Raw genomic sequence first — 261,026 nt, 5'->3', positions numbered from 1 at the left:
CCACCTGATGTGATGGCTCTTCCAGGAGCCTATTAACACCTCATAACTATAACTGACGCCCACAAAGGAAACCGTTCCACAGGGGAAACACACAACGATCCACACACCCAAAAGTGATCATGGCCTTTGGTGCAGAACAGACGTTTCTGCCCAGAAAAGCTCAGTAGTGAAGAGCCAAGAGAAAATGGGGGCATGTCTTTAAGGTTCCTCAACATTCTTGGGTTTGGGGTTGCCCTTTCAAACCCTCAGTTTTCGGAAAATGCACATGTTTATATTTGAGGGAAGGGCTCCTATTTGACATGTGAGGTAGGGGGTTTCTAGATCCCATCTCGGGGGCTAGATGAGAACTGCTGGAGCTTTGGGGTGCTGCCACCCTAGATGCTTCTAACATGGTCAAGACATCCTGAGTCAGGGTCTCTGCTGACGTCAGGCCTTTCATATTCAGGGGGTTGATTGAAGTCTCAGATCTGTGAGGTCGAGAAGGGTTTCGCTCCTACCCTGGGCTTTTTCTTTTTTATAACTGGAGCTTAAAATTTCTCATAAATCACAGGAATTGGCAAATATTCAGCATAGAAGGAGAAGGAGGGGTGGCACCGAGCATGTGTTTAATAATGGCCTTTGTGGGAGATCTTTATGATGATTTTTCCAAATAAGTTTGAAAATCACTTCTCATTTATTCTTCACAACAAAGCTCTATGGTAAGTAATATTGTCACTCCTATTTTACATGATGAAACAGAGTCTCAGAGAGAATGACTTGCCCAAAATGGTAAGCGGATAAGTGACAGGGCTGGGATTCAAACCCAGATTTTGTTACGCAGTCCTCGTGCCTACACTGGGGCAAAATACTAAGATCCTATAGCTACAAAGAAACTGCTAACAGGACCTGGAAATTGAAGCCTGGACAGTCTGACAGACTTTTCAGGACAGGGATCATGTCCTGTTTGTCTTGCGTCTGGGGCATTGGTATATGGAAGACTCTCATCACACATGGAGAGTGAAGGAGGAAGGGGATCCAGCAGCTGCAGCCCCCGATGGGACCCAGTGCCAGCTCACAGGCTGATGGCTTGGGCGAGTGGCATCATTCCCGTGATGGGCTCTGTTTAAAGTGAAGCAGTGAAACCTCCTAGAGCACCTTCAAGAGCAGGTGCAGGCCGGGCGCTGTGGCTCACGCCTGTAATCCTAGCTCTTGGGAGGCCGAGGCGGGCGGATTGCTCAAGGTCAGGAGTTCAAAACCAGCCTGAGCAAGAGCGAGACCCCGTCTCTACTATAAATAGAAAGAAATTAATTGGCCAACTGATATATATATATAAAATTAGCCGGGCATGGTGGCGCATGCCTGTAGTCCCAGCTACTCGGGAGGCTGAGGCAGAAGGATCACTGGAGCCCAGGAGTTTGAGGTTGCTGTGAGCTAGGCTGACGCCACGGCACTCACTCTAGCCTGGACAACAAAGCGAGACTCTGTCTCAAAAAAAAAAAAAAAAAAAAAAAAGAGCAGGTGCAGAAAAGTGAGTGCAGCTATGAGCGTATGGGACTCTCCATCCTCGCCCTTTGGGGACTTTTAGAAACAATCACTTCTGAGGTCAGGGCATGGGGTCCTATGTGGGCAGGTAAAGAGGCAGGAGGGAGACTATAGCCATTGAAAATTGAAGTAGATGATACTTAAATTACCTTTGTTTTAAAACATAGTATCATACCTATTTCTGCTCTTATCAATTCTAAACCAGTAACTATGTAGATCTGTATCACCATGAGTAATAATAGCCACATTGTTCTCTGCAATATACAACAATACGATAATTTAACTGATATCCTATTGAGGGGTATTTATGTTGCTTCCTATTTTTTTCTATTATAGCCATGCTGCAGTGAACTTCCTTAAAAAGATAGATTTTCAGAAGTTAATGAAGAGTGTCAGATGTTCAGAAGAGGAAAGGTGACTCCCAGTTTGGGGAGGAGGTCAAGGCAGGTTTCATGGCACATATGAAACTTGAGCTGGACTTGAAGGCTGAGTAGAATATGAGGATGGGGAGAGAGAGGCAATGAAGGTAAAGGACTGACCTCGAGCACAGGCATAGAGGTGAGAAGTGTGGGGACAGAGCACAATGTCATGAGGTCGGAGCACAGAGAAGGTGAAGCAGAGGGGCTGGAAACGAGATTCACAGGCAGGTTGCTCTCTGTCCCCATGCGTCCCACTTCTGTGCCTGTGCTTGAGATCAGTCCTTCCTCCTTCCCCGTCTCCCCCATTGCCTCATTCCCTCTTCAGTGCCTACTTCCTAATGGCATGAACTTGGCTCACAGTAACTGGTCAGTAAGAGCAAACTATTAGCATGAACAATCATAACAAAAGGGCATTTTTAAATGCTGGAGATCTGCAGTTAGAAATCTAGCATTTTTTAATGTTGACTTGGCTCTGCCTGCATTTGTGTTTTTAGTTTCCAATAAAGCTGCTCTGTGAGAAGGTAAGCTTGCTTCAAGGAGAGAGAAGGAGAAAGCCCACGTGTGCAGGTGGCTAACTGAATTAGTTTTCAGATTGCTTTATCTCCTTTGTATTCAAGCCCTCACTATCTGATCATCAAGTTCACTTTGGTCTAAACTGGTCTACGATTTTTTTTCTGTATCTACAGTTTATATTAGAAATTAAGATTTACTGAATTTGTAAACCATTTTTAGCCTTTTTGTGGAAAAAGTGGAGGCAATAGAGACCCACTTGTCCAATGTGTCATTTTAAACACGGTGGGCAAGCGGAGGGTGGCAGCTTTATTTATCACCCAGGCTCGCTGGAGCGCTGGTAAATGGAATTGCCCGCTCGGCCAAGCACTCAGGGAATAAGCATGGCGCTGAGGCTGGGTTTACAGCAGCCCTGCGATCTTGAATTATGAAAGGATTAGACAAGGTTTGGGACAAGGGAGGCTCTGTTGTTTTTCTTCCCTCTTTTGTGATGATTTGAGGTTGAGGAAAAACCTAGAATAAAGGCAATAAAAAAGTCCACCAAATGATGCTCATTGGAAAACGGGTTGGGAGATTTCTGATTTGCCCCTCTGGTTATTCGCCAAGTCAGAAATCACGATACAAATAATGACTTCTCTCTCTGGAGGGAGGAATTCATTAGTGTTAGACCCAAAGTCCTGCCGTGGCCCTGAAGCACTTGCTTTTAGTGCCACCCTGAAGAGCCACCGTATTGCGTCTCCATGCATTTGAGAGTTGAAGGCCTGCCTGCTTAATGTTATTGGTGAGTGAACTGTACTTTCCAGAGCTCCTTCTCTTTTCTCTTTGCCGCTAAGCTGTATCAAATCCAACCGATCTGCAAGCTGATCAGTCGCAAAGGCTAAGAAATAAGAGAGAGCAAGACTTATGTAAGGGGCTTGGTGGCTTCAGGTGAGGATAAAGAGGTAAACTGAGGTTGGACCTGAAGGGAGAGCCTCACATTACACTAAGGCGTTTGAAGAAGGCTGCCAGGAAGATGGCTCTGTCGTGCACAAGCCTTGCAGTGGCACCAGGGATGACGGAACGAGCCTTGGTGTGGGAGCCGCAGGCATGGTCTGAAGGTCAGGCAGGCAGAAAGAAGTAAGGGGCTGGCTTAGAAATGGTACTAGTGGGATCTGTAGCCACTTTAACAAAGAAGATATCCAAATGCTAGTAGTTTTAACAACGATGACAAAAATTAAGACACAGAAATGTATTTCTTGTGCACACAACAGTCCAGTGCAGTTGTTCAGCAGGCAGCCATCACCAGGGGTGATGGCAGCCAATCACCAGGGGTGATTCGGGACTCAGGTTCCTTCTATCCTCTGGCTCCTTCATCCCCTAGGGCCTTGCAGTCCTTCTATTCCCGTCAGCAGATTGGAAAGAAAGGACAGAAATGACACACCTACTTCCTAATGGCTTCTCCCTGGAAGTGACATGCTTCTCTTCCAATCACATCCCATTGGTAAGAACTGGCCCCAGCTAGAGGCCAGGGGTGAGAGGGAAGTGGGGGAGCAGCCTGGGAGATAGGATCCCTGATGGGCAGCTGCCTCCAAGCAACCAATCCTTGGTACATGTGAATGAATGAATGAATGAATGAATGAATGAATGAATGAATGAATGAAATCAAAGATACAGTACAGTAGAAAGAACTGAGAAATGTTGGGACCAAGAGGAAAACCATATTAAATCGCCCAATGCCCACATTTTATAGAAAAAGCAAATCCAGAGTAGATAAATAACAACATAACTATTTAGTGGAAGACCAGAGTTTGAATTCAGGTGACCTTGGTTCTTGCCCTAGTTTGTTGAATATGAAAGTCACCCCCACCTCTCTGAACTTCAATTTTGTCATCTGTAAAATGGGAGGTTTTCTAAATGCTCTCTATGATCCAGCAGAGCAGAGCTGGACTGAAGGTGCCACAATCAAGATCTTGGAGGTTTGTTCTGAAAATGGTACAGTTCAGGTCCCTGGGATCACACTCAGCATTGAGAAGTGAAATTTTGATGCCCTGATCAGTTGTTTTATCTGTACATGCTCTGTTGATCAGAAACCATCCTTCAACAAAATGAACCACATTGTGAAGGTGTTTTAAATGAGACAGTCTGAACACTGTCCACAAATCTTCATCCATCCAGAATTGGCCTGGGCTCACACCCAAGGTCACTGAGCATGGCCTGAACATCTGTATCAGTCCTCAGGCAGCATGTAGACCCACTGTTACACAGTGAGAATGAGAGTGACACTGTCTCTCAGCTATTTGAGATCTAAGGGTATTTCTGTTAATATCAACCCTGTTCTTTTAAGACAGTTCTAACCATGCATTTCATGCTATTCTGATATGCTCTGCCTCACATTTTAAAATAACTGGGTAGGAAAAATAAAAGAGGATTGAATGGCATGCTGACTTCATTAGAAGCCTATTTTAGGAAATAAATATGAATGATAGAAGTTTTCAAAAAGAACTTCAAACAGAGATAAACAAACTTAACTAATCATTTTTGAGAAGTTACTGAGAAACTTCAAATGTTTTTTCGCTTGGAGACTTTCTTGTAAACTATAATAATTTTCTAGACTCTCATACAGCTAAATTACTTATGCTTAAATTCTCAAAGTGCAAATTAGTAAGAATGTGTTCTAGAAATCTTATAATCATTTATTTTCAATTAGATTATTGCATTTTCTCAGGAGAAAATGAAGTGTTCCCCGATGTTCTGAAAGCTGCGTGTTCCACACATATGACTCAGTAAACATGATCATAATATCTCTTTTAGACCTCCCAAACCCCAAGCCCTTTCATTGTGAAATCCTGTTCTGACTCATGTGCCTTACCTCTATATCTCAGAGAAAAGCATCAAGGGACTATTTCTTTTTTCCTCCCACTATATCCATTAAAAAGAATACCTACTTCCTGAGAGTGGCAAAGGGTGGCACCGAAATGATGCTGCTTTGGAAGTCCCTGGCAGAGCACTCCCTAGGTTCAAGTTGGCAAGAGAAGCTGCCCCCACTCCACCCCCTCCCCAGCCTTGCTGCTGCCATTTCACAAAATTTACCTTCCACCCCAAATCTGGAGCACAAGTCTATAAAGAAACGAGGAAAAAGCAAGCTGTCTAAAGAGTCCTCATTCTTCTTCTTGGTATAAAGCAACACGTTACTGTGGCTTTTGACCTCCAGGGGTTGGATTAGATGATTTTCCACATGGTTTATTGTGAAAGGTTTTATTGCACAGATCCCCGAACAATTTAATTGCCATAAAAATGGCTAACACATGTGGCAGGCTTTAAAAATGTCCACTGCCAAATGGATTTGCTTCTCGTGTGGCCACTCGGAGCTGGCAGTTTTTACCTCCACACACCTTGCTAAGGCTCTAAGCAAGAGGGCTGCAGTCACCCTGACGAGCTGTAATGAATGTGGCTCCCCAGAGAGAGGAGGCAGACTGTCTCCTTCTACGACCCTCAGACACAGGTCTTGGTTGCCATTTTTCTGTCTCTCTACTTGTGATGGTTCAATTTATTTGTTTGCTTTTCTGCTCTGGGAGGTGTGGTGTTAAAGACATATCTCTGTGGGCAAAAAAAAAAAAAAAAAAAAAAAAAATTGTAGTCCTAGATTCCATGAAAGTAGTAGAATGAACTAACACAGCTCATGGTCACTGTCCCATTGGACTAGTCTAATTCTCCTACTTTCCCAAGTGTTCTCATTTGTAAGCTACCAACATTACTAACCTGTTAAAAACAGAGGGAGGGAAATCTATCACAACCTACTAGAAGCAATACAACCGATTCCTTGGCAGGAAGTCATTGTCCTTAATCCCATTAGCAAATAACAATAATACTAAAATATCATGCATTTCTCCTAACAAAACAGATGCTACTTCTTAAAGTGAGGCTGCCCACTGAGTAATCCTTCAAGGTCCAGCTAATTAACGCCTCCTCTATAGACCAAATAATCGGGTGTGATTGCTCCCTTTACCTCTCTTTTGTCACTTATCAGAGTGTCCCCTGGCTATTCCTGGGAGACCCAAAAGGCAGCCGCACAGGAGTCCACAAACCAGCCTGTGAGCAGCAGTCCCCACCCTTCTTCTGCAATGTTTCTCCTCCACTGCACACAACACATCCTGAAGAGGATGCCACTTGTAAAAGAATGCCAGTATCTGTCCCTGGGTACCAGCAAGATTTCCCCTGTTCTAGGTCCCAGAAGAAACCCAGGAAAGGTAGGGGAAAGCCTCAGAGCCTTGCCTGGTCACCTGGCACAGGCATCTCCATTCAGACCTTATACGGCTTCTCTCGAGCAGTTCCATCAGCTTCTGATCTATACCCTGTAAAGTTTTCCAGCGGTGAAAGAAACAGACAGAGAAAGAGATAGAGTAGGGCCAAACAATGTGGCTTTATTGAGAGCTCCCGGGCAAGGTTCACGGGTCCTAGGAGAATGGGGCCCGAGAAGTCATGTCTGTTTGAAGGGGGTGAGGGCTTTTATATTATTTGAAATGGGATTGGGGATTTTTGGCAGGAAGAGCTGGGGATTTTCCACTGTGATCTTTGGTGGTTATTGAGAAATAGAAGGGGCTGGCGGTATTTGTGGAATCCAGGAACCGAAACTGTCTTATCCGTGCGGACATCCAGGTGTGATTGTTTTCAGTGAGGCCTGGCAGTTGTCTTTGGTGGGTCTGGTCTCTTGAGCCTTTTCTTTTTGATCTAGGGAAGGGAGGGGGGACCGCCACTGGCCTTATACACCCTATTGCCACAGTGGCTCAAGATTAACTCAAGGGGACCACCGAGGGTCCCTCTATTCTTCATTTTCCTGGTTAAATTGGCATTTTTGGTCCCCATATCTCTCTCCCTTTTAATAATAATGGGTGGAGGGAGAGATAATGTTTTAGGAGCTGGTAGCAGAATTTACCTGGTGGAAACTTGCCTTTTATTGACCAAAACATTTTTATCAGTCACTTTGGCTACAGCAAGATGGTCCTTAGGGCATGGGCTGGAAGAGACAAGAAGGTTTTAAAGAAGAATTTTTAGAGTTTCAGGAGCAGTGCTGGAGGAAGAGGGGCCTGGGAATGGAGATAAACTAGGCAAGACAAGAAGAGGTCACCAGAAGAGATGGCCCAGCAACAGAGTGAAGAGTCAGTCTGTGACCCAAGGAGAAGAGAAAGTGAGGGAGAAAGTCCCAGTGCAGGACATGACAGATTGACTTTTTAGCCTAAAAACATTTAATCCTTCATTATAAAGTTGTTTATTCTGCTGTGAATATGCCTTACATTAAAAGGAACTGAATTAAATTCATTTAATGAAATTATCAACTTCATTTATAGAAATCCCCAAGGTATAGGTTTAAAAATAATGAAGATCATTATTAGCTAATGAATACCATTATTGATTAGCTAAGTATTTCAAAATGTGCTATGTAGGCACACAAATAAACTGGAGATCTCTGTTTACATGCAGCTACATGTTGTACCTGGGAAAATAGATATGGGGTTTTCTTTAACACGACTATTCTCACATACACTCCCCTCTTCAATGTCATTTCTCTCATTCCTACTCGTTCCTGCCTGGTGGTAATGGTATTTGGGAGAAAGTAAGAAAAAGACGTATATTCCATATTTGTATAGCTATAAGACCAAAAGAGGGGATACGCCATGAGAAGAGTGATGCGAGAGAAATCAAGAAGTCAGTGGAAGTGAGAAATCTGTGTATGAATTATTGGGGTGGAATAGAGTTGGCAGATAAGATACAGGATGCCCATATAAATCTGAACTTCAAATAAACAATGAATGACTTTTTAAGATAAGTATGTCCCAAATACACTTCTACTTATACTGGATGTCCTATAGTTTTATTTGCAAAATCTGGCAACCCTAGGGTGGAGGAATGCTGATATATGTTGGAGATAAAAACCATTTTAATTTAAATATCACAGGAGGGAATAACTTGAGTACAGTGAATATCTGGGTTAAATAAGATTAAAAATTTTAATCTTAGGTACTATATTTAGAATCAGGCTGAAAGCCCTTTACAAACTTACATTAGTGATACAGTTTTTTATACTATAAAACATATAATCGGAATATTCTCCTCCAATATCAAAACTAGCTATGAGACCTTCAGGAGGTCCTAACACCGTTGTCTTATTGGTTGTCTAAAAAATTTAAACCAACTAATCCATCTTTAAAGGGAATTGCTAGATAGACGCTTAAACTTACAGAGAAAGTAAAGACTAGAAAGGCAAATGAATAGTTCCTGTGCCCTGACTCCCCACCTGCAGTGTGACAAGCAGCCTGGGCCCCCTACCTACAAAAGACTGCAGTTTCTAACTAGGCTGGTCTTGTCATCATATAATCAAGTTGGGGCCCTTTCCCCATTTTCCTACTACCTGGCTTTATCAGGCAACCACAACCATGCTTTTAAAATGTCTGAATTTTATTTTTAAAAAGATCTAAGCTGTCCACAGAGGCAAAGGGAAATGATGATGGGAAAAAATAGTATTACAAATGTGCTTAATAAAATACAATATGTGTATTTAATAAAGTTACAGCTTAAAGTGAAATTTGGGGAACCTGTTTCATTTTTATTAAAGCTGGATTTATTGCTTTGGTTTATTGGTTTATGTTCTCAGAACTTAATTTAGTCTCTAGATTATTTGCCCAAAAGCAAGCAGGTGGGTTGGGCTGTGTGCTGGACAACACCAGTCTAAGGGGTTGTGATTACAGGTACTAACTAACTGTGGTCTGCACCAGCTCCCCACAAACAGACAAAACACATGCACATTTTCCAACTTACTCCCAACTTCGTCAAGATGAGCTTTCTATAAACAGAACTTGTGTTTTTTTAACTTTCACACTGAAATTCTCTCTCTCCCCCTCAGATCTGCCAACTTAAATTCCACCCACCCTTTAAGGCTAACTGATATGCTACCTTCTCTACAGATCTCCTCAGTTCTTTATGCAGTCAGTTCTCCATGAAGGCTTTATTACTCTTAGGGGGCATTTTAAATATCTGTGGAGATGATTTTATTGTGTTGTCAGGACCTAGCATTATATATACTAAACTACATTCTATTTTACTAGAAATCATTTTCTTTTTTTCAGTCTGTATATTATAGTAGGGGCATTATGTTGATTTTTTTTTTTTTAATTAGGTATGTAAGGAAAAACAGAGACCCAAGAATAGCCATGGCACTTTCCTGCAAAGTACAGAGGAGTTATTTGCTCTACCAGATATTAGGATTTCTGGTGGGTCTATGGAAATTAAGACAATGTAGTATTAGTCCAGAACTTGATAAAATTGAACAATAGAATAAAGAGTCCCCGAACAGGCCTATGCATATAGAGAACTTTGTTTATGGCTGAGGTGGCACATCAAATCCAGGTGGACTAAGAGACCAGCCAAAAAATGGAGCTGAGAAAAAAAATGGTTATTTGAAAAAATATTAAAATTAATCTCTACCTTAAATCACATACAAAAATCAACTCCAGATGGATTAAAAATGTAAATGCACAAAGAAAACTGGAAAAAAATATACTTTATACATGGAATAAGGAAAAGTTTTTTAAAATAAGACATCAGCACTGACTATAGCCAGGTGTGGTAGCTCACTTACTCCGGAGGCTATAGTGGGAGGATTGCTTGCGGCCAGCAGTTTGAGACGAGCCTGGGCAATATAGCAAGACCCATCTCTAAAAAAGTTTTTAAAAATTAGCCAGGCATTATTGGCACACATGTTCATAGTCCCATATACTCAGGAGGCTAAAGTGAGAGGATTGTTTGAGCCTAGGAGTTTGAGGCTACAGTGAGCTATGATCACACCACCACTGCACTTCAGGCTGGGCAACAGAGCAAGATCCTGTCTCAAAAAAAAAAAAAAAAAGTGCCATGACTATAAAATAAAAGATTAATAAGTTTGACTACATTGAAGTTAAGTACTCTACCATTAATAAAGTAAAAAGTTAAAAACTAAGAAGATGTTTTCAATTCACATACTGATAAAGGACTAGTATAATGAGCATATAAAGAACTTCTACACAACAATAAGAAAAGCACTAACAACCCAACTGAAAAGTGAGTAAAAGACAAGAACAGGCTTTTCACAAAAGAGAAAGTATATGCGGCTAATAAGCATGAATTCTGACAATAGCAGGTGTTAGAAAGGATGTGGATTTACAGAATGAATCTTTTATACATTGCTGGAGGGAAGGTAAATTTGGGCAACTATTGTGGAAAACAGTTTGGTTTTAATTTGCTATAAATATTCAAATACTCTAATGACACAATTCCATATCTAGGTATATATAAGAAAAAACTCCAGGACATGTACACCAAGAGGCATATATAAAAATGTCCATAGCAGCACTTTTTAAAACAGCAAAAAGCTAGAAACAAGCCAAATGCCCACCAACAGAAGAGTTTGTGAGTAAACAATGGTATATTCATACAATGGTACATAGATAATATAGTAGTAGATATATTAGATATATATCTATAGATAATATAGTAGTTAAAATCAGTGAACTACAATGATGCATGCAACAGTATGAATATAATGATATGAATATATTCATAATGATGGATAAGAGTGAAAAGAGGCTACATGAACCCTTTTCATAAAGCTAAAATGACTAAAAAAATATATATATATTCAAGAAATTCATGTAGACACAATGAAACTATATAAAAAGAAAAGCAAGGCAATGAAAACATGGGATTTGAGGCGAGGAGGATGGTTTGGAAGAAAACTCCAGACTCAGATGTAGGTCAGGTAAAGCTCCTAACTTTTATGTTTGGTGATGGCTTCACTGGTAATTATTACAATTAAAATTAACTAAACAAATAAATAGAAGATTAGAAAAGAACCACGCATGGACTAATAATGAAAGCGTATCAATGACTAAGGACTATAATTAATTCATTTGTGCACCTGAGATTTAAAAAAACAACTAAGAAGAGAAGACAAAAGAAATTATGTGTGTAGGATATTATATATTACATATCAATTTCATTTCAAAATAGTAAAGAGGACCTTAAAATATTTGTTATAAAATAGGGTCAAGGTATCTGATATGGTTGTAAACTGCTGCTCTAGCAAAGCAATAGTTTGTTTTTACTGTAACTCTGAACCTCTATGTCATGTTGCATCACTCATAAGGCCCTGCCCACATTGTCTGGGTTGCGATTTTTTTTTATGTACTTGTAGTATCTCCTCTGTACTGTAAATTTCTTGAAAGCTCTGGATCCTCCACAACGCACAATGTCCTGGGTGGAGTAAGCATTCACAAATTTGCTGAATGAACAAAACAAACTATTTAACTTCAAGTTTTCATTTCTTAGGGAAGCAGATTTAATAAACGCACTAATGCCAGATATTTGCCCTTCCACATTCTACAGTTTATCAGGCACTCTTAGAAATGTGACTTCTTAAGTGTCAGGAGAACTTCTGCTCATGGATAGCAGATGTTTAACTTAATAATTTTGGCTCATAGTTGTTTAAGCCTAAATAGTCAAATAAGAATCCCAAGGAGCCTTGAGAGCTCCATTTATGTAATACTAATAGTTAAAATGTATTAAGTATCTACTATGGATGAGATGCTTTGTATTATCTTGAACTATCATGATAAATTTACACCAACATTTTTTGTCCCCCGTTTTACCAATAAGAGAACTGAAATTCAGCTAAGTTAAGAATTTTTTCATGGTTACACTCTTGGTGATGGTAGAACAGGGATTTGGCTTCAGATAGTTTTCTACTGAACTAGCACCTTTCAAATATATCATGCCACCTGAGGACACTTTCATATCTTGATCAATTTTTTTTTTATTTCTGGGGTTTTTTTTTGTTTTTATAGGTTTTTTATGGATGGAAGGCAAAGTCTGTAGGGTTCCATTTGCTGAGGCCCAAGGACAAAACCATCTCTAAAGAATCCTTCCATGGTATAAAGATCCAGAGGTAAGAAAAGTACTTGATGTGTTTCTAAAATAAAATAATGTTATTAAATTCTTCACTAGAAGAAAGTCACTAAATCAATTTAAGTTCTCTACATTACTCTCAACTTCTAATACCATATATAGAAACCATTCCTTCCAAAATGGTTTCAGACCATTTGAAGCCTCAGTCCCAATACATTCCCATACACTCAGGCAGTAAGTCATTGGGTTGAGCAACACTCTACACACCCGAGATAGAAACTCTGGCAAAGGAAGATAAGCCACTGGGAGTTCTATTTTGTACAAGGATCCTGTGATTTCCTGGGAGCAATGGTAAAATGCATTTAAAAGTTTAATGAGGTCCCCAAAATAAAATCCTGAAAAAGGGAGATAAATTGCCTCATAATCTTTGGCAGAATCCCAGGAAGAGATGAGGGGGAAAAAGGAGGTTTGCTGCAGTATCCAGGAGAGAGATGGTAGTGGCAGAAACCAGAGCAGTGGTGGTAGTGACTGGAGAGAAGTATACAGAGCTGAGCTATTTCAGAGGCACAATTGTCAGAATTTGATTTATTGGATTTGGGAAATGAGAGAGCAAGTGGCTTGAAGGACGGTCTTGCTTTCTGGGTTGGTCTCTTGGTCCACCAGCACAGACCCTGGAAATGCGTTCAATAACTCTACAGAGAAGGCCTCAAAAACTAATGCAGAACTTAGGTTGCTGCTCAAACGCCATGGCAATTGTCATCCAGTTCTTAATTATTTAGAAGGCTGGTGTGGTCTGAGGAGAACTAATTGTATATATTGCATTAATCTTAGCAAGAAAATTTAAAGCATAATCCAATAGGACAGTTATGCATATTGTCACTGCTCAGGACTTAAAGAGAAATGAGACCAGGCCTGTACCATTTTAGGCAACAGCCAACTGAAAATTTGTGTCATTTCAGACAACTTGATGGCTGGTCATCAAAGGTATTAGAGATGGTCTCTGATACTATGGAAAAACAGACCGAAGGTTTTGCAAGCCAAAAATTGTGTTCAAAGGCTGATGATATTTTTCTTTTAGGAATCTCATCTTTGACCATGGACTCCAAAGACCTTTTCCCATCCAATTTATTATCTTCATGGCTGTATTGCAGAAATGAAAACAGGCATAACAGGATATGTCTATGAAAGATTCCACTCTTGTAGGACAGCAGTGATACTTCAATATTTCTTGGCTCTTAGAAATGGAAGCAGTGAGAGATACCCAAATGAAGTAAATTGGATAACAGCTCCATCAGTGTATCCCACAGCACACTCCAACTCTGGGGAATAAATTTTTCAATGGTAATACCCACAACTGTGCCTTCTCTGCTAATTCCTTTTTGTAAATTATATTAATATATTTTTCCTAATAAATTAATTTAGATGTCTTAGTCCATTTTGTGTTGCTATAACAGAATTCCTGAGACTGGACAATTTATAAAGAAAAGAAGTTTATTTAACTCATGGTTCTTCGGGCTGGTAAGTACAAGAAGCATGGTGCCAGCATCTGCTTGGCCTCTGGTAAGAGCTTTTGTGCTGCATCATAACATGATGGAAGATCAAAGGGGAAGGGGACTTGTACAGTGGTGCAAAACCTGCTTTATAAAAACCCACTCTCATGGGAACTAATCATTCCCTCAAGAACTAATCCAGTGTCATAGGAGCAAGAACTCACTCACTACCGTGAGAGTGGCACCAAGCCATTCATGAGGATCCACCCCCATGACCCAAACACCTACCACTATGCCCCACCACCCAAAACTGCCACAGTGGTGATCAAATTTCCACATGAGTTTTGGTGAGGACAAACCATATCCAAACCATAGCAATACCATAAACCCAGAAATAAAAATCCATTTGATGAAAAGCAAGACATATTACTATTTAAAATATTAACATAACTGGAATCATCGAGAAAAGAAAATTAATCTCACAATGAGGTTAAAGTTCTCCCCATCTGAGTATACATGTTCCCAAGTGCTGATCTGGCGTAAAGTCTTGTCAAAAACTCTTAAAGACTGAATAGATGTTTCTAAAGGTCAGTCAACTACATTACAAATTTGGTCCTAATTTATTTTTTTTTCTTCCCTGTTTACTGGTAGAGGATGAGTGATATGAGGGAGGTAGTGGCAGGAGAAGGTGGCATCATCATTAAGGGATGCATATAGGCCAAAAAAAAAAAAAAATCAATCTGGACTCAGAGACAGCAAGAAACTGAGCCTCCCAAACTGGACGCCCTGAAGAAAATGGCCTACAATGAATGGGAAACAGAAATAACAACTAGAAAATCATTTTACAAAAAGTCTTCCTTTATCAAGGAAGATGTTTGACCATGGCTGTGGTTAAAATACTCATAAATAAATAATGTTTGCCAATAAGAAGTGGTTATTTTCACACAAAAAAAATAAGAAACAATCACTTCCAATTAGTTTAAAAGAAACTGCCAAACAGAACATACATGGGATTTGATCATCTCACATTTTGGCAGGCAGAAACATAAACATGTTAAGAAACAAACACCATGTTTTCTACTACAATATTTTGCCTAAATGGAATTCTTATACATGGTAAACATGCCTCCCCTTATTCAGCAAAATCCACCCTGAGTCCAACATTATTTCCTGAAAGCTTAATTCCTTTAAATAAGGCACTAAATCATTTTATTACAAACATCGAGTGCTTTCTTATTGCTGGGAATGGTATTATAGACTTACTTTTTGATATATGTTCCAGCTTTTCAAGATTCTGTTGTAAACAAAATAATTCTTTATGATATTTTATAATATTCCATCTTGTTTGTTGTTTTCCAGAATTTCTATCATTAATTAAAGGGCCTCCTTTCACCTCCCCCCCACCCCCAAAATGAATCTATTCCCCAACTGCCTATAGGAGACCAAATAAAACTCAGTCTATCACAGCAACAGTGATGGACATGCCAATTTCACAGCGTGATTTGTGCACTCATTTCATTTTGAAAATGACCCTGCCTCCATCTGTCTAAACCGAATGTCCTGCTTTTTTCAAGCCAGGCCCCTGGAGCAGCACCACAGGAAATAGGAAGAAAGACACAGAACAGCCTCCCTCCTGCCGACTTGAGCTGCCATGCTCTCACGTAACCGCACAACTGATGGCCGTAGAGATCAGAGAAATTTGGAGGAGAGCAAGATAGACCTTTCATTTTTCACACATTTTCAAGAAGCCACTTGAAGGCGAATGCTTCCATGATGCAAATTCAACTCTGTAAAACAGGGAATCAGGCTAAAGATATAAAAGGCAATTTACCATTTTCATGTTCTGTCATCTTAATTTAAAAGTAACAGCTCAATATATACAAATTTTAAAATATGGGGCTCTTGGATATTGTTTCCAAGGGACAAGTGTCAATCAGGCAGACAAAAAGGAAAAGACTTCCTGTTCCCTGATGATTATCGAGCAGCATTCACTAGCATACCTCAACTCAAGTATATTCCTGGGTTGAAGACTGGATAGGGGTATAACTAGAGATAAGATTGGAAGAAGCCTTGGAGTAGGGTTATAGTGGCCTTTGTCAGCTGTTTTCTCTCATGATTCTGAGTAGTCCAGAGCTGCACACTCTATCCCTCTGAAATGGATGCAGTTTGTCCCTTTCTTGGTATTGATGCAGTAGGAGATACTTTGTTCCCATTCAGAAGAACACAGCTGTGGCAAACTTCTCAGCAAAGGAGAAGAAATGTAAGTACATGAAGTCAGTTATTTTATGGTATAGTATTCAGATGAAGTTGCTTTCTAGCTTTAACAAGTGGTCGTCTCACACTAATCACTTCCTAACACTTGCTCACAGCTGCAACTCAGGCCAGAGAGTTCAAATTTCTACTGCTCAAACCAACCTGGTTATTTGTTTTAATGGGAAAATAACAACAACAGCAAAAAGCAAGACACCAATATTCCCTCATAACTGGACCCATACATGATAGGTGGATTGAGTTAACTCATCAGTCACTATTTCTTACTGAACTTCGCTTTTGAATATAATAGTTCAACCCCTTCCTATCTAACTGTGTGATCTTGGGCAAGTTACTTAATCTTACTGAGTCACTGGTTCTCCATCTGTAATATGTAGAATGCAGAGTGGTTACTATGATTAGAAATAAGATATGTAGGTAGTCTAACAGAGTGCCATGCAACATTGTTGGTGTTAGCTCCAAAATTTATACATAGAAAAGATTTATGGGACGCAACACTAGTGAGAAGGCAGATAAGGTACCTGTACTGAAGTCTTCAATTACATACAAAAGACATGCTTTGACTTGGACTGTTTATCTTGAGCAGGGCCAATGAGGATCATGGAAGACTATGAAAGACAATGCGCTGTCCCAGGCCAGCAGCAAAGGAGCTATGTATGATAGATGCTCATAAATTATACTTATTATTTGTTATCTTGAAAACCACACAATTTACCACTACCTCACTGGGATGAACCAATTTTGTATTTTGCTATCTTGTCTACTTCCAGAATTCGTGACTGAAAAATTATATTATTCTCCCACAAATTTTATTATTTCCAGCTCTGTTTAATCTATGGGTATGTTTATTTTTATTAGTGGTCCAATATAATTTTTTTCAGCTGTCCAGCTAATTTTCTTCTATTTTTTTTTTTTTTTTTTAGTAGAGACGGGATCGTGCTCTTGCTCAGGCTGGTCTATAACTCCTGAGCTCAAGCGATCGTCCACCTCGGCCTCCCAGAGTGCTATGATTACAGGCTGAGCCACCGCGCCCGGCGGATCCAATATAATTTTATAAGATACTTAAGTCCCTAATTTTTCACAACCCCATCATAGGCACTATAAAATTCAAAAAAATTATACAAAAATAACTCAGGGACATTAACAGCATCTATTCCAAACACACGACAAAGAATGAAAGAAAACTCAGAAAGTTTTCTTGTATAGTCTAGCAAATATGCATAGAAATCATCAAACTGAGAATGCGGAGAAAAAGTTAATTTCTTTTTATTTTAACAGAAAAAAAATCCACTTTTTATCAGTTCAATAATATCCAACATATCATTACAAGCCTGAGAAGTAGAACCAGAGCCTCTCTCATATATACCCCACATAAAAGACTGTCTAATTTATTAGAGTCAGGCGAGTCAGAAAAGTAACAATGCATAGGGAAACTAGCACATTTCACTCTTGCAATTTTTCCCCTTGGAAAAGACGAGATCATGCATTTTTCCAAGGTCTCTACCTGGTAGTAAAAGTTGGAACACCAGAGCAAGTTTAACATATACTTAGTAATATTTGTTCTTATGGAAAAGAGGGGCAGGAGATACTGGGATCTAAAACTGACACTCTTCCAATACGAGTTAAGATTTACAGCAATTTTTTCCTTTATAAATCTCTGTAAATGACCAAAATAAGAACTGCTGGTCGGTGCACTATTCTGTTCTTGGAAAGTGTGTCCTCAGAACACCATAAGAACAACCTATTATAATTCAAGGGTAATTCCAAAGAGATGACATGCCTTTTCCATCGCGTTCCTTCCACTACAACAAAAAAGGACACCATTACTATCGGCCACTCGATGTACGAAGCTCAAAACGCAAGGAACATCGGGCGGTAAACCTTCCTCCTGCGCACCAGAGACCTAATGGGCACAACAGAAACAGCGACCAACCCTCACCATTAACAAGCGCGGAAGGCGGTGACCCTGCATCTCGCTGGAGAGGGTCGGTGCAGTACAAACTACGCCTCCCAGCATGCAGCGCGGCCACGTCCGACCGGCGGCGCTGCAGCAACGGTGCATGCCGGGAGGGGGAGTTCCGGGCTTTGAGCGGCCTCGGGAGCTTCCTCTCACTTCCTTAATTGCAGCCACTGCGCAGTCTGGAGTCTTCAAAGACCAAACCAGAAATTGAAAGACTCAACACTGATCCCTTTTTATTCCTAACGGGTTCCTGCCGTGGCAAAGTAACCTCGGGCAGACTTCCGTTTCCGGTTTCCTGTTGCCGTGGTAACGAGCAAGCAAAACATTTCTGGCGGTTATGGCGGGGCTGAGCGGCTCGCAGATCCCAGACGGGGAGTTCACCGCCGTCGTGTACCGGCTCATCCGAGATGCCCGCTACGCCGAGGCGGTGCAGCTGCTGGGCGGGGAGCTGCAGCGGAGCCCGAGGAGCCGCGCCGGCCTGTCGCTGCTGGGCTACTGCTACTACCGCCTGCAGGAGTTCGCGCTGGCGGCCGAGTGCTATGAGCAGCTGGGCCAGCTGCACCCCGAACTGGAGCAGTACCGCCTGTACCAGGCCCAGGCCCTGTACAAGGCCTGCCTTTATCCTGAGGCCACCCGGGTCGCCTTCCTCCTGCTGGACAACCCCGCCTACCACAGCCGAGTCCTCCGCCTGCAAGCTGCTATCAAGTACAGCGAGGGCGACCTGTCAGGGGCCAGGAGCCTGGTAGAGCAGCTGCTGGGTGGGGAAGGGGCAGAAGAGAGTGGGGGCGAGAATGAGCACGATGGCCACGTCAACCTGGGCTGTTTGCTCTACAAGGAGGGACAATATGAAGCAGCGTGTGCCAAGTTCTTTGCGGCCCTGCAGGCCTCGGGCTACCGACCTGACCTTTCCTACAACCTGGCTTTGGCCTATTACAGCAACAGGCAGTATGCCCCTGCGTTGAAGCATATCGCTGATATTATTGAGCGTGGCATCCGCCAGCACCCAGAGTTAGGTGTGGGCATGACCACTGAAGGCATTGATGTTCACAGTGTTGGCAACACTTTAGTCCTCCACCAGACTGCTCTAGTAGAAGCCTTCAACCTCAAGGCAGCCATAGAATACCAACTGAGAAACTATGAGGCAGCTCAGGAAGCCCTCACTGACATGCCACCCAGGGCAGAGGAAGAGTTGGACCCTGTGACCCTGCACAACCAGGCACTAATGAACATGGATGCCAAACCTACAGAAGGATTCGAAAAGCTACAGTTTTTGCTCCAACAGAATCCCTTCCCCCCAGAGACTTTTGGCAACCTGTTGCTGCTCTACTGTAAATATGAGTATTTTGACCTGGCAGCAGATGTCCTGGCAGAAAATGCCCATCTGACATATAAGTTCCTCACACCCTATCTCTATGACTTCTTGGATGCTATGATCACTTGCCAGACAGCTCCTGAGGAGGCTTTCATTAAGCTTGATGGGCTAGCAGGGATGCTGACTGAGCAGCTTCGGAGACTCACCAAACAAGTACAGGAAGCAAGACACAATAGAGATGAGGAAGCTGTCAAAAAGGCAGTGAATGACTATGATGAAACTCTTGAGAAGTATATTCCTGTGTTGATGGCGCAGGCCAAAATCTACTGGAACCTTGAAAATTATCCCATGGTGGAGAAGATCTTTCGCAAATCTGTGGAATTCTGTAATGACCATGATGTGTGGAAGCTGAATGTGGCTCATGTTCTGTTCATGCAGGAAAACAAGTACAAAGAAGCCATTGGTTTCTATGAACCCATAGTCAAGAAACATTATGATAACATCCTGAGTGTCAGTGCTATTGTATTAGCTAACCTCTGTGTTTCATACATTATGACAAGTCAAAATGAAGAAGCTGAGGAGTTGATGAGGAAGATTGAGAAGGAGGAAGAGCAGCTCTCTTATGATGACCCAGATAAGAAAATCTACCATCTCTGCATTGTGAATTTGGTAATAGGAACTCTTTATTGTGCCAAAGGAAATTATGACTTTGGTATTTCTCGAGTTATCAAAAGCTTAGAACCTTATAATAAAAAACTTGGAACTGATACCTGGTATTATGCCAAAAGATGTTTCCTGTCCTTGTTAGAAAACATGTCAAAACACACAATCATGCTTCGTGACAGTGTTATTCAAGAATGTGTCCAGTTTCTAGAACACTGTGAGCTTTATGGCAGAAACATACCTGCCATTATAGAACAACCCCTGGAAGAAGAAAGAATGCATATTGGAAAGAATACAGTCACATATGAGTCCAGACAGTTAAGAGCTCTGATTTATGAGATTATAGGATGGAATTCATACTAATGACTGATAATGGTTTTTACCATATGCCTTTGTTATGTAAACTTTGCACTGTTTTATCTATAGCCTTTGGCAACTTTATATTGGTCACATGTTGAACTTTGTAAACTTTAGTATTGTAACAAAAATAGATAAAAATCTTATTTTTAAATTTCTCACAAAGTGAATAATTTTAAGAATTCTGACGCTAGGAGGAGTTACAAAGAGTTCAGAACCAATGTGAGATGTTGTGTCTATTAGAACTTGTACTGCCTATGTTTCCTTTGCTTTGTTACCTTTTGTGCTTTGATGTGTCTTGAGGAGCCTTTATTTCAAGGGTTATATTGTCCAGGAACCAGGCACTATTGTGTCCAAACTCAGTAGTACTTAACAGTAAGCTTTTTTTTTTTTTTTTTTTTTTTTTTTTTGAGACAGAGTCTTACTCTGTTTCCCCAGCTAGAGTGCAGTGGCATCATCATAGCTCACAGCAACCTCCAACTCCTGGGCTCAAGCAATCCTACAGCCTCAGCCTCCCGAGTAGCTGAGACTACAGGCATGCGCCACCATGCCCAGCTAATTTTTTCTATATTTTATTTGTCCAGCTAATTTCTATTTTTAGTAGAGACAGGGTCTCACTCTTACTCAGGCTGGTCTTGAACTCCTGGGCTCAAATGATCTGTCCACCTTGGCCTCCCAGAGTGCTAGGATTATAGGTGTGAGCCAAATAGTAAGCTTTTAATAATCATTTCAGGGATTATGTGTTCTATTCTCACAACTTACCCTCATAATTATATTTGTAATGCCTATGTTTTATATGGAGTTTAGTATATTTTGGCAGTGTTTTCCAATATAGATAAAATGCTTTAACCAAAATTTTGTATTATGTTATTTTTTTTAATGTGCAAGATTCAGTGGAATATCTTGTTCCCTTAACATAATTATGGTGCTATGGTGTAGAGACAATAAACAAATATCAAAAAAACAAATTTCCCTGGCTTGCTTTTGTTCTGTTAAGAATTTGAGTATATGGACAAGATATACTGTTACTGTTTTTCACAATAAGTTTGTTTTCATTTGTCTCTGTGACTAATAGCAGAGGTACCCTGAGGACTCCGTTCTTAATTCCCACTTTTGTGATTGGAATTTAGTATATGCTGGAGTTGTTTCCTTGCTGTGGTATAGTATAACAATCTTCCACACTATTCCTATGATCCCACTAAACTCCTCTTGTACCCTTGTCACTGATAAAAGGTCAATTCTGAAACCTTATCTCATAGTTTCATAATGTAGTTTCATGTCCACAAAACCCAGTAGTTTTCCCGAGTTATCTTTGGGAACCCCACTCATTATGATCAGGCATTTGGTTTTCTGAATCCTACAGGGGCTTTACTATTTGTTTCCCCACCCCTTACTCCTTTCTCTCCACAGACTTGTCAACCCCAGCTTAATCTGGCTTAGAAAAAAATCAAAATCATTATTAGGTCGAATCATATGAAATTGCTGATTTTGAAAGTTTCCAACCTACAAAACTGGCAATTCCTTATAGCTCAACTAACAGCTTTCTACTGAAAGATAGGGAACCCCTGCCATAATGAGGTTATTCTTTTTTCCTTCAAGGACCCACTTAGTCACATAGGTACCCAGATGAAGTATGCTTAGCACAATTCCTCTGCAGCATAACCTCCTGGGTGTTCAAATTCTATTAGAATAGAAAGTTTGGCTTATTGTGAAGTCTGGTTCTTTTGAATTTACAGCATTTTAAAATTTAATTATCTGAACTGCTATAATTTACCACTGATGCTCTGATCCCACATTTGGAGGACAATCAATGTCTAATAATCTCGTCAATGCATCCTATAACACATCATATGTCTGGGAAATGTTCTTTAACAACTTCTATACTAAAAGTGTTGTTGCAGTAGCTCTGCACCCCTCTCAATCTTGGTAGCCCCTTAAGATTTAGAGCATAAATGAACTGGAGTCTTATTTTCAATAGCCACATTAAAATTCTGGGTTTTTTGTCCCATTTCCTCTAAACCAAACTATTTTCAATAATAAAAAAAAAAAAAGCATAAAGTGTAACTAATGTTAGCCACCCCAAAACAAATGTTTTCCAGATTCCCTTTTGCAAATAGCCTGGCACTTATTCGGCCACAATTTATTTACCCAGGTGCTGTATGTTTGTGGTTTTCGTGTATGTGTAATTTAGCTTTTCAGAACATAAAAAGCTTTTCAGAACAATTTTAACCCCTTGTTGCTGGGCAATTGGGATTTCTGGTTAGTAATGCATCAGGAAATCCTGACTGCTCCTACCGTTGAGTAAAAGAATAAAGGTCAATCATGACATTTGTCCCCTTTCTTCCCCTGGCTCTCCAGAGAGGCACCCACCCAGATTCAGATTGCTGCTGGCAACAGCAAAGTCTCCAGAATCAGGCTTACAGAGTTAAGGAGCCAGGTGCTCAGGCCTGCAGGAGCCTGGGGAGAGTTAGAGCATTCCTAAGTCCTCTGGCATTTATTGTCTTTATTCTTAGGATATACATCTTTTAAACTCATCTTCAAAGTGCCTTGCTTTGCTTCTTGATTCTAAAAGCAAATGACTTTACAATGACCACCCCATATTTTGCCATCTGAACGAAAGCTTCCATACCTAAAGCTCTGATGAAAAGCTTTGTTCTATGCTTTTACAGAATACAGATTAAGTGCTAAAAATTACTTTTCTTGATACAGAGGTTTCCTTATATTTCTAAAGCTTTTACTCTTAAGATTTCTTCATAATACCTGCATAGTCTATTTTAAAGGGATCAAATATTAAATCCAGTATTTTCTAATTTTAGTGAAGCCATTGATCTCCACACATGCACACACAGAATATGAGCATGTGTTCGTATACTAGTAGCTATATCTGTTTTCTCAGACAGGAACAAGTATGTGATCTTTCTGTGCAGAAACACCACAGAAAGGAGTGCTTGGTAGTTCTGTACCAAGACTCTTTTGATCAGTGACATGACACAGTCACAATGGGGGGGACAAATGGCATGATTGACTTTTATTCTTTTACTCAACGGTAGGAGCAGTCAGGATTTCCTGATGCATTACTAACCAGAAATCCCAACTGCCCAGCAACAAAAAAAAAAGTGACATGACACGTGTCACTTTTGATCAGTGGCATGACATCCTGCCGAAGCATTTTTATTCTTCATGCCAGTCCTTCTTTGAATGTGGTCTCAGCTGCAACACTGATGTTCACACTAATACCATCTGTGAAGGTCAGGTGTAGGCACTAACTCTGGCCCCTTCAACAGAAACAGACAACAGGGAACTAGTATAACTAGGGATGGACACTGAGTCATCCATGGGGCAATGAGACAGCTGTAATCATAAGAGATGACACTCCTCTAACAAGTGGTGATCTAGGTATTAATACATCCAGGTATAGCCTCTCAGGCTTAGAGAAACACCTTGAATAAAATTCATATAGAATTGTCATGATTGGTTTGGCCCAAAATGATTTGTTTGTTTATAGAGGGTTATGGGGTAGATGACCAAATAAACTTACAAAAAAGAAATGTGAGATTATAAAAGATAAATGGCTTGGAGAGGAAGAAAGCTTTAAAGAAAGGAGTAACTTTCTGACCCCTCCGCCCCATACTCCTTGTCTGGACTCATTTTTCTACTGGTGTCCTGGAGGGTTAGCAGTGCTGTAAATCTGACTATGTGAATAAGCAGAGTGCAGCTATCGAAACAACCTAACTTTAAAAGGATAGTATCACCTTTCATTTCAAGTGAACATCAGCATTTTCTTTTCTTTTCTTTTTTTTTTTATTTCAGCATATTATGGGGTTACAAATGTTAAGGTTATGTATACTGCCCATGCCCCCCCACTGGAGTCAGAGCTTCAAGCGTGACCATCCCCCAAAAGCATTTTCAAATAAGGTTTTTGTTTCAGGTTCCTTCATCTTAATGACAATGGGTGATCTGGAAACATGAGAGGTTGTGCTCCTCTGAGGGTGTTCTCTGCACTCTAAGGAGATTCCAGGCATTAAGTGACCTGCAGCTCACTATCCACCACTCACTAATTGCCTCTTATCCCTACCTCTGTGACTAAAGTGGCATTTGGATTTTCTGTAGTTTTCACTTACTGGGCTAAGCCCTTAGTTGTAAGTCAAACAGCCTATTTTGTGATGCGCTAGTAACTATTGGTTCTTGGTTGTCCAACTACATACATAATCAAAATGACTAATCATCAGATTGCAAACTTATACTTTAATTCTAACTACAAGATATATATACAACTTTTTGAGTACTCTAAATGTAGTTCAAATCCTTCAGCAGCAACCTTCATTCTTAAATTAGTAGTTTTAACGAATTATGATTTTCCAAAGAACATAGATTGTCTCTAGGTTATAATAAAATATTTCTTTCATCTTAAACAGTTCTTCCAATCTCCAGTGTCTCCATGGAAGATGTGTAACTTATAGAAACAGGTTGTCTTATATTTTTAAGTGCAGCTCAAAGAGTACCATATTAAAGTTATAAAAATACTAATTTCTAAAGTCCATCAGATACAGCACTTCCTTTTATGAGTTTCATATTAAACCAATAAACTCATCAGTTCAGGATATTGCGGATTAACATTTACAGAGCAAGACTAGCCTTTCTGGCATTTCTATGGCATATGGTCATGAAGATAGCAGTTTCCACTCTGTAGTAGTAGGAGACTCCAGTTCCTTACTTGTGCCCTTCTGTAGAGGACAGTAACAATCTGCTTTAAAAAGCAGAATTTTTTTTTTTTTTTGAGAGAGGGTCTCGCTCTGTTACCCACACTGGAGTGCAGTGATGCATTCGTAGCTCACTGCAACCTCAAACTCCTGGGCTCAAGTGATCCTCCTGCTTCAGCCTCCTGATTATCTAGGACTATAGGTGTGTGCCACCATGACCAGCTAATTTTCAAATTTTTTGTAGAGATGGTTTCTCACTATGCTGCCCAGGGTAGTCTTGAACTCCTGGCCTCAAACGATCCTCCTACCTCAGCCTCCCAAAGTGTTTACAGGTTTGGGCCACCACTCCTAGCAAAAAGCAGACACAGAAATTCTGTACACATCATGGTCAGCCAGCACAAGTAGCCCAGAGCAATGAAACAGCCAGCACGTAGTCAGACCTGGCTCCATATTCCAGCAATGCCACTACCCAGATACTAACAGTAGGTGCTTCTTAACCTAACTACACTTCAGTTTTTTCACCAGTAAAAAGGGGATAGATAACACCACTTACTTCACAGTGTTGCTGTGGTAACAATACTACTTCTTTTGTGGTGTCTGGAAAATAAAGGTGAATTAAAAATTATTAACACAACACCTAAGTGGACATATAGGAGTAACATTTATCAGGTGTCGGGAGGGTGGGGAGGAGGGGATGGGGATATACAATCACGAGTAAGATGTGCAACATTTGGGGGGTGGACATTGAAGCTCTTACTCGAGGGGGGAGGAGGGCATGGGCAATATATGTAACCTTAACACTTGTACCCCCATAATACGCTAAAAATAAATAAATAAAAGGAGGAAAAAAATTATTAACACAATAATCAATTCTAGGGTAATGTTCAGCAGAAGAACACAGACTCAATCAGAATCACTGAGACTGTGTTGAAAGGGACCTCGAGATTTTCATCTTACAAAAGAAGAAATTAAGCCCAAATAGGGAAAGTGACTTGCAGTTGGTAGAGAAAAGTAAAGTACACCTAAAATGTCCAGAATAGAACTCTATCGACTGTGTTCTTAGATTTAGAACCCCACCTCCTCCTAAGTTATTTTACAGCTTTGAAGTGGCAAAATTTTGTCATTAAAAAAAAAAAGAGTACCTTTGCAGTTCTAGTATTAGCACAATGAGGTACAAAGGATATGGCAGAACTATGCAAGGATGGATTTCAGAGCTTATCCATCCAATACTAGGCCAAATCAACACACCACGTCAGAAAATGCAGCAGAAAATGAGTTTATGAGTCTTTTGAAAAGAAAGACAGTCCCCTGAGGCCAAGCACAGGCAAAAGGAAATGTGATGGTAGTTAAGGCCACATTTCTTTTTCTGATAGGGCAGCATAGGAAATTGGGGCAGCAGCTTCAGCAGGATTTCAGTCTGGCAGCAAAGTTAAATTATGTAAACGTAACTGCTTGTTTAATGTTTATCTGGCATAAATGTTGATTCATTGAATAAAAATCCTATTTGTAGACAAAATGTAAAAATATGAGGTGGACAGCAGCATGTCAAGTGGAAGTATAGCTGCCTGAATCCTAAATGCTTTCATGGATGAAAGGTCAGAACCCTTGTTATATATATATATATGGCAGGCCCTTGTTATATATATAAAACACACACTAGTCATCCATCATTACTTGGATAAGAATCCAGACGGTATTTATGTCAATTTTACTGGTGACCTGAAGCTATATGGGACAGAAAATATTCTGGGCTAGAGTCAAGATCTTAACATTTGACAATCTGAAACTAAATCCAGTAAGATACAAATTTTAGTAAGGATAAATATAAGTAATGGTGCCTAAAAAAAAAAAAAAAATCAGCCTCCAGGGAGATGTGGTCAACATGTCACATGCAGAACAGACAAACTTTGTTAAATTCAATTTCAGTATGAGTGACAGTGTGATGCCCACCAAAAATGCATTTATTATTAACTAAAATAGGGGAAGCATCAGTACTACTCTGGAACATTTGTATTCAGGGCTAAACACCTCATTTCAAAAATATCAAACAGGCACATACGAAGAAGATTAGGACGGTGAAAGGTCTAAAAATGACAGGCACAAAGGTTGAATAGAGAAAATCTGGGGGAACATGAGATGGATCTTTATATGCCTAAAGAGTACCCCTTCAACAGAGCAATTTGACAATTCTTTGACTACAGAAGGCAGAAATTTGAATAATGGTAAGAGGGACACAGATTTCAGTCTAATAAGAAAAAAAACCTCTTAATACCTAACAATTTCAGAAGTTGGAAAGGGAAAACCTTTAAATTCCCATTTGGTCACAACAAATGTTCAGGAAGACTGGTTATCTGTGGCATGGGAGATGTGGAAGGTTAGGGAGCAATTACATATAGGGTAGAAATAAGATAGGATGTTTCTAAGGTTCATTCAACTTGAATTTATATAAGCTAGGTAAGAAATTGCTTTCTTTAACTAAATAATGGAAGAGCTAAAATCCTAGTATAGCTAGTGATTACCGAAGTGTATCATGTGGAACAGAGTTCAGCAGGTCTGATCTTCAGTCATTTCAGAGCCCGGATAGCTACAACTTTCCCTCCAGCGTAGGAGCCCTGGGCAGGGACAGAATTAGGATCTGTGCACATATCCTTCACTACTAGAGAGGCTACTCTTGTACAAAGTGTATCCTATTTGTTTTCTCTAAGTATAGCATGATGCTGTCAACAAAGGTTAAATGAAATCAACATGAAATAAACAATTTCTGTAACAATTAGTGGTTGTGGTATTGTTTTATTTTTCCCCAGCACATCATAAAAATCACACATGGGCATTTGCTTATAGAACAATACAGTCTAGGAAAACCAATAAAAGGAGAATCTGAACATACACTGAAAGCGCGGTAGATAGGCTATGTGTTGAGCCCTTGTGGGAAACAGTATGGCTCAGTCTGAATTGACAAAGCTATGCTGGAATCTCTCAGGAATTTTCCTTCTCACTACATATCCACTTTTAGACTATAAATGTAAAGAGAAGAACTGTTTGTATGCATTAGTTACAGCAGTATAATGGCTTACATACGAGTGCTTACCCACATGTAGTTCCCAAAAGATTACTACAGTACTGGCAGGAATATGTACTGCCTTGGAGGAAGACTCAGGATAAGATATTATTCAAGTCAAGTTGTATCAGAGCCAAAGTATTTCACAGGCTTAGCTAAAAAGGACAGAAATTATATAACCTACACATATTTCTCATAAGATTTATCACTGTCCAGGAACAGAAATATTCATTATTCTGAAGGCACCATCACACAAAAAAAGACTGACACACAACATTAGAAATAGAAACCTCCCTCACTGGCTCTGCTCCTCAGGGAGCAGTGTGAGCAAACATCCAAAAGCATGTAGTGAGTGTCTCAAGACTTGGTGTCACATTCACCAAGCCACATCTTAGGGCTACTAGGTTGGGGCAGCAGGAATGAAAATGTAGGAATGGAAAGCACATACAAATCCCATTGACTGATTAGATGTATATCAGAGTACAGGTCCACCATAAAATTAGTAAAATATGCTAGAATAGATAATCCAAACCAACAGTGTGGCAAGGATTATCAGTGTTTCTACATACAACTACTTAAGTCCTGACATGTTCTTGAAGAGGAATAATAATCTTGAACCACTGAATGACCTCTCTCTTTGAAGATGAATCCTCTCCCACTAATTTTAAATAATGGCTTTTTCATGGAAAAAAAAAATCCCAACAAGGCACTGTAAACTTTTGGGGATATTGTATAAGTAGCTCAAAAAAATAACTACTTATTGAAAACTGTATACCAGTACAAGCATTTCATGTCCTTTTTGGATATGTGAACAAGATACTTTAAGAGTTAAAAATGTGTTTTATAGGATGCCTGTGGTTTTCATGAAAAGCACTGCCAACTAATAAGATACCCTAAAAATATATATGTTGTTTAGAAATCCACACTAAAACATTTTTTTTCTTTTTCTCACTCTCAGATTTGGAATTCAGAGTCTCTGAAAAAATGTTCTTAATGTTTGATTTTTCTTTCTTGTGGAAAAACATACAATCTCCTTTGGGAACCAAAAAGGAATTTTTTCTCATATTCACAGAACTAAAGTTATTGAATTCTGTGATGGTTCTTCGGCTTGGGTGTTCAATACATCAGTGGTCCTTACTCTTGTTTGTTAAGGAATTAACTGTGGTTAGAAGAGCACAAGAGCGTTCCTTGAGGACCTTCCAAGGTTCAAAAGTGAATGCTTCAGGTTCACAGGAGACTACACACCTCCTAGGAATATAACATTGACTTTAAAAATAATTAGAGATTGATAAACTCTAGCTAACAATATCTTCAGCTATAAATCTAAAGATTTAGTCATAGTTTGCACTTGATTATGCTACATCAGTAAAATTATGAAAAAAATTTGTTTTCAGATCAGTGGAAATATGAAGACAAAAAACTAAAGTTGAAAGAAAAACCCATATGCAAACAGAAGAATAAATAGCTTCACACTCCCTTTAAAGAAAAAAAAATAAATCTTAGACCCAGGTCCATTTTATTAACAATATGTTTCTATAATCTCTTCACATTACAAGTAGTTTTTACAGTAAAATTTCACATTGAAGACAAATACTGTTTGGCTTAGGGAGCAGAAAGCTGAGTAACTTATATCAGACACTATATTTCAACCATTTAAGAAAACCTTTGACACTTTCTGGATTTTAGCATCAATGTATAAATTGTTTCCTTTCCAGGACATTGAAATTAGTAAGAATTGAGGGAATATACTGACATATGGCTCATTTGGGAAAGTGAAGCCTAGAGCAAGGTCAAGCTTCCATAACTCAAAGCCAAAGGTGAAACAGTCTGGATTCTTCAATCGTAAACTGGCACTTGTTACTTTCTACTTTTCTCCCACCATGACCTAAGTCCTAATTAAAAACAAAGTTGCTAAAGATTAAGTGGTAAACAAAGAGTTATTAAAGCTATCCTTAATTCCTGTCTCAGTGTTTCTTAAAATATAGATATGCTTTCTACAGCATTCCATTTTGGCTGCCTCAAGCACCAGCACATGCAGTTTGCAAATCAATCTGTAGTAAATAACTATTTTCTGACATTTATATGGAATAGAAGCTCAACCAAACCCAGCCCCATTTTGAACAGCCATGGGAACACAATTCAGCTTGGGACTACAGAGTATCTCTGATCAGCTACAGTTAAGAAGTTGTAGCTAAGAAAGAATATGACAAAGGAAGATTGCTGGGGGCCAACATGCAGAAAGGCATTTTCAAAAATGCAACTAGGACTTAGCAGTTACTAACAGAATATTCTGGGGAAAAAAGGCTTCCTTGCAACCATCTGTATGTGGTATAATATAGACACTGATGGAAGCTCATCCTTAATTGAGCTTTTGTTGTCAAAATACACAACTATGCATACTAGAAGGCTTCTAGCTTCATAAATAACTGTTAAGTAATAGTATTATAATATGTAAGCACTTTTAGGAAGAAAACTCCTAGTTCTTCAGAAGAGAAAAGAATCCAATCTTCTCTGTGTAAAACGAAGGGCACAATAAACATGTGGCTTCTACGATTCTTACGAAACTAAAAAAAGCTCAAGTCACTTATCATAAGACTAAATTCACTTATGCACTACTATAAATTGCACCAAACATTAAGGCAACAGTTTCCCTAAAGGTCAATAAAGCCTGTTCATATTGAGTCTTTAGTATTCAATGCCATTTCTCGGTAGCAGCAAGTTTCCATTCTCATTGAAACCCATTCCAAATGTGACATCATCAAACTTAAGTAAAATATTACAAATATGACCAATTTAAGAAAAAGAAGTCAGTGTTGCACATTACTGAAAACCAAATGGACTACATTTGGGCTTTTAAATTTTTAAATAAACTTATTTCAAAATGAGTTAAGAAGCCTCACATAATGATCTCCTGGCTTTAACTTTAACGAGGCCATTTTTAGATACTTCAGAAATAAGAGGCATGGTTTAAGTGCTTCTGTGCATATTCATGAACTCAGTCCTCCACAGACACTAAGTCTATACTGAGGCACCTCCAGAAGTGGGTGTGTGAAAGTGGGGGGAAAGCTTTCTGATTTACAACATCAGGGCAAAACACTACTGATGAATGTTCTTATGTTTCAAAATGATCCCTGTAGAAATGATTCCAACTACAAAATGTAGTCACCATTATAAAATCAAGGTTGGGGAGTTCTGCATACATTGAAAAAGAAAAACAAAATGACATAAATCATTAATTTCCTGAAGATTCATGTAGAATAGTGAACACAATAATATTAGGTGATACATTTATAGTTTCCTAATATCAAATACAGATTTTCCAAGGTGGCTGAAATCTGAACTCCCTGGGAGAGAATGGTATAACAATCACATGCAAAGGAATGAATCTGCTTATGAATCTGTTTTATTTAAAAAAAAAAAAAATTACTCAGAAACATGTGTATCCTTCCAGTGAGACATTAATAGCTTATTAAATTTTATATATTGATCACCAATTAGAGAAATTACCTTGATGAATAGATGCATTTTATAAAGCTAAGATTTTTATAATTCTAGAGGTAATCTTCCCAAGTGTCCAACTATTTCAAATATCGAGGGCTTTAAGCAAAGATCTGCTGAAAATTTTATAATTAAAAATAAATCACCAATGAAGAGAGGCAGCTTCTAAAAAATAAATATTTAGTTTTGTTGTTAAACTAATTAATTTTGATTTGCTTATAGATTTAAGTTTATTAGTTAGTTTGAGGCCAATTTTAATAGTTAAAAATTATTTACCATTTTGAAGTCTTAAAAATATCTTTTTGTCAATTTTAAATTTTCATTTTTCTGGTTAAGGCTACTTCAGATATAAAAGGTATCAAACTGCCCAAAAATACTTTAGAGCTGTTGCTACATAGACAGACAGTGTGTCCTTTTAAAGGATCGTCTGCATTTTGACTTACATTAGCTGATCAAATATTAATTTTAAAAAACTATCAAAAGTTAGGTATTAAGAAAAGAATCCATCTCAAAATGTGAATCATGAACCCTGACAGACAGTGATTCAAAGTAATCATTTCACTTATTTTAATATCCAGGTTTGAATGTAAAAATGCTTGCTAATGTGATTAATGTTCTCATTTAAGAAAGAGAATACTTCAAACTTTTGATTATGGTATATGCAATAATACATTAATTTTGTTTTAAATTTAGGTTAAACCAGTAATTCAAAAAAGGCATTAAATCATTATTTAAAAACTAAATTGACACTTTACTTTTATATGAAAATTTACATGCTGTTTGAGTTAATTTTTTTAAAAAAGATTTTTGTCATTGAAACTGTTTAGGCTTTCAACTTCAATAGCTAAACAATGACTGTTTTCTTAGCCAAACAATTCTTTCAACTGGAGACATTATGTGTAAGAAGTCTTTCTTCTGCTCCTGTTGTAGCTTCTTCTTCTGCATCTCAGCAACAAGAATGTGAAATCAGAAACATTAGGACTCTAAGTTGAATAAAGGCATTCATTTCATGGTAAACCTGTTCTTCACTTACAATGAGTGATAAGTCAGCTTTTCTTACAAAACATATTATAAATGAACTAGGTTATAACAATAGGTTATCTCAGTAATAAAAATACAACTCATATCTCAGAAGAAACAGACACATAGAGAAAAACATGTCCCCTAACAGAATACTTTGTATACTGCTGATTTAAGGTTTTATACCTGTATAGTAATTTCAAAGAAAAATGTAGGCCAAGCACCTTACCAAACTGAAAGCATTCTAAATAACAGGCTGCCTATATCCTTTCATGAATATATTCCCCTAATGGCCTACTCACACTAGAATATGCTCTTAATAAACATACACATGTATCATTCCTCAGGGGAATCCCCTTCCCTAGATACCTGCTTCCCAGAAATATTCTTTTAAAAAGAAGCTAGATGAGCAATAGATGACACCAAAATCTGCCTTTGTTCCCCAGGAGGAAGCATCAATACAAAACAGCTGGCAGCATCTTCCTCTGAAATAACTGGCAGCCTGGAGCTGCTTGACTAAAATTTGAAATGACAATCAGTTGGCTGTAAACTGATGCACCTACAATGAGAGAGATTTAGGAATACCATCTGTCAATCCATAGATGTAGAAACAAAACAAACTACACAATGAAAACAAACTTATTTTAAATCAATAAACAAATGTAGCCAAAATATAGTCCATGATATATTTGATTACTGGTATAACCATAGTTGAACACTTTTTTTAAAAAGTGACATTTTTTTTAAACGATACTAATGGATTTATAAAAGGTTTCTGTTTCCAAAGATGTTATTGGGGTCCACATATTCCTTGACAGACTTCAGCATCCCAAAGCCGACATCAGAGATACTTTCCTTTAGCCATTGCTTCCGTAACTTGCCCACTGGAAAAACAAAATCAAAAATGCTTCAATATACACTATGATGCTGGGAACCAATCAATCTTGTGACCATGAGTGAACAAACACTGTGTGATAAATGCTTTTATTCAAAAATGAGAAATGTTTTGCTTTATTTGATTTATTGAGCCCACCAGACTATCAAGCTCATTAAGCCCAATGTATTCCCAGGGGAAGTCTGTGCTCCGCGGTGTCTCCTTTCTCTGTAAACTATGAAATGGAGATTGAAGGAAGCTTGGAGTGAGATTACAGCCCATTTTACAAATAACAAGATGAGAAAAACATGCATTTCAAAAGAACCCACCCCTGTCTTAACCATCAAAATACACCAAAGTTTCAGAGAAAATGAAGTTTAACTAAAGAATAGCATATCAAGATGAATTTGTTGTGTATACTTAATGAAAATGATAGTATATCTTGAAAATATTTTAAGAAGCACAAAAAGCTTAAAAAAAACTGAACCTTTCATAGGCTTAAGAAAAAAATCTGCTTATAAAGTTTTCCATTTACATTCTTTTTACAGTTTTAAATAAATTTGCATGTTCTCAAATAATGGCCATTTTCCTCCGATTGCTTTTTGAGATTTGAGGGTTTTTTAAAGGCACTAAATAAATCACATACCTAATCCATCTTAAACTTAATCTTTTGCTTTCACATACTGTATAAAGTTCCCCTTCTTTATTTCTAGGTCTTGCTAATTTGTCTGAGAATAATGAAGTAACATAATGGTTAGCAGTATAAAATATGTTTTAAAAGGTACTCAATGAAAAACATAACTTTTTCTAAGTAGAACTTTTGTAAGAAAGAATATGTACTTAACCTGTAAAAGAATTGTGAAATGTCAATTTGTTTTGGCATTAAAAAGCAAAGCAATATGCTGACTTATCTGTGGCAAAATGGATAAATCTTTCAATTTATAGTTAGGGTTATTTGTGGTTAGTACTTCTCCAAAAAACACATTATTATAATAATTGAATTCAAATGGTCATTTTCCACAAATGTTCATTAATGATCCAAAGTCATCAACAGTGATTTAATTGGCCAACTGAAATGGGAAACCTTCTTTCATTAAAAGTATTCGGCCTGTCATTCTAAAATGCACTCTCATTTATCAGGCTATAGTGATACATCATAGCATCTGCCTTTTAGAAATCTTAAATACCATTTTAAGCTCAACTCAAACCATCTTTTGTGTCCAGGTCTCCAGGAAACCATCATATTGTCATCAAAATAATAAACTGCATTATACCCTCAGGAAGTAAGATATTTTTGCTTGGCTTTTTGAAATAAGAAAGCATTGCTGGTGTTAAGGTGGGAGGGGGAATGAGGTTCAGCAGGAAAAAAATCTTAAAATGAAAAATTTTGTTTAACACAGCTCTAAAACCAAAAGCTACACAGTAAAAATTCCTATTCATGCAATCTTGGCTACCTAAAAGATGTTCTACCAGGACTTTCTATTGTCTCCCTAAGGGACAACCCACAACTATGCTTCAGCCTCAGTTTTCTCAACTGCAAATATATTAGCATCTATAAGTCTCTTCACCTCTAATACTCTGTCATTTTAAGCATTTAAAAAAAGTTAAAAATCAGTTATTTCCAGATTTGCTATGTAAGACTAAAAAAAAAAAAAAAGCAACTATTCTGTGAGTGGTAAAAGTGGCGTTACTATATCACTATAAGCTACCCACACTTAGGCAGCTCAAGGGGTGAAAAGCAGCCAATGCCAGTCTCCACTGTTATCTGTAATATAGTTTCACTGAATGTGTCCTGTGGTTATGGATGTAATTGTCCTGAAAAGACTGCAAACAACTGCTCCAACAAGATGGAGCACATTAGAACCTCAGCAGGATGCCCAACAGCTAGCTTGTCTGCCTGGTTTTACACCTCTAGTATAATGCAATTCCACAAAGAACTGAACCATCCTCTGAGAAGCCACCCAAGAGCCATTGCATATTTAATGAAGTCGCTCACCAAGGCTGGAAAACAGAAGGTGCTTGGAGTGCATCATTAGTTCTGTCAGAAGGATAATTTACACATCTATCTTGTCAAATTTTCTATGGTTTATACTTTTACAATAATCAATCTAACATACATTTGATTAGTGAACTAGAAAGTAAAAAAAAAAAAAAAGGCAGTACAGCCAACAAAGCGGTGGCCCCTCATAAACATATTTGATGAAAGAATTTAACTCTTTGGTGGAAGAGGTCTGTGAGCTTCTGCCATTGATAACAGAATTTGAACTACAGTTAGAAATCTTGGCTTATGTGATTAAGTGATAGAAATGTTTGGTTTTCCTTAACAATTTAAGTCAATTACATTGCAGGATAACTGTACAAATAGAAAATGCTCTAAGTTAAAATGTTCAATGTGCCTTAACAGCAAGAAAATTATTGGAAATAGTCTTCTTGAGGTTTAGGAGAACCTTCTGTGGGCTGCCTGACGTGCATCCATAAATTAAAACGACAAAACACTACAGGCCTTAATCCTGGAGAAGGAACACATTTCAAAGTAGAAGATTTGTATTCCAGAGCTAAAAAACAACAATAATACCTTTTGTACAATCCTTATTTGTACTAGTAGGCATTCAAAAATTAGCTAACTATACTGATCTGTACACTTGTAACACACATGAGTACACAACTATATAACAGCTCTTTAAACATCTGTAGAGCTCATTTTCAAAAAGGGAAGAAATGATACACTCTGTCCTTTATGTAGAATGCCATATTAAGGAAGTAGACAATGAATAAAGATAGCAAATAAGACTATTTTTTGGCCTAAGATTATTTCAATTTACCTTGTATATGATAGTTACCCACTGAAAAGGCATATGTGCACATTCATACCACATGAAGCTTATTCTTCTTTCTGGACCTGAATAATCTGATACAGGGTATTCATAGCTACTAACCCAACTACATCCTTTTGACTTGATTCTCTAGAATTATAAACCTAGCCTGAGAGTCAACACTACAGATACAAAAAGGCAAGTTCACCATCTTTGAAAACAAGATAGGGATCCTATATTCCACAATTCACTATTATCCTAAATATATGTCTTAAGTACTTAAGCTAGGTATTTAAGAGTCTAGATGTATTTTACAAGATACAAAAAAGATGGACCAAATACTGAACATTATAAAAAAGTAATTGAGGAAGGGGGGATTCTTGTTCTGCCTAAATTAAAAATGGAGTTCACTTTTTCTACAATTTAATTTCTAATAATGCATATACAAGATTGGAAAAAAAAAGTTTTTTGTGTTCTTCCACAATGCACATTTTTAAAAATTTACTTTTGGAACAAAGAAAATGGAAACTTTCAGGGATAGTCTTTGAAATCATAGGCTCAACATTCTCCCTTTGGATGCTAACAGATCCAAGAAAGAATGCATTTTGTGGTATGATCAACAGCATGAAAGAAAGAACATACATGTATACAGGGAGTAGAGGGTGGGGTGATACTATGTATGGAAAATGTGGTGGCAGGTCTAGCCACCAAAAATTATCTGGAAGTACTCTTTGTGGTGTAAGGGACTGAAGACTTAGCAGAAACTACTAAATAGTCCCAACACCAAAGAGATAAATCTGGGGTCTGCTAGTCACAGAAGTCTCTTTGGCTAGATAAATTTTAACTTTATGAATCATGGATTATAAGGTCAAAAAGATTATAGACTTATCAAAAAGAAAAAATTATGAAATGGGTCATACATTTAGATCATTGAAGCTAAAGCTGAGAAGTAGAATTTAGCCAGAGCAAAAAGCACCTAACCATTATTATAACATCTATATTTTGTAAGTTCTAGTTTGAGCATTCTAGATACCTCTTTAGCACTGTTTTGTAGGTCAGATTTACAAAAGAAAATCTACACTTGGCTGCTTATATGAGTAACCTGAGGACTGACTGTATACTTCAATGTTTAATTAATCTAATCAAACTACAGGTAGATTATGTAAGCAACTCGGGCTGGAGGGGTACCCAACCTCTTCCCAGATGAGGTTCTGGCACCCTGGGACTTCTTAGGTACTGATGAGAACAGAGAAAAACAATGGAAAATTTCTACTCTTTGAGTTACATGGTGATCTGCCTATAAGAATGTTTTTTCAGAGGAGGGTTTCAACCTGCAAAGAGGATTTAGTTGTCTATTTGCTTGTCTACAAAGCACATTTTTGTATGTTTAGTTGGTTTTGGTGGAGGTATATGGTGAATGTTAGCCAAAAGACCTCCAACTTAGGGATGCTAACAACCAGCCTTTAACACATTAACTACCACACTAGAAAAAAATTTTTTTTCTTGGGGCCATGGTGTTTTATTAGGAAAATAGAATAAAAACTTCGAAAAGAAAATGATCCTTTCTAATTTAATGAAAACTTTGTTATTTTTTATTTTTTCTGTGTGTGAGTTATATACAAATTGAAAAATAGTACTCACAGCTCTCAAGGTGAAGAGACATGTGAGTTACATGTTTCACGATGCCCCAGGCTCAAAACTAGTGCGAGTTTATACAACTCCCATGGCAGTTAATGTGCTAAGGGAAGTATAAGATAGGACTATGACTAAACAAGATTCCATAAAGGATAAATTTAATGCTCAGTGGATACTAAAAGTCATATTTCATTTCTTTGTTAAGTCATCTGGCTTATTTTCTACTAATGAAAATTCTGATATCATGATGATAAATACATGGATACCACACACTTTAATAAAGCAATTTAAATATACTATTATCATAAGATTTTTCTTATTGTCAGTATTTAAAATATCAGTTTTCCTCACGTTAAGATTTCATCTGTACAGCTTATATAATAGCTCTAAGTGCTTATAGACCCTTGAATGGGTCTTTAGAGACCATGAAACAGAAAAAAGTTTGAATTATTAGGATAACAGATCACGAAAGCTAGATTCAACCTGTCTTCAGAACCACAATCAAGTGCTAATTCTACAGTATGTCCACAAAAAATGTCTTGACATACTTGGAATTTAAACTACAGTAGCAATCAATACTCATACAACAGTGAAGTGAACACGTCAAATAACGTGAGATAAAGGTAGAAAAGTATAGAAATCTTCATACACTTCTTGAAGACTAGGCCCATGTTTTATTCCTCTTTGAAGTCCTACTGCATAACAGTACATGCCACACAGTAAGAATTCAAAAAATGTTAATCAAAATAAAAAGTTACTATTGAACTATAATTATCCATAAGCCATTTTAGATAAGAGGCAGGGATTCAAATATCTAGGAAAAGCAATTTCAGTTTTCTTAATTTCTGTTGGTCGTATTTGCCTTGCATTCCCTATATTCTGATATTATTTCTTGGATATCAAGCTATTCTACAGTAGGTAAGACAGGAAAAGCATGACAGAAAACTCAAACGTTCATTTCCTTCAAAATCTCTAGGACTCTTTGGACTGTAACAGTGGTTCTAAACTGGGGTGATATTGCTCCCCCAACCCCAGCCAGGGGACATTTAGCAATATCTAGAGATATTTTTCGTTGTCATGATATTTTTCGTTGTCATGAACTGGGTAGAAGACAGGGATGCAGCTAAACATTCTATAACACACAGGACAGTCACCCACAACAAAGAATTACCGGGCCAAAAGAGTTAATAGTGCTAAAAATGAGAAACCCTGTTGTCTGTATGCTTCCAAGTGTCTATCTCTTAGGAGCCCAAACATTTCCATAAAGGCGACATACATTCACTGCTACAACCAACTGGATTAACAGCAAATGGCTTACTGCCATTTGCAAGGTGACCTTGCTCTAAATTTCAGGTTACCAACTAAATTGAGAGAAATTCTGGGAAAAGTAGTAGACAGAAGTTACACTGTAAGAACATCAACCATTAATGACAAATGCTATTAATACTTTATTTTAAAAGTTAATACCTAATGATTTGAATCTAAAGTCCACTGAAGAAAAGTTTTAGGTCCTATTTTGGAGGTCATTTTTCTACTCAATGGGTGAAAATACATACAGGTTGAGTATCCCTTATCTGAAATGCTTGGGACCAGAAGTGTTTCAGATATAGGATTTTTTTGGATTTTGGAATATTTGCATATACATAATAAGATATCTTGGGGATGGGACCCAAGTCTAAACATGAAGTTCATTTATGTTTCATATATACCTTATTCACATAGCTTGAAGGTAATTTTATACAATATTTTAAATAATTATATGCATGAAACAAACTTTTGGCTGTTTTTTGACTGTGACCTGTTACATGAGGTCATATGTGGAAATGTCCACTTATGGCATCACATTGGTGCTCACAAAGTTTCACATTTAGAAGAACTCTGGGTTTTGGATTAGGATGCTTAACTTGTACAAAATAATGCTTCACAGCACTGACCAATATAACATTCTGTGATGGTGGAAATATTCTATATCTGCACTGTTTAATAAAGTAGCCACTAGCCAATATGGATATAGACCACTTGAAATGTGGTTAGTGCAACTATGAAAACGAATTTTAAATTTTATTTAATTTTAATTAATTTAAATTTAAATAGTCACATGTAGACTAGTAGCTTCTGCATTAGACAGCACAGCTAAAGAAAATTGGAAATAAATTTTACCTCAAGTCACTTTTAAAAGATTTTACACTAGGAAACATCTATTGAGATTAACTGTTTGCTAAATATATGAACCTTAGCATAAAAAGTTAAGTATTTTGTAATAATATAATAATGTAGTACCAGCATTCTCAGACTAACAAACATCTTACTTGTAAGAGTCTTAGACATAAAATTACTGGGAAGAAAAAGTACTCTTTAGAGGTCCAGAGAGAAGCAGTATTATCCAAGCCACCTATACTCTCCTGGTGATAGAGCTGAGGCTAGAAGCTACTACAGGTGTAACACATGGTAAGACAGCAAACACAATGCTGTCCTTGAACCTTTTGTCTTGGACTTGGCACCTGTAGTTGCACAGGTAGGAAGGGATCAGTACATTCTTGCTACAGACTTTTTGTCAGCTCTCAAATCTGTTTAAACCTATGATATAGCTGAAATAGTTTAATGTTCACCTAAATTATAGGTTAAATTGGCTTTTATAGTCTGTTCTTAGGATCTAACTATTTGCAACATTGCTTCAGTTGAAAAATATAATAATCAACTTACAAGTTTTGTGAGAAAAGGCCAGTCACAAAAAAGAAACTAAAAGAATTAACGGGGCAAAACAAATTTTCTGCTATCTTATGGTAATCTGATAATGTTTCAATGTTGGAAAGCCTATACTCGATCTGATGGCTATCAAAAAGTACAGGAAATTGACATTGATACAATCAAGATATAGAACAGTTCCACCACCACAAGGTCCCTGTGTTGCCTGTTTATAGTCATGCCCTCTCCAACCCTAACTCTACAAAACCACTAATCTGTTATTTTTATAATTCCATCATTTCAAAATGTTACAGAAATAGAATCACACAGTATGTAACTTTTGGAGATTTGCTTTTATTCACTCAACATAATTCCCTGGAGAGTCCATAGTTTGTTCCTTTTTATTGCTGCATAGTATTCCACAGAATGTATACAGCACAGTTTGTTTAGCCATTCACCAGCTGAAGGACATCTGTGCTGTTACTAGTTTGGGGCTATTATGAAAAAAGCGGCTATGAATATTCATATACAGGTTTTTATGTGAACATAAGTTTTCATTTCTGTGGTACAAATGCTCCAGGGTGCATTTGTTAGGTTGAGTGGAAATTACATGTTTGATTTTTTTAAGAAACTGCCAAAGTATTTTCCAGAATGGCTGTACCACTTTACACTCTGGCCAGCAATATAAGAGTAATTCAGTTTCTCCACATCCTTCTCAGAATTTGATATTGTCATTATTTTTTATTTTAGCCATTCTGATAGGTGTGTAGTGATATCTCTTGTGGTTTTACTTTGCATTTCCCTAATGGCTAATTATCATATCTTTGCATGTGATTATTTGCTAGCTATATTTTCTTCTGTCAAATTTTTCTTCCTATCTTTTGCCCATTTTCTAACTAAACTGCTTCATTTTTACTATTGAGCTTTGAGTATTCTTTATATGTAACAGATATTTCTTTTATTGGATATGTGGTTTGCTCACATTTTCTCCCACTCTTTAATGTTTCTTTTCATCCTCCTAATGGAGTCCTTCACAGAGTAAAAGTTTTTAATTTTGATGAAATCCTATTAATCAGGCTGGGCACAGTGGTTCATGCCTGTAATCCTAGCACTGTGGGAGGCCGAGGCAGGTGGATTCTTTGAGCCCAGGAGTTCAAGACCAGCCTGAGCAAGAACAAGACTCCAACTCTATTAAAAAGTAGAAAAAATTAGCTGGGCATGGTGGCACATGCCTGTGGTCTCAGCTACTTGGGAGGCTGAGGCAGGAAGATCACCTGAGCCCAGGAATTTGAGGTTGCTGTGAGCTAGGTTGACTCCATAGCACTCTAACCCGGGCAACAGAGTGAGACTCTGTCTCAAAAAAAAAAAAAAAAAAAAAAAAAAGAAATCCTGTTTATCAACCTTGTCTTTTATGAATTATGCTTTTAGTACCTAGTCTAAGAACTTTTTTATCTTTACCTAACTCTAGACCCTGAAGATTTTCTCCTACGTTTTTTCCTAAAAGTTTTATTGTTTTGTGTAACTGTGAGGTTTAGGGCAAGATTTATTCATTTCTTTATTTTTTGCCTATGGACACCTAATTTCTCTAACACTATTTGTTGAAAAAGCTATGCTTCCTCAATTGGATTGCTTTTGTACTTTTTGTCAAAATCAACTGAATATATTTGTATGGGTCTATTTCTGGGTTCTGTTTTCTATTCCATTGATCTATGTGTCTTCCTGCAATACCACACAGTCTTGATTACCTTAACAATATCGTAAGTCTTGAAATCAAGTAGACTGATTGCTCTCAGTTTGTTTTTCTTTTCTTCAAAATTGTTTTAGCTATCTAGTTCCTTTGCCTTAACATATATATTTTAGAATAATATTTTCTGTATCTACAAAAAAATCTTGCTGAAATTTTGATAGGGAATGCATTAAACACATAGATAAATTTGAAAAGAACTGACACCATTACTATGCTGAGTTCTTCACCTACCATGAATACTGAATGTCTTCATTTATTTAGGTCTTCTTTGATTTCTTTCATCAGCGTTCTGTAATTTTCAGAATACAGATCCTATATATATTTTATTAGATTTATGCTTATTTCATTTTCCTTGAAGCAATTGCAAATGGTATTATATTTTTTTTTTTTTTTTTTTTTAGACAGAGTCTCACTTTGTTGCCCGGGCTAGAGTGAGTGCCGTGGCGTCAGCCTAGCTCACAGCAACCTCAAACTCCTGGGCTCCAGTGATCCTTCTGCCTCAGCCTCGCGGGTAGCTGGGACTACAGGCATGCGCCACCATGCCCGGCTAATTTTTTTTTTTATATATATATCAGTTGGCCAATTAATTTCTTTCTATTTATAGTAGAGACGGGGTCTCGCTCAGGCTGGTTTTGAACTCCTGACCTTGAGCAATCCGCCCGCCTCGGCCTCCCAAGAGCTAGGATTACAGGCGTGAGCCACAGCGCCCGGCCTGGTATTATATTTTAAATTTTCGTTTCTATATGTTGACTGTTTGGTGTCTATATGTTTACTGTTAATATACAGAAATGCAATTGTTTTGTGTGTGATTGTATCCTGGAATCTTGCTGACTGTTTTTATAGATTCTTTGGGATTTTCTACATAGTCAATCATGTCATCTATAAATAAGGACACTTTTATTTCTTCCTTTTCAATGTGTATGCCTTTTATTTCACACTACAGGTTAATAGCCCCAAACTTGATCTTTTGCTCAGATTCTTTCAAGTCATCTTTTACTTTTAATGTGTCTGATACTATTGGGTTTTGTTAAGATCACAAAAAAAGCTAAGAGCAGCTGCCCCATGATTATAATAGGAAATAATTTTGATTAGGTAAAGATACCAATATTTAAACTAAGACTGGTTATATTTAATCAAGGGTTTTTACTTCCTGACCAGGACTTAGGTATAATTTTAGTAAATGAACAACTTAAAAACTTAAGTCATAAATTGAAATTAAAACATGGCTGACATAAACTTTGCTGTTTAAACTGACCAGCTTGTCAGTTACAAAAACAAGCACCATGAAGATTAAGTTAAGTAGGCTTTGTATTTCCTATAGCCTCCAGTTCCAGACTACATCTGTTTTCTTTGATACACAAAACCGAGTTAAAATAGCTCCATTTATCACAGCATGATTGCAGGCAGACACACCAGCCTGTCTGTTTCCAGATAGTGAAAGCAACTGTTATTAATCACAATTACAGGCCAAACCCTCTAAGAGAAATGGCATCAATATTCTCCCAAGCCTCAGCCCTTCTACTCTGGAACTCAAAAATGGTATTAAGAGAGTGTCACAATACTGCCTGAAGGTCAGTAAGTAAAGATGCTACCATGAGGTCAACTTTTAAGTTCAGGTTACAAATCAAGGAAAATCTTTTCTCCATAAGTGATCTCTCAAAAGCTCTAGTTCTGAATCAGTTTAGCAGGGCAATGAAAAACATTATTTAAAATTTGTAGTGAAATGGTTTCTGCTTTATGAAACTATACTAAATAGCAGTGAACATTTGAAATTTACAAATTAGATGATTTACTTTAAACAGAGAAGGTATTATGAATATAGACACTTTTCTATAGCAAATCTCACAGCCAAGAATGTGAAATTTATTTTTCTTTCATACAAATTGTAAGAGACCTTCCTGTAGAGTGAGACCAATTGCAGGTTATAGATGAAAAAGTATTAAAACGACTGTTCAATCATATCCCTTGAATATATGGACCATTTTCAAGTATATTGTAACCCATTCTTCAATGATTAGGGCCAGAGTTTAAGAATACAAATCTGAGTTCCACTTTGTGCTATCTAATGCTATTATTAAAATTTTAAAAAAACACTGTTTTTCAAGCATCTATTATATGCAAGGCATTTAGATATTTTACACACATTATCACAGTTAAGTCTTACAACGTATCTATGAGGTAGGTGCTATTATTCCCATTTTGCAGGTGAGGACAGTGAAGGTCAGGGAAATGATTCGCCATCACACAGCTAGTTAAGTACACAGCCAGGAGTTGAATATAGATTTGATTCCAAATCCTATATTCTTTCCTCTCTTGTGTATCAGCCCCTTAAACTTATATTTAAGCAAAGTTTGAATGAAACTTTACATACTTAAGGCATCTGTGAAAGAACACAAACATGGCTGGTGACATGTAGTTGCACAGAAATGCACATTGTTTCACCTTACTTTTCCACTAAATAACTGACTCTGTTAATATACTTCCCAGAAATATTATGAAATAAACTGAGCCTTTCTATGATTAAATATGACCTTATATTCAAACAAGGCTGAGTTATTAAATATTTGAAGCTAAATTAGCAATGAGACTATTGCCATTCTAATATAAAGATTCAGAGCTGTTTCAGAATTTGTAAAATTGCCCCAATTCTGTGAGCACTTGGGCATACACTCTCCAATCACTGAACACAATTCATTGAGCATCTACTCTTAGAACTATGTAGAGCAGCCAATTCTAGGGACTTGGAAATACAGTGACAAACAAGATAAAGTCAGTAACCTCAATGAACAATGGGGAAAACAGAAACCACACAAGAGAACAGGAAAGATACCTCTAAGAAGGTAACGTCTGTATCAGAGATCTACGTGATGGAGGAAAGTGAGCCATACAAATATCTGGGGGAGAAACAAGAGGAAGAACATTAGAAAAAGAAGGAACAAATATAGCAAAGGCCTTGACTGGGAAAAGGAACTGGTATGTTTGAAGAACAGCAAAAAGGCCAATGCCACCAGAGAGAAAAGGTAATCAGAGATGAGGACATAGAGATGGATACACCATGTATATCCTTGAAGGCTCTGATAAGGAGTTTGGATTTTATTCTGAATGTAAGGAGAAACCATTGATTTTTTTAAAAGATTACTCTGGCAGCAAGAGAAATGAGAATAGGGGAGCAAAATGGAAGCAGACAGACCAGTTAGGAGGCTACTACAGGAGGAGACAGTGATTTGAACTAGGGCAGTGGTGGTAGAGGTGATGATGTCTTTTGGTATCTAGGAGTCTTTTGAATCTAGAACTGAGATAAACATCAAGGAAGTGAGTAGGTATAGAGGAATGAAGGGCTGTGGGCTGAGCCCTGGAGCACTCAAATATTACCAGTGTAGAAAAGGAAAAACTAGAAAAGGGAAAATATTGCCATTTTATCAGCACACCAGAAGTATATTTTGTATTCAGACTTTACTTGGTTTCTTTTTCTAAGCATTAGAGGAAACCAGGCAGTTTAGAGTTTGTTTCCAAGCAGTTATATTTTTGACCACATAGAAAATAAAAATATGAGAAATAGGATAGAAATAAAAGATTTCTATTTAAATGAAGAAACTGTTGGTAAGTTAATATGCACTCAAACCTGATTCAACTGTAAGCCAGTAATTTCTAAAAATAAATTATATCACCAAACTTGGGAGTCTTCAACAAATAAAAGCCTCTAAGCCTAGAACCTGAAATGCACGTAAATTATGTAAGTAGTTTCATTGTAACATAATCTGACCTGCATTTGTTTTATTACCTGATATTGCTGACACGTTAGGAACCTACAATCAGGAAGTGTAAAAACAACCAGAAAGTAAAACTGACTTATGGGCAAGAATTGAGGAAAAAAAAAAGAAAATATCCATGATGAGGAAATTAAAATTTTGACTCTTTCTGTTCATCTGTTTCATCTAAAGCAGGGCAAGTAATTAACTCAGACAATGTCAAAATTAAAACAAAAGGTTTTACATTTTAAAACAAAAACTGTAATGTGTAACATTTCTTTTCATATCCATTTTTAAAATGAATTATGTGTCTCTTTTCAAAACCTGTCAATTTCAACCTTTTTAGATTTTACTCATTTGACATATTTTAGCCTTTTAATTAAGACGACAGGGATACTGAGGCAGGAAGACATGAGTGTAAATTAAAATTCTGGCACTAACAATTATTGCTGATTTTTTTTGGGCCAGTTACTGCTTTACACTCAGAACCTGTGTCTTCATATGAAAAACAGAAATAATATCTACTCCGTTCCATTTTGAGCAAGATTATAGGAGATTAAGTTATGAGAGAACGTGGCAAACATTTATAGCTTTATACATAAATGTCAATTCTTTCCTTCTATTCTATCTCCCTTCTCTTCACTGTTTCAGCATCTATAATATTAATACATTTATTAAAGTCACCTTCTGAGTATTTTTCAAAGGGTAGACTTTTACTTTAACTGAAATGGTGATGATATCATAATCCTAGGAGTTTTTGATCAGTATCTTTTGAAATGCTATATTTTATTCTTCTGGACCATAAGGCCGTTCAGGGGAAGGACTGCCATTCTTCGAAACCCTATTGTCTAGCAGGGCAGTAATATTTGTAATATGGAAAATAGATTATACAACATTAAAAGGCACTAAGCATACTTTGTACAAAAATATCTGGAGGAGCTATTTACGTTATTTGCTTTGTGATCAAGAATTAAATAATTATGATCTTATAGATTAAGGTTTACATTTTTCTAATTTTTTAAACTTATATTTCTGTGTATTGATTAATATGACAATTACCTTAATTTTCACAAATAAAATTCAAGTTTCAAATAAATTTGTATTAGAATTGTTTAATTCTCTTATTTTAAATCTGTGCATATTTCATTTTTTCTATGACAGTTTTACAAATACATTATTTCAAGTATGTCTCTTTAGACTCTGTTAGAGCCTACAAAGGAGCTCTCAGTGTTTCGGGCATATCTGAAAAAGTAACATCAGTTCTGCCATATTACACTTTCTGCATCACACAACTGGAGGGATCTGAATATCCTCATAGATGCTAAAAAAAGTCAAGAGTCATTGACCATGGGAAAAACTGTTGATTTGGTTTTACTCTGCAGTGTTGGAGGTCATTTGGTCATTTCTAATTTCTACAGGATTTCTAACACTTTGCTTGAGTAAACTGAGAACATCATCCCCAAATTAAGGAGACAAAGCTCATCTAATAACTAATTCCCTAAATGACTTCTATTTCCTCCTTAAACACACAATCCTGCTGTTGTCACCCTCTTGCAGAATCATCTCTCTCCTATATTTACCATTATAAACACAGAACGTTTCCTGATTTTAGAGGAGAAGGTGCACTGTTAACTGCTGACATGTACCAAATGCCAAAATTGTTGGCTACAATGGAGAAATTCTAATTTTTCTTCAAATAAGTAATTATGGCTAAATTATTTTGCCTCTTCCCCTACCATGCAATCAATTGAGAATAAGGAGCATATAAATACTCCATGATATTATGTATTTTTAAAAGTTTCTTACATATTAATGTAGTGTCATTCTGAAATATAATAAAAAAGATTTAAAATAATGTATATTGGCTTTCTGAACATTTTACAGGTGCTAAAATCTAAGTATCTTTATGAAATACCTCTTGTATAAGTTTCCAAAATGAGGTTTAGTTTTTTAGAGTAATCAGAAGCTTTCAATTCTATTTAAGAGGTTTCTAAATATCCATTTTCCTCCCTTCTTCATTTCTGTCATTCCAACATTCGTTAGAATGTCCAACAAAGGACAATAAATAGAAAAGGGAGAGAAAGCATATTCACTCACTCTAATGCTTATCAACCAACTAAGTTAAAAATGTATTTGTGGGGATTATGAAAAAAGTAAGGTGATAGCAAAAGATAAAACTGATGCAATGGTGTTGGGAATTATCTTTCTATTTCATTCATCCACATTAGCAATCTTTTCTAGGTCTGGCCACAAGAAAGTTACATGGACACAGACCTTCTATAATCCATTCCTTTTTCCACCAAAATTCTTCAATTCATTCTGCACAAACGTATGGAGGGCTAATAGGGTGAAGCATTATTCTAGGTGTTAGTGGACAGCCACAAACAAAACAAAAATCCCTGTCTTCATGGATTCTCATTTTTCAGTAGGAATAAATAGATACATTTTAAAAGTACAAATATATAGTATATTAGATAAGTGCTATGAAGGAAAATAAAACAGGAAAAGAAGGATATAAAGAGTCCAGGGCAGGCATAGGAGCTGAATTTTTAAATTGGGTGATCATTTATTCTCTTGCTCCTGCTAAAAAAAAGTCTACACCATTCTATTTTCCTAAGCATCAAACTACATTGAGGCATACATTAAGAGCAAATTTCTGTTATAGAGAACAAGTAGGTAACCACGAAAATTACATTAAAAAATTTTAATGACAGAAGAGCCATTGTTTAAGTTTTTAAAAGACTGCTTTATATTATTTTCATAAGCATTGCTGGTAAAAAAGGTAGATATATCAGAATAATTGTTATTGGTGATATAAATTCTTGGATAAAACTTGATACTCACCAAAGTGACTATCAAGTAATAACAAAGCAGCACTAAAATCTGGAAAAAATATTTTTTCACATCCTGTCTTGATTAATTTGCTGAACTTTGGGTGGGCAAAACAAACAGCTCTTCAATATATGGTACAACTGATGTCCAGCTATATTCCAACAGTAGCTGAAAAACATTTAAAAACTTTTGCTGTAATGATCAAATACCTCCCAGGCAAGCTGAGCTATTCTCTGGTAACACAAGGTCCTTGAAAACCCAGAAGGCTGGCTAGGTTCTGTATCCAGGAAGGCCTGTCAAAGTAAGCTTCTGTTGGTTACTACCACAACCTACCTACCTACCTGAGTGACAGCTATTCTCAGACACATAAACTTTCAAGAAATCTCAAGTGCTCTCAAATTACTCACATCATGACTCTCCCTCAGCATTTTATTGAACCAAATACTTTTTAAAGTAAGAATATTAGAATTCTACTGACAAAAAAGAATACCTCCATGATGATGTGACAGGCTCCCTCCATTTGCGAGGATTTCTTCTCTAGCAGCTGCCTGTATTTGGAAACAACACAGCAAATCATTGCTACTTAGATTTCACTTCAGAGTAGAATAAGACCCAACTCCCAAAGGAAGCACATACTTCCTGTGGTAAATAATAAACCAGAAGCCTCATTTTCCTCTCTTAAATGTTTAAAAACCAATTAAAGTATGCAGCCTAGCTTTTGGTTTTTTTCTAGTGAATAGTCACAATGTCTACAAAGACCACTTTGAGATTCTAGAAGAAAAAAGGCAAAATGACCGATTCAGCAGCACTAAATTGTTAATAACAATAAATAAAAAGTTATAAATCCAGAGTTAGGTTCTACATTGCAGAACATCTCATTATACTAACAAGCATTAGTGACTGATACTTAACTGACTGCTTTCTGTACATCCAGAAAAGCACCAAGTAATGTGCCTGCAGTACCTCATTTATTTTCACTATAGCCTTACAGAATAATTATAATTACTCCCACTTTACAGATAAAGAAAATGAGGTTTAGATAGGATAAATTATTTGCCTAATATCACACAGTGGGCATAGAGTCAAAATTACTTACAAAGCTATCACAGACCAACCATAATTGCCCTTATGGAGAAAATTTTGAAGGTGATGTATATATTCATTATTTTGATTGGGGTGATGGTTTCACAAGTGTACATATATATCAAAACTCACCATATTATACACTTTAACTATATACAGTTTACTATATTACAATTATACCTCAAGAAAGCTTAAAAAAAAAAAAAAAAAGAGGAGGGATAGGAAGGTACCAACCAAACCCCGTCTGTGGTTTGGGTCTAAAACTGTGTCACTGCAATTATATTGTGGTACTATCTTTGGCAGGCATGCAAGGAGTTAAAATACTAGGGCACCTGAGATTTTAAGAAACCTCAGGTTCCCACAGGATCCTCCACTGTCTGTGAACTCTAGGCAGACTTGTAATCAGAAACATTGGCCATCAAAAGAAAGTTTTATAAAAATTAGCAGCTTAAGACCACTTAAAAAATATAATAAAAACTGCTAGCTGATGAACCTAAATTACCTACACACATAGCTTTGGCATACAAAAAAACAAAAAAAAGACAAACTTAGAACGATATTATAACCACATAGACCAAGAGCATTAGGACTGCTGACCTCAACAGCAGCAACTACCTGGAGGTGGGTAGGCTGCCAAAGTGACATTAAGGATTCCTATAAGTCATAGGAATCCCTATTGTTATTTAATTTAAACAGCTATAATGTACTCTAAGTAACAACCAAATCAAAAACTAGGTATATAGTATATTAATTTTAGACTCATAATTCAGTACATAAGGCAATACAACAAATATGCTTTGGGCCAGCATATCATTACTATCGGCTAGCAGCCAGGCACACCATGTGCAATTAAAGAGAATCAGACTAAAATTCATAAATAGATAGTAAAATTTACGGAAATCAATTACAAACATAAAAGCTACATACATGCATGGAAAATTACCTCAGTTTGTTCAAACACAGCCAATGGGTCACTAATTCCCCTGTAGTTAAAGGCAAAATAGAAGTAGATACATGCACCTGCATCATAAGTCTGTGTCACCCTAAAAAACAGACAAAATCCCCAAAGGGGCGTTAAGTTAAATGAAATCAGATTTAACAGCTAGAAACTTAAAGGCAAGATTACCTAAATGATTACCTTAAGCTCTGATCTCATTCTCTACCCAGCCTCCTACTCCATGGAAGAAATTTAGCTTGGCTTTCTTTGGAGTTATCACCAAAACGATGAATTGAGGATGCAGTGTGAAACAAGAGAATTTTACTTTCATTTAAGTACCAATTTAGTCAATATTATAGGTATATATTCAATCTTTCTCTTGTTTATTTGTCCCATGTTACTAAAATTTCTATTGGTAAATAAAACAAACTTTTATACATTTCATCAGCATTTTATGATGAAATGCCATTTTCACTGATCTTATTGAAGTTGTTTTGTTATGTAGAAGTAATGGGAGCTAACAGCTGCATGTGTGAACACACACTAATATATAGTCAGATAAGTATTGGTATTAGCTGTTTTAAACTGCACAATCAAATTAAAATTCAACAAAAACATAACACCTGAAGATATATATATCTTGAAAATAAAATAATACTAACTTTTTTCCTCTTTTCTCTGTTCACCAAATTTTATGTACAGTTAGTTCTTCACATGGCTGGTGTAACAGTATTTAAGGCAAATCCATGTTGCAAATAGTATGGCTCCATTGTTTTTTCAAAAACATTTTTTCCTGCCAAAGGACCATACAATGAGGTCCATACATGGAGGTGATAACTATATTTTGTACTGCCACAGTAAAGGGACATGATACAAAACATCTGCCCCTTGAGAAAGGCAAGATTAGACTAGAAACAAAAGACTTGGTTCCATTCACTGGCCACATCACAACTCAGAACAGGAACATGAAACACATGGAATACATATGAACGTTCTAACAATGACTAAAATAAATTTTCACCATTTAAAAAATCTACATTGATAATATATGGGCAAATTATAACCTTTCAGAAGTGCATTAAGTGCTCTGACGACAACACTAGGAACTTGTCATTTGTTTGTATTGTCCTGGCTCAACAGACTTAAATATTCGGGGCCTAAAAAAGTAAATGACTAAAGTTGAGGCCAAAGGCCTTGTTCAATCAAAAATAAATGACAATGAAATAAGTATCAGTAACATTTTTTTTCCTGCACAGATAATTTAAATGTACTAGAAGATGCTCTTCTAAGTTCTCTCTATAAAAAGGCTGCATGGGACAGGTGCACTAGCAGGGAGCTACAAAAGCAAAAGAGAGAAGGAGGGAGAGAGGGAGAGAGACATGATATAGCATGACAAACAGGACTGAAGAATGCTTATAATTCTCAGCTTAATAAGCTATCTGACAATGCACTAGATACCTTAAGAGAGAAAACATAAAGACAGACAACATTAATAGCTTTAATGCAGCTTAAAAAGTAGTCTAGATTCTGGATTATACAGGTGGGAAATGCTAAGGTAATTAAATCACAGTGAGTGATTATAAAAGAATAAGAAAATTTGGGTAGGTCAGATTGGGAAAGGTCCTGGATGGAAGGAATGGAATGAATGGAAAGAATGATAAAAATAGAAAATCACCATTTGCAAGTATCACAATAAAAAACTGTTATGATCAACAATAGGAGATAGACAATTAGGTGACAGTATAAGAAATAGGATATCTGCATATCTCGCAAACTTGTCTCTCAAAGTTTCGCCCCATAAGACATTTATTTAGTATAACAGGAAAAAATTATGAATGTATGCATTTATTTATTTATCTAACTATCTATTAATATTTAGAGACAGAGTCTTGTTCTGTTGCCCTGGCTAGAGTACAGTGTGTCATCATAACTGGGACTAAAGGCAAATGCCATGATGCCTGGCTAATTTTTTTCTAAAAACAGTAATTTTATAATGGAGAGATCTGGTAGGCACCACCTTAACCAACTGATCAAACTTAACATCACCAATAATGAGACATATCAATATTATGTTTCTCCTACTATGATAGACCAAGAAGAGCACATCACTTCTGTGGTATTCTTGCCAAAATATATAACTTGAATTCTATCATGAGGAAACAAACAGACAAACCCAAACTGAGAGAAATTTTAAAAAATAACTGGCCAATATTCTTCAAAGGTATGAAGGTCATGAAAGATAAAGAAAGACTGAGACTGAGGAATTGTTCCAGATTGGAGAAGATTAAAGAGACATGATAACTAAACACACTAAGTAATCCTGGATTGGATCCTAAACCAGAAAAAAAGGTATCAGTGGGACAACTAATAAAGAAAGGCTTAGGTCAGGAGCAGTGGCTTAAGTCTATCATCCTAGAACTCTGGGAAGTGGAGGCGGAAGGATGGCTTTAAGCTCAGGAGTTCGAGACCAGCCTAAGCAAAAGTGAGACACTGTCTCCATAAAAAATAGAAAAATTTAGGCAGATGTGGTGGCATCTATTGTCCCAGCTACTCTGGAGGCTGAGGCAGGAGGATCACTTGAGCCCAGGAGTTGGAGGTTGCAGGGAGGTATGATGACACCACTGCACTCTAACTGGGGAAAAAGAGTGAGACTCTGTCTCCAAAAAATAAAAATAAAATAAATAAATAAAGGTTTGTAGATCAGTTAACAGTATTGTAACAACACTAATTTTTTGGTTTTGATAATCATACTATAATTATGTAGGATTTTAACATTTGAGGAATATGACTGAAGGGTATACAGAAACTACGTGTACTATTCTTGCAACTCTTTTTGTAAGTACAGATAATTACCCCCCCAAAATTAAAAATTTGAAAACAATATAAATGCTTCCCCAGCTGTCCTGAAATAAACAAAAACCTCTCACACGAGGGCTTTTTTCTAAAACTAAGTATACTGCAATTAAAGACAGCCTCCAAACAGACTAGATGGAAGTTGGTAGTCAATTATAAGTTTTCCAAACTTTCTCAAAGCTAACAGAAATAAGTATGAGAACTTAAAACTCAGAAACAGGATAAATGTTCAATCAGACTGGGAGAAATATGTTCATTAAGTACACATTAATAATTAGTAAGAATCTGGAACACAAATTGAATGATCGTATCAAATGCAGTGACATGGCCTTAAAATATTGTCTAGACCCTGTATGTGTATATGTGTGTATACAAAAGATATCAAGAATGTTAGATTATTAAATCATATATATAATATATATATGATCTTTCACAATGAAATTAGGAAAGCATTTAAAAGGGAGCTAAGGTAATCATAGTCAAATCTCCATATGCAATTTACAGAGATTCCCACAAAGAATTTAATTTAACAGAAGGAGCAAATACAGGGGAAATACTCTTTTTACTACACAATACAAATAGAATCTAATCTAAAATTTTAATGGCCTTTTAGGCCAAATGTTAGGTGCCTCAGAACAGAAGAAATGAACTGTTTAACAATGCTACTGTCAATTTGCCAGCTGTTTTTTTCTTAGAGTGTTAATTAACCCTCATAAAAAAGGTCCCTTGAATGTTTACATTTTAAGCACCAGATTTACAAAGTTTAAGAAAAATTGGAAAACCATTTTACCTATGAGAGCAGTATCATTAGTAGAAACCAAATTCAAATAAAATTTGGAGAAATGAATGAAATTAATTTATAGCAATTAGTAAAATATACATCACTCATATGAGAATCATTAATATTAATAAACAGAAAATGTAACTAAATATTAATAGAGCACTACCATTTTCCAACAAGACCAGGATCTATATATTACACAGTTCAGTTTTCAGTAAATAAGCAGACTACTAAAGTCACAACAATAGGCCTGAGTGATCAGTATCTCAAACAAAATCCAAACAATGAAAAACACCTTTTGAAATACCTCAATTTGGGTCCATTTCAGAAAGTGACTCAGGTCTAACACTTTTTAAAATAGATCAATTCTATCATTTAAGACATTTAAATAGTAACCTCTTCCAAAATAATCTGAACAAGTAATACCGTATCAATAGCTGTTGAAAGTCACTACATTATTCTTTAATTTCTAAAAAAGATTTGTGTTCTATATTTTATGTAGTACTTTGCTTGTGTTAGATTCACTGACTAGTAATTCCTTCCCATATAACTTCTACAGAAAATTTAGAATCAGAATTTCTATTCCAATGTACAAAAGTATCTTTTAATTGACAAAAATGAACTCAATAACTACATCTGAATTATTTTTCTTAGGATCTTTAATTTTTAATTAGATCTATAATTACTTTAAAACAATTTTTTAAAATCTGGTTTAAAAAATATATCTCACATATTTAACACAGAATAATCTCCTTGGTTACTATTAAGCAACTCCAACTAAACTAAAATCAAATTCTAATTAAATGTTAGTTTAATCATGTAGAAGCCATCAAAACTATATTTGAAACTTATTTATCAAAGCCATTCAAGTAACTAGACTTTGCAAATTCTAACTGGTTTTACAAGATGATCATAGAAACTAAGCATATAGGCTTTTATAAGAAAATCATTCTTAAAAAATAGCCCACTTAATCAATATGACATATGGCAAGTTCAGTCTAAATATACTAATTCTATCTACAAGACAAAATGAACATTTTTAGGCCTCATGAATAAATACTGAATAACCTAGATTTAACTATTATTACAGAATGTGCCCTAAGGCAGAATATTTTACTTTCCAATCATTTTTAATGAGTAGTGGTTTATTATTACAATGAATATTTTCATAATAGAGGGGGTTTCTCAAGGGATGGTCAACAGAAAGTTGGACCCTCTTCCCCAGAAGTGGGGAGGGTAAAATCTGTTAAATTGCTACTTGACAAAACAAAGAAATAAACATTTCAACCACACAAGAATAGGCTTTATTATTTAAAATGTTTCAAACTATAATGGTAACAAATGGCTTTTGGATTATTAGGTCTGATTTATTTTCAGGATTATAATAAAAGAGGCCTACCTGTCCATCTAAAAGATCAGAATATCAACAGAAGAACAAGGTATCAATTATACCTTATTATAAATAAGCACAAATATTTTTCTTAGATTTTAATGATTTTAAGATTCATTAAAAGATGCATTTTTTAAAGATACACCCAAATTAAAAAAAAAAAAGTAACATGTACATGCTTATAACCCTGATTTGTAAAGGTTTTCTCTGAGGTCATTCACTAAACTACCATTAGGCTTTACCAAGTTATAAGCTTTTCATTACATAGAGCAAGGTCTCTATTTTTCCCTTCCTTTATGGTTTCTGTAATTCAATAATATCTAAAACCCACTTTATCTGCTTTTATAATCTCTGATTCTATCCCCTATGTATTTGTCCTAAAACATGTTAATGCACAGACTTGACTTTGTACTTTCTGCAGTACTCCTCAAACCCTGACAGTTTCTCCCATACAGAAGCAGAAGAGACTCTTTCAAGGAGACCCTTCTGACTGAAATGAACAGTTAAAGTGTAAGAAAGATGCTTTTCTCAGATCTCATGTTAGAATTCTACTTTCTTACCCTGCAGAAGCACAATTTAGCAAATTCTAAAAGATATCTCTCCCAATGGCAGCAGTAAGTTGAACTAAGAAACACAATATAGTAGTAGGGAAGCACAAGATGAGACCATGAGAAAGATAGAGAAAAAGAAAAACACAGCATAGCAGTTTAAAGAGTACAGCAGTATTTCTAATACTGCAAAACAAATACATGTAAATTATCATATATAAGGAAGAAGTAGGCTCAACAGCTGGATGCCTTCATGAGGACTTGTCATTGGGGAGGAAAAATATCCAAATTTTACTTACTAATATTGATATGGACTGTCTGCCTCAAGCTTCATGTAATTGTATCACAACAATACTATAATATTTATATAGCCCTTCAGAGCTTAAAAGATTTTTCATGTGCTTTCATTTCATTCTTACAACAATCCCATCAAAAAATGGTATTACCACTACTTTACCGATGATAAAATTAGAACTTAAAGAGATTAAATTACTAATAAACAGCAAAACAGTAAATTTCAATTATTTAAGAAATAAAATTTAAAATTCAGTTTCACAGTCACCCTAGCCACATTCAATTGCTTGATAGCCCCATGTGGCTACCATATTGGATAGTCCAGATATAGAATATTTCCATTATCAAAGAAAAATCTCTTGGAAAGCACTGAGTTAGACATCACTTGGATCTTTTGTTCCTCATATTCCTTTATTCTAGTCCTAATCATTTAATAAAAACTAAAATGGTTAAACAGGTTTCTTCTCTGATGAAGAAAGAGCTATGTTGACTAAGTATGTAATTTATAGTTTCTTGACCATGTAATTTATAGTTTTAGTAAATGAAGGAATCCTCCTTTTTTTCTATGAGCTCAGACACTTGCCTCTTCACTGCAATCTGTTCGGACAGGGTAGAAGGCCTATAGACAGAAGGGTGTCCCACTCCTACAGGGCTCAGGACTACTGTAATATGCTACTGTAATAGGCACAATCCTAACAAGGTGGTTAAGTGAAGTTTAAGAAAGTTTGCCAAATGGAATAGAACAAAGCTTTTCTTTAGCTGGTAAATCATATTCCCCCCATTAATTAAAAAAAAAAAGTTTTTCAGAATACAGAGTATAAGAGCAACTTAAAAAAAAAACTCACCTGCATGTAGAAAGAGGAGCAAACTGAACACCCTTTTCTTTGCATTCCCTTGTTATTCTTTCTTTTACGTTTCTACAGAGATCTACAACCCTAAAAAAAGATAAATGAATACAATATAAGTTTTCAAATGAGAACCACACAAATTCAATAAATGCTGCTTAATCTGATATCTGTCAAGTCCAAAATTCTTTTAACTAGAGCTTTCAGTTATTCCTTCAAAAACTGACAAGAGCCTGGATCATTCAAATTGAGCCCTTCATTCTTAATGTCAAAGGCAACAAAGTTCTTTTCTTTGCCATAAGGAAAACAGAAGTTAGAAGGGCATATTCAAGTCTCCTGAATGCAGTTTCCTATAACTGAGAAAACTTGATTTCAAAATAAATTTAATTACAAGATTTTAAGAGCTTTAAAAAAAAGTTATAACAAAAGTTAATGAAAATTCAACTCTAGGTTACAAGAATGCCAATCTTTATCCACATCCAAGTAGTTTTCCTTAATTTAAAAATAATTCAATTAATAATCAAGATGTTATATAAAATGTTCAACAGCCAATTCTCAAGCTGAAATCCCATTTGACAAAGACTTATTGAACAAAAACTATGTGTAAACTGTTAATGTACATGTTAGACTGTCTGACATTAAAAGTCAATGAAAACAGACAGGTGAGGGATAGTAATAATCCTTAAAAGAAAAAAGGAATTGACAATATTTAACAATATTAATCTATTTTAATTAATCTATTTTTCAAATGTTAGCTATACCATATTGCTATAACTATGTATTTTGTTTAATTGGGAAAATAAAATTCTTAAAGTATATATAAACCATTTCAGTGTCCAATAAATATCTGGGCCACATACCAACACTGATTCTGTACCTTTTTAAACCTTGGTCTGATTAGCATCATGAGAATTGAAATGATAGCAAAGAAACTTAAAAGGCCTATCTCTAGTCCCAAAATTGATTTGACTGTATGAAAACTAATTTGATAAAAACAATAACATTTGAGCAGATCATGCTTTATGCAACACATTAAAGTTACCTATATGTTAGGTAAGAATAAAAATATATGATTAAAATACAAATACAAATGGGGTTTTAGTGTTTTATTAGCATATCAAATTTTTTATTTTTATGAATATAGTATCTGAAAGTTTTATAAATTCTAATTTTACAAAACAGTGCTCTTAAGTTAAAATCTGCTTTAATTTATGAGAGCTGCAGGGAAACATGATTTATCAATGTTATCTATGCATCATTTATAGAATGGTAATGATGCATGTTTTAGAAAACATCTCAAAGCATTTATTGATATTTCATGTCTTTATTTTGAAATTCCAACCAATAAAACAAATCTTTAAACATAAATAAAAGGCCGGGCGCAGTGGCTCACGCCTGTAATCCTAGCACTCTGGGAGGCCGAGGCGGGCGGATTGCTCAAGGTCAGGAGTTCAAAACCAGCCTGAGCGAGACCCCGTCTCTACCATAAAAATAGAAAGAAATTAATTGGCCAACTAATATATATATATATATATATAAATCAGCCGGGCATGGTGGCTTGTGCCTGTAGTCCCAGCTACTCGGGAGGCTGAGGCAGGAGGATCCCTTGAGCCCAGGAGTTTGAGGTTGCTGTGAGCTAGGCTGATGCCACGGCACTCACTCTAGCCTAGGCAAGAAAGCGAGACTCTGTCTCAAAAAAAAAAAAAAAAAAAAAGTAAACATAAATAAAATCTACTAAGCTTTAATATCTATTGATATTAATACTACAAATTTATAAAAGTAACAAGTTCTTTATCTTGGCACTAGAAAATGGAATTTAAATGCTACAGATAAGTAGTCTAACAAATTAAGAATAAAATTCATCAGCTTTTATACTACTTTGCAAGTTAAACTACTCGATGGACTGTATATCTCCATTTAAATGCACTTACATGTACCTAATCATCACAAATGGAATAGAAAACAGGAACACGTTAAGAATTGCTTATATCTAAACTTTCACTGGAGTTGAATAATGAAAAGAGATGGGAAAAAGAACAGGACTGAATGGTTATAATCCCCAATGCTTATAATCCCCAATTCAACAAATGATTTTTAGGGAGGAGTTCTGAAAAGTATTTTCTCACAGAACTTGAGTAAAAGTTAATATGGCCCCCTTGGACCAATCATATTACAGGATATAAACATAACTGTGTAGATTTTTAAATTCTTTCTTGACCCATTAGCAAATTTAACACTGTTGACCATATCCTCCTCAAAACAAACTTCCATGGGCTTTTCTCATATCACTGGATTTCTTCCAAATCCTCTAGATATTATTCCTCAGTATCCTTTGCCAGCTTTTGTTTATATGACTACCCCTTATGAGGTTCTCTGGGAATTCTTGCTTAGGTCATCTTTTTTCTCCTTCACTCCATACTATCTGTAAGTGTTTGTACCCACTTTCTTGATTTTAATCACAAGAATCTCACTGGTGTCTCCAAAATCTTTAAAAATCTCTAACTTTTAAGATAGCTATAATCTCAAATTATTCCAGAGTTCATGCATAGGACTCTATGCAGAATATTCATTGTACTATGACAACTAAAGAATGTGTCACTTAATAACACACAAAGACTAGTAAGACCAATAACCCTTTAAGTGGCTTATACATGAAAAGGCCAATGACCTAATAATGTATGAAGGTTGAAGACCCTGATCCCATGGGCTACTGCTAAACATGGTCTCTATCTAGCTAAAGGATTAAAAGAAAAAGCAAGTTACTAAATGGCTAACAAGTAAATTTTATGTCAAAACTGTAGCTGCTTTCCTTTAATGTTATAGTATTTATTAAAACTTCAGCTGAAAAATTGTTTTAAATGAAAATAAAAATGTGAATGAAAATGTGAATGAAAACAGAAATGAAAACAAAAATGTGAATGAAAACAGAAACTGTCAATCAATTAAGTAAATATGTAAGTATAATATAAAAAATGGAAGAAGAAAAATAAAAAGCAGCACATGATTAGCTTCCACAGTTGGAAGAATAAAAAGACAAGATGTCAATTGATGACAAGGAAATTCATAATGCTGAAAAGGTAACACTACACTAAGCCATTTTCCCCAGTGAAATGAGCTAAATGTTTGTGCCCCTCTCAAAATTCATATACTAAAATCCTAAGCCCCAATGTGATGGTATTAGAAGGTGGGGCTTTTTAAGAGGTAATTAGGTCACGAAGGTGGAGCCTTATGAATGGGATTAGTGCCCATTCTCATAAAAAGACATGAGAGGGCTTGCTTTGCATCTCTGCTTGCCACCACGTTAGGATATAACAATAAGATGGCGAACTATACACCAGGAAGAGGGCCTTCACCAAAAACCCAATCATGATCTCAGACTTTAAGCCTCAAGAACTGAGATAGAGATGTTTCTTGTTTAAGAACATTTAAGCCACCCAGTCTATGGTCTTCTGTATAGCATGTCAAATTGACTAATATATCCAAGGAAAGGTATTAAAGACTAAAATGGTCTTTGAGACCACCATGAACAGCTGCCAAACTATTTCTGCTATTCAAAACTATCAGATGTCTATGAGTTGGTAATTCTTTTCATTTACAAGATTTTTCCCCTTGTTAAAAAATTTAGCATCCAAAAAAGAAAAAAAAAAAAAAATTTAGCATCCAAAATTATGAATAACATTTCAACCTGAGAAAGTTGATTTAAAAATGAAAAAAGAAAAAAAAATCACGAGTAACAAAGTGAAACTATAAATTAGGTTACTATCTAACACAACGCATGAGATATGAGCACCCATGTGCCAAAGTCATAACTCATAGTAGATAAAGACTTCATGTAGAAAAGCAAAAAGTTCTCTGGGGGGAAAAAGAAGTAGGAAGAAAACAAAATGTTAAGATATGCAATATCTAAAATAGGATTTGTTATATCCTATATTCTTTGTTGTACATTTCAAATATTTTATAAATTTTATAAAGAAAAGGTAAAATGTAGGCATACTAGAAGAAAATAAAAATATACAGGTTGAGTATCCCTAATGAAAAAATCTAAAATCTGAACATTTTTGAGCGCCAACACGATGCTCAATGGATATGCTCACTGGAGCACTTTTAGATTTTAGATTTTTGGATTTGGGAATCCAAAACAGTTTTGGCCCCAAGCATTTCAGATAAGGGGTACTCAACATGTACTGACAATCTCCTTGAGAATGTTTTTATTACTGAATGATTAAAAACTCACAAGTATATTTTGAACAAACCATTTAACATTTCCTAATCAGTTTTTATTATTAATTCTCTAACCAATATGTGTGTTTGTGTGCATGTGTGTGTGGTGTATATTTCAAATAAAGAAACCCTTCTAAAATTTATTTCCATTAATCTTATTTGGGCCATTCTTATAATATGTTCCAGTATTAGAATTCTGCTTAAATTTAAAAATGGAAATTGACCTTAATTTCTTAAATTGGATTTCTTTCTTAACTGCAAGTTAAGATCTTACTTAATAACACACATTTATCAAAAAATAAATGATATATTACAAATGAAGGTTACCTGGTTTTATAATTTGGGGGCACTTTTTAGAGAACCTTTAAACATATTAATCACTTAAGAATTTAAGTAAAAGCTAAGTAAAACCACATAGTAACATTTAGTGTTCAATAAGATGCTTCAAAACATAAACTTCAAAAATATCTTTGCAGTTTGGATAGCAGACAAATTTGCCTCAAACAAAAATAAGGCTTGAAAATACAGCATTCCTATGAAGATATTAGTTTAAATAAAAATAGCTATCTTGTTTCAATGTTTCTTTATAAAATTTTTGAAGTTAATATGTCCACAAACCAAGAAACATTACTTTAAGCAATTCATATAGCATATTTGAATAATATCAGGTATTTATATTTTACCTGTCCCAAGGAGCAGAAGTCTCAAAAGATTCTCCTAATACATAGTATTCCAAACCCAAGTCCTGTTAAGACACATAGAAAACTCAAGCAATTGCAACAGATGCTGAAGAACCAATAATACTGTTAGTATTTCATGTTCACTGTCAGTATTGTATGTTTCGAATTTAACTTTGACTGCTCTTTACTATTCACCTCATAAGAGTGCTGGAAAGTTGCCCTGAGAGTGAGATATAACCTCCTTGAGGACAGGAATCTTGCCTGTCTTATACTCCTCTGTATTCTTGGCACCAAGTAGAGTGCCTGACGCAGGGTAGAAATTCTATTTCTCTAGTGAACGATGTCTCTATCTAGGAACAGTCTCTATATATGAAGAGAATACTAGAAGAAAAGACTTCTTTTTTTTTTGGCCTAAATAGCAACTTAACCAATATCAAAAACTGGTCCTCAAGATTGAAGGAGCAAGAGGGTTTGGAAGGATAGGGGTATAGAAAGAAGAGAAGTTTTTTTTCTTAAAATCAACTTTTCTTTAAAAACAAATTTAGAAAATATAGTTCCTCTCTTTGAAGTGAGAGAATACATAGAAGATCTGGAGGCACCTCTGCTAGGAAAATATTTTCTATTGTACAAGATATAATACTTATATTATATGTACCTTATAATACTTAATTTCTTTACCCATATAAATTTATATAAGAATTTCTTTTAAAACAATTTCCAAGTGAAAAACTAAAAAATTTAGTATTTGCAAGTGATGGATATCCCAATTACCCTGATTTTATCTTTATACATTATATGAATGTATCCAAATATCACATATACTCTGAAAAGATGTACATCTATGTTTCAATTTAAAAAATTTTTAATGATTAAAAAAAGGAAAATTTAGTATTTGGGGAAGCCACATTCTCAGAATATCTGAACAATGACCTTTTAGAATAAGATCATTCAAATTATATAAAAGGGGAAATAAAAAAAAAGTAACCACACCAACAACAGAAAACAATTAAGAAACTTGAGTTTGTTACAACCAAAATAGAAAAACAAAACTAAATGAAAAAATAAAACTTCAAAGGAACAATTTCAGATAAGTACAGCAGACTTGAAGTTAATAAGAATAATAAAGTTTCTCATAGTAGAAAATCTAGAATTAGAAAAACTTTAGTGCTCAAGTACACATCTATTATTTCTTTAATTCTACACAGTAATCATCACCAAAGAACCAATAACTACTTGGAATCATGTTAAATATAAACTTTAAAAGACACAGTTAAAGATTTGTATATCTTTAAAACAGATTATGAATCAAGTGAGGAATGCTGCTAATAAAACAGCTTGATTCTAACCAAGTAATGTTAGGAATGGCATGCTCAATTTTTAGACAGAGAAGGGCTCCATTCTTTTAAAGAGCACAAAGACATATTAAATCTGCTGTTCCTAACCCCCAGGCCAAGGACCAGTACCAGTCCATGGCCTGTTAGGAACTAGGCCATCCAGCAGAAGGTGGGGGCAAGAAAGCGAGCAAAGCTTCATCTGTATTTACAGCTGTTCCCCATGCTCATTACAGCATAAACTCCACCACCTGTTAGATCAGCGGCAACGGCATTAGATTCTTATAGGAGCCCAAACCCTACTGTAAACTGCCTACGTGAAGGATCTAGTTTGCACGCTCCTTATGAGAATCTCATGCCTGATGATCTAAGGTGAAGCTGAGGCAGTGATGTTAGCGCTGGGGGGTGGCTGCAAATACAGATTATCATTGGTAGCAGAGAGGTTTGACTGCACAATAAATGCAATGCACCTGAATCATCCCAAAACCAGCCCCGTCAACCCAGTCCATGGGAAAATTGTCTTCCATGAAACTGGTCCCTGGTGCCAAAATGGTTGGAGACCGCTGTATTAAATCATCTTCAAGTTCCTCGGAGGCATAAACAGAATGTTTAAAGAGCTTATAAAGATTCATAGCTAATCTAGGGTTCATGTAAAATGATGTGCTAATTACAGTAGCTTAAAATTTAAGAAAATAAAAAGACAATTTTATTCAAAGTCAAGAAAAAAGTATTGTCTGTAACATAAATTAAGTGATTAGGGAAATACATGAAATAACTTACTCGAATATACGCAATGACATAGGTCAGTAAATAACCTCTCTGTCCATTATCTTCTCCAGCTGCCAACCCACTGTAATTACAGAACAAACTATTAATACGTTTCAAATGAACAATTGCAAATATATAAAATTAACCAAACTGATATGATACCTCAAGACAACTGCTTAATAGATTAACATATGTTACATCTTATTTTTTCTTAATCTCATTTATCATAAATATATCAAATGACACCATTAAGACAATAAGCTTGGATAGCAAATTAAAACTGAAAACACTTTTAGTATTTCAGATTAGTCATTCATTGCAAACTTTTATCCACTAGACTAATAAAACTGACTCTCATGAACTCAACTATTTCTACCCATATTCTCAGAAGAACAGAAACAGAATTAATCATGAGAAACAAACTTAAATACGCTGAAATAATCTTCACAAGCATAAGATACTTAAAATATTCTTTTATTCATATTATATTCTTATTCATATACTCATATATTGTTACAGTCTTATTCATATATAAAGAAATGTGATGATTGATTAGGAACTTCCAAATACCAACAAGTTTCTTGAATATTTGAGCATATAGCATTTGGACTGTTAAATGTGGTGTGTATCTTATGAAATTTATGAGTTAAATGAGAGACAAAACATACTCAGAAATATTAAAGTTTATAAAGCAATATACAGAAAGCATAAGACCAACCAACAAGTAAAGTCTTATTACTATAAACATATAAACTATCCCTTTCAATTTGAAAATAGTTTATCCATAGAAATTGTATTTGATGATCTAGTTAGAATTAATCATCTCATATAATTCAGTTCAAGGACTCTAGTTTGTAAAAGTTATTCTTATTTTAAAAAATGATGAGTAAGTATTGTTTTCCACTACTTTGAGTAAAGAGTTTTTAATCATGCTTTTCCTATTGTCAAATAGAAATTAAACTTTCACTTTAGTCAACCAAAGGAAGAATTATAACTCTTACGGCCTCAATTAACACCTCAAAATTAAATCTTGAAGTTTTGTTTGATTGGTGGTAAGTAAATAATACAATGTAGGTGTATTCTTGTTCCATACAAATGCTGTAAGATAATTTCAAGCTAGAACACATAGGCTAAATCAGAATTTCCTGACACAATATTACACGTGGATATATATAAATTAGTATCATTCAAAAGGAGTAGTAAAGACTTGATAGAAACAGCTCTAGTCTGGAACAACTTGAGGATAAGGTATAATAAAAGGAAGGAGATTGTTTGTATTAATAGAATGTTTTGTTGTTTTTTAGAGATAGGGTCTTGATCTGTCACATACTGGAGTATAGTAGCATGATCATAGCTGACTGCAACCTCAAACTCCTGGACTCAAGGGAATCTTCCCACATAGGACAACAAGTGCAAGCCACCATGCCTAGTTAATTTTTCTTATTTTTTGTAGAGAAGAGGTCTCACTATGTTTCCCAGGCTGGTCTCAAACTCCTGGGCTCAAGCAATCCTCCCACCTTGGCCTCCCAAAGTGCTGATATTACAGGCATGAGCCACCGTGCTCAGCCTGTATTAATAAAATGTTAATGAGCAATGAAGACAGAATTTATGTCAATTCAGTAGAAAGTGAAAAGTAAGAAATGACAGAATGCAAGTCTGGGTTAGAGGTGAGGCTGGAGGCAGAAAGCCAAATAAAGTTCCAAAACAAAAGGAAAACAAGTCAAAACTGCTGTAGCAAGTTCTTGGAAGAAAACAGCTGAGCCCATGGCTTAGTTAGGTAGATTAAAAAAAACAGAGTCAGATTCTGAGTCCAAGACAGAAAAAATAGTACAGGTCTAGGAAACAAAAACAGTTCCTCCTGGACCTAGTGGTAGAAGTAAAGGAAAGAAGAGTGAAGATTTAAAAAGGTGCAAGATACCTATGTTGAGAATCTTTGAGAAAGGAACATGTTAAGTATGTATCTGGTGAGAAGTTAACAGGTATGAACATTTAGTAGGCCTGTCTCCATTACATCAGGATGCAACAAAGTTCTACTTTCCAGTCCCAGTTTAAGTCATTTTACTTTAGGCCCTCTTATAATATTTGACAGCTGGGGGTGGTGGTAGGGATAGAGGGGTCATCTGTTCCACAATGGGATACAGTGGAACAAACCACATAGAAACATGCATTTTCTAATTTAAAGCAGGAAGAAATTGGATGTCCATTCTAAATTCATAAACCCCAAAAGAGAAGAAAAGTCAATCTGGGCTTGCTCTTCTGAATCATAGGTTTCCCTGCAAATTTAGCTTTTTGAAAATTCTCTTTTTTTAGCTTTCAGAACTGTCAATCTTCTAGCTAGAATTATCTTAAAATACCATATGTAAATCACAGTAGGATTAGAAATTAAATGTTTCTAAATCATCACTTTTGCAATCACCCAAAAAGCTACACATAGACTCACACTGCTTTATATTAAAATAGCAATATCCACTCCCTACTTTCTGTTCTCTCTACAAATTTCAAACAATTTTCAAGTCACAAGGTTCTTAAACAAATTTAAAGCTGTTTCATGAGGAAGGACTGAAAAGACTAATGAAAGAGGAATGAGAGGCGATCTTTTTATATAAAAGGGCCATCTGGTGAACCTAATCATTCTCATGTTAAATTATATTAAACAACTTTAAGCACACTTTAAAAATAACGATAACATATTACCTTATGGTGAATGTCAAAACACCAGTCATAAGTGCTGACAGGTAATGTTTATTCTGTTAAGCACTTAGAGAAGCTGAAGTACATTACTAGCAAACATGGTTAAACAACCAAAGAATGATTATTCAATACTTGGCCACTATGTTTTGTTGGGCCATATATGTTCTTATGAGTGTTGGGGTCAGGAAGAAAAGGCAAGGAGGAAAAATGGCTAAGACTATACATAAAAATGCTCTGAACTGTTAGGAGTACTTTATTTACAACAATCCATTTAAAGCCAATGAAGCAATGGGAATAGAGGATGAAACAAAAGAAATTTTTTTAAAGGACAGCTTAATAATGCCCTAATTAAAAATAAAATAAATGAGCTAAAAACTAACATATGGAAACTTCAGCAGGAACAAATGATGTGGTGCTTTCCTCTGTCTGGTTATGCAGAAGGGGAAATGACTAAAGATTGAGAGTTGGCAGAGTGGCATCTTAAATAAGCAAAAATATCCCTAAATCTTCACTAATTAAAACAAAAAAATTAGTGCCTACAGGAAAACTGAGGGAAAACTAAAACTTATGCTAGAAAACCAAAAGAAGATATTTCTAAGTATTAAAAAACAAAATAGCCTTAAATCATCTGCCTAATTATAATTCGAGTTGTTCAAAACAGCAGATGTCCACATCTCAATAAAAGGAGCCAGGATGAAAGCACATTAAGAAATTAATCATAACTAAGAAGGAACAAATAATAGCAAAAAACAAGACACCCTAAATTGGGCCAAAGTTTTTAACACTTTACCCCTGCTTTAAATTGGACTCTCATATATTATAACCTATACATTTGATACAAATTCAGACAATCTTAGAAATAAAGGGCTCAGGAGTGGGGAACCTGTGGCCTTGGGGCCCTATATGGCCCTCTAGATCCTTGACTGCAGCCTTTTGACTGAATTCCGATTTACAGAACAAATCCTTTTATTAAAAGAGGTAGAGCAGAGAAAGATAACGCTTTTCTTGCCTCCACTGGTGCTTAAAAAGAACAATGTTAAAATCAGAAGGCTGTAGGTTTCCCACCCCTGTGCCCTGCCTGCAGCATGTATATGATATATTTTAATCCCTGGAATAAAAAAAAAAAAAAGATTAGTATTCAGAAAATTTTTAGTTTATGCTCTTAAAAAGGAAAGGAAAGGAAAAAACATAGTCCTGATAAATGGCATTTTCACTGCAGTTCTCATTAATCAATCTTATAATCCATCAAGCAGACAGACAGAAACCACCCTACCATTATTCAGTTGGTTATAGATGTGAAATGCTTTCTGTTTCTTTATACCAGCACAAAATAATAAATGACAGGAGGTGGAGTATATAGATTATTTATCAAATATCTTTGATTAAACATAATTTCCTTTTAAAAACACACTAATAGCATTCTTTATACATACACTATTACTACTAAAGAGTAATATAACAATGAATTTCCTATTTCACTCTAACACAAAAAATAATATCACAAAATTGACATTAAAAGTCTAGTAAAAATACAAGATATAGTAATATTATATATATGATTAGACAAGGAAGAACAACATATCAACCTAACTTCCTACAAATTTTGGAAGTAAACCAAAACAACACTTTAAATTTAATATCATAAATTACCATGAATTTAATACTAAATTTAAATTAATAACTGCTTGAAGACATGCAGTCTGCTAGGAGATATTAATGCCTGGTACATTAATAACTGTTTGGAGATACCAGAATTTTAGCTTAATCTTCTCTTGGTATTACAATTGAAGCCATACCCAAATTTTGCAGCAATGTCATACACTTGTTTTTCATGTTGAAGAACCTTCTCACGGTCCCCCTCAAACAGTAACGTGGCTACACTTAGTTGATTTGGATCAAATCCTTTAAACTACAAAAAAATAAGACATTATTACAGAGAAATCTTATCCTACAAAATCATAAATTAAAATAGCTTGCTCCTTAGGATCTGGGCTCAAATACACTAACTTCTTAAAACTTGAGCTTTAGAACTTTACATGTCAATCAATAAGAACGTTTAATGAAACTACTTAGGTTACTACAATATAACAAAACTACATAGCACAGGAAAAACACTTTATTTCAAAGTTGCCACGGTGTTACTCAAAATGACATATTGGTATGTAATGTAACAAATAAGTTTTCAAAATTGTAACTAATAAAGAATCAAATAATAACTATAAAATAATAAAGTAGCTGTATAAAGGGGGAAAAAACATCATCCCTAACATAGCAACAATAACTTCTTACTAAATAGTATTTTCAAAGGATACCTTATACAGAAAATTAAAATAGTTTAAGAATAATCTTAAAAGGAAACAACTTCATTAGGAAAACATATCTTTAAAAGGCAAGAAAGATATATGTTCTTGAATGCATAAACCTACAAACCTGTCAATACTTGTCCAAATTAGTGTACTTATTTATGCCAATTCTAATAAAAACCCCAATGGACTTTCTAAAACAATCAAAAGTTTCTAAAATTTTTCTAGAATAACAGGTAGGTGACAGTGATAATAAGGAAGATCCTGAAAAACAACAGGTAAAACTAGCCCTACTACAATTAAATCCATTTACTTTTTCAAGAACAAAAAGCTCCTTAAAAAGAATTAAAAGCTCATTAAAATGATGTCTATTTCCTGAATAAGAATACAAGAAGATGTCTTAGGCATGGCAAATCAATGTAAGAGAAGCCAGAATTAGTAAACAGTGCTCCCACAACTGGTTAGCAACTGGGGGAGCAGGAAGTAAAAAGATTTAGGTCTTTATCTTATATCATAAAATTGAAATAAATTCAAACAGTAATAAAAGAAGTAAATTCAAACAGTAATAAAAGAAGAAAATGGTCCTAGTCATACTTTTGGAGGAAAGAAGGCTTCACAAAAGCTTAGAAGTTATTAAATAATGACAAGATATAAAAATTTGAAACTTTTACTCCAAAAAGAAAAACTCCTATTAAAAAGGGAAGCACCTGACTGGAAAAAAAACTATAACATTAAAGACAAAGGGCATCCAATAATTCCATTACTCAAAGGACACGCATCAAACCATAGAGAAAAAATCATGAAACCACCACCCCTAGTAAAATAATCATATCCAACTAATTCACACAAAGATTACATCTAGAAAACACAGGGAAAATGTTCAGTCTCATTGAAGTTTCAAGAAACATCAACTAAAATAAAGTACTATTTCCCTCCCTAGTAAATTTAAGACAAACAAAACAAAAAATTCCACATGCAATAACAAGGATGCAACAAAAAAGGCACACATGCATTCCTAAGTGGCAGTGTAAGCTAGCATAATACTCTAGGAAAGCAATTCTGCAATCAAAGTTAAAAAAAAAAAATCCACACTCTTAGTTTACTTCTAGATATCTATGGCAAAAGAAAAACTTCAAACTACAGAAAAATGTTATAAGCATGAAACAGCTCAGTACAGTGTTATTTTTAGAAACTTCAAAAAACTGAAAAAGAATTAAAAATGTCTAAACTTCACTGCATGATTCACATACTTAATAAAATGTTTATTCCAACATGAAAAATAATAATTACAAAATGTATGCAGCAACATGGAAAAATATCCTTAAAAAAGGTGCATGTGAGGGCAAGAAAGCAGGAAGTAGGATTAACTAATTAATATACTAAGCCTTTAAAATGGTAGCATTTTATAAAAATTCTTACCTTTGTAATATAAAACTTTTTTAATCCATCCAAAAATGATGTAAAAATAGAGGAAACCTGAGGTTTAAGAGCATGACCTAAGAAGAGAAAAAAGTTTATGTTTAAATTAATAGCAAATTCTGAAAACCCACAAGCTACTTCGACTTAGTATTCTAAAAAAAAAAGTAAAAATTTTCATGACTTTCATAATTTTTTAAATCTCTGTTATTTGTATATATAGACTTACATTAAGATCTTCATCTTTTACCATTATCTTCTTTGAAAAGTCACAAACAACTTTTTATTTAGAAAACCCATTCTCGGTTTGTTTGTTTTTTTTTAAGTCAAATTGCTATATGTAATTAATACTACACATAGTTTAGGTTATCTTTCAATGGTATGGTTTATACCTAGTAAAACTACTTCATTAATTTTTATTTCATTAAGAACACCCATGGTGGTTGGTTTTACTTTTATTTTTTTTAATTATACAGAAACCATTCAGAACTATAACCAAACATGAAGTTAATGCCAAGTTTAAGGTTGTTTCTTAATTAATTCTTAATTCATCCAGAATTCTTGGCATAAAATTAGCAATTGCTTCTTTAATCACACCCGGAGAGTTAAAATTGCCAAAATAACATAAACGGTGTCTCAGAATCTGTTAAATTAACATCTTTGCCTGCGGATTAAGCTTAATTGACTGAAAACCTTTTACTGTTTTCTCATTGTTTTCAGAGTAGCAACTTCTGAACTCCCACACTGTTACAATTTAAGAGTCATGCATCTGGCCTCAGTGCCATAACCCAATTTAGAAAAATGTGGCATGCCATTTATACATAGTTTTTATAAAGAATTTTAGTATTTAGTAAATCTAAAATTATCTCTAAATAAAAAGTTTATTTTTAAAAAAAGGCTTTAAGATTATGGGATTTTGTTTTTCAAGTGTAGTTTGTTCCTTTTCTTACTTTAAAATAGGTGCAAACAACAAACAGCTGTTTCTAAAACAACTATCACCAGTAGTGTTTTCCTATCCATCTATTTTTTTAAGTGAGAATCTGAATCTGTAATACTCCTTATTTACTACATTTTTGCTGAATATAATAGGAAACTGTATTACATAAAAGACTGGGTATTAAGGCTTTGAATTACTCCAACCCTGACAAGGAACTACTACTCTCTGGGGCCTGTTAGGGACCTGGTGCAAAGATGCCTGCACCCTCCCCCTACCCCCGACTCTGCCAGCCCCCCACTCCGCCAGCCCCCCACACTCCCTCAACCCCCCCTCCTCCCAATCAGTGGAAAAACTATCTTCCATGAAACTGGTCCCTGGTGCCAAATAGTTGGGGGCCACTGCTTTAAAAGACACAATTTCCAAAAATAAGGGGGAAAAAAAAAACAGACACCATTTCTAATTTGTATAAAGTTAGAAACAATGTATCATCAAAACGTTCACTTCTGATCTCAAATAGAACTCACCCTACATTAACAATTGGAAATAAATATATAAACATTTACGTGTTGAATGGGTATGTTGTATTCTTGGCAAGGAACTGAAATTATCTACTGTTCATATGAAAGTCTTCTGACCCACATATCTTTATATAACGCATGAGGAGTTCAAATAATGCTACTCTGATATGAAATAATCTTTAAGAGTAAATGTTAAAAAAAAAAAGAGTAAATGTTTACCACCCATTGCGATTTATATGCACAATTTCCATTTAATAGCGGAAGTTAGTCATATACATCCCTAATACTTGGTTGACATGACAGCTTTGAAGAATAAATTATCGTGAAAGTGATAGTGACTTTTAAATGGGTCAAGCATTAGTATTAACTAAAGAATATTGGCCAGGCGCTGTGGCTCACGCCTGTAATCCTAGCTCTTGGGAGGCCGAGGCGGGCGGATTGCTCAAGGTCAGGAGTTCAAAACCAGCCTGAGCAAGAGCGAGACCCCGTCTCCACTATAAACAGAAAGAAATTAATTGGCCAACTGATATATACATATATAAAAAATTAGCCGGGCATAGTGGCACATGCCTGTAGTCCCAGCTACTCGGGAGGCTGAGGCAGAAGGATCACTCGAGCCCAGGAGTTTGAGGTTGCTGTGAGCTAGGCTGACGCCACGGCACTCACTCTAGCCTGGACAACAAAGTGAGACTCTGTCTCAAAAAAAAAAGAATATTATCTTTTACTTTTTTTTAGATTAATGTTGCCTATCAAATTAATTATCTTCTAAATGTATTCTGGCTATTGTGTTTTATCTTTATAGTAAATTAGTTCCAAATTTACTGGCTAGACAATTTTGATTAGTGAATCTTGTGTTAGTTCAATATTAATTAATTAATTTAAAATTTATTAAATATTTATGTTTCAAAGAAGTGGTTTGAGATAGTGCAAAGAGTCTTGGGCTTTGCAATCAGACAAATTTGGGTTCAACCCCAGCTCTATCCCATGACTTGTAGTAGGCCCAAATATTTAGCCTTTGAGTCATTTATAAAATGGGAATACAACTTTGAAGAACTGAGTAGAATTTGATAAAGTGTGCTACTGATAATGTGTTCAGCACTGTGATCTCACCTATCCAGGATTTGTTCACCTGCTTTTGCCAGTATGATGATTAATTCAATCAACATGTGTCTATTATAAGTGCAGGAAATATAAAAATGACTAAGAAACATTCTTTAAATTTGTGAAACTTTAGTTTACAGAGGAAATCAATAGATCATTTCAATATACTCAATGATATATATCATTTCAATATTCTGAAAATAGATAATTTCAATGTTATAATGTATTAGGGTTGTACCAGAGGTGGAGGTGATATAAAAATATTTACAACCAATCATATGGCTTGTGCTTTGTTAACAACCAATATGACACAAACACTGACCAATCAGGCAGATGGGTGGGTGCAGGGTCCTGGACACCTCCTGCTGTGCTAAGCATTATTTCTTTAGTTGCTTGATCATGAGCCATGGTAGGATATATAGATGGAAAGGCTTCAATGAATACTGAGGAATCAAAAAAGGCTATAGACAGCCAACGAGCATGATCAGATCTGTATTTCAAAAGGATCACTTTGGTAGCTAAAAGGCAGAGGGAGGAGAGACAGTCAAGACTACAGAGGGCAGAATCTACCATTGAGCTAGAAGGGAGTGTATAAACATGTTTCTAGGTATAGGAATGAGAATGTGGAACAGGAATGACAGATGGTCAGGAAGATATTTTCTTTAAACTTTCATTTTAAATTGTTACAGGTCCCAATTATAAGTAAAATCTGACCAAACCACTGTTAATTTTACAAAGGTGCCAATGTCTAACATAATTTTTTATAATAACATATAAATAGATAACAAACATAGTTTTATTAATTAGATATATAGCTCTCCTTAAGACCTAGATTTCCAAATACAGGCCAAAACACACTGGTGATTGATTTTCATCTGATTTAACTATTTCATTATTTATAGGACACATTTATCTTAAACTTTTGTTCATCAGTAGTATACAGTTTTGAAAGCAGTTTACTTAAGAAAATAAATAATTGTGACTGACTTAGAGGAATCTAATTTTAAAACTAACTTTCTTGATATGTCATAAACATATCAAGTTAAGTTTCAATGTATCTATAATCACATTTCCCTATATTAAAATCTAAGCTACTTTTAGACATGACAAACAAAAGCTTGCCTGCTTACCCTTTATCACTTATTACTGAGCAATTACTCCTATGATTTCAGGAACTGTTTTGAAGATATTTATTAAATTCTATAAACTTAAATCCCAAAGTAAATTTCAGAATTTGAAAAAGATACAGAAAAAATAAAATTAATTCAAATGATGATAAATAAGTTGTGTCAAAAAGTTTAATATTTTAAACAAAATAGAGAGAAAAAGAAAAATGACTTCAGATGCTGCCTACTGAATTCTCCACCTAAATATCCCAAAGGCACCTGTATTTAACAATCTGTTGTAATATCTTTTCCCCAAAACCTCCACCTCTTCTTCTATCCTGTTATTTAATTCACCCAATCAACCAAATCAAAATCTGGGAGATGTCCTTAACTCCTCCCTTTATTTAAACTTCCATATCCAGCTGGCAAACTGATTTTTTGAAAATCTGTCCTCTACTCTTTATCTCCATTGTTGCTGACTTGCTCAAGGCCTCCAAAATTTGCCTCTTACTGTTTCACCACCTATTACCCCTCCTTAGTGGCTGTACCCTCATAATCTACCATGCACAATGCTGCCAGAATGAGCTTTCTAAGATGTGACGCTGACTGATTTTATTCCTTCTACACAGAATTCCCACTGCTAACAAGATAAAATCCAAATCTATCCTGCAAAGCCATAGTCCACCCATCCAATTTTATCTCATGTAATAACCTTCACCATACCCTCTATTTGAACCATATAGAACTATGTGAAGTCTCCTAAAACACACCACTGAGGTTTCACAACTTCGTATTTTTGCTGACAAGTGAACAAATTTGGTAGGGCAGAAGAAGAGACAATCTCAAGAAACCTTGATTCACTTTTAAAGATTTAGCTCACACATTGCTCTCCATTAAAGCCTTTCCTGACTTTTCATCCCCACCTCAAGCAAAATTAAGTGCAATCAACCACTCCTTCACCTGTAGGCCACCGTATCCAGTGTAGGAACTATGACATTCTTTCTAGCTCTCTGTTCAGTATTCTTCCCACTGACGTTTTGTAAATTTTTGTGGCTAAATAAACTGATTTTAAAATTAGCACTCCTTACTTACCAAACTGAAACTGCTTGTTGTCCATGAGGCGAATAGATGCAGGAGCACATCTCTGTTTAAAAAACAGAAAAAGATGTGACACAAATTTAATATAGTTAGAAGCTAGACAAGTAGAATACGAATATTATCTTTCTGTATGTAAGATATCAAGAGCTTAGTTCCTAAAGATATACAGAGGAGAAGAATCTTAACTTTTATATGATTTTATGAAGATAAAACATCAGTCGCTTCTATAAAAATTCAGAGAGGAGAAATCTATATGCATAATATATAAAATACATACATTACATAAGTTACCAGATCTTTAATTTATTGGCAATAAAATCTGCTTATTGCCTAGCAAAGATTTATGGGAATATCCTAAAAGAAATACCATGCCCTAAAGTGGATTATTTTAGAAGTAGAACTTTTAAAACTAAAATCAGTACCTCAAGTATTATGCCACATATGAACTATTTTGTGTCATCAGGTTCTTTGAACAGTTTTAAAATGAGGAAGATGGCGGTAGAAATTCTTATGTGACAAAGCACTTTTAAAAATTGGCTACAATGTCTTCACAGACAATTTTAGGAATTGTTTTTTTTGAATCCCTTTTCATAGTCCATTTTAAACAGAAAAACTATCCAGTGTCCAGATTTCTAAGGTCTTGGGTTACTTATGTGAAAATAGCAATAAAACTCTGAAATATGATATTATATTTCTAAAATATCTAAAACTCCACCAATATTTTATTTTTCTAGGATCACAGTAAAAGTTGCAAGGAAAAAAGACTGAAAGAAGCAGATATTCATATTAATTTTGAGATGACAAAATACTACAAACACTAACAAGGTTTGAGTTAGCTACGATTTCTCCACAGAATTAAAGTGAGTTGAGCTAAACCCCACATGGGATTTTTGTTTTCTATACAAAGTTTTAACATGGCTAAACTTCTACCAAGGAGTTGCTTTCAAATGACAAATGACAAATGCCATAAACTTTTTAAACATTTATCTTCTGAGTAATAACATTATTTATAAATAAAATTTGTATTATAACAAATTTCCGAGACTCACTCAAAAGAATAACATTTAATACACACCTTAACTATGCATTATAACATTTGGCTATTATTTGCTTTTTAAGTGAACAAATATTTAATTTTTATAAAAACACAGTATATATTTTATTTCACCCAATAAAATAACTAGACAGATTTTATTCTGAAGACAATTTATTCACCTCTGATACCAAAGATGAGACAATCTACATTTAAAAAATCACTGCCAAGTCTAAGGAAACAGTATTAGATAATTTTATATACAAGTTATAACAATAACCTATCACCTTACATTTTAAAGAATCCTGTGGTTTCCAAGTTGCTTTCATAGTTCTTTAATATAATAAACAACCCTGCCAGAGTAGCAGAACTGGTATTATCCCCATTTTACAGATGAGGACACAAGAATCAGAGAGGTTAAAAGACTTGCCCAAGGTCGGGTAACTTTAAAAGTAAAGGTAGAAGACGAACATATCCTGACTGTTAGATGAGCATTATTCCAAGTACACCACACAGGCCCCACCCCCAAATTAAAACATACACATATACAGCTTTAAAGTCATATTTGAAACACAAATTACATTAAAACAATTTTACTTGCTACTTCTGGTGTTATTAAATGTATAGTAGCTAAAAATAAAATAAATTTACAACCTGAGTAATTTCAAATCTTGGTATAAAGGTATCTTTGTAGTTAGGTTAATGCTTCTAAAAACATTACCAGTTTCCAAAATACTAAAGGAAAATCACTTTTCTTCACATTTACAAATCTGGAATGTTTTTAATAAAATGGACACATTGACTTCTAATAAAATATACAAAGTCTGATTAAACCAAACTTCCTTTCTTCATAAAATAAACAGCATATCCATATAACATACATATTTATATGTTTTAGCTTAAGCATGCCAGTAAAATATGAAAGAATTCAGAGCCATTCTATCATTAAAAAAAATTTAAGTTCCTACCAACAACTTGTAAATTTCACCTCCTACTGCCAACCAGATTCTACTTCAACTTTATCAATGGCAGGTGTTTTTAATGAAAACGATCAACATAAGTACACATTTATCGGAAAATGGAAGAAATAGTAAATGTAGAATAGTAATTACATTTCTGTTGGTGTTTAATCTCTAAAACAATTAAAATAAACTATGTGGGCACTGATTAAATCTTGGTTTGCAAACACTATCCATAAAATATATTTTGGGGACAACTGGGATAATATTAAGGAATGAATATTAGGCAGCATTAAGAAATTACTGCTGATTTTCGTAGACATGATAATGGTATCGTGGTTATAAAAAACACCATTCTCCACCTATTTTCAGGAGATGTTGTTGAAGTATTTAGAGGTCAGGTGTCATGATGTCTACAACCTAATTTCAAATGGTACAGAAAACATACACACATAAAACAAATAGAGCAAAAAGTTAAGAATTGTTGAATATACAAAGTGGATATACAGGTGACCACTGTACTGGTCTTTCAAATTCTCTGTATGCTTAAAATTTTCAAACTCAAAAACTGGGAAAATAGTTAAAATTTAAAACTTACTTACTTACATACTTACTTACTTACTTACTTACTTATTTATTTATTATTTTGGCATATTATGGGGGTACAAGTGTTAAGGTTACGTATATTGCCCATGCCCCCTCCCCCTAAAACTAATTTAGCATGTTTAAAAAAACTCAAAAGATTGTCTTTAAAAGTTAGAGGCATCACAAATTCTGAGAATTTGAGCTCTAAATTCATTCCCATATTATTCAGTTATGCTGGGCTGCGAGTATTCCATAGACTTAAACGGGGGGATGGGGGGAGAGGTCCTTGAGTTAAAGTGACCCCTGCTGGTAGGTGATCAGAATTAAGCTGAGAGGGAATATTTTTACCAGTTTTACTTTTAAGAGAATTTGAGAACACTCAAACAAAAATTGCTTATTAAAACTGGAGTTAATGAAATTGTTGATTTCTTTCCTCTTATGATAAATGTACCTTTATTAGAATCTCTCATTTCATTTGACTTGTACCTAAATATATTTTATACTTAACAGTATGAAAAGTTATGAGAAACTTATAAAGAAATATCAATACCTTTTTTTTATTTGAACAATGAAGAAATAAATAACCAAAAGAACCTCACAACATGGGTATAAGATGGACTAAGTCAAATTGCTGGCAATTTCTTCCCTTTAGGGCTGTTATAATCAGGAATTTACATAACTATATAACCTGAAAAGTAAAAACTAACCACTCTCATTAGTCTTATTTACTTAGTAGTCTCTGGACTAACTTAAAAAGAGATTTGTCCATCAAACTATTTTACACACACACACACACACACAGAAATAGCCCCAATAAGAAACACATTAAAAGATTTCTACAAAATTGGTTTTTTAGAACTAAGTCATTGTCACAGAGAAAATCAGAAATTATACTTCAGATGAGACACTATTTGAGGTATCTTTTAACTGACTAGTTACTAGCAAAAGAAATTCAAATTAACATATATTTCAAATGCTTGCAGGATTTCTACTGTCTAACTTCTTAAGGATAAACTATAAAAGTGTAAGCACTAAATAGTAGTCCTGTATATCAGGTAACATTGCTAAGGAATAAATCATCTTTGAATTGAAAAGAGTTGTTTCTTCAAGGGGTAAATCAAACTTTCTGCACAGACTCTAGAACAGCCCAAATTCCTAAGCCTTAGAAACTATACTGAAGATAGTCTACTAACCTTCTCATTGTATCAGAAGCAATACAAAAATTTAAGCACAGAGAATATATCATAATATGCAATATCCTTAGTAATTACTAGAAGTCAGAAGTTAGGAACCACATCTAACTTGCATACTATCCATTGCATCATTTTAGCTATAAAATTAAGTGTACATTTCCTCACATAAAAGGCACACAATAAAATACTGGCTTACAGCTAGGAGTTTATACGGTAAATAACAATAACTTATTTATTTTAACAAGATAAGTATTGCTTGGTTTTAAAGAATAAAATAGTACATATTACAGAGTGAATATTTCCCTCCATTTATATTAAGGGTAAGGCCAAAAGTTTATACATACAATCTCCTAATTTTACATTTTTTTCAGTTTAGTAAAGGTAAAATAACTTGGTAGGAGTAGCTTCTAGTATAAAGCACATCTTAACTGTCCTCATTTTTCTGGATCACAATTAACCAAACATTTGACTAGGGTTATTCTCTTTGCTTCAGAGAAAGGAAATTATGAGACCAAAAAAAGCGATTTAAAAAGACAATTCCATTTTCTACATGTGACAAATATTCTCAAGAATTACTCTTGAATATAAAGAAGCTTTTAAGTAAGGTAAGTGTTAAGCCTAACTCCTTTAAATTTATTTGAACCCCTCCAGAATAAATTAAGTTTAAAACAGAACAATTCCTGAACAATTCTTCCCAAATTATGATCTCACACACACACCCACACCCCTTATCAACTTAAAATTGTTTAAAATAAAAGCAAGGGAAGGTAGAAAAGGCCATTCTTTGTCAAAAGGTAGTGAGAGAAAAGGCTGCCTTTTAATCTGTAATTCTAAAAACCTAGTTTTGAGAAGCTAGGTTTTACTTACTGAGAAGACAGTTTTCAGAGAAATGAGTATAATCCATCCCAAACATAGTCAATTTTTCCTCCTATTGTAATAAATGCTCCTCTAACGATATTACAAAGGAAAACTCCTAAGTTTTTATTGAAAACAAAAAGAAGTCCAAACTTTGTAAATTGCTTTTGAGCTTGTTTCAACACTAAGTTTTCCTTTTAAACCTTGTAAAAACACACAAATTTCCAAACAAATAAAAGAGAATGTTATGTTTGACACTGATATTCTGATTTAAAAATATTATTTCTCCTCCTCTTGAGAGGCTACCAGTAGGAAATTTATTTTCTGAGAGAGTCTTAAAATCACTTACCCATCTACTGAGTAAAGTTGGAGATTACTCTGGACTGCCACTTATGAGAAAGAATCACATAAATCTTCCACTAAATCTTCCTTTCTAGCTCCTCACAGGCAATGAAGTATTGATAGGGGACAATTCCTCACATGAGCAAAGATCAGATGAAAGACCCTAGTAGAATCCTTCTACTTTCAGTATAAGTTTGCTTAATTTATTTCCTTCAGTAAGAATAGCAATGAAAGTAGACACAGAGCCCACTTTGCTATTTGTGAACAGTCAAGTATGCTCCTTTCCAAAAGATACTCATCCAAAATACTGTTTCTCATTTCAAAATCAACTTAAGTCTGAAAATATTACCAAAAAAAAAAAAAAAAAGGAAGTGCTATGAAATGACAATGAAGAATTATAAGCAGCCAACTAATTATTCAATCAAGAATTTGGCACAATCATAAACCACGTACCATCTATTTTAATGGATCTTAATTCTCTTGCTATCAGCTGAATTCCAAATCCCAAATTGAACAATGACTAGTGCCAAAACCAGATAACTTTTTCCATTTTTCTTTTTGCCTGAGCAATACTGTTACAAAGGAGGGGAGCAAATACTTTACCACTCTTGACATATGAGATTTGTACATTCTGTAAACTAATATGTAAATGATCCTAAACCATTATAAATCCTTTTATACATTTCCAGGTAGGGTAAACATTAATGTCCCTCTACATGTACATTATCATAGAAGTAAAATATGAAGGTTCCCAAAACAATGTAATATCTCTAAATCCCAGTAACTATTCTTAGCAATTGTTTCATTTATAAGAGCAATACTTGAGAATAACATATTATCTAACTGGACTTTTTAATTAGTTTTGAGTCAGGCAAGCTTTCTGGTCCACAGTATTTATGTCTCTAAAAACTGTCCCTTACTAAGTACACAGAACCAAATTGTCCTAACTATAGACTAGAAAGGAGCTTTCTTTTTGACCTCCTTTTTAACCACACAGTGGCACTTTCTATCAAACATTATCTTTATTTACTCCAAGGTATATATCCAATAGAGTTCTGTAGAGTGAATTTAGATTATGGTCATTGAGTAAACATTCTTAGAAATTTTAAAAATAACTACAAGAGCAATTTTACTGATTTACACAAGGATGAAGGTAAATTCCATTGCCTGATTTTCAATAGCACAGGTAGCTTTTCTCTGTCACTTCCCCTCAGGGGCATACCAAATTGTAACAAAAACTGTGTCAGATTATACCAACTATTTATGTTTAAATCCAACATTTACATTCTAATGAAATTATAAAATGAGGATTTTGATATAGTTGTATATTACCTCTCATTAATGAAACCTAAGATAGATTTACATGCAAGTATTTGAGATGTGGAAAAGTAAATGGAACACTCAGGAAAACATAAACTACATACACCTCTACTCCAAAGATAATAAAACAATACTTCTTAATGAGTCTACTAAATCTGTGTTCTACAGAGAAGAGATATTATGAAGAGATAGAGTTGGGCAACATAGACTGAATATGATGACCTCATTAAGATCTTTTGTTGAAAAAAATAGATCAAAATTACTTTTATAAATTCCATGATTTTTCTAAAAATCTAATTTGGTATTCACGTTTATTTTGTCATAAAATTGGAGGCAAGAAATGGTTAATTAGAAATATGTCGTTCAAAACTAACGAGAGATGATATGAACTATATATCTTTAATAAAGTTTTCTTGAGGGATAGTTAAGCTTGACAAGGACAGAGGAAAAATAAAAGTATTTAACACAAAGGATAAATTACAATTCAAGTGAAAACACTTGAATTAAAAAAACCTCAATAATTAAGAAAGATCTGAAATTAACAAGAAAAACTATTTATGAAAACATTTGTTTTCATTTTATTTTTAAATTGGTCACCTTTTGGTTATTTTCTTTAAAAAAAGCCTCACTTCCCATTCTTCTAGGTATTAACTCACATGCAAAACCATAGGCTCTGCAAATAACTCTATTACTTCTTAATGCCTGGGTTATCTTAATTTGAAGCTACTTTCTTCTGTCTTTGAGTGGTAAAAGGTTTTAGAAACAAGTATCAGAATATACTTGAACTTTACTGCTCAGTGTTCAGACATTATTTTAGTATAACAAATACTATTTACTCCAAAAACTTATCTCCAATCCTCCTGCTTTAGATATTATTGCCTCATCATTTTAGCAAACATAGCATAATACTGTATACTCTAGCTCTCTAACCATAATATAATATTCCTAGAGTTCTAGTGAATTAGGAGCTCTTATGTGAGGACTTCAACTGCTAATATTCATTTCTGCTTTAACACTACCAAAGTAACTTGTCACAAGTCCAAGAATGTTCATTCCAGGACCATATTTCTTTTTAAATTCTCTCCCTACTCAGGAGTAGACAGACAATCAAGATTGTAACTGATATTCAGTCATTACTTTTAATTTCAATAAATGCCTTAATTTAAGATAGATTATAAATCACTTTAATTAATCATAAAATATCTTACCCCAAAATAACGTAAGAAACAGAACATTCAATAAAAGGCAGAGTCATTTGAAGCCATCAACTGAAGAACGTCTCTTACCTTGGCTTAAAATCATACAGCCCTCTTTAGACCAAGAAATAGGTGTCACAGCAATATAATTAGTAAAAGAAATAGCAACTGCACTTAAAGGGATGACTTTACAATACTATTTTCTCATATAGAACTGGGTAAAAACCACAAATGTAGCACAACTAAATATGAAGATATTTGTAACATATCACAATCAATTATGCAGAATTTTAAAAATATAAAAATATATATCTTCTTTTTATCTTTATTTATTTATTTTTTACCTGTTTTGCAATTTCTCTTAAACAGGCTACTCCTTGTTCAAAATTAGGGAAAGCTACCGAGCCATACTTTTGGTATTCAGGGACTGGTCTGATTTTTATTGTAGCTTCTGTTATTACACCAAGAGTTCCTGAAAGAGAAGGGGGAATAATCCAATATATCACATGACAATTTTCTAAATCATATTTAAATCTATTTATTCTATTAATTCATTCTACTATTCATATTTAAATTTATTTAATCTATTCTATCTGAGAAATAATGGCTACTCAAGTCTTTTTAGGAAAATGATTAAGCAAATTTTATAATTGCCAAAGAAAAGTTTTTGGAATCTACTTTTCTTAGTTATGTATAAATATTTTAAAATATTTTTAAGTAACTTTTCTCCAAGAATGTTACTTTTAAATGATTTTTAAAGTATTGCAACTTATTAAAAGAAAAAGAATTTGAAAAACAACAGGTTTTTATATCTTATCTATGTTCAGACAGAAGCTTATTTTGATATTTGTGCCTACTTTTACTTTCAAAACAATTTATTGGGCAAAAAGAACCTAACCTTAATGAGAACTTAAGATGACTTAAGAAATTTGCCTTTTTCCCTAACAATTAATAAAAGAAAAGACAAAGGCATTACTGAGATGCCCTTATAAGAAATAAACAAATAGAGATAAAATGGTTATCATAAATATCTAGCACAAGATGACGAATAAAACAAACATTTTTTTTCTTTATTATAACGGGAAGTAGGAGACTAATCAAGGAGGAAAAAGATAAGTTAAGGATAACCACATGGCCTAAATATTTATGCTAAAATATCTGAAGGGACATGATTAAAAACGATTATATTCACAAAGTCAAACTTTTCAAATCAGTGGTTTCTGATGTACAAATGGTAGAAATTAATAAGGCTATTAGTAAATTTTCTGAAATCATTAAAAAATAAAGGGAGAAATCTTTGAAATTGAAGAACTTAATTACAACACAAGAAATAAAAGGTATCACAAAATGTAAAGCTTCCAATAAGTTTATAACTAACTTGGCAATATATGATATGGGATTAAAACCTTCTATGAGTCCATGAAAAGTAAGTTATATTACATTAGATCAAAACATATTCAATATATATACATATGATTTCCTACTGAGACTACAAAATATGACCCTCTTATGACCTGTACGATCACAAAAGCTCTGCAACTTTGGCCTAACAAATATTTTAATATAAAAATAGGTAGTTTTATAAAATTTAAAAATGACAAAAGTGACTAAACTTTCTCTTTTAGCATTTTACTGAGCTATATTTACACATAATAAAATTCACCCATTTAAAGTACAAAATACAATGGTTTTTAGTGTTGTTTACAGATATGTGCAACCATCATTACAATCTAAGTTTAGAACATTTTTATCACACCCAAAAAGAAACCCATAATCATAAAAGTTATTCTCCATTTCCAACCCCACATCCTAGCCTTAGAGAACCACAAACCTATATTCTGTCTATACAGATTTGCCTATGCTGGACATTTAGCATAAAATGAATCTCACAATATGTAGCCTGTGACTGGGTTCTTTCATTTACTATAATGTTTCCAAGGTTCATCCATGTTGTAGCATGTATTAATATTTCATTCTTCTTTAACTGATAAATATTCCATTGTAAAGTATAACTCATTTTGTTTATCAGTTCTTCAGCTGATGGACATCTGGCATTCTACTTTTTGGCTACTACGAATGCTGCTGCTATGAATATACACGAGCCAGTTTTTATGTGGACATGTTTTCCTTTCTTTTGGATAAATACCTAAAGACTTTATTAGTTCCAGAAAAATGTTGAATCCCATTCTATGTAACAGTCTCCAGCCACCTCTTCACAAGGTTAAATTTCTGGCAAGTGCAGCTGACAGGTAGGGCTCACTTCTTGCTCCCAGCCTCAAATGGTGGGACAAATGCATGTCATTAAATATTATCAAAAAAATAGAGAGAAATTATTAAAAAGAACCAAATGGAAATTCAGGAAAAGTATAATAACTGGAAAAGTATAATAACTGAAATGAAAAATTCACTAGAGAGGCTCAACAACAGATGTGATCTGGCAGAAGAAAAAAATAGCAAACTTGAAGCAAACTTGAAGATAGATAAAAATTATGCAATATGAAGAACAAAGAGAAAAATGAATGAAGAAAAATGAATGGTGCCTCATAGAAATGTAGGAAACCATTAAGCACACCAATTTATGTTTAACAAGAGTGCCAAAAGGAAAGGAGAGAGAGAATGAAGCAGAAAATATTTTTCAAAGAAAGACTGAAGACTTTCTAAATATATTAAAAAACACTAACCTCTACATCATGAAGCTCAACAAATTCCAAGTAGTATCAACACAAAGATATCCATAAATAGGCACATCATAGTAAAAATGCTAAAAGTCAAGCAAGAGAAAACTGACTTGTCAATTACAAGGGAAAACTATATTATAAAGTTAACAGCTGTCTTATCAGCAAAAACAATGGAAGCCAGAAAGTGGTGAAATAATATATTAATATTTAAAGTGCTCCAGAAAAAAAAAACTGTCAACCAAGAATCTTACACCCAACAAAGCTATCTTTCAAACATGAAGACAAAAATAAAGATATTCTCAGATAAACAAAAGCTAGGAGGACTTTGTGGCTGGAAGACCAGGTTTACAATGCTAAAGGAAGTTCTTCATTCCAAAAGCAGGTGACCCTAGACAGAAATTCAAATCAAGACACACAAATAAAGAGCACTTTTGCATCTTCTTTTATGTAATTACAAAAGATAGTATAAACGTTTATTTCCTCTTTTTTCTCATACCTGATTTAAAAAACAATGGCATAAAACAATAAGTATATAACGTATTTTTGGACCAATAACATATACAAATGTGATATATTCACCACTAACACAAAGGAGGTGAATAGAAGCAAAACTCTATTTGGCTAATGATATGATTCCAGATGGTAATTTGAACCCACAGGAACAAATGAAGAGAACCAGAAGGGGCCTGGTTAGTACTTGGATGAGAGAACTAGAAGGGATAAATAAGATGGTTAATATAACAAAAGCTCTAAGTCTAGATAGGTTGAGTAACCCTTATCTGAAATGCTAGGAACCAGAAGTGTTTCACATTTCAGATTTTTTCAAATTTTGGCACATTTGCATTATACTTACTGATTGAGCATCCCAAATCAAAAAATCGAAAATATGAAATGCTCCAATGAGCATTTCCTTTTAGCATCTTGTCAGTGCTCAAAAAGGTTTGAATTTTGGAGTATTCTGGATTTTCAAATTTGGGATGCCGAACCTGTACTTGCTCTCTTTTCTTCTTTTAGCTTCTTTAAAAGTCATACAATTATATAAAGTATTAATTGTAGTAATGTATTATTGTGTTTGTATTATACATAGAGGTAATATGTATAACAATGCCACATTAAAAGGGGGAAAAGGAACAGAACTATATAGGAGTAACATTTCTACATTCTAACAGGAATTAAATCAGTATAAATCTAAAGCTGATTCTACTTAGGTAAGCTGTGCATGTTAAGCCCTAGAGCAACCACTAAAAAGACCCTCAAAAACATATACTGTAAAGATCATTAAGGAAATTAAAATGCTACATTAGAAAATGTTCACGTAATACAAAAGAATGCAGTAATGGAGTACTACAGGAACAAAAAGAAGTAAGACCCATGGAGAGGGGAGAGATGGCAGATATAAATCCAACCATAGCAATAATAATTGTAAATATGAATGGATTAAACAACCAAATGTAAAAACAGAGATAGTGAGACTGGATTTTTTTTAAAAGATCCAACTATGTGCTGTCTATAGGAGACATACTTTAAATTCAGAGATACGACTAGACTGAAAGTTAGAAAAGGATACATCATACAAACAGCAACCACAATAAAGCTGGAATGACTATATACTGACATCAGACAAAACCGACTTTAAACAAAACTGTTACTAGATATAAGGAGGGACATTTTAAATTGATAAACCATTAGTAAGACATAACAACAATTATAAACAAATATGCACCTATACAGGACACAAAACTGTAAGCAGCAAACACTGACAGAAATGAAGTGAGAAATAGATAATTCAACAATAACACTTGAAGAAATCAATACCTCACTTCTAATCACAGACATAAAAACTAAGTGTGAGACAAGGAAAGAGAAGACTTGTACAAAACTATAAACCAATTAGACATAAAAGACTAGAACACTCCACTGATCAACAGAATATATATTTCTAGTGTAATCTTCAGAACAGCCTTCATGCTAACTAGGCCATAAGATGAACTTGAACAGATTATAAAAGACTGAAATAATACAAAGTATGTTATCCAATCAATGAAATAAGAAACCAGTAGGAAAGAAATTTGGAAAGCTTATAAATATGTGGAAATTAAATAACACACTCCTAAATAACCAATGGGTCAAAGAAGAAATAAATGGGGAAATTAGATAATAGTTTGAGAAGATTGAAAGGAGGACACAATATACCTATACTTGTAAGATACAGCTAAAGCAATGTCTAGTGGGAAATTTATGACAGTAAATATCTCAAATAACCTAACTTTCCACCTTAAGCTACTGGGAAAAAAATAGCAAACTAAACCTAAAGTAGGCAGAAGGAAGGAATTAATAGAGAGTAGAGGTAAAATTTATGAGCTACAGGATAGAAAAATAGAGAAAAACCAATGAAACCAAAAGGTGGTTCTCTGAAAAGATCAAGAAAATTAACAAACCTTTAGCTAAAGTGACCAAGAAAAGGAGAGAGAAGGCTCAAATTATTAGAATCAGAAATGAAATAGCAAATATTATTACTGATCTTACAAAAATAAAAGAATTATGATGGAATACTATAAATAAATGTATAGTAATGAGTTACATAACTTAGATAAAATAAAGACAAATCCCTAGAAAGACACAAACTACTGAAACTGACTAAAAAGACAATCTGAATTACTAATTCAAATTAGTAACTAGTAATCTAAAAATTACTCACAAAGAAAAGCCCAGGCCCAAATGATTTCACAGCTGAATCCTACCAAGCACTTAAAGAATTAGTATCAATTCTTCAAAAAGTAGAAGAGGAGGAAACTCTATTCAACATTACACTGAAAGTATAGAGAAGTAAAACTATAGATGATGTGATTTTGCATATAGAAAATGCTAATAAATCTACTAACAAACTAGTAAAATCTAAACAGTAGTAAGGTTGCAGAATACAGGATTCATGTACAAAAATCAATTGTATTTGTATATACTTTCAATGAACAATCAAAAAGAAAATTAAGAAAACAATTCCATTTACAATAGTATCAAAAAGAATGAAATAGGAATAACTCTGACCAAGAAGTACTAAACTTATACCCTAAAAACTACAAAACATTGTTGAAAAAAATTAAAGCTCTAAATAATTGGAAATACATCCCATACTCATGGATTGGAAGACCTAACACTGTTAAGATGGCAATGTTAACCAAATTGATCTAATTGACCTATAGATTCAACACAACCTCTATCAGAATCCAAGCTGGGTTCACTGTAGAAACTGATGAGCTAATTTCATAATTCATATGAAATCAAGAACTGCAAAAACATTATCAAAAAAGAACAACAGGGGCTGAGCGCAGTGGCTCACACCTGTAATCCTAGCACTCTGGGAGGCCGAGGCAGGAGGCCAAGGTCAGGAGTTTGAAACCAGCCTGAGCAAGCCCGAGACCCCGTCTCTACTAAAAATAGAAAGAAATTAATTGGCCAACTAAAAATATATAGAAAAAATTATCTGGGCATGGTGGTGCCTATAGTCCCAGCTACTCAGGAGGCTAAGACAGGAGGACTGCTTGTGACCAGAAGTTAGAGGACATAGTAAGCTATGACTGTACCACTCATTGCACTCAGGTTGGGCAACAGAGTGAGACCCAGTCTCTTAAAAGAACAACAGCAAAGAAGGACTTGCACTTTTTGATTTATTTCAAAACCTGCTAAAAAACAACAGTAATCAAGTCAATATGGTACTGGCATAAGGATAGACATATAGAACAATGGAAAAGAATTGAGAATCTGGAAATAAAACCACACTGACTTTTGACAAGGGTGCCAGGATCAGTGAATGGGGAAAAATATTTCAAAAATGGTACTGGGACAAATGAATATCTACATACAAAAGAATGAATTGGGGCCTTACCTCACACCATATACAAAAATTAACTAAAAATGGATCAAAGACCTAAATATAAGAGCTAAAACCATTATGCAAAACTCTATGAAGAAGCCAAAGGGGTAAATCTTTATGACCTTGGATCTGGCATTTGATGTGAGAACAAAAGCATGATTAATTAAAGAAAATAATTGATAAATTTGACTTCACCTAAAAACTTTTATGCTTCAAAGGACATGAGCAAGAAACCTACAGAGTGGAAGAAAATATTTGCAAATCATTTATCTCAATCTTGTATCTAGAATAAAGTACTCTTATAATTCACTCTTATAACAAACAAATAACCTAATTTTTAAAATGGGTAAAGAATCTGAGTAGGCATTCCTCCAAGGAAATATACAAATGGCCAATAAACACATGAAAAGATTAGTCATTTCTTATCACCTTGATTAGTCATTAAGAAAAAGCAAAACAAAATCACAATGAGATCCCATTTCATCCCTATTAATGATGGCTTTTTTTTTTTTTTTGAGACAGAGTCTGACTTTGTTGGCCAGGCTACAGTGAGTGCCATGGCGTCAGCCTAGCTCACAGCAACCTCAAACTCCTGGGCTCAAGCGATCCTCCTGCCTCAGCCTCCCAAGTAGCTGGGACTACAGGCATGCGCCACTATGCCCAGCTGATTTTTTCTATATATATTAGTTGGCCAATTAATTTCTTTCTATTTATAGAAGACACGGGGTCTCGCTCTTGCTCAGGTTGGTTTCGAACTCCTGAGCTCAAACGATCCGCCCGCCTCGGCCTCCCAGAGAGCTAGGATAACAGGCGTGAACCACCACGCCCGGCCTAATGATGGCTATTATTTAAAAACAAACAAATAAATAAACAAAAAACCCAAAAACCAGAAAGTAAGTATTGACAAGGATGTGGAGACACTGGACTCCTCTTACACTGCTTGTGTGAATGTAAGGTGGTACAGCCATGCTGGAAAAGTCTGGCTGTTCCTCAAACAATGAAAAATAAGGTTATTCCCTGTGCGACCAGCAATTCTACCTAAGTATAAGCCTCCCAAAAATGAGAACATATGTCCACACAAAAAGTTGTATAGGAATGTTTACTGCAGCATAATTCATAATAGCCAAAGGTGGAAACAACCCAAATGTCTATTAACTGATGAATAGAAACACAAAATGTAGTATATCTTTGCAGTAGAAGATTATTCAGTCATAAAAAGGGCTAAATGCTACAACAGTTGAATCTTCAAAACACAGTAAAGTGAAAGAAGCCAGTCACAAAAGACTACATGGTATATCATTCCATTTCTGTTAATTTCCAGAATAGGAAAATATACAGAGCCAGACAGGAGATCAGTGGTTGCTTAGGGCTTGGTGGGCTGGAAGGGTGTGGACAGGCTGGTGATAGCTAAAAGGTATAGGGTTTTCTTGAGGTGAACTTCTAAACATCTGTCAGAGAAGTGGCAAAAGCATGACGCCTGAATTATTAGGATTATGCTGTTTTCTCATCCACTATCAGAATTATCTATCACATTATTCTTTCTTAGCAAGACAAGTAATATCACTTTAGTTTTTAAAGTTGCTAATTTCCTTCCACTATACTGACATCATTACTAAGATTATTTGTAATTCTCTCTGCTCTTTTCAACATTTTTAGAAGTTCCTCACAGTCTGGAATTAACATCTCATATTCAAGGTTGGTTCTACAAACAAGTTTGAAATTTGTCAGGTATAAGCTCCTAAAGGCATGAATCACCTCTATTTACTCTGATCTGTCCACAGACTACAGAATACTTAATAAATACTTGCTCAAACTCAAAAGTCACCAGAATGAAACTCAATTAAAAAGGTCAGTAAAAACCCTGACTTCAAAGAGGAAAACTTTTCTATTTAAAACAAAACACCTTATTGTAGAACAACACATCAAAAAAACCCAAAAACTCTAAGTCCCAATCTTTTTGTGAAATACTTCCTAACTTCTAAATTGTCTGAAAATATTTGACTCACAGCATTATAATCTAAATATAATCCAAATAAAAAATTGAAAACCACTTAAATGCCAACCAATAGTGATCTTCTTAAATACATCAAGATATATTCAATGAATGGGTTATCATGTAGCTGTGAAAAAGAATAGACAAGCTCTAAATGTGGTAAGCAAAGAGTAATAAACTACCATTTGTGTTTTTAAAAATATATATAGTTATACAGAGCAAAAATGTTGACTCTGGCCAGAGAGGATGCCTGTAAGACAGGGAAGAAGGAAGATTTTTCCTATACATTGCTGAGTAACTTTTGAATTTTGTACATGTTTCTACATATCTGAATTTTATAATGCACATATTATTATTTATCCGAAAAGTTTATTTTAAAATGTATATATCCTTACATTAGCAAACTTTCTTTAAAATTCTCATTCTATACCAAAATTCAAAGGTACAGGAGTAAGAAGGGATCATGTCTTAAATTTCTATATACACATATTGCCTCATATAAATAGTGTAGTCACTCTAAAGGAACAAAACCCACCATAACACTATAAATGAGATTTTTAAAAATTAGTAGTATAAAACGAGACACTGCATTATCATAAGGTTAATGAAATGAACAAGGTGAGTCTGTGCAACTAGCCAGCTAGGGATTCTGCATGGCCCCAAGGTGAGATCAAAATCCATGGAGGTCCCCAGCGTAATATGACAGGGACAGCTTCCATTCTGACTTATGTTTAAATTAAGTCAATCACAAACATATTCCAAATTCACTTTATCAAATGGCCCATTTCTGTGGAAGTTTAATGTATTTATTGATTCTTTTGTTCTGGGAATATTATGTCAATAGAATGATATAAAACTACTTAGATTATTTATCATTTGATTTTATTTATCACTTGATTATATGTATAATGCCAATATTGTATTTCCACTTTATATAACTATTTACAAATAACTCCACGGCAATGTGATATCAGAGAGGCGTATATGTTATTTATTTTCTATTTTAAAAAAATGAGTTGTATGAACCTTAGGTGTGAAACTATTAGAATTCTAGTGGAAAATGTTGGAAATACTCTTCTAGACATTGGCCTAGGCAAAGAATTTATGAAGAAGACCCCAAAGGCAATCACAACAGCAACAAAAATAAACAAATGGGACCTGATCAAATTAAAAAGTTTCTGCACAGCCAAAGAAACTCTCAAGAGAGCAAACAGACAACCCACATAATGGGAGAAAATTTTTGCAAGCTACACATCTGATAAAGGCCTGATAACTAGAATCTATTTAGAACTCAGGAAAATCAGCAAGAAAAAATCAAACAACCCTATCAAAAAATGGGCAAAGGACATGAACAGAAACTTCTCAAAAGAAGACAGAATAATGGCCAACAAACATATGAAAAAATGCTCAACATCTCTAATCATCAGGGAAATGCAAATCAAAACCACAATGAGATATCACTTAACTCCAGTGAGAATGGCCTTTATCAAAAAGTCCCCAAACAACAAATGCTGGCGTGGATGCGCAGAGGGAGGAATACTCCTACACTGCTGGTGGGACTGCAAACTAGTTCAACCTCTGTGGAAAGCAATATGGAGATACCTCAAAGTGATACAAGTAGATCTACCATTTGATCCAACAATTCCACTACTGGGCATCTACCCAAAAGATCAAAAGTCACTTTATGAAAAAGACACCTGCACTCGAATGTCTATAGCAGCACAATTCACAATTGCAAAGCTGTGGAAACAGCCCAAGTGCCCATCAATTCATGAGTGGATTAATAAAATGTGGTATATGTATACCATGGAGTACTACTCAGCTTTAAGAAACAATGGTGATATAGCACCTCTTGTATATTTCTAGATACAGCTGGAACCCATTCTACTAAGTGAAGTATCTCAAGAAAGGAAAAACAAGCACCACATGTACTCACCAGCAAATTGGTATTAACGGATCAACACCCAAGTGGACATATAGGAGTAACATTTATCAGGTGCAGGAGGGTGGGAGGGGGGAGGAGGGGATGGGTATATACAACCAAACGAGTAAGATGCGCAACGTTTGGGGTTGGACACACTTGAAGCTCTTACTTGAGGGAAGAGAGGGACATGGGCAATATATGTAACCTTAACACTTGTACCCCCATAATATGGTAAAATAAAAATAAATAAATTTTTAAAAATGAGTTGTAATAAATCGTGCAATTTTCAAATATAATGTTTGTTCTCAAGGAAATTTGAAGGCTTCAAATGCTATTTGATATAAAATGCAAATATTTGCTTGAAGCAAATAAAATCTTTCACAATTTGAAAACTCACTCTCAGGTGACTTCAGAATTAAGAAGAATGATAGGCATTTCATTTTGAATCTTCTCTTTTTCTCTACATTCTCTACCATCCCCCCAAAATATAAAAATCAACAAGAAAAACAAAGCCACACAAAACCTACATCTTCCGTATTACTAGGAAACAAAAAATACTGCAACCTTCAAATTCTGTCTAAGTAGATATAAAAAAAAAATTCCATCAGATTTCCTACAGCATTCCAGCTGCCACAAGCTTGTAAGGGTAGAAAATGAGTAAGAGGAGGCTTAAAAGACTACACAGTAAGAGCAGAAGTAATAGAGGACTAGGAGGAAGCACAGCCATAATTACTCCCAGAAAACAAAGGTGCAACAATAATGCCAAAATACCATAAAGAACTTGGTGGTCCATAGTCCTGACTATGGGAAGGAGTTTGAAAATGGGAGGAATGAGAAATGGCAGCCTTGGGGACATACACACACACACACACACACACACACACACACACACACACATATATGTATATGTATGGTATACCTAAGAGACAAGGAAGTAAAGATAAAGAATAAAATAAGAGTTGGAAATTAAAGATCCTATAGATATGAAAGAAAAACAAGACATGCCATCCCTTCCTCCACCAAAAACACCACCATTTACAAAACAAATAGCACAGAAAGAGGGTAGAAGTGTCAGAAAAGAACACTCAAATTAGGAGTTCTTTCCAATAAATAGGACTAGAAAAAGACAGACCAAGTTCATTTAAAAAAACCTGCAAAAATGTCAAAAAATGCCAATAAAAGTATTTCTGCAAATAAAAAGTCTCCCCTTACTCCCAAACCAACCATAATCCTAAAAAACTGCAACACATTTCAATCTGAATTAGATATCATTAATCAAGCAATTGGGATATGAAAAAAATACCTTGAATCAGAAATATGAAAATCAAAAGCATAAATGAACAAAAAAAAAGAAATGAAACAAGAGATAGAAAGAAATAGAATATATATGTGTGTGTATATATATGTGTATGTATATATATATATATGTATATATGTATATATGAAGGCTAAGTTATAATCTACCCAAAGGAGAATACAAAATAGATTTAGATGAAAACTTAATAAAGGGCATTGAAAAAAAGCAGGAAAATAACCAAGACAATAAAAATGAAATAAAGAAGTCAGAGAAAAAGGGTAAGAGTAAAAGTGGCTGAAATGGAAAACAGGCAAAGAAAGTCAAATATATGTATAATCAACATTCCTGAAGAAAAAAAATCAAAACAATGGGGAAAAAACCCTAATATTTAACTCTACAGTCCAAAAACACTTTCCAGAAATAAAAGAAGACCTGAATCTACAATAGAAAGGGTCTGGTAAATACCAGAGCAAAATGACCCAGGACAATCAACTCAAAGTTGTAAAAAGTGTTATACTTTATTGATTAAAAAAATAAAAATCCTCAAGGCCTCTAGGCAAAACCAGAAAACCACCTACTAATCCAAGAGAATTAGACTGATATCATATTTCTTTAAAACAATATACAAAACCAAAGTAACAATGGAGCAGCATTTTCAAGAACTTGTGGAAACAAAATTGTGACCCAAAGCTATATCCACTCAAGCTTTCCTTCAAGTATCAAAGAGAAAACCAGTTTAGAACCTTCTAAAACTCAAGAGGATATACAAATGTGTCTTTCCTGAGGAACCTACCAAAGGATGATTTTTATTTGCCCCAAAGATGACTGGTAAAACTTTATAAAAGAATTGATACTGAACTTTTCAAGTCTTTAATTATAGAGCAAAGACTAAAACAGGGTGGTTTATGGGTTAAAAAATAAAAATGTACTTTTGTTTTTTAAATCAAAGAGCAAATCATTATAAGTTACTAGTAAATTCCAAATATAGGAAAAGAATAAAAAACATTTTAAATGCTTTGAATATTTGCTAAAATTTTCATTATATTGATGTTATAACATCTAAAATGGGAAGAAGCTTCTTGTTGAAAAAGTTTTTATGAAAAATTCATGACAACGAACAAAACACATTTAAACTTAATGTGGTTAGTGACACATGGAACTTAGCTAGATAGGGAAAGTAGGTTTTGTTTCTTTTTTTTTTGCTTTTTTTAGAGACAGAGTCTCACTCTGTTGCCCAGGCTGGGATGCAGTAGCATAATACAACTCACTACAGCCTTGAACTCTTGGGCTCAAAGGATCCTTCCATCTCAGCTTCCCAAGTGCTAGGACTACAGGTGTGTGCCACCATGCCTGCCTAATTTTTCTTATTTTTGTAGAAATGGGGTCTCATCATATTACCCAGGCTGGTCTCCAACTCCCAGGCTCAAGCAATCCTCCTGCCTTGGCCTCCCAAGGTGATACGATTATAAGTGTGAGCCACCACCACACCTGGCCCAATAGTAATAAATTGAACATTTGGTGAGTACTTACTACATGCTTATAAACTGCTTAGCATAATCTCATTTAATCCTTGCAATAAATTTATGAAGATGAATACTTTTATTATTCCCATTTTATAGCTGAGGACATTGGGCATTACTCTAACTTATACAAAGTCACAGAAATACAAGTAGTGGAATGAGGCTTGAAATACACATCTGAAAAACTTCAAACTATGCTTTTAAATCAGTATGCTATTTTGCATGCATATTTACAATAAAATCTCATTTAACTACTGTAATTTAACCATATATATTTTTAATAAACCATATTTCTTATATTTCTTTGTGTACTTTATTATAATGAGTTTGCCTTCCTTAAATTCATATAATAATTGCCTATTGAAGGAAGTAGCCCAGTCTTTTAGATAAAAGTTCAAACTATTTTAAAAGGAATGAAAAGACCAAATTATCTCTCCAGCCACCCTGTAGCCCTTATCATTCTGCCCCTAGAACTATTGCCTGTTCCACCCCATAATTAAACCATATATTCCAGATATATTGAAAAACTGGCAGCTTCATGATAAGGCAAACATGGCCCTTTCTCACTTCTAAGTGCCCTCCCACCCCAAATGCCATTCATTCTGCAGGGCAACTCCCTCCCCTCTTTCCTTCAACTTGAAGTGGAAGTATTTAATCCTTATCAACCTTCAAAGACCACTTTAAGTATGACTTTTCTTGGGAAGCCTTCTTAAGCACCCATCGACCTGACCTTGTTTATATTTCTTCTGCATTTACTTTGATCATAGAATCTACCATACTGTAATATAATGGTCTATTATTATCTGTGCCCTTAAATGTACCAGCAAAATACCTAGCAACCAGAATTTTTAAAAGGCTAATTGATGGGAGACAAAAAAGTCTGATATAATTACTTGAAAAAACAGTTTATATTTATAGAGCTGACTCCAACTATATATACATCAATAGTGTAATTAAAAATTATGAGTTTTAATACCTGTTTGTTATTCAACTTGACATCTGATGACAGTGAGTAATACTCTTTTCATTTTTAGATGACACATTAGTACAGGAAGTTCCAGAATAAGACTTACTAGATAATTACATTATTTTAAAGCAATTCACCATTTTACTTTTCTTATTAAAAAACCAGTTCTGTTTTTTCATAGACAAGTATGCTGATCAGAAGAGGAATAAAAATGAGTGAACTAGTGAGGTACCTTGAGAAAGGTCTGTAATTGATTATCATGTAAAAGATCTAAGTCACATCACTGGTCATCAGCCCAACAGTTGATCTCTATCAAATCACTAAGAAACACAGATTGTTCCTTTTTTCCCTCCTTGATGTTACTGTCAAAGATTAGAATTTATTCCCTACCATCTTAGTTTATTTATTTATTTATAACTGCTCTTTTACTCATGAATATAGCTAAATGTTATCAAAATCTATCTTTTGTAGCTTGGACCACCTTCTGAAGTGAGTAATATAAGTTCCTCTATTAACCTAGAAATATTAATACTTTCTTTTTTTTTTTTTTTTTTTTTTTTTTTTTTTTTTTTGAGACAGAGTCTCACTTTGTTGCCCAGGCTAGAGTGAGTGCCGTGGCGTCAGCCTGGCTCACAGCAACCTCAATCTCCGGGGCTCAGCGATCCTACTGCCTCAGCCTCCCAAGTAGCTGGGACTACAGGCATGCGCCACCATGCCCGGCTAATTTTTTGTATATATATTTTTAGTTGGTCAATTAATTTATTTCTATTTTTTGGTAGAGACGGGGTCTCGCTCAGGCTGGTTTCGAACTCCTGACCTTGAGCAATCCGCCCGCCTCGGCCTCCCAAAGTGCTAGGATTACAGGCGTGAGCCACCACGCCCGGCCAATACTTTCTTATTTTAACTTATCCTATTTCTCTCAATTTAAGGGATTGCCCTCTCCCATTCTAAGGACTGAAAAATAAGCCCATGATCACTTTATCCATATAATTCGCCATGCCTACATAACTGTTATTTTGTAAGGAAATAATATAAGGAAAAAAGTTAATTTTTTTTAACTTATACAGGAATTAAATATTTTAGATGAGACAAACAACTATATTCTAATCTACCCAGGATTAAGTAACCAAGCAAAAGATACTACTTGCATAGTGAAAAATTAACAAACAGAGGTTTTAAAAGATAATGTGAATCAGCAGAATTTTAAATTCCACTTCTTCTAAAAATCAAACAGTAATTAAAACTTTATAAAAGATATAATTATAGAAAGAGAAGACAATAAGATAATGCTTTATTAGTCCTTTCTCCCGATAATTCTGACAAGATTAAAGAATACTATGTTAAACCATTTTAAACCTCTTTTCCCAAAATTCCTTAAAAATTCTAACAGAAAAATAAAAACAAAAGATCAAGCTGTCTCTAGAAATATAAAAAAGCAAACTGTAACAGGAAGTATAATCAGATATTTTCATAACAAAAACTTTATAAAGTATTAAATTAAAATAATAAAACATTTTTTAAATCACTATTCCTTAAATATACAAAACATGTTTTTCAAAGATCTGATATCACAATATCACAGCTTTTCACAAAACTGAGTCACTAACCTATATCTTTTCATAATAAATTTGGAGTTATATTTACCTTCAGATCCCATGATGAAGTGATGGATATCAGGGCCTGTTGACATACGAGGTCCTTGACAGCTTTTTTCTATTATACCTCTAGGTGTTACCATTTTTATATGAACCACCTGTTTAATACAATACACGATGTAAATTCTAGACATCTGTAAATGTGTGTGTGTGTACACACATTCATATATACTTATATAAAATACGGCTTTTTAAGTATTGGATTAAGTGATAAATTGTGATGCTCTTCAGAATTCTAAATTTTTAAGTAATCTTTAGGCTAAAGATAAATTTGTATATAACCCTAAAAGAGGGAAAAAATATTCCAAGATTGTACACCTCTTGATTTAAACTGGTTTAGGCATATTCATCATCTTAAGAATGGAAAAACACATTTCTTTAAACTAAATTTAGTGGTTATCCATGTGGCAAAGAACTAAAGGACTCAAAAAATAAGCAAATGATGATACCTTAACAGGTTCATTCTTTCATTTATTTAGCAATATTTATGAAGCACTATTATTCATGTCAGGCACTGCTCTATATGCTCAGAATTCTAAGAAGAATTTTATTCTTGCCTTATCTCCACTTTTAGCCCCATTTAGTAGAAAAAAGTGAAAAGAATTAAATATTAATTACGATCAGGTCAAATTTGGGATGAAGAGGCAGAAGCAATGATGGAGTTATAAAGAGGAGAGTGATGTCTGATACATTATACAAGTGAGAAATTAAGTATATAGGGGGAGGAGGATCACTCTAAAAATACAGAACCCGGGAAACAGAATCACAAATAGTTAGGTAAAAATCCAACATGTTTTTAGAATGGATTATTGACAGATAAATAACAAGTATATTTGTTATTGAAGGAAATGAGCAAAAGACATAAACAAGCAATTCACAAAATAAGAAATAAAAATTGTCAATGATGACATTAAAAAGTTTACATTCACTACCAATTAAATACAAAATTAAAAGAAAAATACAAAGGTCCAGTAATACACAAAGATTCTCATAGTGCTAGTGAGAATGTCAATTGGTACAAAATTTTTATAGGGTAATTTGACTGTAAGAATCCAAAGACTTAAAATGCATAAATTTCTTGATCCAACCTCCAATAGCTTACCCAAAGACAATGATTAAAGATGTATGCCAAAAAAAATTACAAAAGAGGGTTTTTTTCCTTTGCTTCTTGTAATTTTGAATTCCAGAATAATTTAAATGTTCATTAAGAGGGAATCAGTTTAATAAACCATGAATTACCAGTAAAAGAATTATATAAACTCTTTGCAAACCCATATTCATTTACATTTTAATATGTTGATTATTGATTTTAAAGAGCAGATTAAACACACTTTAAAACTAGATATATTTATGGTATGCCTGGAAAAGGGTCTAGAATGATAAATATGAAGACATTAAAAGTGTTAGAAATGATTATATGTATTAATATATAGCATACTTTTTTTTTTTTTTTTTGAGACAGAGTCTCACTTTGTTGCCCAGGCTAGAGTGAGTGCTGTGGCGTCAGCCTAGCTCACAGCAACCTCAAACCCCTAGGTTCAAGCAATCCTGCTGCCTCAACCTCCCGAGTAGCTGGGACTACAGGCATGTGCCACCATACCCAGCTGATTTTTTCTATATATATTAGTTGGCCAATTAATTTCTTTCTATTTATAGTAGAGACAAAGTCTCGCTCTTGCTCAGGCTGGTTTCGAACTCCTGACCTCGAGCTATCCGCCTGCCTCCGCCTCCCAGAGTGCTACGATTACAGGCATGACACCGTGCCCGGCCTATAACATATATTTTTTATACTTCTATAATGAGTATTATTTTTAAAATAAAAATAAGTTTCTAATTATTTAAATTATCTGTATCACAGTTATAATTTTAAAAGCACCTTTTTTTCAGGAAATCTTTAAAAATTAAATGTCCATTATTAGATCATACTTTATTTCCTTTTTTGAAGATTCAGAATTTCTAGTTTGATTTTGTCACTATAGATTTCTATTTTTTTCCTTCTAAGAGTGCTTCATAACTGAAAAATATAGCAAGGTACTTTTCATAGGAGCAGTGGATTACTGCTAATAGTGATGAGCTTCAGCTCTATAATGCCAGCATAAGAAAGTGTAATCAGAAATGCTCAGGAAATCCTGCAGTGAGGAGATATTCAATAAATTAAGAAATATTTGAGTTGGACTACAGTTGGGATTCCCTTAAAATAAACTTGAAAACAAATGGGGACTAGAATTTACGATGAAAAGTTAATCTCATTGCACATAGAAAGCATTCATAATTTCTAAATCTTCAGATGTTAAAAATTTAAACTATCTTCAACATTTTTTAAACAGTGAAAACAGATGAGTATAATTACTTGGTATACTTTAAATATGTACTAATATTAAATATATTAACACATTCTTAGTTTACCTTTTTTATGAGTTCTACTGCTGTCACATAGATTAAAAGAATAACAACTTTAGTAGTTTTCATAAAAACAATGTAAATTAAGACAGTGTCAGAGGATACTATATACTGCAGAGAAATTTAAGTCAGAAATAAAATGTGCCAAGTAATTATTAATGAAAATAAGTACACTAGGACACACACTTAGAATTTGTGCCCCTTAACACATTGATTGCCACACTAGGAAAAAAATGTTTTTCCTGGGGCCATGGTGTTTTATTAAAAAACAATCCTTTCTAATTTGTTATTTTTTATTGTTTTCTGTTCATGAGTTATATGCAACACAATCCATTTTTAGAATTAAACTGTCAATATTAATTGTAATAATAAGAACATCAACAAGAAAGATTTTCACAAACCAATTGCAGTTTTACTTCACGAGGCCTGGGACTCAAAACTAACCTGAGTTAAATACAACTCACATGGTAGTCAATGTGTTAAATATCTCTAAAAATGATTAAGTCATATACTTTAGCAGGACTGAATGTAATAGTTTATAAGTTATTTGCCTAACTCTGATAAAGTTCTTAATAAGCCAATAGCAAAAGGATCAAATTTTCTCCACTAAAACAGAATTTAGGTTATTTTAAGTGCAAAAAGAAAAATGTGTTTTTCTAAATGTCCTCAATAAAAGAAAATAAACAAGATAATGTAAACATTTTAAAAATGTTCACAATATATACAAAAGTTTTAAATTATTGGGTGTTAACTATAACAAATATTTCATTAAAGATATGATATTCCTATCAACAAAGAAATTGATGAAAATGTTGAAACTTTAGATTTAAAAAGCAAAGCTAAACAAACAGCTCTAAGAATACTGTTAGGAACATCTGTTTAATATTCTCATAAATTAAAGTTCTCTTAAATTGTTATCAAAGTATTGAAGATAAAAGAACTAACATTTATGAAGCACCTACTACACACCATTTTATATCCTTTACTCCTCATAATAATTCTATGCAGTGAATATCATTATCTAAGAGGAAACTGAAATTTAGAAAGGTGAACCAATTTGTACAAAGTCACATAACTAATTACTGGAAAAGCAACAAATGGAACAAATGATACCTAATTCCTAACTAGGGTATCCATACTTACAATATTGTCACACTAACTCCCAACAAAGTGGCACCAGATGAGCTAAAACAAAATGGTGTGCACAAAAAACACTGCAGGTCATACCACTACTCATTAGAACAATTTCAATCAGGCTCTTTAAATCTATATAGAAAAAAATACTTTAAGGACAATGTAAAATCCCCTAAGGCAACCAAGTGGCAATAATGAAATCACCTAAATAAATGGACTAAAATCTGGGTAGAGCTGGAGACTAAATTTCCATAAGGCTTGTAAAATAATATTTGTATACTGCCATCCTCGGTATTGTATGGGATTGTTCCAGGACCCCCAAAGATACCAAAATCCATGGATACTCAAGTCCCTTATATAAAATAACATAGGTTTTACATATAACTTATCCATATCCTTTCACATACTTTAAATCCTTTATAGATTACTTATAATTCCTAATACAATGTAAATGCTATAGAAATAGTTGTTATACTATATTTTTTGTATTTTTTATTGTTGTTTATTGGGTTTTTTTAATTCAAATATTTTTGAGCGACAGTTGGTTGAATCTGCAGATGCAGAACCAGCAAATATGGAGAGCTGACTGTATTTTATAAGTTAGATGAAACATCTACAATGCTTAAATAGTAGCCACTTGAAAAGGGCATCCTTAAATAATGACCACAGTTGTGTCCTTTAATTACTTCTACTATACATATTCAACATTATTATAATCTTTTTAAAAAGTATACTTATGATGGTGTCTACTATCCAACTCTTAATTTTTAAAGGCTTTTAATCACTTTATTATAAACTCTACATACAAATCAATTATTATATAATAACTATATAATTACAGTTATATATAATAACTATATAATAATAAATAGAAAAAAATTTACCAGGTCCTCGATATTGCCATAGATATTCTTCTTCATGCCTGATGCCCGAGTAGATACCCATCCTCCCACAGTGCTGAATTCCAGGGAATCTGGTTCATGACCTGTACAATAACCACTTTCTTTAAGCTGAAAAACAAAAATGTAACATGTTACCAGTGAAAATGGTCCCATTTCACCCAGCACTCAACACATTAATTCCTCCCATTTTAAAATTTCCATATGTCACTGATATTTGAATTTATTAAAATCACTATAGCAAAAGAAATACTTTTATCATACTAGTCCTAACAATTTTTTTAAGCTTTTGCCTAGTAGAAAACTTACAAAACTGAAAAATGTGAGCCAAAAGACAGTTGCATTTTCCACAGGTTCACTAGACAATCTTACTCTTTATATCCTTTTGTTTTAAAGCAAGCTGTCCCTCATCACTTTTTTTCTATAAAGAGACAATTTAAATACTCATGGAGATCAGATTATGCTTAAATAACTGCCAATTTCACCTAAACACTTTCAATAAATAAAGCACTTAATCTCTTGTTCTCCCTACCCCAATATAATATGCAGCAGGCCTGCAGAAAATCTGAGCAAATTGCCTGTACTTAATTCTCTCAAGGAGTCATGTGTTTTAATGCACAGCCATCTGGCTAGGTTTCCTACATGTAATACCGTCATTTATTTGTGATGCAGATCATGCATTCCTGTACATTAAATAGTCACTTGTTTCTCATTTTTCTAGATTAGCTTGGCTTTGCCATCTGCACAGCACCTGAGGTTGAATAGATGCCCTTTACTGCAACAACACCAAAGCCATTCTATTGAAATCATTTTAAAGACTCAGCCATCTCCTGTCAAATGGTACAGACAACACCATCTGCATACCCACTGTCTACTGCACTCAAACCCATCAATCTGTGTTGACCATTCTGATAGTCATCCAGTTAAACAACTGTTCTACTTTTCAAGTAAGCCATGCAGAGGTGTACAATATGTCAGCTGTGTTTGTACCTGTGTATTTAAGTATGGTATAAAAGTTGTAATCCAAAATTTGAAATGTTAATTTGCTTGCAAATTATCTTTCCTAATTCTGCTGCTAGGAAAACAAGATTTGAAAAGACATCGATTGTTACATAATGAGATATTTTTCACTAAATACAGAGTGTTCCCAAAGTCTCCATGCAAAATAAAAATTTTGTAATGAATATCTTGTAAATAAAGGTACATTTAGCTACAATTTCCCATTTTACCTATGCATGGCAACTTTTGGGACACCTTGTATTCCATGTATGTTTTAACATTAATACGTTAATAACCACCCACAAATAAGTATCTTAAATACATGGCTGTGCAAGCTAAAATGATTATCAGGCTGTTACATTATATTTATTCCTTTACTCCATCCCCAAACAAAATAATATGAATTATTATTTTCTTTCAAAACACTACCGTTACTCAATTTTATGAAATTAAGAAAAGACATTCATGGAGCTCTAAAATGTGGTAGGCACTGAACAGAGAATTTTCACATGTGTACATGACAAAACAAACCTCCACATTACTTCCACAGAAGTAGATCATTCAGTATACACTTAAACTATTTATATCAGCATATCCAATATTAGGTATGCTATTAATATGTCTCTTATGTCTAATAGGTTATCTCATTACTTCTCCAATTACAAGTAGCTACTGTGTGCTAATAATTGTGCAAAGCAATGAAGATTAAAAAAAGAAAAAGATAGTCCCTATGCTGAGGGAGCTCTACTTAGCACACAAATTTAAATCTCTTTCTTTGTTAAAAATCTTACTAACTTCCTACTGAAATAAGTGAAGTAAGTGTAATGGTTAAAAGCTGGGTTTGAAACTTGTCATTTACCCTAGCTACAAAATATCCATACTAGAGTATGCTAATTTAGTACAAAACAATTTTTGACATATAGTAAGTACTTAATAAATGGTAACTGAGACCATACACATTCAATTACTTCTTCCTTTCAAAGTCTAGGTCTTTGTTACTGCCATTAGATGCTAAGAAAAATATGCTGAAGAAAAGTCCACAGATTTACTCATGTACTTAACCAAATACTCTTTTTTAATAAAATAAGCTCTCTGCTCCATGCTACACTAGATTAAAATAACAACTATGTTCATTAATCACTTACCACGTGCCATGAAGCTCTGTGGGAATACGAACTTTATCTTACTCACTTGTGTCCCTATTCAATACTGAAACAACAAATATTCACTGACTATGTGCCGAGTTTCAGATACATCACTAAAAAAAACATATTCTAAATTGTGGCACTTGTATTATAGAGAGACTGCAAAGGGAACTGAAATTAACAAGAAATTAAATTATACAGAATAATTAGAAGTGCAAATATACAAACTTGGGTAAAAAGAACTAGATTTGCTTCCCACCTAAAAACACCACAAAACTGGAAAATAGAAATAAAGGTTTTCAAACACTGAACATGCAGTAACAAAGGACAAAAGTCCCTATAAGGAAGCAAACAAAGGAGGTGAGCATTATATTTGACCCTAGCTTAGCACTGCAGGGAAAGAGAATCCAGGCAGAACTTGGCAAACGCTGAGTGGAGCTTCAGTTACAAGCTGTGGGCAAACAAGACATCCAGAGTTCACAGGACAAAGTAAGGAAGATGAGAGAGAGGAGCACATAGGGATACGCCTGGATATCTGCAGAGAGTCCCTCTCAGGTCTTCAGTTGAGTACTGAAAAGCCCATGCAAGTGAGTAAAATATCCAACACCAGAGAAGGAAATAATTCAAAAGAATTAGAGAAGAGGGCCATCACTCACACAAGGCCAGAAACAGTATCTATTCCCACCACCCCGACTGGTAAAACTCTTAATTCAGAGTATTATCAAGAAGGTCACATATCGGTAATGAGCAATAATTAGCCTCAGACTGAAAAAAAGCAAAAGATCATAAAAGCAAGAACTAAAGGATCAAACTGTTTCCAAATAAGTGCACCCCAGAAAAAAGCTCAAGAATATTTTTAGAATTAAAAAACATTCAAGACACAATAAGACAAAATTCATAATAGCTGGCATCTAATCAAAAATTACCAAGCATACAAGGAAGAAGGAAAACACAACCCACAATGAAGAAAATAATTATTATGAGGTGAATAATCAAAACCAACCCAGAACTAACACAGATGTTAGAATTATCTCACAAGAACATTAAAACGGTCATTACAACTATATTCCATATGCTCACAAAGTTAAGTAGAGGCATAGAAGATATAAAAAGACCCAAATTAAACATTTGGAGATGAAAAATATAATGTCTGAGATTAAAAAAAAATTTCCAGCACTTTGGGAGGCTGAGGTGAGAGGATCACTTGAAGCTGGGAGTTTGAGACTAGCCTGGGCAACATAGAGACACCCCAACCATACGAAAAATAAAATAAAGTAGCTGGGAGGAATGGCACACACCTATAGTCCTAGCTACTGGGGAGACTGAGGCAGGGGGATCCCTTGAACTCAGGAGTTTGAAGCTGCAGTGAGCTATGATTGCACCACTACATTCCAGCTTGGGCAACAGAGTGAGACCCTTGCTCTTAAAAATAAAAATTAAAAATTAAAAAAAAAAAAAAAAAAGAACAGTGGCTCACATCTGTAATCCTGGCACTCTGGGAGGCCAAGGTGGGAGGATTGCTGGAGCTCAAGAGTTCCAGATCAGCCTGAGCAAAAGCAAGACTGGTGGTGGCATGCCTGCAGTCCCAGCTACTCAGGAGGCTGATATAGGAGGATCGCTTAACCCCAGGAGTTTGAGGTTGCAGCGAGCTATGATGATACCACTCTACTCTAGCTCGGGCACAGAGCGAGACTCTGTCTCAAAAAATAAAAAAAATAAACAAAGAAAAGAAAACAAAGAACTAATGATAGGCTGCTTGTAAGAAAGGAATTTAAAATATCAAGATACAAACTAGTTAAAAGTAAAAGAATGGACTGGGCATGGTGGCTCATGCTTAAAGTCCCAGCTACTTGAAAGGCTGAAGTAGGAGGATCACATGAGCCCAGGAGTTCAAGGCTGCAGTGAGCTACTACTGTGCCACTGTGCTCCAGCCCGGAAAACAGAGAGAGACCAGGTCTCTTTAAAAAAAAAAAGTAACAGAATGCAAAAAGGAAAAAGACGTACCATGCTAACAATAATCAAAAGAAAACTGCAATGGCTATTTTAATATCAGACAAAGTAGATTTCAGACCAAAGAATGTTATCAGGAATAAAGGAGGTCATTTCATAAAGACAAAAATATCAATTAATCAAAATAACATACCAATCCTGAACATTTATTCCCCTAATAACAGAACTTTAAAATACACAAGGCAAAAACTAATAGAACTGCAAGAAGAAATAGATCTGCAATTGTTGCTGGAGGTTTTAATATCCCTTTCTCAATAACTGATGGAACAAGTAGACAGAAAATAAGGAAAAATATAGAAGACTTGAATAACACTATAAATCAATTTGACCTAATAGACATTTATAGACTACTCCACCAAACAGTAACAGAAGGCACATTCTTTGTAAATGCACATGAAACATTTAAAAAACAGACCATATTATGGGCCACAAAACAAGTATCAGATTTGAAAGAATTCAAATCATATAAAGTACATTTTCTGAACACAATGGAATGTAGAAATCAATAATAAAAAAGTATCTGGAAAAATCACCAAATAATTGGAAACTAAATAACATACCTATAAGTAACCCATGGATCAAAGAAAAAAACTCAAAAGTAGAATATATTTGAAACTAATGAAAATGAATTGATACATCAAAATTTGTAGGATGCCACCAAAGTAGTAGTAGTTAGAGAGAAATTTATAGCACCAGAAGCCTATATTAGAAAATAAAACAGACCTCAAGTATATTACCACCTCAACTTCCACCAAAAGGCATATTTTTTCACAAATCCAACATCCATTCCTAATAAAAACTCTCTATAAACTAACACATGAAAGGAACTTCTTCATCTTGATAAAAGGCATCTACAAAATCACCTATATTTAACATATACTTAATGGTAAAGGACTGCACACATTTCTCCTAAATGAGGAACAAGACAATGATGTCCACTCTCATTTCTTTTCAAAATTAAATATTCTGGCCAGCAGAGTCAGATAAGGAAAAGAAGGAAGGGAGGGAGGGAGGGAGGGAGGGAGACAGAGAAGAAAGAAAACTCTTTATTCATAAACAACATGATCATCTATGTAAAAAATCCAATGGGATCTATAAAAAAGCATGTAGAACTAATAGTGAATCTAGCAAGCTTGCAGGATATAAGATCAATATACAAAACTCAATTGTATTTCTATATACTAATAAAAAAACTTTTTAAATACCATTTACAATAACATAAAACATATATAATATTTATAGACAAATGTCATTAAAAAAAAAAAAAAGACAGACCTGTACACAGAAAACCGAGACACTGCTAGAGAAATCACAGACCTAAAAAAACTAAAGCTATACCATGTTAATGGGTCAAGTCAGAAAAATCAATATTGTTAAGATGTGAGTTTTCCCAAATTAATATACAGAGTCAATGCAATCTCAATCAAAATCCCAACAGGCCTTTTGGGGGGATTAAATATTAATAAACTGGACTTCATAAAAATTAAAAACATCTGCTCTTCAAAAGATACTGAAAAGAATTGAAAAGCCACAGACTGAAATAAAATATATGCAAAGCATATATCTGAAAAAAAACTTATGTCCGGAATATATAAAGAACTTTCAAATTTAATAATAAGAAAACAACCTAATTTAAAAATTGGGCAAACAATTTAAACAGAACTTCACCAATGAAGATATATGGATGGTAAATAAGCATGTGAAAAGATGTTAAGCATCAGTAGTCATTAGAGAAATGCAAATTAAAATTACAATGGGATCCCTACTGGAATGCCTAATATTAAAAATTAAAAAGACTAATTGGTAAGAATATGGAGAAACTGGAACTCATATATGGTGCTAGTGGGAATATGAATTTTGGAGGCAAGATTGCAAATATTCCTTCCAAAAATTCAGTTTTTAAAATGTTAAGTTTGAAATGTCTATTAGATATCCAAGTGGAGATATTAACCAGGCCAGTGGATATATAAGTCTATAGTTCAGAAAAGAAGTCAGGGATGATGACATAAATTTGGGAGTCTTCAGCATATAAAAGGAATATTTAAAGTTAGCTGTGCCTGAATGAAGCAGATAGTGCTCAATAAAAGTGGAATGAATCAAAGTTCTAAGTACTTTACATTAATAACTTATTTCATCCTAACAAAACCCTTATGAAGTAGGAATTATTATCCCCATTTTATAGATAAAGAAACAGAGGCATAAAGGTTAATAACTTGCCCCAGGTCACACAACCAGCACCTATATTTGAGGTTTACATTAAGAGCTAATAGTTATTAGAAACAAAGAAAGATAATATGAAGTTATTAGTGATACTGTCCCTAGGCAGAAAACAACATTAGAGTCACACATAATAAAGTAGCCAAAGATATAATAAACCTAAAAAAATTCTCCAAATCCATAACTGACATATTAGTGACTCCCCTTAAACTTTACAAATATTAATATCAATGCAAATTACAGGTTAAAGAGATTAAAATCTGTGCTACCCAACCACTGTATTTGTGTCATTTTAAAACTTCTAGAAGGAAAAGGCAGAATGTTTTAAGCTAATTATTTCAGCTGAAGTAGAAACTGAAGGACACAGAAGTTTAATGGGAAAGACTTTGAACTATTAATAGAATCAAAACAGCTGTAGAAACCATTAATATAGTATAGCCTGCTGGAGGCAAAAGAGAAAGTTCTATATTGACATTTAGGGAAATGAACTAGTAGATACAATATCAGAAGTTTCTAGTCTAGGAAAATGTCATTTAAGTTTCAAGGAAATATATTCCTTGAATTTTAATTCTAACCTTTAAAAAAAAAGAAAACTTGGAAAGGTTAAAATACTACATCAAATGCTATATAAAGATATAAAATTGGTGACATAAAAGGCCATTCTCTGTTATAAAAATAATTGCTGTGTTGATAATGCCTCATTTAGGTACAATGGAATGCCAGATTTTTTAGTGGTTTTTCATTAAATACTATTACTCTGCCCACTGAAGTTCATTATAAACTATAATAATTAACAAATCTACTTGACTTACATAAAACTTTGACTTATTGAAGATCTTTAATACTGCCTCAACAAACAGGTTCAATTTTATTCCAGTTCTCTGCATCTTACTGTATTAAATCAAAAATAAAGATAATATTATAGTTTAATAATTTTTTCAAAGCCTGTCATCCAGAATTGGTCACAAGCAGACCAACTTCAATCAACATTCCAAGAAAGAAGGAAAAAGACAATAAAAATAAGATCAACAATTACATCACATCTCTATTTCTTGTTAAAGATTTAGAGGAGAGGAGTCTCCCTAACCCAAGTTGAACAAAGTAGTCAATACATCACCAACAAATTGGACTTTCTAATTTTTGGTTACAAAAGCTAAGTTACAGTCATCTTGATCATGTTTGATCAATTTATTTTCACAATTACTGGCTTAGAATCCATGAAGGAAATCTAAAATTTTCCAAAAATTCATTAGGATCTTCCAAAAAGTACTATAAGGACCCCAAGAATTTCACTAACTCACAGATGAGCAGTTGTCAATGAAATTATGCATTGAAAAGTTCAATGAATAGCAGATACGAACATTTACCCAGCTGACACAATATATCATCAAGATCCCAGAATTCTATGTTCAATTTGTTCTTCCACTTTGCTCCATTCCTACTACCTTATTTCCAGGTCACTATCAGCTCTTACCTAAATTACTGTTGTAGTCTCTTAACCTACCCTTATATGGTCCATCCATTCTCCACACAGTAGCCATAACAATCTAAACACAAAGGAAAGTTCAAACTTCTATTAGGGACTTTACAAGGCCCTTTACCATCTGACCTCTTCATATTTTCCTGGCTTGATCCTTTACCACTACTATAAACACTTCTAGCCAATATACAAACACCAAGAATGTATGTTCACTTCAGCCATATTCAGCTCTCTACAGTGTCCCAAAAGCAACAACAACCTTGAAAGCCTCTGCACATGCTCCTTCCTCTAACTGGATTGTTCTCCCTGACCCATCTTCTTTTTTTGCTAACTCAGACTCATCCTGAAGTCTCATTTTAAATGCCACATTCTCTGTGATACCTTTTTTTGTCCAATTCTTTGCCTAGCCCCATTTGATGACCCATTATATCCTGCATTTAGCCTCCACATAGCAATTCTCACTCTAAATCACTGTCTATTTATCTAACTTTCTGTCCTAACATAAGCCACCCAAGGGTAAAGGATGGTGTCTTATTCACTATCATGATGTACTTAGCAACTTGCTCAATGCCTAGGCGACAATGGAAACTGAACAAATTCATTGAGTGAATGAATGTATTGTGAAAAGCAGTTCATTCAGAGAGGGGACACAGCAGTTTTGAAAATGTTAATTAAAGAAATAACATACCTGTCTTTCCAACTCTTGTCCTGTTATGCCAGCTTCTACATGAGCTGTCAGATTATTCTCATCAACCCAGATGATTCGATTCTGTTACAAAGGAGGAAAGAAGTCTGAGCTTCATGAACTACTGATATTTTCTCAGGAAATATAACTTACTAATTCAAAGCAACAAGTGACAAGTTAGTAATTAAGCAAGTAGGGTTTCCCCTAACCACTCACACTGGAAACAAGCTCCATTTATCCCTGACTATACAACATAACAGACAAAGTAACAAAGACAGTATATTATGCAGGCGTTGGTTTAAAACAAGACTGCTCACACCTGTAATCCTAGCACTTTGGGAGATTGAGGTGGGAAGACTGCTTGAGGCCAGGAGCTAGAGATTAGCCTGGGAAACATAGTGATACCCTGTCTCTACAAAATATTTTAAAGATTAGCTGGGTGTGGTGGTGTGCACCTGTAGTCTCAGCTACTTGGAAGGCTAAGGCAGCAGGATCATGTAAGCCCACGAGTTTGAGGCTGCACTGAGCTATGATGATACCATTGCACTCTATCCCAGGCAACAGAGTGAGATCGTGTCTCATAAATAAATAAAACATAGAGTCTGTCTTTACTCAGATATCATTAATAATTTGAATTAAACTTCATCCCCTACCTTAGGCAAATTATTTAACTGTCTAAGCTTATTGTTTCCTCATATGTAATATGTGGATAGAAATTATACATACTCACAGGGTTACTATAAGGATTAAATGAGATATTGCATGTAAAAAACTTAGCCTATAGAAGTCATGAAATTCTGTATACACTATCTGCACTATTGTTAAGATAGCAATCACATCTAATTTAAGAATATCAGAAAACAACCATGAAATTAGGGGAAAAAACACCTGCAAAGACATTTGAAAATAGCAAATGCCATCTCTGCTTTATTTTCAATCCGGAATAGGACCAGGGACCTCATGTAGAAAACAAAGCACATCCCTGCCTCATGCTCAAAAGAAGGAACTGAATATCATCTGGCTCAATTTACCATATATATGACTGCCAATAAAAACTGTTTTTTAATATTCTTATTTGACCTAATTTTTATGTATACATGAATCTCCATAAATTACTTCTACTATTAAAAGCAGACTTCTTTCCCCTTCTATTTGACTGAGCAATCAGATAATATATAGAATCTTTTGCTGGACCCCAGGGAAGCTTTCTTCATACTTTGATATGTTCAATTTCATGGCAATAACTAATGCAGGTAAGTCAAGCTAATAAAAAGGAAAGAACACAACAGATAATAAAAAAATAGCATTCACTGTCTAAATTCCAAATTTGAACACATATAAATAACTGCACTATTTAATTCGTAGGGTTATGATAAATATGAAATGAGATGATGTATGTGAATTTATTTATTTCATTATATAAAACTCATACTCTCACTATAAGACAATAGTAATTTCAATATAACTCTGATTATATTATGGTATAATCAGACTCTTGGTACTATGGCAACTAAACAAAAGAATGCATTATTAAACTATACAGTGAAAAGACAAAAAAATGTATAAATCTGATATCTTATAATAATTTATATATATCTTCTCTTCCAACAGACTGACTCTTAAGGCAATTATATACTCATGCTAAATATATACCTTGTACCTATCAAGGGTTTAAACATATTTTATGGTAGAAAAAAGAAATGAAAGGAGGGAGGGAACAAAATCATCCTTATGGGCACTCACAGAAAAACCTAAAGAAAATATATAGGCTGACCTCTTACATCTACTATATACAAACCAACCCAAGTTAATAATAAGAGAAAAACAAAAATTTTAAGGCCAACTGGCCTTAGTATTACCATATATATTTAGGCAGAAAACTGAGAATCTAATTCCCATTATATTTTCTACACATTATATCAGAAGTACACTGTACAAAATTATATAGACATGACTTCAATGCAAATCACAGTTATAAGTGTCCCTCATCCATCATAATATTTCAGACAGTTCAAGGTTAAAGGCAGTAAATATACAAGGGTTCTCTGCAAAACAAATGGTTGGAAGCCTGATGTTTAAAATTCTGCCACAGAATTTTAAGTATCTGCTCAGTGTCAAGACTTTTTCTTATATTATCTCATTTAATCTGCACAATAACCTTCTGCAGTAAGTATTACTATCTCTATTTTACACATTCAGTAACAGATTTAGTGGTAAATTTGCACACAGTAAGGTAAAGAGCCAGAAATTCAAACACATTCCAGAGCCTATTCCAGAATTCCAAGACTCCCATCACTACTAAAAACAGAAAAATTAGTCAGGCATCATGGCCCACGCCTTTAGTCCTAGCTACTCAAGAGGCTGAGGCAAGAGGATCGCTTTAGTCCAGGAGTTTGAGGTTGCAGTGAACTATGATGATGTCACTGCACTCTACCCATGGCAACAGAGCGAGACTTTGTCTCAAAAAAAAACACAAACATTTAAAACAAAATGGACAACAGGTCTTTTTAATGATAACTAAGGTGGACCATAAAAACAATGTTTTAAACAGAAGCTATCTTCAAATACATTCTTAAACTGTCCTCTAAGGAAATTACCTTTTCTTAAACTCTAGGATAAGGAGAAAGGTTGATGGAGAACCTTAAAGTAAAATAACCAGGCAGTTACCATCTGAATTTGCTAATCAATTTTAGCATCCCTAAAAGCGGGATGATCAGCTATTAATACACCCCCCCTCTTGATGTTAATGTGACATTAAAAAAAAAAGCCCATCACCATCCATGAAGTGTTCCTCCTTTAAAAACAAAACCTATGTCTGCATGTCTGAATCTAACTAGGCTATATGTCTAACTTCAGTTTAGAGGACATACAGGGCTTAGAGCAAGAGTTAAATAACACCAAGAAGAAGCAACAAACAAATTCAAAATATGAAATTCGATACTACAACCAACCTAGTTTCTTCAAAGATCAGTAGATTCAAAAAAAAAAAAAAAAGAAGAAAGAGGAGGCTTTTAGATAAAGTGAGATGTAACAGAAATAACAAAAAGCTAATATGAGCTTTGTCTGGATGCCCATTTGATCAAATGAACTGTAAAATAAAGACTTTTTTAGAATGAAAATGTGATGTGTACTGAATATTAAGTAACATAAGGAATTACTTTTGATTTTGCCAGGAGTGATAATATTATAGTAGTAATTTGAGAAAATGTCCTTTGTTAAAGAGAGAGAAATATTTAGATACAAAGTAACATATCAATATTTGCTTAAAAAATACTAGAGAAAAAAAGAAGGATGGGCCGGGCGCTGTGGCTCACGCCTGTAATCCTAGCTCTTGGGAGGCCGAGGCGGGCGGATTGCTCAAGGTCAGGAGTTCAAAACCAGCCTGAGCAAGAGCGAGACCCCGTCTCTACTATAAATAGAAAGAAATTAATTGGCCAACTGATATATATATAAAAAATTAGCCGGGCATGGTGGCGCATGCCTGTAGTCCCAGCTACTCAGGAGGCTGAGGCAGAAGGATCACTCAAGCCCAGGAGTTTGAGGTTGCTGTGAGCTAGGCTGACGCCACGGCACTCACTCTAGCCTGGACAACAAAGTGAGACTCTGTCTCAAAAAAAAAAAAAAAAAAAGAAAGATACAGTAGGTATGACAAAATATTAATACTTAATCTAGAGAATGGGTAAACTCTTCTATTTTTGTGTTTGGAAAACTTTCAAATTAAAAAGTTAAAAAAATTTTATTTTAATTAAAGAATATGTAACCAAGAGTATTGCTGACTATATGAAGATAAAGTTCACACTCAAATTAAAACCTTAGCATGGCACAACATCCAACCCGTAGACCACAATGAGCCAAAACTTCAGAATGCAATACTATCATTAAAATTAGTAAGCTCTTCTATTCATCCCCAATCAAAAATGTTAGTGTAAATTTGAGGGACAGGTTAAGTTTTGGTGATTCAAATTAACCTCAACTAATATTATCCATTCTGTTTTTTAATAACACAAATCAGGTCATCTGGTGGATCAATATTCCAATACATGCTGCTCAAAGTATCCATTTCACACACCAATTTAGTAAAATAGAATCAAGATATATGCCTAAGAGTAAGAGTGAACTCAGCTTTTGGAGAACTGACAACAGGAGTAAGATATGATGAGATACATTTAATTTGAGACCAGCCTGAGCAAAAGCAAGACCCCCATCACTACTAAAAACAGAAAAATTAGGTGTCATGGCCCACGCCTATAGTCCCAGCTACTCAGGAGGCTGAGGCAAGAGGATCGTTTGAGTCCAGGAGTTTGAGGTTGCAGTGAACTATGATGATGTCACTGCACTCTACCCATGGCAACAGAGCGAGACTTTGTCTCAAAAAAAAAACAAAAAAAAAAATACATTTAAAAACAAAATGGACAACAGGTCTACAACAACACCTGATAACTAAGGTGGACCATAAAAACAATGTTTTAAACAGAAGCTATCTTCAAATACATCTTAAATTATCATATACCATTTGTGAAGTGTCCAAAGAAATAATTGTTCTTGTCTCATCTGCAGGACACATCAGGCCATATGAAACACTTGTTCCTCCTGCGAAAATAGGAAATAACAATTTTATGTTTAAATATGTTTAAGCTACATTTCTAGGGCAAAAACCCTAATAAAGTGTACACAGGCCCAGTGGGAAAGTGACACCTATTACTACTTTGCAAAATACAATTTGCAAATACTACCACACTAAAAGCAAACTCACCTTTATTTCATGCTGCATGCCAAAATGAAGCAATATTATGGAACTGAAAGCAATGAGATACGGCTCCATCCCTTGGACATGGCACACTCAAGTGAAGTCCCTAGCAATTTGTGGAACTCCAAAAACATGATTAGAAAAGTTCTAAGCTAATGATTAATGTGGAGAGGTAGCTTAAAAGAAAAAAGACCCATCCTACATAACCATTACCTCCTTTCTACCATAATTATGAGATTCATTTATCATTTAAAATAGTATATTCTTGTACAAAAAGGCTTTAAGAGAATAGAAACAAGTTTAAAATGTCTAGATTATAAAATATTTAAAAACAAATTTATATGTTCTTTGGTGAAAAAGTGTTTTATATAGAATAAATAATACATAGAAATATTTAAACAATATACTGCTGTTTTCTCTTAACATTTATTGTTAAAGAAAAACAGGCTTTCTTGATACCATTAAATAATAATATGATGTTCTCAGTTCTAACTAGATCTAAACCACCAGATATCAGAATAAATTCTTAATTGGTATTTCCATACATTTTGCATAGAAGAAAACATGTGGCAGTCACCTTCCACAAGAAGGGGTGTTAATATGTAAAGGTTCAGCTTAATTTTACAATGTGAGATCATAAACTGTCAGTTAAGAACATGATGCCTGCGATCAGTAACCACTATTTCCTTGCCACAGTCCTTTGAAATCAGAAAAATATTTCAAATAAGTGGCATTGTAGTACCTTCTTTGCATGAATTCAACAAAAAGTATGAGCTGAAGAGAGAATCTGGAGCTTCTAGAATTGTTGGTGTTTCATTAATAAATTGATTCCATTAATGCCAATTGGGTTGGTGAAGATAATTTCCTTTGGCTTGTGTAAGTTGTTAAAAACAATGCAGTTAGAAAGGTCAAGATGTCAAACTCATCTTAAAATAGAAAACAATGTTAGTTTTCTATATTAAAAGATATTATTGACTTGGTCATCATTGTACTGGTTGATCTTCTAATCTGCATAGTGTTCTATGTTTACTCTGCTTCTTAAAGGTTTATATTAAGTGTATTTGTATTTAGCTTTTGAAAAATAAAATTCTTTCCATAAACATACAGGTTAGGAAGTAATTACTAAAGCAGGAACATTTTCTTATTTAGGCATTAAATCACAATTTCACCTTGGATCTAATAGGAAAAAGCCATAAACTAATGGTACACCACATCTCAGTTTATATAGACTTTCTGAGAACACAAATGAGCACCATGAACCAATTTAAGAATAACCACATCATAATTACAATAATATATCCTTTCACTGGGATGACACAAATTTTTAAAATACAAATATTTTAAACAGAACAAATTTATATCATATTAAAATTCAAAAGGCATAATACCTACCACCAATTGGTATGATACAAAGGTTATATTTGCACGCTAGATTCACAATCTTAACTACATCATCATGACATGCTGTTGAAAAAAGGGAAAACAAATTAATCATAGCAGCATGAATAAAATCTGGGTATCCCTGCAAAATATGGATTATGAAGTTCTTAAGCATCTAAACTTTTCCTTTACTTATTCACTCATTAACACATTAAATAGCTGTATAAAAACATACTTTATTTTAACTTTCATTTTGAAATAATTTCAGACTTTAAAAAAAGTTACAAAAATGGTCCAGAAATTTTCCTTCAGCCCATATTTCTGAATATTAACACCTTATAAAACTATAGTCCAATTATCAAAACCAAGCAATTAACATTACTACAATACAATTAACTAGTCATCAGATATTATTCAAATTTTGCCAATTATCCCACTAAGGTCCTCTTTGTCAGACCAGAATCAAATCCAGGATCATACAATACATTTAGTTGTCATGTCCTCTTAGTCTTCTTTAAAGATAGGCATGTCCTTAATCTATCTTTGACTTTCATGACCATGATACTTTTGAACAACACTTGTCAGTTATCCCATAAAATGTCCCTCAATTTGGGTTTGTATATGATTAAATGATTAAATTCAGGTTGTACATTTTGGAAGGAATTCCACAGAAGTGATATTGTGCCTTTTCCAGTGCATTACATCTGAAGGCACACTGATACAGTCATGTCTCATTTCTGGTAATGTTAACTTTCATCATTTGGTTAGGTAGTGTCTGCTAGGTTTCCCACCATAAGGGTAGTATATTTATTTCCTGTTGAAATTATTAAGTGCAGGGAGATACTTAGACTACATAAATATCATGTTTCTCATCATACTTTCACCCACTAATTTTAGCACCACTGATGATTCTTTATTCTTTTTTTTAAACAAATGTTGAAAATATACTGTACATAAATTCCTTTCTATTGTACAGAATCAAAAGGTTCTATTTATCAGCGTAAGAGTTACATAAGTAACAAAAACCTGACTTTGGAAGATTTTTAAATGCCAAGAAAGAAGTACTAAGACATAACTTGACTGGCAATAGAACATTAGTGGAGGTTGTTAAGTAGGGGAACAAAATGGCAAAGACATTATTTTAGAAAAATCAATCTCCTGATAGAATATGGAATGACATAAAGGTGAGAGAGTTGAGGCAAGAAAACTATGCAAAAACCCAGTATTAGTTGCTAAAAGTCTGAAAGGGAAACAAGGATGCTAAGGAAAATAGACAAATGGATATCCATTTATGAAAGCAAAAATGCTGTTCTATAAAAGTTGCAATTATCATTTCTCTGGTTCGCTTAAAGCTAAGAATAAATGTCTGTGTTCTTCCATTTTTAACAAAAATCCATTTTCCAACTTTCAGATTAAATTTATAAAGCTTAGAATTTGTGGTAAAATTTTTTACTAAATGGAATACTAGTTAATTAATAACAAAATGCCCAAAGATGTCTAATTAAGAACTTTTAACAAGGAAAAACTACCTTCTAGGAATGCTACCTACTCAAAAGCCTTACTTGACCATGTTATCTGAAATAGCAATCCCCTATCTACTACCCTTTTCCACTCTACCTTCTTATATACTTTACTTTTCTTTACAGCCGCTTCCCATTATGTTATATATTTTATCATCGGCTTCCCTCCCTCCACCCCAATTAATTGTATGGCACCTGAGAACAACGATTTTTGTTTTATTCACTGCTTATCCTCAAGCATGTAGAACAGTATTCTAGCCTGCATTTTCTCAGGCCTGAAGTTATGATATTTAGGCTGCTGAAAATAATGTGTAAATATTTAATACTGAGGCCAGGCACGGTGGCTCATGCCTGTAATCCTAGCACTCTGGGAGACCGAGGCAGGAGGCTCACTTGAGGTCAGGAGTTCGAGACCAGGCTGAACAAGAGAGAGACCCTGTCTCTACTAAAAATAGAAAAATTAGCTGGGCATGGTGGTGTGCCTGTAATCTCAGCTACTTGGGAAGCTGATGCAGGAGAATTGCTTGAGCTCAGGAGTCTGAGGTTGCTGTGAGTGAGGTTGATGCCATAGCACTCTAGCCCAGGTGACAGAGCGAGACTCCGTCTCAAAAAAAATAAATAAATAAAAGAATTTAATACTAAATTGAATAAGCAATTTTTTAAAATATCTTATTGCTAATGGAAATTCTAAGTTTTACAAGCATACTTACCACTGACAATATGCATTATATGAGTGATTATTTGCCCAAACTAAATGAAAGGTAGATCTACCCATACTGTGTAAAGGTCACAATGGTGACAAATTCTGTTTCTTCAAATCAGGTAGGTTGTATATATAAGTACTTACTCTTAGACAAGTCCTAGAAATCCCATTAAAACAACATATAGAATTCAGATTAAAGTCATACTTAAAGACAACTACAGTCTTTATGGAGTATCACATTGCCTTAAATTTCCACATTGTCTCAAAACTTGCCTTAATGCAAAGAAAACCCTGAACTTTATCAGCAATAGGAAATTTCCATTAAAGTTTAAAGAAAGGCCTCAGTGAACAAATAACTTGTTGGGAAACAAACTATTTCAAAGAAATCCTTAAACTAGAAGATTCAACAAAATAAAATTATAAACATGATTCAACCAGGAATATACCATTTATACAGATTCTTGAAGTATGGAACAAGATGACAAAGAGATCATTTTAGAAAAATTAACCTCTCAAAAGTGTATGGGAGGCTTGAAAAAACAAGAAACATGAGGCATGAAAACCTTTAAGGCTACTGCAAAACCTCAGTAAGTACTGATAAGGGACTGAATTGGAAACTGGGATGGAAAAAAAATGGAAGAGCAAAGGTATGAGGGAACCAACCAAATGGGAAGGATTTCACAAAGCAAAGAAATTTCTGTTCAATAACTGACTAACACCATCTGTTTCCTAAATCTGGATTTTTAAGATTATTTGAGGGCCAAGCATAGTAGATCATGCTATAATCCCAGCACTGTGGGAAGCTGAGATGGAAGGACCGTTTTGAGGCCAAGAATTCAAGACCAGCCTGAGTAACACAGTGAGATCCTATCTCTAAAAAAAATAGAAAAATCAGCCAAGTGTAATAGTATGTGCCTGTAGTTCCAGCTACTTGGGAGGCTGAGGCAGGAGGATTGCTTGAGCCTAGGAGTTTGAGGTTTTACAGTGATCTATCATGATGCTACCACAGTCTAGCCTGAGCAACAGAGACAAAAAAAAAAAAGAATTCTGTACAAAAAAAAAAAAAAAAGAATTCTTGGACATCTTAAAACAAGACACATACTCCCACTTTGGTATTCTTTCAGTTTTGTTTTCAAAGACCGGTCTATGTTACCCAGGCTGAACTCAAAATCCCCTGGGTTCAAGCGATACCCTCACCTCAGCCTCTGGAGTAGCTGAGACTACAGGTAAATGCCCAGCTCTTAGTATTTTAATATTCAAAGAAAATGAAGAAAATACCTAGGAGGTACACTTGAACATTCTTCTCATGACATATCAACGAAAAGTCTATTAGGTTGAAAATTGTTAAATTTTGCTTTTGTGTTTTTCAATAAAAAATGGAATGAACCTTCCCCACAACCCTAGTAGAGAAGTAGACTAAAGCTACAAAAACGCGAGCAGGCAAAACAGAAATATTTCTTTTATTTTAGGATATCCTTTTCCTTTCCTCAGGAACAGCCAAATTTCTACAGTAAACTAACAGTCAGAAGACTTATTTCATAACTATTCCAAGTGCACAGAAGAATATGCATCATAAGTATCAGAAACATAATTTCATCTCTGCCACATATGCTCTTCGATTTTCCTTCTGTGTATCTCACCTCCCTCCTGCTCCCATATTAAAGTGTAATTTTTCCCTCAGTCCCTGTAAAGTAGAAGGAGCTCATCTAAGAACTGAGAGTCCATGAATGAGCCAATTTTTTTTTTTTTTTTTTTTTTTTGAGACAGAGTCTTACTCTGTTGCCCAGGCTAGAGTGCTGTGGCATCAGCCTAGCTCACAGCAACCTCAAATTCCTAGGCTCCAGCAATCCTTCTGCCTCAGCCTCCCGACTAGCTGGGACTACAAGCAGGCACCACCATGCCCAGCTAATTCTTTTCTGTATATTTTTAGTTGTCCAATTAATTTCTTTCTATTTTTAGTAGAGACGGGGTCTCGCTCTTGCTCAGGCTGGTTTCATACTCCTGACTTTGAGCGATCCTCCCGCCTCGGCCTCCCAGAGTGCTAGGATTACAGGCGTGAGCCACTGTGCCCAGCCTGAGCCAATTTTTTGAAAAATAAAATACTCCATATATTCTGAAGATGATCTGACAAGAAAAAGAATCAGAAAATCAATGGAAGTTTTTAAAAACACAACAGTGGACAGCAAGAAACAATATATCTACCCTGCTTTAAAGTGTCTTCTAAAAGAGATGAATTAAAAAAGAAACCATGTACATAAATATAGTGCCTAATCCTCACCAAGAGCAAAATAATAGAAAGTTTATCCATTCTCTATCCCAAGCCAAATCTAAATAATTAAGTTCTCAAAATTTAATTACTCATTTCAAATACAGTATGTATATATAGAATATATAAGTTTTAGGGAGTATAGCTCAGGGGTAGAACATTTGACTGCAGAATATATAAGTTTTAATCAACTTGTTTCACCATTAGACCATGCTTTTGAGCCCACAAGCTGATGTCAACAAATTACTATTGTTAGTTTACAGTAATCAATTATGTTAACAGTTTCTACATACCTAAATATATCACTGATTAATACTAATTTCACTAAGCTTCCAAATTAGCCAAAAAAAAATTTCCCATTGACCTCCAATTATTTACATTTAAAATGAAGACTATCATCAACAACAAAATCAACCATTAAATCCAACAGTTCAAGACAGTCAGGTCAAGAAAGAACTTCTTGGCCTTCAGTATATTTGTATTTTTTACAACTCATGGGTTAAAAAGTATATACTTCCAGTACTAACTTTACTTAAGATTTAACAATATTAAATTAATAATGCAAAGAGAGAAAAACTTACTTGGCCATAGAACTATATCAGGAATTCGCTCAAACATTCCTTCCCTGAGCAAAAATATCTCATGAACACAATGACCTGTTTTGTGGTTTAAGAAAGAAAAAAATGCAAAAACATCTTAAATTATAGAAAATTTTTAAATTAAAAATAAATAGTGTTAATATAAAGTAGCTTACCATGAGCTCTAAATACTCGATCATCTGCTTCTTGTGAATATGAAATATTAGTTTCTTTAAGGTCATGAAGAAAATCTTCATTTACAATAGAAGGAGGTGCATCACTAGGATTTAAGGATGCCTAAAAAATAAAATTGGCTTCTTTGACTTATTTTTAGACAATAAATTTTGAATACCTCTCTTAGGGAGAATGACAACAAAATGTAGATTTTTTTTCATCTAAAATAAGACAGAAGCAGAGGAAAATATCAAGTAATGCATACAGAAACCAACTTTGTGACAGTAACAAATAACAAATGGTCTAGTTAATCATATTCTACAATATAAGTTATACAGGCCCTATGTTTCCTCTGCTTCTATGGCCCACCTTTTCATTATTTCTAAAGACCATAATCAAGAACAGGAAAGATATCAAAGTCTCAAATCTTCAGTTTTACATTAAGGAGACAGAAGAAAGCTACTTGACTTGCATTATCTACATTTTTACCTGTAGATAAAATTTAGTATTTCTTATTCTTCAATTACCATTTAAAAATGATTAACAGAAAGCCTCACAACAAGTAATAAACACATTTTTATGAGCTGCTTAAAGTTTAAAGCTCACACCATAATTATAAACTTGATACACAACTTCAAGTAACAGGTAACTTGAAATCTAATTCTCAACTTTAAAGTTAAAACTATATGTCACTGGGCACGTCACCCAAATTCTGTGAGCCTTACTTAGCTTCTTCATCTGTTAAATGAGATTATCACCACCAAACATATAGGGTTAACATAAGGAAGGTTAAATGTGATAATTTTTGTGAAAAGCACCTAATAGCATGCATAGTAAATAGGAAGAAGTCTATAAATGGCTGGCCAAATCAATCTGCTATTGGGGGAAAAAAGCTATAATATAGTATTTGGAAAAAAAGGAAGTATTATATAAGAATATATAAATAAAAACATATGATACTTCTATATTCTAAGTCTCTCATTAAGGTACTATATTCATTCATATAATAAATATTTATTGAGTGCCTGCTATAAGCTAGGCACTGTTCTAGGCCCTGGGGGGATACAAATGTGAGTTAAATAGAAAAAAAAATCTTGACCTCATGAAATTTATCCTATAGTAGAAGCAAATGACCAAAAAACTCAAAAAAATATACTAATGTTTAAGTCATTAAAAACTGAAAAGGGCTCAAAAGCAGAAAAAAAGGAGTGCATCTAAACCTGGTGAAATTTTTAATATGGTATGCAGATTGTATCAATGTCAAAAACAAGTAACTGCAAATGAGAGAGACAGAGAGAGAGAGAATTTAAGAGATGAAAAAGAGACGTTTAAAAAAAGTTAAAAGACTTTGGTTTGAGAGGAGGAATTGAATTAATTGTTCAGCTTAATTTAATAACTAGCATTAAATAACTATGGATTTATAAATAAACCTAATACTAATACCTATACTTCTTAATGACATGTTAGATACAGTGGAGAATATATTTGAAGATATAGCCCGTATATACTTATGGAACTTATATGCAGTAAGAGACATGTAGAATAATAGCATGTAGAAGTGATAAATATTTCATTAGTTTCATATGTATACAGTTTAAAGTTTTCTAACCTCACTTTCAGAAAAGTGAAACTATATAAACTGAAATTCTCTATCACTCATATCTTAATCAAATTTTCATTTTGTAATTCTTCAAATATTCTAAATGTTCTAATACTGAATGTAAAATTAAATTTTTATTTTAGTTATATTAATCCTAGATTGCTGTCAATCTATTAAATAATCTAAAAATAACAGCAACTTATATTTTTATAACAAAATGCTCTCAGGAAAAGTAAATAATTTGCACTTCATTACTACCCTGTGACAGATAGTATAGTTATTACTCCCACTTCTCAAATTAAAATAACAAAGGCTCAGAGAATATGAAAAGTTTGCCAAATACATCTCAGATAAATTCTGAGATTAGAAACTAGATCTGTGAACTAAAAACCTGCCCCTAATGACCTAACAAGACCAATATAAGAAACACAGGTAAGCATGTTAATAATCATTCTTACTTACTTACTTTAGAGGTAGTTTTATGCTCCAGATTTACTCCAAGGGCATTTTGGATCCATTCTTTAAAAGTCGGTAAAATCATGCCACTAAGAGGGTACCTAGGGTACAAGGAAAGTAAAATATTAGAGCAAAGTATCTTCATTTAAATTTAAAGTTTAGATTCTTCTTTCAGTAATGGTCAAGCAGCTTCTATCAAGCAAACTCTCCCACAAGCAACTATAAACTCTGGACAAAAACAAAATAAAACAAACAAAACCCAGCTATCCAAAGGCAGTACAGACTGATTTTCAAAAGCAGGCAAAAATAGGGGAAAGGAGTATTATATACTTAGAAGAAGGAAAAAAGCACCACATGACTTTCTAGTTTTGCTTTGTTTTTTATAAATAGGTTTTTAGCCTTAGGACAGGCCTTAGCTGATACCATAAAGGTAACAAAACTGCTGAAAACCTACAGTTTTCCTGGCTTGAAGAACCAGAGGAGAATGTCTGGGCGAATACTGCATTTGGAAAGTATCCAGGGAAATCACAGAAAGAAAAGAGTCAGAGAGGGCCTATGTACTAACTCTCTTCAAATGTTTAGCTGACCCAGAATGACACATGTATGGAGTATATATTAAAGTCTTTGAAGCAGCCCAGTTAAGCTTAAAAGAATTTAACAATCTAGCTGCTTGCCCCCCGCCCAGAGGGACAGATTTGGAATCTAAGATTAATCAAGTTAATTGCCTGATTTAAAAAAAAAAAGAAAAAAAGGTCTGTTCAGAGGAATGTAACAGAATCCAGAGTACCCATAAGATATAATGCAAAACACATTCCAAAGACACACTCCAAAATTACTAGACATGAACAAACAAGAAAACATGATCCATAATCAAGAGAAAGGGCAATTAACAACTGACACCAAGATGCCCCAACATACTGGAAATAGTACACAAGGTTTTTAAAGCAGCTACTATAACTATGCTAACAAACAGAAAATATTCTCCCAGTGAGTAACAAAAAAAAAATCTCAGCAGAGAAATAAACTATAAAGATAAACACAATAGAAATTCTATAATTGAAACTCTGAGACATTCTACTGGTTATCTCATTAGAGTTTTAATTTGAATTTTACTGATTACTTATGAGATTGAACATCTATTCCTATATCTATTGTCCACTTGGATATCCTGTATTTTAAATGCCAGTTCAAGTCTTTTGCTCATTTTCCCATTGGTTTATTGTTTTCTCATTAATATATAAGAAGTCTTTATATATTATGGAATCAAGAGTATATGTATTAAACATTTTTCCTTTGTGATTTACCTTTTCACTCTCTTAAGACAGTCTATGAATGAAAAGACGTTTTATATTTTAATGTTGTTTAATTGATAATTTTTTCCTTTGTAAAGTAATGCATTTGGTTCTGTTTTTTACCTACCTTAAACTTGGAAAAATATTCTGTGTATTCTTCTAGCAGTTTTACAGTTTTAAGCTTATACATTTAAAGTCTATAATCCATCTGGAATTGATTTACGTATATGGTATGAGGTAAAATCAAAATTATTTTTTTCAAAGATGGTGGCTGAAGTCCTCCTATAGCTTTTTTTTTTTTTATTTTTTATTTTTATTTTTTTTTTTTATTTTTTTTTTTTGAGACAGAGTCTCGCTTTGTTGCCCAGGCTAGAGTGAGTGCCGTGGCATCAGCCTAGCTCACAGCAACCTCAAACTCCTGGGCTCAAGCAATCCTGCTGCCTCAGCCTCCCAAGTGGCTGGGACTACAGGCATGCGCCACCACGCCCGGCTAATTTTTTCTATATATATTAGTTGGCCAATTAATTTCTTTCTATTTATAGTAGAGACGGGGTCTCGCTCTTGCTCAGGCTGGTTTCGAACTCCTGACCTCGAGCAATCCGCCCGCCTCGGCCTCCCAGAGAGCTAGGATTACAGGCGTGAGCCACCGCGCCCGGCCTCTATAGCTTTTTTTATTTGTTTTGTTTTGTGTTTTTAAGTGGAGAAAAAAAGAGTGACTCTAATAGTCACTATATATTCCAGATCAAAGAACAACTAAATCAATACTGAAACTAGATTAGAATAGATTATATACTGATCTTAACATCTGTGTCTTGCAAACTATTTAAAATGCACAACATGAAATACTTTTGCTCAAAATTACAGTCCTCCCTCAGTATCCATGGGGGATTAGTTCCAGGACTCCCAGAGATAATAAAATCCACAGATACTCAGGTCCCTTAAATAAAATAGAATGGTATTTGCATATAAACTACACACATCCTCTCATATATTTTAAATCATCTCTACATTACTTATAATACTTCAAAAAATGTAAATGCTATATAAATAGTTGTTATACCACATTTTTTATTTGTATTCTCTTTTATTGTATTGTCATTTTTTCATATTTCTTCTATCCTCGTTGGTTGAATCTATGGATGCAAAATCTGTAGATATGGAGGGCAAACTGTATTTCCCACTCATTTCACTGGAGCTTGAATAAATACAGAAGCTTTTAGCAACTATCCTCGAAAGATTACTTTAATTTCAGAAAATAACCAAAAAAAAAAAGCAGCAGCAGCCAGTGGGTGATGATAAAACTGCACCAAAAGTAAATATATGTTTATAATCAAAATTCATTATGAAAGGAGCCAATGTTGGGCCCTATCAAAAAGAATTTTTTTTTTTTTTTTTTTTTTTTTTTTTTTGAGACAGAGTCTCACTTTGTTGTCCAGGCTAGAGTGAGTGCCGTGGCGTCAGCCTAGCTCACAGCAACCTCAAACTCCTGGGCTCAAGCGATCCTCCTGCCTCAGCCTCCCGAGTAGCTGGGACTACAGGCATGCGCCACCATGCCCGGCTAATTTTTTATATATATATCAGTTGGCCAATTAATTTCTTTCTATTTATAGTAGAGACGGGGTCTCGCTCTTGCTCAGGCTGGTTTTGAACTCCTGACCTTGAGCAATCCGCCCGCCTCGGCCTCCCAAGAGCTAGGATTACAGGCGTGAGCCACAGCGCCCGGCCTCAAAAAGAATTTTTAATTTGAAGTGACAGAGAGCACCCATTTGGTTACATAATTTTAACAATTACACAGCATGAGCTCTGAGTGAATGTCATCTCTTATGTTAGCCTCATATACAACAAAAATACTATCTAAAATTCTCAAACCAATCTTTACCTAAAGGTTAGCAAGATAAAAATCATAGCAGAAAAGAAGAAAAAATAATGATTAAATATCTCAAGTGCTAAAAATCAAGCCAAAATGCTATGTTTGAATTTAGGTATTATATAATACCTTTTTCATAAATCTACAGAAATTAGAATGACAACAAGTATGAGACTCATAGCTAAAACAACTAAAGTTAGTCATTTAGCATATAAAATATTCTTCACGTTAGTGAGGTAAAAGTATAAATTCTGGGAAGCTGTTTATAATACATGTGCTACTATGTGCTAGTAATGCCCTACAAAAAGACCAATTTGGAACAATTAGATTTTACTACTGTACCCTTACATTTTAAATGTACAATTACTTTGCATCTCTGTAAAATACAGATCTTTGATATTCATGACAGAATCATTCTGAGATCTTTGTGAATCCTATCATTCACAAATAACATCACCTGTAAAATAAAAAGGTGACCACTTTCAAAATACAGTACATAGCCTACAGCATAGAAAACTGCTAAAATACAAATGACTATCCACCCCCTTCCAGAAATGCTGTACATTCAAGGTTCAAAGACAGACAGACAGACAGAGATGGATGTGAGCACAGTGTCCGAAAAGAAAGTTATTTTTTTAACTTCAGAAGATTTATTTTTCCTCAGAAGATTTTGAAAAGGCAGTCTCCACATGGATGTTTCTACTGTACTAGTCATTACTCTTAAAAAATAAAAGACTATTTAAAAAATAAAAGACTTACACTTAGAACACTGGTATATTTAATTTTAACCAGTAATCCCTTCTACCTGAATGATACAACTTCTCAACTAAGTTTCCAGCTGCATGCTACCCAGTCAGACTTAGGGATGGGAATAAGAACATAGACAGTATTATTTGTCTTATTAAAAAAAATTGTAATATACATCTTCATACTTTCATTAAGATTAGTTCCAGGCCGGGCGCGGTGGCTCAAGCCTGTAATCCTAGCACTCTGGGAGGCCGAGGCAGGCGGATTGCTCGAGGTCGGGAGTTCAAAACCAGCCTGAGCGAGACCCCGTCTCTACTAAAAATAGAAAGAAATTAATTGACCAACTAAAAATATATATACAAAAAATTAGCCGGGCATGGTGGTGCATGCCTGTAGTCCCAGCTACTTGGGAGGCTGAGGCAGGAGGATCGCTTGAGCCCAGGAGATTGAGGTTGCTGTGAGCTAGACTGACGCCACGGCACTCACTCTAGCCAAGGCAACAAAAGTGAGACTCTGTCTCAAAAAAAAAAAAAAAAAAGATTAGTTCCAAATCACTACTCCTGAGGTTTTATTTTAGGTCAAAATACATATAAGTCAGAAAAATGGCTTGATTACACTGCAATGAAAAGGAAATAAATAACTTTTCCAAAGGAATAAAACTTATTTCTTTGCTGACAACTCAATATGTTGATATAAGCATATAAGTTTAAAAAAAATTAACCTAATGCCCAATAGATATTAAATCAAAGTGCAATACTAGAATATATTTATAATACATCTAATCCAATTTTGTACTTTGTCTCAACTTTTAATTTTTTTTATAGAGCCAGCATACGAGTATTACATATTTGTACTTGCTGCCCTTTCAAAAGTTGTATCAAAATTCAATAGACAAGCCAAAAACACAGCTTTGGCAGGGGCAGTATTACTTAAAATCAACTAAGAAATCATTTTACAACTCTATCCACATCTAGAACAAGCAATGATAATAAAAAATTATTATTTTTAGAATTCTTTTAAATTTTTTCCAGCTTTATTGAGGTATGATTGAATAGATATCCTTCATAATTCTTACCAACACATTATCTACCCAAAACATTTCAGAAATATGAACACTATCACAAATAACTGATCTTTCTTCATCACTTCTTCTTTAATATATCTCAGAAACTAATTTTTAAAATATTATTTACATGCACACGGACCTAACACTCACTATTCACCTTTCATAGTAACACACGCTCAGAGGTAAATTACCGCACTTAAACATAAAGTTGCTTTCAACAAACCAATGGGGATTGGGTGGTAAGGTGGTTGTAGACATTATTTGGGTCTGATTCAAATAAACTACCTATAAAAGGCATTTGTGAGACAATTAGAGAAGTGTAAATATGGACTGGATAATTAGATATAAAATATTTGTTATTCTGAAGATATGATGGTATCAGATGACTGCTTATATTAGGTCCTTATTTTTTAAGGAATATATATATAAATATTTAGAGGTGACTTGACAATGTCAGAATTTGAAATATTACAGGAAAACAAAAGAAGCAATTATGGCAAAATGTTGACAATTTTTTAAATTGGAAGAGGGATGATTATATTTTTATGTATGTTTAAATTATTTGTAGAAAGAAAGAGGAAAAGATGGAACAAAAGAAGAAGTAAACAAATCCAGGTTACCTTTTCCCAGTCAACTCAATTTGGCCCTTCTTATTGAAGAGGAATTTGGAATCATTATATCCCCATCCATTCCATTTCATAACTTCTTGCCTAATAAGAAGAAAAAAATAGATAAATGAGATTTATGCTAAACATCTCAAAACAGTATATCATTCATTATTAACTTTACAATCATTTAAAAGACCTTATGCCCACTGATATTGTATTAGTTTAAATAAAATGAGTACTTATTAAAATGTCTACATATTAATATTTCTCAATAAAGAATCACTCTGATGAGCAGAGCCTGTTTTATAGAAGGCTACAACCAATAAATGTAATGCATTCAAAGGAAAAAGAAAGAAAAAGATGAAAAAAAAGAATATGATATGCTTTAAGTACAAATATGTTTTATTTTATATATGTTATTGAGTTTACATTGTTGGACAGCCTAAAAAGTTTTGCAATTAAAACTAACAATTCGGCCAGGCGCGGTGGCTCACGCCTGTAATCCTAGCTCTCTGGGAGGCCGAGGCGGGAGGATTGCTCAAGGTCAGGAGTTCGAAACTAGCCTGAACAAGAGCGAGACCCCGTCTCTACTATAAATAGAAAGAAATTAATTGGCCAACTAATATATATAGAAAAAATTAGCCGGGCATGGTGGTGCATGCCTGTAGTCCCAGCTACTCAGGAGGCTGAGGCAGTAGGATTGCGTGAGCCCAGGAGTTTGAGGTTGCTGTGAGCTAGGCTGATGCCATGGCACTCACTCTAGCCTGGGCAACAAAGCAAGACTCTGTCTCAAAAAAAAAAACAAAAAACTAACAATTCACTTGAACAAGAAACAAAGTTTTGTATGTATTAGAAAGTAGATTAAAAATCTCGGTGCTGGGTTTACCAACATTCTAAATCCTTCAACTTTCATGTAACTACCAATCTCTACCTTGATTTACATATCATAATAACTGATGGCTATACCAGTTTTTAGTATTCCAAAACAATATGCTTTTTTAATTTCTAAATACCAGTATTTCATAGTTTTAAAAATCATTTTCATCAAAACCAATGACTTAATCATTCAATTCTGCACATCACATAAGAATAGACAGGTCTAGGCCTGTGCAGAAGACAATAAGCAACCACACTGATATACTGTGTCAGCTTTTATTACATGTTACAGCACGGTACCCTACTGTGATCTTGGCTAGTGAAATAAACTGGTGGTGAATCTTATTATAAATTCAACTACGCAGTTTATGATGCAAATAACTTGATGAAAACCTTTCTCGATCTTGAAAGTCATTTGTTGCATTAAAATTTCAAAATGAAGATACACTCAGAAAGTGTTCTTCTAATTCTCTATAATTTTCAAGAAGAAGAAAATGACAACTGACAAGTAAATTTTTATTAAAATCGTAATTCCTGCTCTAGTTCAAAGGCTTTTCAAACAAGTGGACCATGAACATAATACAACTGAACCAGACACAGGGAATTAATTATGAATTGAAATCTCCATTTATACATAAAATTGTGACAAAGAACCAGGAATGCTCTTTAAAATTACAATTTACTATCAATAAAAACTACAGTACCTATACAAAACTGTTCAAATACCAGATTAACAATCAAGAAACTGGATTTGTAGATAAGTCAGTTATAAACTAACACCAAATATTTTCTTCTAATCCCATAACATTCGTACCTCACTTTACTGTAAAGGGAGGTTTTGGAAGAGAATTTTTGGAAAAAATCTCTACAGAAAAACCTCATGACTAATGTCACCTTTGACACACTGAAGATTGTACTCTTTTCTTTTTTTGTTGTTGTTGTGTTTTTTTTTTGTTTTTGGTGCCAAAAACAGACTAGGCTACTCAGGAAGCTGAGCCAGGAGGATCACCTAAAGCCAGGAATTTGAGGCTGCAGTACACTGGGTCTGTGCCTGTGAACAGCCACTGCACTCCAGCCTGGGCAACAAAACAAGACCCTGTCTCTTAAAAACAAACAAAAAGATTCAGTTATTTACCACTTTGCTTTTGTTCTTGAGTAAACTCTCTCTACTTTTATTACATGTAATTTACTTAGTATTTTCTTATTAATTTCCATAAACATTTACATTAAAATAATGTATGTTTTTACATACATTTATAAAAGTAACATCTTTACTTAATGTTTTATAATGTGCACATAGATTTTTATATGTGAAGGTATTTTATTAATTAGTGAATTTAAACATTTATCATGAATTTCATACTCTGCAAAATGGTAATTTAGAATTACACAAAATAAATGCAAAAATACCAACAAAGTCATTTTGCCTGAGAAATCACTTCCAGTACAGATGATGAATTTGGTGTGTTTATGAAGCTTAACATTAAGAATCATTTTCCTTAAAATTATTCCTAGAATTTAAAAAAATTATACCCAGATTGCCTCAAAGTAAAAACCTAAACCTGGTTATGAGGGCTCACTCTGAGCACTTCACAAGGAAAAACACGAAGGTGAACAGGAAACATCTGCTGCTACATACTACAAAATGAAGACATTTACATACTGAACAATCTCTGGCCTTAAATTTTCAAATTGGGTAGTATCCTAAAGAACTCCCAAGTTTTTAACTCTCAAAACAAACTTGTTTCTCTGTTTTCATCCCAATCAGGAAACTGGCTAATATTGTTACCAGCAGTTGATATGAACACCTCAGTTCTTGTCTCCTCGTGATAGAAGAATGAAAGCAATGGACACAGAAGTTTAAATCAGGGAGCAAAGAAGTTTATTAGTAAGCAATGGTACTTTCCTAAAAGGGTAGAAGTGGGCACACTTTTAAACAAACAGTGGCTCTGAGATATATGTGCCAAACCTTTTTCTCTCATTTGGCCTCACCTCCTTTCATGATGTCTCTTCTCCCTTTTTTCTTGACCAATGGGGATGCTGTCTCTTCCCTGCCATCGGGTGGGGGTGTCTTTCACCTTACATGGTTAGGCCTGGCACCCAAAGCTCACGCTGAGGGGCAGGGGGGAGGGATGGGGGGGAAATCACAACATCCAGAATGTGCCCTGTGTTGTTTCTGTTATGTTTCTTATGACACTTGTGGTTACCCTTATCTTGTTATTGTTACTCAGCATCTCCTTTATTCATGCTGCCCGTTTTTGTATTTCCTCTACTCATGTCTCACTTTCCTACCTAAGCTAACATTCTGTGACACTTGCAATTACCCTTATCTTGTTATTGTTACAGTATGTTTTCTTACTTAGCATCCCCTTTGTTTACACTGCCCATTCCACAGTTCCTCTGCTCATGTCTTATTTCCCTACCTACACTAACATTATGGGCTCTATCATATTTATACCAACTTCTGGAGTCCTCTTAGAAGGTGGAATGTAGGCATGTGGAATGCATCTGTGCCCAAAAGTGTTACGTTGCTTAAATAGTTTATAATTAAAATCTAGATTAACCACACACCAATCTTCTGATATCTTCAAGTATCTCCTGTGTTAAATAAAAAGTAGGTAAATTTTGAAGGCTTCTGGTTTTTAACTTTTATACACATACATCCCCTCAAATTACTAAGATATACTATGATAGTTAAAGACCAACTATATGATTACATTAAATTGTATTAAATAAAATTATTTCTTATAGAGAATATAAGAGTATAAGGACATTGAAGGGGATTACATTAACATTAACATTTTAAAATTAGAGTAAAGTTCTACATGGTCACAGAATTCAAAAGCTAAAATGATCTGTAGGATCAGTAGCTGCTCATTTTTCAGATAAAAAAACTGTGCTCAGAGAAGAACCCCTGGTCCTGCAGTTAAGCTAGACATGAGCTTCCAAAGGCTGATTCCCAGTCTTGTTATTCTTTCTCTTCAGAGTGCAAATATGTCACACGTTCAGGTAGCCAAAATGATTTAAAGGAACCCATTCTTTTTCCACATCAATATTTTTCAAAGCACTACTACGTGTTACTACAGGTTGACCATCCCTTATCCAAAATGCTTAGAACCAGAATTGTATTTTGAATTTTTTCAGATTTTGGAATATTTGTATATACATAATGAGATACCTTAGGGATAGGACTCAAGTCTAAACATGAAATTCATTTATGTTTCATATACACTTTATCACATAGCCTGAAGGTAATTTTATACAATATTTTTAATAATTTTGTGCATTTAAAAAGTGTGTGTACATTGAACCATCAGAAATTAAGGTGTCATTATCTCATGTCAGTTCTCAAAAAGTTTCAGATTTTGAAGCATTCTAGATTTTGGATTTTCAAACTAGGGATGCTCAACCTGGATTGCAGTCATTCTTCTGCACTTGACCTGAAGCAAAACATTTGAAAATCAAGGAACATGGTTGTCAGAAGCCAAATGCCCTCTACCTTCTACAGTGTAATGAATTCTGCCATTCAGAATAACCGCAAAACACTACAAACACTAAAATGAGGAATAATTGAAGAATCACCAACTTCCCGTAAGATTCAAGTAAAAGGATACAATTCTCAACTAACTCCAGAAGTCAATTAACCAGTACAATCTCTCAGACATACCAATTCTTAAAGCTAACTACAACAAATTTAACGTTTTCAAAATACAAGACCCACCCCATCTCCTCCCCAAACAAAAGTTGGCTTGATTTTACAGCATAAAAAATAAAACAAATGTTTTACACATTTACATATCTGACCACAGTACCAAGCAGTGAAAAAGCAAAGTGTTAGTTGGTGTAACAAAAGAAAATGGAGACATAAAATAGCATCACATAAACACAAGGTGGCAGTATTCTCCCATGATATACATGATGTACACATTCAATATTTTTACATTTCCCTGGACTGTATAATCTTTAAGTGAAATATTTAGATTTAGCCTTATTAAGACAATAAAGACTTCATTCCTTTATTCTTAAAATGGAAAATTTTTACTTTTAAGTCTCCGTTCACACACAGGTTAATTGTCAGATTACTATTTCTCTACTAGTAATAAATTGCAAGCATCCTGATATAAGCATAATTTCTACCATGACTATTTCTAATTATAGTATTTTTCACTAGAAAATAAGAAAAAGGAAAAAAATGATTTAGCCCACTTTCATTCTCGGTTAACAATTAAAAAGTTCAGCTATCTAATAACATTTTTTTTTAAAGTTTTTCTAATAAAATTCCAATAATCAAAATTTCTAATAAAGGATATTTTGCTATTCAGTTCAGATGATAACTAAACTTTTGCCTATATTTTCCAATTTAAACAATGAGAAAAAACAATAGTTTGATATGCATTTCATATTAAAACAAATAATAACTCAAACCAAAAGAAAACTATCATCTAAATGTTCATCAATAACAGAACAGGTAAACTGTGGTATACATCCACCCAACAGAATACTATTCAGCAATGAGGATGAACAAAATACAACTAGATACAACATCAATGAGTATAACAAACATAAAACTGACAGAAAAAAGCCAAACACAAAAAAGTACACACTGTATGATTCCATTCATATAAAGTTCAAACAGGCAAATCTAAACTATGGTGTTAGAAGCCAAGGTAGCCGTTAACCTGGTGGGAGAAGCCACTGGAATGAGCATGAAGGGGTCTTCTAGTGCTCTACTGGTAATGCTATTTCTTAATCTAAATGCAATAAAATGGATGTGTTCACTCTGCAAAAATTAAATTGTAAATTTATGATTTGTTCATTTGCTTTTGAAATAAATTATGTCATAGTTCAATAAAATTTAACAAAAAAGTATATGTAGAGAAGTATTTTATAACTATTCAAATAAGGTTTTAATCCATGTACCACTTCCAAATTATCTCAAAACCATCAAGCTAGTAAATGTTATTACACTTTGGGAAACACTAACATATCAAAGAAATAGAAGGGAAGGGCATGATCCTGAAATAGCAACAATTCCAACGTGTAGCTAGAATAAGTTGGAAATAAGAAATAGGCCTTAAAAGGCTGATTAGGACAGATCCTACTTAACACTCCTACCAAGGAAATTATGTAATGTATTCATAGGCAATGGGATAGACAACACATGCTAATGAGGCAGGTGAAAGACTGTCCAGCTACATCAACTTTCAGTCCTTTCCCCTGGTTGCTCCAAAAGAGTTCAAGCAATACCTCTGTTCTCTGCATTTTACTTTCCAATGTGGAAAAAATTCATTGGAGTCAGACTTCTGGCCTCTCCCTAATCCTCACATACTTGCTCTTTCTCAAGGGGGGAGTGATTTAGCTGGTGAGAGAATTCTGAGAGAAGGCACCAAGCACCTGGGGTCAGCCCTTTCTCTCTTTAGAATCTACCCACCAGAGTGGCTATTCTTTAGTATTTTGGTGGCATGTGTTAGGCTAACTGGAGCTGGCTCTGCAGAGGTGGACTTCTGTGGTACTGCCTGTAACAGAGTCTATCTAATTCAGGGTAAATATTATATAGTCCAGATCTAAGCCATGATCTCCAACCAGCTTTATCAGTAACAAAGCAGACATTTTTACCTCCAGCTGTCCATATCCTGTGTCTGAAATCAGATGTTGGGACAGGGATATGATGACATATTACCCCTCCAATTCAACAGAGAGTACTAATGGGTGGAGGGCAAATACTCCCTTATGCCAAAAGGATAGATCTACTCAGGATCCTCTGATTTAGTTTAAGGCTGAAATTAACATACTAACCTGATTAACAGCATAAGTTATCTTCTCAATAATAAGGAAATAAAACCAAAAGGAGTAATATTTGTTAGCACTTGCTTTTAAAGTGTTCCATAAAGTATGTCATCTGACATTTCTCTGCATCCTAAAAACAAGTCATTTAATTTATGTCTGGATATTTTTATTAAGTGACCGCAGAAGAGATGACTCTACAGTAACTTTTTGACATAAAGAAGTCTATTTGGAGAAAGTCTGGTCCATCTTAAAATGCATCCATAGAAGTATGATACCAAATAAGCATAGATAATAAGTCTTCAGGGTTTCTTATTCATTCACCATCCAAAGACAGAGTTAGCTTACAGCCAGGCAGTAAACCCTCCATGACCTCTTCTTTCTCCTCTGATCTTAGGTCTTTCACATTCCTCCTCTTCATTCCCTTTTATTCCCAACGCTGCCTTCTCTCACAAGTTAAATAGCAAAATTCACTCACAAAAGGAAGCAGCTAGCCTAACTTTTTAAACCATCCATTACATTTTCTTAAATTATAAATTTCATTTTGACAGGATCATATGTTTTATAATTTATTCAATAAGTACAACATAAACTAATGCCTTAACTGCATGACAAAGTATTTGATCACGATCTATTTAATCACAAAGGTTTGAAACTTGGCATGAAAAAGACAGCAACTTGATGAATAGTAAGTAGATAATTTTTCCCCAGGGAACAACATCAAGTATGGTAATCCAGCAGAGAGGAAGGAATATGGGCTCTGAAGGAAGAACAGGGTTGAAATGCCATCTCCTTCATTTCATAGTTATATGGCCTTAGACAAATCAACTTCTCTGAGACTCTCTTTCTTCACCTGTAACATATATACTATACAGTACCACCTAGTTTTCAGAGCTGTTATGAGAATTAAACGAGATGACATACATAAGCTTTAGTACAGTACTTTAGGACTTACTCAAATTTAAACTCCTATTACTGCTATCACTAGAATTCCTAACTAGGAACTCAAAGCAGGATAAATATTTCATTCAACATAACTACCAAAATAAGCCCAAAGATGTGAAGTCCAAAGTCAGGTCACTTGTGCAAATAACCTTTGCTACAGAAATGCATCAACTCCTACAGGATTCAGAATGCCCTCCTGGAAAACATTTAGAAGAGGTTAATTCAGCTTTTTTCCTTCTAGAAAATATCTACTAAAACTTCTAGTAGATGTTAAATAATACATTATTTTTTAATGGCATACATAAATGACATTCTAAGCAAGTAAATTAATTAGTGACATTCTTAACCAGGTATTCCTTTGACCTGAACCAGAAGAGTTTATAATCTCTGTAAAAACTGCCATACAGCAGTTCTAACTAATGCAAACCACAAGGAGTTCAGAGCCAAAGTTACAATTAGGAAAGTGGTTATTAGCAGTGTGAAGGACCAAAAGTCCGCTAAGGATATTTTTTCCTTGTCTTTTTCATAACATTACAACAGTTTTTAAAAAGTGAAAAAAACAATCCGAACCAAGGCATAAATATGTCACATACATAATTGCCATTTACTATGATTTTTAAGAATTTAAAATTGCATTCAGAAGCAAGGGTAAAAAGATATCATACATGGAATATCATGCACTTAAAGAAAAAAGAAGTCCAAAAGTAAACCAACACACTCAAAACTCTGCTCAGAAACTTCAAATAATGAGAATATATGTTCCTGTATTGAAATAATTAGAACCAACTCATAGAAGACCATGTGACAACTAAGCAACATGTTTTGGATGGTCAGCACTTTTATTTATTTTCTTTTTTTTTGAGACAGTCTTGCTCAGTCACCCCAGATAGAGTGCAGGGGCATCATCATAACCTGAAACTCTAGCTCTAGTGATCCTCCTGCCTCAGCCTCCCAAGTAGCTTGAGACTATGGGGCCATGCCACAATGGCCACCTAATTTTTCTATTTTTAATAGAGACAGGGTCTTGCTCTTTGCTCAGGCTGGTCTCTAAGTCCTGAGCTCAAGCAATCCTCCTGCCTCAGGTCAGCACTCTTTTTGTTGTTTTTTTTTATTTTTTGAGACACAGTCTCACTCTGTTGCCCCGGCTAGAGTGCCATGGCATCAGCCTAGCTCACAGCAACCTCAAACTCCTGGGCTCAAGCAATCCTCCTGCCCCAGCCTCCCAAGTAGCTGGGACTATAGGCACGTGTCACCACACCCAGCTAATTTTTTCTATTTTTAGTTGTTTGGCTAATTTCTTTCTATTTATAATAGAGACGGGGGTCTTGCTCTTGCTCAGGCTGGTCTCGAATTCCTGAGCTCAAGCAATCCTCCCGCTCGGCCTCCCAAAGTGCTAGGATTACAGGCATGAGCCACCATGCCCAGCCATCAGGTCAGCACTCTTAAATGTCATTCCTCAGAATTCTGTCATTCCTATTCTATTTTCATTCACTCTCCAAATTCTTATGGCATTAATTTAGATACATAATTTTAAAGTATCACCTAATGCAATACCTTCCAAAACTCTCAAACCCATAATTTCCTCCCTATTCTTATTGCCATCATCTTAGCTTAATCCTTAATTATTTCTCACATGCTACAACAGCCTTTCCCTAACTTATCTCCTTATGTGCATCCTTACACTTTTGTAATCCATTCCTAAAACTGCAGCTGAAGTGACTTCTCTCAAACTCAAACTCAATCTGACTGTGTCTCTTCCCAGTTCAATTCCTTCAGAGGTTCTTTATCACCTGCTTCATGTTTTATTGCATTTATCACCACCTAACATACTAATATTATTGTTTGTTCAGTGCCTCTGCTCCAGCTAGAATATAAGTTCCATAAGAATAGAGTTGTTGTTCACTGCTATATGTTGCATGAGTGACTAAATGAATGGACTGATGATTCATAGGCCAAAGGCCTCCATGGGCTGCCACTGCCCTCCTCTTTTCACTTTACTCCCACCTCTACCAATAACTGAATTGTCTAGTTACCTAAATAAAATGTTCACTTTCATGCCTCCTTGTTTTGCCATATGCCATTCCTTTTGCCTGGAATAAACTCTTCTCACCATCCAATCAACCTGCCAAACTATCATCCACATTTTAAAACCTTCTCCAGAAAGCTTCCCCTGGCTCCCTAGGTAGAGTATATCACTCTTTCTTTCCTCTGTGCTACATGTGTACCTGTAACTACAATGACTCTAACCAAACTGTACTGGAATGTGTCTCTCCCTTCCTAGATTGTGAATTCTTTGGGGCCAAGGACTATTTATTCATCCCTACCTCCAGTACGTAGGACAGTACCTGTCATAAATCAACTACCCTATAAATGTTAAGTAAATTAACATATGCATGACTAATCTGTAAGAGGAATGATACATGGAGTTTCAAGAAGTCACTACTCTAAACCCATTGATGATATTAAGTATAACAGCCATGAGATAAAACAATTACAACCAATGCCATCATCCAATGTAACAAAAGGAAAGGAGTAACACACAAATCAAAAAATGATTCCAAAATAACTGACACACAGTCATATTCACACTTTATTGGACATCCACTCTGATTATTTCTTGCTCCATCATTTGCCTTTGCTTTAGGCTTAGTTCTGTTGCTGGCAACCTGAAGCCCAGCTAAGCAGCAGGAAATAGAAAAGAGACCTGGGTTCTCCATGAATAATCTATCAAGTAGATTACTCTCTGAGGAAACTTTTGATATGTCATCTAATAAAGTTTTGTGTTCCCTTATACTTTGATTAAACTTCAACGTACTTGTACAGGACTAGATTTTACCACAAGCCATCTCAGCCAGAACCAAAGACCAGAGCTTCCCACCAGCTGTAACCTCTGTCATAAATAGGTAGCAGTCATGCCTGAACTATTGATGCCTTCAGTCCTTGCAACAGCCACCCAGGGCACCTTCAGTCATGGGAAGCCTCATCCATCACCTCAGTGTGCCTTACAAACATACTATTTTTTCTCTGAATTCAGTAGACCAAGACCACTAAATCCAACCATAAGGAAAACCTGCCCTCCCTACTTAGTTCTAAGAGTATAAACCTGAATGTAAACATACAATCACACACAAATGCTTACTAATAGACATAAATGTACATAAAGCCATTTAGAAAAGTTAAAAGTTCTAAAACCAACAACAGCTAATATAACATTAAGTGAAGCCAGAGGACAAGATGTGATCCTTGATTCCTCTTATGCCCCCAACCACTCAGTAACCAAGTTCTGAAAAATTTACCTCCTCATATTGTTTTAAATAGGTTGCCTACTCCCAATGTTATGCTTTAGTTCAGAATCCCAGCATTTCTCATTGGGATAGCATTCTCCTAATTAGTCTGTCTTTACACATAATAAAAATTGTAGCTATCATTTTTTGAGAGTTTATGTAACAGGTATTACACTAAGCAACTGACCATTTAACTTTATATTTTTCAATTTTTACAGCAACACTGACAAGTAGAAATTATTGTCCCCATTTTTATAAATGAGGGAACTGAAGCTCTGAGAGAAGTGACTTGCCCAAGATCATACAGCTGAAATTGTGTAGAAATTCAAACCCACATTTATATTCCTAATCATTATATTGCTAAACTGCTCGGCCTTCTTCAATTTGCTCCCAATGTGTGATCTTTCTAAAAGGTAAATCTAATTATGTTTTGCTCCACATAAAGTCCTGCAAACAAGACTCACCTCTCTAGCCTTGATCCCCAGTCATTCTCACCTTTTTCTGCCACATAACTTAGCTCCCAGCAGTTTCCTAATCTGTCTCTCACTTCCTCACCTATTAACATACTGTTTGACAAGAACACTTTTCCTTTTTGGCAGACTATTACCAACACAAACTTCAGTATTTACTCAAACAATCCTTACTCTGAGAAGCCTTTGCCCTAACACACACATACCCAAAACTAGGAAGTGACCAGGTGCTACAGTTACCAGCTAAGCTTCTTGATCGCACTATATAATAACTTTACCTAGTAGGCTATTAGTTCCCTAAGAGTAAATACTGCATTTTTAAATCTCTGTATTGCTAGTATAGTGTGTATGTTGTAGAGTAAGAACTCATGTACGTTGAATTAACAACTTACTTCATCAGAAGCAGCATAACCTAAGAACTTGGCCCTGAAGTCAATGTTGACAAGCTTTCAAATTCTAACCTGCTGCACACAGCATAGCTGCTAAGCATGCAGCAGATGCTTTTATAAAAATTTCTTCACCTGTAAATGGGAGAAAACTTACACCTACTCCATAGCTTGGGAAGAAGTAAAAAATAAAGGATTTAGCACAATCTCTGGCACACTGTAAGTACCTATTAAACAGTAGCAACATCTTTCTTCATTCTCAGTGTATCCACGCTGACAACGCCACATCTATGAAAATAGCTTCTCTCAGTAGCTTTCATCAGAGATTAAGATGTCCTCGAAAAGTTGTAAGTCAAGATCTCTTATATCCCTCACCCACAGACTTTTAGCTTCTGGTTACACAGAGCTCAGTACCTATAGCACCCATACCCTATATCACTAACTAATGTTTGTAGTTTATTACATTTTACTTACTCAGTGGTTTCCTCCTTCAAGTCAAAGACCACGCCGGTAAGCAAACGGAAACTACCCACAGAAACCAATCAGCACCTATTTGCATGGCACCATCAGTTCCCTCCACACTAGGCTTTCACGAATTAAGAGAGATCCCTGTAATCATCTAGCACAAACTTAAATCTCAATCCGGAGGAACACAACAGAACCCCTGCTACCCATCCAAGCTCTCAAGCCCCAAAGTATTCATTCAAGATAGAGAATGAATGCCTGGCACTAAGAACCCAGGAAAAAGAATCCCTTTAAAACCTTTTCCAATGAGAGTTCTTCAGATCTGTTACCCTCAAATAGTGACCAAAATCCACCATATCATCCTGCCCCCTTTCCAGAGAGTGTTCAGGGTCTCGTACACTCCCTCTTGAAAGAGAGGTGGGTCCCTACTTCCAGGGACCAAGATGCCTTCTGCCCACCCGTGTCACCTCCTTTCCCACCTCGCCTGTGCCCCCCCGCAGCACAGGCCTTGCCTGTTCCCTTGCCACCAGCTCTTTCCACAGACCGCTACTCACCGCTTCTTGGGGATGGTTCCCGACTCCTGCGCGGCGGGTGTGGCCGTGGGTGCTGCCGTGGCCGCCGACGCGGCTCTCCGCGCTTTGCACTCATTGGTACTCAGAGCCTCCTGGGGCCGGCCCAGCAGATGGCCCGAGAGAACCCGCAGCCTCCGCCCGGCGCGGTCCGGGTCCCGATCCCGGTCCCGGTCCGCTACAGAGCCGGAGCCTGCGCCCGTCCCGCCCGCTGCAGCCGCCGCCGCCTCCGCCATGGCTTCCGCCTTGTGCCACCGCCCGGGACCGCTGGGCGGGGGTGAAAGGTCACTCAGAGCTGCGCCCGGCGCGACCATTCGCTGCGGCGCATCCCGGCAGCCACCGCGGCGACTGGGCGGCGGGTGCCATGCGCCAGGAGCTTCGTATTCTCTGCCCCCGCCCACCGCGCCCGCCTTCCCCGGTCATGCCTCGGGCTGTGCGCACCTGCCTAGCAGGTGAGTTTGAGCGGACCGCGGGTTTGCCCACACCGGGCTGGCTGGATCAGGAGCCAAACCACAAGCGCCCCTGAGCTGTGCTAGAATCCTGGGTGGTGTCCTTGGGTGTGGCCTGGGCCCCTGGAGGCGCTTTCCGGGGCAGATACCTTGGAGCAGGAGTGAGCGGTTCTACTGGACCGGAAAACCGACCCAGCACCGTGCTTTTCCTGAAAGAGACTCTAATGTACCACCTCTGCCCTCCCTTCCTGCAGAGCCACCTGAGTAACTCAAAACTGGCCCTCATTGTCTCTAACCATTAGAGCAAATAGCTCTATCATTTTCTCATCTTCGTGCCTGGCACTGTGCTTAATGCTAAATCTCAAGTAAGTAGTCTCCATTTTACAGATGAAAAATAGGAGGTTATTTAAGTTGTCCAAGAGCATGAGGGTAATAAATGCTAAAGCTAAGTTGCAACTTAGTTCTCTTTCCAGTCATTACTGGATTCTACGCCCTTCCTAACGGAAGCAGTTTTTTATTGCTACAGATAGAAATTACTCAACAACTGTTCTTAAGATCTGTCAGTCATTTACAAATTGACTTCATTTCTGGAAGATGGCACTTGTTGAAATTAAATGATCTCATAGGACAGCGCTTCAAAACTGTTTTCAGCCATTGTCTCGCTTATGAATTAGCTTAAACAAAAACTCCCACGTACACTGACCATTGTCATTCTCCATGTTTTTACTACCTTCACATTATGCCTTCCTAACAAAAAGAAAAATATTGGTAAAGGAATCCGAAGAACAGTTAGAGATTGACAGCTGATGTCTAGGGTCCTCCCAGTTTCTAAGACTGAGATTATGCCTTCACAGTGAAATTCCAAAGAGGCTCGGACTAGTTAAAAACTATCAATTAAGGGCTAGGCAAATTACTGTTGGAGGGCCAACTCTAGGCTGCAGCCTGCTTTTATACAGCCCTCAAGATGATAGTTTTTATATTTTAAAAGCCTTGTTTATAAAAGAAAAAAGAAAAGAATGTGCAACAGGGACCTTGTGTGATCCCACAATCCCTAAAATATATTATATGGCCTTTACAGGTCTAATGTCCTCTGAAATTCATATACAAAGAAATGCCAAGCCACGTTGAAAGCAATCCAAATGTCTAGCAGTAGAGAAGTGGCTAAATAAATTATATCAAGATGATAAAGTATTTTTGCAGCTATTAAAATAATTTAGAACTACTTTGGAAACATGGGAAATGCTTATGACTGTTAGATATAAAAATACCCATAATCTAAGCATTTTATACATATCTCTTTACTCAATCTTTGCAAAAACATAATGACACAGATTTTATTATCCTTATTTTGCAGATAAAGGCTTAAGGAGAGCAAGAGTCTTTTCTGAAATAACTATATGTTATCTCCAATACTGTATACTTCATGTTATTGTCTTTATTCCACCTTTAGAGTTTTGAGGACATTAACATTGTGTGTTAAAACTTACTTATATACACTTGGGGTTTCAAATTCTAAAGTTGAACTTCCTAAAACAAATTTTACTTTAGGTATAAATTGCAGTCCTAATTCTTACAGATTGAATTCTAGGAAGAATTTCAGAAATTGCTACCAGAGCTATCAGGACTTCATTCATGGATACAAGAACATTAAAAACATGAGACACATATAGCACTTTCCTAGGTATTTATAACTAAGAAAGAGAATCTTTAGTTGCTCTTATATAATTAAATATCAAAGCCTGTCAGCTACTAGTAATAATTTCTGACTTTTACATACATCGACCCTGTTTTGTTGTGCACCCTCATAACACAGCAGACTCTGTTCTGATTGGCATTTTCAGGTTTCAGCTGGTGACCAGAAAAGTGGCTGTCTGCTCTTGCACATTTGATAACAAAAGAGAGAGATCCTAGCCACCTTTCATTTACTTGACTTCATTGTCTATTGGAAGGGTTATCTCTTATTTTAAAATTGTAAAACCCACTGTGCCTTCCAATGTCACACAAATAATCCTACTGGTCTTTTTGTCTTGCACAATCTGAATAAAGCCACATGTCCTCTGACCTGATAAAATGATCTCTAGAAAAGATGGAAGTGGCTCAATACAGGAACTAATGAGCCAAAAATATTCCTCCATGCTGTCTCCTCAGTTCATCTGGGTATTATCTCTATTTTCTCATGTTTTATCTTCTGCTTTATCTTTAGGATCCAATCTCAGATATCACTGGTGAAATTGTTACAGAGAAAAATAATAACAACAGTGGTTTAGACTTATCAATTATAGAGTTGAGATTCATATAACCTTTGACACAGGAGATCATTTTCTTATTTTGCAAGGATATAATTTCTTGATTCTACCTGTGCTTCATTGAATGGGGCAGAAACTGAGTTCTTTTTACCCCTCCCTTTTATGCTTCCCTCTTGTCCACCAGTGGCATCACCATCACCTTGTTCTGTCAACTTCTGTATTATTTTCAGCCTCTTTTTCTATTGTCTCTTACATATACTACATCAGTGTACACTATCCTTTCTGTCTCTATTGTTTCCCTGAAAGTTTATTCTCTCACTTACCATGTATGACCTCAATTTGCTAATTAGCTTTTCATTTGCATATATCTGTTTCTCCCAACAAACCATAAACTCCATGAGGCAGAGTTCATATCCATCACGAGAATATGAGACTTATATGTAATTTATAAGTGACTTATAAATTTGAATTTGAGGGGAGAGAATGTAGCCACAGTCTTCATAGAAACTATTTCCCTATCTTCCCCCAATTGAAAATGCCTAGCTAATAATTGATATACAGAATTATTTCATAGAACAGTACTTTCCATGATGATGGAAATGTTCTATATCTGTACTAGCCAATACAGTCACTGCTAGTCACATGTGACTATGAGCACTTGAAATGTAGTTAGGATGGCTGAGAAACTAAATTTTTTAATTATATTTTTAATTAAACTTAAATGGCACATGTGGCTAATGGTGACTGTTTTTAATAGCATAGTTACAGAGTTCATAAGTATTGGTGCCTGAAGATTCAACCCTACCCTTTTCCTTTCCCTCACTACTGTTATAACCCACACTGGGGTATGGAGAAGAAAATTATGCAAGGAGAAATATTTGTCTCTTACATACTGACCTAGGACTATAAATGTATTTTACAAAAAAAAAAAAAATGCTGTAAATGATTAGGTGTGGTCACAATAATACAACTTCCAGTGCATTGTGGATCCAATCTCAGATATCACTTCAGTAGGCTTTTACAAACCATCTTGCAGATCTGACCATCAGAAGTAAAGTTCCTTATGGCATAATGTGCTGTTCAAAGAATAGTCTTGGTAAGAGAAAGGGTTGAAGCCCAATGAAGTTACCTCCCTTCTGATGAGGCACCTCCTTTCTAGCACAGGCTCTGTCAAGAAGTTAAGACATTCTAAGGGTTATTAATATTTGACTAATGCAAAAGAACTATTTAACGGTTCTGAGAGAATTCAGACAATGAGAAGGACTTGATTTGTATGCTAGATCTCTAGATCTTAAAAGATTGTTTAACAGCTATCCAGTCTAGCTCTAGAATCCCTGAACCCAACTCCCGTTTAGCTACTGCTTCTAGCTAACCATTGTACAATACTCTTCCTAGGGGAAGCCATTGGCTGTTTCTCATGAAGCAAAGAAAAGGGACAGGAGGAGAAAATGACTGAGTGCTCTAAGGAGAAAAGCCCTTCATGTCTGACAGTTCAGCAGCTGTAGTCTTCAAGCTTCTCACACCCTTTCCAGATGTTATTAGGAAAGCGTTGAAACATCAATTCACACATTTGCTTACAATCATGTAAAATTCATAGATTTCTTGCCAAAATACTATATAAATCACAATGTCCTCAGATTAGTTTTGGAATGAGTTGGGTCTGTTAATTTTTGCCTAAGCTCAATCTAACACTACCAGCATACTTAAAATGTAAATGTAGTTAACTTCTTGTCCAAATTGAGGTATGAATATGCTTCTTGCCGACTCTCAGAAGGCAAATTTATAAATCATGTACCAGTAGAAAAACTGCTGATTATATATATATATATTTCAAATATGTGTACAGTAATGAAAACATATAGACAATAAAAGCATTTGTTGGGAGCCTGTTATATACCTAATTCACTACTGGGTGCTATGAAATGCAAAAGTATTTAAGCAAATGCCTCATCTACATGGTATAATCAGGTTAGTTAGGAGTAAGGATGTAAGTGGGGAAAAAACTGTGTGATGCTATTGGTTGAAATAAGTGTGAGGGTGACCTTGGTAAAGGGTTTCCTATTACCTCTGTAAAAAAGAAGAACCTAAGCACAATACTTTGAAATTGATTTTATGCTGCCTAAGAGGAACAGATGTTTCACATGAAGACTGGTCTGTTGAGATTCTTATGATTCCCATAAAAATCAAATCCTCAGTGAATATCACTTTCAGGAGGCCATCACAACAAACCTATTCTTCGGAGTCTGGAGACACAGCTTTTGATAACCTGGGTCTCAGTGGCGAGCAGACCACATGCACAGAAAGAAGCAGTGAACCCATGATGTGTAGAATTTTGAGTGTAATGCCTTTATTTCCATTTATGGTGTCGCTACTAACTTGAGGCACAAAAGCATCTAAATAGGATAGATTAACTCCTGGAAACATGTACCAAATTTCTTTACTGTGCTGATTGTCATTACTCAGCTTCAGAGCTGCTGAGTGATCCCTAAATATAGGAATTCTTGCATCTTTATGCCATTTTTTGGTGAAATATAACAGAGAGAAAAGTGAACCAAAGCATAAATTATTTCAAATCAAGCACTCATGTAATTACCATGTAAGTCAAGAAATGGAACATTGCCAGAAACCCAGAAGTCCCCCTTATGCCCTCTCTCAGCCACTTCAACCTCCCTACCAACCAAAGGTAACACTGTCCTGAGTTTTATGATTAGCATTTCCTGTTTTTCTTTATGGTTTTACCAACTAACCATGCATCCTTTACCTATTTGTTTCTTTTGCATTTATATAAATGGAAGCTTATGGTATGCTCTTGTTTCTTTCACTTACCATTATCTTTATGAAATTCAATTATATTGTTGCATGTAGTTATGCATTTATTTTCTTTGCCATATAGTATTCTATTGAATGCATATACCAGACTTTATTCTACAATTAATGGACATTTGAAGTATTTCCAGTTTGATATTAGTATGGGTAGAGTTACTATGAACATTCTTACATATGTCTCTAGGTGTACATGCATATAAATTTCTGTTGAGTGTCCATCTAAGAGTGGAATTGCTAGGTGATAAAGTATGCATATGTTTAACTTTAATAGATCGTGAAATGCCAATCTGTTTTCCAAAGGGATTTTATAAAATCTACTACCCCAGCAAAGTTCATATTTGCTCTAATATGCATTTTTGTCAGTCTGGTTAGTTTTAGCTACTCTGATGGTTGTGTACTATTATCTTATTTTGGTTGTAATTTGCAGTTCCCTGATTACTAATGTGGTCAAGTGCCTTTTTGTATGTCTGTTGACCATTTGGATATCATCATTTGTGAAATTATTGTTCAAGGCTTTTAGTCATTTTTCATTTGGTTATCTGTCATTTTCTTATGGATTTATAAGGTTTATATATTTCGGATGTGAACCTTTATCAGATGGATGTATTGCAAATTTCTAATCTCATTATGTGGTTTGCTGTTTTATTCATCTAGTAGTGTCATTTGATGAGCAATAAGGTCTAAATTTCAATGTGGTCAAATTTATCAATCTTTATCAAATTTATCAATCAATCAAGTATTGAATATCATTATTCAATACTTTTTGTGTTCTGTTTAAGACATCTTTACCTACTTTAAGGTAATGAAGTAATTCTCCTGTATTACCTTCTAGAAACTTTGTTTTGCCTCTCACAATTATATCTACAGTTCACCTGGAATTGATTTTTGTTTAAGTTGTAGAGATCAGGTTTCTTTTTTTTTCCCCACATGGATATCCAATTGTCTCAGCCCCACTTGTTGAAAAGATCTGTTTCTACATTGCCACCTTTGTCATAAATCAAGTGTCCATATAGGAGTAATTTATTGCTGGGCTTTCTATTCTGTTCTATTAATATCATATCTATTCACCATATGCCAATATCACACTGTCTTAACTATTGTATATTCTTTTAGATCTTCAACATACAATTATATCATTTTGAATAAAGACAGTTGATATCTTCCATTTTAATCCTTATATCTTGTACTTCTTTTTCCTAACTCATCCAACTGGCTAGGACCTCCAGTATAATGTTGAATAGAACTTGGGGTAATAACATCCTTATCTTATTCCTGCTCTCAAAGGGAAATCTCTCAACAGTTCACTCTTGTCTGAAGAAGGGTCTTGGTGATGGTGGTGGTGATGTTGTTGCTGTTGTTTTAATAAACCTTTTAGTAGATTAAGGCACTCCCCTCCCCATCCTAGTTTGCTAAGAGTTTTTATCATGAGCGGATGGCTTTTCTGCATCTATTGAGTTAATCATATGATTTTTCTCTTTTATTCTATTAGTATATGTGGGTTGGTTTTCTACTGTTAAACCAACCCTGCAATGCTGGCATAAACCCAACCTGGTCATGATGTATTGGCCATTTTATGTATTATTGAATATAGTATATTAAAATTTTATTTAGGATTTTGTGTCTATGCTTATAAGTAAGATAGGTCTGTAATATTCCTTTCTCCAATATTCATGTCAGGTTTTGCTGACCTCATGTAAAGGAACTAGTGAGTACTTTGTTTTCTAGTCTCAAGAAGAGTTTGTTTAAAATTGATTATTATCTCTTCCTTATATGTTTGCCAGAATTCACTGAAGAAACAATCTGAACCTAGAGTTTTCTTTATGGGAAGATTTTTATTTATGGATTAAAAAGTATAATGCTAATTTCAGATTTTCTATTTATTCTTGTTTCAGTTTTTGACAGTGCTTTTTGAGCAAGTTGTCCACCTTGTTTATATTTTCAAACCTATGGATATAAAGTTTTTCATGGTGTCTTCTATTATCATTTTAATGTCTATAGGGTCTGTGGTAATGTTCCACTTTACATTCCTTACATTGTTATTTTGCTGTCTTTCTCTTTTTAAAATCAGTTTTTTAGGCATTTATCAATTTTTAAAGAACCACCTTTTGATTTTGTCGATACTATTATATGTATGCTTTCTATTTCATTAATTTCTATTCATATTGCTTATCATTTCCTATCTTCTACTTTTTTTTTTTTTTGCTTTTTTCTGATTTCTTGAAGTGAATGCTTTCTTAACTCATTGACTTCTCAGACTTTTTGTGTGTTTGCTTTCTCATTTATGTGATTAGGTGTGTAAATTTCTCTCTAAACAATTAACTTTATTCCTTCAAGTTTTAATAATAGTTATTTTTCACTGTTATTTAGTTCCAAATAGTTCTGTTTTATATTTGAAAAGAATACGTATTCTCTCTTATTTGGGGGTACAATGTTCCATACAATGCCTGTTGGTTCAAATTTACTGATTGTGTTGTTCAAATCTTTTATATTTGGCATTCTGTCTATTTATCAGCTATTGAAGTATGTTTAAATATTCCACTATAATTATGAATTTATCTATTTTCCCTTATAGTTCTAATAACTTTTACTTTCAATATTTTGAAGCTATATGTTAGATATGCCAAAATTATTATATTCTCCTAGCAAATTATTAAATGTCCCTCTTTGTTTCTAATAATGATTTCAGTTTTAAAGTTTAACAATACGGGGGGGGGGGGGTGTGTGTGTGTGTATTTGTGTGATTCCGTCCTATAACTTTTTTTCTTTCTCTATCTATATATTTTAGATGTATCTCTTGTAAACAGCATTTAATATTTTTTAAGCAGTCTGAGTGTACAATCTTGGATCACTTAGCTCAGTTTAATTAAATTACTAATATATTTGGTATAATGGCTAGGAGCACTGGCTTCAGTGCCAGACATATCTAGGTTTTAATATTGGCTCTACCATTGACCAGATGTTGACTTGAGCTTGTCACATTGATAACTCTGGGCTTTAATACCCAGGGGTATTAAAGGATTAATTAGCAAAAATGTAATAAATTCTAAGTGCTATTATGGAAGGAGGAGTGAGGCTGGTATAAGAAAAAGACAGTCCTCCTCAAAAAGATAAATTATTGTCAGAAGGAAGAGAAATAAGGTTAAATGGGTAAGGTGAGACCAAATCATGGGAGCATTGAAAACTTAGCAGAAAAGTAAAAACTTGACCTGGTAGGAGCTATTGTACGTTCTTGAGCAGGGGATTAGCATGACAGGATTGAAACAACCACTACTTTGAAATTCATTCTCAGGTGGGTGTTAGCCTGAGTATACCTGAGAAACCTGTTGACCATTATAAAAAGAAGCTTACCAGAAAAATCATGGAGACCTAAAGAACTACAAAAGAATATAACAATGTTTTAATGACAGGAAAGCGTTAAACTGTGGTTAGCTGCTGTCTGCTCCAGTAAAGTGCAGTGAGCTAGCTCAGGAGGTGAAGATGTTTAATGTGAAAGTGGCTGCAAGTGGTTCCATGTTGTGTTGCAATGCCATTCTGCTTCAAGATGTCATGATCACACAAAATATACAGGATAAAAGGAAATTGACTTAAGTAGCCAAATAATTGGGGTAAAGTTGAAAGTACTTTTATTTCTATTTTTCCTCTACTGCTAACTTAGTATATAATCTAAAATTCTTGATTTCTTGATTTTTTCCTATTTTAAGTAGGAATAATTTCTAGCCTGCCTACCTCTCAGTTATTGAAAAATGATAGCTATGGAAATATTTGGGAAACCAAAGTTAAAAATCACTTTAAGATAATTATTTTCATAAATAGATATATTTTCATATATATAAATCAAGTTGTAATATTTATCAATTAATACTCTAAGGTTGCAGTTCTTAAACATTTTGCTCTCTAGAATTCCTTTATAATATTAAAAATTAAGACCCCAAAGAGCTTCTATTTATATTTATATCTACCTACCTATCTATACCATTTTAGAAATTAAAATTAAAAAATATTTAAGATGTTTATCAATTTATTTAGAAATAATGACAAATATATATTATAATAAATAACATTTTTATTAAAAATAACTATATTTTCCAGAAACAAACCATGAGAAGAATGGTATTTCTTTATATTTGTATAAGTCTCTCTAATGTCTGGCTTGGTAGAAGAGAGCTAGGCTCTCATATCTGCTTCTGAAGTCTGTTGTTTGACATCTCACAGACCACGTAACCTCTGGAAAACTCCACTTTACACTCATGAGAGAATGAGAGTGAAAATGGCAAATAGCATATTAGTCATATTATGAAAATAGTTTTAACTTTGTTAAACTCCCTAAAAAGGTCTTAAGGACCCACAGTGAATTTCAGACCACATCTTGAGAACTGCAGCTCTAAAATATTTCTATATATGTCTGCTAAAACAGGCACTGAGGAAGCACTAGACAACTAAATGTCAAAAGCAGTTAATGATATTGCTATAACTTAAGACAACAAAGTTGTCAAAAATATTTAACATATCATTTCATATTTAGATATATCTATATAACATATATATTTTCCAATTTCATGCAATCACATTTTGAAAGTCATTCTTATACTTTAAAATCAAATTTTCAAATCCAATCCAATGTATGAACAGACACATAATTCCTATAAATGGAGTAGCTGAATTTAATGTGACTTTGGTGATACTATATGATTTAAGTTACTTTGTAGGATCAGTCTCACTCCCATTTTAGGCTCACAAAGTTATTTTTATCATTGCATTTAAATCAATGGTAAATAGTTAAAAGATGTTCTAAGCCAGTTGTTCCCAAGATGATTTTTTTTTAATGCTATGGAAAGCGTGGCTTGGAAATTATTATTCACAAATCATAGCATTTGGCCTTTTCATACCTCCAAGTTTCCTGGTCCTCTTCATCCAGCCAGTAGCAATAAAGCATTCAGGGGCAAGTTACATTCTCAAAATAAAGTCTTTTCTGTCCTGATTCATATGTAGTGGGAATTGTTTTTTCCCATGGATTAAAAGTATTCTGGGGCAAAGAGGTAAGTTAAGTCTCTGCATACACTAAGATTCCTCCAGAGTCCCAGAGAAAGATGGGTTTGAGGATGTGGCAAAAGGCAGTGGTCTCCAGAGGCCTGTAATTGTCTCTGGCTAACTCTACCTTTGGCTGCTTCGGGACTATAGATTCTTTTAGGAATCGCTTTTCTATATTCAGGAGAACTTACAGAGAAAGTAAGCTGCCTGCTTAATACTCCCAAGTGGCCCTTGGCTCTCTCTCTCTACTTACCATTTCCCACTATTTTCTTTTCTGAAAGGGGAAGCTGACCTTGCTCCCCACTGCTTAGGTTATGCTGTAAGAGCTACTGTATTAGGAGTACACACAGCTCTAATGGTCATCCCATCCTTTTTTTATTTTTTAACAGTCAAAGAAGTTTTCTTTCTAGTCTAACTGAACCATGGCACCACCTCCCACCACAAACAATCATATCTCCTTAAAGCCTGGAAAGGCATGAAAGCTCCTTTGAATCAAATGTTTAAAATGACCTGTTAACCACCCATGCGATGTTCCCACTGCCTCCATAAATCTGCAACTGAAAAGAGCAATATCTGGTTTTGAAACCTACTTTATAAAATTTGACATATTTGATGACTGGATTTTTAAGCAAAGATACGTGGTCGCTTTTTCATGCTCTTAATTTCTTTCATCATTTTTAAAACACCCCTGCTTTTCTATTTTCCTTTCTTTTAGACCCATCTTTTTTTCTTTCTGTTTTTTTCTACTTGTGTCAATAAGATGCAGAGCTAAAGAGAAGTGAGAAAAGAAAAATGAGGGTCAGTAAAATGATCAATAATCAGTTCATGAGTCAAGAGACAAAGTTATGGGAAGACAGAAAAGGCTAATTCCAGAAGGTCCTACTAGGAGAAGCCAAAGCAGGGAGCACACCTCAAAATGGAGCCCTTCATAGAACCATTGATAGCCAGACTGTAGGGCAAGAATATGAGCATGGTCACTAGGAGACCAAAAAATTCTGCCAACAGGGACCCTTTTTGAAAAGATGCTTTATGGACATTGTCTGATCCTTTGAATATAGTCCTCAAAATATGTCCTCGATCCAGCTTGTTTTAAGTTTTTATGCAAAATAATGGTGTGTTTGAAAGTGTTGAATATTAATTTTTTATTTCTGCGTCGAAAGCATTCAAATATCAGGAATTATCATCACATTTATTTCTTCTTTCTTTAAAAAATGCCAAAACTACTAGATCAAAAATATTAATAATATCCTGATTTTCTTGTATGTGGTGTTGGAGAGGGAGGAGAGGTAAAATTCACATAACCGAAATGTTAGTTATAATCAGTTCTAACACTCTATTTTTATGATGAGCCATATGATCCATAAACAGCTTTTAAACCTACCCATTTAATTACAGCTTTGGTTAGAAAAGGTTGCCTGTGCAGAATGAGGTCATGGGATGAACCCCCCTGAGAGCAGGTGGGAGGCTGGTAGAGGAGTGAACATCAAGAAGCCTCCTAAAGGGAAGCAGTGCACCAGCTGGAAAAACATGACACCAGATGCAATAATAATCATGAAGAGATCTAGGCCCCACAGCAACCAGGGGTTTTATAAAAGGGAAAGAAAGATATTTGAGTTAATGAGCTACTTTGTGTGCTCTTTGTGTCCTGGTGGCATTTATAAAACACTAGGGGTCACAAAAATCAGCCTTCAGTGGCTACCTTCTGACCTGCCCTTTTGTATCTAAGCTACAAATATATATGTAGTCATAGGAAGCACAATCCCAAGTTCTAACCATGATTTTCTAAAGCCCACTCCATCATTGAGGGAATTTGTCTATTATGATCAATCTATGGAACTTCTAGCTCCCTGGCAGAACCTAAAAAGTGAGGGAAAAAGTCACATTTACCTTCAAACTGAGAAGTCAAAATGTGAATTCATAATAGCACCATAAAACTGTATGAAAAATCAAGTTTACCTTAGAAGAAGTCATAAAGTATGTGTTGATAACCAGTTATGTCACTTGCCTAAAATACAAATGTATTTCAGCTAATCACATTTTCCTTAGAATCCATCAATGAGAACAACAGGTAAGCTCCTGCTCCCCAGCTTCATAGTAACATTATTAAGATTACCTTGTCTTATGATGTCTCGGATCTGTATCCAGTTAATCTAATGCAGGTGGTTAGCGGGAGACACAGCAAGGGGATTAGAGAATAGATAAAACGAGATTAGCCATGTTAAAACTGGGTAATGGGTTCACAGGGCTTCATACACCCTCTACTTTGGTATATATGTCAAGTTTTCCATAGTAAAAAGTTTTAAAATTATATTTAAAATTTTGGGCCGGGCGCGGTGGCTCACGCCTGTAATCCTAGCACTTTGGGAGGCCGAGGCGGGCGGATCGCTCAAGGTCAGGAGTTCGAAACCAGCCTGAGCGAGACCCCATCTCTACCAAAAAAATAGAAAGAAATTAATTGACCAACTAAAAATATATATACAAAAAATTAGCCGGGCATGGTGGCGCATGCCTGTAGTCCCAGCTACTCGGGAGGCTGAGGCAGTAGGATCGCTGAGCCCAGGAGATTGAGGTTGCTGTGAGCCAGGCTGACGCCACGGCACTCACTCTAGCCTGGGCAACAAAGTGAGACTCTGTCTCAAAAAAAAAAAAAAAAAAAAAAAGAAGAAAAAAAAAAATAAATAAAATTTTGGCCTAGCCTGTCTTTTTTAATATTATTTCAAAAATAATGCAGACTATAAAATTTTATAATTTAGGAAAGATAATACAGTGTAAAGAGGGAGTCAAATTTTTAGCAATGCATTACCTTTCCCAACACTCAGATATCAAATATCTTAATAATGCCACTCCATAAATGTAAATTGATCAGTCATCCTAGTAGCTTCAACTAGTCATCAACTTTAATCCATTATTTCTCCAGTATTGACTAATACCGATATTACCCCACATTTGTGAAAGTGAGAGATGAGAAAAATAGCTATAAAACACATTGTGCTACTTAACCACCTTGTAGTGGTGATAATTGCAAGGACAGATTCAGTGGTGAACCAGTGTGAATAAATAAATACCTTAGAGTAATGTGTTCACCCTCTATGAATTGAATGAAATCTGTCTGGGAAGCAAGACATCATCAGGTCAAATTCTCTCTGCAGCATTTTACAAGACACCTTGACAAAGCACTGATGACTAATTAAGTGCCACCTGTAGAAAAAGCAAGCAATTTCATTCATTCAATCTAACCATAAAGTCAGTATTTCACATTTCAGTACACTTGTGGTATATTGGTTAACTATTGCTAAGTAATAAATCACCCCAAAACTTAGCAGCTTAAAACAACAAATACATATTGTCTTACATCATTTCTGAGCCTCAAGAACCCATGAGCAACTTAGGTGGGTGCTTCTGGCTCCCAATCTCTTAAGAAGTTGAAATCAAACTCTTTGCCAGGGCTGCTGTCATCTTGAGGCTTCACTGAGGCTGGACAGTCTGCTTCCAAGTTCACTCACAAGGTTGTTAGCCAGCATCAGTTCCTTACCACAAGGATCTCTACATAGGCTGCCCTAGTGTCCTCATGACATGCAGCTAGTCTTCCAAAGAATAGCTGATCAGACAGAAGTGAGAGAGAAAAGAGAATTAAGAGAGCGCAAATGAGAGAGTGCCCACAATAGAAGCTACAGTCCTTTATAATCTAGTCTTGGAAGTGAGACACCATCATTTCTGTCCTATCCTGTTCGTCATATAGACCACCTCTAGTACATTGTGAGAGGAGACAACACAAGGATGTGAATATTAGGAGACAGAAATCATTGGGGACCATTTTGGAGGCTGGCTACTATATACAGACTAAAAGAAAAGAATATTTATCTCTAAATATTAGAGATAAAATAGATGAAATAGATTTTTAGCCTCCTGAGTTGCTAAAACCACAGGTGCATGCCACCATGCCCAGATAATTTTTTTATTTTTTGTAGAGACAGGGTCTCTCTATGTTACCCAGGCTAGCCTTGAACTCCTGGCCTCAAGCAATCCTTCCACCTCGGCCTCCCAAGGTGCTGGGATTACAGGCATGAACAACCATGCCTGGCCACAAAAATTGTCTTTAAGATAAGTGTAGTTGGACTTCAATCCATCTGGGATAGTTTTGTTGCTAAAATCAAAGAAAAGGGAACCAAACAATTACTTGTAATCATTTAAAACTTTCAAAATGCTTTAATGCGGCCGGGCGCGGTGGCTCACGCCTGTAATCCTAGCTCTCTGGGAGGCCGAGCAGGCGGATTGCTCAAGGTCAGGAGTTCGAAACCAGCCTGAGCAAGAGCGAGACCCCGTCTCTACTATAAATAGAAAGAAATTAATTGGCCAACTAATATATACAAAAAATTAGCCGGGCATGGTGGCAAATGCCTGTAGTCCCAGCTACTTGGAAGGCTGAGGCAGGAGGATTGCTTGAGCCAGGAGTTTGAGGTTGCTGTGAGCTAGGCTGACGCCACGGCACTCACTCTAGCCTGGGCAACAAAGCGAGACTCTGTCTCAAAAAAAAAAAAAAAAAAAATGCTTTAATGCTATAAATCTCTGTATAAGAGCAGAGTATCATTATCAAGTTGTGGGCTTGCTGGGCTTATCTATATTCATAGCACTAACAATGGCTGCTAAATTCTGTATTATCCCTATTGTTCCCAAATGGAGTTATGTGTGCCACTGCCAAACCTCTGTTCCTAGCTCCTACTCCTGGTCCTGATAGACTTCAATCTGACTTGGCACAAATGCTGTAGCCTGGCTTTTTCTCGATTCTTAACCTTGACCATCTCAACAAAGGAATAATGGTAGAAGAGAAAAGAAATACAATATATGGTTTCTGCCTTCAATAACCTTAAAATCTCAATTCAAGAAGCAAATAATCTCCTATATCCACAACTGCAGGCCTTGGGAAAAAACATGAGAAACTCTATACACTGACAGACCCTAGCTACCCCTAGGGTTCAGTTTATACAGAACAAATGAAAAGTTATGCTCCAGTCTTTTTCTCTGTATTCATCTCTAAAACCACACTTAGATAGTGATTTCTAGCACCAGTGCTTTTGAAAAATATTTTTGGGTTTCCTACCATGCTTTCAGAATGTAGAACAAAATCTGACTTTGCTTACAAACTCAACCTGATAACTTAATAGTAATTGACAAGGGTAAACCACTGAAGTAGTAGATGAAATTTTACAGTCCACCAGGAGAATCATATTTATTCAACTACGATATTGATCAATTATAATAATAAAACATGTAATGTTTGTTATTATAAATATTGGAAAGTAGATATTGTCTCATCAAAAATAGTAACTGGTAACATACTCAAAAGTATCCCTAAAAATGATAAACTATGCAAACTAAAGAATGATTATTTTAGTATAACAAAAGAGAAAAGGAAAGATGAGTGACATCTTTTCACTTTCATGATAACTATTATGAAAGACATAGTCTTTCTAATAATTTTACTCATTGGTAAAAGAGAATGATTTTTGTAGTTGGTAGGATAATAAATTAACTCTCTTTAGTGGAAAGAGTTTGATGCATATGACCATTCATTCTGAATTTAACAGTCACTATCAATCATTATCTCCTCAATATCCTACAATTCTGAGGTACATATTCCTTTTTGAGTCATTGATGTTATCAGAACATGTAGAATTCTGGTGTTGTCAGGTGTTTTCTTGTCAAGATTCATCAGGATATCTTCAAAGGAAATGTTTTTGGTACTGCTCTAAAGGATAAAACGCCTACACAACATCCCCCCAAAAATTAAAATGAAAATTTGTTTATCCTTTAGCAGAGAATTAAACAGTTTCAGATTATGAGATTCTCCTCTCTGGCTCATTCTTTATGAATTACCATGTTTACATGGCCAGATTATGTGGATTTTGTTTTTAGGTTCACATTAGCAGACACTTTTCCCAGGGAAAGACATTGTTGTTGATCATAGCAGTAGGTCTAATTCCTTTCTCATATGTTTATTTTTGAGGAACTCCCACAGACTGAGTTGGCCTTAACCACAAATAGAAGTTTGTTCTGTATGATTTGTGTGTGCATGTGCAAGGTAGGGGGCAGTGATGGGAGGGTGGGAAATAAATCTTGCTTAATACAAACATATAGGAGAAACCTCAAATATTCCAGGCCATGTCTCACCAAAGAATAAATGATATCAGATTCTTTCCTAAGAGCAACTTTTGACAGGCCAGGAATGGCAATACCATGAGAACACTAAGTACCTAAAACAGGGTTAGAAGAGATCAACAGAACACATACCTACATCCAGGTTCAGTCATCTGTTCCTTTATCCAAGTTCTACCTAAGGGCATACCTTGACTTGCAAAGAAGTTTAAAATATTTACAAATACTTTTTCATCTTATAACTTCAAAACTATTGTCAACTCAGTAAAACTTTTTCTTAATTTTCTATTAAAAACCCCTAATTTCAAAATTAATCCTATAATCAGAAAACTGTCTGTCATACCTAGACAAGGATCCTGTATGATTTTCACTTTCCAGTTCATCCTGCAGATTCCTGCCATGCTGACAGCCCCATACTACTTCTTTGAACACATCATTGCTCTGTTGAAAACATTCAATACTTCCATTGTTTGTCCTCTGGCATTTATGGCCATTTACAATATGCCCCCACATTACCTTTCAAGAATTTTCTACTCCCCTAACAAAAGGGTTTCTTTTCAACCATTCTATTATGTTGGAAATCCCCTCCCCCTCTAATTCATAATGCCTCCTCATTTATCCAAAAGCCAATCGTCCCTTCTGTAGTCTTCTGTAATATTTTTGTTCATATGTTCGGTTCAAACCCATATAGCTCACGTATATTTTCTTATATTGGAGATATTTATATGTATATCTACATGAAGATTTATATATATCTCCCCTAAACTATGGTAAACTCCTAAAGGACAAGAATCATATTTTAGGCAACTATGTTACTTATATAATCTCCGCAGGATACCTTTCCCATTACAAGTAGTACTTAGTACATGTCTGTGGAGGGAAGGAATTACAAAAGGTAAGGAAGCAGGCCGGTAGGCATGCTGGCTTTTTAAAATCTAATTTTGATCAACTTCTAAAGCAGTGGTTCCCAATTCTGATTGTTTACTTGAATCACTAGCGGTTATTATTTTAAAATAGCAATGCCATACCTAAAACCAAAATATATTCAAATCTCTAGGATGGGAGTGTAGGGCCCTAGCATCAATATATTAGGTTATTAAGTATGGAATGTCCGATTTCCTTAAGTGCTAGGTTTGATAGTTGATACTCTGACATTTCACTTTGACACTTCTAGTTTTGTCTTGTATTTTTTATTGTGAAAGTACATCCTCAGTCTTTCACATGCATGTTTTGGCTTGTGATTATCTTTCAGATGTTTTTTAGAGCAATTTTTGTGAAACCATGGATAAGTCAAAAATTAATGTTTTCTTTTAATATGAGTTCTGTTGTGCAATGCAGTGTAGATAGCTTGAAATATTGACAAAGTGTTTGGGAAAGACGTGACTAATGAACGCACAGTATGTGGATGGTTTGAGAAGTTCCATTCCGGTGATTTTAATCTTGAAAATGAGCCATGTGGGCAACCTGAGACCAAGGTGGATAGTGATGAGCTGAAAGCTCTAGTGGAAGCAAATTGTCTTGAAGCTTGCCTTTCTTTGCTGTCATGACATAAAGGCAAACCATTGCTACACCATATTGTTATATATCATGAAAATTGGATTCTTTTTGACAAACACAAGCATTTGGCACCATAGTTGGATAAAAATAAAGTGCTGGAACACAGTTCAAAACCAAATATTGATTTAAAAAAAGCTAAATGTGTCTGTTTGGTGGTCCAGCACTGGTATTCTCCACTACAGCTTCATGAAACCTGGTCAGTCAGTTACAGCAGATGTCTACTGCAACCAACTGGACAAAATGATGAGGATGTTTGTGATTAAGCAGCTGAGATTGCTGCTCTTGCAAGACCACATGTCAGAAAAAAACAACGCTGCTCAAACTGCAGTGGCTGGACTTGGAAACTATCTGTCTGTCATCCACCATATTCACCAAACTTTGCACCAACTGACTACCACTTCTTCCAGGCTTTGGACCACATTTTGCAAGGAAAAATATTCAGTTCTCAACAAGCTGTGGAAAATGCTTTTCACGATTTCATCACCACTCACTCTCTAGGCTTCTTCACTGCTGGCATAAGCTACCATTAAGACAGCAAAACTGTGTTGATAGTTTAGGCATATACTTTGATTAATCATACTGCTTTCTTGTTTGAGATATAATAAATTAAACTTTTGATTCAAAATCGGACATTTCCTATCTAATGACCTAAATGTTTTAAAAGTTCTCCAGGTGATCCTAAAAAACATTGATTCAAAGTGTAATTCCCAGACCATCAGCATCACTGGGAATTACTGTAAATACTCAGACCCTACCCCAGAGCTACTAAGCCAGAAATCTGGGGATGGGATCCAGCCATCTGTGTTTGAACAAACCCTTCAATATGATTTTGATGGACATTAAAGTTTGAGAATTACTGCTCTATAATGTTAATAAAAGTAGAACGGGAGCTAGTGTGTCCATAAGAAAAAGGAATATAATGAATTTGATGTTTTTGTGACGGCAGGTAACAGAATCATTGCGGAGACAGGATAAAAAAAAATAAAAACTGTACAAAGACCTTTTAATAAAATAAGAAAGATCTTCAAAATAAAAATTGATTATCAGGCTGAATTACCAAAAACTAACATGAAGGATGTCTTAATTTTATAGGGACAAAATGAGAAAAAGATAAATAAGAAAGAGATGCAATCTTAAATGGATGTAAAGGTTAACAGAAAAACATTTTTCAGTTATACACACTTAAGGAGAAGAGAGGAAAATCTCATACACACTCCTAAACAGGGAAGGAAAAATGATCACAATTGATCATGTAAAGGTAATTGGTTTTTTTTTTTTTTTTAATGGGTTCTGGATGGTGATTGTTTTATCTCCAAATTGTATGAAATACTTTAGTTAGGTACAACAGTTGGTCTTGATGAAGTAGAGTAGAAAGCTAGACACATTGGGTCAGGGATGGAAATGGCTGCTGTGTATTTTTATTTGCTGAATATATTTAACAAGGGCCACAGGGTCACCTCACAGTCCTAGAGAGGGAGAAAAACCTCCTGCTCTTATAGAAATAGCTCAAAGCTATGAGTCAGAAGACCCGGATTGTATAATAATTCTGATTGTGCCACTTAAAACCTCAGGCAAAACTTTTACTCTTTGTTCATTTCTTTACCTTGTGTACCGAGATCTTAACCCTTGTTCACCTTTTGGGATGTTGTTAAGCTCAAATGGAATACTGCATATAAAAGTGCTTTTCAAAGTTAAGAGTACTGTAAAAATATCAATATTCCTAAATATATGTCATTTATCATTCTGTTTTACACCTTGGAAAATAAACAAAACCTCCTACAAATAGCAAAAGGGTAAATCTAATACCTAATAGGAGAAAAAATGGAAAGGACAACCCCAATTTAACTTGATTTTGATATTCATAAAAATGCTAAAACAAATCAATAAAATAATATTTTGTTAATCTTCTAAGAAAGGACCAACTCCTAGATCAGATAGCAATTGATATAGCTTCTTGAAGAGAAATGACACCAAAGAAGTTTGTTTCGTGACATGACAATAGGCTACTCACTTAAGGGGAAAAATAACAGGTAAGTTTGCTTCAGCAGCAGTTTAAATATTCACAAATATTGAATATGATTAGAGAAAACTAATAAATCTTTACACTCTATTTCACATTCCTCATCTCAGTCCACAGCTAATAATTATTTATTGGTGTAGGCAAAGCTTTTGGCTTTAGCCTTAAGCTAGAGTGTTAGGGTGTCTAAATTGATAAATGGGAAATTTAAAATAAAATATTTTTAAAGTTAAAGATACAGTTATAAAGTATCATATATATACACATACACCCCAAGTGTAATGCAACAGGAAGAACTCTCTACACTAGGAATCAAGATTCCTGCTTTCCACCCTAGAAGTAGTTAAGTGACCAGACTCATGTTTGGTAGTTGTACATCTAGTTCTGGTACTCTACTGAAAATTGGTCCAACCCCAAACAACAAGTGAACATTTCCCAGAGGCCTGTGGAATATCCTGAACTTTCTGTACTTTTCCCTTGGGGAGATGGAAAAGAAGAATATTGATTTCAAGAATCTGCCACTTTGGAAATTTGGCTAGATTGAGGTTTGCCAATATAAATTCCACAGGATCCTAGTATGTCTGGGCACAGGGCATGTTTCTGTGGTTCTGCTATCAAATGTATTTGGGAACCAGTTCCCACTCTAACCTTGACCCCTTGAGAAGTCACACTGCCCAGTAGCTTATTAAAGGTTCTGAAAATTCTGCGTAACCTTGTATAATACAATGTGCTCACCCACAGAATGATTTTCCCCTAACACCTATTTCTATACCTTTGGGGTACATTATTTTAAATTATAAGGTCCTACAGAGCAAGTGCTTGAGATAGCAATGACCAAGGCCAGCACTCAAAAGTCAACGATGATTGAGAAATCATTCTGTGAATGGTGACCCATAGGGGTCAGTTTGAAGTTTAATTTATTAACTGTCTTTTTTAAGGTCCCTGCTGAAGGTCATGGGATCATGTTCTTAATATTTGAAGATGATACTAAGCTAAATCTATGTAATAAAACCTTTTTGTATTAGCTATAAGGTAACTTCAGCCAGTTGAGCAGAATTGAGCCTTTTTTAACAGATCCAGAAAGCTTACTACACAAACACTCATATGTACACATATAAATTCAGTATTTCTTTACATAGAAGCCATAATTGACACAAGTGCTTGCTAGTTACCTGGGTGAAAGAATAACAATTCAAAATGATACTGAAACATTCAACAAATATTAGAGTAGAAGCAAGGAGACTAGCACTTCTTGGTTAGGATTAAAGGACATGAGCAGGCCAGGCGCAGTGGCTCACACCTGTAATCCTAGCACTCTGGGAGGCCCAGGTGGGCAGATTGCTCGAGGTCAGGAGTTCAAAACCAGCCTGAGCAAGAGCAAGACCCTGTCTCTACTATAAATAGAAATAAATTAATTGGCCAACTAATATATATAGAAAAAATTAGCCGGGCATGGTGGCACATGCCTGTAGTCCCAACTACTCGGGAGGCTGAGGCAGTAGGATTGCTTGAGCTCAGGAGTTTGAGGTTGCTGTGAGCTAGGATGACGCCATGGCACTCACTCTCGCCTGGGCAACAAAGTAAGACTCTGTCTCAAAAAAAAAAAGAAATAAGATAAAATAAAGGACATGAGCAGATTTAGAAGAATGTTTTAAAAAGGAAAGGAATGAATTTAGCAATATCTTATTACACAGAAAGAATTATGATGCTTCCAAATGTACTCCTGCATTTCTTAATTTAAGAGGATGATGCTTGCTGTGGTGGGCAAGATGTACATAGTAGAGGATGAGAAGATTAATAGATCTGTTTGTGACATTTGACTTGAATTGGCAACAGTATTAGACAGAATGAAGTTCAGAAGTAGACAGATAGGCCAGGCGTAGTGGCTCATACCTGTAATCCTAGCACTCTGGGAGGCCAAAGCAGGCAAATCGCTCAAGGTCAGGAGTTAAAAATCAGCCTGAGCAAGAGCGAGACTGCATCTCTACTAAAAAGAGAAAAAAATTAATTGGCCAACTAAAAACATAGAAAAAATTAGCTGGGCATGGTGGCGCATGCCTGTAGTCCCAGCTACCTGGGAGGCTGAGGCAGGAGGATTGCTTAAGCCCAGGAGTTTGAGGTTGCTGTGAGCTAGGCTGATGCCACAACATTCTAACCCAGGCAGTGGAGTGAGACTTTGTCTCAAAAAAAAAAGAAGTAGACAGATAAAATTGTGTCATGTATATATATAATGGACAGATTATTTCCTCCCCTAAATTTCATGAGTAGACCTCATTATCCTTTTTCTGTTCTTTTAATGAGAAAAAGAAAAGAATCATCTTGTGCATTTGTCCATATTTTTAGAAAGCGACCTTCTAGGATTGCATCTTTAACATGTTCTGGATAGATGTAAGCATCCTGAGGTGTTCAATAAATGATGATAAAGAAGCTTAGATGAAGAGAATAAAGTCAGAAAGAAAGTTAATAAGGTCCAATTCAGGATTCTTAATGCATGAGTTTCCAACAAAACCAGATCTTACTTGTATTACTTTTAAACTGTCTGAGTTTTTAAATATATTGGTTTTGTTTCCTTAAAGTTACATACTCAAGCCTTGACTTGCAATGTCAATGAGTCTCATTGTCCAGAATTATCATGGAAATACCAAGTATTTTGAATACAGGTACAGTCAAGTACATGTTTGTTCTATTTGCTCTCCAATGTCTGGGGAAAAAGAAATCTTGCTACAAATAGCAAGACTAGTGGATCACAATATGAATTACTATTCATTCAAATGAAATCATGAACTTCCTATTACAGTTTTCATGTTTTGTCACACGTAACATTTTTAGCAAGCCTGGCCTGAAATTTACACAGGCTATTAGTCATTATTATCTATAAGCCTTCTCAAGTCAATGATGTTAGCTCACTTATTGTATCTATTTTTTAAGTTTACAAAGTTTCTGTATAGTCTTGCACAATAATTAATTATAGATTCTTTCCAGTATATTCTAGAATTGTGACTTCCAAGAGCTTAGACTGACTGCATCTACAAAAACTAATTTCCCCAAATCTGCTAATGTTACCACTGTTCTTCCAGCCTCAGATAGAAACCTGAAAGCCGCCTTTGACCTGTCTCCTGTCCTTCCACTTTTATGCCAGCCATCACCAAGTTTCAACAGAAACGGAATAGCCTTTTCCGCACTACGCCACTACCGTAGCCTGTGCCAGGCCACATCTCACTCCTGGCCAATCGAACCTTCTCCAGGTATCCCCTTTTGAATTACTCTTGTATACATTCCTGCTAGAATAATCTCACTAACGCACCATTTATACTATCCTCTAGAAAATATAACTACTCCAGACCTCGGTGATCTCTACAAACTGAGAGTACCCATAGTACTTACAGTTATATCCATGTAGCTTAATACTTAGGTATTCTCAGATAGTTTCATTTAAGCTCATTTTGTCTTTCTTGAGGAAAAAGAGTTTGTCTTTTATTTCTTCACAACTGCTGTAGCACCTACACAAGACTTGTTCAAGACCAACCCTCAGGTTCAAGTCCTACCCAATTAGGACTACTTTAAATGTGTCATAGAATATTCTGTGCTATGCCAAGAAGAGGTAAGTTACTATTCACTCCTTTATTCATTCATTCATCAGACATTTTCAAGAAACTTCTGTATGCCAGACACTGCCAGGCAATAGATACAAAGAGATATATGCCTGTCCTTGTAGAAGAGACAGACAAGTACAATATGGTGAGGACTAGATAGAAGTATACTCGGGTGCTTAGGAGTAGCCAGAGGAGACACTTGAAACCAGACTGGAAATAGTAAGGAATAGAAAACATCACTGTCCAGGCCGGACGCGGTGGCTCACGCCTGTAATTCTAGCACTCTGGGAGGCCCAGGCGGACGGATTGCTCGAGGTCAGGAGTTCAAAACCAGCCTGAGCAAGAGTGAGACCCTGTCTCTACTATAAATAGAAATAAATTAATTGGCCAACTAATATATATAGAAAAAATTAGCCAGGCATGGTGGCGCATGCCTGTAGTCCCAGCTACTTAGGAGGCTGAGGCAGGAGGATCGCTTGAACCCAGGAGTTTGAGATTGCTGTGAGCTAGGCTGATGCCACGGCACTCTACCCAGGGCAACAAAGCAAGACTCTGTCTCAGAAAAAAAAAAAAAAAATCACTGTCCAAAGTGTGCTTCCCAGAGTGCTAGTCCTATAAAATTCTCCATGAAAATAAAGGTTCCATGGTCAAATAAATGTGGGAAACCCTAAACACTGTCACTTCCTCTCCCAAAGATACACAAAGCCCATTAGCACACTGACTCCAAAGAGGAGTCCTGCAGTGAAGAAACCTGTGTGAAACCTAGGGTATGAAAAATAAATTTCCCAATTATCAGGAGGAAAGTGGTGGTTGCAACCTTCTGGATGGGCAAGATCACTGGGAGACTATAGGAGAAGAATTGATGGCCAGAGCCAAGGACAAGGAGAATATCAACACTTAAGGATAAAATGGGAAAAGTGGCCCATGAGGGAGACTGAAATGAACTGGCCAGGGATATAGAAAGAAATCCAAAACAAAGCAGAAAAACAAGGGTGGAGGGAGAGGAGAGAATTTTAAGGAGGGGTTGGAAACCCCTCCTTAAAACATTAGGAGCCCCAGATGAAGACACTGGTGTGTCCACTGAAATTAGCAATCAAGAGGTTATGAGGGAGATTTTTGAGAGTGCTGGGAGGGACAGGGATTGCAGTGGATTGAGGCTGTGAGGGAGTCAAGACCAAGTATAGACTGGCCTTTTGAGGAATTTAGCTATGAAAGGATGGGAGTAGTACTGGAAGGGACAGAGATGTGATTTTGAGGGAAGGTTATTTTACAGTGAGGAGATTAGAAATTCTTTATATGCTGAGGGGAAAGAGCCAAACAGAGAGGAAAGGTTAAGACAAAGAGGAATTCAGGGGAAGAGTGCTTGAAAAGAGGTGGGTGGATCACTCAAGGTCAGGAGTTCAAAACCAGCCTGAGCAAGAGTGAGACCCCCATCTCTACTAAAAATAGAAAAGAAATTAATTGGCCAACTAAAAATACATAGAAAAAAATTAGCTGGGCATGGTGGCGCATGCCTGTAGTCCCAGCTACTCGGGAGGCTGAGGCAGGAGGATTGCTTGGGCCCAGGAGTTTGAGGTTGCTGTGAGCTAGGTTGACGCCACGGCACTCGCCCCTGCAACAGAGTGACACTGTGTCTCAAAAAAAAAAAAAAAAAAGCCTTTCTGTCCGTGGACGCTGTCGAGGAAGCATCGTTGAAGTCTCTCTTCCCACTGCCGTCATGTCTAAGTCAGAGTCTCCTAAAGAACCCGAACAGCTGCGGAAGCTATTCATCGGAGGATTGAGCTTTGAAACAACCGATGAGAGTCTGAGGAGCCATTTTGAGCAATGGGGAACGCTCACAGACTGTGTGGTAATGAGAGATCCAAACACCAAGCGCTCCAGGGGCTTTGGGTTTGTCATGTACGCCACTGTGGAGGAGGTGGATGCAGCAATGAATGCACAGCCACACAAGGTGGATGGAAGAGTTGTGGAACCAAAGAGAGCTGTCCCCAGAGAAGATTCTCAAAGACCAGGTGCCCACTTAACTGTGAAAAAGATCTTTGTTGGTGGCATTAAAGAAGACACGGAAGAACATCACCTAAGAGACTATTTTGAACAGTATGGGAAAATTGAAGTGATTGAAATCATGACTGACAGAGGCAGTGGCAAGAAGAGGAGCTTTGCTTTTGTAACCTTTGATGACCATGATTCTGTGGATAAGATTGTCATTCAGAAATACCATACTGTGAATGGCCACAACTGTGAAGTAAGGAAAGCCCTGTCAAAGCAAGAGATGGCTAGTGCTTCATCCAGCCAAAGAGGTCGAAGTGGTTCTGGAAACTTTGGTGGTGGTCGTGGAGGTGGTTTTGGTGGGAATGACAACTTTGGCCGTGGAGGAAACTTCAGTGGTCGAGGTGGCTTTGGTGGCAGCCGTGGTGGTGGTGGATATAGTGGCAGTGGGGATGGGTACAATGGATTTGGTAATGATGGAAGCAATTTTGGAGGTGGTGGAAGCTACAATGATTTTGGCAATTACAACAATCAGTCTTCAAATTTTGGACCCATGAAGGGAGGAAATTTTGGAGGCAGAAGCTCTGGCCCCTATGGTGGTGGAGGCCAATACTTTGCCAAACCACGAAACCAAGGTGGCTATGGTGGTTCCAGTAGCAGCAGTAGCTATGGCAGTGGCAGAAGGTTTTAATTATTCCCAGGAAACAAAGCTTAGCAGGAGAGGAGAGCCAGAGAAGTGACAGGGAAGCTACAGGTTACAACAGATTTGTGAACTCAGCCAAGCACAGTGGTGGCAGGGCCTAGCTGCTACAAAGAAGACATGTTTTAGACAATACTCATGTGTATGGGCAAAAAACTCGAGGACTGTATTTGTGACTAATTGTATAACAGGTTATTTTAGTTTCTGTTCTGTGGAAAGTGTAAAGCATTCCAACAAAGGGTTTTTTTTTTTTTTTTTTTTTTTTTTTTTTTTTTTTTTTTGCGACAGAGTCTCACTTTGTTGTCCAGGCTAGAGTGAGTGCCGTGGCGTCAGCCTAGCTCACAGCAACCTCAAACTCCTGGGCTTGAGTGATCCTTCTGCCTCAGCCTCCCGAGTAGCTGGGACTACAGGCATGCACCACCATGCCCGGCTAATTTTTTTATATATATATCAGTTGGCCAATTAATTTCTTTCTATTTATAGTAGAGACGGGGTCTCGCTCTTGCTCAGGCTGGTTTTGAACTCCTGACCTTGAGCAATCCGCCCGCCTCGGCCTCCCAAGAGCTAGGATTACAGGCGTGAGCCACAGCGCCCGGCCCCAACAAAGGGTTTTAATGTAGATTTTTTTTTTTTTTGCACCCATGCTGTTGATTGCTAAATGTAATAGTCTGATCATGACGCTGAATAAATGTGTCTTTTTTTTTTTTTTTTTTTTTTTTTAAAAATGCAATGGGAAGCAGTGGAGTCCTCCCCTGGATTAGTGACTGGTGTACAGTGTTCTACTCAACACATAGGTTGAACCTTACAGTAACCCTTTAGGGAAGGCACTAATACTATTCCAGGTCTACAGGTGAAGAAAGAGAAACAGGTCTAATGGAGTCAGGATGCAAATCAAGTAAAGAAATATCTCTCTTGCAAGGGAGTTCTTCCTCAGTATTCTCATTTTTTCTGATTGAAGTAGGAGGCAAGACTATTTCCTGAGAGTGAGAAGGGAGGTGGCAACGCAGGGTGTCTGAGGAACAGAGCACTCACGATTGGAATAGCTGCAGAGGAGAATGAGAAAACACACTAAGTAAAGACACATTTGAGAGCCTAGCTAAAACTGAAGTGCATACTTTAGCAGAGACTTCAATTCCTATAGTTTGTGATACCCTAGCCCCCATGCCCATCTGCTATGCTAGGCTCTAGATAGGAAAGCAGAGAAAAGATAGGATGAGACTTGCAGGGTCTTTGAGAAGAGGTGCACACATCCTTAGAAGTGACCACTGAAATAGACCAGGTGATGGATCCCGGGTGCTCTACTATAGATATAAGCAAAGGGCCGCCAGGTACAGAGACAGAGAGAGATTCATTCTGATTGAGGGAATTGGAGAGATCTGAAGGTATGAGGGAAATTTACACTAAGGCTTGCATTATAAAATTTGAGAAGTTTTCAAGGCTAATCTACTAAATGAATTAGCAGAGCACAAAAAGAAGAGCACATTTGGTGAGGAAACCTTAAGTTCAGTTTTCAAACATGTTGATTTTGAGATACCTATAGTTATACCACTTAGAAATGTTCAGATTTGGAAGGTATCACCTCAGGTAATAGTTCAAGCTTTATACACTAAGTTGCTGGCATACAGAGAGAGTAAAAGACATTAGAAAGTTATCTCACAAGCTCATCACAGATAAGGGGGAAAGATAATAACACCTGATGTAAGAGCAGAGTAATACAGCGGTACCACTTGGCACCAGGGCAGAGCTCCCTGGCAGTGAAACCAAAACAGAAGAGGAAGAAAAGCCTGGGATACTTTTAGGACATGGAATGGGTAGAGAGTTATTGATGTAGGTAGCTCTTTGGGGTGATTAGGAGATTGCATAAAGGGACGTATGAAGGATTTAAGATTAAGTAAGGGAGGTGGTTCCTGGAGGAATTGCAAAAACAAAGTTCATCTTTATTCTTCGTTTCACAAGCTTGCCTGGATCCAGCCTTGCAGGAGATTATAGCAAAAATATTCCAGGCTCAGTAGCAAGGTCAAATGACTAGGTAAGCTGCTGAGGAACCAATACTAACTTCTCACTTTTTTTCCTAACCTCTCTATTCTCTTCATTGTACTTTATTGCGCAGTGTTCCTCCACTGCCACAGACATTGCCTCAGAAATCCCTCTTTGCTCCAAAAATCTAGTTTAAAAGTAAAGAAACCCAAAAGTTACAAATTTATTTTAAAATTACTGTTTTGTAGTATCTACCTTTGTATTTACACATGGACTTTTTTATTAGACCACTTGTAACAAAATAAGGTACAGTGATCCAGTTTCAATACTATCTAAAAGAACTCAGCTACCAGAACTCTTAGGTTCCAATTCCAAAGTTATTATTAGCTACTTGTGCTATGATAGGCAGAGCAACCTCTTAGATCCTTATTTCTTCATTGGAAAAATAGGAAAAGTAACACCTGCCCCCTTACTTCAAATAGTGGCACTGGGAAGCAAACCTAATAGATATTAGATGGGAACATTCTTTCATAAGATGAGTATCATGGTACAAAAATAAGATATTGTTATAATTTAGTGTAGTAATAATGTGTTGTTATTAATAACAGCAGTAAATATCAGTAGTTTGTCGCATAGTCTCATGGCATAATCCCCGAAGTCTATATACCAGGATTTTAGTGAGCATTAAAAAGCCAATCAGGACAGGCACGGTGGCTCACACCTGTAATCCTAGCACTCTGGGAAGCTGAGGCAGGTGGATCGTGTGAGCTCAGGAGTTCGAGACCAGCCTGAGCAAGAATGAGACCCTGTCTCTACTAAAAATAGAAAGAAATTAGCTGGATAACTAAAAATATATAGAAAAAAGTAGCCGGGCATGATGGCACATACCTGTAGTCCCAGCTATTTGGGAGGCTGAGGCAGGAGGATCGCTTGAGCCTAGAAGTTTGAGGTTGCTGTGAGCTAGGCTGACGCCACAGCACTCTAGTCCAGGCAACAGAGTGAGACTCTGTCTCAAAAAAGTAAAAAAATAAAAAACTATTCATTTGACACATCACTATGTTCAACAACAGGCAGGGAAAAAGGGGGAGAGGACGATTTATTTTTTTAAAAAAAGGACAGGGAGGAAGAGAAGAGAAGGAGGAAGGGAGACAACACAGTTGGAGAGCAAAGGGCAAAGGGAAGCAAGAAAAGTAGGGAGGATGAGGAAGGAAAGACCCCCTTCGTGGGCTGCCTTTGTCCTCCTGACACCCCCCTTCCTTGAGTTACTAAGATGGGGTTCCAAAAGGAATTTTCCACAAGAAACCATTGAAATCATTAACTGAACTAACCTATTCCATCGTGTTTTAGATAGGTTCTGATATTCACACGTGGCCCTGGAGAGTGAGATACCAAGGAAAGCAGTTTTTTTTTTTTTTTTTTTTTTTTTTTTTAATTTTTCATGGAACATCACAGAACTGAATGGAAAGCAGTTTTGATGGCAAAAAAAAAAAATTTTTTTTAAATGAGCAAGGAAATATCTGGCTTAGTAGAGAGCCACTGTTTTGCATGAGAACCAGCTTAAGGAAAAAGTATTTATGCCTGCATTTTTTTAAAACTCTAAAAAAGTAGTTTTGTTTTATTAGGTCCCTTGGGGGAAATGTGAGTGTTTTTACAGTATGAGTTACCTTCTATTAAATAGAAAAATGTCAATGAGCAAATTGGCACAGCTTCTTAGGTGCTTAATGGTTACTATCTGGGCATAGCTGAAAAGTAGCAAAAAAAAGATGCAGTTTTGGAGTTTTTAAATTTTGATTAACAATATATGGAACTGACATGAGGAGAGTGGTTGGGGTTCAGAAAAAGAAAAAGAAGCTGAAAGGGGGGAAAACAAATACATCAGATAATTAAGAGATTTGAATTTTCTATATTTCCTCTGTTTTGAAAGAGACACAGAATTTAAATTACATGGGATTTAGGACTTGGTACTTCACCGAAAAGGAACGAAAATAAAAGTTATTATAAATAAAAAATAAATGAATAAAATAAAATTAAAAATAAATAAATTACATGGCATTTCATTAGAATGTTTATTCTTAGTGGATGGAGGAAAATACATCAAAATATACTCAAGCTGACTTACAGAAGAGTAAAACCCATTCCTTTCTTTTTTTCTCTTTTTCTCTCTTTTTCACATACACACACACACATCATTAATAGTTTCTGAGGTTTATTTTTTATTTTTATATCTCATATACAAAAGCCCAGGATTATTCTCCTTGTTATGTGTTTTAGAAAGTAGTTTAGTTGCAATCTTAAGAAAATTAACTTAATAACCTTTTACCTGCCAAGTGAAGTAAAAAGTCTACTTCAGTGATTAATAGTTTGTACTTCTTCATTATCTTGAATTATGTAGGTAAGTGAGGAGGATTATATATATGAAAATATATATATATGAAAATCAATAGGTTGGTGAGAATGAAACAAGGCTGCACATTAACAGAGAACCAAAAGACACTGGAGTGGCACAAATGAGTATCCTCCTTGACTGTCCCAAATATCTGTAGGATCATTAATGTGCCTTTCACCCTGTTTAATGGGAGCCCACTACTTCATTTGATGTAAATGAAGATAAGATTCTTTCAAACAGTAGAAATAAGAGAAATAAAAGATTATATATATAATATATATTAATATATAATATATATTTATATATGGTATATATAATATATTATATAATATATATAATCTCTTATTTCTTTCAAACAGTAGATTCTTTCAAACAGTAGAAATAAGAGAAATAAGAGATTATATATAATATATAATGTATGTATTATATATCAATATATTAATATGTAATATATAGATATATAATATATTGATATATTAATATATATTATATATAATCTTCTCTTATTTTTACTGTTGAAAGAATCTTGTCTTCATTTACATCAAATGAAGTAGTGGGCTCCCATTAAACAGGGTGAAAGGCACATTAATGATCCTACACATATTTGGGACAGTCAAGGAGGATACTCATTTGTGCCACTCCACTTCTCTCTCTCTCTCTCTCTCTCTCTATATATATATATATATATATATATCTTTAATATATATACATAGTATATGTTTTATATAGTTTTATATAGTATATATAGTATATGTTTTATTATATACATATAATGTCCTTTTCTGATTATAAAGTAATTCATGAGAAAAAAATAAAATTTTTAAAAGGAATGGTCATTGTAGAAAATTTTGTAAAATACAGAAAAAGATAAATAAGAAAGTTAAAGTAGTTTATAATTCTGCCACCTAGAAAGATACGTTGATTTGTTGTGTTTCTTCTTACTATGCTTACTTTAATGCTAGACTATCTTTGCTTAGTGTAAGAAATGCTCTCATTTGATGCTTTCCACACTGCTAGACAGGAAATGAATAAAAAACACAAAAATAAAAGAGAGAAACAATAATTGCATCCAGTTGAACTGTGGGAAGCTGTACCAGTCTCCACAACTAATTATTCTAAGAAAGCAAGTAGTCGTGAGAAATCAGCATAGTGCTGTGGAAAGAATACACGGAAGACTCTGTCCTATTGTTCTTATTGTTAACTTTTTCATGATCTTGGGAAAATCATTTTCTTTTTCTAGGCTTCATTTCATCTCCAAAATAGGGGACTGCAGCTCAGCAGCTCCACAGTGTTGTAAGGTATTTTGCCCTGTGCTGGAGACCAGAGATAACAGGCAGAAACTTCTAATCTAATCTAGTAGGTTTTGCAATTTAGAAATGAAAATCTAGATAAAATTTTGTGATATCCCTGAAATGCCCTCTGAAGTTTAGAAGAAGATAGTTTGCAAATTTGGCTTAGTAGAATAAACAAAATGCTACCAAAGTTCCTCGGACTCTGAAATTCTGTATGTTACCAAAAGTCAAATGTGCCTTTAAGATACCACCCTAAGCCGGGCGCGGTGGCTCACGCCTGTAATCCTAGCACTCTGGGAGGCTGAGGCGGGCGGATTGCTCGAGGTCAGGAGTTCGAAACCAGCCTGAGCAAGAGCGAGACCCCGTCTCTACTATAAATAGAAAGAAATTAATTGGCCAACTAATATATATATAAAATTAGCCGGGCATGGTGGCGCATGCCTGTAGTCCCAGCTACTCGGGAGGCTGAGGCAGCAGGATTGCTTGAGCCCAGGAGTTTGAGGTTGCTGTGAGCTAGGCTGATGCCATGGCACTCACTCTAGCCTGGGCAACAAGCAAGACTCTGTCTCAAAAAAAAAAAAAAAGAAGATACCACCCTAAACCAGTGTTGATCACTCTTATGCTAAAAGTAATCAGTAAATTTGTTCGGGATCCAGGAGAACCCCACTTTCAAAGTGAATGGAAACCAGAGCTAGATGTTCTATTGATTCAATCATCAACTTTATAGTCCTAAATACCAAAGGCCAAGTTTTGGCAAAGTTGAGCGGTAAAATCTATTAATCCAAACTTTTCTCCTTCTGATCCTTCTTACCCCAACCAGTTCCACCTTAATCCAGAAATTCAGCAACTTTGAACTTTCCCTTTCATCTCCTGTGAAAAATTGGAAAGAGATAGATACGAGTGATTTACAGCTTAATGTGTTTCTCTCAAAGATATCTGTACTAAAGTTTTATATCTAATTAGTGAATAAATGTTTTCTTTCCCCATTGAAGGAATTATATCTATCACAGTAAGTAGGTAGAGAAGATATATTTAGGAAATAAGACAAAAAACTTTCTTAGGTTCCCTAAATTCATACAAGATATGGGGAGCCTTTGTTTAAGAGTCTTTTCAAATTCTGCAACAATGAGGATTATGTGTCTAATTTGGGTCATTCTCCAAACTTCACTAAGGACCTCTTCCTTCTGCTCCTTGGAGCTACATTTGAACATAATTTTAACTTTTGAACAACTTACAGAAAAACTACCCCAATTACTATAATCCCTGAATGACATGTAATGTCAAAGAATCATTTTAAGAATTGGGTGGGGAGATTATTTGCTTTGTTTCTGTTTTTTAGTGGGGCTAAAAGAATTTAGGAAGGTTATCTCAATTTAAATGAATTATAAATTGAATTAGTAATTAATACATTTACAGATAAATGATTCTTCTAGATCAGTGCTATCCAACAGAACTTCTATGATAATGGAAATGTTCTATAACTGCTATCCAGTGGGTAACCACTAGCCCCATGTGGCTATTGAACACTTGAAATATAGAACTTGAAATTCAGAAACTGAATTTTATATTTTCATTACTTTTATTAAATCTAAATAGCCACATGTGGGTAATGGATACCATATTAGCAGAGTTCTAATATGGTGTGGAAGCCATTTGGATTCTGACCCTGACAAGGGAACCTGATCCACATAGAGTGACTTTGCCTTTAGAATCCCAGGTCTATTGTAATTATATTAGTTACCAAAACAAAGCCTGTTGCTATTAACTAACCAGAAACTCTATAGAATTACTATGGAAACCCTGTTGTAGAAACACAGGTTTCTATGTCAACTCCTGCTCAGGATACCTCCAAAAAATCCCCTATGACCAAAGATACCCTGAAACCACAATTTTTTCTAATGGAATTAGGAGACTGTGACTATTGTCCATTGTTCTTAAGCAAGAACATTTTGGACCCTTCCATGTAGTAGCTTGAATATCTGTTATAAGGAAAAAGAATTATACAGTGTTTAAAGGTGCTTTGTTGAAAAATTTTGGTAAATATGTTTTTATCTAAAGGCTGTTTATCAAAAATCCCTCCTTGAGATTATGCTCGCTAACTCTTCTGATATGTTTCTATTAAAAAAAGAAAACATGAGAGAAAAGCTTTTCTATCAGTGCTTCAAATAAGAAGATTATGATGAGATGTTACCATTGACCCTTAATTTCTACCCTTATTGAAACATTAAGGGGGTCTAACCATTGCCCCTACCCCTTTTGGAGCAGTGGTGATTGCCCGGGCCTCAGTTCTCTCTTACTTCCAGCCCAAAGCCCAGTGAGCTCCACTAGCTGTAGGACACAGTTTGCAAGAGCGGATGTGCACAAAGATCCCTGGCCAGCTCCTTACCTCCATTGCCATGTAGAGAGGATAGAATCAGTAAAGGTTATACAATTATGTTTATTTTTAAGTTACAATAAAAATATTTCCCCTTTTTTATAGACGATTGAGAGGCCTGAAAAAGAAGCCTGAGACTTGGCTGACCTTGGGAAGAAGCCTAGCAGGCTGGGATTGAAGAAATTTAGATGAACCCAAGTCCTTGGCAAGAGTGCTTGGTTTCTCCTGAGTTATTAAGAAAGTTGTTGGGAAACTGAGGATTGTAGCGAAGGGAGTATACTTGTTTCACACAGTAACAGATGCTGGCATGAATAAAAACAGGTGTTGGCAATTACTTCCCAGTCAGAAGTCTACAGAAAGGAATCCACATTTGGATCCTCTCTTAGTTTAGGATTATTTTAAATGTAGCAGGAGAAGCTCCCTGTTACCTTCAATCATTGGCTTGCTTTCTTTTCTTTCTCTGCTCAGATCTATACAGTGTAAGCTTTTTGACCTTGCTTTCCTTACTATATTAGACCCAAAGTTGCACTTAGAGCCCATCTTACATAATCTTCTTACTTTAAAAGTGAGAATACAAGACAGACTTGTCAAGGGGCACCCAGTTATTACCAGAACTCCTGGCCCAGAGCTTACCTCATATGGCACAAATTTCCTGTTTCCACAATAGCAGCCAAACCCCTATCTGCTCTCTGTTTCCTTCTTTTTTGTAATGAAATTTTAGCAGTTGGAGATGCTAAATAATTTGCACTGAGTATGTGTAGCCCTCAGGACTTTGTTATACATATGCTTCAATTCAACCAGTATTTAGTAAGTGACTAGCTTGCCCAAGCCTTGATACTACTAGGTATTGCTCCAGCAGATAACATCCTCAAACATAGTTGCAACTAAGATTCTCTTTAAAGGTTACTTCATCTCCACCCAAAACAGAAAGGCCTGGGGGATCTCCTACCAGTATATTTCCTTAACTAGGTACAGTTAACCCATATTTACTCATTATCCTTATCTTTCTAAGTGTTTACAGGTTTACTCTTTTCTTTTTTGTATTCCTGATATCCTTGCCTACTGTCTTTCATTAAAGTTGAGCACAAGTTCTAGGAAAGGATTGAGAATGCTTAGGGTGGAACCCCACAAGCCAAATCTTGCCCAGTTTCAGTATGTGGGGATTAGGAAAAGATGACTGATTCTTTTTTTTTTTTTTTTTTTTTTTTTTTTTGAGACAGAATCTCACTCTGTTGTCCAGGCTCGAGTGCTGTGGCGTCAGCCAGGCTCACAGCAACCTCAAACTCCTGGGTTCAAGCAATCCTCCTGCCTCAGCTTCCTGAATAGCTGAGACTACAGGCATATGCCACCATGCCCGGCTAATTTTTTCTATATATATTAGTTGGCCAATTGATTTTTTTCTATTTTTAATAGAGACAGGGTCTCGCTCTTGCTCAGGCTGGTTTTGAACTCCTGACCTTGGGCAATTTGCCCGCCTCGGCCTCCCAGAATGCTAGGATTGCAGGCGTGAGCCACCACGCCCTGCCAAGATGGCTGATTCTTGAAGTTCTAGGCTGGTTTTTGGCTTGGTTTTAGAGGATGGGGATTGTGGCTTGCAGGAAAAGAGAATATAACTAAAAGTGGTACAGAATTGTTAATCTAAAATCTGATCCCTGACGATTCCACTCACTGCTATGGAAAACGTACACACACACACACACACCAGCTGACATTGATAAGCCATGCTTTCTGTTCAGACCTTGCCCTCCTCTTCCAGACCTTTCTTCCTGACTCTCTGCATTCCCACTCTCCCCACCCTAGTACAAATCATCCTCATTTCTTAGCCTGGACTCTCGGCAGGTCTTAATAGCCTTCAGACTACTCTTCCACATCTACTCTCATCTCGCTTTGATCCTTTCTCCATTTTGCACTCAAAGTGACCTTTCAAAAATGTGTTGCTTCCTGGTATGTGAGAGTAATGACCCAAATCATGAGTGGGACCTACAAGGCCACGCACAAACAAGCTTTCACTCAGCTCATTAGCTTTCTCACTCTTCATGGTACTACCACTGGGCACTCACACTGGTACTACCACCAGTCTCGTTTCCCCCTGCCCTGAATACTTTTCCCCTGCCCTCAACCCTAACCCTAGCCCCTGCAACCCTACCCTTCCTTCAGCACTCAGTTCAAATGCCTCTTCTTCAAGGAAGCTTTCCCAAATCCCTTGAATGATTAGATATACCCCTAGCATCTTTACTTCTTTGCACTGCTTATTACAGTTGTGATGATTATACAATAAGTCATTGTTTAAAGACCGTCTCCCTTGTCAGAATATAAAACTCAGGGACCATGGCAGTCTTGTTCACTGCTTTATCCCCAGCATCTATCCCAGGGCCTGGCACAAGGTCGTAGTCACTAAATATTTGTTGAACAAATGGCCATATTCAAGTAGAGATACATACAGACCCTTCCTTGACACATGGGTTCTGGAACAGTAAGAACCTGTCCTGTGTTGTATCCTCTGTATTGTTACTCTTTTAACTTTGGTTTGGTTTGATTATTTTTATCCTCTCTTTTTACATTTTATTTCCAAAAGGCAAGAAAGAACTCCCAAGTGGCGTTTCAGCTGGCAGTTGCAGCCATACTAGTGTTCTCAGGACACACCCTGCCCTTTCTCATCTCCTTTATCTACTGGAACCACCAGCTGTCTGGGAGTGACAGATCTTGGACTCTGATTCTCAGTCTGCTGAAGTAAGATCCCCCAAGGCCCCAATCACATTCCACTGTCTCTCTGAAAGCCTGTCTCTTCTTGTCAGAGCTTCTGCTTGCCAAAGCATTTCATTTTTACCCGTTTAGCAGTTATGTTCTGGCTTTTTATTATAATTGTTTTGATACCCATCTACCTAACCTACTAAACTCTGTGTTCTCTAAGGGCAGGTACACTGAAATGATACGATGTCTAAATCATTTTTGTATCCTCAGCATCTAGCACAGCGTTAGATGTTTATTAGAAGAAATTGCTGTTTTTCATTGGTGTAGCAGCAGCAGAGTGACTGGGGTAAAGTCCCTTAGTCTTAACATTTCCATTCATCAATTCCCTCGTATATTCTCCCTCACTCCTACCAGAGAAGTACGGAGAATAAAGACTTCCTATTTTTTTTGTCCTTCCTATGAAAGGTTTCTAAAATTACTGAGGAAGAAGATAAAAGTAGAGAGGCTTATAAAAGTAGAGAACAAGTCAAATAATGCCAATAAATAGATACATTGGGTATGGTGTATGTTTAAAGCCCCACAGATCTTCCTCAAATCAGATGATAAGAACTTTAAAATGCCAGGAGCATCTGGCAAAAGGCATCTGCTACACCTGATGTCTCAAAAACAAAAAAAAAGAAAGGAAAAAGAAGGAAAAGCAATAGTCCATGTGATGATAAATTGAACATGCCTTATTGTTGATTGTTAGAAGGACAATATTGTGCATTGTATGCTTTGTAGTGGAAATCATCTTCCCTGATGCATAAACTTCTAAAAAATACATTCACTGAAACCAAACATACAGACCTGGAAATATGGTTTCTAATCCCACTTCTGCCTCTATCTAGCAGAGTGACCTTGGTAAAATCAGATTACTATCTATAGTTAGTTGTGTTACATATGGGGCCTCTTGTTACACATTAAAAAATAGAAAGGCTCCTAAAGCAACTTCCTTTTATTAAAACCAGCCCTCATAGAACCACATGTGGAAGGTACAGTCAGGCCATGTCTGCTAGGTGAGAAACTAGATTGATACCATTAGATCAATCTAGATTGAAGTTTTGATATCATATCTACAGACAAATCTTTTTCAGATAAAACCACTTCTTGCCAATTGTCAATTAATTTCCATTCAGGCGTTTCTTTTTTTCCTCATTTCAACTGGCATTAATAAAAAGCCAGTTACCCGAGAGAAATAACCTAATATGGAAGAACTGTTCGTTAGGAAATCTGTGCTCTAGATCTGCTTCCACCACTACAAGCTGTGTCATCTTAGACACTTTTTTTTGAGACAGGATTTCACTCCGTTGCCTAGGCTGAAGGGCAGTGACATAATCATAGCTCGCTGTAGCCTCAAACTCCTGGCCTCAAGCGATCTTCCCACCTCAGGCTCTCAAATTGCTGGGATTATAGTTGTGAGCCACCATGACTGGCTAGACCCTTTAATAATAGTGACAGTTGCCACTTACTGAGCCTCTACTCTCTGCTCACTGTGATAGGCACTTTACAGGTACTAATTCTTTTGATTCTCACAAAACACTTCATGATAAATGCTATTGACCTCATTATACAGATGGCTAAAATGAGGCTCAGAGAAGTTAAGTAACTTCCTCAGGTCACATAGCTGGTATAGTAAAGTGAGATTCTAAAGCCCTTGCTTTTTCCACTGACTGAATTCTTAGACCTCAATTTTTTTCCAACTATAAAACTAAGGAATTTAATTATTTGACCTACAGAGACAATATTGAATAAATGTAATTTATTCATTTTTTTTTTTTTTTTTTTTGAGACAGAGTCTCACTCTGTTGTCCAGGCTAGAGTGAGTGCCGTGGCGTCAGCCTAGCTCACAGCAACCTCAAACTCCTGGGCTGCAGTGATCCTTCTGCCTCAGCCTCCCGAGTAGCTGGGACTACAGGCATGCGCCACTATGCCCGGCTAATTTTTTTTTTTTTTATATATATATCAGTTGGCCAATTAATTTGTTTCTATTTATAGTAGAGACGGGGTCTCGCTCTTGCTCAGGCTGGTTTTGAACTCCTGACCTTGAGCAATCCACCCGCCTCGGCCTCCCAAGAGCTAGGATTACAGGCGTGAGCCACAGCGCCCGGCCTTATTCATTGATTTTTTATTATGGAAAATTTTAAACACAGGAGAGACTAGTATAATGACCCATCCCTCAGCCACAATAATAATCACTTCATACCCACTCTTGTTTCACCTATACCTACCCACTTTCCTCCCCACCCTAGCCCCTACTAGATTCTTGTGAAGCAGTCCAGATATATTATTTGATCTGTATATATTTTAGTATTTATCATGAAAGGGAAAGAAATCTTAAAAACATAACCACATAACCACAATACCATTAACCACCTAAAATATTAACAATAATTCCTTAATATCATGTGGCACATTCCTAGAGGTCCTTTCACATATCTTTTTTTCAGACGTCCTTGTCACTGATGCTATTCCTTCCAAGTCATTGGTCAAGGCACCAAACCAGACATTAGTGAAGATAGTTGCAGTATACAAATTCTAAGTTCTGAGGAAGAAGTTTTATGGAATTGGTTAAGTTTCACAATTGTGAAAGAGGAAATTAGAGTATGCAGAATTAGATATTTGGCTGTTAATGAAATGCATATCAAATTTTTAAAAGAAAGCTTAGCCTAAGGCATTTATCTGTACAGGTGCAGATGACTGAAAGGCATTAAAGGATTACAGAGTTGCGTCATTTAGAATGTTTCTAATAACTGATACCATCTAGCATTTTTCTTTTAGAGTCTCACTTTTCATTTGTGCAATATTTTCAGGCATACAGGCTACTGTTCATTGTATTTATATAAATAATAAGGAACTTACTAAGTATTTTAACAAAGTAAAATCTGAATATGAAGGAAAATATCAGATTTTCACTTTAAGTGAGCTTAATTGCTTGGAGTTGTTCCTGAAATATCAAAGTGCTGCCTGTTGGGTGTGGCTTTGTTGAAACGAATTTCTCTGTAATTGTTGCTGTTTGTACAGCCTTTCAGAGAATTATATTCCCAGCGTGTCACTTTTCCCATTAAAGCACTAGGTTTTCTTTGAATGTTCCATTGTCCCCTTAAGTATTTAACTCATTTTTCTTAAAGCATCAAAGAGAATGTGATCCCCCTGTAGCTGTCACTTCCAAATGCTCCTGTAGCATAGATGGTGTTATAGACACAAAGGTGCACACTTGACTTTCCTTTATTTTTTTTTAATGAATCCACTTCCTTTATTGCAGCAACTTCTGTACAAAGCAGCAACTGCAATTCTCAAGGTTAAAACATTAGAAAAGCATTTGTGTGACAGTTATAGTACAGTATTATCAAAATATTACAGTTTCAAACTTAGTAATCATCCACCACAGCTCAAATCTTGAAATTATTTCCATAGTCTTAAAAAATATGTAATGTCAGAAAGCATATAAAAAGAATGTAAAAGGGAACCTAAAATACAAATGAATAATGTAACAAATAAATATTTTATTTCAGTAACCGTTAATAATCAGCTTAACACCACCATTCTCTCTAAACCCATTGAATTCTTACCTATAGGAATAATGAACTGTCAAATGCCATTGTATAATTATTTATTTCCAAGTTATCACCAATGATTAGAACTAAAAAAAATTTGGCATTAAAATAATCAAAATTCAGCATAAATAAGGTATCACAGTTTCAACACTAGTTAGCATCTCTAAGAATTAATCATTGAAATTTATTAGAGCACTACAACAACCTTGAAACTTTTGACCTGGTATCTAGTGTTAGGTGAAAGTAATACAATTTTGTTTTAAGTGAAAAGCTTCTTACATTATTTCACAGACAATATTACCCTCCCTGCATTATGCATACACACATGTATAATGCATGACATTTGGTTCCTAAAGTATAGATCACAATGATGTTTTCCTGAATGCGAAAAACTTTAAAAAAAAGGAAAAAAAAGTAAGTGTACCTGTGCACATGTCAAGATAGCAGCACTCAATCCATGCCCTATTATCCATTTTAAAAGTTCGCACATGATATTATTTACTGAATACATTTCTACAGTCTTTTCCCCCAAACACTGCAAAACCTGCAATAAATGGAACAATGCTATGAGTTATAATGTAGAAAAGAATTTTTAGAAAATCAGTTACTTCATTTTCTTAATATTCTGAATTCAAAATTATCAGATCTCCAATTTATATTAATTGAATTCATACTCATGCAGCAAAATACTGCACCATTGAAAAGAATAATTTTTTTTTTTTTTTGAGACAGAGTCTTGCTTTGTTGTCCAGGCTAGAGTGAGTGCCGTAGCATCAGCCTAGCTCACATCAACCTCAAACTCTTGGGCTCAAGCGATACTCCTGCCTCAGCCTCCCGAGTAGCTAGGACTACAGGCATGTGCCACCATGCCCGGCTAATTTTTTCTATATATATCAGTTGGCCAATTAATTTCTTTCTATTTATGGTAGAGACAGGGTCTTGCTCTTGCTCAGGCTGGTTTTAAACTCCTGACCTAGAGCAATCCGCCCACCTCGGCCTCCCAGAGTGCTAGGATTACAGGCGTGAGCCACCGCGCCTGGCCTGAAAAGAATAATTTTATAGATTTCTATCAAGATTCATGAAACCTGCATAAATTCTACACCATGGAAACTTATACCAATGAATCCACCAAGCAGTATTTCAGATGAAATGTTCTCCATCTTTTAATTGGATAACTGTGTGAAATTACAGCATGCCCTTCAAATGATTAGTTGTTCTCTATGAAACCTATATCCATCAATCTGATTTTGAACTTATGTTTACTAAAACAAAAAAATAATTTAATCCAATGAATCCTGATCACTTTAAAATTCAAAACACCAGCAACATAAATTTCATTGTATATACAAATATGCATCTGTGTATGCATATACATATACACACACACATATACAGATATGTAGACATAAATCCCTTGAAATGTTTTTAGGAAATCCTTCCTTGAATAAAAAAATGAAAAATTTCACATTAATAATTGTATATAAAGCTTTTAGTAACAGTACCTATGCACTATCAAAATTGTACTAGTAAGTAGACTGTGATGTCAAAACAGACATTTCAAAAGCACAAACTGGCAGTTTTTCGTAACACAAAAGTTTTAAAGTATTAAGAATGGATTAAATTTAAATGTTCAGAATAATCTGTTCAAACCTGAGTGTATTAAGACTAAGTGTATTTGACAATTGAATGAAGTAAGCCTAAAAACATTTCACTAAGAAACCAGTGGTCCATTTAACCATTTGAAGAAACATTATTTTAATGATTTATAAAGGATGGTACAGTATAGCGAAATTCCACGTAGTGTTTATGGAAATATTCTATTAAATGACATTGCTTTGTCTAAATTTCCTCCAGAAAAAAAAAATCTGTTAGCATTTCTCAAAAGTCCCTCAGATTTGAGGAAAATTCTAAATTAGGACAGATCTTTCTTCAAATAAATACAAATGATCTTGTTTAAAGAATGATAACATATAATTTTTCAGCATGGTCTATTCCAAGTATTGGATAAATCCTCAACCTTCCCTAAGGTTTCAAGAAATAATAATGAAGATTGATATAGTAGCCAATCAGAATGGCTTAAAAGGGTATTTGGGAACTTTTTATCTTAGTTCTACATTTACAGGTACTCATATAAACCTAACCTTGTGGTCACTTTTTGATTACCATATTTTTCCCCATTTTTCATTAACCTGCCCTAATTCTCACCTTTAATATCTAACAGATACCTTTTAAAAAGTAATAGAAAACATACAGTACTCAACATTAATTGGTCAATGGAAGGAGAAAAGCAGTGTCCATTTTGTCTTAAGGTAGAAGAGACTAGAAATAAAAATAATAGCTGAAGGCAAAGTTTGACATTCTATAAATTTATAAAAGAGGATATATGGATGAGATTTGGTTAATTTCAGAAGGCACCTCAAGGCTAAAGGCTTTTTGTACTCCTTTCATCAATCAAAAAATAACACACTTTTATTGCTATTCCAGTAGCGAAGGAAAACTTTACCCTCATGAACTTCAGTCCATCAAACAATCACCATTCTTTAAGACTGAGATATGGAATTAACTAAAACTGAAGTCTCCATACACATATCAATGGAACAACTTTCCTGTGTGCTTTCAAATTAATGAAACAGTGAAAGAAAAGTCACCATTCACCATTGCAATGTTAATATGTCATTGAAGATTTCAGTTACTTCATAGGCACTGAAGTACCCCTCTGGAGGACTGTCCATTGTGTAGAACATTTAGGAATAGAAGGTAAGGACATTCTGATGATTTCCACGGACTAGGAGGATTGGTGGTAGGTCCTTAGATAGAGCTTCTAACCATGCCATGTAGAGACCACTAGACAGAGAACCTTTTCGTGCAACTGGGAGAGTCATGACAATAACTTTCTGAGCAGAGTTATCATACTGGCTTCGTGGTCTCTAGGGCACTAGAGACGTCCTTTAGAATCACCAAACAGGCTTGCAATGGAGATAATAAGACTGCAGCACCATTTTAGTTTACTCTCCATCTTACACAATAGTTCATATTGCTTAATTAGTCAGGATGGTTGTGTTTGTATTTTAATGCAGTATTTGAAAATTAATTATAAAATACCTGATGTTTTTCCTTGGGGATGACAGCCTTGCTATTTTTCTTAATTCTGATGTTTGAATTCTATTTTCTAGTGATCTTTCCACATCTTCCTTTAAGTTTTCTGCTGCAGCAATTTGAACGAATACTTTTGGATAAATGATTTGTGATGGTGGGCACCAATCTACAACTGTCATTAATTGAAGATATATGTTCTAACCTTGTTGGGGGAAAACTACCCACTTTATCCTTGGTAAAGCATTTCCATAACAAAATAATACTGACTCTAAGAATTTAAAGTCTCTAAGTCATTACTAACAACAAAAATAATATCTACAGTATTGTTTTCCCATTGTTCTTATTTTTTTTTTTTTTTTTTGAGACAGAATCTCACTCTGTTGCCCAGGCTGGAGTGCCATGGTATCAGCCTAGCTCATAGCAACCTCTAACTCCTGGGCTTAAGTGATCCTCCTGCCTCAGCCTCCCGAGTAGCTGGGACTACAGGTATGTGCCACCATGCCTCGCTAATTTTTTCTATATATTTTTAGCTGGCCAATTAATTTCTTTCTATTTTTAGTAGAGACAGGGTCTCATTCTTGCTCAGGCTTATTTCAAACTCCTGACCTTGAGCGATCAGCCTGCCTCGGCCTCCCAGAGTACTAGGATTACAGGCGTGAGCCACCACGCCCTGCCTTCCCGTTGTTTTTCAAAACCAGTTCAGGTACCTATTGTATATTAGAATTTGCTTGTAAAATGAATTATAAAAACCAGATATAAAGTCTCACCTGAAAATGTTGGCATAGTAAATAAAAATGAAGTTCATAATTATAAAAGTTAAAAAAAAAACACCAAACCACTAGCCACTGCTGATTCCAGGCAAATTGAATGAGATATATGCTATTTCAATTTCTTCCCATTGTGAGGATCATACTTTTCCCTGGTCCTTCTGGGTCTCTGGATAAGCTATAAATGCTAAAGCAATCCATTTCAAACCGGAAAAAAAGCATTTGTAAACCAGGATTTTTTTTTTTTGAGACAGAGTCTCCCTCTTGTTGTCCAGGCTAGAGTGCTGTGGTGTCAGCCTAGGTCACAGCAACCTTGAACTCCTGGGCTCAAGCGATCCTTCTGCCTCAGCCTCCCGAGTGGCTGGGACTACAGGCATGTGCCTGTAGAGACTATTTTTAGTAGAGACTGGGTCTCACTCTTGCACAGGCTGGTCTCAAACTCCTGACCTTGAGCGATCCGCCCGCCTGGGCCTCCCAAAGTGCTAGGATGACAGGCGTGAGCCATGGCGCTTGGCCATAAACCAGGATTTTAATTTTTTCTTCTCAAGTCAAGTGGTCATGGTGGATACCCCATGAGGCAATTACATGTAAGTTGAGGAGGGACAGCAGTATGACCGGAGCTGGCAACAGGAGAACGTGAGCAATGTGTTCATGAAACTTACTTGCCTTCAGATCCTATCCAAGCCTCTTGAGTTAGGAATCTGAGTTAACACCTGGATTATGTTCCACTGGGACCTAGTAGCAAGCCTCTAAAATCCAAAGAAGTCCACCAAAATAATGCTTCTTCGCATTGATAAAGAGTTCGGGTACAACAGTTTATCTGTTTGTAATCATAGTCAAACATGTTCTAAATATCACTGGACCCTTGAAAAACTTCCCACTCTAGCGCTCATATCTTTTTCTCTAAGTTTTAAAGATATTTACTATTTTCTACTCTTTTGTCCTCATCTGCATAGTATGGACAATCTAGTGAGTCAATGTGATATCATGTAAAGTGAGGAAATAAGAATCTTTCTGCAGACTTAATTGTGCCCCAGAGCCCAAAAGGTGATCTAATCCTGTGGCAAGAAGGTGAAGCTCTACTATTGTCTGTACCAGATGAAAGCAAACTATTTCCACTTCATCATTCACGATTATCCTGATAAATGGCTGCATGTCCCTTTGCATGCCAGGAGGGAAAATAAGGAGGTAAATTCAACAGATTTGCAAGTCATCAATTAATAGGAACAAATATTGTTTTATACATATGTCCGTCCTGGGGCTTCTAAGTTTCTCTTAACAAATTCACAGTTTGGGTATCAGTTGTTTTAAAATGAGAATCTAGAAATTTTCATTTGTTAATCTTTTTAACTAAAGCATCTGACCTCAGCACACTGCTCTTGAATTCCTTCTGCCCTCCATAGAGTTCTCTGACAATAGCAGTTGTGTGCCCAACAGTCTTGTCTTCAATGCCCACAGTCCTCATGTTCACAGACATTAATTGGAGTAGCTGTTTCACTGTTACATGCCACGGACTTCCAGAAGCCCATCTCTGAATATTAACTAGTTTTTACTCTCTTCAAACAATAATGAATCTGGATAACCAGATTCTCCTCATTTCCCAAAAAGTCTGTTGTTTGTAACTGATTCCTCTTTACCAGTTTCTGTACAAGTCAGGATTCCTAGTTGCAAGCATTAGTAACAAATTCTGAGTAGATTGAACAGAATGTAATTTATTGGAAGGATACCAAACAGCTCACAAAATCTGTGGGAAAGTTAAAAACCATGCTCAGGAAACAGGAGCCAAAGAAGTCTGGCAACAGAAAACTCTGCCAAGGACCACTGTAGCAACAGACTGGTTAGAATGTTGCCGGAACTTAGAGAAGAGCTGTTAAGGGAAGAGTCTAACTAGAATCTAAGTGGAGTCCAATGACACTGCAACCACCAGACATTCTCTTCTCCCAGATGATTGACATCATCACTATCTCTGTAAATAACATGATGGTCCTTAGCCCTTTGCATCACCCATTCTGGATTCAGTGTCAGAATCCCACAGGACAAACCTCAGGTATGTCCTGTGTTACTGTCTAGAAGAGGTAAGATCTGCTCTTTTTCAGTTTCCATAATGAAAAAAGTGTTGAGATGCTAAGTAACCAAAATACACACCCCTCCATGCACACATCCAGAGCTCCATGCTTGGGTTTGTTTTGGGACTTGCTCTTCTATTTTAGTGGTCTGTTTGTTTACTTTGTTGTCACTGTTTTAATTTCAGCTGTTTTATCATTTCTTTTAGGACATGCTAGTTCATTTGAACTACCCCTTCCCTGTCAAAAAGTTAAATCTTTTTTTCTTGACTCTTTTCAGTTTAATTTTTCTCAATGAATTTCTTTTATAAAGTTTCCCATTTGGATTTTGATTGGAATCATGCTATATTTGTGAATATATTTGGAGAATAATTTTAAATTTTTACAATGCTGAGTCTTCTTATCCAAGAACATGGTATATCTAAGCCTTCTTTTATACTCTTGGATAGTTGTATAGTTGTCTTCATAAGTTTATGCTTTTGTTGTTAGGGTAATTAGAATTTATTCCTCTTTATTTTCCTTTAAAAGATTTTCAAGGCCCTCCATTTGGCCTAAACAAAATCTTAACATCTCATAACTTTACTATGTAATTAACTCTGATTTTTTTTTTTTCTTTTTGAGACAGAGTCTCACTCTGTTGCTCTGGGTAGAGTGCAGTGCGTCATCATAACTCACTGCAACCTTGAACTCCTAGGCTCAAGTGATCTTCCTACCTCAGCCTCCTGTGCCACTATCCCGGGCTAATTTTCTATTTTTAGTTGGACAGAGTCTTGCTTTTGTTCAGGCTGGTCCCAAACTCCTGGCCTCAAGCAATCTTCCCATCTCAGCCTCCCAGAGTGTATGGGCCTGAGCCATCGTGCCCGGCTGTGATTCTAATTTGCCTATTTAGTCATACGAATCATCAAGCTAAATTCTTCCTAGGTTTATCCAGCTTCAATTACCAAATTAAATCTTAATCTTTGCAGTATAAATTTGAGTATGAAAGTTAAAGGTAAAGAATGTTTTTCAGGGGAATAAAGTCAGGAAAAAACTGTCAACAGAATGGGATAAATTGGAAGACGGAGGCCATGGAGCTAGTAAGTACTACAGTACCCCCTAGTGGACATAAGGAAGCATAGACTTGTTTATACCAAGGATGACCCCAGTCTCATCCACAGGAAATTAGAATCTGGAGGCACCTTGGTGGTCAACTAGATCAACATCTCTGCCTTCCAAATAAGGAAACTGAGAAACGAAATGGAGAAATGATTGGCCCAAGTTCACATAGCCAACCCAAGACGAAAATCCAAGGTTCTGAACACTCATTTTTCTTCCTTTTTTCCACCGTTTATTTCTTCTTCCTTCTGTGTTGTGTATCTACTATACAGCTGGGTGCTGGGAACACAAATATAAAAAATATTTAGTTTTCTCCTTCAAGTCTAGTTTTATTTCAAGCCTAGCTTTTTTAGCCATTTTTAGGGAATTTGTAGGGGAATGACCAAACAACTATGCAGGGAAAGGCTTTCGATCATTCACAAATTGAATCACAATGTGATTATTTAATTATTCAGATTTATCTAGAAAATATATTTGCAAATGTGGAAACTGCCCTTGACCAGGTTTAGTTCATGTTATGAAGAGAGAGAAGACTTACTTTCAAAAGGCTTACATTGACCAGGCGTGATAGCTCACACCTGTAATCCTAGCACTCTGGGAGGCTGAAGCAGGTGGATTGCTCGAGGTCAGGAGTTCAAGACCAGCCTGAGCAAGAGTGACACCCTAACTCCACTAAAAATAGGAAGAAATTAGCTGGAAAAATAAAAATATGTAGAAAAAAAATTAACTGGGCATGGTGGTACATGCCTGTAGTCCCAGCTCCTCGGGAAGCTGAGGCAGGAGGATCGCTTGAGCCTAGGAATTTAAGGTTGCTGTGAGCTAGGCTGATGCCATGACACTCTAGCCTGGGCAACAGAGTGAGACTCTGTCTCAAAAAAAAAAAAAAAGGCTTACATTAACCTTTTATCTTATTTCCCCTTTATAGATTCAAAACTGAATTATCTTGCCAAAAATAACAATATGATATTCAAAGTTCATGTGTGCCTATTACCTAATCCCAAACATTATCATTCATCTGTACTTCATTCATCAAATCTTAATTGAGGCAAATCTATATGTCAAGCATGTGCTGAGCACTGGGTTTAGTATGGTAAAGAGAATGGATACAGTCCTGAGGTTTCTGCTCTCATAAAATTTACAGTTTCCTTTACACATATATGTGTGTAATTCTCTAAATCCCAGGAAAACTGTTTTTCCACTTCACTTTGGCAAGTCATATTTTTAGGTTTTAGTAATCAGGCATATGTAGACATTTTCTAAAATTACTCTGCCCACCATAAGAGAAATAAATAACAAGAATTTGGGGCCAGATAGGACTGAATTTCAGTCCCAAGCCTGCCCTTTACAACATATTAGACAAACTAACTTATAAGATATTAGACAAACTAACAAGATATTAAACAAACTAACTTCTCTCAGTCCTAGTTGCTTCCATAAAATGAAAATAATATGTATTCTTTGTAAGGGATGATGTTTTATCATTATCCTTATTCATACCTAAACAGAGATATTACTTTTTGAGTCAAAGGCATTAAAATGTAGAAATATTATCAAAAGAGAAGCATTAATATTGTTCACTTAGTTTCATCAAGAATATCAGTTCCAGAATTAATACCGACAAATATTCATGGCCACTGACACTTTAGTTTTTTTTTAAATAAGGTAGGGTGGGCTCAGTGGCTCATGCCTATAATCCCAGCAATTTGGGAAGCTAAGGCAGGAGAATTGCTTGAAGGCAGGAATTCAAGACCAGCCTGGGCAACATAGTGGGACCCCATCTCAATCAACAGATAGGTAGATAGATAGTGCAATGTTGTAACAATGGATGCTACTACAAGAATTTCATAAGGATATTATTTTCTTGTTCCATGGATGAACATTGCCTTACTCCACAGAAACTAAACCCTATTGTTTCAGTTATGATGACTGCATCTGGTAGGACCATTATTTATCTATATAAGGAATCTTTTGGTAATTTGTATATAAACTTATCACACCACTCACTTAATGATTTGATAAAGGCAAGGATTGTGTTTTACTCAGCAAATTTCTCCCCTTTCAGCAGTACCTTATATAGAGTTAAAACACACTACACTAAATGCACGCTAAGTAAAAAGACCATCTTACTAAGTTGCTATTTGACATGAAGCTAAGAGAGAAAATCTGGCCTAAGCTATAGGTAAACTTATTTTGTTTTACTTGGAAGTGGCAACTGTCAAACAAATCCCACCTCTATTACATTCTTGCTAGAAAAAAAAATAGTTAAATTCCTCAATCTCTACTCAAACCAAAACAAAGCTTCAAAAATATTTAGACAGAAGAAGTAGGGATGGACAGGAGAGGACTGGTATGTTCGTGCATCATGTGCATGCAGCAGACCAACTTCCTCTCCCTGTTGTAACATTTTCTACAGTATGTGCCATACAACACCAGTTCTATGAAAAACCCAGGGTTTCAAGGTCAGATCAGTTAGGGAAAGCTTGCCCAGCATTTTCCTCTCTGTCAAGTTCACAGTGCACATGGATAAATTAAATGCTATAAAGAAAAGTGTTTAACATTGTTTTACCTATTGCAGCCCCCAAATTTATTTGACCAGCATTTCACCTGTGAACATCCTACAGAACTAGTAAGTTCTATGGAACACACAGACTTCAGAAAACTGCCCTGCTCTGTTGAAAGGACTTCTTTCTCTTGTTAATTCACATAAAAAGCCACCATTTCATCTCCAGATCCTGCAGGACTGAGAATGTGAGCATTACCAGCAATGTTTTAATAATGGAAAAATGAGGCCACATCCTGATCATTTTGAGGTCCCAGAAAGTTTATGCAATTGAATTTTAATATGTAACAAGAGGTAAGTTAGAATGCAGGAAATGGCTTCCCAGCAATGCCTGGAATGTTGTCATAAAAACCAATAAACAGATATCCAAGTCCTGTTTTGTATCTGGGAGGAACGGAGAGAGAGAAGAGAAAAGCATAAAATTATAACCACCAAATCTCTGATGTTTCTTAGTTTTATACAAATAAATATACAATATCCATTTTCCCCTAACTCCATTTTAAGACTTCCGGTTTATTTTTGTGTGTTTCTTATTCTCCTCTTTAGATGGCAGCACAGATGAAAAAATGCCAGAAAAAACTAGGAACAGGCAGACTCCAGCAGCATCAAACTGCCATCAACAGCAGCCCTCTTCTGTGCTCTTTTTCAGAAAAAAAACACAACAAATCACAGCAGCCCTCCCCCAACTCACCCTTCCTTTTTTATTTAAGAAACAGAACCTAAGGTATGATGTCTGACACTTATTTTTTCCCAAATAGATTTGATCAGTTATATGGGAATGCAAAGAATTAATGACGAACTGGTATCAGTGAATGAAGGAATTAATCCTTTAGTAGCATTTCTCACATGCCAGTTGTGTTTTCTGTATCTTAAAGATAATGTCAGCAATGTTCCTAAGTCACGCAGACTGCCATGCAAGCATGGTCATTTGGATCATTATACTGGACATCTGATACAGCCGAACTCCAAGCCACCTAGTTTGCTCTAAGTATTGGATTCATTTAAGATCTATAACAATGATATTTACTGACCCTCTTGTCAACTGATGCTGTGAAGCTGCTGTAAAGTGACCCCTGTGTCACCAGAGGCTGCACTGCAGCCTAGGAAGTTAGCATGAAGGTGACACTGCATTAAAAAGCTGCAATTTATTGTTGAATTAGTAATATAACAGAAGAGGTATAGAACAGACTTAGAGAGAAGACCTTTATACTTTACATCAAAGCCCCAATAGGGATTTTTTTAAAACCTTAGCCTTCAGGGGTTCATTGAATCTCTTCATTAAACAATAAAAAGGGGTCTACCAGCAAGATGTTCTCGACAAAATCTGCTGACATTGCATAAGAAAGCTGGCCTCTACAATACATGGCATTTCAAGGGCTAAAGAATGCTGCAAAGAACACTAAATTGTTCATGTGTAATGAACTGGACAGAAGCTAAAAGGTGACCTGTGTCTTTTAAACAGCAATAACGAAAAAAATCACCAGGGGGAGTAAAATTAAATGTAGCCCATAAATAAACCAACCTGAGGCTAAAATAAAAAACTAAGCAGATCTTGGTTCACATTTAAGAAAAAAATCAATTTTCAATTGATAAGAGAATTTTTTTTTTAAGACAGAGACAGGGTCTTACTCTTGCCCAGGCTGTAGTGTAGTGGTACAGTCATTACTCACTGCAGCCTTGAACTCCTGGGCTAAAGTGATCCTCCCACCTCAGCCTCCTGGGTAGCTGGGACTATAGGCGCATGCCACCACACCCAGCTAATTTTTTATTTTTTGTAGAGATAGGGTTTTGCTATGTTGCTCAGCCTGGTCTTAAACTCCCGGCCTCAAGAAATGGTCCCACCTCAACCTCCCAAAGTGCTGGGATTACAAGTGTTGAGCCACCATGCCCACCCCCAAAATTTTTTAATTCTCTGTCTCCTTTTTTAAAATAAAAGTAGTCATTCCATGAAATTACTCTCAGTACCACATCTTTCCTTGAATGAGTACCTTGGATTTAGTGTGGGTTGAAGTTAGTTAATCTTGTGGTAGGCTATCTGCCTTTCCCAAAGCAACTCCTAGTGCTCTAAGGCTACAGGATGCTCTTTCCTGGGCTCCAAGTTTAGAGACAAAATCAAGCCCAAAATGAACAGGCAGAGAGGCATTGAGATAGTATGACATATGAGGGAGTGAAGGAAGCTGGGATATTGAGTATCACCCAGCCACCAGCCTGCATCCATCTCAGGCTGTTGTCCCCAACCCCCAGGCTGTGGGCCAGGCCACAGAGTTCCACCACACCCCCACAACCCCCACCCCCGATCCATGGAAAAATTGTCTTCTATGAAACCCATCCCTGGTGCAAAAAAGGTTGGGGACAGTTGATCTCAGGGACTACACCACCCAGAGCTATAGGCCAGCATCTCTTCCATCTGGCAGTTCATCTGTATCCTTTGTGACATCCTTTGTAATAAATGAGTAAAGGTAAGTAAAGTGTTTCCCTGAGTTCTGTGAGCTGCTCTGGCAAATTAATGGAACCTGAGGAGCAGAATCCTCCTGGGAACCTGCAATTTATAGCCAGTCAGCTAGAAGTATAGGTGACAACCTACAACCTACTATTAGCTGAGATTGGTCAACAGAAACAGGCCAATTCTCTTGCAAGGCAATGCTCAACCACACGTCGCACAGACAACACTGCTCAAACTACAGAGGCTGGACCTGGAAACTATCTGTTATCCACCATATTCGCCAGACCTTGCACCAACTGACTACCGCTTCTTCCAGGCTGTGGACCACTTCTTGCAAGGAAACATATTCAGTTCTCAACAAGCTGTGGAAAACGCCTTTCACGATCTCATCGCCACTCGCTCTCTGGGCTTCTTCGCAGCTGGCGTAAGTTACTGTGTTGATAGTTTAGACACATGCTTTGATTAATTGTACTGCTTCTTGTCTGAAATATAATAAACTACACTTTTGATTCAAAAGTGGACATTTCATATTTAATGACTTAATAGTTGGGATTGATATCTGAAGTAGAGGCAGTTTTGTGGGCCTGAGTCTTAACCTGAGGTATCTGATGCCCTCTCCAGGTAGATAATATCAGAACTGAGTTAAATTATAGGACACTCAGTTGGTGTGCACTGAAGAATTGGTTGCTGGTGGGAGAAAACCTCCTTTTTTGTTGACCAGCAGTGTTCAATTGGTTGAGTGTGTGAGAATAGGAAAAACAGTTTAGTTTCTTCCTATATCTTTTACATTCTTTTTTTTTTCCCTAACTTTTCCCCCATGACCTCAGGAATCCCATCCCATCATCAGCAAACTCCTGATACACCCAGACTCTTCACTGAACGTTCTTTAGGTTTCTAGCCCTAAGAAACCTAGCTTTTCCCAAGCGCACTGCTTCCTCTGCAGCCCTCACAGGTGGGGGCTCCTGGGTCAGGTTCTTTTTGTCACACACTGTCCTTTCCATGGGTCTCAGTTCTCCACTCTCTGAGACCCAGGCTATAGAGCCATTATGCCATACTCTCCACTCCAGCTGGCATCTACTGTCTGCCTGGTCATGCCCCTTACTTTTTGAAGACATTGGCATTGGGCCCACAGTATTCCTTTTCATTTTAAGTGCTGCCACCAATCTGGCACATTAGATATGTCCATGAGGCATACTTGACCTCTCAGTTTCTTGATTCCATCTCCAATTACCTTCTCCATTCTGCTTCAATCACTCAATCCCATGGACACGCCCCGACTTGTCATCAAGAAACCACAGCACATCTGAACCCGTGACTTTCTATTCCTCCAGTTCTTCTCATTTGGTTACATTCACTATATCTATTTTACAAACTTATTAAGATCCCCAGTCTTTCTGCTTTCTTCTTTCTCCTTATCTATCATCCACTTGCTGTCCCCTCTTCCTTCTCTACTCAGGAAAGATTCCATGGCTCTTAACATTTGCTTCTGACCAGTGTTCACAACTCCATTATTCTTCTGTGTTATCTGCCTGACAGAACTTGGAGTGTGTACCTTGAATCCAATTGTCTGCCTTGACTATTTCTTTTCCTGGGCTGTTAGACACTGCTGGAAAAAAATCACACCGTCACACAGCTTGGGGCTACCTTAAATTCATGCTCAGCAACCTCAAGTGGGATCATAGTGCTGCCTGCTGTTGTGCCATATTCCCCTGGCTTGATCTATTTCTCAGTCTCCAGAGGGGCTATTTCAAGAATTCTCCTCTCTTTCCAAACCTCCATGGGCTTGGCCTCTCTACCCTTCTCATTCTCTGTAGGTGATTTTTCCCCTCACATAGCAAGGGAGGGAAATAGATGTCATGAGATTTGATGTGAGCAGTTTGTTTTCCATAACAACCTATAAACTTACTTGTGTTTTTACCTATCTTTTTGATCTTGCCTCTTACTATGATAGGAGCTTCTCCTCCCCATCTAAGGCCAATCTCTTGGTCAGATGCTCTGGATCCCATCTCCTCCTGACTTTTATTTATTTATTTATTTATTTTTAGAGACAGGATCTTAAGCTGATGCCCAGACTGGAGTGCAGCGGTGTGACTATAGCTCACTGCAGCCTCCAACTCCTGAGTTTAAGTGATCCTCCTGCCTTAGCCTCCCACATAGATAGGACTATAGGTGTGCACCACCACACCTGGCTAATTTTTTCATTTTTCTTTTATGTATAGATGAGGTCTCACTATGTTGCTCAGGCTGGTCTTGAACTCCTGGCCTCAAGCAGTCCTCCTGCCTTGACCTCCCAAAGTACTAGGATTATTGGCGTGAGCCACCGTGCCCAGTCTCCTCCTGACTTCTTACTGACCTTACTCTCTCAAGTTATTTTTTTCTCACTTTTATCTGTATGTTCAACCTCTTCCTCTCTACTGGCTCCTTCCTTCTCAGACTATAAAAAGCCACATTCACTTCCATCTACCATTCTCTCTCCCCTTGCCAGCTAAACCTCTTGGAGAAGTCTCCACTCACTGTATCAACTTCCTCACCTCCCACTCACTCTCCAAAATTGCTGTCTCCAAAATAACTTGTGATCTCCATGTAGCTAAATTCATGGGGCACTTTTCAGTTCTCTCCTTATTTGACCTTTGGTGGCACATTTGACATTTTGATATGTCCCCCCACCTTTTCCTTTCCCTCTTAGAGACAGGGTCTCTCTCTGTTGTCCAGACTGGTTTTGAACTCCTTGGCTCAAGTGATCCTTCCTCCTCAGCCTCCCAAATTGCTAAGATTACAGGTGTGAGCCACCTCGCCTAGTCCCCACTCTTGATGCTTTCTCTTTCCCCGGCATCTATGACACCATCTCCGTGCTCCCAGATATCTCTCTCTAGGCCCAGTCCTTCTCTTGAACTTCAGACCCTACAGGTTCCACAGGCTCAAACTGAACTCATTTTCTCTTCAAACCTGTACCCCCTCCTGAATTCCTCCAGTAAGTGGTGAGCACTACCATGGACTTATTGTTGCAGCTGGTGGCTTTTGTTATTATCCCTTATTGCTGTCTCTTCATCATCTCTATATCAGCTGCATCACCAAAACTCTTGATCCTGTTACTTAAATACCTCTCCTACCTTTTTGTTTATCTCCTGCCCCTCTGCCGCCATCACATCTCACCTAAACCCCTGTTTCTAGTCATCCTCTGAAACCATTCCCCATGCAGTAGGCATGTGATCGCAATGAGCAAGAAATCTCACAGATACAAGAGGCCACAAACACTCAGGTATGCAATAATGGAACATTTTTCCTGCAGTAAATTTGACTTCTGAATCTAAACATCCAGCTTCTTCCTAGCAGACAACTTAATCCAGATTCTCTCAAATGAATTCAGTGATTATTCTGTCAACTGAGAATACATAAATATTTCAGTTCAAAATTCAATTTCAGACCTTCCTTCCCCTGTTCTTGCCTCTTACTCTTGGGGCTCCTGGGACTGGCTACCCAAGGGAAGTGGGGAAGAAAAGATGGAGGTTCTTGTGTGATTTGGTACATGTTAATTGAGGCGTGACTGTGAGGGTGCTGTCCATCTAATCTCAATCTAATTGAGGTGGCCCTAATGCTGGCCTGAGCTACTAATGCCATTGTTGTCTATTCTCTCAGCACAAGCAGGGTTGAGTGTGCCCTCCAGGATATTGCATCCTGCTGGCTCTGATGGGTGGTAATGGGTTGGCTGAGTGCGTGTGCAGGTCCCATGTAGCCTCATCTTGCTATATGTGGGGGATATGGGACTATGGGGCAGCCATATGTCCCACAACCCCAGGAACATCTGTTCCTTTTGCCTGGGACATCCCCTTCCACATCAGGCCATTTCTTCTCCCCTCACAGCAGAGGGAGTAAATCAATTCACATTTACACATTTGTGTGAATTGGTTTTATCCCCTTAGTTACATCTCTGAGTTAAAGTGAAGAGCTCTTTGTGTTTAAATTTCATAATGTAGCGTCTAGGTCTCTCTCAGCAGCAGATTATCTCCACTGTAATTAATTTTCTTTCCTCTCCACTGAGGGGTGTGAGTGTGTGTGTGTGTGCTCGTGTGCTGGTGGGAGGCAGGGTGCAGGTTGGTAGAGAAATGAGTGGAAAGAGTACATTCCATTAATACTTCATGTATCATCCTGTCACATGTTCTTTCATAAATCCGAACAGGTCATTCACCTCTTCAAGGCAGTTATAGCTTCCTACTGCCTTTAGAATAAAGTCTAAACTTGTAAACTTGACTTGCAAGTTAAGATCTGTATTCAGATGACTTCTCCCACCTCATTTCCCACAATTTCCTGTCTCCTTTCAGTTCCATGAGTTCACCTTGCTCTCTCTTGCCTCTGGAGTTTCTCACATTCCTAGAAGATTCTTTCTCTTCAACTTTTCCCTACACCCGGCTGATTCCTGCACAGTCCTTTGATCTCCAGTTAAACACCACCTTCCAACGAAGTCCTTCTTGACCTCCCTCCTACCTCTGACTTTGATGTGGCCCTCCTGTGCACTCCCATAACCTTTTCATGCCATAGCACTTACTTTATTTTTGTTGTTGTTGTTTGCTCTCCCACTGGACTCTAAATGCTTTTAACGCAAGACTGTGCCTGTCCTGATCAGTGTTTACTCTCTAGCACCTAACACATGCCTGATAAATAAATATTTGTTAAATAACAAAATGAATGAATGAATGAAGAATAAATTGAACATGCAAGCCAGATATTAGCTGGCTTCATGTGAATTTTCTTTTACGCTACAGCAGGACTCAGTATTTTATTGTGTTTCCTCAAAAGCAAATCAACACCACAAAAGAGGTAAGTAATGTAGTTTGACTGACAGTTTTATGAAGACAGAGAAGAGGGGGTTTAAATGGCTAACACTTCTATTCTCCCCTCAGTGTCCTTCTTTGGCTTTCAAATGTTGAGTCTCCCTCTCTTTTGTCTCTTCCTTCCTCTGGCTCCTGCATCCCCAGCTCAGCCTCTACTTCCCTTCCCTAAGCAAATATCACTCTGAGAGGACTGTGGAGGATGAATTGGAGAGTGATGAGGCTAGTATTAAGGAGTACTGTTTAGGAGACAATTGAATGAGGCCAGAGACGATGAAGGCCTGAATCAAGAAAATGACAAAATTCAAATCACAACTAAGAAAGAAAGAAAGAAAGTGACAAATGAAAAGGAAAGAGGGTGGGTTAAGGAGATGTTTGGGAGGGAAGATCAACAGGATATGGTTGCTGATTGGACTGAGGTAGAAGAGAAAGGAAAGAGAGGAATATAGTGTGTGTCACAGGTTTGGTAAATGCAGGGGAAGGATTGAGAGTGTCACAGGATTAGAATTATTACCAAGGGAAGTAGGAGAGAGGATTAAGCAAGGAAAGAGAAGTATACAGATTATTACCCACTGAGAGTCTAATTGAGGTTAGAGACCAAAATTGGTATGGGCACTAGTCTATACAATTGTGTGATTTTCTTTAATAACTTGGGCTGCCAATATTAAGAGCTGAAAAAATGGGTGGTAGATTGAGCCAAACTTGAGATTTGCTGAGAAGATGGGACAGAAGGATCAAGGGGAAAAGGGATTGATGATTCTAGGAAAAAATGTTCAGAGTGATGAACAATGGCATCTAGGCTCAATAGGGATAGAATTGAACCAGGATGGTGCTGACAGACGGGAGGGGGTGGGGTGTAGGAGAGGGGCCAAGAAACTGGCTGTGTTGATGTCTTAAAGAATAAGTACAAAAACCGGCATTATAAGAAACTGAAGACGCAGGCCGGGCGCGGTAGCTCACGCCTGTAATCCTAGCACTCTGGAAGACCAAGGCAAGTAGATCACTTGAGCTCAGGAGTTCCAGACCAGCCTGAGCAAGAGCAAGACCCCATCTCTACCAAAAATAGAAAGAAGTTATTTGGACAGCTAAAAATATATAGAAAAAATTAGCCAGGCATGGTGGTACATGCCTATAGTCTCAGCTACTCGGGAGGCTGAAGCAGAAGGATTGCTTGAGCCCAGGAGTTTGAGGTTGCTGTGAGCTAGGCTGATGCCACGGCACTCTAGCCTGGGCAACAGACTTAGACTCTGCCTCAAAAAAAAAAAAAGAAAGAAAGAAAGAAACTGAAGATGCAGAACAGATCAGGAGCCATGCATGATGTAATGTTTACAAGGAATAGGAGTCCACAGGATGCAGGACCTAAGAGAAAAACAAACACTGAAAGGGATAAGGTTACCTTCTTCCTCTGAAATGAGACGGAAGGAGAAGAGGAGATGTCATCTTTAAGTATTTCCCAGTAGAGGAAAAGCAAGAAGAGGAAGCCTACGTTGGAGAATCTTAATTCCTTCCAGTAAGCAAGAGGGGAAAGTCATCTGCAGAGTTGGAATTGAGGCCTGAGGGAAACAGGAAAGATTTAGAAAAGGAGCAGTGGAGACTGTAGTAGAAAGACAATTTTGAAAAATTGCCTGGGAGTAGTGAGGGCTCAGCTGGGACCACTTAGCTAATACTGGCTGGAATCAGATTTTTCAATTTTTTCCAGCAACACCTTCTGCTTGGGAGCGCAAACAGAAAGGACATGGTGGACTTTATTCAGGGATGGAGATTAGGAAGAAAGGAATGGAAATAAAAAACCAAGGGGATGAGGGTACCTATCTGGATTATTGCTGAAGTCATCAACGTGGACAACAGGCTGAAAAGAAGGCAAGCAAGGGCTGATGGGTCCCTGGCACTGTGAAAACAGTGGAGGGTGAGGGAGCAGGGGTCATAATGAGGAGGGCAAAAAAAAATTTCAGTGGCCCTGATAAAAATATCAATAGAATCTTCCAGACATTTTGTCCATAAAATAAAAAGGTAAATGCCCCTTTAAATCATTAACTAAACTAGAACTCAGATCTGGGCAGGCTCTCCCAGGTTGAGCTGTTCTGCTTTGCCAAGAACTGATAAACTTCTGTGAACCCTCCAGGGCAAGTGAGACATGATCTATCTTCCCTGTCTGGACAAGCTTGAGCTGGCCTCCTTCCTCGTGCTGAAGCAGGCCTTAGGTATGGGCCAGGATTCTGTGTCTTACGCTAATTATCACATTCCAGAATGTGGGTTCCTGCTGGTAGTGCCTTTAGGCTTTTAGAAGGCCCTGCTCTGACCCTCCCTGGCTGCGCCCCTCATCGCAGGGTGAGGAGACTGTGGGGCCAAGGGAATGTGCCCACTCAGAACCCACATTGCTCCCTTCCAGACCGCACTCTGGATACCTTGGACTACCTCAGATTCCTAGCCCAAATGCCCCAAGCCCACTTCCAGGGCTGCCTGGTTCTTCCCCAGACCCATCCTGACGGCAAACCATACCACCAGTGTGTGTAGTCAGCCTGAGGGGTGGCCAAGAGAAGCCTATTTGCAGAGTGTGCCCAGAGCATGGCTGTGTGAGCTGGGGCCTCCACAAGCATGCATGAGAGGCTCCTCTCATTCAGAGTCAGGGATAGGGAAAGAAGAAGGAATCTTCAGGTTGGGATCCAACTCTCCCCGTGAATCCATGTCCTGCTGCAGAGCTCCAAGAAGTCCAAGAATTGCACATGCAATCACGGCCTTCCAGTCTTTGGGAAGATAGAGTTATCAAGGTAGGAAAATAGAACATATATTATTTAACAGTTTGATTTATAACTTTTACATAGTTAAACATATGGAATACAGAACTCCATTCGTACTCTTGCCCTTGAGAGGACTGGCTCCTGCAATGTATTGTTTACCTGTTGTGAAGAATAGCCCTTCAAAATTATTATTCTAAGTTTATTTGACATAATAGGTCCAAATTGTATTACAAGATGGTAAAAAACAAAAATGTATTAAAAGTCCTGTTTGGATTTCTAAAAAGTTTTGTTAGCCTAAATCATTTCCCCAATTTTTGATATCACTTAATGTCATTTGATAAAGTAATTTCCCTGTTTCATTAATATTCATATTTAAGCTGAATTTTCTTAAAGAATCTGTGACTGTTTTTATCCCACTGTGACATTCAAGGTACGCAGCTAAGCCCTGAGTATAAGCCCTATCAGCTAAACAAACATCAGAACATATCTTCAGTACATGCTTTTTGATCTTGAGGATTATTTAACACACTTTTTCATAGGTTCCAGATGCTTACTGATATGCTCAGTCTGACCAGAGCTAGATTTGGGACCTGTCTGCGAATTCATACACTATATCTTCATTCCTTCGTTATTAGATCTTAATTAAAGGAGTAGAATCAGGGGACACTGAAAATGTTCAGTGTTAAACTACAGTGAAGGGAGGGGAGACAGCTGTTGGATCGTCATGACCCATAGTCCTCATTCCATTTGCACCTTGAGAAGCCCTCTGCTACATCTAAATCTCAAAATGGGAAATGTTGTCTTGGTAGAGTCTATGCTAGAACCCTTCCAGTAGAAGTTTACAGTCTGTCAACAAATCTCAAAGCCTTATTTGGTTGATGTCACATTGAGAGGTGGGAGGCTCAGTTTCTAAAAAATCAAAAAAGAGCAATGATCTAGGCTTGAGGAGACCCAACCTAATCAGACTCAGAGTTCTGATTAGGTTGTTGGTTGAGTGACAAAAGGCAAGTCATCTCACTTTTCTGTTCCTGAGCTTCTACTGCTGTAGAAAGTGGGTAGAAGTGGGAAGAATTCATTTAGCTTGCTGTTTTCCAAACTTACTAAACTGTAGAACCCTTTTCTTTTATAGCATTGGGCAAAAGTAATGTTCTCAGGAACACTCTTTGGGAAAGTTTAGACTAGATCAGTGGTTCTCCACAGGCTTGGTGAGGGACACATTTAGCAATGTCTGGAGACATTTTTGGTTGTCCCAACTGCAGAGGCCAGAGATGCAACTAAGCATACTAATATGCACAGGACAGCCCTCCACAACAAAGAATTATCCAACCCTAGTGTCAATAATACTAAGGGGTTGAAAAACTCTATACTAGATGAACTATTTTTAAATACTCTTTCAACACTAAGATTTTAATGAGGTGTTTCTTATTTTTTAAACACACAAAATTTTGCCTTTTACTCAGAATCAGCTGTGGGTCTGAGTGAGTCTCCAGAACAGTTTTCTTCTATGTGTTAGCTCCATGTTTGAGCTGCTTTGATCTTATAACATCTTCCTATCAATATGTGTTTCTGTGATTCCTTGGCAGAGAAAATGAAATAATAGAGAATCATGTGCTGGATCTTAAACACACTACCTAGATGTGACAAATGTTTCCTCTGCTTTTTTTGTTTTGTTTTGTTTTCTTTTCTTTTACTAAGCAGCTTTACTAAGATATAATTCATGTACCATATAAGTCACCCATTTAAAGTGTAAAATTCTGTGGGCTTTAGTATATCCACAGATGTGTGCAATCATCCCCACTGTCAATTTTAGAACATTCTCATCACCACCAAAAGAAGCCCTGCACCCCTTAGCAGCCATTTCTATTTTTCCTCCACTATTCCCACCTCAGCCCTAGGCAACTGGTAATCTATTTTCTGTCTCTAAAGATTTGCCTATTCTGGATATTACAAATAAATGAAATCATGTAATAATGTGGTCCTTTGTAACTGGCTTCTTTCACTTAGCATATTTTCAAGGTTCATCCATGTTGTAGCATGCATCAATATTTCCTTTTTATTGCTGAGTGACATTTCATTGTATGAATATAACACATTTATTTATTCATCAGTTGATGGACATTTGGGCTATTTCTACTTTTTAGATGTTATGAATAATGCTGCTATGAACACTTATATGGAAGTTTTTTATGGGGACATATACTTTCATTTCTTTTGGGTTATATATCTAAGAAAGGAATTGCTGGATCATATGGTAACTTTATGTTTAGCCTTTTGAGAAACTGCCAGACTATTTTCCAAAATGTGCCATTTTACATTCCAGCCAAAAATATATGAAGTTTCCAATTTCTCTACTCCCTCACCAACACTTGTTATTATCTGTCTTTTTGATTCTAGCCATCCTAGTGTGTGTGAAGTGGTATCTCATAGTGGTTTTGATTTGCATCTTCCTGAAAGCTGATGATGCTCAGCATCTGCTTCTCATATGCTTATTAGCCATTGGTATATCTTCTTTATATAAATGTCTATTCAGATCCTTTGCCCATTTTAAAATTAGACCATTTGTCTTTTCATTATTGAGTTGTAAGAGTTATATTTGTATTCTAGATACAAATTCCATATTAAATACGTGATTTGCAAATATTTTCTCTGTAGGTTTCCTGATGGTCTCCTTTGCAGCATAAAAGTTTTTAATTTTGATGAAGTCAAAATTTTCCTTTTGTTGCTTATGTTTTTGTGTCATGTATAAAAAACCAGTGCCCAATCCAAGGGTCCCTAGTCTATGGTGAGTTGTATAATTATTTCATTATATATTACAATGTAATAATAATAGAAATAAAGTCCACAATGAATATAATGTGCTTGAATCATCCCCAAACCATCCCCCACCTCCCTGGTCCATGGAAAAATTGTCTTCCATGAAAACAGTCCCTGGTACCAAAAAGGTTGGGCACCAATGGCAAGTTCACAAAGATTTATGCCTATGTTTTCTTCCACATTTTTATCATTTTAACTCTTACATTTAGGTCTTTGATCTCTTTTGTGTTAATTTTTGTATTTGGTATGAGATAAAGATCCCACTTCATTCTTTGACATGTGATATCCAGTTGTCCCAGAACAATTTGTTGAAAAGACTATGCTTTCCCTATCAGACTATCTTGGCACCCTTGTCAAAAATCAATTGACCATAAATGTGAAGGTATATGAATTATTAAAATACCTCTTCTCTGATATCTATAATTTATTTTCTAAAGGGATAAGTTATAGGTCATATGTCAGGTTATTATGATTCTTTTACATTAAAAAAGTTCAGAATAGAAACTACTTTCACTATTGCTTGTTCTCCCACAGCCAGTTAGTAAATTCTACTTGCAGCTAAAAGCATTCTTTCACTTTAGAGGTGTTTCACCCAGATAAGAAACAAATAAACTTGGAAACTGAGGATATACAGAAAGCCTTCTTAATCTCTGGGTATGTGTTCTAATTTCCCCTTTTTGTATTATTTTTTTCCTTTTATCCAGAAGAGTAGCATTAACTTTTTATAAAATTCATGGAGATTGATCATCTGTGTAGTATTTGGGCCTAGAATGTATTTCTTGGCTAACAGATCTCCATACCCCACTTCTACATGTGGAAAGAAAGAAAACATGGAGCTCTAATCTCATAAATGAGGCACAAGGGTTATTTCCTCAAGTGAGACCAGGGCTTAGGGTGAGAACATGTTTTGGGTTGAGATGGTTTTTATAAACCTGATCGATTCCAATTCTAGGTTTATTTTATTGCTCACTGTATTTTGTTCCCTCTTATATTGATGAATAATAGACTTAATTGTGTTCTATCATTTATGTCATTAATATTTACTTTAGGTTTGAGTGCTGTGAAATTCTCCTGTAAACTTGTCCCAGAATTGAACTTGGCAGTGATTTAAGGTAATTAATTCACATGTCAGTTGTTAACAAGGTCCAGAAATTAAAATCTACTTCAGGCCAGTCGTGGATGCTCACACTTGTAATCTTAGCCCTCTGGGAGGCCGAGGCAGTTGGATCACTTGAGGCCAGGGGTTCAAGACCAGCCTGAGCAAGAGCGAGACCCTGTCTCTACTAAAAATAGAAAGAAATTAGCCAGACAACTAAAAATATAGAATAAATTAGCCAGGCGTGGTGGCACATGCCTGTAGTCCCAGCTACTCAGAAGGCTGAGGCAAGAGGATTGCTTGAGCCCAGGAGTTTGAGGTTGCTCTGAACTAGGCTGATGCCATGGCACTCTAGTCCAGGCAACAGAGTAAGACTCTGTCTCAAAAAAAAAAAATTAAAATTAAAATCTATTTCAGAGTAAGTTATTAACTCTCCAATAAAAAAAAATCACTTTATCACCTTATCAGTTTTAGCTATTTATTCTACTTGACAGATGAGATAAGGAAGTTATTGACTGTATATAATCACTTCTGTACTTTCACCACTGAACAGTGTGATGAAACGGAAGTCTAGATTGTTCAAGGTCATAGTTTCAATCTGGAATAAACCAGTTCAGGTTGATGGGGGTGGGGAGAGGGTGCCTTTGGACCTTGTTACCTTTGCAATATTGTCTCCTTAAATTTTGCAGAGTTCATTTTTACTCTGTTCAAAATTCTCAAACTCCTAAACTAAAAACACCCTAGACTAAGGACTTCAGTTTGAGATCTGAGAGATAAAATTGCTTTACTGTATGGTTTATTTTTATAATACTTTTAAAAAAAAATAAACTTTAGATGCTGCTCTTGTGAACAGGCTGGAGGGAAGAAAACTCAAGTGTAGTGCCTGGAACATAACAGGTGCAGGCCTTTTATTTGCAGGTCTAAACCAGTAGCAAGTTTTTATCTCATAATCGTGACGTTCTCTTTTATTCTTCTGTTCATTGGCCTGCCATCTGATTGCATTTATTCCGTTTGAGGGTGCCCCATAATGGGCCCTTTGCTTTCCCCTGGTTGGCTTGTGATGAATTGCTACCAAGGTCAGTCTAGGTCTGACTCTTTCAAGTGGTCATTGTGGCTGGGGTAGTGTTTACAAAGCCAAGCTTCTCATCAGAATTACCTGGGGTAGGTTTTAAAGAGCTTTTCAGGCCTTGCCCCAAACCTACTAAATCTGGATCTCTGGTATGAAGCCAGTGAATCTGTATGTTTGAAACCTTCCCTAGGTGATTCTGATGTCCAGCCATGTTTGAGACATAGTGCAGAGTATAATCATGAGTCACTTAACGACAGGGATATGTTCTGAGAAATGGATCATTGTTAGGCAGTTTGGTCCTGTCAATATCATAGTGTACTCACACAGGCCTAGATGGCATAGCCTACCACATACCTAGGCTGTATGGCACAGCCTGTTGCTCCTAGGCTCCAAACCTGCACAGCATGTTACTGTACTGAATACCTTAGGTAACTGTAACACCATGGTGAGTATTTGTGTATCCAAACATAGGAAAGGTACAGTAAAAAAAATACAGTATTATAATTTTATGGGACCACTGTTGAATATGTGGTCTGTTTGAACTGAAGAAATGTCATTATGCAGCCCATGACTACCTGGATTCCAGGACTCTCTCCAAGTGCTTGGCGGTCTCATGGGTTTGGCCTTAGAGCATTGCCTCTGAGGCAAACTGCCAACTGCTTGCCAAAAGATTCTGAAAAGACAAGAGGTATCTATTTGTACTCTTCCCTTAAAGACTTCTACATTGGCAATGAGGCCTAGGTTCCTTCTCTGTCCATTCTCATTCCTTCAGGCTGTCCTTGTGACTTATTTGCCCCTTCAGGTGCCCAGGAGTGGCGCTGGTGAATATAAAATAGACTTTGGTTCTGATAGACCTGACATGGACTCTCAGCTCAGCCTCTTCTGTGGGTGCCATTTGTCTAATTGGCAGTAAATGGAGATAATAATACTGTCCTCTCAAGGATGGTATGAAGACCAAAAGAATATAGATCAAGTGCACCCTGCATTGGGCATTATTGTCCACCTCTATGAACACGTTGGGTTAATGGAGTTTGTTCATCAATTGTCTCTGATTGGAGCTCCCTAGATTGCTCTGGGCAGTGTTTCTCAAAGTAGGGGACACAGAACACCTGCATCTGAATAGGAGAGAGAGGGGACAGAAATCTGCTCTTATACACTCTCTCTCCACTTTTCAACTTTTGTTTTTTGAGGCATAGTCTCACACTGTTGCCCTGGCTAGAGTGCTGTGGTGTCAGCCTAGCTCACAGCAACCTCAAACTCTTGGGCTCAAGCAATCCTTCTGCCTCAGCCTCCCAAGTAGCTAAGACTACAGGCATGTGCCACCATGCCTGGCTAATTTTTTTCTATGTATTTTTAGTTGGCCAATTAATTTCTTTCTATTTTTAGTAGAGATGGGGTCTCGCTCTTGCTCAGGCTGGTTTCAAACTCCTGACCTTGAGCAATCCACCCGCCTTGGCCTCCCATAGTACTAAGATTACAGGCATGAGCCACCGCAACTGGCCCACTTTTCAACTTTTATGGCAATATGACATACACGTAGAAAAGTGTATTTATTGTAAGTGAACAACTCAGTGAATTTTCCTAAACTGAACACAACCATGTAACCAGCACAGAACATTGGCAGTACCCCAGAAGCCTCCTCTGCACGCAAATTTAAAGAACTCTAGGAAGAGCCCAGGTGTGGCACTCTTATTTACCATGTTCCCTCCCTTCCCTCACAGGCCAAATCTGCGTGCTGCATGAGCCCTGCCCGATCTGAGAGGCCGGGCCTGTATCCTCACATGCACCCTTAATAGTGAAGTGACTTCATTTGTAAGCAGGGTCACAAAGGGTGTTTCTATCATTTATATTCTTAGCATACACCCTAAACTGCTTAAAGCAAATGAATTCAGGTCACAGCCAAAAAGGAGTGGAGATCAGTCATTGCCTGAAAGCATCAGCTTATTACAACACTCCAGCATTTTCTCACGGAAGGGTGAATGAGGTAGATTCTAGTGTAATTACCTTTGTGTAATTGAAAACTAAATCACTGATGGCTGTATAGTTTAAATATCCATTTAAATACTTTCAATATATTGCACTTATTTTTGCAGGACATGCTACTACTAAATAGGCTATTAATTTTTCTAGTGGATTAAAATCTGAATGAGTACATTAAAAACTAGTACAACTTAGAAAGATTACCTCTTCTAGAGATCATTAGAGAGAATTTTTCTTTGTCTTTAATCCAGCTATTCAAATACTCTATTAGACCAGGACCTGTAATAATAAAGGCCTTACCCAAAAGGAATCAAGTTTTCTATGTAATATCTTTAAACAAGACTTTAAATAGTAAAGTAGCACCTGTGGTGCTTTTGCCTATAGTGCCATACATTTTAAGGTACATACAAATCACCCTTGGGCTCTTTTTAAAATGCAGATTCTGATTTGGTGGGTGTTGGGGCTTGAGATTTTGCATTTTTAACAGGTTCCCGGAGGGTGCTGATGCTGCTGGTCTAGGGGCCACACTTTGAGAAGCAGAAAGAATATTCGTACTGGAAGCATATTCAGCACTGACTAAAAGCCTGGATACATATCTGAGCCCAGTGTTATGATATGAATAAACCATTTCTAAGGTCCATTCTAACTGCACGATTCCATAATTCAATTATCTCTTTTTGGCTAGCGACTAATTTTTATTTAGGCTTCTGATTTTCATTATCTTTAGAGTACTATATTAGATGTTCTGTATTGAAAGTCCAGGTAAAAATTCTTACTTACGGCTGACAAGTTTTGTTTTTCAATCTTCTACAAGGCTACTTCAATCCATGGGAAATCTTGGCTAATAATAACAAGATACTGGGCTTGGACCATAAGCTAAACTTTAGTCAGCAGTGTAGAGCTTTGGCTAGACATGCAAGTGTGAACCTGGGAGCATAACCAAAAGAAAGGGACAGCTAATCCTACCAGAAAAGGCAGTCCTTACACGAATACTGTTTTCAAATATCCACAACTGGAAAGAGCTGCAGAACATGTAAAGAAAAGTTGAAAGCACTGGCATTATTTAGTTCATGAAGAGGACAAAGGATGCTTTAAGAATCATTTTTGAATGTCAGCAGAAACCAGCATATCCTCTGAAGTAAATGGCTTTACAGTGCATCAGAATAGATTTGGGTTGGCTCTAAAGCAGAACTTTCTCATGATAATGATAATCCTAGGTGGTAGGATTGCCAATGGTAATTTCCTTTTCCAAAGATTCTTAAAACCAACTATAACCCTACTACATTGCCTATCAGTTGTATTATTAGTTGATATATCAGTTGGGGTTAGGTGCAGACACCTCTCTAGGAATTATATGCTTACGAAACCACTGCCAACATCACAGCCACTTCTCACCAACAGAGTTGGTGGCAATACAGAGACACAGAAAGTCTAGCCACAAAATAATCACACAATGTAGCACACACAGGGAAAACTATCAGTCATCTGATTGGCAAAATACAGAATCCTTTTAGCAAGGCACCCTAAGATTTATAGTTGTTGGTTTTATTTTTTTAACTATAAATCAATTTTTATGGAAGTATAATATGCATGCAGAAAAATGCACCAATCATAATCAGAGAGATTGATGAATTTTTGTAAAGTGAACACACAATGTAGCCAGTACCCACATGGGAAGACAGAAATTACTAACATAGTAGAAGCTCCCCTCATGTTCTTTTCTAGGAAGTATTCTCCCTGAATTTGACTGCAATGGTGGATCTAACACCACAGACCAATTTTACCTATTTTTGAACCTTAGACAAAATGGAATGATACAGGGTATACTCTTTTTTTTTTTTTTTTTTTTTTGAGACAGAGTCTCGCTTTGTTATCCAGGCTAGAGTGAGTGCCATGGCGTCAGCCTAGCTCACAGCAACCTCAAACTCCTGGGCTCAAGCAATCCTCCTGCCTCAGCCTCCCACATAGCTGGGACTACAGGCATGTGCCACCATGCCTGGCTAATTTTTTATATATATATCAGTTGGCCAATTAATTTCTTTCTATTTATAGTAGAGACGGGGTCTCGCTCTTGCTCAGGCTGGTTTTGAACTCCTGACCTCGAGCCCGCCTCGGCCTCCCAAGAGCTAGGATTACAGGCGTGAGCCACAGCGCCCGGCCGGGTATACTCTTTAGTGACTGGCTTTTCTTTCTCAGTATTTTATTTGTGAGATTCATCCATGCTGTGTGTAGTAATAGTATCTTCATTTTCATTGCTGTGTAGTATTCTATTGTATGAATATAACACAATTTATACATTCTACTGCAGATGGACATTTGGGTCATTTCCAGTTTAAAATTATTGGAAATAGTGCTTCTGTGAACATTGGTGAACATATGTGTGCATCTTAGTTGGATATGTGAGAGTGAAATTTCTGTGATACATAGGTTCAGCTGGAGTAGATACTGCCCATCTTCCAAAGTAGTTATGGATGTTCCACATCCTCAGCAAAACTTGCTATTTTTCATTTTTTAAATTTTAGCCATCCTTCTGAAAGGCTAATACAATGTTTTAAAATCGCATTATGGTTTTATTAACAGTTTTCATTTTCCTGATGTCTGATAAGTTAAAGCAGCAGTCCCCAACCTTTTTGGCACCAGGGACTGATTTCATGGAAGACAATTTTTCCATGGACCGGGAGTAGGGAGGGATGGTTTCGGCATGATTCAAGCACATTGCATTTATTGTGCAGTCACATCTCTCTGATAATCATAATCTATATTTGCAGCCGCTCCCCAGGGCTAGCAACACCGCCTCAGCTCCACCTCACATCATCAGGCATTAGAGTCTCATAAGGAGCGAGCAACCTAGATCTCTCCATGCGCGGTTTACAGTAGCGCGCTTCTATGAGACTCAGTGCCTCCATTGAATTGCCTGGAGGTGGAGCTTGTGCAGAGATACCTGCGATGGGGAGAGTCTGTAAATACAGAAGAAGCTTCACTAGCTCTGGGCTGCTCACCTCCTGCTGTGTGGCTGAAGCACCTTTTCATATACTAACTGGCCATTTGGGTACCCTCTTCTATGAAATGCCTGTTCAAGTCTTTCACCTGATTTTCTATGGGCTTGTCTGAGTTTTTCTTGTTTGTTTTCTTGTTTGTTCTTTGTAGTTCTGTATTCTGGCTGTGAGAGTCTTTTGTTGGGTATGTGTTTTGAGAATGTCTTTTGCCACTCGGTTTTTTCACTCTTAAGAATGTCTTTTGAAGAAGATGTTCATAATTTTGATATAGTTTAGTTTATGAGATATTTTTCTTTATGGTTCATTTATTTTTTGCATGTCCAGGTTAAGAAATATTTGCCAACTTCCAGCCAGGTATGGTGGCTCATGCCTGTAATCCTAGCACTCTGGGAGGCCGAGGTGGTTAAATCACTAAAGGTCAGGAGTTTGAGACCAGCCTGAGCAAGAGCGAGACCCTGTCTCTACTAAAAATAGAAAGAAATTAGCTGGACAACTAAAAACATATAGAAAAAATTAGCCAGGCATGGTGACACATGCCTGTAATCCCAGCTCCTTGGGAGGCTAAGGCAAGAGGATTGCTTGAGTCCAGGAGTTTGAGGTTGCTATGAGCTAGGTTGATGCCACGGCACTCTAGTCCAGGCAACAGGGCAAGACGCTGTCTCAAAAAAAAAAAAAAAATATATATATATATATATATACACACACACACATATATTTGCCAACTCCAAAGTCATAAGGGTATTCTGTGTTTTCCTGTGAAACTGTTACTCTATTGTTTACATTTACAATTAATCTGGTATTGACTTTTATGGTGAAAAGTAGGAGAAATAGTTTTGAGCCTTCTATTATAATTTCTGAAATACAGTGGCATAGAGATGGGTATCTCTAGAAAGTGGTGAAAATAAACACAAGAGAACATGTCTAACACAGTTAACTTAGGTGAGTATTTACATAGTGAGGGAACTCCAAATTGTGAATTTTTTTTACCTCCTTTTCAAATGTGATCTTCTGTGGTAGCGATTTTCCATATTCCACACTTCCCTAATGGAAACAGTCCACCTCTGGCAACTGCTCTGCCTCTTTCTTACCCTGCCTCTTGGAATGTCATCATTGTTGCCCAGAGCATTGTTGCTCAGTATTGTTGCCCAAAACTTGCTGTAACTTTTTCAGAAGTTACAGCAAGAATTGATATGATTTCAAATAAATGAAAAGAAGACCAAGGTTAGACCTGGTGGGAAAATATGACTGTTAGAATTCTTTTTAAGAAATGTTGTTTTACTACCTAACCTAAGAAAGTATGATCACTTACAAAGCATTGTTCTAAAAGGCTAGAGGGAAAGTTAGTTCTCTCCTACGTGCCTTGCAGGCACAACTACAATTTCTCTCACCACTTGCAGGCACAACCACAATTTTTTTTGTATAGAACAATTGATGTTTTCTCAATCTTATATAAAGTTTATACAAAGGAGATTTTGAAACAAGTTCCCTAGCTCTCCTACGACCAGATTTTTTCCCGTAGGGTCCTCTAGAAATTATGCATGGCTACTAAGATAATGTATTGAGTAAAATTCTTCTCAACCACCTTGTGCTTGAATCCTTGCTCTTTCCTTTGACAGTTGGATATATCCTTTACTTCCCTAATAGTAATAGCTGAAGTGGGTTGTAAAAAACAACTTTTTTCTTATTCAGCTCAGTTTCTATTTTGTGTCCCCATATCTCTGGGCTGTTAGGAAGTCAATTCAGGGTATATTTTCAAGTCGTACCTCACATAATCCTTCAGTGCAACTGAGGGGGAAAAAGCCATACTATATAGTTTCAGGATCTTATATAATGCCAAGGTTTCTGGGATGGGGCAGGTATTTTAGCTGGTCCTTTATTTGTTCACAATGATATGACCAAGATTGATATGCTTTATTAGAGGCCCCTTTATATCTAGGACTTTCCATTGTTTCTAGTTTACCCTAGAGATCTGATCATCTGCATAGATGCACTGGCACAGCCATTGCCCATAGGGACTTGCCAATTCCTATTGGCCAGATATTCTTTTAGTTACTCTATATACATTATCTCGTTTAATCCTCATAATAACCCCATATGATAATTGCTATTATTATCCACATTTTATAGATGAGGACATTGAGATTAGGTAATATGCCCAGAACCCTTGTAACTCATTAGTGGTGAAGCTTTTTGCTATGGATTGACTCTTTACTCTTTTGTGTGAATGCTCATTAATAATCCATTAGCCCACCTTTGCTCTTAGATCTTAGACATGATCTTGTTCATTTCTAAGAATTCATCTCTGCAAAGATTCATCACACCAAGACATGCCAGTCATGTTAACCTTATTCAATTCATGAAACAAGTATTTCTAGGCACTGGCTAGATGTCCAACACAAGTTCTGATGACGGCACGGGATAAAGAGCAAAAAGAAGTACCAGAATCCCTTTCATAAGAAACATAAAAGTAAATTTTGTCCAAGTTATCAATCTTGTTCTAATAGAATTTAGCTGAACGAGAAAGAAATCTGAGTCCTTCAGTCACTAACCCATTGATTTGACACTTGGGACTCAGACATATGAACATTGATGTTTTCAATGGCTCTGTCTTCTGGGTCATCTCCCAGAAGTAGCATACGTTTTCTCTTATGCTCATTTGAGAACTAGTGAACCCAGAAAATCCCACTTTCCCCTTACTCCTCAATCCCTGACAGTACAATAGGCCTCAAGTCTCGATTTCTCTATTCTCCAATACACTGAGAGCTTCCACTAGGCTTAAGATGAGGATGGATGGGAGGCCGAGGCGGGCGGATTGCTCGAGGTCGGGAGTTCGAAACCAACCTGAGCAAGAGCGAGACCCGTCTCTACTATAAATAGAAAGAAACTAATTGGCCAACTAATATATATAGAAAAAATTAGCCGGGCATTGTGGCACATGCCTGTAGTCCCAGCTACTTGGGAGGCTGAGACAGAAGGATCACTTGAGCCCAGGAGTTTGAGGTTGCTGTGAGCTAGGCTGACGCCACGGCACTCACTCTAGCCTAGGCAACAAAGCAAGACTCTGTCTCAAAAAAAAAAAAAAAAAAAAAAAGATGAGGATGGAATCTTGGGGAAATTGAAAGTGCCATTTATTTCAGAGTTAATGTAGTTTTAATAGGTGTTAGGGATGAACCTGGTACCTAACAACTAAATATAAGGTTTTTATTCTCACCAAGATTTATTGTTAAAAAATAAAAAAAAATAAAAAATATAAGGTTTTTATTGGAATGGGTATGTTCACATCCCTAAAAAAAAAGTTTTGGAACCCAGTGTGGTTACATTCTTTGATTAAGAACCATGTTACATTCTTGCATTTCTTGGTTACCCTAACCATTGTAAACCTGGTCACTTTAAAGTAGAACTTCTGGTGTTTTATCTATTCTTTACTCTTTTAGACTGAAGTAGATATTTCTTTTGTAAGATCAGATCTCAACTTGAGCAAATCTGTGCCTCTAGCCACCCCAGAGCAGACAGAGCTCTCAATGGTAGGGCTCATTCAAGACTTTACCACAATGTTTTACAAAGTTCTAATTACCCTTATTTATCTGGAATCTCTTGAAAATCAATCCCTAATTAGCCAAATGTAAGATAACCTACTGTGGAAGCTAGTGTTACTGAAACATTTCATCTTTGATTTTGTGATCCTGAGTTTAATCCAAGTTAAGAAAAAATCAGAACCATTTTCTCCACTCCATCAGGTAGGTCCGATCAAACAGACCATGATCCTGACAGAAAGCAGAATGTCAGGGCTTCATAATAAGAAACACAAGATCCCTAACCCCAGAGACTGATCAGTTCATCTCGTTGCTTCCCCATCAGATTAATAGAAATTTCAGTAGGATGAGTTTTCTGGGCACAGGACCTGTGGGAAAGGGAAAGTACTGAAATGGAAGATAACCCTAAGCTTTGTCTTAAGGTATTTTTAAACCTCCATCTACCACAGTTTTGTTATTTGTAAAATGAGGTCATGATACCTATTTAACAGGGCTATTGTAAGATCACTAGGTAAGCTATGTGAAGGTGCTTCATAAACTTGAAAGAACTGTGTGTACATGTGTGTATATGTATAGGAAAAAAAGCAAAGATAGACATACACACATATATATACTGCTGCAGATGTTTGAAAATTCGTTTTTATATTTCCTTTGCTTTTTTTTTTTTTTTTAAGAGATAGGGTCTCACTCTGTTGCCCTAGGCTGGAGTACAGTGGCACAATCATAGCTCACTACAACCTTCAACTCCTGGGCTCAAGAGATCCTCCTGCTTCAGCCTCCTGAGTAGCTGGGACTACAGGAGTGTGCTGCCATGCTTTGTTAATTCTTTTGGTTTTTGTAGAGACAGGGTCTTGCTATGTTGCCCAGGTTGGTCTCCAACTCCTGGCCTCAAGTGATCTTTCTCACCCAGCCTGCCAAATCACTGGGATTACAGATATGAGCCATCACACCCAGCTCCTTTGTTTTTTGTCCTAGAAAGTACCTTAACCAGCAATAATGACCACATACAAAACCACTGCTAGACTTCAGTGGTGGTGGTATGATAGTACCAATAGCAAGAAAAACAAAAAGAGGAGTATGGGGGTAGGTATGTACATGTCTATGGCCATGTGCTGGGTTTTCTACATGCTCCAAGGAGGTTTGTGAAGGCTGTTCAGAGTACAATGGGAAGGAGCACAGATCAGATGGAGAATCTACCCACCTGTCAGAGAATCCATTTTAATCTTGTTGCCAACATAACTGTCCATCCCAAGTTCATTATTTTTTTAAAAAACAAACATTTTCATTGCTAATATTTTTCAAAAACTCATGGAGATTTAACTCATTTCTATGAAACTGGTTAATATTTCTCAAGCTAACTCTTAAAATAAGAATTTTTCTTAAAATAGCTCTGACTTAAGAAATGAGGTAAATTCCCATCTGGAAGTAAGAATGTCCTAGCAGAGATGCCCTTTCCAATTCCACTCCAATGGAAACTTTAGTCTGGATCCCACCTCTTTTAAAAAAAAAAAAATCAGGAATGTGTATGGACTTAGTAAGGGTGGAGAAAGAGAGATGATAATGACTCACTTCAGTTTTTAGAAGGAGGAGGATTAAGCTTCCACCCCCACAAGCCTGATGCTGGGAACTCCCACTTTGGAAGATGAGGCAGATCTTGACATGAAGGCAGTTTAAAGAAGTGTCCCACCCTAGAGAAGAAGCTTAATTCCTTGTTATAATAGCTTCTAGACTGCACAGTTAAAATGTAAGAACCGCAAGTGCCCATTATACTCAAAGGCCTTAAAAATACACATATCATTTGTTGAGTAATTTCAAACTTAAAGCTTTATCCTTAGGAAGTATTTAAGCAAGTGTGCAAAGATAAAGCTTCTAGGCCCATCATCCAAGTTATTTTCATCATACAGAAACAGTAAAAGCTTGTGGGGGTGGAGGGAAGGGCATTTACTGAATCCTTAAAATCTGTACCCCCATAATATGCCGAAATAAATAAATAAAAGAAAAAAAAAGAAATAGTAAAAGCAACCTATACATCTAACAGTAAGAGTTTAATATAATAACTATATCCATATAATGATATATTATTTATATTTAATGTTGTAGATAAATATTAATGTGATAAGATGTCTAAAATTTATTAAGTACAAACATAAATAACCAACTAGTATGTATACATTGATTTCATTTTGGTAAAATAAATAAATGTGTCAATGTATGTGTGTGGTTTTAAAAATTCTTAAAGAGGCTGGACATGGTGGCTCATGCCTATAATCCTAGCACTTTGGGAGGCCAAGATGGAGGATTGCTTAAGACCAGGAGTTTGAAACCAGCCTGAGCAACATAGCAAGACATGGTGACATGAGCCTATAGACTCAGCTACTCAGGAGGCTGAGGCAGGAGCATGACTTGAGCCCAGGAGTTTGAGGTTGCAATGAGCTATGATGACATCACTGCGCTCTGGCCTGGGCAACAGAGTGAGACCCTGTCCCTGTCTGAAAAAAAAAAAAAAAAAAAAGAAAGAAAGAAAAACTCTTAAAACAGGTCAGGCACGGTGGCTCACCCCTGTAATCCTAGCCCTCTGGGAGGCCAAGGCAGGCATATTAATCGAGGTCAGGAGTTCGAAATCAGCCTGAGCAAGAGTGAGACCCCGTCTCTACTATAAATAGAAAGAAATTAATTGGCCAACTAATATATATAGAAAAAATTAGCTGGGCATGGTGGTGCATGCCTGTAGTTCCAGCTACTCGGGAGGCTGAGGCAGGAGGATTGCTTGAGCCCAGGAGTTTGAGGTTGCTGTGAGCTAGGCTGACGCCACGGCACTCACTCTAGCCTGGGCAACAAAACGAGACTGTCTCAAAAAGAAAAAAAAGAAAAACTCTTAAACACACACACAGTCACAAAGAACACAGTTTATAAAAGTACAAAAGGAAACTTCCCCTTTTTACCTCCCCCAACTCTGGGTCTTGCCTTCATCTCTGGAAATGAGAAGAATGCTGAGGAGTAAAACAAGAGGATATAAAAAGGAAATTTTTACTTCTTATTTTATACTTTCTATACCTTTTGAATTTTTTCATTGGTAATTTTTTTTTTTTTTTTTTGAGACAGAGTCTCACTCTGTTGCCCGGACTAGAGTGCCATGGCATCAGCCTACCTCACAGCAACCTCAAACTCCTAGGCTCAAGCGATCCTATTGCCTCAACCTCCCGAGTAACTGGAACTACGGGCATGCACCACCATGCCCAGCTAAATTTTCTATATATTTTTAGTTGGCCAATTAATTTTTTTCTATTTTCAGTAGAGACGAGGTCTTGCTCTTGCTCAGGCTGGTTTTGAACTCCTGACCTTCAGTGATCTGCCCTCCTCAGCCTCCCAGAGTGCTAGAATTACAGTCGTGAGCCACTGCACCCAGCCTGGTACTACTTTTTTAACTTTAAAAGTTATTGTACAAGGAGTAATACAGTAGCATCACACCATTTTGCATTTAGCTGAACTAAGATTCACCTAAATTTGTGAAGGGTGGAGAGCAAATGAGAAAGAATAAAGGAAAGAGAAAAGGGGGAGAAAGAGAGGGAAAGGATAGCAAGAGAGAACATTTTAAATAATGCGGTGATTTCTGCTTACCCATCCTTTCAAAAAGCTTGAACTTAACCCAAAATATATCTGAAAGAGGTAATGTGAATTTGATCCATTTCTGGTCCCATCTGCTTTTCATACTTTGAATATCTGGTTATGCTGAGTGTGATTCTAGCATTAACAGATCCTTTTGTTTTTATTTGTTTGCATTTAAATAGCTTGGCTTATAAATAGAACTACATCTTTAGTTTCTCATCTGATAAAGAACACTCTATTACAACAATGAGTGATTTAAGCTATTTCCAAGGGTAATTCTCATTCCCCTCTTAATTTTGAAGTTAACTTCCAATAAGATAAAAAGCCAGTACAGAAATTAGTAATCAGTGATGTTATTAAGGTGTTTTTTGTTTTCTCTCTCTCTTTAGTCATATTTTCTATTTGGATATTGAGAAAGTTTTCCTTTTGTAATAAGAAAACTACATATTAAAAACAACAACAACATTTTAAAACAGTAGCTGTGGCTGTCATTCTACTTCCATCTAGCTGATGGGCACCCAGCGACTCTCTTCTGTTTTCCAAAGGCAACAAGATTTCATGACTCAACTCTATTCCCATAGCCTTCTTATTTCCTCTCACTGCCCCAAGTGGAGCACTTTTTGTGTATAAAACACCATAGCATCACACTTTTGCACCTGCTATCCACCCAGATACAAAACTCACTCAGCCTCAATCTGTGTCAAATAGTATTTGTAACTAGCCCCTCAATTGTTTTTCTTTTTCCTTGTGTCATGTGTTTTATGAAATCATAAGAAACTCAAATTTATATTCATCAGTAAGGCTTTTCCAAATTTGAAATATGCTTGGAAAGTGCTATTGTAGCAAAAATATTAAATAGGCTACTACTTTACTGTATAAATTTTTAAAGTTATCCAAGAAACTTCAGATAGTGTAGAAGAGGCACTCACATACTGGATGATTAATCCATGCTTTTGCCTGCAAAATTGAGCAATCAGGGTTGAGCTGTCCCTGAAGAACAACTTTGAAATTCTAAAAGGACAATTAAGCTTTTATCTCAGAGGCCTATAGATAAACCAAATCCTCTGGATCCTTTTGAAGTTAGAGGATAAGAAGCAGCTGAGGGCTTCCTACTCTTTAGGGAGCCTACTTCTGTGAAAATCTGCCCAAACCTGGTAGCCTGACCAGGTTTCAGAGTTAATGGTCCTGATCAATGGAGAGCGAGACTCCAAGACTACACGGTCTTTACAGAAGATAAAAACTTGGATAGATACTTAATTTACAAGTTAGGTATCCAGTTTTAATATCATATTATGTGATGCCAAACAATTTCTTTTATCCTGTGGGCTCTTATTTTTATACATTTGAAATGGATATAATACTGTTTATTTTCAAATTAAATGAGAAATTCCCTATGGATATATACAGTGCTGGGGTCCTAAAGTATAAGAACAAACTTTAAAACATTTATTAAGAAAAAGAGGCTGAAACACACCCTACCTATAGCACAGTTGTCAGACCTTTTTACTGTGGGAAGTGGCAGACTAGGAGTTCCTGATAAGCCCTGTGGGAAGCCTAGAAACATCTTCAGTGTTCTCCTGGGGCATTTTGCAACTTGTTTACTTATTAAATTAATTCCTTGGCAACAAGAATAGCATTTTTCTTGCATGGAATCTCTCTATAAGAAAACACACACCTGGAAGCTGTCAACAATAATAAGCTTGCCAAATCAGAGTGAGCCCATTGACAAAGTTGGCATGGATCAGCCCTAATCCTTCCTCAGGGCCCTGAAGCAAAGGACAGAGGAGAGTACCTGTCAGAGGTTCTCAGATGAATCCCATTCTGCCTGGCCATCCAAAGACGTTCACATCTGATGAACTGGAATTTGGAGAAAAAAAAAAATAAATAAATAAAAGAAAAACAAAGACGTTCACAGCCACTTCTCCTGTCATCTGACATTAGGACTGCTAAGGGAACTTTATGGCAAGCTCAGGAGATGAGCCAAATTCAGGAGATCTCATATGGCACAAATTCAGACATGAGTTCTGAAAATCCTTCCTGAGAAAAAAAGTCTCCCTCCCCAGATCCACCAAGATGTCTGACAGTACCCTAACTTGGGCCTCTTCATCCTGTCCAAGGCCTAAGCCGCTGCAGCAGCGTCCTTACCTGGTATCCCACTCACACCCCCAAACTCAACACAACCTCTCCAGGACATTCTGTCCATTAGACCATTTTACCCAAAGTTCTCAGGTGTACTGAAATCTCCTTCCAGCTTGGATTGTGCTCACCAACTCCAGTGCTATCGTGTCTGTTCCCGTGACCCACCCCCACTAAACATGCTGGGTTGGGCCTGTCCTAATCTCCACGCAGCTCTCACCACTCCACCCGCCCCCACTTGATCATTGCTCATTTGCAGAAGGCCAAAGTGTAAACTCTCCTAATCTGAACCACTCTTTTTGGCCTTCAATCACATATGATAGACCTTTGATGTGTCCCTGAGAGTCTATGATAATTGATAGTAAAGGAGGTGATAAAGATACATTTACTACTCCTGCTTTTTTTAATTCTTCCTTCTTTCCCTACTTGTGAGGTGGGGACTGAATAGGGAGGTACCAAATTGATCCAGAGAGAGTGAACTAGATGCACTGAGATTATGGAGCCTTACCTCAGTGAGGAGGAATTGGAATCCTACCCTACCAGTCCAACCATGATATCCAATTTTAAACTCTAAACAGCTAAAACAAGGACAGATGTGAGAGCAAGGTCACAGTAGGTAATGGATGTGAAAGTGTTTTGCCAACTGTAAATGATTTAAAACAAATAAATCACATTAACAGTCATTGTAGTGCTTCTTTCAAAGGGAAACAGCCAAGACCTTGAATGAATGGAAAAGTCAGTCATCTCCCACCCCCTGCCTCCTTCTCCCAGGCTCCACCCCCAAAGCCCAACACTCGCTATCTTCTATCAGATTCGAATCTCCCACTCCCAATTCCTCACCCCGGATTCACACACACACACACACACACACACACCAGCACCAATAGAAACTTCTCAACTAGCTGTTGATCTCATTATAAGATTATAGAAATTCACACAATTAGGCATGAATGAGGATTAGATTTTCTGGATACATTTACATTGTAAAGAATTTGTCAATCCAAAGTATTTTATATTGACAGAATGATCTGGAAAGAGCAAGAGGAAACTGATTTTTATGTATCTTGGGTTTATTTTTCAGATTTTAAATTGATACATGCTATAGTTAACAGAAATATATTCATATTTTCACCAAAAAAATATGTGCAAAAATGTTTGTAAGCTTACTATTCATAATAGCCCCAAACTAGAAACAATCTGAATGCCCCTCAGCAGTAGAATAAATAAATTGTGATCTGTTCACATAATGGAAGGAGAATGAAGGAACTGAAACTTTATGCAAGAATATAGTTAAGTCTCATAAACATAATGGTGAGTAAAGGAAGCCAGGCACAAATGAGGACACATTATATGATTCATTTATATAAAGTTCAAAATCAGACAAAACGAATCTATGATGTTGGAAGTCAGGATAGTGTTTACCTATTGGGAGAGAGGCTGATAGTAATTACAAAGAGGGAGGCACAAGAGCAACTTTGGGGTGGTAAAGATGTTTTGTTCCTTGATCTGGTTCTATAGGTATGTTGATTTTGTGAAAATTCATTGAGCTGTGAACTTACATACTTTTATGCATACATACTTTATGTTATATTTTAAAAGTTTACTAAATTAACATGTTTATTGTAGAAAATCTAGAAAATAGGAACCATATAGTGTTAAAGAAGTTCTCAAAATAAGGTAAAATTGTGACTTATGTAAATATAAAATGAACACATCAAAGACTTAACTAATTAATGAGAGGACCAGTAAGATGTTACAGCTAGTTCAAATGGAGTTAATTTACAGAGATTTATATTATCTACCAGACAAAATTAATTTGCATTGACTTGAACAGGAGTCATTTACATAGTTATAGGCAGGAAATATGTGCATTACTGTAGCTTGCTCCATGAACCCCTATATGTTTTTTATAATCCTTCGCTTTAAATAGCTATTTGACCCTTTGAGTTGTTTCCCAGAAATGATAGACTCAAACTCCTGGCCTCAAGTGATCCTCCTGCCTCAGCCTCCCAAAGTGCTGGGATTATTGGCATGAGCCACCATACACAGCATGAAATGATGGATTTTCTACAAGATAAAGGAGTTTAGATTCTGAAGGCCCAGTGTAGACTTCCTGACCCCAAGATTCACCATCCCCCACAATCTGCCCCCAATGCACATAGCCCCTTGTGAGATACACCACAACTTGCCCCAAGGCACATGGCCCCTCCTTTAAAAGCCATAATATCCTTTAGCTGGAGAGACGGATTTGAGGCAGCTTCTCTGGTTCTCCAAAAAGATCTCTGTCGTATTAAAGATTCCTTTCTTCCTTGGCAATCCTCATTGTCTCAATAATTGGATTTTTGTGTGACAAGCAACTTGACCTAGACTGAAACCCTTTGTGGTTTTGACAATGTTACTATCAATTTTCTACCTCTTTCTCTATAGTTGTAAAATAATATAATCAAAGACTAGTCGCTAGTCAAAAACAATGAAAGCAGAAATAAATGGATGAGATAGAACACCAACTAAATTTCAAAGACTTCTAACATTTTTCTTACAATAGAATAAAATCCTTCTATTCAGAAATAACCTATATATATATAATTTTGTGCCATGTTTTTAAATATTATGTAAGAATTGTCTTATATCTATAGAAAACTTAATTAAAAAATTTTTTAAAACCTTAACTTTTCATATTGAGTACACACTTTTTTTTTTTTTTTGGTTTTTTTCCCCTGTGTTCCAGAAAGCCTCTGTTCACATTTCTGGTTATTTCCTTAGCATATTTTCTTAGAAGGAAAAGTACTAGATCAAAAGATGTGATCATTTTTAAGACTCTTGACACGTATTGCCAAATACTGTAGGAATACTTTCCACTACATAGTTGGGCCGGAGGGCAAGAGAAAGGAAAAATCTTTCTAGGCTACTTGCATAATCCAGGAATTGCTCCTACCCGTAAGACTTCCAGGAGTAGAATATTATTTTTCAGTTTGAAACTACTGACCATCTGCCATCTCTTCCTTTGCTTTTGTACTTTGAACAAAAACCCAGTCCTTGCCTGAAGAAAAAGCATGAGTTAGCACAGAAAACCACAAAAATCTCAAATTCAAACCAAATTCAAGACTACAAGAGGCTGCCCTGCACTGATGGCTTCATCTGTATTCGGTTATAAATCCCTTGAGGAATTTTCTGGGACCCAACTTAAGCCCCACTTCCTGTGTTTACACATATTTTCTGATCTGTTTTGTCAGTCTTGATTTTAAATATTCTATAAGCCACATGTGTCTAACCATGAGACCTGACTTATTCAATTATTACATAGTATGTATCAATTGCCTAATAAGTGCTGGGCACTACGGTGTACTAGGCCTAGAGTAAGTGAGGAGAAAAACAGACTTGTTCCTGTGGTAGGGGTGGAAAGGTATAATAGTAATACCTTTCCTCACCCATCACAAGGGTTACAGCTGATACTCCTATAACAAAAGACAGATTAACAAGAGAAAAGCATAACAAATGTATTCATCAGAGTTTTAAATGACACAGGAGCCTTCAGAAATGAAGACACAAAGACCCAGGGGGGAAAAACTATCTATTTTTATGCTTAGGTTCAATGAAGTAAGAACAGCTATGTAGAAATGTGATTGGACAAAAAGGGTATATTCTAATGGTAATAAACTGGAGGGGAGCACGGGCGGGGCCCAGCAAGGCCTGCCTTTCTGTTCAGATTCTTCTGGGCCTCTCTGTGTAACATTCCCTCCTCCTGGGTATGGGGCAGGACCCCTCTGGAATGAAGATGTTCAAAGGAAAAAGGGAGAAGGGAGAGAGTGATTTTCTAGGTATTATGGCTTGTTTTGAGGGTAAGGAGTTCTAGTTCCTATGACACACCTTGGGGAAGAGGAATTCTGGCCTCTATGATTTGTTTTAGAGGAGAAAGAAGGGTGGAAGCAAGGAGGGCAGGAGATGATCAGAGAGAAATTAATTCTGAGGCCTTTCCAGTGTTCAGTTCAAAGTATTCAGCATGCTAAGGTGCCATACTTTGGGGTATCATGTTCTGAGACCTGACACTGTCTTGGGGGTTCAGAAAATATGAAATATAACCACATATATGGAATGAACATCACACATTTTAATATCAGACTATCTATTATTTTATTTTATTTGCTTTTTTAGATATAGGGTCTTGCTCTGTTGCCCAGGCTAGAATGCAGTGGCTATTCACAGGCACAGTCATAGTACACTGCAGCCTTGAACTCCTGGCCTCAAGTAATCCTCCCACTTCAGCCTCCTGATGCTATTTATTACTTTGCTGTATTGGTAGGTGGGCCTCTTCCCAACTAGATAAGATACTCTTTGAAGGCAGGGGCAATGTCTTTACTTCTCTGGTATCCTCCAAAGTGCTGAGCACTTATTAGGCACCCAGTGGAGAGCAACACAATTGAAAACTTTAGCTCCTCATGTCTGCAGGAACCAAGCATTCCTCCCAGCTCCTTAATTACTCAGAGAATCTCTGTGGGAATAAGTCACAAATGATTGGGAAACATAAAAAAGCGTATTATGTAAGTGATCATTTTATACTTTATATCATTGCCAATAGGTGGCACTATCAATGTTAAAATTATATTTTATATTGTTGTAGCCCAAATTGTAAGTATTTATGGGATTAGTGCAATAGATGTTTATTGGGCTCTTTGGATGTTGAAACTGCTTAGCTGCCCACCACTAACAGTAAAAGTAAAAGTACTACATATATCATACTTCCTTTTCCAATAATACCCTAAAGGACATGTATTTCCACTTTCAGATCTCATGCCCATTTTTAAAAAAACATCTAGATCTTGGGTAACAACTCAAAAATAACAACAGTTTTACAGTTTTGATGTGTGTATGAATGTGTATGTGTGGGTGGGGGGGGGTGTATTCCAAACCAGTCTAAAATTTTATTTTAAAATAGGAAGAGCGGTACAAGGTTAAATAAAAAGCAAATTTTAAAAATCTCTATTTGGGGAGAAGAGTTCACTTCTCAGTAAAAGGAACTTTCTTTTTGGAAGATAACAGGAGTGTGACCCAGCCACAACAGAATTATTTCAACAGCTTCCAAGGCTGCACAATCCCATCTGGAGATAATAAAAGGTCCCATCGCCCTGCGTTTATTTCAAAAGGTTCATTCTTTGGCAAAACCTGAGGTTGCAAATTGTAGAGCAGTTGCCAGCTGAAGAAGGCCACAGCTTGCGTGCAGCTCAGGAGTCTATGGCCCCGGGGAACTCCTCTGAAGTCTCCTTAGGGTAGAAAGAGGCCCTTACACCCTTTCTTCTCCATAGGCTGAGGGCAGAAAAGGGGCAAAAAAAGAAAGAAAAAGAGAGAGGAAGCAGTGGGGAAATGGAACTGCAGTATTTGCATCAAATACCATATAATAGTCATTAATTTACCTATCTACTGATGAGAGAAAGGGAACCTTTGACCCAGTCTGTGCCTCTTTTCACTGAATGTCTTTAAAGTGCCATAAATTGCATTAGGGATTTGGGGAGATTCAAAGATGGAACATACAAGGGTCTTTGCCATCCGGGAACTTCCCATCTAGTAAATCACCATAGTGCTCTCCTATAGTGGTGGTTAGCAAGGAGGGCTCTGGGAGCAGACTGCTCCTTCATTTGAATCCCAACTCCACCACTTGGGAAGTTACTTAATCTCTCATGCTTCAGTTTCCTAACCTGCAAATGGGGAAAATAATATACTTCATAAAATCATTACAAGGATTAAATAAGATAATACATTAAGATTTTAACAAACGGTGTCTATTATTAATACAAATAACTTTAATACACAAAGGAAGTGTTAGGTGTCATAAGAGAGGCTATGAGAACTCAGAGGCTGGAGCAATAACCCCTAGGTGGGCAGGCAGGACAGAGCATTCATTCATGGCTTTATGAAAGTGTCACTGGTACTAGCTTTGAAGAATAAGTAGGATTTGGATGTGCTGAGAAGGGAGAAAGGAGGATACCCCAGGAAGATGGACTCTAAACAAAGGTAGTGAGAAAGGAAGTGAGAGAGTGTGGAGTGTTTCTAACAGAAATAGTAATTCAACTTAACTTGTGTGAAGGGCACATGAAGGGAAGTGAATGGTGAAAAATTAAGCTGTAAAGATAGGTGGGGGTTATGTACAGGATTCATATCAGGCAATGATTTTGGACTTTATACTTTGGGCAGTAGGAAGCCACTGGAGGCTTCTAAGCAGGAAAGTGGCATGCTCACAACCATGCTTTTTAGAACTGGTTTGACCACAAGGTACGACACGTTAGAAGGAAGAGAGATGGGTGTAATAACAATAGCTGCCGTTTGCTGAGTTTCCATCAGATGCCTGGCACTGTACTGATCCTTTTAGATGGTGAGAGTAATGAAGGAAAAGGTGGTGGTGGGAACTAAGGGAAGAGATAGACATTGGGGTGGTCAGAACTGACTGAACTTGCCATGGATTGCAGGTGGAAGACAAAGGGAGAAATCTCTAACTTCACTAGATGGGAAGATAAAAGTAAGGAGCCAGCAATTCTAGCCGGAGAAAGTTGATGAGTTTATTTTTATCATATTGAATTTAAAGTAGTGAGACAATCAGGCAGTGATGTCTAGGAGGCAGCTAGGAATGTGAAAGTTCAGAGAAAAGCCCAGGGCCAGAAAGATTTTCGGATGCCTTGCAAGATTATATCAATAGATGGCAGGAGATTGGATTAAATGACCAAGAGAGAGCAGAGATAGGGTCAAAAGATGGCCCAGGATGACCTTGGGGTACACCCACACTAGGGAAAGAGAGAAGGAAGTAGAGGCATAGGAGAAACAGTCAATGAGAGGACCAGCCCAGAAAAGCAGCCATGCAGAAGAAAGAGACAATTTCAAGAAAGAGAAGGAAGTCCCCAGTTACTGGTGCTACAGAAGATATGGAAACAAAGAATGAGGAAAAAAACATATTTGGCAACTAAATGGCCCTTGGTGACCATTTAAAGAGGAGTTTTAGTGGAGGAACATGATGGAGAGAGCAGTTTCTGGAGTCAGGCAGACCTGGATTCAAATCCAAGTTTTCCTACTCATCAACCTCAGTCAAGTGACATTGCACAAAGGAAAATGTCGTCCACCTTTATGCTCCTATGCAAAACATAAAAATTGTCTAATGTTTTAGAAATTAAAATTTCAAATGAAGTAAAAAGGCAAAGTTTTTATTTCAAATCATGAGCTCTTCTCATCCTACCAGTTGAGAATCTCTTGATAACTTAGGCTCAGAGAAAGTCAAGTTGTGGTTGGAGACAATGACTTTGCAGCATCACCAATTCATCTAATTTTACTATCACTTTGACAGCCTAGGGACAGGAACACAGAAGTTAGATGGCATGTCCTGTCCAGGGTTGGGATTGGTAAGACTGGCTGCATGGGACAAGGGTGATGGAACCAGGATGCTGGTCAAAGCCTTTGCTATGTATCTCTCCATGGAATCCAGCCTCAGAAAGGGCTGTCCAGCCTTGTATTTGTTTCCTAGGCTGCCATAACAAAGTATCACAAACCAGGTGGCTTAAAATAACAGAAATTTGTACTCTCACAGTTCTAGAAGCTAGAGGTCCAAAGTGAAGGTATTGTCAAGGTTGGTTCTTTTTGAGGTCTCTAAGGGAGAAACTGTTCCATGCCTCTTTCCTAGATTCTGGCAATGGCTGGCAGTCATTGGCATTCCTTGGTTTAGAGACACATCACTCCAGTCTCTGTCTCTATCTTCAGGTGATGTTCTCCCTCTGTCTCTGTATCTTCACATGGCCATCTTCTTAAATAAATACCAGTAATGCTGGATTAAGGGCCACCCTACTCCAGTATGACCTCATCTTAACTAATTACATCTGCAATGACACTATTTCCCAATAAAGTAACATTCTAAAGTACTGAGGATTAGGACCTCAACATATCTCTTTGGTGAGGATGGAGAGGGGGACACAATTCAACCCACAATAGTCCTGATGGCAGGAAAGAGACTTGAGTGAGGTAGGGGAAGAGGGAGAGGAATGGGGGCTGGTCAGAGTAGCAGTGGGTATGGTGTGGAATTTCTAAATACTAGGTGGAGGTGCCTTTGGCCTCAAATGGGTCTGAGTTTGGGATAACTATATTGGTTTATACAGATTTAATTATGCCTCTAGATTTAGAACACCATTTTAAAAATCAGGAATTGATTTAGATGTGTGAGTTAGGTGCTTTACTAAATCTCCTGTATAGATTAACACAGTGCCTGGTCCATCATGTTTAATACCATGTTTCCCTGAAAATAAGACAAGGTCTTATATTTATTTTTTCCTCAAGAAGACACCCTAGGGCTTATTTTCAGGGGATGTGTTATTTTTTTTAAGTACAGTACAACAATCTACATTTATTAAAATATAGTTAAGTTGTGTTCTTCTGGAAGATCATCATAACTCTCCAAACCCCGAATTCCATCCTGAATTTCTTTTAGAACCATTGGCCCCAATATCTCATGTCGAGCAATAGAGCTCTCACGGGGCAGATGAGAAGGGCTGCTCGTCTTCTTTATTCCACGATGAAATGCATGGGTTGTGCATATACGCTTCGTAGCCACGCCCATTACTAGGTCTTTTTTTTTTTTTTTTTTTTGAGACAGAGTGTCATTTTGTTACCCAGGCTAGAGCGAGTGCCCTAGCGTCAACCTAGCTCACAGCAACCTCAAACTCCTGGGCTCAAGCAATCCTGCTGCCTCAGCCTCCGAGTAGCTGGGACTACAGGCATGCGTCACCATGCCTGGCTAATTTTTTCTATATATATTAGTTGGCCAATTAATTGCTTTCTATTTATAGTAGAGACGGGGTCTCACTCTTGCTCAGGCTGGTTTCAAACTCCTGACCTTGAGCAATCTGCTCCTCGGCCTCCCAGAGAGCTAGGATTACAGGCGTGAGCCACCGTGCCTGGCCCATCACTAGGTCTTATTTTTGGGGTAGGGCTTATATTGTGCAAATGCTTAGAAATCCTGCTAGGGCTTATTTTATGGGTAGGTCTTATTTTCAGGGAAACACGGTAGATATTGGTTAGCTGGCTGTTGTCATAGGCATCATCATGGCCAACCCCATTCCTTTAGACACGTACAGAGAGATAGCTGGAGACAGTTTGGAACAATGGAAAGATAATGCTTTCTCCACTTCCATCATTTCCTTTTGTGTAATCTTAGGCAAGTCACTTAACTTCTTTCAGCATTGATCTCCACAAGTAGACCAATTAAATTTCACTCCTAGAACATGACTCCTTTGGAGGCTCTAGTGTTGGAGCCCCATACTTACTCTATGTTAGTTATTATGACAAGCAAGCAAAGGCAAGGGCCTGACCCTCAGGGAAGTCACACTGATCCTAGTGAAATGGCCAGACCCCTTAGAACATGCCGGTGTTTTTGCCCCTTTGTTTTTTTACTTCAAAATAAGATATGTGCAGTGTGCATAGAAATTTTTTCATAGTTTTTTTAAAACTATAGTCTGGCCCATCAACAGTCTGAGGGACAGTGAACTGACCCCTGTTTAAAAAGTTTGAGGACCCCTGCTTAGACATACCATGCCCTGCATGTACACAGGCCCCATCCGTGCATCCTACGTATGTAGCCTCAGTTGGAAACAACATGCGGAAGTACCAGGTGGAAGCAGAGGCCCAAACCAAGATGGGATAACCTGAGTCACCCACCATTGTCTCAGAGATTCTATTGTCTTGTTCTGACGTTTAATGTTCTATTTTGTGTCAGAGTTACCCAGGAATTGCTTTGTTTCAGGTATTATACTATTTCACATATTTCTCTCATTTAAACCTCATAACAACCCTGTGAAGAAACAACTACCATTCTCCCCTATTTTATGAATGAGGAAATTGAGGCACAGCATTGTTAAGTAATGTACCCCAGGTTACACAGCTAGTAAGTGGCTAAACCAATAGTCAAACCCAAGCATTCTAGAAGGAGAACCCTTGCTATATTATATTGCCTCTTAGAAATTACCAGGGAGTTTAGCAGTTTGGGTCAAAATGAAAATTGGACATAATCTGTCATCCAACAATTTCACCTTAATGAATTTCTCCAATAATTCTGTTTGACTTTGCTATTGGAATTGCTTATAATGACAAAAGAAAAAAATGGTAATCATCTATCTGTAGGAGACTAGTTAAATAATTTATGCTATATCATTGCAATAGGGTAATGTAGACTCATTAAAAAAATAAGAATGCAGATTTAAATATGTTAATATAAAACTATCCTCAAGATATATTCTTACAGTTGGGGTTTTTGGGAACTAGGGGAGAGGGTCTTGCTCTATTGCCCGGAGTGGAGTGCAGTGGGTCAATCATTGCTTACTGCAACCTCAAACTTTTAGGTTCAAGTGATCTTCCTGCCTCAGCCTCCTGAGTAGCTTGGTGGCATGAGCTACCACATCTGAATAATTTTCCTATTTTTTGTAGAGACAGGGTCTCACTATGTTGCCTCGGTTGGTCTCAAACTCCTGACCTCAAGCAATCCTCCTGCCCTGGCCTCCCAAAGTGCTAGGATTACAGGCATGAGCCACTGTACCTAGCAAAGATATATTCTTAAAATGAAAAAAAATAGATTGCAAAACTGTATATATATTTTTTTAAACATTGCAAAATAGTGTATATAGCATGCTATCATTAATACTTTTTTAAAAGAGATGGAGACAAACATGCACACACACACACACACATACACACCCCACTTGCAGTTGCTATCTATGACAAATATCCCTAGAGGTACACAAGAAACTGGAACTAGTCTCTCATAAGCAGAGCTGCAGGACTGGAGATCATCCAGGGGAAGGAAAATTATGTCTCATCTTTCTGTATTTTAAATCATAAATGTTTATTATCTTTTCAAAAATTATTTTTATCTTTATTTTTAGAATAAATTGTGTATATTTGAGATTTACAACATGATGTTATGGGATACATATTGACAGTAAAATAGTGAAGCAAATGAGTGTATCTCTCATCTCAAGTAGCTATTTTGTATGTGTTATAACAAAAGCAGCTAAAATCTACTTAGTTAACAAAAATCCCTAATACAATATAAATTTATTAACTATAGTCCTCATGATGTACATAAAATCTCTAGACTTGTTTATCCTACATATTTACTACTTTATATCCTTTGGCCTGTATTTCCCCATTTCCTCCCCACACTTACGGCATAAAGTCAAGCTGCAGGTACTAGCAAATATGTGAGGACATCACAACTTCCCAATTTTAAGTCCTATGACATTTTCCAAACCCAGCACCTAAACCAGGAAGCATAGGTGGGCAGTGCTCTTTGGCTAAACAGGTATGAGCTTATTAGTTTGATCACTTTAATATAATAATATTACCTACTTTATGCCTATAAATTCAGTCTTTGGTGAGTGTTGTAAAGACGCAGGAGAGAAAATGCCAAATTGTTCACAAAATAATAGAGGAAATAAGATCTATAAATGATGTAGTAAAACCTTGATAGTATCAGTTCACTCTTCCCTGGATTTATATATTTTGTACTGAAGGTCACATCATATCACATAGTGCATTTCCAGCACAATAGAGGTTAAATCAGCATTTGTCTAATAAATAAATCCACTAATTAATCAATAAATGAATGGATATCACTGAGGGAGAAGCTGATTCTGTCTTTGGTGTCTACTGTCCAACTTACTGCCAATGCTGTTCTTCAAGAACAGCATGGAGAATGAAAGTCTTTTGATAAGAAATGTGCTAGGATCAGGTGCTAGAGCTGAATGTCACATGAGGGAGACTATAAATCCAGATGGAGGCAGGAAGAGGAGGGCAGGTGTAGTGGTCTTTAGAGCTGGTGACCAAATATTTCCAGGTGTCCTCCCTAGGACATTGTAGAATGGTACTTCCCCACTCCTTGGAGTTCTCTGTAGCCATGTGACTTGTTTGTGTCACTGAAACGAGCAGAAATGTTGTGTTTTGCTTCTACACAGAAGCGTTAAAAGCCAGTATGTGATGTGTCCAACTTTTCCGTAGGATGACCAACCATCACGATTAGCCTAAGATAGAGGAGTTTCCTGAGGCATGGGAACGTCAATGCTAAAATTGGTACAGTTCCAGGCAGACTGGATGGTTGGTCGCCCTACTAGGGCAATTATCGACTTGTCAGGTAGCAATCACTCCATCACCATACGTCCAGGAGTGAAGGCAATTCAGAACAGAGCCCCTATCAAACCAGAGACTCGGGATGTTTAAACAACTTGCCTGTGGACACACTGCTAATAATGATCAGAGATGGATTCCAGCCCACATCTGTGTGACTTCAGAGTCCATAGTCTTATGCTTCACTCTACCTGAGTGTAAGGTTTTTTGGTTTTGTTTTGTGTGTGTGTGTGTGTGTGTGTGTGTGTGTGTGTGTGTGTGTATTGGTACTCTCTATTATTTATTCCAGGATGGTACAAGATGCAGGTATATTTTTTATTTTGTTTCAACCTTAGAGAATCTGATCCACAAAGGTAGTAAGAACAACAACTTTCCTAAATTCATTGAATGTTGTTACATTCATTCTCAAACAATGTTTGTGCTGGGCGTTGTGAGGCATAAAAGGTGAAGGAATGCTATGATTTCTTCCCTCAAGAAACATATAATATAAAGGGTAGGCATAAACTTGTACTTAGGTAACTCTGTCACAAGGCAGAAGCTAAGTGTTTTTAAACCATTGTATATACTTTCCTGTACTTTGCAAATTTACTATAATAAGCACATTAGTTTTATGATTTAAAAAATCATTAGTTTTATGACTTAAAAGCCTTTATCTTAGGAAGCAACAATTAAAAATAGTTAAAGTATCTTTATTCTTCAGGTTACCAATTTTCAGTGCAATAACACCTATAGAAAGTATATGGATGTGTGTTTATACATATTTTATTTTTATTTTTATTTTGAGACAGGGTCTCACTCTGTTGCCCAGGCTGGAATGCAGTTGTACGATCATAGCTCACAGCAACTTCAAACTCCTGCGCTCAAACAATCCTCCTGCTTTGGCCTCCCAAAGTGCTAGGATTACAGGCATGAGCTACTATCCCTGGCCAGAAAGTATATTAATACTTTCTTTGTCTGAAGGTCAGTACCATTTATTTGAAGCTAACGCTACAGGGACACTTAGCAGCCTCCAGTAGGATGGGGAGCTTTCAGATTTCGCTCGGTTGTGCTGACAGATTTCCCACTGTATTCATGGTTCCTCCCTTGGCCTGTATGGCCATTGGCCAGAGGCGTCCACTAGGCAGGATTCTCTGCCATGGATCAAAGCCAACTAACCAGTCTGAAGGAGGGTAGTCTTTGTTAAGTGGAGGAATAAAGTGCCCAGCACTCCCTTGGGATCCTTCTCACTGGTCTAAAGGCGTTAGAATAAAGCCGTATCCAGAGAGGGGTGGTGACCGGGCATGCAGCAAAGGTAATTTGAAGCCCAAGACCTCGAAGATAACTAGGCTTTCTTACCAGCCCTGGACAAACACAGTGTGGTTTCTAGGGAAAGCCCCACTGTCCTGCCGTCTGCAATTGGGCAGCCTCTAGGGCTGCAGGGAGGTTTTGGTCTCTAAGCAGTCAATAGAATCAATTGCTCTGATGGATTTAGCAGAAGTTAAGCAGCAAATATGTGCATGTTTGAGCTGTTTGGGGAATGGACGTAGCAATAAGCAAACATGCAAAAACCTACTGCTTTGAGATGTTTTGTAGCAGCTGTGCTCCCCGCAGAACAGGTTTCCCGCATTGCCTGGATCCGAGAGCATCTCATGGGTCCTCCCTGTTAGAATGCCGAGTGTCCCTGGAGAGTTTGAGATGAGGAGGGATGGGGCTGTCTCCCAGCTGAGACTGATGCAGAGATCACATGAAGTAAAACCTCAGCAGCTGACATGAACTAGTGCAGAGGGCCTGGATGTCTGTCAACTCCAGTGAGAGATTTCTCCCAGCTTTCTAGGTGAACATACTTCCACTGACCAAGCCAGACACAAACTTGTGCTTATGACATTTTTGCCCAAGAACAGCACAAACTGAACTTTTATGTTCTTCATAATATAAAAGGAACCACTGAACCACTCCTTGGGACATCTCATGTATATGTATATGTATATGTATATGTATATGTATATGTATATGTATATGTATATGTATATATACCTGATGTGCATGAGTATATATTCTATTGTTATCTTATTTTTTGGAGACAGAGTCTCGCTTTGTTGCCCAGGCTAGAGTGAGTGCCGTGGCATCAGCCTAGCTCACAGCAACCTCAAACTCCTGGGCTCAAGTGATCCTCCTGCCTCAGCCTCCCAAGTAGCTGGGACTACAGGCATGTACCACCATGCCTGGCTAATTTGTTTTTTCATTTTTAGTTGACTGGCTAATTTTTTCTATTTTTAGTAAAGACAGGGTCTTGCTCTTGCTCAGGCTGGTCTCAAACTCCTGAGCTCAAGCAATCCTCCCACCTCAGTCTCCCAAAGCTAGGATTATAGGCGTGAGCCACCGCACCCGGCCTATTGCCTTATTATTATAGCATGGTGTTAGTTAGGATAGGCTGCATAGGCTGCATTAACATAAAACCCCCAAATAAAAGTTTATATTGGCCGGGCATGGTGGTTCACGCCTGTAATCCTAGCACTCTGGGAGGCTGAGGCAGGAGGATCACTTAAGCCCAGAAGTTTGAGTTGCTGTGAGCTAGGCTGACACCCCGGCACTCTAGCCGGGGCAACAGAGTGAGACTCTTGTCTCAAAAAAAAAAAAAAAAAAGTTTATATCGTGTATCACAATCCAGCATAGGTAAGGGGCTCTCCTAGGCAACTCCTCCAAGTGGTAACTTAAGGATTCAGGCTCCTTTCATTTTAAAATGCCATCATCTTCAACATTTGGCCTCAACAGTTGCCAGAGGGAAAAGGGAGTGTGTATAAGACCACACAGCAGGATTTATGGCTAAGTCTACAAGCACTGTCCATTACTTCTACCAAATCCCATTAGCCAGAATTCAATCGCATGGCCCTATTTTAACTGCAAGGGAGGCTGGGAAATGCATTTTTGTGTGCCAAGAAGAGAAAATGAAATTGATGAGTATCTAGCCAGTTTTTCTACAAGTCCCTACATGTTGGAATTATTATCTATTATTTTTCTTCTGATTATGCTTTGCATTTGATACTATGTAGGCTGCCTTATTGCCTTGCCCTGTATTTTGTGACATCCACGTATGGCATCCCATTCTTCACAGCAGTACTAGGAGTTGTCAAGAGAGAGATTTTTTTATCCATATTTGATAGGGACCCTGAAACCCAGAATAGTAAGTGACAGAGCTTTTCTTCTCTCACTCTCAGATTAGTGGTCTCTGCACTACACCATCCTGTCTTCCCCAAAAGCTCAAACTGGATGCACATATCTCAGTGTACAAACTCAGGTATGCTAGAAATCTATCTTTATTCCTCTAGTAATCAACCTAATTTATATTTCAAGCCCCCACCCTATGTTGGAAGGTGTCAGCAATGACTCCCACCATTTTGGTATTTCTCTATCTTTATGTGTCTAGGTTTGAGGTAAGATGAGGGTGGTTAGTTAGTGCCAAGGTATTGGGAAATTCATTTTTCCTTGAGTCAGCTCTTTGAGGGAATACCAACCAAGATGTCCACAGTTCCTTCTGGTCTTCTTTTACTGATACACATCTGTACCTCCTTCCTGTTTATGTAGCCCATCATATCTGACAGCTCCCTGCTACTTTGGGGCCACTCCAGGGTTTGGGAAGTTCTGTAGGCCCACGCCACACAGCCATTCTTCTCCCCAGGCTTGCTGCCTCCCTGAGGTAGAAGGGCAGGGTGGCAGGGAAGGGCCTACCCATGCCTTTGCCCTCTTTCATCTACTTTCCTCCCACCTGGCAGAGGGGAGTGTTTCTAGTCCTCCAAAGAAGCCCCACTCTCCTCAAACCTTTTTCTTCCAAATACTTGGGCTGTGCTTCAAATCCTCTGAAGTCTTCTGAGAGTATTTTTTTAAGGGGAAAGAGTGAGAAGGGGGGTTTCAGTTACCTTTTTGGGTTTTTTGTTTTTGTTTTGAGGCAGCTTAGTTGCCCTGGGTAGAATGCCATGGCGTCAGCTAGCTCACAGCAACCTCAAACTCCTGGACTCAAGTAATCCTCCTGCCTCAGCCTCCCTAGTAGCTGGGACTACAGGCAACCACCACCACGCCCGGCTAATTTTTCCTATTTTTAGTAGAGATGGGGTCTTACCTTTGCTCAGGCTAGTCTTGAACTCCAGAGCTCAAGCAATCTTCCCACCTCAGCCTCCCAGAGAGCTAGGATTACAGACGTGAGCCACTGCGCCTGGTCCTCTGAGAGTTTTTGTAACACAAAACACAACTCACAGAAGTTGATGTTCTTGTCTTGCTGTTTATCCTGTCACATCATTTCCCCACCTTCAGGCATTGCAACAGGGCCTGCCGTCCAGGGCCCCCCTGCTTGAGACAGGGGGGAGTAAGTAGGGGAATACCAAGAGAAAAACCCGTTTCTCAATCACATGTGTATCACAATTAACTTCACCAGGTCCTTGTGAGGTGAGTATCTGTGTTATTGTTCTGAAACTAACAGTGAGGAGAGGAGGCATTGATGGGAGTTCTTGTATTTGAGAACCCCTCCTGCCTGATGGGTCTTTAAATGTATATCACCACCCACCCACTTCAACCCTATGGCTCCACCCTGATGGCTTGATCAAGTTTTCAGTTAAGAATTGAGGACCTGGTTGTCTCAGAAGACCCACAGCTGGGAAAGCCTGCCCATATAGATAACTTACTGGTCTTCTAAATGTGGATTTCTCTGCTATTTAAGTGTTTATCACCCTGACTCAGTTATGAGCACACACCCTAGAGTAAATCTGTTCCCTGGAGGGATGTCATGCACATTACAGCCACACTGATGAAGGGGAAGGAAGCATTGAGATGGCTTAAGTGGAAAGGTTACATACTGCTTGTAAGAGCTGAAGAGACTCAGACAAGGGGCAGGCAAAGGGATACTATGTTAAAGCAAAACATTATCTTTAACAAACTGACTTGTGCCAAACCCTATTTACAGATGGATTTTAAAATTATTTCAAAGCACACTAGACTTTCAAAAGAGGTTTGTTTTAAAGAGTACAGTTGGCTTTTGGTCAAAAAATGAAGTTTCGGTGATGCACAGTAACAATTGTAACATAATTACTGGCCACAAAATACCAGGTGCCCAACCAAGCCTTTTCTACTCATTTAAGAGAGCCAAGCCAAGCAAAAATGCCCTGCCTAACCATACCCAGAAGTTCAAAAGCTCAGCCTTTGTCACCAGGAAGGAATTAATTCAAAGAGCAAAGCCATTATTAGGCACAACCAGGCATTCTGTTGTAAACACCTTTTGTTAATACATGTTGAGAGCTGAACTTTCTCACATTTGAAAGAGGCCTGCTTAAGAGAGAGTTTAAACCAAACCAGGTTCAATGTTATTTTCTTTTCTTTTCTTCTTTAGATTTCTGACATCAAATCTGTGGGATCTGTGCAGTGGGGAGGTGCTGGCCTTGGAGTCCAACGGTCCCCCAGCTATTATTTTACTTAAGGATTGCAGTGTTCTCTGTTTTTTCATGAACAGATTGATTTTGCTCAAGGGAATAAACCTGAAAAGACAAAACAGAGGAGTGTAATAGGGAAGAAAGATATAAGGAGACCTAAATAAAGATGTATTTCCCTCCTTATGTTTAGGGAAGCCGTTTCCTAAAATCCTTGAGCTCAAGCTCAAGTGAATTTATTTAATACATTTTATTTAATTACGATGACAATACCGCAGATGTTTTTGTCTCTTTTTATTGCTTCCGGTTAGTTACTGAGAGAAAAAATTCAATGTAACTTTTTTGTATTCTGAAAATAATGATGCTATCTCATCTGTTTCATATGTGCTTTACAATGTACGTGTATATATATAAATTGACTAACACGGTCACCTTGTGTGGTTGCTACAAACAGATGTAAGACTAAAACTAGGGCTCTATGTCGACAGAGCAAAACCCCATCATAAAAGCACTTTGCGATGTTTTAGAATTGATTGTGTTGGGAGGAAAAACAAACATTCAGTCTCAAAATGACCTGAAAAATCCATGGTATGAACCTATTTTCCTTCTCTCACCCTGGGATTAGAATGAAATTCTGCAGTTCAGCTAAAGGGGCCGATTCACCTTGGTTTGTCCATGTCCCATGTCCCAGGAAGAGTCTGGGCCCCTTAGGTCCAGCAGATGCAGTCTAATGGCCCTGCTTCCTTCTTCATCAGCAGTGCTGGTGGTGGCAGCATAGCCGACATCGCTGAGCACCAACTGTGAGCCAAGGACTGCTCTGAGCTCCTTCTGTGTCTCCTCTTATTTGGTACTCATTGTCCTTGAAAGGTTGGTGGCTATCCGTATTTCACACATGAGGAAAACAAGGAAAAGAGAGTAAGTTATTGGGTCAACCATGTGGAATTCCTATTTTTGTAGATCAAAAAAGGTCAAATATCAGCAAACGCATATAATTCAACATACTACTTACCCCATATTACAGAGTTAGTAGGTGGTGACTCCAGAGTGTGAACTCTCAGCTACCCAGAATGATAGCTGGGTACCTCTATTTCAAATGACAGACTCAGGCTCAAAGCAAATGCATTTTTTTAAAAATAGTGCTATCAGCAGACTACTTCCTTTCTTCTCTAGTCGAGTTTCAACTGCTGATTTTATTCAGGTCATAGTGTGAAAGTTGGCTCCAGTCAGACAAGACTGCCCTGCCTGTGGCTTGTTCTTGCTGTGCAGCTGAAAGCAGCCCATCAAACCAACTCTCTCAGGCTGGCTGCCTTAAAACCTGCCTGCCTAAAAATATCTTCCTCTTGGATGGCAGAGGGTCACATGCCTCATCTGCCCAGCTGAACTTCCCTTCATTGGAGGTGCTCAGCTACAGCTTCGTGCCTTCCGCTCAGAGCCGTCATTAAGATTCATCTGTGAACTCTCTCATCCTCACCTGTTAACACACTGATGATTAGCTTATCAGATTACTCAAACTCGGGCCTTGGGTCAGGTGAGTTTTCTTTGGGGCTTGGGTTGCAGATGGGTAAGGTCTGGAGTGTGAGGGTGAATCATAGACTATTAGATGTGGCAGTGACGTGAGAGGCTGTATTGGCCAATCCCAGCGTTTTACAGATGAGGAAACTGATATTTAGGTGCCGAAGCCCAGGTGTCTTGATTTTAGGATGAACAATCCTCCTGATTTGCCTGGGACTGTGGGATTTCCTGGGGTGGGGGACTTTCAATATTCAAACCTGGAAGGTCACAGACAAACTGGAATGAATTGACCACCCTGCTCCGCTGGGAGCCCAAAACTCTTCTGCTTCTCAGGCTTAAGCAGGCCCTTGCAGTGGGGGCCCCACGGCTGCTTGATACAGCTCAAAAATGCGGGGTGGGGAAACGGACACAAACGTGGTTTACCGCGTCTAGCTCCTCTGAATGGTCTGTCTCTAGGCATGGTCTTGGATACCACATGACAGCAGCCAGACTGTGTCAGAACTCAGCCTCTTGGGCCATAGAATTTAGGGAAGATAGTTACATTGAGTCTTCAGTCTAAGAAAATAAGGCTGTGGTCTGGTTCATGCACCTCACAGAGACAGGGTCGCTGTGTCAGGCACAGACCTGCGGTTCACACAGCCTTCGGGGAGAGTGCTGTTTGTCTCACTATGTGTGGCTGCATGGAGGTTGGGAATGGAGAAGTACTCTCGCAGGGAGACAGATCAGCAGGGTGTCCCGTGCTACCCTCGTTTCCTTTTTCAGAAGTTTTGTCATTCAGGGGTTTTGAATCTTGCAATAAGCGGTCATCCTTGGTTAACTTTGGACTTTTTTCCTTAAATGTCATGCACCTAATTTTTAAAATTGTTCTTGGTTTTACTTCTCCTTCAAGGCTATTTTGCCCCCAGCTGTTGGTTGCTTGTCAGTTGTTTCCTCCACAGCGCCTCCTGCTTTCTGTTCAGCTGCAACCCAGCCTCTTGCTCATGCCCACCTGGGAGTGGGCATGTGTTGAATAAAAAAGGGAAGGAAAGGAGGAGGCAAGGAAGGAAAGATGAGAGGATCTCAGTCAGTCAAAATTGTCAGATAGTATACCTTCTCTTCAATATTCTCTTTCCTGCATGCATTGCTTTAAGATACCCCCAAACACCTCCACCTCCATCCCTACCCCTACACACATCTGCTAGAATCTAAATTCTTTCATGATCCACCCTTGTTGTCACTGAAATGTCCTTAGTGCCCAAATGACAAATTTACTGATCTAGTAAACTAATCTTTGCTAATGGGGGTTAAAGTCAGAGCTGAAGGCCTCAGAAGTGAATCTTAACCATGACCTATAGAGTTACTACCCCTCGTAGGCTATCTTAACACTTTCATAATTCTTACAGAGGAACTATGGAGTTGGGAGGATGGGTAGTGGCAGGAAGCATAGTGGAGGATTATTTTGGGAAGAGCTCTGTGACGAGGGTGGCCAAATTTAGCAAAGGAAAATCCAACAGGATGCCCAGTTGGGTTTGAATTTCACATAAACAACAAATAATTTCTACTTATACTAAGTATGCCCCTTGCAGTATTTGGGATATACTTATCCCAAAAAAGTATTCCTTATCTGAAATTCAGATTTATCTGGCAGTCCTGTATTTTATCTGGCAACTCTGTCTGTGACCCGTGATGTGATGTCTTCCAAATCTGCAGTCTGTGCAGTAGGGGAGCGGGATTGCTTTGGAGTTTGGACCAGTTTCCAAATGTCTGGCAGAAGGCAACCAGCCCATCAGAGAGGGCATCGTGCGATAGAGTCAGGTGAAACTACTGCCCTCAAAGCCAGGCCTGCGCATGCACGGGGGCATCTGAGGTAAGCCCGAACACAGCAGGGCAAGGGCCAGTAAAATGGGCGTGTCCTGCTAGGTCCTTCCCAAAAGATACGATGTCGGGTTCTGGTGCTGAAAGTTGACCCGTCTGATACCCGCCACACTAGAACATTATTTTTAGGTTTCAGGAAGAAGTGGCAAGATTTTTAAAATAAGGTTATAGACGTAGGGGCAATTACATTCAAGGAGCTCAATGGTGAATGTGTGTTTAAGACCAGGAAATGCAATTCATGGGCCTGCTAACATCAGACCTAGAAAGATTAGTACCAGCAGCTTTCCAAGTAAAAATGCCTAAGACTAAAAACCCACACTTTTCTTTCACTTTTTCAATAAACAAAGGTAATTCTACTAGCTTCAAGAAAATTGCTTTTGTCGCTGTAATCATCTTTTTGTTTTCCACTAATAAAAAAGAGGCTGTTTTGATATCTGCTATTAGCTTCTATACTGGATATACCCTATCTGCTCTCCCAGGTCTACTGTTTTCCCCTCTTTTCTACCTCCTCTGTGCTCTAGGAAAGTGACCTGAACCGTTAGTGACTCCCTTCCCCTCTAGATCCTGGTTAGGAGCTGCCTTTGGCAGATATCAGCAAAAAATTGGAAGGTGGGAAGATAGAAAGGTCAGAAGAGTGACTTTATTGTTGTTGGTGTTTATTAAAATGCTTATGGTTTCAACAACCTAATAAAATACACTTAATAAAATAGAAACAGATGAAAACTTCTTTAACATAGTAAAGTACATCCAGCCAGTATTCTGCTTGGCGGGGAAATGCTAGAGGCAGTCACACTAAAGTTACGAATAAGACACAGGTGCTCGCTATTATTTAAAATTTTACTGAGGATACTAGCAATCACAATTTGACATTATAAAAACTTTACGCTGGGCGCAGTGGCTCATGCCTTTATTCCTAGCACTCTGGGAGGCCAAGGCGGGTGGATCGCTCAAGGTCAGGAGTTTGAAACCAGCCTGAGCAAGAGTGAGACTCTGTCTCTACTAAAAATAAAAAGAAATTAATTGGACAAATAAAAATACATAGCAAAAAAAAATTAGCCAGGCATGGTAGTGCATGCCTGTAGTCCCAGCAACGTGTGGGGCTGAGGCAGGAGGATCACTTGAGCCCAGGAGTTTGGGGTTGCTGTGAGCTAGGCTGATGCCACGGCACTCTAGCCTGGGCAACAGAGTGAGACTCTGTCTCAAAAATAAATAAATAGCCCAGGCGTGGTGGCTCACGCCTGTAATCCTAGCACTCTGGGAGGCCGAGGCGGGCATATAGTTCGAGGTCAGGAGTTCGAAACCAGCCTGAGCAAGAGTGAGACCCCGTCTCTATTATAAATAGAAAGAAATTAATTGGCCAACTAATATATATAGAAAAAATTAGCTGGGCATGGTGGCGTATGCCTGTAGTCCCAGCTACTTGGGAGGCTAAGGCAGCAGGATTGCTTGAGCCCAGGAGTTTGAGGTTGCTGTGAGCGAGGCTGACGCCATGGCACTCACTCTAGCCTGGGCAACAAAGTGAGACTCTGTCTCAAAAATAAATAAATAAAATTATTGAAAATTATTTTTAAAATGACCTAAGTCAAGCTTATTCATTGCATCATAACTTGCAATAGCAAGATTGGGAATAACCCAGTGTTCGTCAATATGAAACAAGTCAAAAAACCCTGACACATCCATGTAATGGAATATTATGTAGCCACAAAAAGAAAGAAATGCATAGAAAGAGAATCAGAATGTACTATGTACTATATTGATATGGAATCTCCAAGATATTTTTAATAAAAAATACAAGGTGTAGAGCAGTATGCACTGTTTTCTACCTTTTGTGTGAAAGGTAGTAAAAATAAAGTAGAATATATGTTAATATTTGCTTGTAAATACATAAACAACTCTGAAACAATTCCAAGAACCTAATGACAACGGATTAGGAGGTAAAAAAGTAAGATCTTGTGAATAGAAAATAGGGTAGGGAGATTGATTTTTTACCTTTTATATTTTTAAAATGTTCATATCATGATTATGTATTACTTATTCAAATATTAAATAAAGTGCTTGTTAAGAAGTAAAACAATATTGAAATATATAAGATAGGAAATAATGTTCTCTTACCCCTAAGCCTACCACTCAGAGAAAACCAATGCAAACAGACTGCTATATATTTTAAGGAATTTAGTCATTCAATAAGAAGCAGATAGGAAACCTTTTTTTAAAAAATTATTAGGCAAAGAAAGCTCTATTTTCTGAGTCCCTGCAATTATATTGTTCTGGCACTGCCACATCCACTTAGCCCAAAGATAAGCAGTTGAGATAAATGTTGACCTCTTTCTGTGGGCTCACAGTGAGCCACTGGGCTTACATAGCACACCCAATCATACCTGAGTTCAGTTGTAATTAAAATTGGAAGTTAGAAAATAAATCTGAATTAGGTAGCAATTTAAAAGTGAACAGTAGGCTGGGCGCGGTGGCTCACGCCTGTAATCCTAGCACTCTGGGAGGTCCAGGCGGGCAGATTGCTTGAGGTCAGGAGTTCAAAACCAGCCTGAGCAAGAGCAAGACCCCGTCTCTACTATAAATAGAAAGAAATTAATTGCCCAACTAATATATATATAGAAAAAATTAGCCGGGCATGGTGGCACATGCCTGTAGTCCCAGCTACTCGGAGGCTGAGGCAGCAGGATTGCTTGAGCCCAGGAGTTTGAGGTTGCTGTGAGCTAGGCTGACGCCAGGGCACTCACTCTAGCCTGAGCAACAAAGTGAGATTCTGTCTCAAAAAAAAAAAAAAGAAAAAAAGTGAACAGTAGAGGGCCAAGCATGGTGGCTCATGTCTTTTATCCTAGCACTTTGGGAGGCAGAGACAGAAGATTGCCTGAGCTCAGGAGTTCAAGACCAGCCTGAGCAAGAGGAAGACCCTATCTCTACAAAAAATAGAAAAATTAGCTGGCCATGGTGGCACTTGCCTGTAGTCCTAGCAACTTGGGAGGCTGAGGCAGGAGGATGGCTTGAGCCTAGGAGTGAGCTATGACCATGCCACTGCATTGTAGCCTGGGCAACACAGTAAGACCCTGTCTTAAAAAAAAAAAATGAACAATAGAGACCATTAACTCTAATGGATTAAGTATTATATAGATCTGAAATTAAGACATTAACATTTTGGTAAATTACAGTGCTTACAAAATTTACAAATTCTTGGCAGTAGTTAGTAGACCACAGAATTCAGCCAGTATGGGCTCCTAAATTACAAGCATAAAGAATTCCAAAGAACACTAAGAATTACTCCTTATTTTCCACTGCCATTATTAAAAATATGTTCTAAATGGAGCCTGATATTCTACTAGTGCAATAAAGCAAGCCTCACATTATAGAGACCTCCTTAAGATCATGTTCCTTTGCCTTGGAAAATTCCTTAATGAGTAGAAAATGAATGTTATAAATATTTATTAACAAAAAAATGCAAAATGAAATATACAGCTTTTCCATTTCAACATAAATGCCTAGGACTCTTGCCAAACTAGCAGTTGGTATTTTAATACATGTGCCTTAATACAGCACCACAAAACAGTGTTTATACAACACACTTTCTTTCCTTTATCTTCTTATAAAAGAAGATAAGGGATAAAAACATACTGTTTCAAACCGTGTGTTGATGTTGAAAGAAACCTTAGAAATCAACAAATTTACTCACCCAATGATTCATTCAATTAATGAATATTTACCAAATATCTCCATATATCAGGTAAAGTAAAAAGTAGTAAGTCTATGAAGATGAATAACACAGTATGTGGCTCTTGAGAAACTTAAGTCTAAGCCAATTCCTTTATTTTTATGTTGAAGAATCTCTAGATCTCTCAAATTCAGACCAATATTTCCTTTCATTTTTGCCAAATATCATGCATTTATAAAAATAACTAAATCTTTTATATTTATGGATTAATAGTGGTCTATTGTTATGTCAATGTTTTTCATGTTGTAACTTTTTGTTTTCAGGTGATCATTTCAGAGGCTTTAACTATTCTTCATCTTCACAAGTAACTTTTAATACATTATGCCAGTTAGCCTCACAACAACCCTCATTTTACCAACTGGAAAACTACTGTCAATGAGATTAAATAACTTTCCCAGAATCACACAGATAGTAATTAAACCCAGATTTATCAGTCTAGTACTTATACTATTTAGTATATAGTATTTACTTATATAGTATATAGTATTACTTATTTAGTATATAGTATTACTTATTTAGTATATAGTATTTACTTATACTATTTAGTATTTATTTAGCATATAGTATTTATCTAGTACTTATACTCTCTGCACCATATTACCCAGCAGGATTTATCAAAATATAAGCTACAGAGGCCAGGCGTGGTGGCTCATGCTGTAATCCTAGCACTCTGGGAGGCTGAGGTGGGAGGATTGCTCAAGGTCAGGAGTTCGAAACCAGCCTCAGCAATAGCGAGACCCCGTCTCTACTAAAAATAGAAATAAATTAATTGGCCAACTAAAAATATATAGAAAAAATTTGCCGGGCATGGTGGCACATGTCTGTAGTCCCAGCTACTTGGGAGGCTAAGGCAGGAGGATCGCTTGAGCCCAGGAATTTGAGGTTGCTGTGACCTAGGCTGATGCCACAGCACTCTAGCCTGAGCAGCAGAGTGACACTCTGTCTCAAAAAAAAAAAAAATATATATATATATACATAAGCTGCAGAAATTCTAATTTGCATTATTACTTTAAAAATCATGCTTGTCATTTGTTAAAATCTCAGTTGCTTCACAAAGAATCTTAGAGGAAATAATACTATTATCTGTAAACACAATATATTTCTATAGATACAATACTGGGTAACCATTAGTTTTGGTCATTACAATACTCTACATTAAAATGATCAATGTGTAAATGAAGTTACAGCTTTTTCCTATTATATTTCTTTATCTTTTATCCTTAAACCTTCCTATAGCCTTATCTTTTGTTCAATTAAATTGCTTTGCTCTACATCTTTTGACTATCCATATCAAGTCTATTATATCTTTAAAGTACTATAATATCTTTATAATGTATTATATTTTTAAAAAGATACCTTATCTTCCTTCTTTTAACCACATTAGTGTGACTCTCCTAACACACTCTTCTATTTAAGCCATCTGAGAAGCAAGACATTCACTTAATAGTGAATGATCAATGCATAGCTTGCTCAGAGCAGGGTACAAATGTTTGAAATTACAAAGGTGATCTGTAGTAAAAGAGTAAAAGAGATAATTTGGGTAAAGTCCATGATTGAATCTGGCACTGATTGGCAGTTAGGTTGAAAACCTTGGACCATGAAATCAGGACTATAAAATCTAAATTGTGTTCCTTAGAGTGATATTCTTCAAATTCACCCACAACCCACTAGCAATCATATGCAGGGTTTTTTGTTGTTTTTATAAATGTATTTACAGACTTGGATTGATGATAGAGGGTTAGTAAGCAGCAATCAAGAAAGAACAACAAATATGTAGAAATCATAAATTGAATTCCAACAGGAAAATTATGGCACAGTTTATTTAGCTTTATTATATCTCAATAGCATAAAATTATGTTCCAGCCTTCAAATTATGTCATACAATTAACTGAAGTCCATGGCAAAAATTATAGTATGGATCATGATCCCTACAATGTTTAATTATTCACAAAGTACTGGGAGGTATCTTGGGGCCTAGCCTGGCCCAGTGAAAAGAGCAAAGGTTTTGGAAAGAGCTAAACCTAGGATTTCACATGAGCTTTGCTATGAAACCTTAGCCAAGTTACTGAATCGTGGAGCTATGTGACTTTGGTCAAGTTACTGAATCAGATTGAACTCAGCTTTATCACCTGTAAAATGGTTATTGTATCAATAAAGACATACATAAGGTGTCTGGAAGTAGAGCTTTGTACATAGTGCTCAATAAACTCAAGTTTCACATGGAGCTCTTCATACAGTACACACAATGCTTTTTTAATTAAATTAAATTGAATTGATTATAAGGAGATCAAATGTTGGTATTATCAGACCTTCCAACTGGAGTGGGCAATTGAAAATACATATCTCCTGCTGCTGATATAGTACTTACCTCCCCAGGAGGCTAGATTGGGGGAGCTTTAGCAAGAAATGTCTCCATAATGTTCTTTTATGGAGAAGTCTATAGTGTATCAAAAACTTTCTTTATCTTATGAATCAGTATTGTCACAAGACATCTGTCTACTCGGTGTTTAGGACCTTAAAAAAAAAAAAAATTGACCGGGCGCGGTGGCTCACGCCTGTAATCCTAGCTCTCTGGGAGGCCGAGGCGGGCGGATTGCTCAAGGTCAGGAGTTCAAAACCAGCCTGAGCAAGAGCGAGACCCGTCTCTACTATAAATAGAAAGAAATTAATTGGCCAACTGATATATATATAAAAAATTAGCCGGGCATGGTGGCGCATGCCTGTAGTCCCAGCTACTCGGGAGGCTGAGGCAGAAGGATCGCTCGAGCCCAGGAGTTTGAGGTTGCTGTGAGCTAGGCTGACGCCATGGCACTCACTCTAGCCTGGACAACAAAATGAGACTCTGTCTCAAAAAAAAAAAAAAAAAAATTGTGAGGCCGGGCATGGTGGCTCACACCTGTAATCCTAGCACCCTGGGAGGCCGAGGCGGGCGGATAGCTCGAGGTCAGGAGTTCAAAACTGGCCTGAGCAAGAGCGAGACCCCATCTTTACTATAAATAGAAAGAAATTAATTGGCAACTAATATATATAGAAAAAATTAGCCGGGCATGGTGGCACATGCCTGTAGTCCCAGCTACTCGGGAGGCTGAGGCAGTAGAATCTCTTGAGCCCAGGAGTTTGAGGTTGCTGTGAGCGAGGCTGACGCCATGGCACTCACTCTAGCCTGGGCAACAAAGGTAGACTCTGTCTCAAAAAAAAAAAAAAAAATTGTAATGACCTTGTCAAGGTAGTAAATAGATGATTTTAACAAATCTGATTAAAATTATCTATGGTAACAAATAGGATTTTAAAGGGAGAACAGTTAAGGAAGAAAAAGAAACAGGTAATAATTGTTGCTTCAGGAAACGTGAGTAGGTTTATCAGTGCATGGTAGCAGACGAAATTCTGAGGCACCAGTTGAAAGTAAAAGCTTAGTATTTTGTAGTTTCTTTTTTTAAGAACTCAAATTCCCATTAAGGTGCATATTTTATATTTTCTGGGTTTTTATGTCATTTTATCAATAGTTAATGATATTGTATGTATATTCTTACAATATGATATGTTTTTACTCTTTGATTATGTAACAACACAGTTCTAACATTAAAGCATATTGTAAGAATGTCCCTTCTCTCAGTCAATATAGAAAATATTACTTTACACATTAAAACCATTGTGCCATGAAAAGATAATCAATGTGTTTAGTCATTAGGGAAATGCAAATTAAAACCACAATTATATGTGTGTGTGTGTGTGTGTGTACCAGGTGGTCTTGGCAAAGTCAGGGAGGAACTTAAACTCTAATATATTGCTGGTAGGAATGTAAAATGGCACAACTAACTTAGGTAAAGGGTTAGAAGATTCTTATAAAGTTAAGCATACTGCAGCCATATAACCCAGACATTCTATTTCCAGGTATTTACCCAAGAGAAATGAAATGTTTGTTTATACAAAGACTTGTACATGAGTATTCAGCAGTTTTATTTGTAACAGTTAAAATATAGAAACAACCCAATGTCTATCAACATGTGAATGGAAAAACAAAATGTAGTATATCCACACAATGGAATATTACTAAATAATAAAAAGGAATTAACTATTTATATATACAACATAGATGAATTTCAATTATGCTGAGTAAAAGAAGCCAGATAAAAAAGATTATATGATTCCATTTATGATATTATAGAATATGCAAACTAATTCAGTTACAGTAGAAATAATAGATCAGTGGTTGCCTGGGGACAGAAACTGGAACAGGGAGAAGCAGGATTAAAATTGTGGTACAACCAAGGATTTGAGGTTACAGTGTGCTATGATTGAGCCTCCACACTCCAGTCTGGGTGACAGAGTGAGACCCTGTCTCAACAAAAAAATCTGAGGCACAAGCAAACTTTTGGAAGTGATGAATACTCTCTGCCATTAGATTGGGTAGATTGACTAGCCTGCCTCTTCTGCAGCATTAGCTACTCCCTGGCTATGGGTAATTGTGACATTTAATTATAAGACTATAAGGACCTTCAGGATAGAATCCATGTTTTTGGTTTTTTTTTTTGTTTTGTTTTGTTTTTTTTTTTGAGACAGAGTCTCACTTTGTTGCCTAGGCTAGAGTGAGTGCCATGGCGTCAGCCTAGCTCACAGCAACCTCAAACTCCTGGGCTCAAGCGATCCTACTGCCTCAGCCTCCCAAGTAGCTGGGACTACAGGCATTCGCCACCATGCCCGGCTAATTTTTTTTTTTTTATATATATTAGTTGGCCAATTAGTTTCTTTCTATTTATAGTAGAGACGGGGTCTCGCTCTTGCTCAGGCTGGTTTCGAACTCCCGACCTCGAGCAATCCACCCGCCTCAGCCTCCCAGAGAGCTAGGATTATAGGCGTGAGCCACCGCGCCCGGCTGGTTTTTTTTTTTTTTTTGAGACAGAGTCTCACTTTGTTGCTCAGGCTAGAGTGAGTGCCGTGGCGTTAGCCTAGCTCACAGCAACCTCAAACTCCTGGGCTCAGGCAATCCTTCTGCCTCAGCCTCCCAAGTAGCTGGGACTACAGGCATGCGCCACCATGCCCGGCTAATTTTTTCTATATATATTAGTTGGCCAATTAATTTCTTTCTATTTATAGTAGAGACGGGTCTTGCTCTTGCTCAGCCTGGTTTCGAACTCCTGACCTTGAGCAATCCGCCCGCCTCGGCCTCCCAGAGAGCTAGGATTACAGGCGTGAGCTACCCCGCCCGGCCAGAATCCATGTTTAACTCAACTTAGTCCCCCTCAAACCCTCAGCGTGGTGCCCCTCACTAAGTATTCAACTGTTGTTTTTTAAATCATTGGGATATTTTTTGGCAAAACATTTCAAAAAACATTTTTTATATGAATTCCCTCATTAACCCTTGCAATTTTTTTAAACATCTATGGGAGGAAGCATATCTTCATGCTTAAGAACTTCAAAGTCATGCTGGGTATGGTGGCTCATACTCATTATAAATCCAGCACTTCAGGGATGTTGAGGTGAGAAGATTGCCTAGGTCAGCAGTTTGAGACCAGCCTGACCAACATAGCAAGACCTCATGCCAAAAAAACAAAAATAAAAAACCAAAAAAGCCCAAAACTTTAAAAGTCAGTGACTTGTTTAGCTACTTCCTAAATGCTTGACCATACATAGATACAATTACCTAGCCTCTCCAGTCAGTTTTCTCATTTCTTTTTTTTTTTTTGAGATTTTTTTTTTTTTTTTTTTGAGACAGAGTCTCGCTTTGTTGCCCAGGCTAGAGTGAGTGCCGTGGCGTCAGCCTAGCTCACAGCAATCTCAAACTCCTGGGCTCAAGCTATCTTCCTGCCTCAGCCTCCCAAGTAGCTGGGACTACAGGCATGTGCCACCATGCCCGGCTAATTTTTTATATATATATATATATATCAGTTGGCCAATTAATTTCTTTCTATTTATAGTAGAGACGGGGTCTCGCTCTTGCTCAGGCTGGTTTTGAACTCCTGACCTTGAGCAATCCGCCCGCCTCGGCCTCCCAAGAGCTAGGATTACAGGCGTGAGCCACAGCGCCCGGCCCAGTTTTCTCATTTCTAAAGTAGATAATAATGTACCTATGTCTTTGGTTTTCTGAGAGGATTAAATGATTTAATCTATATAAAGTACCAGCCCACATTCAGCACTCAAAAAATGTTTGTTGTTTTAATTTTGTTATTGTTGCCATTCATATCCCTAATATGTTACTGAGAAATAAATCTAAAAATTAGCATTATGATACATAGTAAGCATATATTAAATGTTAGCTGGGAAAAAAGGCAAGTGAAATCATATATTTACTATCACAAACTTTTGAAGGTTTATGAACTCCAAAGACTGAAATATTCCATCTTTCATCAGAAAAGAGAAAATGTGATGAACATTCACCTGATTCTTACCAGGAGGGATAATTCTAAACTGACATTAAAGTTACCTGCATGTTAAGCTTTTTAGAAGCATACAGCTAGAGGAATTTAACTTACTGGAAGAACTGCAAGGATTGTAATAGCTTATAGTCTTATCAGTACATTTTATACATTGCTCTTAGACCTTTACATTAAAACAGTAAAATAAAAAAACCTACCATTAGGTGGAGAGGCTAAAGTGCAAAGAGCCCATTAACTTTCTCCCTGCCCTTCACATTGAAATTCTTAAATGTGGAAATCCTGTTCTCATATTTGTTTGCAAGTTTTCTCTCTAGTGAAAAATACTTTATCATTCTGTCCTTGGGGAATTAATTAGCCAGAATGTGGAAAAATGTAATCTTAAGGGAGTTTTGCTATGAGTACTCTCAGTAAATACAGCACAAGCCAAGAGATTCTACAGAGACCTGACCTAGAGTGGACTAAGCTTAGGCTTTGGAACCAGCCATTTTCAGATAATTTTCTTGAGCTCTGAGCAAATCATTTAATTGTTTTTTCACCTGTGATTTATAATATTGGGCCTAATCACATCTCCCTGATTTGTAGGGAATATTTATAAGGTATATGCAATAATTATTATGATTAATAAACTGGATTATTAATCCCCTTCAAAAATAATGTGCCAGTTAATAATATAAATAAAATTTATACCTTACCTTTTAGGTCTGGCCTAGTACTAGATTTGCTTTTAAAAGTCCAAGTCAATTTGTTGTACATGAAGAACATAATACCAGAAGTCAGGAAATGTTATTCTGTTCCTTTTTCTGCCAATAACTAGCTCTGTGATCATTGATAACCACTTCACTCCTCCATTTCCTCAAATGTAAAAGTAGAAGGTTGTACTAGATCAGGGAGGGAGAAATACCTGATATGTGCCACCATTCTCGTAATTCTGTGCCCATGGCAGACATTGTTAGTTGCTCATTGAACTTTTTCTACCAAATTGGAAAGCTGTTTCTGAATACTTCTCAGCAAAGCATTGTAGGCAGCCACTATCAATTGATCAGAATTGTCAATCAAAGTGAAACTTACCATCTCTGAGCCAGAAGACATCTAAGGTTTCTTTTAATTCTAATGTTACTCAAAGGGCAAAATGAGAGTCCATGGAATAGAAAATGTCAGAAGACAAATATCTTGGCAAATCTTTTTTTTATTTTCTAGCCTCCAAGAATGTTACAGATTTTGATGCAAGGCCTGGTTAGGAGGAAGCTCTTGCTCTTCCATTCATTGCATTCTGCTTTTTGTTTGCCCAAATGAAAAGAGTTTGTTTTTATCCCCTAATTACAAAAATGCTTTCTGTAAAGATTTGAGAATACAGAAAAACACAAAGATGAAAGTGAAAGTATCTGATATTCTACCCCCATTATTTGTATTTGGGAACCAGCCTTTAAGACATAGCGCTAGGCATAGTGTTTTTCTGTATTTTATTTTCCTCACTCAGCAATGTTATATATGGGCAACTTTGCATATCACTTGGAAACTGCAGTTCTTAGTCTCTATTCTTAAAATTTCATCTTTGTGTGGGAACTCCTATCCTGCTGAGTGAAACTCTGGGAATACAGCAGTAAATGGAAAGAGAAAAGGATCTTTAGACCCTTACTACAACCATACTTAAAGATGTGGTTAAATTCTCCAGGCTTCACTCAAATGAATAAAGAATATAAAGATTTGCAAAGCTTGTGGTTAAAATTCAATTTGAAAATAAAATAGACCCAGTGGCTTGGGAGAAAAGCAAGTGTTCTTTTCTCACTCCTATACCTCACCCTCACCTTTTTTCTTATTTTAAAAGTAATGTGTGGGCTGGGTGTGGTGGCTCAGGCCTGTAATCCTAGTACTCTGGGAGGCCGAGGCAGGAGGATCGCTCAAGCTCAGGAGTTCGAAAGCAGCCTGAGCAATATCGAGACCCCGTCTCTACTAAAAATAGAAAGAAATTAATTGGCCAACTAAAAATATATAGAAAAAATTAGCCGGGCATGGTGGCGCATGCCTATAGTCCCAGCTACTAGGAAGGCTCACGCAGGAGGATCGCTTGAGCCCAGGAGTTTGAGGTTGCTGTGAGCTAGGCTGATGCTACGGCACTCTAGCCTGGGCAACAGAGTGAGACTCTGTCTCAAGAAAAAAAAAAAAAAAGTAATGTGTGTTTATTTAGGAAAATACAAACAGAGGAAAATTATAAAAATAAAATCACTGGTCTCAGGCCGGGTGCGGTGGCTCACGCCTGTAATCCTAGCACTCTGGGAGGCCGAGGCGGGCGGATTGCTCAATGTCAGCAGTTCAAAACCAGCCTGAGCGAGACCCCGTCTCTAACATAAAAATAGAAAGAAATTAATTGGCCAACTAATATATATAATATAAAAATCAGCCGGGCATGGTGGCGCATGCCTGTAGTCCCAGCTACTCAGGAGGCTGAGGCAGGAGGATCGCTTGAGCCCAGGAGTTTGAGGTTGCTGTGAGCTAGGCTGACACCACGGCACTCACTCTAGCCTAGGCAAGAAAGCGAGACTCTGTCTCAAAAAAAAATAAAAAATAAAAAAAATAAATAAAATCACTGGTCTCTAATCAGAATACTTATGGTTAATATTTTGAAGTATATGCATTCAGTCTTTTTCTATGCATACTTATTTATATCGGCACCGACACATGTAATTCAAAAGGACTCTTTAAAACATGTTTTTTTTCTCTTTACTCACTACATGGCTGTTCCTGCAGGGCACTGTTTTTATTATGAGCAGGAAACTACATAAATTAAAACTGGCTTTGGACATATATAGCTCTTTGTACCAGCAGTTTGCCTAGTGAGGTATACACACCAAGAAACCAAGGATATGGGTGTGTTTTAAAATTCATACACCAATTATTTTGAATACTGCTGTACTGGAGTTCAGTTTATCCACTGGGCAGGTTGCTCCTCAAGTTCAAATTCCCTCACCACATTCTCAACAAGTATCTTACATAACTTGTATAAATGAGGTCATGTCAAGGTCAGAACCTCTGTATTCATTTAGACTGCCTTCTACTTCATTGATGAATGTCTGTGTTCCTGAAGTGCATTTAGATAAGGAGACTATCTCACCATCATCTATTTAGTGATAATGAAACTGATGCATGGTGTGATGAGGTCTTTTACTTTGTATGTAGCAACAAGTATATACATCATGACAGAGATACTTTTCCTTAATCCCAGGGAAGTCATTCCCTTCTGAGGGTCCGAGACTCTATTAAATTACAAAGATCATTGCTATTTGTGCCCCCCACTTATGGTTAACAAACAAAAAGCAGCCAGAAGAAACCTTCCCTTTGATAGTCAATATATCACATGCTGTTTTGGTTATCTATTGCTGTGAAAAAAATCTACCCCAAAATTTAGTAGCTGAAAAGTATTTATTATAATTTCTCACCATTCTTTGGGTTAACTAGGCTCAAGACAGGCATACTTCTGCCTGTCTTGCTTGGAGTCTCTTATATGTGGCTGCAATCAAATAGTAGCTGAAGCTGGATTTCTCTGGGGGCTTTACTAGATGGGCTGGAAGATCCAAGATGGTTTCTTCATCCACATGTCTGGTGCTTTGGTTCACATAGCCTCTCTTTCCACTTAAGAGTTTTATCGTCCATGACTGCTCCTCACTGCCTCTCTTTGCATCAGGGTAGTCAGAGTTCTTATATGATGGCTGACTTCCAAGAGTATAACATTAAAAGCTGTCAGGCCTTTTTTAGGCCTAGGCTGAGACCTGGCGAAGTGTCACTTTTGGCCTCATGCTATAAGTTAAGCAAGTTATATCAAGCAGCCTTGATTCAATGTGGAAGGACTACCCAATTGCCTCAAGGAGGGGTGGTTCATTGGGTGCCCTCCTTGGAAACTTGCTACCCGATATGTTGGACAAAGTAGAATTGCAACTATAATTCTAGAACAGTCTAAATATTTTCTGGCTCCAACACGGAGTGAAGCTGAGGGGAAGTGATGATAAGAGGAACAAGCCACAAAGAGATGGAGGATTTTGAAATCCTCCATCAGTCGGTACTTTCTTGGGCCTTGCAACTTGGCATATTAAAGCACAAAGGTGGAACAAATGGGTCAGTGCATCACCATTATTGAAACTTTATGCACTTGGAAGGCTTACTTGATGGTGTTTATTTTTTATGAGAACTCTAGAGCATGGTATCACAATTCTAACACATCTCAAGCACATATGAAGGTTGTCTCCAAAGACAGCAAAGAATTTGTAGATCAAGGAAAATGAACACAGGTCAATAGAATGTGAAACCAATGGGGGCAGGCATGGGGAAATAAATAAAATAGTAGCTAGGAAAGCCTGGCAGTAAAAAGGGCTCCCATAACACCAGGACAGCAGAGAAAAACCAGCACCTCCTCTTCTCTGCTCCTCTGGAGCTTCTCAACATGCAGTATCTGTGTTTCCATAGAACAACGTTCAAGTTTAGAGGGCAAAGGAAGGGCTCTGGCTCTCACAGGAAGACAGTGGCATTTTGCAGCCTACAAAGACTGGGCATCTCCTTGAAATGGGTAGTCTGAGAATGAGGTTTCCTTTTCTTGTACTGAATCACTGTTCAATGCCAGACAGCTTTTCCTTAGCGTTTGTTTTTCTTATACATGTTTAGACTCTTATCATATTGCTCCCCTCCCTTTGAAAATATGTACTCTGCAGCTGTGCAGGTGCCTGAAATAACATACACCCAGCAAACTGCAGTTTTGTAAAAGAAAAGGTTATTACATTCAGTCTAAACTCAATGGAAATTTTGTTGCTTAACAAGGAAATACCAAATGTATTATAAACTCCTGGACAGCAATAACCATCTCATATATGACTCTGGTATCTCCTACCTACTGAGTTCATTGGCTACTTTCTCTGATGTAGTAGTTTTAATAAGTAACTTGAATTGTTAACAATATACTCTTGTCTTCTTTTTTTTTTTTTTTTTTTGAGACAGTCTCACTTTGTTGCCTGGGCTACAGTGCTATGGCATCACCCTAGCTCACAGCAACCTCAAACTCCTGGCTCAAGTGATCCTCCTGGCTCAGCCTCCCCAGTAGTTGGGATTACAGGGATGCGCTACCATTCCCGGCTAATTTTTTCTATATATTTTTAGTTGGCCAATTAATTTCTTTCTATTTTTAGTAGAGATGGGGTCTCGCTCTTGCTCAGGCTGGGACTCTTGTCTTCTTTAATGCAGAAATGTCATTTCATTATTATTATGTTTCTGCATCTTTCATGCCCTGTTCTTTGTAAACAATTTCTCCTAACCTTATTTTAATCGTGCAGATAATGTTGCAGGGTTTTCACCTAACAGCTGAAAGGATTTAATAAGAGTCCAAGAAGCTTGCTTCAATTACAAGTAATTCACTTAGGCTTCACTTATCTCAAGGAATATTTGAACATATAAAATTACACATAAATCTTGGGAGTGTCAAATTATGCAACCAAGAGAAAGTAAGTTCTTTGCAGTTTTTGGGGCGTTGCCCTGCTACAATCAGGCTTTGTGTGTGTGAGAAGTTTCTGAATGAAATAAACCACTGCCGGTACTATATATTAATATATCACCTGGTTTTGAATAATTCCAAGAAGCTAGAAAATGAAAATCAGTCTTGTTAAAGAGTTAGAGTGTAAATGTGTAAGAGAATAAAAAACAATTTATCTTTTCTCTTTTAAATCTTGTAAGAATTCACAATATTCCTGGTTTCAAATATTAATACTTTAAGTTTTGTGTGGTCTATGATTAATTTTTAAATCATTGTTTTTAATATAAAACAATATATATTAAGACTTAAAGCATTCTTAAAGTAACAAAGATAAAGAAAAATCTTTCATGATTGTATAACTATTAACATATGAGTGACCACTCCTCAATATTTTTCTAGTCACATATTTTTACAACGAGCCCATGCTATACGAACCATTTTATAACTTTTTTTTTTTACTATATTTTGAGTGCGTGAAAAGGTAATTTGTAAAGATCATAGCATGTTGCAGTATTACACACTACATCACAGAAGGACGTCACCTGTGGCGTGGTCTGTGTACTTTGGTAGGAAGAGAAAGTTCTTGGGGTTCCCGTTTCACCCAGCTCTTGGTGGGCAACACTGACCACTCTCGGACCCTAACAGACTTCTCCGTTTGCCTTTGGCGACGTGAGCCAAGTGCGAGCGCGAGCACGCGGGAGTCGTGGAGGGCGTCCGGGACGAGGGCGAGCACGAGCTCCCGGAGTGGACCGCGTCTCCCTGGGCA

At 36.6% G+C, this 261,026-nt stretch overlaps 2 protein-coding genes, 4 long non-coding RNA genes and 1 pseudogene across 7 annotated transcripts; 4 read left to right on the top strand and 3 right to left on the bottom strand.

Moving 5' to 3' along the window:
* Positions 1–18,216: 18,216 nt before the first annotated feature.
* Positions 18,217–21,893, top strand: IFT70B (intraflagellar transport 70B). The gene has a single exon (XM_012785884.3). It carries the CDS (start codon positions 18,421–18,423, stop codon positions 20,419–20,421), a length of 2,001 nt encoding a protein of 666 aa, XP_012641338.1. The 5' UTR covers positions 18,217–18,420; the 3' UTR covers positions 20,422–21,893.
* Positions 21,894–27,885: 5,992 nt separating this feature from the next.
* AGPS (alkylglycerone phosphate synthase) lies at positions 27,886–144,490 on the bottom strand. Of its 2 annotated transcripts, XM_012785882.2 has the most exons (21): positions 144,053–144,490; positions 131,301–131,390; positions 125,719–125,809; positions 123,655–123,775; positions 123,482–123,556; positions 118,424–118,495; positions 116,795–116,874; positions 112,288–112,368; positions 103,734–103,859; positions 99,305–99,413; positions 83,755–83,882; positions 75,922–75,973; positions 71,171–71,247; positions 69,245–69,357; positions 64,770–64,839; positions 62,662–62,723; positions 57,758–57,847; positions 51,053–51,152; positions 49,517–49,574; positions 45,276–45,339; positions 33,487–33,575 (listed from the first exon to the last, which is right to left on the bottom strand). In XM_012785882.2, the coding sequence occupies exons 1-20, from the start codon at positions 144,379–144,381 to the stop codon at positions 45,278–45,280; spliced, it is 1,986 nt and encodes a 661-aa protein (XP_012641336.1). In that variant the 5' UTR covers positions 144,382–144,490; the 3' UTR covers positions 33,487–33,575; positions 45,276–45,277. The 2 variants fall into 2 exon arrangements, with proteins under 2 accessions (XP_012641332.1, XP_012641336.1); XM_012785878.2 differs by lacking the exon at positions 45,276–45,339 and having other exon boundaries at positions 27,886–33,575.
* Positions 144,491–144,502: 12 nt separating this feature from the next.
* LOC142872360 (uncharacterized) lies at positions 144,503–148,395 on the top strand. The gene is made up of 2 exons (XR_012920576.1): positions 144,503–144,881; positions 148,158–148,395. It is a non-coding gene; the product is annotated as an uncharacterized LOC142872360 (long non-coding RNA).
* A 5,215-nt stretch (positions 148,396–153,610) lies between these two features.
* On the top strand, positions 153,611–194,662 carry LOC142872362 (uncharacterized). The gene is made up of 3 exons (XR_012920578.1): positions 153,611–167,588; positions 181,230–188,269; positions 188,403–194,662. It is a non-coding gene; the product is annotated as an uncharacterized LOC142872362 (long non-coding RNA).
* LOC105858415 (heterogeneous nuclear ribonucleoprotein A1-like) lies at positions 169,570–170,894 on the top strand (annotated as a pseudogene).
* A 154-nt stretch (positions 194,663–194,816) lies between the features above and the next one.
* Positions 194,817–240,429, bottom strand: LOC142872361 (uncharacterized). The gene is made up of 5 exons (XR_012920577.1): positions 239,991–240,429; positions 223,413–223,477; positions 210,081–210,178; positions 203,185–203,341; positions 194,817–194,903 (listed from the first exon to the last, which is right to left on the bottom strand). It is a non-coding gene; the product is annotated as an uncharacterized LOC142872361 (long non-coding RNA).
* Positions 240,430–240,450: 21 nt separating this feature from the next.
* LOC105883031 (uncharacterized) lies at positions 240,451–242,538 on the bottom strand. The gene is made up of 3 exons (XR_001159606.3): positions 242,297–242,538; positions 241,951–242,162; positions 240,451–241,395 (listed from the first exon to the last, which is right to left on the bottom strand). It is a non-coding gene; the product is annotated as an uncharacterized LOC105883031 (long non-coding RNA).
* Between the last annotated feature and the right edge of the window lie 18,488 nt (positions 242,539–261,026).

Source organism: Microcebus murinus, chromosome 8, assembly GCF_040939455.1.
Source record: "Microcebus murinus isolate Inina chromosome 8, M.murinus_Inina_mat1.0, whole genome shotgun sequence".
Classification (NCBI taxonomy): Eukaryota; Metazoa; Chordata; class Mammalia; order Primates; family Cheirogaleidae; genus Microcebus; species Microcebus murinus.
This window is presented reverse-complemented; position numbering and strand designations above follow the sequence as displayed.

Bases quoted from the DNA above. Each gene is read 5' to 3' on its own strand.
- IFT70B (XM_012785884.3), top strand. From the start codon at position 18,421: ATGGCGGGGCTGAGCGGCTCGCAGATCCCAGACGGGGAGTTCACCGCC.
- AGPS (XM_012785878.2), bottom strand. From the start codon at position 144,381: ATGGTCGCGCCGGGCGCAGCTCTGAGTGACCTTTCACCCCCGCCCAGC. The intron at 116,875-118,423 runs GTAGGTATTATG...CTATTTTCGCAG, and splicing joins TTGTATCATACCAATTGGTG to GAGGAACAAGTGTTTCATAT. The intron at 103,860-112,287 runs GTATGTTATTTC...TTTGTTTTTCAG, and splicing joins GACAAGAGTTGGAAAGACAG to CTTAAAGAAAGTGGTTATTG.